Below are 228,931 nucleotides of genomic sequence, written 5' to 3'. Positions count from 1 at the left end.
TTGCCACCGTGCTGCCCTGTCTAGTTAATTTCCTTCTATTAAAGTTAATATCAGTGAAAACAGGTACATATGAAAACCAAATAATAATAATAATAATCTGTTTTAAGCAGCAAATAACAAGTTAATGTTTCAGCTCATTGCAGGGTGTCTTCCTCTCTTTTGTGCTCACTTTTATTAGAATTATTACCAACATAGGACAGCCTTGCAAGGCTGTGTCTGGTGGCGGATGTGTCTGGAGCAGATATGTAAAGTCCAAAGTGGCCCCAGGGTTAATAGTATTAATAGGAGCATTAAAGCATTATAAAACAACAATGGGTGCAATTTGAAAGCTTACGGTTATTTATAGATTTTTTCCTTCTCCTGTCGCTCTGAAACCGGTTCATTTCTCTTGTATTTAATTAATTGTAGTTTTTACACTGAAACAGTGGCTTTATTATTGGTTTAATGAAAAGCTGTACGGAACAGGATCCGGTGTTACTGTCACTGTCATCATTCACTGATCTGGAGTTCTGAAAGTGAAAGTCGGTTACTAATTTTATTTTTCTTGTTATTTACAGTTTAAAAAAAAATAAGAATTTAGCAAGGGATAGGGGGGCGTGCAGATGGGTGGCAAGGAAATTCCTGAAAGCAAATCGCATCATTACATTACCTCTTTCAATGATGAGGATGTACACATCCTGGACAGGGAGGATCGCTGGTTTGAGCGCGGAGTGAAAAGGGAAAGACCATCTCTGAATCGAGGAGGGGGCCTACGGGGACATCTTTCGCCATCTTACAGTGCTGTGATTGCAGCCATTCCCCAACTCTCTGTGAATAGTACTCATGCCCATTGATCAGTGGTTGTTGATCAATGGTCATGAGAATGTGCATAATCATGATGAAGGAACTGACCTCCCAGCCCATTGTTCATTCAGTGTTAGTTTCAGTCAATATGCAAATGTACTGTTTATAAGACTGGGGAAACCTGCAGTCAGCTGAGACTGAAGAAGTCACTTGGATGAGTGACGAAACTTTGCTCCCACTGAATACGTTATGTCCAGATGAACAGAATCAACCTTTGAAGAATGACATTACCTACGAAAAAAAAAGTCATAGAATATACTGTACATATAATTCTCTTGGAAATGGTACGATTCATTTTTAACAAGTTACAGTTACGCACATTTCATGTCATTAAATCATGTATTTTATTTCTGGGGGGACCGATAATAATCCAGACTTTTATCAATCCAGTCCATATTTTGCGTCATTCTCTCTCTGACGCGCCACGATCAGGGTTGCCAGTTTGGTAGAAACAGCAGGCCTGACTGAGCCGCTTGAATTTAGGGCCTAGAAAGGGAGGGCGCGGAGCCTAACAAGGCAACGAAGCGAACAAAAGGAAGTGGCTTTTACGAGCTAAATGTTTATGTTTCATATAACCTCTTCCATTGCCCGGTAAATACGCCGTTCTTATATTTGCTTTGCTCGAAGCAGGAGCTGAAGCCGTCGCGGCCAACATGGAGTGATCAAAGTAAGAGGTAAAGAGCGGAACACCATTTGCTTAGCTTTTAGCTCGCTATGATTATGCTAGCATGCTAGGTCATTACGCAGCTTTCAGTCGCGGGTGAATTTGCGAAGGTATTTGTGATAAATATTGAACCTATTATACTTAACCCACGTATTAAGTGGGACGTTCGGTTAGTTGCCACACGCGACTCAATATGTTGTTTATAATGGCAAAATAATATCTAGTACATGGTAGAAGCTAATGGGTGGTGCTTACAGAGTATAAACGTGTTAAGCGTCAGTCTGTACCAGGGCTGAACCTGTTTCGCTATTGCTCATTGTGCTGTTTTGTTAGTGATTTTATTGTTGCTTTCTGGGGGTTTTTAGGCTGTTGTTGTTCTTGTTGTTGTTTTTAATCAATAACTTATAAATAAGTTATATTTGGAGCTCAACCCGTTGTCAGTATGCATGAAAACTAGAAGTTGTGTAAGTGCAGACCCTTGAATGTGCTCGCTTCCACAGAGCTGACTGTAGTTCAATTATTCTGTTGTCTTTCTGATATGTCAACACTTAAAGGGTGTTAAAGGCTTTGTTTGGGGCTATTTTCCTACCACAAACTTTATGGTTTTATGATGTAAGAGTTTCAATATTAAAATTGATACAGATCTTTTCACACACACACAGTTTTTCCCCACATATATGTGCTTGGGCGTGTGTCTGTGTTTTCTATGTTTAACAGTATTTCTGTAAAATTAGCAGAACCACTTTATGATCAAGTCATTTTTTGGCAGACAAATGTGATAATATTCTTGGATTGTCTTACATAAAATACAAAAACAATTCTTCCCTTCTTCCCCAAGTTTGTCCTGAATCAGCACCAGTTGTTGAGGTCTTCCCGGGGCCCTTTGGGGCCCAGGAAGAGGATGCATCGTGGTGGAGATAAAGACTTCCAGACCTCAGCTCGAAAGATGGGCACATCCTTGTTGTTCCAGCTCTCAGCCCATGAAAGAGAGTTAGATTTAGTATTTCTGGACCACAGCTATGCCAAACCATGGAATGCCCACCCAGATGCCAGCAGTGCTCGACCCACGAGGACGCTGTTTGTTACCCCACGTCGCCAACCTGAACCCGTTTTGTGAGTTAAAAATGCTCCTATTAGGCTACTTCTCTTTAGCCGTGGTAAAATTAGTCATCTGATGAGCATTTTTAATCACTTGCAGTGATGTGGTATTTTTTTCTTTTTCTGCAGAGATTCAGATTCTGTAATAGATGTGGAAACTGTAACTCCAACACCCGTTCCTCTATATGATAACCACAAAGCCCTTAGTGTGATGAAGGAGTGCGAGCGGCATGTCCTGTTTGCTCGTACAGTTGCTGAGAGTCCCCCGCCCCCTGATGACTGGGAGGAACATGTAAACAAGTAAGCAAACGCCTCAATGCTCCACATGTGCATCATGCAAAGTGATTCACTTACAGTAAATCACTTTGAAATAATTCTGCTTCAGGACTGGATGGACAGTGGCCCAGAACAAATTGTTCAACAAGGTCATTAAAGCTCTGCAAGCGGAAAGACTAGCCCGTCTGGCCAATGAAAATGTAAGTTTTTGTTCCGTTGTTGTTGTTGTTGTTTGTTTTGGGGGGTTTTGTTGTTGTTTTTTAAATCAGATATTCTCAAAAGTGATTCACATCTTCTTTGTTTGACTGTGAGAAAAGATTTAACAGTTGAAATGATATATTATAAATAATATTGCCACTTTGTGACAATATGCTGTTGCCTAATATCTAAATATAGATATACTCAGCTGATGCAATAATAGAATATGTGCCTGCATCAGTAAATTAAGAACATTTTTAAATGCAGAATCTGTTCTGTTTGTGAAACCCATAAACAAACACACTTGTATATGAATGTCTGATTTAATTGTCTGTTCGGTTTTACATATGTGGCTGCAGCTAAGTTATGAGGATAAGTTACTGCTGTTTGAGATTTGCAAAAGATGCATTCAAGCCCAAGGGGAGTTGCATGTTTATCCATCTGCTGAGATCTGTAATGCATTGTAGTTCATCACAAAAAGTTAGTTTGTAGTGAAGCACCCCCTGTTTGACTTGCAGAACAGACTTGCTGCAGTTATTCTCCCCAAGATTAGTTAACACAATCCCCCCCTTTCATTCTTATTTTTGGGGTTCATTTTAGTTTTTCTTTGAGGGCTTCAAGTGTCTAAAAGTGTTGTGCAGCCTGGCTCTGGCCCTTGGGTCATGTTTTGCCTGTGTGTGATGCAGGTTTTGAGTCACTAGATCTGCCCAGAGAATTGCATACCCTGCTCCTTTGCATACCCTGCACTTTGGTTGATACATTTAATAAACAAAAATGAAGAAAGCTACTGGGTGATGTACCAGGGCTCTAGAGTGCGACCAATTTGGTCGCAAATGCGACCAAAAAATTTGGTCACACCGGTGCGACCAAATATTTTCGGGTAACAAAAAAAAAAAAATCTCTGCAACTCTCCGTGTGGTCAACAACAGACACACTTTATGCCCCTATCGTGGACTAAACCAATCAGAGATAGTCAGGGGCGGGACCTCTCTGATTGGCCGTGGTCCAGTTGAAAGTGCAGGTGGAAGAGAGAGGTGAGTAGCTTGAATAAAGCCATATCAATTCATTAACGGATTCCACACAAAGACGTAAACACAGAGCAGACCCGACGCATCAGAATCAGCTTTGTCTTTCTCGGCTTTCTCACCCCACGGCCCGAACACGGACACACTGTCGGAGCTTAGCGATTCTGATGCGTCGGATCCGCGCTGTGTTTCCGTCTTTTTTGCGCTGATTCTGAGCTGCAGGTTTTGTCTCTCCAACCAAAATTCGCCAAGCCAGCAGCAAAAGAAGCAGCAAACTACGCTTCACATTTGATCAATGTCGTCATGAATTCCCTCTGACTTTTGCTGTTTTGCTTCCACCACGATAAAGATCCCACTTCATGCACAGCTCCCTCTCTCTCTCTCTGTACTTCAACAACAGTTGCCGGCTCAAATCTCTGTTTTCTGCATTATTCATTCGCTTATTACCCACCAGTCTACCGTTGTTTACAGCGCTGTCGGCCGCTGTCTTTTTCTTTTCTTTTTCTTTTTTCACTTAAATGACCTCGGACAAGAAAGCCTAATTTCTGCTGTTCAATACTGAAGAAATTTAAACTTCTTAAAATTATGCAAAATTGCAGAATATTGCAGAATATTTTAAGGTTATCTGCTATAAAACGCCAGACCAGGAAAATCTCCTTCATGTTTTTCTGTGTTTTATTCTCAGTTACTTTGACACAAAGGCATCTGCTGTGATGTTCACAATTCTGATGAAGTCTCATGTGTATCAGTGCTGATAAATGATCAGAATTATAATATTTCTGACTGTCTGAGGCTAAATTGAATCGAATCAGGACTTTGAGAACCGGAATCGAATGGATTATAGAAATCAGTGATGATACCCAGCCCTAGTGAGCAGCCTAGGCCTGACAGAAGTGGATGTAGCTGTGGGTAATAAGAGGAGATGAAAAGAACTATTGATAACTTTTGTGTTAAGTTAAGGACTGCTCCGTCTGAAATTCATAGCCAGCTCTGACACGGTGCCATCAATCTTTGAATGCTGAAAAAACAGCAGTGTATCCAGAAAACACATTATATGCTGCAATAAATGCACTGCCCAAGTGTCCCCTCTCCCCACTGCCTTTCAGTAGCAGGCAGCAGCAAACAGGTCGTCAGAGGAGCCAAGATGATGATTAACTTTAACATTTTCTACAATATTGACAAAGCAATTTAAGCACAAGTTTGTTAGTTAATAATTTAGAAATGAATATTGTCTGTATGGACTCCCAAAAGAAAGTGCACATGTAAAACTGCGGTGTTAAGCGATGCGGTTGAAAAATTTGAGTGCGCCTAACTTTTGTGCCCGTACGCCTAAATTTTTAAAGTTAGGCGTACCGGTGCGCCCATGTCAAAAAGTTAGTCTAGAGCCCTGTGTACTGATGGATAATCTGTTCACACAGAAGCAATTGAAAGCATGAGAGGAGAAATTTACAAAAGTTTTTTACCAACTAACTAATTTTAGGGGTTACCATGCCAACTCGCCATCTGAGTGATTGTGGGGATTCCTGGTTCTGTTATATTTCAGACGTAAAAATGACTGAATTGTTCTGTGATCTTTTTTCTCATAGACTTCCAATGAGCCAATTTTGCGAAGGATAGCTGTGGACAAGTGTGCGAGGAAGGTGCGGCATGCGCTGGCCAGCGTGAACTGGGACACCAAACTGACACAGTGGTTACACACCACTCTAATTGAGTCTTTAAGCCTAGCCATGCTTGCCGCGTACCTGGATGTGCTGCAGACTCTCAAAAGCAAGGTACATAATTGAATAATGAGTATGAGCTGATGTACATTTTTCTGTCAGGTATGTGCCAGAGGGATAGGCTACCAACCCAGCCAGGCTTTCTTTGCCTTAGCTAGCTCGATGGGTATCAGCCAGGTTTCCTGCTTCAGGATCTGCACGTGCTCACATAAAAAGGGGTGTTTCACGCATCATGTTACTCTTCTTTCGCGCAAAATTTCTATGATTGCAGCCTGCTTCTGAGATGTTCTCAGGTGATAATGATGATAAAATGGTGATTTAAAAATCTATAGAGAACATTAAAAAGTTCAGTGCTACACTATTGCAAATAAGACAAAAGATTAATGCTGCAGAAAATTGTTAATTCGGTGATTTAGTGCTCAGAGCAGTAGAATAAACATTTTAATTCAAGGTAATTGTTTTATCTCTCAGTGCGCTCTCAGTGCTGCTGAGTGTTTTTTTTCGTTTTTCCCCTGCGGTGACGGCTGCACATTGGAGCACTGAAACTTTAAACTGGATCCATTTAAACATTAAGTGTTACCGTCCCACAGACTAATAAAGGAAGCTTGGAAATTGCTTTCGTTTTCAGCCAGATCGAAGTGAAATTAATTTTATTGAATGAAGAGCTATTGCTGGTGTTAATTCTTATACCTGTTCTTGGTTTTTGGTTTATTTATTTTCATTTTTTCAACCGAAACTTGGCGTATAACCTGCTCCATTTATGTGTTCAGCATAAGTTACTATGGTGATTTCGGTTAACAGAGAGCCACATTCATGACACAGAAAACTCTTAACTTTAAGCTCGACACAGGTCGCCATTAATTAATGAGACTGTTGATTCATCGTTACGTTCCTCTGTCTGCTTAGTTGCCCTCGCTGATCGACAGAATGTTGCTGTCATCGGCAAAGACCGGCGCTCCAAGCGCAGAGGCGCTGTCACTGCTACTGAAAAGGCCGTGGGACCCAGCTGTTGGAGTTCTGTCTCAAAACAAGCCGGTAAAATTAAATCAGTCGCTTTCAGGTTTCAACAGAAAACCTTTTCATTTAACTTTTTGCACATGTGACCCCTGAATCTTTTTTTTTTTTTTTTTTTTTCCCTCTCCTCCTTGCAGAGCAAGCTTCCAGGATCCCCACTCATCCTTATTGCACCATCAAGCCCAACCAATCCCGCCCTCTCCACTTCACGGCGAATGAGATTCTGGCAGTCACAGCTCTCCTTTTTTGGAAAGGTCAGATGTCCCATCAGATCAAATCTTTGTGTTTACAGAAATATTTTTCTTCCCTCTTTTGTCACAGAAAAGTGCCTAAAACAGCTGTTTTTGTGTTAGGTCATCCCAATACACACTCATGTGAACAGCGGGGCCAATATTGGCATCACCCAGTGCCTAGAGCACATGTTGGGTACTGTCAGGGCCAAGGTCATGGAGGTAGGATGTTGGTTTTTATTTGATGCATTAGTGACTATAGCTGCAATGTGATTGTGATCTTATTTTGTTAAATTCATTTAGGTGAATGTGGCAGATTTTTAAATATGCACATTGCTAATTGTATTTATTAGATAACTACTCGGATCACTGGCCAAACTAGAAGTGCTATATAATGGTTATTTATTTTTGTGTGTGTGTGTGTGTCTGTACCTGCACTGATTGCATGTTTTTATAAATGTAACCACCAGGTTCACAGTCACTTTCCTCACAAACCCATTATCCTGGTCGGCTGGAACGCTGGGGCTCTTATGGCTTGCCACGTAAGACTTTTTACCATCTATTTATCATAGTGATTTAATGTGATGAACTAATAAAAGTGCACTATTGTCAAAGGTGTGCAATAGAATACATTTTAATAATAAACTTTGACTTCAGGTGTCCCTGATGGAGTATTTGACGGCTGTGGTCTGTCTTGGCTTCCCCCTGCTAACAGTCAATGGGCCACGTGGGGTATGACCCAAAGCATTATCTAGCTTCAGCATTGGTTTTTATCTTTGATGTTTTACTGAACTGTTAGAAAAAAATACTTTTTTTTTTTTTTTTTTTTTTTTAATGTAACAGAAAAACAAAACTTTGCTTGTGCCAGTTTTTCACATATTGCTGGTTTACAGGATGTGGATGACCCGCTGCTGGACATGAAGACACCAGTGTTGTTTGTGGTCGGCCAGAACGCGCTCCAGTGTAGCACAGAAGGAATGGAGGAGTTCAGAGAGAAGCTCAGGGCAGACAACAGCATGGTGGTGGTTGGAGGCGCGGATGACAATCTGAGGTCAGTCACAGCCTTAAAGATCTGAAAAACATAATATTTTAGCAGGGTCCAGAGATGATGCTCAACGAGTGTCAAATACAAGTAGATTCCTCGTTATGTCAGTGAAGCTTGGAAGATATTGGCTTCACAGCAAGTAAATGCCTGTATCAAACTTATCGTGGGGACGAGATACGATGCAGTGCGTCTCCGCCATGTTTTCTGGTTGTTTACTGGGATGCTGCTTCTGCCTCTGCTGTCTGTGCTGGAGTTTATTGTACAAACATATATTACTATTTTGTGTAGTCCATACTATGCTAAGATTTAGCCAAAAGCTTAATGTACAGTTTTTTGAAAAAGTCCTTCTTTTCTATATATTTTGCTTTTAAAGAGAACGATTGCTCATGACCACCAGGCTTTCTGAAGGTCTCACATAGTTTTTTTGTTTGTTTTTTTTCAGAACAAATTGACCGAAATTTTCAGACGATGCTTGTACCTGACCACTTTCCAAAATATCTATGAATTGTTCAAAAATAAGAAGGCACTTAACTCAAGAGATGGCACATAAATAAGATTACAGTTTGCTGGGCAAAAATACTGTTTTTTGATGGCATTTCGTTGCTCAAGTGTAACTACTTTGTTTGCAGCGTATATGACAGTGAACTTCTTGATGAAATGTTCTGAGACCACGTGTATGTGATGAAAAAAGGCATTTTAATAGTTTGAACAATTGACTGGCTACATGGTCAAGTATGACACTTAATGTTTCCACTTCTGACTCTAAACCACTCCACAGAATCAATTCAGCAAAGATGAAATCAGAAGGACTGACGCAGACCATGGTGGACCGCTGCATTCAGGTGGGCCCTCATAGCTAGAAAGCATTTTTCATGTGCTGCAGAGTATATTTTGAATATTTTGTTCTTCTCTCACTGGTCTTTAGGATGAGATCGCTGACTTCCTGTCAGGTGTGCTTACACGGGCAGAGGGCCACGGTCATGGCTCAGGTGAGATGAGAGACATGGACACAGAAAAGAAGAAAAGGCCTCGACGGGAGCTTCCCTTTGACATGGAGAGAGGACGACCATCCTCCCCTGCACTCAGAGTTCCGATCTCGCCGTCAGGATCAGAGGTGAGAAGTCTTGTGTAATGTTATGAAATAAAAAAAAATGTTGTTTTATGAAATGATGGTAAATTATACAGTGGTGTGTATCATAACTGTTATCATTCAACAGTAGCTGTTGAGTTTTAATAATAAGACCTTGTATGGTGCAATTACAGTCATAGCATCGTGTCTTATGATTGTAAGAAGCTACACTGTCTGCATATGAGTCACCAGGTGCTCATGTTCGCTCGATCCTCAGGATCTGTCTAGTGTCTGCAGCAGTCCCACATCCAGTCCCAAACCCAAGACATCTGGTCTTTCTCCGGCACAGAAGTCCAGCCTTATCACTGCTACACAGTTGCTCAAGACACACATGCAGCGCTCCGGCACAGTGCTCAGTCACAAGCAGGCTCAAGGTCAGTGCACCAACTCACTCAACTCTGAATTCATTGAAAAGGGCTCTGTAAATACACTTGTGCACCGTGATCCTTGGTACCTGTGTGTACACAGTTGTCCCGTTCACCCCACTTGTTTATTTGAACTTGTTAAAACGAGCCATTGATCTTAACTCCAGTGGAATTTTTGCAAAGGCGTTACAAGGTAACCAGACAGGGTAGAATGCGAGATGTGAAAATGATTGTAGAAAACAAAAATTTTGAAGAGATTATCAAGTCACGACATCTGATGGGGGAAGATGGAACGTGACTGAAATACTTTCCTCTCATCCTCTTGTCTCTTCTCTTCCTCCAACTTTCCTTTCCGGCTCTTTTTTCCAATTCATTCCAGCTCAGTTTGCTGCTTTTATGAAACAAAACATGCTTGTGAGGAAAAATCTTCCTCCTGGCACTCCTCCTTGTATTTTTGGTAAGTGTCTATCCCTCTTCTTTCCTTTGTTCTTTCCTCTTTCCCTTTCACTCTTCCTCCTTTGTTTCCGCTGCTTTAATTTTAGACTAATGTGACTACTTTACTGCATTAAAACTTAATATTTGCTCTCAAAAGCTTTATAAACTTCAAAGCTTGGGGTTAGTTAAGGGTAAAATACCACAGTTCGTGTCACTTCAGTACTTCACTGAATGTTTGTGTGTTCGTCTGTGTGTTTGTCTATGCCGTGCAGTGCCGGTGACCTCTGATCAGATGGAGGGCCTGGACAGAGATGAACTGCGGTCCCATGGCAAGAGGAGGCAGACACCTAGTCCCACTCCAAGCAAAGCCTCCAAGAGAGCAAAGATCAAGGTTACTATTGTTTCCCAAAGCGATTCAGCAGGGGGCAGCCTCAGTCCTGCTGCACATGAAGGTACAAAACCTGGCATCCTTTAACAGTGGTTTCATTTAGGAGTATTGGTAACCAGAAATTTTGTAAGTTGGTGGTGATACTCATGAAATTCTGTTATTCTTGATATTAAAGATGATGATAAACTAAACTGATTCACACACAACAAGCTGACACTTGCTCAGCGTTATGTCTCGACAGACTAAACAACCACAAGGGTTGACTTCTGAACGTCACCCGTAGGGCAGCCCGTGCACTTCCCTGCTCTCCACACAACACTTTTAGCATATGCAGTCATGAAAGAACTCACTGTCAGGGGAAAAAAATCCACAGTCCAATAGACCAACTTTGGATAATTGCAGTTTAAACCGGATGAAACCAGCAAGTAGGAAGGCCTAAATGTAGCAACCAGACGAAGGACGACTCCACTGGCAGCATCTAAGTAAACAAACAGCTGGCAATAGCGTTCACTGTTAAATGACCACAACTGCATATAAAACCTCTGGTCTAGGTCAGGGAGGTCAAGTTCACTTTGTACCAAGTTGCTTTGATCTGAAGTGGGCTTGACCAGTAAAAAGTCTTACTGTCAGTTTAAAGAAGATTAGCTACATATTTAATTTCTGAGATGTCTTAATATAGGATAAAAGTATAGGTTCAACTGTGTATCTCAGTTTTTCTGTGCAATAACTGTGTAAAATTACAGAAAAGGTTCTGATAGTTTATAGCCCAGAGTAGTCTGTAGTTATAAAACATAGTTTTTGTTAATTTGTTAAAAAAAAATTTAAGTGAAATTTCAATTGATGGTAAAAAACAGTTATTTTCCCCTAAATTAATTATTTATCTGCTGCTTAAATCAGTGCAACATGGACATTTCCAAAATGGCCAAAAAACAATGCCAACTGCTTTGAATTGCACTAGATGGGTTAATTATTTACATAGTTGAGTTCTCAGTGAGGCAGACCACTTAGTTTGTGGAATAAAATTCCAATAAACAGCCTTTTTAAAAAAAAAACAAAAACAAAAAAAAAACACACACACAAAAAAAACATCCTGTGACTGATTCAGCCAATCAGCGATACATTCCTGCAGTCACCCACTAGAAGGTGTTGGGTAATTTGCCTCTCATGTCATACATAGCTTCATACAAACTTGACTCTTTAGACACAGAGAGAACTTGTCTGGACTTTTTTGTTTGTTTTGGTCAGAATAAACAGATACAGTTCATTCTTTCACGCATCGATTAAAATCACTTGTGGGCAGACGGATGCTTTGAGCAGGTTGAGTTCATTTGACTGTGCAGATGAAAAATGTGTTTTTTGTTGATTATGCAATATTAAAGTTAAACAAGGGCTTTGCTAAGCCTTTTATTTTGAAAAGACAAACATTCTGCCTGTCATTAATGACCAGGTAGTTGTTTTGAGATTCACCCTTTTTCTAGAAATGATCATAATTTATGTTGTTTTGTTTTTTTGTTTTTTTTTCTAACCAAAGCGATGTGTTAACTGACTGTCCCTCATATGTTCCTTTTTTTCCCCCTTTTCTGGCAGTGGGTGTCTCAGGAAAGCCCTTAACTGTGACAGTGGGACAGACTGTGGCTGGTGCCAAGGAGCTCTCTGGACTTCTTACAGGCCAACGGTAAGCAAGCCAGCACCGTAACACACACACACACTCTGACACATTGAGGTTGGAGCACATGAAACCCTAACCATCCCTACACCCACGTCCACTCCCACCCTGTTGGGGTGTCTGGTGCAGAGGGATTGATAAGTTGTGTACTTGGAGTTTGGGAGCTGAGTGATGGCCAAAGCAGCACTTGCTGGGGTAGCTCCTGAGTAGACTGGTGGTTATGTGTGTCACTGCAGGTCTGGTAGTCTCTCAGAGGTGTCTGGTGCCCTGTCCCCAGGCTCCAGCTCATTCAGCAGCGTGCAGCCTTGCATGGTGTCGGGGCCTTCCACACCAGCCCAGGCGCAAGCTCCAGCCACTGCCCAAGGTATCTTCGTCTTGTCCTGCCTTGCACGCTTGTTTGCACTCTTAATTGTGCAGCTGATCTCAGCATAGTGGGGTCGAAACACAAGTGCAGTTCTGCTTGGTTTTATTGTGTGGGATCCAGTTTGATCGCTGAGCTGAGAATTTGGACAACATGTTTTAGCAAACATCATCATTGATCACCTCTTGCGCCATTGCTGTCAGTTACTGACCCAAACCTTGCTCTGGCTATCATGCAGTGTGTGTGTGTGTGTGTGTGTGTGTGTGTTCTCTATTAGTTTAGGCCTTGGGATATTTTTTTTTCCTTTAATAATTTCTGTGTTGTTTTGTTGGGATTGATTTCACCCAATCAATGATTGATCTGTGTGTGTGCAGCACCTTCCGCCAGCAGTCTTCTACAAGGCCTAAGTTTCAGTCTTCAGGAGATCGTCACCAAAGCTCCTAACGTTCCCTCGACAGCAGCCAACACAGGCGGCACACAGGTAACACTTGGAGTGGTTATATTAGATTCCTGAACCAGGTTTTGAACCATCCATTTGCTATAAATTATGTAGATTATTTATAACACTCAAAGAGGGGTTTTTTTATTTTTATTTTTTTAACCTCCTAGGACCTGCCGTCCACATATGTAGACATCACATTTTTGGTTATTTTGACCAAAATACTCAATTTTGCTCTACATGGGCTTGATATCCACTTACAAGGACATTATACTGCTACTGTTCTATCAAAATTTTAAATGAATATCCTCATTTGTGGCTCTCATTTTTCTTAAAAACAAAAATAAGGTAAAAAAAAAAAAAATCTGGAAATTCTTTGTTTTTACATTCATTGGGCCCCAATATGCCCAAATATCAAAGAGAAATTAACAGGGTTCGTACGGGTGCTTGAAATCCTGGAAAGTGCTTGATGTGGTGCTTAAAAGTGCTTGAAAATGTAACTGTATTTCATTCACAATAAATAGCTATCTGATTGAATTGTTTTCTTATCAGATAGAGAAATAAAATGAGTTGCAAAAAGCAAAAGCAAAATTTCCCCGCCTGGGCTGCCTTGCGTCTGTTTCAATATGTGAGCCCGCCCCTCCCTCGGACAGTCGGGGATGAGTGAGCTAACATACCTGTAGGTTGCTGTTTTAATGCTTTTAATGTTTTTAATGATGGAAAACAACAATGGCGGAGTTTGCGCTCTCCGGTCGCATGATAGGTGAGTCCTAGTAAATAATTTTCCAGTACGCGCACGTTACACATGCTATTTTTAAAAAAAAAATTATGATTATTATTTTGCTAGCTATCAAACTCGCTGGAGAAATGAGTGAAATGCACTGAGTGTGATGCAGTATGGCAGCGCTATGACGGAATATGCTGTGAACTTAGCTAATATTACTTAGCAGTAATATGAGTTAATTTACTCAAGTGAAAGCTTTAAACATTAGCCCGATACATAACTAGCTGAATAAAACAGTGGCGTTTACTCCGGGAAGAAACGGTAAAAACTGCGTTTTTTATGGAGAGCGCTAGCAAACACGCTTTGCTTGTGAGTGAAAAAAGAAAAAAACACTCCTTGCCTATTGGTGGAAAAATGTACCATGTCGACCAATCAAAAAATGATACGGCAACATGTGGTATTTGGTTGTTTGGGAAGAGAGGGAAGAGAGAGCGATAAAGAGAGAGAGAGAGTTTTGATACGTGAGAGATTTGTGACGTTTATCGTGTCTGGAGTCTCAAGTTAGTGTGTTGTCTTGTGTAGTTAGTGTGTTGTCTTGTGTAGTTAGTGTGTAGTGTAGTCGTTTTGTTTTGTGTGTCAGTTCTACTAGTGAAAGTTACAGTTGCTGCAAAAAAGCCACCAAAGGCAGATTGCAGTGTAAACGCTGAGTGACACACCTGCTGTCAGACCTGCAGGTTTATCCCTGTGCTGTTCTCATGTGTTATAGTGGACACTAACTATTTTTTGGAGTTGCATAAATAATTTGTGTGCCTTCTTATTTGATGCAGCACAGCTGATTGTTCTGTAAATAGTTTTGAATGGTTATATAAAAAACGTCTGAGCCTTGGCTGCATTTTTAGGTAAATAGTACTATATAACTTTGTTTGCAAAACTTGTTCATATTTTTTAAAAATGTCAAATTTCTATTTGCATTTCAAGTTATGAAAATGATTCCTTAAACATGCTTGTGGTTTTTACAGTCAAAAATATCACTTTCTACTCGTATTTTAAATTTTGTCTGAATTTAGATAAATTGTGCTGACACATTATGTCAAAATGAGATAATAACAGATTGGCAAGATAAACAGTTTTTAATAGTGAAATATAGAGGCCAAATCAAAAGTAGTCAAAAACGGCCAATTATACCCTGGACCCCAGAGGGTTACCGGCTAAAAGCAAAGTTGTCACCAAGTACTGTTTATATTTGTTTGTATTGCTGCAGCTTTTTTGCATATTAATTTGGTGCCTTTGGGTGAAATGATGGTAATATCAGTGATCCATATGGTCACAAAGAATAGCCACTTGTTTCTGTGCTACCAAAGTTCCCCGGCTTTCATTCAAAATGTGTTTATTGCCACCTACACATTAAAATACTTAAACAGTCAGTGCTGTTCTCCATGCCTGTCTGACTTGATGTTATTAGCACAAACACTTTAAAGGTGATCATTTAGGACTTCAGGAATAATACAGACAGCAATGTAGTTAGCAATAAAACGGTTTTATTGGGAAATAACTTAAAAAAACAAACATCTGTCTCCTATTTTTTTGTCACACAGGAAAGAAGCATCAATATATCTAGACTTATTTCTTTATTTTTCGTTTTTCTTTTTTCAACAGGAGAAGAATATCTCTAACAAGTTGATTTGTTCACATTTGCACATCTTAATTTTTAAGTGAAATGTGCATTTTGAGTTTATACACTAAGTATATAAGGTGACTGTTCCTTTTGCAGTATTTTTGTGTTGTGCGTTTTTCTATGTCCTAACAAAGGGGGAGCTAAGGTGTCTTTTCACATGGTCTTACTGAGGTGATGCAAATTGAAACATGCATTCTCTTTTTTTTTTTTGGCGGGGCAGTGCGGCGGGGGGGTACTGGAAAAGCTTAAAAACGGATCTTGAAAGTGCTTAAAAAGTGCTTGAATTTGACCCTGAAAAAAGCGTACGAACCCTGAATTAAAAATGCATGTCGTGGAAGAGTTCGGGTCTTAGGAGGTTAAAGTGTGTAGTTATGTGTTAAAATATATTTTGAATATGCCACATTTGTAATTGGTTACCCAAATGATTAAAAAAACTGAAAACACAAAGATCTAGTGGAACTTCTGTGGTTTAGGTGCATAAAACAAAAACTGGAGCGTATCTTTTCTTGCCAAGGAAAAAACAGCAAGATTCATTTTTTTTCTCCCCATTTTTTGTTAATAGATGTCATCATCGTGTCTAATTGGCTTCAATATTACCAAACTGCTTTTTTTTTTTTTTTTTTTTTTTTTTTTTTTTAAGTGACCTAATGGAATAAAAGCTGAAGATGAGGGTGTCCACTCATCCACCCTCATGCTGTTTGTGCCATTCCACAGGGTCCGGTCCTGAGCTCCGCCGGTACCAGCAGCAGTGCTCTGCTCCGGGCAGTGCCTGTGGTCACCACAGGAGGAGTGGCTAAAACCACCGCCATCCATCAGCTGCTCACCAATGGTGGGCTGGCCAAACTTGCTAGCAGCTTGCCTGGCTTGGCGCACATCACCAACCAGACCACCGGTATGTCTCGAGCTGCCAAGACACGACGGCCACGTTGAATGCCCAGAGTTTGTTCATCCTTTGTTTTGGAAACAGTAGTGCAGGAGGTCTGTAGGCCGGACGTAGAGGAATGTAGAGGACATCTCTGATACTTGCAGAGATGGTTTGACTGGAATGAGCCTAACTGTTGTAAGGTTTGCAGAGGAATGTGCAGCTTATACGTACAGCAGCCAAGGGCAGATTAGTGGTGTACATGTTTTCATGTTCACGGAATGGAAAGTCACAATTTTGAGTTTCCATCTGATGTCGGACACACGAAGGCATGAAACAGTTTGATCCTGAATAATTGTAAATTAAGATCAATGTTAAGAGGGTTGACCAAATTTAATAAGACTCCTGTTTTTCGGTCAAAACTGCTTTCTGTGTCAGCTTTGTTTGTTCAAGCTATCATTTCATGTTTGTTTGTTTGCCTGTTTTGTAAACCCATTAAATCACCTGCTTTCAATTATTCATTTATATTAATGCTGACCTCCTGGAGAGTTGTGTTGAGAAGCAATAACGTTGGCACATGGCATTACCCAAGCTGTTCCTGTTGTAATAAAGACTGGAATCAAACTTGTTTTCATTGTCGTCTTGTTGTCATTTTATTTTGAGTGTAAATCAGTTGGCTTTCTCACCCCTTTCACTTACCTGAACCTCCAAATTTGCTTTTACCTTTCATGGTCATCTAATATCATACATGAACGTGCTTAAAACAAACAAAACAACAACTATTCTTTAGATGACTTGCATCACAGCATGTTTGCAGCAAATTATTATTAAGTCTAATTTAGTGTATTTGGAGGTAAATCATTTATAGCTTGTTATTTCTGTGTGTATGTTGGTGTTTGTTGTCAGGAGGGCAGAAAGCCCCCACTTCTATAACGGTGACCCTTCGAGGAGCACATCCGAGTAGAGTGGGATCTGTCAGCCAAGCTGGTGGTGAAGCTGTGACTTCAGCTCGTACCCATAACCCAAGGTGTGCCTCAGTTCAGCACCTAAACAGACACACGTAACTTGGAGTTTTTTTCCCCCTTATTCTTGGTTACATGTTTGCCTGATTAACACAAGGTTTGAAACATTTCTGTTATCACTGCAAATGTCCATGCTGCCCGTTAAAATTTTTCAGTTTGATAGCTTGTAATTGTTCTCACTGACATGGCACCCCAGCGCCTACTTTTAAAATGATTTTGTTGTTACTAGTCTGTAATTTGTTGTGGAGGTAGTGTAGAAAAAAGGGTAATTCAAAAAGAGTTATTAGCCAGAACCTATATATATAGATAGATATATAATCACTCATCATGATGTGCAGTCTATGAACGTCATGTCCTTTAGATATAGGAAAAAATCCAGCAAAGACCTGACACAGGATCTGACAGATACATCTGGCCCTTCAGCTGATCCATCTGCTGTTCACTTAAGTCTCATCAGAAATAGTCTCAGTGGCTGTCTGGTGGCTGGCTTCTTAAGGAAAGGAAAGTTTGAGGTATGGCAAAGTGCACAAGAACTGGTCTTATGGAGTGATGAACCTAAATGTTTGTTTTTTGGGGGGGGGGGGGGGTGTTCAGATTGTCATGTGAATTTTTCAGCATGACAATGATCTCATACACACTTCTAATAAAGTAAAAGAAAAACACAATAGATCACTTTTAATCATGGATTGGCTTCCCCAGAGCCCTGACTTAAACATTATTGAAGCAGTGTGGGATCATCTTGACAGAGACCAAAACAAAAGGCAGCCAACATCCAAAGAAGAGCTTTGAATGTGCTTCAACAAGGCTGGAGAGCTATTCCTGAACACTACTTAAAGAAATAAGAGGGAAGCTTACCTAAGGAAGTTTAGATTGTGCTCAGGAACAAAGGTGGCCACACCGAATATTGACTTTGAAGCTTGTTAGAACAGTTAGAATCTTCTTTCTTTTTTGCCTTATTTCCATATATGTTTCCATGTTTTAGTAAATCACTATACCCGTAAATCCCCATTTCCTAGCAAAACATAAAGAGCTAAGGGGTGGCTGGAGACTTTTGTGCAGCACTGTAGAAATAAACACAAAATCCTTCCATGCCTTGTCTTTCTCAGATAAGTATTAGACTGCAGATCAAAGTGTGCTCCACTTCTGAAACTGGATATAGCTGAAAATATCTCAATATTATATCTGAGGATTCGAGCAGACTTTAAAGTAAATGTCAAACATGTTATTTCCCTGAAGAATTTAATATAAACCGAGAATGGACTGAGAGTTAATTAATTGCACTGTGCCCTTTTACAGCACTGAAATCTCGGCTCACTGTGGGCAAATCCCTGATGCAAGATGGTGATGTGCAAAAGTACCTTTGGAGTCACAGCCTGACGATGAGACTGCTCCCTCCCCATAGTGACGAACGCACCGCCGCACAGTGTGCAGAAGACCATGCCTCACAGAGGGCTCCCCTGTGGAGATAATGGGAAAAGGCCAGGCAGTCGCTTTCAGTCGCGACCAAGTCCGAGTCTGTGCTGGATAGAACAGGCTCTGCTAACTTAGGGGATGACGTTGTGCTACAGCCTGCACTCCTTTATTACACCTTTGACTTTAAACTGACAGCATGATCACATGTTCTTGGGAGAAAATTATATGCTGAGGGTAAACTGTAAACTACCTGGAGTGTGGTGGTGCAGCCCAGGTAAAGCCTATAAAAGGACAGCTGTGCAACTGTTCATCCTGATCAAAAACCTGCTGTGCATCTCAGCAAACATAATGTTTGAAGTCCTTAGCCTACTCTCAGAATATATTGAGTTCTATCATTGCTATATCCGTATATGTCCATATAGATCCAATAACAGTAATCCATATAATAAGTGTCTGTCATAATTGTTTCTTTTTATGTAGCAATATAATTTGATGTAATGTGCTTCTGAAAGGGAGACGTGTATTGCGATGCTTAGTTTGAGGTATTTGCACTTGTAAAACTCCAAGCTTTTGTTGTACTCATTTCCACCTGAACCTGTTCTATAGCCTCAAACACTGGACCAGGGTACTACTTCCCATCTGCACCGTCTCATGACTTCACTGCACGCAGAGCTTTTGTTTGAAATAAACATATTTACCTGAATGCACTGCTTTTGCTTCACTTAGCTAATGTAAACATTTGGTCTTGTGTGCTAAACACTTGTAGCACTGAGCGAGCTGAGAAACTCCCCTGTTGTTCAAAATGTTATGGAGAAGCTCGCTCCGATGCGTGATAGTCGCACTGCTGTGTTTACAGCCACAGCATAAATACAGCCCACTTATTGCAGACGACATCCTGTCAGCAGTCAGATAAGATATAGATAGGAGTGTCTCTCTTCCTCCTTATGTAAACCTTTGTATACATTAGATAGCATGAAGGATCCCATTTAGACAACAGCAGCTGCTGGTATTTCCTCACATCATCGCCACCAGCCCCTCTTGAAGCAATCCATCTGAGATTTTGCCATCCAATCACATCTGCAGTCCAGCTTTACTGTCCTGCAGACATTGAAAGTGAAGTACAGTGAGAATAGAAGTGTTTTACTTACACTTTACACTTCATGTTAGTAAAGCGGGCAAAACAATGAACTATAAGCAGGATGTGTGTATATTCACAGGTACAAATATGAAACATTATTTTGTAGAAGGCCCGAACAGTGCAGGGGGAAATCAGCAGTATTGGAAAGATGGAATGTGACTTAAAAGCGCTAACAGAACGGGTTTAATGGTTAATATGTGTAAGCTGTAGGTCCCTCATGCTACAAGCATAGATAACATAAAAGAATGAACAAACTATTAATATCAAACACGAACTTAAGAAATGCTCCACAAAAACTGGATAGGTGGAAAAGTGGTTCATCTGAGGACTTCAGTTTGAATCTGTTTTTTTTTTTATCACTGCTTGAAGCACAAATGAGATATGAAGTCCCGAGGAAGAAACTGATAAAGTGGATCCAACTTGCACAGATAGAATAAAGCAAGCTGTGACACATGGCATCTTACCATCCACTGTCTCAGGGCTCCCTTTTTTCTAGGATTAAGAAAGCTAATACATTTTTCATTTTAGTAGCTTGTAATTAAATAATAATAATTATTACAACAAACTGCATGTGGAAGCTTCTTTCTGCTACTGAAATAAATAAATTACCATTTAAAATGTTGGGCTATTATTCTACAATAAACAACATTAATACAATAATACACATGTTTTGAAAAAAATTTTCTTTTTTTCTATGGCAAAAAACCCAAACGAGTTTCCATAAACCAAACCCTGAACAGGCATTAAGTCATGTGGAATAAACAGACTGATAGAGTGGATGAAATTTCCATTGGTAGAATAAAATAAATGGGCTGGTTCTTATATAGTGCTTTTCTACTCTACCTGAGCACTCAAAGCACTGCAGAAAACATGCCTTATCCACCCATTCATACAAACACTTCTGTCTATGCTTTCTGTCTGACATTCACACTCCAATGGATGCATCAATTTGAGCTTCAGTATCTTCCCCAGGGATGTTTAGCATGTAGACAGGAGCAGCCAGGGGCTCGTTAGTAGATCACCTGCTCTACATTTTGACCTACAGCCATCCTAGAGCACCTGCCAGGTACAGCCTACCCTTCAGGGTTCAGGGCCACATGTTTTACTAAGATTAACAAACCCTATGTGTGACCTTCTGCTGGAAATAATAATAATATAACTCCAAATTTCAAGTTATTTTCTCAGAAGTTTGATAACATCGAAATTTTGACTTATGATTGTCTTTTTTTCCCCCACTGGCGGAAACAAGCGTCCCTAAAACTCAGACTGTCCTCCGTGGTTATCTCTTCTTTGTTGTTGTTTTTTTATCTTTTATTTTAACTCTTTGTGAATCTGTCTAAAGGTGTTCCATAAATTACCGACAGGTGGCGCACTAACCGCTTCTGTTTCGCTCGTGACTACTTCAGAAGGGTCTGTTTGTTTGTTTGCGCGTGCATGTCATAATGCGAGTGGGCGGCCGTTCGGTAGTGTGCGCGTGTGAATAATTGCGCACGTTTCGGCGAGGCTGTCTCGCGCTCGTGGAAGTAAAGAGAGAGGGGAAACAACGTGGAGTGTAAAAACAAAGAAAAAATCACGAATTTACGCGCAGAGTGTGGCTGAACTTTTATAAATCGGGGGGATGTTTACAAAGCGGTGGTTCCGGGGAGATAATTCGGGTCTCTGACCGTGTGTACAACAGAGCAGAGGAGAAACTACCATCACTATAATAATTCTCCACAAAGAGACATTCCCAGTCGGCCAGTTTCTCGTCACTCACACGCTGTTCACGCGCAGACAAGGTAACAAAAATTCACACGTGCATCTGTGGTAATTGGGGATTTTCTCCGCCCCTGCTGGGCTGCCATATCATCAAAGTTTCTCGGGCAGTCCTCCGCACTAGCCCTAAGCTCCGGCTGGATGAGAGAAATCACTGCCCCCAGAGCCAAGAAAACACCGGAGAGAGGCTGGATTTAAAACCCGCCCTCCAGAGGGATCTCGTCCCCCCCGACCAAAAAAGAAAAAAAGAAAAAAGAAAAGAAAAGAGAAAAACCTCCCATTTTCTCTCACTCTATTTCTCTTTCCCACTTCTGTCTCTCTTTCCCTCTGTCCCTCTCTTCTCCTCTACCTTTATCCCTCGCCTTTCGCCGTTTCCCCTCCACAAACATGGATCTCTCGGCGAGGTGTTTGTTTCTTCTATCATGTCTTGGCGTGATATTGGCGATCGATTTGGACGCGATTGATCCAGGCTACTATGTGGAGCCCACTGCCACATCAGAGACGATCGACTACAAGGATCCCTGCAAAGCTGGTGAGATTTGATTTGTCCTCGTTTTTTTTTTTCTTTCTCTTGTACTGTGTATGATTTTCTTTTTTAAAAACCATATTTATGTGGAGGTAAAAAAAACCCAAAATGCCACGACTCAACGTGGAGCTCGCTCAGAGCGGCCAGAGCAACGCTTTTGGAGAGATGACAGTAGTGGATGTAGTTTTTAAAAGGCTTGAGGGTACATTGTGTGCAATTGTTTTGTACTAAGTGACATAGTTTCTGCAGTTTGAGCCATCCGAGGCGCACACAGCATAACCCAGCTCAGAGAGCGGCTCCACGGATCGTAGGGATGAAAACGCATCGATTGAAGGCTTTCTGGGTGCATTTCGCGACACATGAAAAGTTTTCTGGGGGGTTTAGTTTTCGGTTGAAAAAAAAGTTGGAGTCTGCTGTTTGCACTCATGCTTAAAAATGTGATCAAATCCCTCCTGCAGGCTGTCTCCTCTGTTATATACTTAAAAATAAAATAGAAAAAGTCTGCGCTGTTGGGGAAACAAAGGATTTCTACACTTTGATTTGCAGACTTCTTCTCCCTTTGCTGGCCGCTTTTGTCAGTGCACAGATCTCCTCTCGGGTTTTTTTTTCTTTCCCTACCGGTTGTTTGCACGGCCACTTAAAACAAAGTGGAGGAGGGGAGAAAGTAGAGTACAGTCGAGTTTAGATATTTATGCACATATTTTTCTGCTGGCGGTTGTCTTTATTTGTTGCAGTACAGGGAAGAAGTAAGCCTCCACTCCTCCACAGCAAGAGCTAAAAAAAAAACCCCAAATCATAATTTTACAGTACTGTACAGTAACTGCATTAAGTATGAGTATTTAAACTGTAAAGAAGACACAGGCCTCAAAGGGGAAGCTGAATAATTCAACAGACTATCTCAGATCTGTGAACACTGACACAAAAGTTTAAAAAGCTTTGGATTGCTGGAGCAAATTCAGCATGACTGTGATTTCAGGTTGGCCTTATTTACTTGCAAATATTTCATGAAATGACCTGAGTGGCATAACTTTCCACAGCAGCCATTTTGACATGTCCTTGCAGGGTTAACATAGGTGTAATTAATATAAGCCCATGTGGACCTGTTCCATTCAGATGGGGGCAAAACCCCCTGGCCTTGGCTCACACGGGCTCACTGGGATGGCTGTGACACACTAAAATTGAGCTTAATTATTGCTTACTTTTTCTTTTCTTTTTTTATCAATTAGACCTGTGTTTACTTCGGGTTACATGTCAAAATGGCTGCTGTGAAAAAGTGGCTGTTTTGGACCCATGTCCTCAGTGAATTTGAACAATGTGACTGTGAGACTTGGCACAGATGGAAAAGCCTACAGGAAGATCAGTTACCAAGTGAAACGCAGGCGCAGCAGAAATCAGGAGGTACTAGCCGTGGTGCCACTAATCAGAGCTGCAGTGGCTGTCCTCCTGAAATGACCCCACGGACACACACACATACGTAAACACACAGTGCTCTGCTTGCACAGTTTGGCTCTGAAAAAACAAAAGGACGGTGCTTCAGAGTTGACACGGAGATTATCGGTGGAAATCAGTTTGTGCCACAGCTCTCTAAGGGTATTCCACAATGTTAACTTCTAACTCTTAATTGCTCTCTGACAACAACAACGCAAAAAATCACAAGATTAAGCTTAGCTAAAGAAGATAAAGAGAAGCCTGATTAATGTTAGGACCCTATTCTTTGGTCAGACCAAGATCTGTTAGTCCAGCTCAGACTGGGTGCATCTAACACGGACTGCCGTACAGTGGGGAAGGTTGGCACTGCGATGACATTGCGCTGCTTTAGTGTTTCTGTTAAGGAGAAAACATTTACACTAAAATGCCAGCTCGAGAGGATGGCTCCCATTCTCCAGAAGCCTGGGAACGGACCAATATTCCAGTAAATGATGATCCAAAACCCTCTGCCAAAATGAAAGTCTCTAGAGAAGAAAAAGAAGAAAGGAAAAAAAAACAGTAAAAATGATGGCCTGTCCAAGTATGTCGCTTGACTTGAATCCAGTGCAGCACCTTTTCAGGGGAATTTTAAAGAGAAGCAACAAAAACACCTCAATCAAAGCGGAGCTGGAAATATATCTAAAGAAAGGCAGAATGAGGCCTGTTTTTAAAATAGTAAATCTAAGCGTTTATCTATTTCTTAATTTATCATAAAGCAAATACTTTACTGGTCATGTTCCACAGGGGTGTACATACTTCTGGTTCATACTGTATATATTTGCTGCTGCTGCCTGTGGTGAGACCTGCATATTTTCCCTCTTTATATTTTGCCAAAGATGATCCGAGTTGTCATTGTAGTCTTTTCTTTTCTTTTTTTCTTTCTTTCTTTGTACTGTGAGCTCACTGTCTTGCCAAATCCCTTTGGGGAAGTTTGAACAGATTGCCTTTTCCATCTGGTAAAAGTATTCAGGTTACAGATACAGAGAGTTGGCTTCAGTCACAATGACCTCTAAAGTCCTGGAAGTGCTTACTGATTTTTAGCATTTGACTGTCTCTGATGTGTCAGACAGTTATACAACAGAGTCCAGTCCTCCTACTTTTAGTTACCCAACTACCCAAAGAAGAGGAGTAGGGATAATCTAAAGACTGCGCTTTGAGAGTGTTGTTGTTGTACATAAACATGACAAAGACAGGCGAGAGAAGTCCAAATGATGAAAATGTTCCTCCCTGTTTTTGCTGTTCTCCTCATCTGAGTCATTCAAGTGCTCGTAACGGACCTCCAGTATGGATTAACTGGTAAATGATGATTCTTGGTGCTGAGCGGTTAACCGACGAAACAATGACAATGCCGCTTCTAGGAAGCCGTTTTTTTTAGTTAAATATTGATACAGAAAAGAAATGTCTCATTGCTTAATAATCCTCAGTCATGACTGATGTTTATCTGGGTCAGGATGTTATCATTATTTTTTCTGCGGTTTGTCCGAGGTGTCGCGAGCGCGGTTTTGTTTACGGTCCTCTCTGCAGACATGCGCTTGGGAGATGGTCACAAGCACGAACTCCCACTCTTTCGAACCCTCCCAGTCTCCAGCTCTTTCAACACCCACCTGCTTTTCTTCTTCCTACTAAGCAGCAAAATGTCCAAGATCTCCTCCTCACTCCTCCTCACTCAGTTTAATACATCAGAGACGGAGACTTTCATTCTAGCAAAAAAAACCAAACAAATAAAACCAGACTTGTGTCTTTAGGCACCAACGATGATTTTTTGGATTATTGATTTTTCTCTTATTTTTTCTGTGCCCATCACTATGAGTCAATCTGATCTCTTTCTGTGGCTAGAGGTCAGCATTTTTATGTTTTGCTGCTTCCACCCAGGAAAACGCTTACTGTGAGGAGTGTGTGTGCTCGTCCTCTGTAGGGCTGTCCTTGCTTCCACACAGTGAAAGGATTTTCACAAATTACTGCCGGATACATGAAATTGAATGACTCCCATTCAGATTTTTGTAAGCGGGGGTTGGAAATCACATCTCAATATGATGCCATCTCAGTTCTTTGACTCCTGATGATAGTGTCGCGCTACAGCTGCTCGATACGTTCTCCTACGATGGCTCACAACATCAAAGAAGAGGAAATGCGCTTAAAGGCCGAAGGCAGGGATTTACCTGCTCACTGCACTGTGCTGTCTGGGTGTTATCATTCAATTTTATAATTAGTCAATTCAATTATCTCTGCTTTCCCATGCTGCCTGCCATTTTTTTTCCCTCCTGGGAGTTTCTTCTTCACAGCAAGTTTTCTTCCTTTCACTTAGCCCCCGCTTTACACTCAAGTACCACCATGAGGAGTCATAAAGTAGTGACTGTGGTTAGCCTGGTCAAGTCTGGGAAATGAATTTAATGGGTTTTAATTAAAAAGTTATTTGGCACCAGTGTATCATTGCAGGAGGACTATCTAGCTGTTTTGCTCTGCTTATTTGCAGTGCTAGTTAGCTGAGTGACTATTTAACTATCTTCCCTGCATAAGTCAACTTTTTTTTTTTTTTTAAAGTTTACACTAACAAAGGTTTAAATGATTCATCTCTACACCACGCAAAAAAAAAAAGAAGTATACTGATTTAATCTAGCAGTGCAATAGAAATCATGCCTTCTATTTAGGAGTTAACCAGTGGAAAATTCCTTAGTTTGCAGAACTCCCAACTTGGCAGCGTCCCAGGAAAACATTTAAGACTCTAACAACCCACTGAGATTAGCTCCACTCGTTTTCAAAATGAAAAATGGATGAGAATCAGTCATGCTTTTGTTGTCTTCTCTGCTTAAATGATAATCGGAAAAGTAGTCACTGTCTGAATGCATGCATTCATTCATGAAGCAGACATCTTAATCTATTAAATACTCTGTGACAGCGTAGTCTGAGTGGGCTGACCGTCGTGCACATTAAAACTGCAGCAGGGAGAAATGTACAAATGCAATTTTGAAAACAGACAACAGTTCTCCTGCAGCTCTCCCCGCTACGCTCTGAGCGTTGGCACATGCTCACGCGTCATACGGCACGGGTCTAAAATGAAAGCCGCTTTCACACGTGCACTGCAGACATTTATTTTTTTTTAATGAGATTAGTTGGTTTGACTCGTTTGCATCGGACATTAATTGGACTTTAGGTGTTAAACGACCTGTGATTGGCAAAAGTCTGCTGTCCCAGCTGGGGGGTTTTTACAACTTGAAGGAAGTGCAGGAGTCATTTCTCTCAGACCACCAGTTATTATGGATAATATCCCCCAGAGATCTGAAAATAGGTTACCTCAGAAGGCTTCTTTGCCGCTGTGGCCTCATCTGCAGACAGGTCAACCTCTGCACCTCTTTCTTCTCATGCACTCACTTATGCAAGTAGTTTTCTTCCATTTCGCTCAGATTGGCCAAAACACTCCAGACAGACGGGGTCATTCACCATTTGCCAAGAGAAAGCACGGCAACAAGATTTAGGGCAGGCCGGTCTTACCGTGCCACACTATCCCAGGTGAGGTTAGTGCGACCCATTCATGAAGGGGCCTGGTACGTTCACCCCGGTCTGCTTTCTGCTCTTGAAGAATTTGTCGCTGTCAACAGAGAGTTGTGTCACCCCTCACCTTTTGGTATCCGACTGTGATTCATTCATTTTAAATGGCTTAAGCTGTATATTTGTGATGCTTTTGCATTTTCATAAAGATTAACAATCCTGTAGATGTGAAATCAGCTACATGCTGGCATCCCATGTGTAAGGACATTGTGTCTTTTAAGAAATCCAAGTGGCTGGAAAACAGCAGTTCAAAACAGATGCTGCTCATTATCCAGCTCTATCTCCGGCTCCTGCTTTGGGGTGATGGGGCTGCCTTGTTGAACTTCAAGACGAGGCCCTCAAGCAACACTTAAGCAGATGCTTTTCTTTTATCATGGAATGCAGGCCGTATAGCCGAGCCCACACTGAGTGTTTGTTTTTACATTAAAGAGCCCCTGCCACTTCTCTCTCCGCAGGGTTCAAGTGATTAGGGAGCCAATCTATAGGCGTGATCTCAGGGCTTTAGTTTGAACAATATGTTTGTCGTCAGAGCTAAGTAATAACTAATCTTGCATTACAGAAAAGCCAAGGGTGAGTGCAGAGCCTGAATGCTTTGCCAATGCTCACTCAAGTGGCTCAAATGATGCCTAATTGACCTGGAATGATGAGCAACCTAACAGCTTTTTCCTTCATTGTTCAGTTTTCCCGAAACAATTCATCCGTGCTGTGTTGAATTGTTTTTGTTTTCTCTCTTTCCCCCACCTGTAATGAATACTAAAGGTGTTTTCTTTAACTGCAGATGGTTATTATTTATTGGAAAGCTATGAGTTAAGGATTACTCCCAGATTAAGTTCACCCTCAAGCTCATTTAAACGTTTGTTTGCACATCTGTTCTGAGAAAAACTCACACGAAACGGTGTGTGTGTGTGCAAAGAGCGGTCTAAACTGAAATATTAAGCCTGGATGGTGGAAATACATTTTGTCAAAGGTGAGAATCCTTACAGTCTGGCACTGAATTATTCATCTGTGTAAGGAGCTCAAGTAGTGTGTAGTGCTGGCATGGGGGAAGACAAATGGTTGGAGAGCTGGTGAATCATTAGAGGTAGTTCGACTGGTAGTGGGGTATATCAGTAATCAGTGGCGAGGATGAGCTGGGAAATCCAATCTGCTAATGGGCTTGATGGAGTGTGAAATGTTAAAGGGGCGGCAGTCTCTCGCTGTGTGCCCTTTGCAACTGAAGCTCCTCTGTCAATACGATAGACGCTGCAGGGCGATGACAGCAGCTCGGGCTTGATCGCAGCTGTGGGCGACAAGACGTCAGGCTTTTATTGGAAAATAATTGCCTGAATCTCGAGCAGTAGTTTGTTACTTTTGTCAGAAGCTTTCTTCTAATTACACGTTTGTTACATTCTTTTGTTTTTTTTGTTTTAAGCGAGCGCAGTGCAGATATGCAGTTTCTTTCTTTCTCCTGCCCTGTGCTCAAATTGCAGTGTTAGAAAATGTCAAGGTAAGCATAAATAACAGCTGGTGTTTTCACAAAGGACAGCTAACTGGCTTCACACTCGTCATTCCTTAGTTTGTTTCAGTATTCTTGTTGCGCAGACTTTTTTACCTGACTATTTTTTTGTGTGTATTTCAGTTTCAAACAGCTGCTAAAGAAACAAAAGCTCCTCTTGAGAGGGTTGGGGGGGCTTCTACCTGGGGAAAACTTAGTGATACACTCTCGTCAGATGGTAATTGCCTTACCTCAATATACCACTGACCTCTATTGGAATTCAAATTGCAGCATTTGTCAGCAAACACAGTGGTGAAAGGCGGTGCCGGGGTATTGTGATGCATTCCGTGCTTGCATATTAGCCAAGTTTTTCCCATCCGTAATCACTGGGTCACGTACGGGGGGGATGCTGTAAACCGTGGTGTCCCGAGTGGAGCTGGCCTTCTAAATATAGGCTGATTTCAGTGTCTGTTTAGGCTTAGTATTGATGTTTGTGCAGGTTTCAGTGGCAGATGTCGTGGTCTGGTATTCACAGAAGGAGATTTATGGGAATAGTCCAGGAGTATTTGACACCATAGAGGTCGAGGCTAGGGCATTACACGAATCAATGGGATTAATTTGATTGAGGTCTCATGTGTAATCTGACTGGATATGATGATTGATGGGCAGTCCAAGATGAGAAGGATTAGGATGGTTTAGATTAAGAGAGAGAAAGCACACTGCCTTCACCCAGCTATTCTGCATGGATATTAATATTATTATTCTAGTTGCAGCTGTTGTCAATTAGGTAATGAAAAATGTTTGGAAAGAGATGCAGCGCTGTACTCCATGGTGATCACTTGCCATCTGCCGCACTCATTTGGCTGTAATCTGCCATCTCACTGTGTACTTTGCATCATGTCAGCGCTCTGTTTCCATGCAAGTTTATCACCTTTCTCCATAGCCTGTCCTCATTCCCAGCCCAGAGTTGTACACAAAAGAATCCTAAAACCGTGTGTCTGTGGATAATTAAAGCCAGGAGACAAGGGGATTAATTCACAATCCCTGAGAGTCTTTCCATAAACCTGCAACAGCGTCTCCAGGACGACTGCTGCGCCTGGGGGAAATGAGTTCATAATGCCACCGGGCTGTGCATTTGCTCACTTCATTCTCCACTGTTGTCTGAGAACAATGACACTGCGGATTAACCGGCCTGTCTCCAGAACAGTTGTGGATGATTGGGACTCGCAGAGCGCAGGGGGTGGGAGAAAGCCCGCACCTCTGATTTTTTATTTTTTATTTTTTTTTAAATCACTGCTTTTCACGTTACATGCAGAAACGTTGTGAAAGGACGTGTTGTCCAGTTTTTCTGCTTCAGTAGTGTTTTATACATTGTCTCTGTTGTCTTATATAACTTGGAATTTTGTTCTTCAAGTATTGTCTGTTCTTTTCGTCACTCAGTTAGTTCTGGGAATCGAATAATCCGAAGATAAAAGTGGGGGAAAAAAGTCCTTTTGTTGTCAGATCTGTTTGTCCTGCACTCCTCAACATCTGGTTGCTGTCCCTTAACAGTAGTGTTTTTGGCAGTGGCTGTCAGCATGAGTGCTGATTGTAAGAGGTCTGTTTTGTCTCAGATTTGGACAGTTTCTTTTTTTGTTGTTGTTCCCTTTTTGTTTTGTTTTTTTTTTTTTTTTTTGTTGGCCAGCGGAAATTAGTGGACCTCTGGAATCTTTTTTGCGTGCCCTGCCATGCCAGCTGTGACAAACACCTTTTCCTTTTGTGCCATTAGCCTCTAATTAAGTCATTCAGCTGTGCATCCTTGTAAGACCTTCAGGGTAAGAGAAAAAACAAAACAGCCTGCATCTACCAAAGCCAGCTCCAGATTGTTTCAATAATACTCCTTTGAATGCCAGAGCCAAGTGGGGGTTTTCTTTTGTCTCTCTATTGTGCTTTCCATCCCTTTCTCTCTTGTCTCAGACCTCAGTAAAACTTTCATACACATACTGGAAATAAGCTGTCATATCTGGCCAAATTTATGTGCTGTATTTAAAGAAACCAAAAATATTCTGAGCTCAAAATAAAACAAAATGAATTTCTTGTGTATTCTGCGGTAAGGACACCTTGCATTGGGGTGTCAGATTTAAGATCACAGACTAAAACTTCTGACAAACACACCCGCTGTAAATCACTCCCATTTACTCTGCATTTTAAAGGTCCTCTGGGCTTCTTCCCCTGAGGGGTTGGTCAGTACCTCCATCACACTAACCCACCAAACAAGCATGCAGAAGGCTGTCATTTTCTTTCTGCTCCACAGCTGCCTTCCCTGTTCATGTGCCTCCTTCCTCTCTTCCTTCTCAAGTTGTCATGTCCTGGTTAGGGATGGATTACAGTGCAGCCTCTTTGCCTTCTCTAGAAATGGCCCCACTCCACTCCCCATCCCCTCCCAAGTCCTGCATACAGGCCTGGCTATAAATTCTGGAAACGTGCTGGTGTTAAAAGCCCGTAAAACCAAGCACCCAGTTTCTGCAGAGTGGACTTCCAGCAACGGGAGATTTTTAGTTAAAAAGAAAAAAAAATCTAATAAAGGACATTCCTCATTAAGTGGGACTGTTTAGTTATATTTCTCTCTCCTTGGCCCCATTAAAGAGCTATTACTTGTTCAAGGTGCCCCATATTACTCGGTCAAGGCAGCGGCGGTGTCTCATTGTAGCACATTTGATAGCTTCCATTAACTATCCAAGTGTGCCACGGCACAGTACGTTATGTTACCTTCCGGACTCGATTCGTTTTCATAAATCATGTCAGTAGGTTAGCAAGTTCATGCTCTGTGCATTGCACAAGTCAGTGTGTTGTTTTAGTTTTCTGTCCTGTAACTGGGTTAATACAAGGCAGCCTTCCTGTTATCCAAACGGACACACTTCTGTTTCACAACTCTACTTGGGTCCCACAATAAAGAGAGTAAACGGAGCCAGAGTCCGGAAAGGAGTGAAATATGTGTGTGTTTCATCTTAAGAAACTTGCTCAAGAGTTTTGGCTGGACTTCCCAGTCTGAGCAGCAGGAAAAGCTTGAGGCTACAGGACAGTGCAAACGGATGCTTCATATTGTGGGATCGCCTCACACATATTCTGACATGTGCTGTCTCTGTGTGTCTCTTTCAGCTGCCTTTCTGGGAGACATTGCTCTGGATGAGGAAGACCTGCGATCCTTTAAAGTGGACAGAATAATAGATTTGGCAGCGAGAACCGTCCAGGTTGTTAATCGCACAAATACAGGTAACAACAACAGACAGAAAGACCTCTAAGGTTACAGTATGATGTAAAATGTAGTTATTGGAGCAGCAAGGCAAAGCGGTTTATATTGTCAGTCTAAATTTGCAACAAAAGAGCTGAAATGAACAAGGTTCCCACATTGTTGGTGTCTGGTTGGGCGATTATTGCAGACAAAGACGTTGTGCTCCCAACACCACAGCCGTAAAACTGCTCCAACCTCTCGAACTGAGAGTCGGCTCCAGCAGCACCTGCCGGAAGGCAGGTTTGTGTTTTTTAATGAGCCCTCTTCAAATGTTTATGCCTACAACTGTCATGATATCATTACGTTGCTACACCTGTAGCATCATGTTTAAGAATGATTGCTGGGCTTTGTCAGGTTTATGTTCTCAAGTGAAAAGTGCTATTTAATCAACCGCTGTGAGTCAGCCGGGACCAGTGGACTTCGCAATCCTGTAAATTCTGAGCGAACATGAACCAACAAGCATATCCACGTCGCTGTCTGTGCTTGAGCAGTGCTGTTTGTTCGAGTTAATAAGCGCGCCAAGAAAAGCAAACATTTTTTTTGCGGGGGGGAATTATGAATAAATTTCCAGCTGCTTAAAGTATTCACCGTGTTGGTTTGATTTTTAGTATAAATTTTGACCCAAGGTGGGGAATTAAGATGAGACTCATGAAACAAGCAGGTTGCGAGTACATTCTCACCTTTGAATAATCATCTGTGTGCTTGAGCAGTTTAGCCACAGCAAATTCGAGTGTTAAGTAGTGGAAAGGTATAGCTCAAAATAGGAAAACACAGCCAGTAGAGGCTCTTTTCCACCCTGATCAACATTCATTCACAGAAACGCTTGGCGCCTCAGGCTGCACGCATATAAATACCTGCTCACCCTGCACAGGTGTGGATCCTAATTGGCAGTGAAGATAACTTTGATATGTCATTTTTCTCAATTATCAGGTCACTTTAGAGGTCGCGTTAAAAGTCTTGCGTACTTCGTCTTCAGATTAAAGCCTTTGACCTACGAAAAAAAAAACCCCACCACCCAGAACATTCCTCGTCTAAATATGAACGAACATGGAAGATTTAATCGTTTTATTTTAATTAACACATCTCGCACAAGTTTTGCCTCCCCAGGACTTCTTATCAGTTAGCTGAGCAGATTTGGCTGTTATCAGCCTTTTCCACAACACATGCACAAGTGTACGTGCTAATTGATCTCGCCAGGCTGCTAAGATTTAGTCCTGCGGACTGAAATTCAACAGAACACATTGTTCCAGCAAATTTAAAAAGCGTGCTGCAATCTACGGCACGTGTGTTAATCAAGTATACTAAGAGAAGATGAGCCGAGCCGCAGCGTTTCAAGTATAGCTATGAAACAACAACCAGCGCTTGTTTTTTGCAGCTTCAGGCCGTCATCAGGGTCATCCAGGTGAGGTTTCCCAATAAAGTTTCTAATAATTGTACACCTTGGAAGAAGGTGATGTCTGTTTGTACCTCAACCACAAAGCACAACAGGTCAGTGTGTTAATAGGCGTTTTCTAATAAAAGTGTTACATCAAATTTTTTAATAAAGTTCAGACAAGCGCCCTTATATCAAATGGATTCTGCTGGTTTTTCTTAATAGAACTCAGTGATGACACATTTATTTTACACACCTTTGCTGCAAAATGAAAAACTAAGTGAAATCAGCTTTGGAGCCTTTATCTGGGAACTGTAGACGTTGTCCCAGCTCTCTGTAATACATTCAGTGATTTGGCCAAATAAAAGAATAATGTGAAAGTACAACAGTTCTTTGTTAAGCTTTACAAACATATGATTGTGTAAGAAAAGAAAATGACTTCATCCCAGCACACCCACTGAATTCACTTGGTGCATATGTTTAATGGGCTTTCTCAGAAATTTTTGGTCATCAGACTGCTGAAGTTTTCACTCCTACAGATTTCCTCATGTTTGGAGTCACTTCTCCTTTTTTTTTTTTTTTTTTTTTTAAAAGGGGGATTTTGTGTGAAGTTGCAACACACCACACCACAACTTCTTAGAATTATTATTAATAATTCTGGATAATGTTACAAATACAAGAAAAACCCCCTGATGGTGTTTGCCGCAGGAACTTAATTGTTTTTTTGCTCGATTACGTATAAATCATTGGCACCTTTTGTTTGTTGTTTTTACAAGTTAAATTGCTGTCCTAACGTAGGATGCAAGATCCCAATTAAAACCACAGCAGTAACTGCTTCAATGGATAAATCGCTTCCATCTGTTTTTCTGCAAATATGCATCATGTAATAGATCGACTGACTAAGCCTACATGTACTTGTGGCTTATTCATCACATGCACTTTGAGCTCATGCCTGTTCTGCAAGTTTATCAAAGTTGAGGTTTGCATAAGGATGTTTCTTTAATGATGATGATGATGATAATAATAATTATCAGGTTAGGTGGGGGCTCAGTCTGTATGGTGGCATTTATGTGAGGATGAGTGACATTAAAATTAATTTGAAAGAAGAAAAGACTCGGCTTTAATAAAAATCCATTCAGCACACAACGAGAAGTACGGTGTTATTTGAACAACTGTCTCTTTGAGGGAATTAATGTAATTACTTAAATTAGTTTTTTTAATAACCAGCCAACATTAATATAACCGGCTTCAAGCCTTGAAGAAAGCCCTTTGGTTTTTGCAAATAAAAAAATGGATTCTATTAAGTAGAAGCACAGCTTGTTATCTCTTTGTGCCGATGTTGGAGGAACGGCTGGTTTTTTTTCACCCAGGAATGCTCTGAATGATCTTTATTTTGTCTCGTGTTTGGTTAAAATTCTCAGGCTCAAACAGTCAAAACAGGCAAGGTGCAAGGCGCAGGAAAAGAGCTGCCACATCCAGACCGGAGCGCATTTGGCCCGACGGCGTCATTCCTTATGTCATCAGTGGAAACTTTAGTGGTAAGTAACATGTAATGTGCTCACGTGTGACCAGATGTGGTAAACATAATTAGCATCATTCATTCCCATTTAAAGTCACAAATCACGGTAAACTATAATCTGTAAAACAATACTGGATGTCTGTAAAGTAAAGTACGTGGTACCCTTCATAGTGTTTTGCTTCTAGAAATAACCATATTTACTTCTGAGAACTTGTGCGATCTTGTTACATCGCCTTAAAATTGATATGCTTGTAGTTGTGCAATTTATTAAAAAGCAAACCAAATATTGAATTCTTGACATGATAAATATAACATTTTGGGACTCTTTAAATTGGATGTGCGTGTGATGGTGGTTAACAAGGAGAAAAGCACATTTTGAACTTGGTATGACTTTACTTTTAAGCCTCGTCTGTTCACTGTGCTTCTATTCATCTCCATTCTTCCATGAAATGCTGTTGGAGTGTGTTTTCTCACCCTCTCCGACTTCCCTTTCAGGCAGCCAGCGGGCTATATTCCGCCAAGCCATGCGGCACTGGGAGAAGCACACCTGTGTGACCTTTATTGAGAAGACGACTGAGGAAAGCTATATTGTCTTCACCTACCGACCATGTGGGTGAGTCAGTGGGGTTTTAAGCTCCCACGTGTACAGTAGGAGCTGAACAATGGCCTGTTTCTGTTCAGTGTCTGCAGCTAATTATTTAGCGCCCTAATACGTTTCCTTGCTTCCTGCTCAGCAGAGTTTCTCCATTGTTCATCCTCTCCTTGCGGTCTCTCTGCAGTCAGTGGGAATTGTTTTGGGTTTGGGGTTTTTTTTCTGCCCCCCTGCCAGCCCTTAAAGCACAAACCATTCGGTGGGCAGGAATTTCCTGTGCCTGATCATCACACTGCATCAGTCACTGAGCGCTTAAATCATACCCGGTGTGCAGGACAGGACACGAGGGAGAGACTTCCTTTGCCTCTCTGTAACCCCGTTTGCTGCTGAAAGTCGGGCTCGGTGTCCACTCAGCATTTCTCTTTAAACAGATACGCAGGGGAAGTGCTGGTGGTGGCTCTCGTTGCTAAGCGACTATTGACAACCTGTTTGGATGTGCAGGGCTCTTTTTTTTTTTCTTTTTTTTTTTTTTCTTTGTAAGCCGTCGTGAAACAGTTTTTCATTAAAACATTTGGTGTTGAGGAATGCGAACCTATCCATTTAGGATTTGGAGAGAAGGAGCTCAGAGTTGTTAAAGAGGTTTCCAGGGGACATATCAACCTCTCAGATTTAGTCCACAAGCCGGATACCATTATGTCATTACTCAAATGTACCCCTCCTGCTGATTTATATCATTCAGTACCAACAGGAAAAAGGATGCAACTCATGAAACTTTTTCTAGCCAACTGTTAAAAGCCATTTTTAGCCCAGTAGCTGGCCTCTGGAGCAACAGCGATGACATTATCCGCACAGGCAGCAGCGGTTAGCAGTGGGAACGCTTGACTCTGCTGCATATTCAGCAGGCCCCCATCTGTCCTGTGCAAAGTTCAAGGCGTGTCTCAGGAGAGCCTGACTTGGCTCGCTGTAATTAGAGAGCGGCTGTCTGGCCCACAGGGCCATTATGTGTGTGCCCATCCTGCAGGCTCCCACACTCAACCTTTCATGTCACACTGAGATGGAGCGCTGCAGCCAGCTTCCTCAGTTACTCTCAGCGTTTCCACTAGCAGACAGATGAATGAATGTCACTCCTGTATGTGTCGACTATAAAACAGACCAGAGATACTGAGGTGATTTCTTTTATAGTTTTATTATATACATAAGCAGCATGTTGAGATAGATAGAGCCAGAGATGCATTCCTTTTTCTCTCCTTGCTAACCTCGTTTTTTCCACTCACTACTTTTTTTTTTTTTTTTTTTTTTTTTTTTTAAATGAAGTGAAGCATGAAGTCTAGTCTCTGTGTTTTGACTTACACACTGCCTGCCTGTGTTTCCATGTGTGTCTGCCTGCTGATTCATAGGTGTTGCTCCTATGTGGGTCGCCGCGGAGGGGGCCCCCAGGCCATATCCATAGGGAAAAACTGTGACAAGTTTGGCATTGTGGTGCACGAATTAGGTCATGTTATTGGGTTCTGGCACGAACACACACGACCCGACCGAGATGATCACGTCAGCATTATCAGGGACAACATTCAACCAGGTAAGACCTCAGGTTTCTCCGAGATCCCTCAGCAATAATGTGTGTAGGTGAAAGACGGAGAGAGAGAGTTAGATAAAATGTTAAGAGTCACACATTTATTCACACACTCTGAGCTAAGAATAAAACACCACAAACTTGCAGAAGTGTTTTCATGAAACTAATCCTGAGAGTCTATATTTACGCCTGACGTAAGGGTTCGGTCTGAATTTTTCTCTTTTACAGGACAGGAATATAACTTTTTGAAGATGGAGCCAGGAGAGGTGGACTCTTTGGGAGAAGTCTATGACTTTGACAGTATCATGCATTACGCCAGGAATACATTCTCCAGGTAGGAGCCAAACCCAAAGTTCAACTCCATAAGCCCCAGACATGAGAACTAGTCTAAGAGCGAGTCAGACTGAACAATTTCTGACTTTGGTCTCATCTCGTTTTCCATTTCCATGTTTCATGACTGCACTGATGTGCAATGCTCCAGGTTTGTGTCTGCGAGCAGCCACTGAGTAATGTGGCACAAATCCCAATTCTTGTAAGGAAGAAATAAATAAAAAACACTTATTTACTTCTTTACCAGCAAGTCCAGTAGAGATCAGTGCAGCTGTACAAGCTCATCATATTAAACTCTATATTAAACGTACACACCAGACCAGCACATGCAACCTGATCTACAGAGAGCTACAGCAGAGACAGCAGTGGCATATTTGTTCTTAACAATAAATTGCTAAAAAATGGCAAAGCCTGCTGCTGCTTTAGTGTCGTTCGTCACTACGTGCAAAAAGAAACCGATTTCTATCCGATATCTTTTGGCATGACATTTTAAAAGAAATAAATTAATAAATCCTCACATTGCATTGAGCCTAAAGTCAACTGGAGAAGTAGTACTATGATTTTTAAGTGATATTTGAACAAGGTTAGGTTACCTGCTGGTGTACTGGGAGTCGTATATCAGGTAAATGGAGGAAGCTGTAACAAGAAATTGGATGTCAGGTTCCATTTCAGACCGTGACTGGGTCTCTTTGGACTGGTCTGTGGTCTTTGTTTATAGGGTTTACCTGTAAATGGTATCATTTACACTTCTCGCTTTAATTTTGGCATTTGCCCGATTAGCAGTATGACAATAGACACATTGTAACTCTAAATAAGAAAAGTGAGATGTGAATTTTTGCAGGCGTAGTAGAAGTGTTTGTCTGGGATGTACTCGCTCTTTCACACTGCCTGTTTTAAATTAAGGCTCCTTTGTTTGGTTCCTGCTGTTTTTTTTCCTGCAGTAGCAGCCCCAATAAAGCAGCTAGCTCAGCAACAGTAGCCCTGCTTCATCACAACAGCATTTATGGACACCACCTTCAAGGTTGTGTGAAGCTTCTCGTAAAGGGTTTCATCCATAAACCACCTCATTATGGTCCTAAGAGTTCTTTGAAAAGATTTTCATGGTGGGACAAATGATGTCACCCAAGGTTACTGCAGAGACCTATATTCTGGAGTGGAACATTTTGGCATCTTCACAGCACTTTGGTGTTATGACTACCTCCAAACTGAATGTCTTTACACACCTAGCAGCATTTTTGTAATCCCTAAATAATCTACATAGGGTAAAAAAATACAAATGTTTTCCTTTTTAATGCTTTACAAACTAAATAGTCAGATGATTCGAAATTTGTGCGTCATAGACTTGGGACAGTACCGTCAGTACAAAGCACTGCAGAGGACCAGCTGAAATTTTGGCATTAAATCTGCCGGAAACTTGTTGCTTAGAAAAACATGTGCTTGTAAAAGAGGAACTGTTTGTATTCTTAGTGATACTTAAATTTGTCATCGGCTGACCTCATTCTTCACTCCCTGTTGTATTCTATGGGAAGGCCTGCCAGATGTTGTGCTGTTGCTTAGCACATCGCTGGGAAGCTACAGTGTTGGATGAAGGATCCATCTAAGGCGGGGGGGAAAAAAAAGGTACATGACTAACACGAGTCAGCCTGGTTTCTTGACCTAGTCATCAGGGGCTGTGGTTAATATCAAGTATTTTTTTTATACCATCTGGATGACTACAAAGCCAGAATAGAGGAACCAGGAGTATTTGACTCTGATTCAGCTGCTGATTCATTATTGTAATTACAAAAGCAGCACTACACTCATTGCAAGTGGCTTCATGACAACTTGGCCGTGTACGTTAAATTATTTTTGAAACCTGTGACAACCGAGGTTTGCAGGCGTGTGAATATCATGGCCATCTCCTGATGTCATGTGCGGGATATGATACTAGTTTAGTGTATAGAACGGTCCCTCCATCTACCAGACAACCTTCAGTCAGTCAGTGTGGGTGTAAATTGATCTCTGGGCACCTAAAGTTAAAGCAAAAAAACAAGTAAGCGCAGACTATAATCATTACTACCTCCGCCTGATATAAGAACCAGCTGTTAGCCCTTCCCTCAGCTTTGTACATGCGTATATTTTTATATTTCCCACCACTGGCTCTCCCATGCCCGAGGTTACAGTCTCATAGTAGTGGCCTCTTTCCAGATAGCTGCCATGCTCTCGCAACAAACAGACAGTGGGAAGTAGGGAGTGAATCTTTGTCTAAACAGAGGCTGAGGCTGGATGTAAGCCAGTGTGCAGAAATTCCTGTCTGGCCCCGTGCATCCAAACTGTAGGTCGTTAATGCACTTCACACCGAGTGGAGATGAATTACTGCTGCTTTTCCAGTGTTTGTTAGTGTACAGAAGAAGACTGCAGAACAGAGAGGGGAAGGGGAAGAGAGACATTTGTACTCCTTCTCCATGCAAACAACAAACTTTTGTCTCGGCTTAGCTTCCAGGTTTACAGGAAACAAAGCCCACTGCTTCCATGGAATTGAGGTTTTAAAGAGGGAATGGTTTTTATCTTGAATTGGATTTTAGTCAGGTCAGCACATGTCCATTTAGCTGTGGTCACTCCCAGGTCATCATTTGGACTTAGGCTCTTAATCTTATAAATTTGCAGTATGTCCTACAGCTGGCTGCACAATGGGGTATATTTATGTGAGGTAATCCACCCTGATCTGTTTTCAGTCCAGCTCTGACTCTGTTCCTATACAAACTCCTCTGATCCAAAAAGGCTGCTTAGAAATGAGGAGCGGTGGCTGTCACTGCCGGGGAATGTTTCACAGAGCTGTATTAGCAGACGAGGGGCTCCTGTTGGCTTTTCACAAGTCATTCCAAGCACTTTCTCTTCAGCGCAGATTGGCTGATTTACCTGTGCCAGTGTCATTCTTTGTCGGTCCATTGTTGGCCGGTGTGTTTGCGCTGTGTTTTACAGTAAATCACCGTGGGAAGCCAGGGCCTTTGCCGCGGGTGTTGTTCGGAAGATTTCATGGCCTGTCTTGATGTTTTGCCGTGTCTCCTGGGGACAAACAGGGCTGATCCCTTGCTTTTTGTCTCGGGTGTGTTACCCGACCCACGGCTCTGCCTTCCCCCTCCTTTTGCTCGAGAGATTTTTTTTTTTAGGGGGGGGGGTGCGTGGAGCAGTGCCAGCTGAAAAATAGAGATCTGCCAGTGTCCCCTTTTGTCTTTTCTGACACCGACTGGAGAGGCATTGTTTTGTTTTAATTTTTTTTTTTTTTTCGTCAGCAGCCAGCATACGGGCTCCTGGAAGCTCGCAGACAGGCAGAGCCTAAACTGTTAGCTCAGGCTGCTCTGTTTGCACATGCCTGGCGTTGATAGGCATGTCACCATGGGAACAGCCAGGGAGCCAGACCATTTCTTGCCAATACTTACAGAAAAATGAAGATGATAAACTAGCAAAGTGTCAAGTGAGGCAGCTTTGTAAAAAGGAGTCTTTCTGGACTAACTGTTCTGTCCTGTCTCATTTTTAACAATTGCAGATGTTTTATCTAATTTTATTTATTTTTATAGTTTTCATTTTGGATGTTTATCAAGAATGTGGCTGATGTTCATGTCCCTGCCTCCACAGCTTATGCAATTTATTTTGAACTCCCAGTAACTTTGGAGAAGGGCTTAAGATCTTAGTTTTGGGTCTATCGCTAGTGCAGGTATGTGTGTGTGTGTGTGTGTGCAAAGAATGATATCTGAGCATTAACCTCTGAAACGGACTGTGTGACCTCGACCTTAAAGAAAGACTGAAATTCAACAGCAGTCCCTTATCAAAGAGATGAGTAGATCTGAAAGAACTGCAGAGTAGCACCGGATACAGGGAGATTCAAAGCCCAGACGCACACATGTGGACACTGAACGTTCAGTATGCTGAGTAAAAGTGCAGGAAACATTTTCAGATGGTATCGTAATTTTAATAAACCTCATTAGAGAGTGAGCAAGGGTCAAACAGTAAAGTATGTCAAAGCATATACTGACTGGTTACGCTATCAAAAGTGGGGATATTCATAGATAAGAGGTTTGATGTTCATCTTAATTAGGTCGTTTCTTACAGTACAAGCAGCTGGGTCTTTATCTTAATGAAAGCCCTCTTGTGTCCACATGGGTGTGGGTGAGCAACAGCTAGTTGAAGAGAAAAAAAATTCCGATGGCATCTCGATACAAGCCTTTTACATTTTTCTGATATCCTGAATCTTGTTTTAAATGCTAATCCAGAAAGTAAACATGATAATGAGCACGCCATGCGTGTCTTGTCTGGTAGTTGGATTTGCTCATTTTTTTCTACAAAAGCAACCACATTTCTCTCTGACTTTCTGACTGTCAGCACTCCTTTTTAACTGGGTATGTAGAACTCTTAATTCTTTAGTTAATGTTGACAGTGATTGAACTGCACTGATTGATGGTAAGTTACCTAATCCTGTGAACAAACACGTTTTGTGGCATGTGTGCATGCTGGAGTAGACTGCAGGAGGGTGCACATGCAGTCAGGGTTTTATGCAACATTACCATCAGTCTCTCTCTCTCTCTCTCTCTCTCTCTCTCTCTCTCTCTCTCTCTCTCTCTCTCTCTCTCTCTCTGAATTACAGAGGCATCTTCCTGGACACCATCCTGCCACGCTACGACGTGAACGGCGTGCGACCACCCATCGGCCAAAGAACCAGACTTAGCAAAGGGGATATTGCACAGGCACGCAAACTCTACAAGTGCTCCAGTAAGGCCAAAATGACAGCTCTTGTCTGCTATGGGGTTTTTCTTGTCTATTTTTGAATGTATGCATAGCACAACCCTGAGAAAGAAGGAAAGAGAAGGAGAGGGAGAGGGAGGTCTGTAACTTCTCCTGGCCTCCGCAGATGCAGCTTACGCTGTGCACATCGGCGATTGATGTGGTGCGGTTCCTTAGCTATAGCGTACCAGACTCTCAAGCAGGGAGGAGTGTAAACACTACCCAGGGACAGGAAGTTAGTCGTTCTGTTTTCCCAGATAGATGCAAAAGAACAGCTGGTCTTGTAAAGACAATAACCAAAATGACTGTACAAGCTGTGATGCAGACACGCGCGTTTACTCCCAACAATGTAAACCACGCGGCTATACACTAAGGAGAGTTATGTAATCCTGGTACTTTCCTGAAGCTCTCTGTGTGTTTATGCTTCCAGAGGAGAGAGAATCTGATGCTGTTGAAGTAAACACAATTTATAGCATTAGCAGATGTACGTTGAAGAGCAGCCTTCTGCTGAATGCATTTGGTGTCAGACAGTTAATTGCAGGTCAAGCCGGGACAGCTGAGCAGTCAGTTTCAATGAGTAAACACAGCGCTTGGTCACCACAGTGGATCATCCAGTGTGGTTTCAGGGCAGAGGTGGAAGTTTTAAATGTATCGGCGTGCATCACTGCAAGTCCTCTGTCTCTTTCATCACGGCAATCGCTGTCTCCTGAGGACGACTGGATGATGTGGCACGCGCTGTGGGGGGATGAGGTAGTGAGTCTCTCCATGTGTTCTTGGAAAAAAACAAAAAATTCTTAAAGAGCCACGGATCTCCCATTCATGCAGCATTCCTAGGAGTGTTTGTCATCCCAAATGTGTGCCTGAGTGTTAGTTAATGGCTCAGGATTGGCAGAGCTCCGCACAAAGCGTTATTACACACAGCTTGACGCTCGGGGCTCGCCGCTTTCTTGCTTTGAACGCAAACAGGCAAGGAGAGTGTTTTCTTAACTCTTACTAAATGAAGCTCAAGGTAAAAAAACAAAAAAACACAAGGGTGATTGTAAATGCTTACACGCCGCTCGAGACGGACAGCTGAAGATGCCAATCTAGCCTTCTATTATTTCTTCGCTGCCTTAATCAAAGGCATCTTTCCCCCAGTTGGCTGGAGCCTCACGCACTCATTCTTCTAGGCTGCATATTGTTTTGGACTCAGTCGTCGCACACTTATTTTTGCCAGTCAGACTAAAGGTTGTTTCTGTTATGTTTTTTTGTTTTTTTCACTGGCAACACGTACATAATGCATCACATCCTCCAGAGGGCCGGGTTATTTATAGTGGGCCAGGTTTATTTTCAGAAGATGCTCAGAGAAAGTGTCTCACACTCTCTTGTTTCCTTTGTGTGATCATCATCTGGAGTAGGTGGGGGAGGGGATGGGTGAGATGAGGGGTTGTGGCTGAATATTATCAGCAGATGTGCCTTTGAACATGAAAGCGCTGCCCTTTACTTCACATTGAGTGTTATAATTCCAGCATCAAGCATCTGTCTCCGCAGCCGCAAGTTTCAGAGGATCTACTTCAGAGCTGTTGTGGGTTTTTTTAGTAGCTTAGGTGATTTCAGACAGAGACCGACTGGCAGAGCATCGGGCCTGATGTGCAGTTGTGCGTTTGTCTCTGTGCACAGGATGTGGAGACAGTCTGCAGGACAGCAGCGGGAATTTCTCCTCTCCTGGATTCCCAAATGGATACTCGGCCTACATGCACTGCATCTGGAGAATATCAGTCACACCGGGGGAAAAGGTACGAGCTTACGGAAAGTGTCAGATTTGATTTGAGCTGCCTTTAAGCAAAGATCACTCGCTCCTTCATGTTGATGCAGTTTATTGGTTTCATCATATTTATCTGAGATTTAGCAATGTGTGACCTTTGCCCCCTGCTGTCCCAGTAATGGGTTTTTATTTTTTTATTAAGATCATTTTGAACTTCACCTCCATGGATTTGTACAGGAGTCACTTGTGTTGGTATGACCATGTGGAGATCAGAGATGGATACTGGAGGAAGGCACCACTTAAAGGTCAGTTTTAACTGAATTCAGAGAGCAGCTAACGAACAACAAACCTCCAGATGTCTCCTGATCAACTTTTGTGTAAGGGGAAAAAAATTAAAAGACATTCAGTTTCAGAAAACCAATGACTGCTGCAAGTGAAAGCTGGGTGCAGTCTTTGGTGGATGCAGTGTGTGAAGTTCTTTAGAGCTCTGGAGACAGATTTCTGTCGGTACTGCAGGTGTTGTGAGGTTCAAATGTTTGATTTTATGTTCTCACCTGTGACCCAGGTCGTTTCTGTGGCGATAAGCTGCCCGAGCCGATCATCTCCACTGACAGCCGCCTGTGGATTGAGTTCCGCAGCAGCAGTAACTGGGTGGGAAAAGGTTTCTCTGCTGTTTATGAAGGTGAGCACTCATTTTCTTCCATGCATGCTGAACGCATGGTCGGATCACACATCCAACAATATGTGTAGAAGCTGTAGCAAAAAAAAAAAAAAACCCTTTTTGGCTCTCCTACTGCTGATGTGTCAGGCATTTTATGCTGCATTAATCAGATTTTGGCCAGGTTTCACATTCAGCTCTATTGTTTGCAGACCGTGCAAAGGGATGATGTATGTGTGTGAGTGTGAAGGCATTCAGTTAATCCCCAATGCATAAATCAGTGAATCAGCAGTGAGCACATTATTTTTCCAAAGGAAAATACTGATGATATAGCAATGAAATAGCTCAGTGTTGTTTTTACTGTCACATGCAGCCATCTGTGGCGGAGAGGTGAAGAAGGACAATGGCCAGATCCAGTCTCCCAACTACCCCGATGACTACAGGCCAAACAAAGTGTGCGTGTGGAAGATTTCTGTCGCTCAGGGCTTCCACGTAGGCCTTACCTTCCAGTCTTTTGAGGTAAGATAACGATGCATTTTTTATGTTTTTAACAGAATAGTGTTCATGCTTTCTTCTGGATTTCATGACTAATTTTTTCCCTTTTTGACACCAAATCTTCCGCTTTTCTTTAGATTGAGAGACACGACAGCTGTGCATATGACTATCTAGAAGTGCGTGATGGGATTTCTGAAAACAGCCCTCTGCTGGGCCGCTTCTGCGGCTATGACAAGCCAGACGACATAAAAACGAGCTCAAACCATCTGTGGATGAAATTTGTTTCAGATGGCTCTGTCAACAAGGCCGGCTTTGCTGCAAACTTCTTCAAAGGTGAACTTTTAAGTGCTGACAACTTCTAGGAGAGAATGTCAACATCTGAATTAAAGCATGTTCCAGCATTCGCTCTGTAGGTCATGACCTTTTTTAATTTTATTTCATATATCCTTGTTCTTCCTGCACCTTTGCGTTCTGTGCGACCCTCTTTGCCTGGCTCTGCTGTTGTTTTGGAGGGTTTTCTCTTGTAAGCCACTGAGCCAGGGGGGCCAGCTAAAAGGGCCATATCTTTGTGTGTTCAGAGATGGATGAGTGCTCCAAGCCGGACAACGGTCGCTGTGAGCAACGCTGTGTCAACACACTAGGCAGCTACAAGTGTGCCTGTGACCCAGGCTATGAGCTGGCTGCTGACAAGCGCAGCTGTGAGGGTAAGTACAGGGAGAAAAGTCACCAGCCCTGCTCACCATGTCATTTACATGCTAAAGCACTTTACACAGTTAGCCACCCAAATACAATAAGTACAGTCAGTCCTACTCCTAACAGCCAGCATTAATAGTGGTGCTGGCCAGGCACGGCCTTTTCTGATTTGTGTTACAACAATGAAAGCTTTATTTTACCTCAAATTATATGTTGTTGTTTAAGACCCAACTGCTAGCACACACAGCTGCACAACATTACCATTTAGTCCCTTTCTGCCTCCACAGGAAGTCAGCCAGCTACCCATCTCTTTGCTGTGTGTACAAATATTTCGCTGATGTTGAGTTAATAGGGCCTGAAATTAAAGACAGACACATTAAAATGAATTAAAAAATGCATATAACTGAATGTAGTTCTCTTATTAATGTGTTAATATTAAAATAATTCATATTAGTAAGGATATACATTCACGTGGTGTATGTGCAATATTTCCACATGAAGCTTGCAAAGAGGTTTTTGGGGTTTTTTTAACACTAACCCCCTGTTATGTTTTAGAAATATTGAAATATTCAATTTCTTGCTTCAGTAAACTTCAGGGTTCAGGCTTTACATGGTTAAGATCATTTTTATATTTTAAACCTGCATAAAAATTGAGTTAAAATGAACCCTGAAACCTGTGTTTTTATAGATATCTGTTAGATATTGGGCACTATTATTATTTCTGGATTTCAACACAGTCCATGTGTCAGCATAGCTTTTTGTTTTACTTGGTAATGACTGACTGAATTAACTAAGAATAGCCAAGTGATCTAATGTGTATCACCAGCTGCTGCTGTTGTGTTGTATACTGCGTTGCTACTACAAAGCTTTGGCAGAAAGGTCAGGCAGTAATCACATTTTTCCGAGGGTTGTTATGTTCAAAGGAAATTTCAGATGGCAGCGTAACATTTGGAACCAATCCTTGAGAAATATACAGTGATATCATGTATTTATTTATTTTTGTGTGCGGACACCTGCACGCGTATCAAGCTGCTTATTTTTCTGTCTTTTGCGTCCAGCTGCTTGTGGAGGTTTCATCACCAAGCTGAACGGTTCGATAACCAGTCCAGGCTGGCCCCGAGAGTACCCCCCAAACAAGAACTGCATCTGGCAGCTGGTTGCCCCCACGCAGTACCGTATCACTCTGCTCTTTGACGTCTTCGAGACTGAGGGCAATGATGTGAGATTTGGGGTTATGTTAAATGAACAATGGGTGGGTTTGTTCTATACTTTTGCTCCTTGTCACTGCGACGCATCTCTCCTTAATCATAGCAAATGAAGCATTTCTGTCCTCCTTGAGTTTCGAATAACAAATAACACGTCCTGTGCAGGTTTGTAAGTACGACTACGTGGAGGTACGCAGCGGGCTGTCGGCCGACTCGAAGCTACACGGGAAGTTCTGTGGGGCAGAGAAACCAGAAGCCATCACTTCGCAGTACAACAACATGCGCATCGAGTTCAAATCCGACAACACGGTGTCCAAAAAGGGATTTAAAGCGCAGTTCTTCTCAGGTTAGTCTTCTGGCAGGGTTCTGCACGGTCTCTGCTTTCACTCACTCAGATCTGCTACCCGTCAAGTCTTCAAATCGAGCAGTCGTCAGCGTTGTTGTGTCCTCTGTGGTCCTGCAGATAAGGACGAGTGCTCCAAGGAGAACGGTGGCTGTCAGCATGAGTGCGTCAACACCTTTGGGAGCTACAGCTGTCAGTGTAGGAGTGGTTTTGTGCTGCATGAGAACAGACACGACTGCAAAGAAGGTATTGCACATAACATTTTTTGTCTTTTGTCTTTTTGAATAGATCTATCTACTCGTCTTCTTCTTAGATTTTGGTGAGAGCAAAAACAGTCTGAGTGCAGTGCTTGAGCCTATTGTAGATTAGCCTGACGCAGAGCTGCGTGTTGACATTTTATCTCTTTCTTTCTTTCTTTTTTTTCCTTGCAGCTGGTTGTGATCACACTGTGAATAGTGTGAGCGGCATTATTACCAGCCCCAACTGGCCAGATAAATACCCCAGCAAAAAGGCATGCACCTGGGCGCTCACCACCACTCCAGGTCACCGCATCAAAATCGTACGTGCCACAACCTTCTGCTTGTCAGTCATTTATTCATTTGTTAGCAGCTTTATCTGCGTAATTGAATTGCTAAATCCGCTGAGGACATCTGTGTTTACTGTGCTCATGTCAGAAACTGTTATGGCCTTCCTAATGATGATGTGTGGCTCCCCCTTCTGTTATTATTTTTGCATTTTTGCCCACTGTGCCACAGATATAGAGTCGGTTATTTGCTGAAGCAATGTCGTGCGTTGATCTTCCGTGTGCCGAGTTAATTAAGTTCTTATCTTCTAGAAATATTACCTTTACTATCTCGCTAAAAGACAAAGGGCTTTAATGTCTAATCCTTATCATTCGAGTTGATCTTCGTCTTCATTTCTAACAGGCCTTCAATGAGATCGACATGGAGGCCCACCTGGAGTGTGCCTATGACCACATTGACATTTACGACGGGCGCGATGGAAAAGCGCAGAAACTGGGTCGTTTCTGTGGGACTAAGAAGCCTCCGCCCATCACATCCAGCGGCAACAAGTTGTTCATTCGCTTCTTCTCTGATAATTCTGTGCAGAAAAAAGGCTTTGAGGCTTCCCATACTGCGGGTGAGAGTTATATTACAGCGTTCAGGTTTTTTTCTGCTAAAAAAAACAGTGTACAGTTTCACATCGGTTTTTGTTATTTTTAACTCAATTAGTCATATCAAACCTCATGAAGGGCTCTAGATGTTCTTCCAGGATTTTTAGGTCACAGTTCACCACCCTGTCTCAAAATGTGATGATTCAGACCATGTTTGAGAATCCTTTTGTAACAGGATGACTGTAGACACAGAAGCACAGCTGGTCCTGATTCCCATCAGCCCACTTCTTTCTGTCTGCAAAAATGCTTAACTCAACTTTTCTGTTCAGAGTGTGGAGGTCAACTAAAGGCGGAAGTCAAAACCAAGGACCTGTTTTCCCATGCCCAGTTTGGAGACAATAACTACCCCGGAGCCTCTGACTGCGAGTGGGTGATTTCGGCGGAGAAAGGCTACGGCGTGGAGCTCATCTTCCAGACTTTTGAGATCGAAGAAGAGGCGGACTGTGGCTATGATTACATGGAGCTCTTCGATGGCCCTGACACAAAGTCTCCACGGCTGGGACGTTACTGTGGCTCAGGGGTAAGAACTTTATCCAATAATTCTCTGAGATTCTTTTCTTGGGTAACTCCTGCTGCAGAGAAGCACCGCGACTGGCCGGATGTAATTATCAGGGAGTTGTTGGAATTATTAATCCTGTCAAAACTGATCCCGTCGTCTGTAATGGGGTGACTTTTCTGACCCGGCCTGGGGATTTTGATTCTGGCTTTAAGCCGGCGGGCTCCTCCTGAGTTTGGGAGTGCTGCTGTGGAGGTGGCTGCAGGTCAACATAGCCGGTCACTCCCTGGGTGTCGCTGGACTCTCTGGCACTTAGTTCCAGCGGTGAAATAATCAGCCGATAGAGAGGCTGCAGCTGGTCTATGAAACAATGAGTCCTGTGGGGAATAGTAACTCGAGTTTCATCAGGTTAGAGAACAGCTTGATTTCATTTACAAGATTTTCTAATAAGCTTTGGCCTCTTATTCACGCCCATTCTTATGAGTCATTCGCTGTAGGGGACGTAACACCCCGAGTTCCTCGGGGAGCAGCTCCTCAATCAAGTTTCCTTTTATAAAACAGGTTGAAATAAACTGACACAGTTCAGTCCAAAGTAGAGTAAAAACTCATTACGGTGTGGGGGAGGTTTACTTTTAGCCCCGAGGCTTTTCTCAGTTAAACAGACTGTTTCTGGGTCTACAATAAAATAGAATGGGCCGCTTTCTTCTTGTTTTAAATCCCTTTCCCAATAAACCAAGACTTACAGGCCGTTGTATTGTGGCGCATTTTCACCGTTATGAATGGCGGCTTTAATCGGCAGTCCGGTGTGTTTACAGTTGGTTGGTCGGGCTTTGACTGCTCTGACGCTGCAGCGCTTGTCTTTGTGACAGCCACGGGGCAGCTGATTCGGCACCTTAACAAACTAATGATTGCTCAAATTGATTTTTTTTTAAATCAATATTCACATGATAATGGTATTCTGACAAACAGTTAGGTCAGATGTTTCATATTTTTGTGCTCACGTAATGCAATTACCTCCTCTTTTTGAAGCATGTGTGTAGCAACATATTATATGGCTCTATTCAGGGAAGAAATGAGCTTTCTGCAGCGGTGCACTTCAATATGAAGCTCAAGCAAAAAACAAATAAAAGAAAAAAAAAAAACAGGAGAAGGCTGCAGAAGGCTAGTCTTGGACCCAGACCCTCACACGGCCCCTGGCTTTTACAGCAGTAGCAGTCAAGAAGCTCTCTGTCAGAGTCACTGATTGGACTTCAGCATGTGTGAAGTCCTTTTAGTTTGAATTGAAGTTCAGGGAAGCAGAAAGCCACAAACGAATCTGTTGTTTTGTCCCTCCTGACAGCCTCCAGAGGAGATCTACTCGGCCGGTGACTCCATTGTGATCAAGTTCCACTCCGACGACACAATCAACAAAAAAGGATTTCACGTCCGCTACACCAGCACCAAGTTCCAGGACACACTGCACTCACGCAAGTGACCAGCGGAGGCCAGAAGGGGCCGTGCAGGGCAAAGGGGCAAACGGAGGGGCCCCCAAGGGAGGCGCCAGCCAGACGCTCGGATCCCTTCGGCCAACAAAATGAATCAGACACGACAGAACAGCCGCAAGACCACCAACCGCACCTCAGCTCCTAGGGGCTCTAGCTCCCCCCACAGACTGTGAGGAGTAAAAGCCATTCTGCAGTACACCTTTTTTTTACCTTTCTATGGTTAGGATTGGGGTGGGAGGGTGGATGTCTGCTTTAGGTGGACAGTAGGGGAAAATGTATTGACCCAATACCCCCAGATATGTTTTTTGTTTGTTTGTTTTTTTTTTAATTGTTTTTCTTCTTCTTTTAAAAAAAAAAAACATGCCGAGAAAGGCACAAAGGAAAACAGTGGATTCTCAGGACCTGTAGGAAGGCGGGCATCAGCTGGACAGATCCCTGCTTTTGTCAGGCCAGCCTGCCACATGCAAGGGGAGGAGAAGAAGAGGAGGAGGCATATGGGGAACATCTCCTGCACTCCTCAGTAAAGGCTCTCTTCTCCTCACTCTCCTCTCATCCCTTTGATTCAAGGATTCCTATCCATAAGAGGATTAAAAGGACTTGACTTGAGATATCGATACTGTATGTCAGTCAAGTGCATGTAATTCCAAGGCAAGGAGGAAAACGGTACCGTGACAACACCAGCATTTGTAATTGGCTTTGTCCTGACAACCAGCGGCAAGATTCTCGTTGTTACCATTAACAAGCAAATGTAGGAATCTGTTATCTTATCAAAGGACTAATAAATGAAATGTGGTCCATATCTTCTGGTTGGTAATTGCTTGCCTGATGATTGGCTATTACTGTACCTCCGTGTATAAAGTAATGTTTGATCTTTCAAAGGGAACGTGTGCTTTTCTCAGCTCGAACCAGTTAGCACTTTACAGTGAATTGTTCCAAAATCATGAGCTTATGGAATTTTGTGAAATGCAATGCCAGTTCACTTGTTTTTAAATGCATTTTATCTCTTATTCTGTTATTATATATATATATATATATATATATTTTTTTTTTTTTTTGTAATTGCTCCATTTAGTTCCTCAGGCATACTTGAACATTGTGTGTGCCCTGTAACATGGGGTAATAAAGATATGACTTATGTTTCAGTGTTGATTTACACGTCTGATGTAAAATAATTTCTCTCCAGAGAAAATGCCTTTTTCTTGGTACAATGAAGTATTTCTCAAGAACCAAATGAGCCTGGGTATTTATTGTCATAGTGATTACATATATAATGTAATGGGGGGAGGTATTTCTGAAGTTAGCCCAAAATTGCCTTCCAATGTATAGCCAATGGTCAGTGTTGAATATACTTTGTTGCTCACTCATTCCTTCTCTTTATTTATTATTCAGCACCATGTTGCATGAGCTTTCTGCGGTCTGACACACTTGTTTGATGACTGACCTTTTATTCATACTGCTAATTGAGCTCAGCTCTGTAAGCCTGTTTTTTTTTTTTTTTAGGCCACTGTAGTTAAATTGTGTTCTGGCAGAGATTACCCAGGACGTGCAAGGAGGAGTAACAGACCAGACGACTTGAATGGTCCCTGTTTGAAGTAAGTTTCTCGAAGAAGCTTTGCAAACACAGGAAAAGAACAAAGTCAAATATAAACAGGCTATCTCTTATTCATATTATCTGTTATTCAGTATTTATAGACGGGAGCTTTTTCATTGCAGACGACAGTAGGAAAGCATTTGCTTTTCCACTTTGCTAAATATTCATTCCTCTACATGTAACATCACTCTCCCTCTGATTATTCCATTACTCTCCTGTTGCTTTTTTTCTTTCCATGAAAATATGAGGAGCAGAGCGATGTTGCTGCACAAAAAAAAACCAACTGCTTGAGTGCCTGACAGTAGGGCCTTTACTTAACAAAAGTACTGCAAATGCATAAATGTGTAACAAGACTGCAGGCTTGGAGAGATCTTTTTACAAACTAAACAAAAAAGTACCATGTAAATTAATAGATATGTGTATTTCTACCCATCTATAGTTATAAGTAGAGATACATCTCAATATTTCTTATTATTTTATATCTCAAGAGCTATTGGAATAAGTAGAGAGAGATTGAGAATAGCATTAGATAGCTAGCTAGATGGGTACTGAGAGAGATATCGATACAGATGAGGTGGAGAGAGAGAGAGAGCTATCGATAAATGAAGGGGTAGAGAGAGAGATATCAATAGATGGTAGACAGAAATAGCTATTGTTGGACATATCAATAGATAGGTAGGTACAGAGAGGGATGTCCATATCAAGCTCGATACATCTACGCACTCTACAAGAAGCACTGCGGTAATAAAAAAAGAAGAAGGAAATGAATGTGAAAGGTACACAGACATTCAAACACTCCTCTCCATTCACAGTAGAAATTAAAGTCTCTCCAGAACAAAAGTCAACGGGTTTTTTTTCCTTCTAATTTTACTCCTATTTGTTCTCATCTTCTTACATCCATTTCCATCACGCTGAGTAGAAAATGCCTCTTTGTGTAGAACAGCGTCTCTTTATTTAATAACCAGCATGAAACATTAATGCAATTCATTGTTTCATCTGACCTCTTTCACATGAGTTATTAACAGCCGCCCAGAGATGCGAAGCAATCTACAGTAGCTCTCCCGGTAATTACGTGACTGTAAGCAAACAGCGACAGGCCGTCATCCCGCCGCTCCGTTACATAACGGTGCAGGAGGAAGAAAAACAAAAAGAAAAGACCCCGAGCTTTTCTGCACCTGTTTTATTTGACATCCACGAGTAACAACACGCACATAAACCAGAATTTACTGCTCCTGCTGCAGTCGGCCCCTCTCCCCCGACCGTTATTATGTTGTGCGGTTTGACAAATGGCCGTCACCTTCACTGCGGGGCAGAGCGGAGCCGCTATTGAGTGCTGCTCTGAATTGTGGGAGAACAGTGCAGGTTACAGTGAGAGGCTGTGAGTGTGGTGGAGGGTACACCTGAGGAGCTGATAAGAGGTCTCTTTTAACCCAATGACAAAAATAGACACCTTGAAGCATTTTGTAACATCTGAGATAAAACGAAGTCACAAGAGAGGAAGGTGACTTGTGCTAAATATTGGCTTTGACAGTTCTTCTAAACGTGTGTGTGTTGGCAGCATCCAAAGCTCAGTTCAGAATGAGTAAGAGCAGCATACGCAGACATTTACATCACCTTACATTACATTTAACATAAAAACAGAGTATAAATTTGGTTTATTGAACTTTTAATCCAGCCACAGTGGGACATCATAAGCTCTGATACAAATGTGGCTGAAAAAAATCACATTCAGTGCAAAATCGAGACAAAGAAAACAAAATAACGAACAAAAAAAAAAAAAACCCAAAGAAACATTCTGATGCTTCACAACATGGCCACGTATCAAAGTGAACCATTAACACTGGTCTTCACGGACATCGCAGCGCTGCACCGTGTCACTGTTCACAAAAGCAGGTCACAGAACAGTCAGCAACTCTTCACAACTCAATAAGTAACACAAATGAAAATTGTGACTCAGCCAGTGTTTCCCAACAATTACTCCATCATCTAGGGCTGAAGATGAAGGGGGGGAAACAAACCAAAAATACAGCTCGTGTGAATCATTGTGTCAGCAAAGAAAGATCAACCTACTATTATGAGTCACATATTCAGTTACACTAGATTTTAAAAAGAGACACCCAGAGTGAGGATTTTTCCCCTCTATACTTAACAATTGATCAATACAAGTGAAAACAAAGAAAAAAAACCTGATAACTCTGACATCTTTGTGCTGTAAAGTATGTGACCGTGTACTGAGCCGTTGTTCCACAAACATGGAAAAAAGAAAATAGTTCTCACAGGTTGCATACAGAGGAACGCCTCTGTGTGACATCAGTAGTGTTTATGTGGCGAGTGACTGCCAGGCCATGGCACCCAGCTGTCCCCCGACCCACCACAGAGCTGCTCCCAAAGAGGCGGCTGCCATCACAGCCAGGCTGGCCTTGAGTACAGCGCCTGGGTGTCTGCTGAAGCGGGCCGGGGCCACGCAGGCCAACGTGGCCACAGTCACGGTCAGGGTGAACAAAATGGAGACGGCCGTGTTAATGGCCACAATCTGGCCGAACTTGGCGAAAGGCACAATGACACAAAAGAAGAGAGGGACTGTGGAGATCGCTGTGGTGACAGCGCTGGACACTATGGCAACACCCACATGGTTCACTGCCTCCAGAGTCCGCCTCTGCCTCTCGGCCTGAGGCTCCTGCGAATAAAACAGAGATTTAAAAAGTGCAGACTCTGAAAAAAACACACTGTGGTCATTTTTAAATTAGAATAGTCACGTACCAAGTTATGAGAAGGCATAGAAGGTGTGGTCTCCCCAGCCAGAAGGTATCCCTCCACCAGGTGTAGACAGTAATCCACTGAGGATCCAACAAGTATTGACAGAGAAATTGCCTCCACTGCTCCCATCTCCCATCCCAGCCAATACATGAGCGCCACTACCAGACAGATCACCCCTGTTCAAGACCAAAAACATGAGGGAAATGCACTCTTGGTTATCTGAAAACATCACTTTCAAATGCAAATATGTTAGTGCGGCTCTTACCGAGAATGGTTACGAGCACGGGCAGCAGCAGCAGAGGATGTGCGGTAAACACAGACACAGCTGCCACGCAGATGGCCAGAGACAGCAGCAGACTCCAGAGGGCACTCTCCACACCTACAACAGGACCAGAGGGCAGCACTTTCAGCATTTTAATCTGTCTCCAGTTTTAGAAAAGGAAAAAACAAACACTGCATCTCTTTGACATCTGCTCCACCTCTCACTTGCCTATGATTTCCATGAAGATCTGCTTCCAGTGCTCACAAGTCTGAAAGCCTCTTTGCAGAGAAGAGGTCTGCGGGAGAGTTGCGAGCTGCTCCTGGATGAAGTTCTCCCACTGAAGGAAATCGGAATACGTCTGAAATGAGGATTTTCCCTTGTATGTGGTCTTACAAGGGAGGAGGAGGAAGAGAGAGAGAGAGAATTAAGGGGTTGCGGCAACTCTGAAACCGACGGCGGTTTGTCGCATAGAGATGAAGAGACTTACAGATTCGAAGGCCATGGACAGCCAGCGGACCTTCCCCCCATGCATTCCCACCGCTCCATGGGACAGCTGCCCTGGGAGCAGGTTGGGTTCAGGGAGAGAGTGGCACTCGGGATGAAGAAGAGGCAGAATGGAAGATAGCTTGTTGCCTGTGAGGAACAACAGACTTTTCAGGCTGCTTGCTGTCAAATCAAAAGGCCTAACCTTGCTGATTTGACTTTATATTACTTTTTTGTGCCACAAAAAACCCCACATTTGAAAAGTTACTTTCCCTTCCCATCAGATAAGCAAATGTTACCTGACGGCAAGCACTGTGCTCCTCCCGGCTTCACGAGCTGTGTGTTTGCACTAACAGCTTTGCAGATTTTGCACAGATGCCCCATCTCCTGGAAAATATCAAAGTCTGGATCCAGTATAATGCTGCCCTTTGGAGAGAATCAAAGAACAAATTTACACATGGTGAGAAAGTCATTTTAAAATCCTGTGCGGCATTCCTCCAGTTGACAGTTTAAAATGCATGTGGCGCAGGTGTGACCATCACCATATCTCCAATCACGTGGTTGTCCCTGCGTTCGGTTCGGTTCACTCCCAGGATCCCGAACACAAGGAAAACCATGGCTCCGGTGTCAACCAGAGGACGCACCGCCGGGTGGCCACACACACCGCCGCTGCAAGGATTGAAGCCAAACGTTTTGGATGGATTCGTTTTGGCAGCAGATGAGGGATCTTTGAAAATAGAAGCAGAGAAAACCCTTTCAACCACGTTTATTTATACAGGGCAAAAATATCTGCATAACTGGTGTACTGTGAAAAAACCCTCCAGAGGATTCACTTTAAGAAGAGAAGTCACATCAGTGCGTTTTCTCTGTATTTAAGACTCAGCTAAATGACAGGAAAAAGACATTTGTGCAGCGTGACTCATGCGGAGTGAGAACTGTTTTCCTGATGCTAACAAACAGTCTTTATGTTTATCACGAGGCGCTTGCTCGCTCACCGCTGGGAAAAGGCGTATAAAAGCTTCCCCGTGAAGGTCCATCAGGCCCAGAGCTGATGCCACAGCCTGGCGGGTTGACACACACACGGCTGGGATGAGGTCTCAGGCGGCACTGAGCAAAGTACAGCTTCCTAAAGGGAAAAAGCAGAGCTGAAAAATGACAGATTTCCCCACTAAAACAACCCGACAGCCTGTCTCAGTCTCTGTTTTACATTCTTCCTTTGTGCCTTCACCTGCTGTGCTGCTGGGGAGATGATGCTACATAAAAGGAAAAATCTGGCGTCCAGCCATGACGAGGATCACACGAGCCGGACGTGATCATCCAGCTGTCGTACGGGAGGTATACGTGGGAAACACACACTGTCATTCTGGCGGTGTAATTGCCATGGGGCTGATTAAAAGCCTATTCAAATAAAACAAGATTAGTTGTAAGCTGCTTTAGTGGGACTCGAATTATTACCAATATAATCAGGTTGACTTTTTTCCTGCTCTCACACCTGGAATGATGACACCTCCTCACGCTCTGTGCTGCACATCTTCCATGGGGACGGGATGCTGGTGTTAAGGGAGAAGCGGTAAATGGTCGTAGAGGCTCCGTGGTCTAACTTTGATACATACACTGTCACAAGAGGGCCTAGAAAACGGTACAAAGGTCAGGATTTTAAAGACAGGAAAAGGGGCTTAAATGAGTAGAGGAGTGGGGTTTTTTTATGTGCTGGATTTTTACCTGTTTGGTTAGCGAGTGAGTTCTGTTTCACTTCACTCGGAGCAGCAGCGGGAGTTGTCCTGCTCGGCCTCTGCTGATGTGTAGAATACAAAAATGCAGACGAGGGAGCGTGGGTGGGCAGTGGGTGGGGTTTTTCCATGAACACACCTGCAGGACACAACATGCATTTTTTTTTTCTTTTGATATTCGTTCCAGATGTAAGAGGTTAACCGAGTTGTGCTTCCACTCTTACCTGAGCACATGGGACAGGAGATGCCTTGGCCGCTGAGGTTGCTCCGCAGAGCCAGCAGACTCTGGAGGTTTGTATCTTGGCGGAAAAGAAGGGGAGCGTGAGTGGCCGGCCTCAGGAGACAACAGAAGGCAGCTGAGAAGACCAGAACCAAGAGAAAGACACCTGGGCCAGAAGGGAGATGATAACAAACAATGACAGAAAGGAGGGTTTGATAGAACGGTTGTGGGACAGATCAGCAATGAGGATCAATTACAGTCACTCCCAAAGAGTGTGGATGAATCCTTCATGAGAATGCTTTGCACTTACTCTGACAGGTAGAATCCCCTCAGGGCAAACAGAGATTACAGAATTTCTTCAATAGTTCTTACTTAAGCCTGAGGTGACTCTCACATCTAAACCAAACATTAAGAGCTCTGCACACAATATCTTAGAAGCCCCAACCGCTGAGTTTTGGGATATAAATTGATGTTGTCTTTGCGAGTTCTGAGTTAAGATTAAATCTCACCTAGAACAGTTTTCCGTCGCTCCACAACCGGCTCAGCCACTAAGTGCTTCAAGGCCCACTGGAGATTGGTGCTCACCACACCCACGTGCCGCTGCCCCGGAGGGGACAGAGGTGTCTCGACCGACAGGGACAGGATGGCCGCATCCCCGTCTGTGTCGCAGAAGCCTGGCAGAGACGAAGGAAAAGAGCCTCAGAGGTGCCCCGAGAGACACATTTTTACAACCAATCCTCCTGCCAGCCTCCATTCCGATGCTAGGCAGATAATAATCTCACCTGGCTCCATTTCCACTGACAGAAGAGCCACATCATCATCCTCATCTGACAAAGGGCTGTGGTTCGCCGACAGGCCCGAAAACAGCTTCCAGCTTCGCGGGGTGGAGAGTTTAGGGGGAGAGAGGGAGAGAGACAGCTGAGGGGGATTACATCTGGGTGGGTGTCACGCAGCACGCACAAGCTACATCTCGCACAAAAAGTAAGGAAGCAAAAGCTTACCAGCTCAACCAGGCATGTTCACGAGGCTCCACAAACTGTGTCCAGATACAAAGGGCGGCTGGCATCAGGACAGACACCCAAAGCCAGCAGCAGCTGACGATGAGAGCCATGAATAGGCCGAAGTCATGCACGGCTGGGATCTGAGTGTCAGGTGAACAAAGCGCAGTGTGAAGGACCTTGAAACATTCAATTTGTGCTTATCGTGGGAAAAATGGTTGTCTGCTGAGAGAGGCACTTCTATTCACCCACTGCAGGGGAGTCATTTATAGGCCCTGTACATGTCCTATTAGCTGCTGTTATTTTCTTTTCTTTCTCTATTCCATAATTACCTGAGAGAAGGTGTTAGCGGCATAAGCGGCCGCAGTCGTGAAGGAGGTCAGAAATGTCGCTCGGCCAGCTGTTTTAATCGTGTAGATCATTCGCTGCTGCGGCTGATGCAAATGAGAAGCCTGTCTGAAAGTGCTGATGAACACAAACACATCATCCACCCCTGAGAGATGAAGGGTAGACAAAAGGAGGACTTCTTAGCACAACTCATGACAAAGAGTTGTAGTTTTCCTCATTTCAAAGCAATGTCTCCGCGTAGTATTTACATACAGCTGAGAGTTAAAAAATAAAAAGGACACTAAGTTTGCATCTTGTGCGTGAAATCAGCTAAAGCCTGCAGCTTGTTAGTTTAGCGTGAAAAGCCTGGAAATGGGAGCTAGATGGGGACCTAGGAGAGGCAGAGAAATACAGTGAATTTTCACAGCGAAGTCAGTCATTAACACTTATACGTTGTATAATTACTCTGCACACAACACAGCTTTACTACAGCATGTCATATGGAGGGGATTATGGTTTTATGGGGGATTTTGCCATTTGCTTAACTGGTGACAAGACTCCATTGAGTCACTAGAAGTAGTAATTAAATCCCCTGTAAAAGTACAAGGTGGCACTTTTACATTTTAATGAGCTTTAGTGGTTCTGAGAGGCAGTTTTTTTAAAACTTTAGACCCAGCCAGCCAGTGAGTTTCAAAGTGTTATGGCTAGATGACTGGCCAGAGCATCTCCAAAACTGCAGCTCTCGTGGGGTGCTCCCGGTCTGCAGTGCTCAGTATCTATCAAAAATGGTCCAAGAAACAGTGGTGAACCAGCAACAGGGTCATGGACAGCCATGGTTCAATGATGAACATGAGGAGCGAACGCTGCCCCGTGTGGTTCGATCCAGCAGAGAAGCTACTGCAGCTCAAATTGCTCTAAAAGCTTAATGGTGGCTCTGATAGAAAGGTGTCAAAATACACAGTGCATTGCAGTTTGTTGCAAATGGGGCTGCATAGCCACAGACCAGTCAGGGTGCCCATGCTGACTCCTGCAGACCATGTACATCCTTTCATGGAAACGGCATTCCCTAATGGCTGTGGCCTCTTTCAGCAGGATAATGCATCATGCCACAAAGCAAAAGTGGATCAGGAATGGTTTGAGGAACAAAAACATGATTTTGAGGTGTTGACCTGGCTTCCAAAGCCCCCAGATTTCAATCCAATCAAGCATCTGTCCAATGTGCTGGTGAAACAAGTCCAATCCATGGAGGCTCCACAGCACAACTTACAGAGTTGCTGCTAACATCATGGTCTAGAGGAGTCCATGCCTCGCTGGGTCAGGGCTTTTTTGGCATCAAAAGGGGGACCAACACAATATTAGGCAGGTGGTCATAATGTTATGGCTGTTCAGTGTATTTTACAAACCCTAAAGTGGCATCAGTCTTCGTAAACACAAAGTGTTTTACAAAATGTCAAACTATTGCTTAAACGACTTACCGATACCGATAATAACAAACGCTGCAACTCCGTTGAGAATGCCCAGGTACCTCACGCCAAACACGACGTGGTATAAGAAAAGAGCCATCAGGCAGCTCAGTCCGATGCTAGCGAGTCCAAAGAAAGTCAAAAAGACTGTGCAGAGACAAAAGAAGCTTGTAAATATTTCTGCGCCTTCAAACAGAAACATGTACACACACCGATGTAAGTGAAATACGGGGATACTGTACCAGAAAAGGAGGTAAGGACGTAGACAAGCACAGTAATACAGGCTCCGCTGACCACAGCCAGCATCATGTCATTGTGGAAGGTGTGTCTCACCTCGTCATCAAACAGCTCTGTCCCCCCATATAGCACCTTTACCTGACTGGAACAGGTCACACAGACAAAACAACTTTGAGTGTTTGCAATAGCATTCAATACCTGTGAATACGAGAGTTTTTCCTGACCTGGTAGACTGCTTGGCCAGGATGTCTGCATATTGGACCACAAAGTTTTTGAAGCGTGTTCTCTGCTCATCTGCTCGGTCCTGCAGGGAGTAGTAGGATGGCAGAGGAGCTCCGAAGTGGATCTCACTGCGTAACAGGGATGAGGACAGATGCTCCGGGGACAGACTCTCATCCACGTACCAGTAAAACTGCGGGTGGGTAATGGCCAGGCTCAGAGAACCTGCACATGAGGAGAATCAGCAAAGTTAAGTTGGGATTCCTCAAGGAGTCATTTAAGCTTGAACTGGAATTTCAACCTGCCTTTAATATCAGCCAAGTCTGGGCCCATGCCATCATAGTAGATCTTGCCTCCTCTTTCACTGGGGTAGAGGTATGACAGGAGGGAGCTGGGTGGGGAGCAGTAGGACGGCCCCAGTGGCAGATCCCTCAGTAACTCCAGAGGCTTCCAGCAGAACTGATGAAACTGTGGGTGCTGCATGAGCAGCCGCTCAACTTGGTGTATCGTCTGCAGGCGCTCTGGAGTGAAGATGTTGCGCTCGCCTTTGCCTTGAGCCACAAACACCAGCTCAATCCTCCACAGAGCCTGGCTCTGTAAGTAATAATTGGGAACAAATCTGCGCTTCCTAATGAGGGAAAAAGTTGAATTTCCATGCCCTAATCTCGCCTCTTCCTCCTCTTTTCCTGGATTTATGCTTTCATGCGTCCCCGTTTCCCCCTGACCCAGATGAGGCGCTGTCCTTTCATCTCTGCTTGCTGCAGCTCCTCTCTTCTGATGATCGCTGGCTTGTAAAGGGTCCCTTTGAGGAGCGGAGGACCCCGTGTCCTCATTATCCATCTTATTGAACACTCCCTTCCTGCCAAGCTTTTCCAGCAGAAGCTCTCGCAGCGCCTCAGACTCCATGTTATCTATGTCTCGCCTGCGTCTGTCCCACGACCCCAGCTGAGTCTTTACGGCGATGGCGAGGGCGTCAAAACGTTCAGCTGAGAAGTGGCTGTGAACCTCAAAGGCACTGTAGGAGAGGTCTATGTCCAGAGGAGGGCAGTAGAGCAGCATGTAGGCAAAGAGGGCACATGGCAGCAGGACAGCTGCCCCTAAAACCGCCCCACTGGCCCAGGGTTGCGTGTAAACCCACCCCACTACCTTCCACAGTCCACAAACCCCAGCATCCCCTGAAGAACAGCTCTGCTCTGCGGCGTGTGCTGCTCCATCATCTTCCTCCAGCTCCTCCTCCTCTTCCTCTTCTCCACCACCCCAGCTGGTGTGAAACAGCAACGGCTCATCATCCACATCCATTGCGGCACCTGTCAGGGACACATAAGACCACTTGATCATCACTCATTTAACGTCATGGCTCTTCTCCACTTGGTCAAGTGAACATGAGCACAGCTGCGACAGAATGGGGGACAAGGCAACTTTGAAAGTTGCGCTCAGAAAGCAAGGACACGAGCGAATTAAGTCTATCCTGAAGCAGCTGGCGACAAAGGCCGTCCACTGGCAGCTCGCATGGAGAAAATTGAGCGAGGGGGACCTTTTTTCCCTTCTTGTTCTTCCCCTCAAGGGCTCGTAATAGAAAATGGCTGGCTGAGTCCTGCTTTAAGATGCTGATCACAAGGGCTTGGGGTGAGACAGGCTAAAAAGCTGTGATTTAACTCTTTTCTCTGCCCATGCAAGCCATTATCACCCGGAGAGCGTCTACTAGTGGGTTTCTACATATGACCAGTCGATGCAGTTGTTTCCACCCTGCACCAAATTAAATCATCTCACTTGTCTAATTAGTGACAAGAAGAGTGAGCGGGGTATAAAGAGTTTATCTCCAGCGATGGGCAGCCTTCGACTAATCGCGTCAATAGGTGTCACTTTTTGTCCCCCACCCCTACTCTTCTTTTCTCTCAGGCAAGACATTGCAGACAGTTTGCATTCAAGTGGCAGTGAGCCTGCTAACTGCAGCAATTTATCTATTCTCTTTAGAACGATGCTTTAAGGTCAGCCAGGTAAGACATTGAATCATGATTATGTGTAAAAGATAGCTGTAGTCAGCTTTCCAGCTAGAGTGAAAAATCCATCATAAAAAAAAGAGTAATTTACAAATGACACGGTTTAATCGATATTTGCAAAAAAGATTCCTCCCGTTGGAGAGCAGGGAAGAAAGACTGTTGAGAGGCAAACCCTTAAGGTGCAAAATGAACTGTAGGCGTGCTGATTTATGGGACAGTTTGTGCTCTTACATCTAAATGTAGTTGATTTCACGGTGGCATTAAAGGGAGTGCTCCACTCGGAACAGCCAGCCTCCTTGTGCGGCCACCGTGCAACAGTCAGACTCCGGCTCACAGACTGGGGGATGCATTTAACGGGCACATCATTAAAATCCTTTACCCTCCAGTTCCTCGCCCTTTGAGAGAAACACTTTTGATGTTCTCAAACATCCACCGTGGTTTTACGCTGGATTTTACATTCAATAGATCTTAAAACCTGCGAAGTTGAAAGCAAGAGCTCCGCCCTGCATTTCACGTTCTTAGAAAAAAGGCCAAATTTGGGACTTCTTTTAAAAATGGACAACGCTTTGTTTTATTAAGCACCATGTCATCCAAGTGCACGGACAAGGGCACCGCTGCCCCTTTTAATGGGAGTGCAGATGGGGCACGCGGTGTGAATGTGAACTTCCCGCACCTTTAGAGGATAAACGCATTAATGGTGTTTGTTTGGTAGCTTTTTTTAAAAGACAAAAGCTCAGGATGCATCATTAAACAAAAAGAAAACCATCTTATCATTCTTTTCAGTGGCTTTTTCTCTTAAACAACACAGACATATATTTTAAAAATAACAAGGAAAAAATAATTTGTTCCAAATTGCTGGTGTAATTTCAACTTATTATGACTCGTTATCTGCAGCCATCATGGGCTATTATTCCATAATGAGTCCTATTATGTTGTTTTCCTCTAATGCTGACTTTTCCTCGTCAAATGCGCTTTCGGTCCAAGCGTCACTATTTTGCATTGGAAAGCACGAAGAACTAAACTCGATATGATTCTGTACTTGGGGGGTAAATGAAATTGAATACAGCTACTAATTTTGGCAATTAGATTTTGGTAATCCTCTCTGCCCCCCCAGCCCTCCCCTCTCAAGCATGTTTTGGTCGTGATGCTCTCAGCAGCAGATGAGAGGAGGCACGCAGAGAAGTGCAGAAATATCATGCAAAGAGTGGGAAAGGGAGAGAAGAGAGGAGAGAAAAACGGGGAAGTGGTTGAAGAGACGGCGCAGCCATCAGACATCAAACAAACCGTGGGCTCCTTGGAAATCTGTCAAAAAGAAATTTCTGCTATTTAATAATTATTTCGGGGGGACAGCTGAAAAACAGGACTACAGGTGCATCTTAGGGCCCGCTTCGACATAAAAAAAAAGCCTCACAAGCCGAGCAGATTTCAAACTCTGAGGCTGTATGAATGAATTAGGAGAGTGAGGCAGGCTCAGTGCAAGCTCTGCCTGCTTTTTATGATCCCCTCTACTGTCTACATGTGCCTTGCAGCGGCGTGCAGGTACAGTGAGGGAGAGATAACTACCCACGGCCTGGGGGACGCATCCTTTCGTCTCTTCGTGATGAGTCTGGCACTCCTTCGCATCCAGGAACATTGCGCCTCGTGTACAATAATTATGAGTGGAGTACAGCTGCAAAGCACTGCGAGCGGTACGCAGCCTGGTATAACTAATGTGTTTACAAGCTGCCAGAACTGTTCAACGTCGCTATTTTTCTGAAAAAATTAGAAGAGAGCTGTCGATTTATACCACACCGGCGCAGGTGTGGATTAAAAAAAAAAAAAAAAAAAAAAAAAGAATAAGCTGGCATCGTGCTTTAAGTGTATGCTGGTATAAAAGCAGTCTGCCATATGGCTGAGTGTATATTAAAGCTGCGTCGCTCTTAAAGGAGAGGCGGTGGTTTTCTGTCTGTAATGCAGTTACATTCTGACAAATGAGACAGGTGAATGTACCAGGAGGCCTGGAGTGAAGTTGCACGTGCTGGGCTTTCAGGTGTAAAATTGTGTTAATTGTCTGAAAAATGAATTTTTGATGCCTTTGACATCCCGCTTGCGTTCAGGCTCACGTGGGAACTTTGTAGCGTTTACATTTTCTTTTCCCAACAAGTGATGTTTGTGCTGTACCTGCCAGCTCGTTGGAAGCACAGCAGGTGCAGGTGATGGACAGATCTGTCTCGTATGTCATGTTCAGCGAGTTGAGAGCATCCAGGATAATGAACTGGAAAAACCTCACTCGACCGCGTTCTAATGTACGCACGGCCTCTCCCGTAAAAACACAGATAAGCTCAGTGTCGGTGTTATTACCCTCCTTTACATCTCTGGGTGATGTGAAGCCGGCGAGGTGTGCGCTCCGAGCGATCCCCAGCTTGCTGTGAGCCTGAACCCTTCACATATCATCATTACTCTCAACATCTCTCTCAGCACTCTGTTTGCCCTCAATCTCTTGCCCTTTTCTTTCCATCAGTCTCGCTGCCTTTTTTTTTACCCCCACATCTTCTCTATCCTGTCCACAAAGGTGAGAGATTTGTAACCTTCATTACTGATAGCAGGTAAATCCCCCCCCCACACACACACACACCCCTCCACCTTCCTCAGTTTATCTCCTCTTCATCTCATCCAATATGGATATCGCATGCTGCCTGCTGACCCACACACATTGAGCTTGGTGTAGGCTCAGCCAGCATAGCACCTCATTTAAAGGGGCATTGATTTCACCACTATTGCTTTATGAATATATTCCTTATGCATGAGCATTCAGCAGTGTGTTTATGGCAGATGTGCCTTCAATTCTATACACGCTCTCAATCTGTGCTTCAAATCAAACTCTCAAGGTCCATCTGCACCCAGCAGAGATGTTCGTTTTCTTATTGTCTTTGAATTCCTGCTCAAACTGAAGGCAAAGCGCAAAGCTCTGTGCATACAGTGTGAGGCATCCAGGGGATCTAAAATTCAATTTCTCTCCCTCCCCTGAATGAAACTGAACACCAAAGCCTAATACTACAATGGAGGTAGGTTTTTTTTCTCTATCTTGGCAGCATAAAAAGACATAGTTAACAGTATGAAACCAATTTCATTCAACTTTCTAAAACAATTAGTACACTTTATCTTTTATTTTCTAGATGAACAGCTTAAATGGTCTGCCTTCAGCAATCAGCATCTCATATTCACATTTAATTTAAAGAAAAAAAAAGATCAGACAAAAACAAAAAGCGATCCCATCAAAGCGAAAGAAATCTGCAACACAGGGGAGAGACTTACCTGAGGCTGATGAAACAAAAATTACAGGTGGGGCGATCAGGCCTGTTTGGTCCACTTGTAATGTGCTGAACTTGTGCTCTGCAATTTCATCTGCTCCACGCACTCATGTGGGGGGGAGAGAAATGATCAGTTAGTGTTTTAATGTCATAGTTAATAACTCATCAAGAGGCACACTGAGGGAGCCCTCAGCAGAGAAACCCACACAAAAACAAATCCACTATCCTCCCCTCACTCTGCAAGAATCCTCTAACCCCGGCAGTTCATAATGTGTTGTTTTCCTCTCCTTTTATGCTCCCCAGTCCTTTCTCTCCCTCCCCTCCTTTCTTACCCGGTTGTCGAGGCGACAGAGTCAGTGAGAGACATTTCTTCCCAGAAGCTCCTCTCTCTCTCTCCCATGGCTTTGTTCAGCCTGCTCTGCTGACTGGCTCAAGAGTGTATGAGACACGAGGAGGGAAACGCAGCTCGAAAACCTCTGCGCACCTCCCGCGTCAGGCTGGTGAGCCTGCGGGGATTTTTATACCACTGCAAAAATGTCACCGGGAAAAAATTCAAGCATCAGTCAGCTTGTTACGGGTGACCCAAAGGATGCAGTTGTCACGGTACCGCAGCCAAGCCCCCTCCCATCACGTCAGAGTTGGTATGGTCTAGTCTAGTCTCAGTTGGTGGGGAGGTGGGGTGTGCTATAAGAGGGCAATAAGAATAACTGGTTACAGTGGGAGACAAAGTGCAGGCAATTTAAAATAATCACCTGAGAAAAAGAGTTTATTAGTTATTGCTTCATTTTCATTCTTCAGCGCCGACCGAGTGAGTGAAGCTGCTCAGCCTGCTGTCCTCTGTTGTAAATGGTTTGACTGCTGTGTTATACGGCATCTCTAATATTTGGTGGGGGCTGTAAATTCAGCACCGATCTCAACTGTCATGTTTGCCTTGCTGTGCCAGTATTGCACTCTCCCGGACTGTAGTGCCCTCGCTCGCTCTCATCCAACATTAATGACCAGCACTCTCCTCACACCGCTACGTTCAACTCATCCATCACCTCGCTCCTCAACCCCTGTTCGTGTTTAACTTGGATTGCCTTGACATCAAAAGGTGATAATCCATCATCTAAATGAGAGCAGATAACTGTAGTGAAATTTCACTCTTTCTGCGGCATCGTGGAGTCAAACAGAGAGAGAAGAGAGGTTTGAAAATGGGAAAGAGTGCGCGAGTGCTGAAATCCTGGAGGACACTTCATAGCTGCGCACTGTTTTCATCATGCTGGTGTAACTGTGACAGAGCCATCTGTAAGAAAGACTTTTTCAGTCGCACGAGATCAATAAAGTGAAGAAGAGGAGTGAGTCCAATCACATCTACTGCTAGAGCACTGTGGGGGACAAACAACCAAAAAAAACCCCAAACACATCTTACGAAAACTGCTGGAGCTGCATGTTGTCTATGACACCAGACACACACACACACTTCACTGCATGGGATCCTTTGATAGGGTTTAATGAGACCCTCCAAATGACATTTAGTCAACATTTATCACAAATATTGGCAGGCAAGAACTCATGAGGCAGTTGACACATGATCTTAATATACATTTAAATAATACAAAATATACATTCATTCATACCTTGACACATGCATACTGAACCATACATGCAACCGTATACAGGGCTTTCAGAAAAACACAGTGAAGACAGAATTACTATTTAATAGTACCCTTAAAGAGAAACTTCACACCCAAAGTGTACACATTTCCCTCTGGCCTCAAGTACAGTTTATCTGTTTGGATTATTTTGGAGTGAATTGCCCAGTTTTGGAGAAATTTGCTACCATCTCTTGAACAGAAGTGGGCTAGATGGCTCTCACTTTGCGGTGCTGAAGGTACCTAAAAATCAATCAAGTTCAACTTAGCCAGGCTTTCTTTGCATTAAATGGTTAAAAAGCAAACAAAAAACAAACCCTAAAAACAGCTGGTGATAACCAGTATCACAGCATCGGTTAGTGACTGCATCATTTGACTCTTTTTCCTTAAAATACATCAACTCAGCACCTCATATTTCAGACAGTGACATTATCGGACGTGGTGCTAGTATATATATATCCATCCATCCATCTTCTTCTACTTATCCAGTTCAGGTTTGCAGGGGCACTGGAGCCTATCCCAGCTGTGATATAATGAGAGGCAGAGTACACCCTAGACAGGGTGCCAGTCTGTCACAGACAGACAGATACAGCAGTAAAATATAATGGTAACGATGTTGCTGCAAATAAGACGAGAAAGTAATGACAATATATATATATATATATATATATATATATATATATATATATATATATATATATATATATATATATATATATATATATATATAAATCATATGAACTCATAATCATCAAAATCACACTGAGTGGTAAACACACTTGCCTTACATGCCTACAAATCCTCGGTTCAATTCTGGGAACCCAGCCTGTGAGGGTCACAAGCCTGGATAAAATGTGGGGGTCGTGTCAGGAAAGGCATCCGGTGCCAAATCAAACACAGTTTCATCCACTCTGATGACCTCTCGGGAAATAAGGGAGCAGCCTGAAGTACCTTCCAATATACTTATTTTATCGTTTGGTGGGTCTCGGTGCTGCTGTTTATTTCTAATGTGACAGCTGTACGTTAGAGCTCAGAAACTTTAAACCTGATATGTTTAAACATCACAGGCATGTACATAAAAGAGCTGCGGATATCACTTCACACCATCTCAAAGTGAAATTATTGATTATATAGTCTACAAATGTAACCAATTCATTTTCTAATTTGTACTCTATTAACTGTATTTCCAGCAGTGTAAAGAGACTTAGCAGCAGATTAGGACCACAGACGTTCTGCATCACCAACCGAATGTATGCAAATTCCTGTCACAATGCGACATACACTTTGTGCTGCTGCAGCTTTATAGCTGGGCTTCAGTGCGTTAGTAAAGTACGGCTTCAAAAAGTTGCAAATAAAAAACATATTCCTTCAGCAAGGATCAACATTTCACTGAGAGCAAACTGATAATAAAATAATTAGTGTAAACACTGTGCTTCCACCTGATCCTAAAAGGAAACTGAACAGAATATGCTCCTGACCGGGTCATGTGTTCAGCATCAGTTACCATGGCAATCTAGCCAGGTGAAAAAGAGAGCCACGTTTAGGGACCCTGAAAACTCTGACTCAAGTTACCTCACTAGCTCATTAATCCTGCTTTGCAGCACACCCCTTTGGTTGCCCTGTGTCATGTAGGAGCCGTCTTCTTTCATACCAAAACAATCCAGTAGATAAACAGCACTGCAGGCCGAGGAGGGGAACATGTATATTTGATCAGGGGCGAACTTTCTGTTTAAAGCAGGTCTTCCTGAAAAAGTCTAATTCTTAGGATAACATTAGTTTTGGCTATTATCTGAGCCTGAGAATGGGGGAGGAAAGCTGGGAAGACATGCATAATTTTACACATTAATGAATATTACATAATGAAACGGTGACTGGCACTGGGGCAAATGATTCAGGTTAAATTAAGACTGAGGTTTATGGTTGGGAATGTAACAAAAAAACAACTGCAGGCAGGATTCATCTACATTTCTAATTGTCTCTCTGTCCTGGAGGCAGTTTATCTGAGCGGCCGGAGAAGGTCGGTAATGCGAACAAGCTTATATCTCTGTAGCATTAACAGTGGAAACAAGTGGATAATTGGTTTTGTGGGGAAGGAAACAAAGCTACAGAAAATTTCAGTGCTATCATGTGGATCTGAAATATAACAAGCCTACTCTTTTAATGGTTAAAACAAAAAAACAACACTCCAAGTGTAAGAATTGACTAACACTATGGTGCATACACACTTTATACTAAAGCTGTCCAACTCAATGTGGCAGTCTTCTAAAAATCGTACACAAACAGAGGGAAGGATATGTTGGGCATGTTTGGTTTGCTCACCTCAAACTGGAATGTTTACAGCAGGCAGTAAAAATAGGCTCATATGCAAACGAGACTGGAAAATAAACCTGATATTGATTAGCATCGGAGCTGGAAAAACAATCCGCAGTCATCCTGTAATTTCTTTAAATGACTGCGGCCTGTCTTTAGTGTTGCATTGCAGTCTGCTTTGATTTGATTTTCACTTTATTTCTATCTCTGCAGAGCACTCCAACAAAGGAGATTAAAGTCAGGAAATCTAATCTAACATAGTTTTAGCACCTGCTAAAGTGGGCTCAGAGGAAGCCAGTGCCTGGAAAGCATGAAGCTGCGCAGTGTGAACACATTTCAAATTTATAAAAAAATAAACACAGACAAAATAAATACTCCATACACAACATACATTACAAAAAAATTTAAAAAACTTATGACCCATCAAAGGTTTTCACACAAAGTATTGCAGGAAATTTTGTTCACGGCTATGCTTGTCACATTCTACCTGTTAAATAACACTTTCAGCCTGAGTGTGATTGATCTCTCTCTCTCAGTGTTCACAGTGAAAAGCAACAGCTCCGGTATGCTGTTCAGTGCAACCGCCAGAGAGGAAAAAAAGTAGATCTGAATGTGCTATGGTCACTGGTCCGTGAGAAAACAGTGGTACTGCCACACATTAACACAGACTGCCGAAAACTCACATACACTTTCAAACTCTCAAAGCTCTCCTTTGACACAAGAGAAGTTGTTGCGTTCCTCTGGTTACCAAAAATGAGTCTCCCGGATCTCAGAGATGATGTTGTTGGCTTTTTTAAGCGCCTGAGAGAGAAAGAAAGAAAGAAAGAAAGAAAGAAAGAAAGAAAGAAAGAAAGAAAGAAAGAAAGAAAGAAAGAAAGAAAGAAAGAAAGAAAGAAAGAAAGAAAGAAAGAAAGAAAGAAAGAAAGAAAGAAAGAAAGAAAGAAAGAAAGGCTGGTTAAATTGCTGGCATTAAGACAGCAGATAAAAGAAAAAAAACAAAAACAAAAACAACTAGCTGTTCCACAATGTTCAGAACCCATTCAGAGAACAAATTGCATCATCCAATTTTACCTCAAGCATTTGAGCAACCTCAGTCCGCTGCTGTGCCGTGTCCTGTGACTCAATGAGCAGCTCCTGGAGCAGTGGCTGTTTGTAAAGCTGACCCACCAGCTCACTCTGCAGATGTTCTTTCACGTAGTTCACCAGGAAATGCATCACTGTCTTGGGCACACTGTAGACACACAGACCGAGGATATTTACACTAGAGCTACTATTCAGAATTTGCATGCTTCCACCAACCAAGAAAGCTGTAGTCTGACGAGAAACTAGGGCGAGGGACTCCAGAGTTAGAGTTGAGTCCCTGTTCAGATCATTACTGCTGATTTATTTTGTGCTTAATCTCATATTAAAAAAAATAAACAACTTCACTAAACTAATATTAAGAAACACTGATTTGTATGTATGTAGCAGCTGTATGAGAACAGACATCACTGCAGGAATCAACATCTGCACACTTATTCTCTAATAGAGCAACACAGTTAAGACAGACACAGGCAAAAAGAACAAAAAAACCCACCCAGAACAAAAACTCTTATTGCAAATGCTGATATATTTAATGCCCTTACAGGATTTGAAGTTAGAGTAAGGAAAACAGTGCATGAGATAATATCCACAGAGACTAAATCTAATGTCCTCACTAAATGTGTCACCCTCTAGTTTACATGTAAATAGAACCCCTTCATCTTTTTTAGAGGAAAAATAACAGCTCTCATTATATAAGAAGCCTTTGTTCATGTAGTTAGACTGCTCTTTCAACGCAGCTCTTTTATCTAAGTAACAACTGATAAGATAAAAGGTTAACAGCTGCTAACCCTGAGCCACACTGACAGCACCATCAGGCACATCTAATTGTGAAGTTAATACACGCACGCAGTGGCACGCTTGCTCTCGGTGCCCTGCGGCCGGGCAGAAAAGATGCAAATGAGGGAAAAATCTGATGGATTTCATTAAAAAAAACAAAAACATTTTCATCTGACCAAACCACACCAGCACTGATCTAACATTAAACGTGTTGGGAGAAGAAGAGCATCACGACACGTCTCACCTGAACAAATACAGCTACAAATGTTACACCTGAGCTGGCATTTAGACTTGTACGCCTGTAGTTCAGGAAGCCTTTAGTGTTTTCTGTGCTTTATTTACACTGGTTGGACAAAGCGAAAACACACTTTTCTGAACTTTTGACTGAGTGGCTAAGCTGCCTGTTGGAGCCAAGCCCACCCCTGTCCATAGCTAAAACCAGTCCATGCAGGCAAATGCAAGTAAATGGACTTAAACTGGATCATTACTTTAATATAACTGGAGCAGACAACATTTTATATACAAGCGAACACTTCACCCAGACTTTCAGTCAGGGAACATTTCCCCTAAGGAATAAATCAGAAACTGGCAAGACTCTCTGAACACAGATCGTACAAGCACTCGCATTAAGCATCATCAGGCAGAAATCCCTCAGCATGAGCTCCTTCTGCACCAGAATACAGCTCCGCGGGAACCATAGTGGTCACAGTTGTACTCTCATATCTTGAGGGAGGATTTAGCAATGTCATGTTTGATGGTATGAAATGGACAGTGACAGGGCTGCGTGTTAACTATTTAAAGTTCAGGCCCAGCGTTTTAATGTGTCAGAAAGATAGACAGCCTTCAGATTTTTGTGTTACTGATGTAAACGTCTCTAAAGATATTTGGTTAACCACTGATCAGTATCATCAATTCAGAAATGGCCAAGATATATGATCTACTCTTTTATCTAAGAGTTAAGGCCATCGCACACGAGCGCCTTCAGAAAAAAAATAAAGAAATACCAAAGTTTTTAGATCCAAACTTGTCATCTAACATATATACACACCGACTGCGTTGCTTTTTTGAGGAAAATTCGTCTGAGAAAAATGTACAGTGAAAAAAAACTGAAGTCGAGATCAAACAATGATGAGCTAGTCCTGATGTTCCTGAACAAGAAAAGTACGAAACTGAGATTCTGGGTTGATCCAATTCTCACAAGAAGGCAGCAGCAGGGAGAATTTCATGGTTTGATCCAGGAGCTGTGGCTGTATCACGGCTGCTTTCGTACATATTTCAGGATGTCAGTGGGGCAGTTTGAGCTCTTGTTGGCAGAGTTGGGACCACAGAGGAGGCAGAGAAAACATTTCATAGAGCTGATTGACCCGGAGCAGTGTCTCGCTGTGTGTCTGGGGTAAAATAGTATTATTTTACCATTTGTATATTCAGTGCCCATTTTGAGCTACAGCACACTTGTTGGCAAATGCAGTGGTCTGATTGGTCAGAAAAATTAGAAAAAAAAGAATAGAGCTTGATTTGAACAAACAAATTACGGAAAGTTATGCTGCCGGCCTGAAAAATATTTTTAACGCTCAAAACATTTGAATGGATTTTACACGTCCGGTGTGTAAAAGCCTTTAAGCTGCTGAATAATAACCAGAGAGGTGGTTTTACAGAATGCTGTTGCAGCAAAGCTGAACTTTGATCTCAATTAATCATTTTGTCCTATAAGAGACAACATAATTACCACATGAATTATTGTGAGTTCAGTAAGGTCATGTCACTTTTGACCACCTTTATTCTAACTGAATGTTTGTGCCAAATTTGAACTAATCAATAACAACAACTGAGCTTTGAACGTGATGTAAAGGGGAAGTCGGGTCCCCTGGGGTGCTCTGGATTTGTGCCAGTCAAACCTGTCTTGGATGCTCTTGCGAACAATGAGGAAGTAGCTCTTGATGAGACGCTGGATGACCTCACAGTCCCTCTGCTCCCTCGAGCTCAGCTTTCGGGAAACTGGCACAGCCTGACAGAGAGAAGGGGCAAGCAAAATATTAATACTGACCATCTGCAATGACTTCAGTGCTTTGTCATACTGCTAATCCTGCTACTCACTGTGTCAAGGAGGTTAATGGCCTGGCCTTTGCTGGGGCTCCCAAAGCCTGCAGCTGCAGCTTTTTCTTCCGTGACCTTCTCGTTCTTCCAGCGCTTCCCTCCGTCAAGCGCCTCTGCCTGAAAACAAGCAACTCAGACGGTAAAAGACATGTTTTTTTAGGCTGGGATTCCACTAAAAACTCTAAAAGTGGTTTTAATATTTAATTATGAATTACGCTTCAGCTTTTAAAGAGCACAGTGTCTGCTGTTTAGCCAAGCAGAAAAAAAGTCCCTGCAGTGAGAAACAAACTACTACCTGCTGACTGTTGACAGATGCGGAGACCTGCGCCGCGTCCGTGAAGTCTGGATGCTTTGTGTTGATGTAGGCAAGCTCAATTGCTACTAAATTATGGACCTGAAAGTTAGAAAAAAAAAAGCAAAAAGAAGCATCCAGTGGGATGACTAATATAATTAATATAAAAAGATGATCTTGCTTAAGCTGTGGATTACCATTTCATTAGTAATCGGCAAGCGTTTCCTCAATAATCCAGTCACTACTTCCACAATGGAATCGTGCAGCTTGGGAAATCGAAGAAGCTCCTTAAAAATGCAAAGAGATGCTGTTTTTTAACACGGTTCTGTAATAATTACTGCGGCACTATTTTCTTTACTCAACCATGTGTAAAGTGCAATATGATCTCTGGTCCCACCTGTGTACTGAAGGAGGAACAGTGCTGGATGATCCGCTGCAGCTCTTCATGAACCAGCTCCACGCAGCGCAGACTGGGCTCCTCTAGACGCTTAATTTGCCGCTTCACCAGCAGCTCAAAGGACACCTCGGGCACAAAAAGTGCTGGCCGTGGGCCCTGCAGGGCAAATATCATACACACAAACACAAATACACACCAGCTCCAGACTTCAGAATTAGGATTTAGTAGAGCTACACAAACAGAAGCGAGGAGAAGCTTACAGTAGCATTACGGATAGCAGTGAGGATATCGAGATCAGTCAGGCCCGCCAGGGGATCGATAGACTGCAAGGTCCGGCCAAAGGTCTCGTGGAATATATAACAGATCCGAGCACCTCCACAGCTGCAGAAAGAAGAGAAAGGTGAGAGCTGTGATATCAGTGCTGTGTCTCAGTCCTGTGTGTCAGCAATGCTAGCTGTGCCAAGATTAAATGCAGTCAACCAAAAAGGGTCAATATTTGCTCCCCATGTATTTTAATGAATTAATCATCAAGTGGTAAGAGCTGCAGAGCAGAATGTGCCAACAGAAGATGCTGATACCACTTTAGTTTACACCTACATTAGCACGAGGACATTACTCTCATGACGCTCATCAAATGTCTCGATGCAGTCTCAATCATCCAGGTTAGCAAATCCCAAAAAGTAGATTCTGTTCATCTGCAAAACAATGTAATCATTCTTCTGTCGACAAGAGTAGGTGCACGGTTTTACTTAACCAGAAGGACTGTCATGAAAAATTTTGTCACTGCTCACTGACAAAAATACTTATGAACCCCTAAAACAAGACCCAGGTAGTGGTTACAGGAAGAGGGTGATAGATTGTCTGAAGCAGTTAGAACAAGACAATGCTGCTGACCAGACCTCATACCACAGGCAAGTCTGTATGGTTTACTGAAGATACAAAAAAAGGGCGTACCTTTTAGACCAATTGTCTGCATGATCAACTCAGTCACATATAACATCTCAAAGTTTCTGGCTTCGATCCTCAACCCGTTGGTAGGCAGCTGTAAGCGCTACATCCAGAACACTTTGAATTTTGTTGAGAAGCTTAGAGATGTCATTATGGAGGCAGATGAAACAATGGTCTCATATGATGTTATGTTTCTCTTCACTTGTGTTCGAGTCCCTGAAGCAGTGGATGTAGTTTGTAAGAGATTACAGGATGACCCCAACCTCAGCAACAGGTCCACTCTCAGCACCGCCCAAGTGTGTTTGCTTTTGGAACTGTGTCTTCATTCCACCTATTTCACATACAAGGGTCAGGCAGAAACATGGGTGTGCCATAGGTTCCCCAGTTTCACCCATTGTGGCCAACTTGTACATGGAAGAAGTGGAAAACAGGGCTCTGTTATCCTACCCTGGAACACGCCCAAGTCGTTGGTACAGGTATGTGGATGACACCTGGTTGAAAATCAAATCTCAGGACGTACCACAATTCACTGATCACATTAACTTGGTGGAGAAACACGTCAAGTTCACCAGGGAGGATATGAAAAATGACAGCCTTCTTAGACTGTGAGATTTCCATCAGTAATGGGGGACATTTAAAAGTTGATGGGTAACGTAAAGTATTTAAGGTTTGACTCTCATCACCCACTGGAGCACAAACTGTGTGTCATCTGGACGCTACGACAAAGAGCGAACAGCATCCCCACAGATACAGCGGCCAGGGAAGCAGAAGAACATCATATCAAGAAGGCTGAGGAGAGGGCCTAATGCTAAAGCTTTCATCTTTCACCATCCTACAGTGCTGTGATTGAAGCCATTTCCCACCTCTCTGTGAATAGTACTCATCAGTGGTTGTTGATCAATGTTCATAACAATTTCATATTAATGATCAAGAAACTGACCTCATAGGCCATTGTTCGTTAGTGGGCTAGTTTCAGTCATTATGCAAATGCCCTGTTTAAAAGGTTGGGGAAACCTGCATTCAGCTTAGACTGAAGAAGTCACTTGAGTGAGCGACGAAACGTTTCTCCCACTGAAAACGCTACGTCCAGATGAACAGATTCAACCTTTTGGGACCCTCATCAAAGTAAATTAAATTGTAGATTTGTGCAACAACTGCTGTGTTAAAAAGAGGAGTTAAGGCATTTCACTAAATCAGAAAACAAAAGCTCCACTAGAGTGTGGTCAGACTCACAGCTCTGAGGTTTGTATGTGCCTGGCTGTTCCCTCTATCGTGTTGCAATAATCGCTGGCAAACTTGGTGACTATCTGTAGCAGGGTGGCACTGTGATCCTCTACGGGCTGTCCGTAGCTGTTGAGTCTTGCCTGGTACTGGGCACTCAGCACAGTCACTCGGGTTTTGAGGTCTGGCAAGCAGTCCCGGATGTGGTGCATGAGCAGCCTGCTGAGAGTTTTGGCCAGATAGCGAGAGCCAGCGCGAGACACTAGTGAGGGATAGTGGCGCTGCAAGAAAGCCTGCTCATCCTTCATTGAGTCCTCCAGGCTTTTCTGAGTATTTATGTCATGCTGGCTCCTACAACAAGAAGAAAACAGCGAGTTCAGTAAGATAATCAGAATATTAATACTTTTAATTATAGATCAACAAGCAAGTTTGTTTTTTCCAAACCTGTTAACCACCCCGATAATCCCAAGCCTGACTGGAATGACTCGACCCAGAAGGACCTCCAGCGCATCGGTTCCTGCATCCATCAGGTCCAGCTTACTGACCACCAGCAGTGTTCGACGGCCTGACAGACACCAACACAACATTCACAGATCATTCAGGGTGAATGCTTCCGCCATTTAATCATTCTCTTTATCACCACAGCCAAAGGGAGCACATGAACATTCATTTTCCTGTCAGCAAGGTTTTTAAACTGTAAAGACAGGCTATATCAGTAGCATGAAATTACTTCTTTCGACGCATTTGATAATTTAAAAATGAAAGCATGTTATGTAACAATTTAAAAATGAAGCACGTCATGCAGTAAGCACAGAGAGAGAGAGAGAATTAAGATAAATTCTGAGGGAAAAAAAAACCCCTGTATAAATAATGTCCTACCATCTGGATCAACCTCACGAGCCAATTTTAATGCATCAGATGTGGCCAAGTCAGAGTTGGCAGGGGACACTGCGAGGATAAGGCAGTTTGGATTGGAGATAAAGGACAAGATCATCTCTTGCACTTGAGCCTCGATGTCCTTTGGCTGGTCCCCAACAGGAACCTAAGACAACAACAGCAGTATGCGGCCAACATTACATTAACCACAGCACACATTCGATCATTATTAATGATTATCTAACATCACTGTGTTTGCATAAATCAAATCCACTCAGCATCCCTGTCAAGAGGCTGCATCTACCTTTGTAATTCCAGGTAAATCAACCAGAGTAAGATTAAGAACTTTTGGAGAGAAAATCTTCAGATATATGGGCTCAGGACTGATCCCCTGGATATGAAAAACAGAGAAGGAAAATAATGAATCCAGTTGAAACAGCTGAACCTGCAGCATTACTGAGCGCACATCAAAGTGTTCTTCTCACTTTATTGTCGCCTGAACCTCGTTCAGTCTCTGCTTCAATTTCCCGACGAATTTCCTGAAAATCTGTGAAGCTCTATTAAAAGAGTGAGAAAATTATACATCACATAATCCCAGCACACAATACAGAACCAAAGCAGTGTACATATTATTTGAATGCCTAAGATAAACACACCTGATTCTTGCAGTGCAGAAATGTACCCCATTCTTCAGCTTTGACACCTGAACAAATAAGAGTAAGTGTGAGTTTTAACACAGATAAAACTAAGAGTTTGAAGAGACATTATGCTAATTTGAATATAAGACAAAACCACTTGTATTCATACTAGACGCAGAAAGATCAGGCTGAACAAAATGTCAGAAAAGAAATGAAGAGGTTAAACAAAGACAAGTGCATGCAGACCAAGTATAGAGAGACCTGGGTAGCTGTTTTGGGCATTTTGCTTAATCCCATTTCCTGAAAAGGCAGTGAAGGAGAAGAGGAAGAAAGAGAGTGTTAGCAAAGCAAGACCATAAAAGGAATAGTAGTTAAAAACAGTGAGAAAAGGTGCACGTTAACTACTGCATGCACTTTAATAACAGCCTTCTGTTTCTCTATTCTCCTGCATACCCTAACTTCCTAGACTTGACTTTGTTTTTTTAAAGGAATAAAACAGTGACAGATTCGTCTTTGTTTACCGTTCTCGATCTTCAGCCTCTCCTGCAATGGGGGAACATTAACAAGCTGCAACACCAGGGGTCGTCTTGTGACTATTCCTGATCCTCGAGGCAAGAAATCCCGTCCAACCAGGCTCTCCAACACAGAGCTCTTTCCACTGCTCTGTTATGACACATGATAAGACCAGTTTAACCCTGATACAGTCATCTGCAAAGTTTTCATGCTGTGTAGATATGCCATTGTGAATATAATAAAAAAAAATAACATGGACACAGTTTACAGCTTCAGCTACAGCATGCATGACAGATGATGGGATGTTATAGATAACAATTTGATAAAACTGCATCACAATTGATCTTTTTACTTCAAGCTCTCTTGGGCAAACTTTTTTGTCATTTCTTTAAGTAGTCTTCAGAATTTGTTCTCCAGGCTTCTTGAAGGACATTCAAACCTCTTCTTTGGATGTTGTCTGCCTTTTGTTTTGTGAAGATGACAACACACTGCTTCAATAATGTTGAGGTTTGGCCTCTCCATACCTGATAGTGTTCCATTGTGTGTGTGTGTGTTATATATCCAGGTATGCTTTTACTGCATTGGCAGTGTATCTGGGATCATTATAATGCTGAAAAATGAAGCCACCGCAAATCAGACGTTTTTCAGATGGCACTACATAGAGGATCAAAATCTGACTGTACTTTTCTGTGTTCATAATTTAATCAATTTTGATAAGACCACTGGCTGAAAATGCAGTTCTAAACCATGACAGAACTTCCACAGTTTTACAGTAGACAATCACTGTTGTGCCTCCCTCCTGACATCTCTGTAGATGATTTGAACCAAACATTTCAAATATGGATTCATCACACGATAAAACCTACTGCCATTGATTTTCAGTTCAGTTTGTAATCTGGGATACCTCAGTGTTTTCTCCTTGTTTCCTTTCCTTAATAATGGTTACTTGACAGCCATTCTTCCACTGACAACCCTGATGAGACTTTAGTGAACAGTGGATGGATCAACTAAAGGACCAGATGCATCTCTCAGGTTTTGTGTCAGGTCTTTGATGGATTTTTTCCTATTTCTTAAGGACATGACTTTCAGATACTGTTCATCTGCTGTAGATAGTTTTTTTTTTTTTTTTTTATGTATGCAAAGTTTTCAGCTCTTTTGGGAACTTTCTGTCACACTGTTATCTTTGGCATTTTTCACAGATAAAAAAACGGGAATAAATTATTTTCACTAACAAGATGCCCTAAGATGCAACTTAAAACAGGTTCTGTAAGTTAGCTGTCTGCTATGTTTCTCAGGATTTGAGTTAGTGAATAAACAAATTAGCTTAATGAACAAAACATTTCTGTAAAAATGGTCAGGTACAAGGACTCGACTGAAAAGGAGTGAAAAAAGTAGCCAGTTTCCAAAGAAGAACTTTGATAGAGCTTCAGAAAACCTGGAGAACTATTGTTCAGGACTACTTTAAAAATTAGAAGAAAGCCTGGCTGCTTGGAAACAAAATATAACGAAGTCATGGGTAGCTCAGACTTTTGCACAGTACTTTAGATGTGTCCTAGCCCACCTGAGATCCAACCACGACTATCTGAGGTAACTGTATGATCTCCGCCCCCAGTGTTAGAAAGACCTCCTGCAACCGGTTGATGGTGGGAATGAGAGTTTCCATCCTTCCAACAGACCGGACACTGTTGCTACATTGGTTTAAAAATGAATAAATTAAACACACACACACACACACACACACACACACACACAAATAAGGAAGCAAAGATAAAAGTAATGCAGTCCACTTCAAAACAGTTAGCCTCCGAGAAAAAACGGAATAGCTTCGTCAGACGGAGAAGTGGTCCTGATGAGAGGGGTGTAACACCACGTTCAATCCTCCCAGGTTAAACACCAGTTTGAAGTGGCATTTTAAGATGAACACTGGTTACGAGTTGTCAACTACTGGGATGAAACCAGGTCTGACTAACAGTGCAACAAATGGTGACAGCACAAGCCGAGACACTCGATGTTATGTGCTAACCATAGCTTGCTAAATCTATTCGGTAAAGGGAGGAAGTGAAAGGGATAAGCTAGCTAACTGCTTACACTCGCTTAGCTGCTAAAGAAACGATACCCGATGCTGACCTCACCAACGTTCAAGATATATTCCTTCCTATCCAAGTTTCCTGTTCTTCATAGTTTGTATTAAAATAACGCATTAACCCTTCATTCCACCCGAAATGGCATCCAAAATTAGCAGTATAAAGATACAGACCGTCAGTTGATCACAAAGGCGGAACCGTATTACTCAGTCAATCCAATTGGTCAGAAATTTGAGTCACGAGGTTTCCTAACATCTGATTGGTTGATATGTAAAGTCCCGCCTTGTGAAACCTCAAATCAAACCACACCGCTTATACATTTGTATATTCTGACACTTAAAAAGCACACAACAAAAGCGGAAAGATAGTTTTTTTTTTTTCTACCTGTGTTTTAATATCTGTATATATAAACATGATATTTACAAATCATACAATGGTCATCAGTAAGTTACAGAATAAAACATGTATGAACTGCACAGATGGTTATAACAGGAAACACCCGGTCATCACGCAACCCAAATATTACTAATAAATACCCTCCATTAGAAGTTAGTGTCCCCTGGAAATGGTAGCAGCCAGAGATCATGTGAAGATAGCTTCATAAATGGACTCCTTTGTATTCAGACATTATGTGATCAGGTCGAGGTTACTGTGCCACCAATGACAAGGGCCAATTCCAAGATGCCAAGTTTTCTCATCCAAGATAAGAAAGCCCTATTGCTGAGACAAACAGTCAGTGTTATCCATGCTCACCCTGGGGCTCTCTGTAAGAAAAATGGCATTGTATTTTCCACAGCCTAACACTCTAAACACCGTATGCATCTCAAAGCACTGAGCGTCTCTCAAACAACAATCGGAAAAAATCAGCTTCAAGCTATGCATTCTTAGTCCATGTATGAGGTGTCCATGCCCTCGCCCTCCGGATGAAGCAACCTCCCCGCTAAGCGCTCAATGTCATCGAGGCTAAGCTGTCGAAGGGAACGTTCATAGTCCTTGAGAAAAGAAAGAAAGCAAAAAAAAAACATATTGAAAAACAGCAGGTTAAAAACATTTCAGTTCATTTATTTACAACACGTTCTGGCTGAGAAATAATGCATGGAGGACTGGAGGCATGACCTTCAGAAACATTTTTGTTGCTTTTAAAAGGAGTTTGTTAAGTCCAAAAAGTGTGGACGTAAGTGGAGGTAAGCTAATTTGCACTTTTGGCAGTTTGTTTTGTAATGCTGTTTGCACGCAAATAATTCAACAATTTCAGGATAACAACAGAATTTGGCAGCAAAAGGCCAAACCAGATTTTGCTTCATCCCCCCCCCACCCCTTCAAATACACACACACACACGTCTGGCTACTACTGGTCTGGGTTGTTCAATTAATTATTTAGCCCAGCATAATTAGTGGCTCCATAGTTTAGTGGTTTACATATTTGCCTAACAAGCGAAAGGAGGAGACATGAATCCCTTTGGGGTTGCGTTGGGAAGGCATGCAGAGCTACCTGCTGTGGCAACGCCTCGTGAATGAGGGAGCAGCTGAATGTAGCTTCTAATTAGTGAGCACAGTTGGATGGATAGGAGCTGAACTACTAACAAACTCAAGAGCTGTCAGTACACCCACTTTCTACAGTAAAAACAGTTCTCATTAAAAGATAAAAGCATTATACAAATATTGTAGTAATTATTAATAATAGATTTCCAGAAATTAAATCAGTATCTCACCATTAGCACTACATGTTCATAAATCATCAATAACTGGCCCTTTCAACTTTAATATTTTAGATTTATTAAATATCCGCACCTGTCAACTTGTCTGAAGAAAAAAAAAAAAAAAATGACGCTGCATTTAAATACCTTAATAAGCTGTTCATGAACTTTTGCTGCATCTGCCGGACTAAAGTGTCTAGCAAGTATAGTGGAGACGGTCTGCCACACTCCTCCATGTGTGCTGCTTCCGCTGCTGGTGCTGCTACAGCTACCACCACCGCCTGGTGCTGCTGTTCCTGAAGCTGCAGTCCTCTCTCCCATGGGACGGATTACCAGATTCAATTTAGCCTCAGGACCAATAGAGTAATCACTCAGTCTGTGTTCATCTGAGGGAGAGTGTTACAATGTGTTGCAATGTGTTGCATTAAAAATTTACATATGACGCATGCATAAAAGTATCAACAAATGCTGCCATCAAACATGTCGCTGTTGGCACATCTACCTGCGAGAGCTTTCCCTTTGTAGAGTAACCGTTGCTGGTTTGCTGGTATGTTGAGACGTTCAGACACAAGCTCCTTCACTGTGGAGACCTTTTCGTCTTCAGTCACCTGGAAGAAAAACAACCCAATCATGTAGTACATGTGTAATTTAAGAGCATGACACTGTTTTCTGTCTGTGCAGCTGAACAGTGTTTAAATTACACAGCACACAGTGCTGTAAAAGAGTAATTGCCCTATTCTTGATTTCTTGATTTTTGGCATATTTGGAACAAAACAACACACACACGCACACACACACACAAAGGCCTGTCTCACATTTGCCAAAAAGCATCTTGATGATCCCCAGAACCTTTTGGAAATATTTTTTAGACTGACAAGAAAAATCTGGACTTTTTGAAGAGTTTGAGTTCTGTGTTACATCTGGTGTAAAACTAACAGCATTTCATAAAAAGAACATCACACCAGCAGTCAAACACAGTGGAGGTAGTGTGATGGTGTAGGGCTGCTTTGCTGTTTCGGGACCTGGAAGACTTCCTGTAATTCATGGAACCATGAATTCTGCTCCATCCTTCAGGAGCCACTAGTTTGTCCTCTAACACTCAAATGCCCTTGGGTTATGCAACAGGATAGTGACCAAAAACACAGCAGCAATCTGCCCTTGAATGGCTCAATAACTAACATAAAAGTTTTAGAGTTCCCTTGTCAAAGTCCAGACTTAAATTCAATTAAAATATTTCGGGATGACTTTTAACAGTACACTGAAACTGGAAAACCCTGCAATGAGGCTGAGTTAGGACAATATTGTAAAGGACAGTGGACCAAGATTCCCTCCACAGCAACATGAAAGTCACATTGCCAGTTTGATTGCAGTTCTTGCTGCCAGGTGTGGCACAACCAATTATTCGGTTTAGGGGGCAATTCCTTTTTCACACTGGGTGAGCTTTGGAAAGTTTGTTCCTTGATAAATTAAGTTATCATTTAAAAATCTTTCTCAAATAACTCCTACCTTTACATTATCCAGATATTAATGTTAAATATATGTACAAGTGACATTCCCGGTTTGTACTGGCATTTGTAGAGCCCCATTTCTCAAAAAAAAAAAAAAAGTGTACTCTTGCTAACATTTTAAACGAAATGGCTGTAATCACTGTTATGGCACAGATGTTGTGCATGGAACCACTTCTCTGCTGAACACAGAATTTTTAAACGATTTTAGAAATACTTCCCCACTTGGGGAAATACTTCCCCACGTAATAAAATGCTTTTGACTGCCTGCATATTTCCTTAAAACCTGGTCATGTTAAAATAGTGGCTGCCACACGCTAATATTCTCTTTAATTCAGGGGCCTTTGCTTATGTCTCCAAGTAAAGGTCCAGTTTGTGCTTTATAATATTTAAAAAAAAAATTAGCTTTGTGAGAGACAGACTGTGGCTAAGGCTAACTGACAGCTATATTGGTCTTACTGCACCAAAAGCTGTTTCCCTCAGATAGGACTTCCCTTTTTTTTCTTTCCCCGAAACCACAAAGACCGACTTCAAATGCTACTAGTCAGCTGTTGTCAGGGAAGATTGTATGCAACATCTTATCCAGGATTTAGCTAGCACGCCAGCCAAATTAATGACTCTGCGGAGACATGCCCATACAACCGACTAGTTTAGGCTACAGTGTGTAGCACTGAATCCCAGTATTTTTGACAGGCTATTTTATTATTTTAAAAGAAACATATGTGTGGCCGTTTTTCTGAAGGTAGCTCGGCATGTGACATGCCAATGCTGGCCCGACTAAACTACTAGCTGCTATCGCAGTTAGCATGAGGCGGTGAGCTAGCGCAGCGGTACTTCACTCACCTGTACGCTGCACTCTTTTCCTTGAAGCGGTTTCACCGTGAGGATCATTTTTGAATATGCTTTAAAAAAACAAAAAAATTACACAACAATAAAGATGAAGTAACAAAACGTCTCGGAGTGTGCTGCTTCACAGTACAGCTACTTTATCAGCTCGCGATTCTTTGCTTGCCAACGGCCCATTTTCTTCTCCCGCATCCCACTACCGCCGCGCGCTGGCCGGAGTGTGGCATGGCAGCTACGCCAACCCTCAGAGGAAAGTGTCATAACAACAAAAACAAAGAATAATCCATTTATTTTCTCCTAATTATGCCGCAGTTGAATATTAAAAGGAAAAAAAAGGATGGGAAAACTCAAAAAAGGCTTACAGATTTGACTTATAACGCGGCTATTAGTAATATTATCAACAATGGTACACTAGGGCTAGTTTTTTTTCTTCATTTTTTCATTTTTGTGTGTGTTTAAATAACACGCACGGAAATTGTGTTTAAATAAAGTGGACTAACGCTGCATGGCTCTAGCGTGTTTTTACTAGTGTCGTGATGAACGCAGTAACTTATTACTGATTTTCCTATTAATGGCTAACATTATTGCAACATTATAGAGCTGTTACCATAACTTATCATCACATGTAGTTTGAAACTGTTGTTATCGGAAAACCACTTGCCGTCCAATTGCAGAGGAACATTTATTTTGTTACTTTACGCACCTACATCAAATACATATCAAGCCTTTTACTGAGAGAAAAAAAAACATGATATAAGGTAAAATTATATTTGGATGGCTGCACAGCTGCTATGGAGAGAAAACGAATAAATCTTTGATCGGTGCACACGGCCAGCCTTTAACCTGCTTCATGATCGGTTGGGCATACAATCATTAACATGCATTGCACAGTTTGCCGGATCCCCACCTACTCCCAAGGCTCCGGAACACCCTGAGGACCCCGTGACCCAGATGGGATCCGATCCACACGTTTCTCATCTCACCCTCCCCGCATGGTTTCCACCGTGTGGGTCATGTGATTGCCTGCTGTCTGTGCCCAGCCCCGGCCAGCCGCGAGCAAGAAAGAAGAGCATCCTTCAGCTGGGCACTTACAGACGGGATGTGCACCTGTCGAGTGAACAGTCTGCAGCCAAACCAGGCCAAAACACGCCGGTGAAATAGACCCCATAACGCCATACAGGCTGCGTGTGGTAAGTGATGTTTGTGTTCATTTGTTTGTTTGTTTGTTTATGGTGTGAAATATCGCACAGCATTAATACAGTTTGCGGATACAGCCTCATCTGTGCTAACAGACAGTCAATTAGAAACATGACAGCTAAAATCAGCAAAGATTAAAAAAACAGAAAAAATCATCGTGAAAGCATCAGCCACGCCTAACAGTCACATGGAAAATCCAATGTTATTTTCATGTTTTTATTCCTGTTAGGACTTTTGTGTGGGACTCAGTAGGAAGTTTGTACTAACATTTACTGTGTAAGCATTTCATTTCTACTTTCTTTCTATTTTCTCTTAATGTGGCTTGAATTATGTATAGAGATGCAGAACAACAGACTAGAGCTAATGCTTGCAATGTGGGGCTATACCTTACCTGTGACTCATTTGCAGTGAACATTAATGTGCTCGTAAACATATGAACACTCGTATAGGTGTGAAAATGTACAAGAAGCCCAAAACAGGTGGATCTATGCTCTTATCCAGGTAGAAGCCATTACACCTGGACAGATTAGCTAAATAATAAAGAGAGGTGTAGATCAAAATCATACAGAGGTCAAGTTTGTTGTAGATAGATCCACGCTGCATAGCAGCTGTAGGAATGTATATACTCTATGGATGGCTCTTTGTCAAAAGCATAGATGAAGTCTGCTAGTGTTTGCAGGTGATGGGTACACTTCGGGACCTCCAGTTTGCCTTGCAACTAAAGATTGAGGAGCTTCGCCAGAGGGACACGCTGATAGATGAGCTGGAGCTTGAGCTGGACACGAAGGATGAACTCATCCGGAGGCTGCAGGAAGAACTAGACCGCTACAGAACCACTGTCTCCCTCCCAGGAGCCTCTGCAGTCAGTGCATGTAGGCAGTTTTGTGCTGTTTTAATAATTGCAGAGCTTATTAGGACTGATATAGAGTTCTATTTGATTTCCTTGACTTTTTTATTCTTTATTTTTTTGCTTCTACCTCAGGTCAAACTGATGACAACAAGAGACCCAGAAGGCAGACGGTGATTTGTGAGCCCCTCACTCTGGACCCAGTGACTCTCGCCTTGGTTTCACAGAGAAGCTGTGACAAAAGCCACGAGTAAGAGCACACAGTGTTCCCTTCAGAGCTACACCTGCTCAGATTGAAAAATCACACTCATGCATGTTCAAGGCTCACTGACTGCTGACTGCATGACTCATGATGAACCAATGCTTTTTTTTTATTCATTGTCAGACGCTCAAGTATTTGACACTGTTTAATAACTCATCCTCACGTGCAAATTTCATATCGTTTCCTCATGTCCTCAGGTCCCAGAGGCTGATTCGGGCATCATTTCTGAGAAACGACTTGCTGAAGCACCTTGATGAAGGAGAAATCAGAGCCATCATCGCCTGCATGCATTCCACCACCATCAATCAAGGCTGCTATGTTATTCAGGAGGGGACCGCTGGGGCTCAGGCTTACGTTTTGGAAGGTAAATCCTTTTTTCCTCTTGCAATGGCCGCTATTAATCACACACGAGGATATTTATTAAGGCTTCCTTGAGATGTCAGATGCTTAAGGACAGACTGATTAAATGATGAGCTTGATCATATCTTTATATTAAAATTTTTGTACTGATAAATAGAAGCAAATAGAAGTGCAATAAAGTGACAGCATGTGGAGCAACACATTTCTAGTTTGGGTTGAAATGTCAGCTTGAGCCCGAGGAGACGGAGCGGCTGTTTATCTCCGGTCTCCTTGCCTTTCTGTTGTTTGTGCTGTACATCTCTCTCAGTCTGTACATTATCTGACATAAAACGCATTTCTCTGCGTCGTCCTTCACCCAGTGTTTGTTTATTCGCAGAAGGGAAGCTGGAAATGATGAAAGATGGACTGAAGCTGCTCACAGTTGAACCAGAAGACTTGTTTGGAGAGCTAGCGCTCCTTTACAACTGCACCCACACCTACTCTGTGTCAGGTAAATCAAAGCTTTGCATCGGCTTCCTTATTTTATAATTGCGCTCAGATGTCACAGGAGAGCTGTCAACCTGAAGAATTTCTCTGTGATTAACTTTGATTCGGCGAGGATATAAATAATTCTAGTTTAAGCGAATTTCGCAAGCGGTAAGATTTCTGGCTGTGGCCTCGGACAAAAGATGCCTGTTGAATTCAAAATCAAAAGACCCTCTGAGATCTTACAACAGCTTCGCATGGCTTTCTAACGGATGTGAGGAATTTAAAGCATCCTCGGCTTTTTCCGCTTAACACGGCTGCCTGAAGCGCCACATCTCCTCCCTACAATCCAGCATCTCAGCATCTTGCAAACATTTAAAAATAATCTTCTTGTAAACGATCTCGATTCAATGACCGCTGCGTTACAACCTCTCATCTGTGCTTTTCTGGTGTAAAAACATGATTTTTTTTCCCTCTTAAAAGCAGAAACTGTGCTATCATTTCCTTTGAGGATCCGATCACAGAGTCCTGTGGGAAAACCTTTTCAGTCGTGGCTGCGTGTGTCTGACCTGGTTTCACAAATAAATAGGCTGTGAAAATGGCCGGATCAGTTTAAATTGAAAAATCTGTCTGTTTTGTCTTGTTTGGTCCCAAAAGCATCCCATTCCTCCCCTTTTTTTAAAAACTCCTTTCGTTATCCTGTAACCAGGCAGCCTTTCCAATTCACTGTTCTACATTTGTCTGCTCTCTGGTAACAAAACTCGCTGCTCCCCCTTGTTCCATGTACCCTCTTTTTTTCAATCCATTTAAGGCCTGTTGCATTTATCTCCTTCCTGACCTGAAATTACTTTTCTTCCCATCATACCTGGCGTAGGAGATTGAATTAAGGACCAATGGCTGTACGCCGTGTGTCATACGATGGTAAAGCGACAAAGTTTGGTTTGTATCCAAAAACGGGGAACTGAGATAAGGACTGCACCGCAATAATCAGATGCTCGATCTTATTAGACTGTCTGGAGGGGACGTCGTCTTCCGTTTGCAGGAAGGTTCAGTGAATCAATCAATACTGGTCATTATTAATTAACGACACTCTCTTTCAAGCTCTATTACAAAGAAAGATGGTGATGATGGCTGAAGGAAATTAGATTTGATTGATATCTACTGACCTCTGTGAGGAAAACAAGTATTTTTAGTTTTTACGATACACGGTAAGCATTTCTAATGAAATCCTGGCCTACTTACTGGCTGCACGTCCACATCCATCACAGGCAGCGTGAGTCTCGATAGTGCTTTCACTCGTCTGTCACTGACACAGCGTCTTCCTCTGTCTCTGTCTTTTGATCTGCAGCACGAACGGACAGCAGGCTGTGGGTTGTGGATCGCAACAGCTACCAGACCATACTCATGCAGAGTGGTCTCAAGCACCTTTCCCATTCAGTGGAGCTTCTTAGCAGGTGAAAATCAGACTGATGCACATGAAGCAGCTCCAAAAAGCTGCTTTGATGGGCCATGTAGGCTTTTACCTCTGAGCACGGTATCTGCTCATTGTCCTCATGCACCTACATGAGCTATTGCGGATGATATCCAGTGCTTTTTGTTTGTATCTGTGTGCAGCATTCCCTTCCTCCAGTCGCTCCCAGCAGATGTCCTCATGAAAATGTCGGATCTCATGGAAGAGGTACACTTGAAGTTATTTAACTGTGAAGCACACTGGTGTATCCAGCTAATGGATGAGGTGAATGTTTACATGCAGTGCCTGTATAAGTGCAAGGAAAGCTCTCTGGATGAACCCTTCTTTGTTTTATTGATGTTTTTCCACTGGTCACACCGCTGTCGGTTTTCATTTGTCTTCCACAGACACATTACGCCGACGGCGACTACATCATTCGACAAGGGGCCACAGGAGACACTTTTTATATCATCAGCAAAGGCCAGGTAAAGTTTTCTGCTCTCATCCTGCTGCGCAGATCAAGGGGGGCTTTCTGAGGAAAAGATTTACAGCCTGGATGACAGAAATGTCAAAGCAGTGGCGGAAATGACTTTATGATGGTGATAATTTACTTTGGTGCGTTGCGCTCATCACCATTACCTCTTTTTTCATTACATTTGACAGGTGAAAGTGACTGAAAAGGGGCAAGAGCAGGAAGAACAGGTAGTTCTTTCTAAGCTCTCTGAGAGACAGTGGTTTGGAGAAAAGGCTCTGTGGGGGTAAGAAGGAAAAAAAGCTCCTTCAGATGATGCTGTAAAGAAATTTCTGCACATATAATGAAAAAGCACATTCATATATATATATATATATGTATATTGATAGTCTTATTGATAGTTTTATTTTGTAATACTTGCTTGTCTTCAGAGAGGACATTCGGACTGTGAGTGTGATAGCTGCTGGAGAAGTTACGTGCCTGGTAATAGACAGAGAGTAAGTGATTCAGCTGTCACACTGCTCTCTGATTTGAAAATGTGCTTAATCTAACCTGAATATTCGTAATTCTCTGTATTACAGCACCTTTAAGAGCATCATTGATGGGTTGGCACCTGATTGCAGTCAAGAGGAGCAACAAAACGATGAACCTGAAGTCGAGTGAGAAGCGTTAAAACACTGTTTCATTTCTATATACAGAAGACACAGAATAAAAGCTCACCCCTGTTTTCCTTGTAAGCAGCTCAGATGTGGATCCTGTCCTCCTGTCTACTTCCACCTTAAGTGATTTCCAGATTATCTGCTCTTTGGGGGTCGGGGAGTTTGGTCACGTAGACCTGGTGAGGGTCAATCTGCAAGCAGCTCGCCCTCGGCGATGTGTCTATAATGTAATGCATTTACTTCTGTTCTCTGTAAGGTGCAACTGAAGAGCAAGACAAAGTGTCCTTTTGCCATGAGGGTCCTCAAGAAGAAGCTGATTGTCAGCAGTGGCCAACAAGAGCACATCCGGAGAGAAAGCCACATCCTAATGGAGACCCACTGTTCGTTTATAGTCAGGTGTGTCCCATACTTAGATCTGTCTGGTAAAATATTGTTGATGCTGAGGAAAAAGATTTAAAGTAATTATTATTTTCATTGATCACAGGCTGCACAAAACCTTTAAAGATGCAGAGCATCTGTACGTTTTGACAGAAGCTTGTCTTGGTGGAGATTTATCTAATCTACTCAAAGACAAGTAAGTACTTAAGAATAAATTGAATATTTGAGGCATGTATTTGTAGTCCTGTACTGTTTCCTCACAGTAAAATATTAAATGACCTGCACCTGATGTCAGCCACTTCTCCAAACTGTTTCAGAGGATATTTGGATGAATGGAGCACCAGGTTCTACACAGCTTGTGTTGTAAAGGCCTTGTCCTTTCTGCACTGTCATGGTGTCATCTATAGGGACCTCAAGCCTGAACATGTTCTTCTGGATGAGCACGGTTATGCCAAGCTGGTACTACAGTCTTAACGTCACGTCTTGTTAAATGAAATGTAGCAGAGATGAGAACAAATCTACTCATATCTGTCTCTTGCAGGTTGGCTCCAGGTGTCTAAAGAAGGTTGAGGTGGGTAAGAAAACATGGACGTTTTGTGGTACGCTGGGCTACATGGCACCTGAAATCATCTCAAACAAAGGCCACAACATGTGTGCAGACTTGTGGTCGCTGGGTGTTTTTGTGTTTGAACTTCTGAGTGGTAGGTAAGCTTTTCAAATTTTTGGACAGCCCTCCTTTTTTTCAGCATATTTCTCCGGTTGCAGATTGAAGTTATCTTGACAGCCACCTGTTCTCCTCTCCAGGCTCCCATTCAGCCATTCTGACCCGCTGAAAATTCTCACTGCAACAATTCGTGGCATCGACCAGGTCGACTTCCCAAAAACCATCAGCAGAAGTGCCTCCAGTCTCATAAAGAAACTGTGCAGGTGTGAATACGAGCCACTAAGCACAATGTGAAAGCTTGGACAGATTTTTTTAAAATTATTGTTATTTAGTGCTTTTTCACACTTTTTCCACCCTCAACACACAAAAGCAGACAGAAACAGTGCAAGTGTGCTGTAATACCACCTCCTGAAGATAAGAAACTGATTATTAATTCATCTCATTTGCTGGTCTGTTCAAGGAGCAATCCCTCAGAGAGACTGGGCAGTCAGAGAAATGGGGCCAGGGACATTCAGAAACACAAGTAAGATGATGGATTTTTTTTTTTTTTTTGTACTCTGGGGAGAAACACTGAGGCTCTGCTTGGAAACATGTTGCTATGATGTTCTGTTTTTATTCAGATGGTTTGAAGGATTCAACTGGGACGGACTTTGTGAAAGGACATTAACAGCCCCGGTTATTCCCAAAGTAAGGCGAATCCAATACTGGCTGTTGGTCTTTACAGCTTTTCATGTTAGAGTCCGTTTTTTTTCCTGTCTTTTTCAGGTCAAGCATTCTTTGGGAAGCGGGTCGTTTGGTGTTTATGCCGAGGACTCGGTGGAGCCGTGCACAGACTGGGATGATTTCTGAGGGATTTCTATGAACCGGAAATAAAATCCTGTCAGACACTACTTCAGGTTTAGTCTCCATGAATAATTGACTACCCACAGACTTACTGCCATTAAGAATTTATTACAGTTTAAGACAAAAAATATTTTCCGCTGTAACACTTGATGCAGCTTTTGTTTGATAAGTGAATCATGCTGCCTGCTGTGCTAAGCCAAGACTGTTTTTTTCTGTGTATCTGCATAAAACCTTTACACATTTCCAAACATAGCCTATAACTGGAGTCACATCGAATCCGATAAACAATAAATAAACAGATCCAATAAACAAATGAGCTTCGCCTCTCTATTCTTTCCTTTTAAACTTAGATTCCCACCATGAGATTCACTTTGTCAATGGTAGGCTGGGGGGCTGGGGGGACTGCACAATCACTTTTGATCCCTCCCTCAAATGCATGAATGTAATTAAGAAGTTACGTCAGTGTGGGCCCAGTCTTGCAGAAAAACGTCAAGGCCCGGAAGAAAAGGCAAACACACAGGAAGTTGTATAACTTTAATACAACTTTAAATTCAGAATGGGCTTTATTGGCCAAATAAGTGATCGCACACAAGGAATCGGGCTCTATTAGTTTTTTTCGTTCTCAGTGGCAACATGACACAGGCAATAGCAACATATAGCATATGTATAAGTTTAATGGTGCAGCGTGCAAAGATGGTGAAATAACTATCTATATATATCCTGCTTTGGTTAAAAATAAAGTGAATCAACTAATTGATATATATATATATATATATATATATATATATATATATATATATATATATATATATATATAATGAAATAAGAATTATTTGTTATTTATTTATAAATATAATATGTTTTTCATATTATAACGTCTTTTTTCCCAGTGTTTCTTATCCTCGCTTAGAGTAGAATAGAATAGATCAATAGCCCATTATTATCATTGTACATGTACGACTGTTTTTCGTTAAACTCAGTGTGTTTGTATAAAGCGTTTGAGCGCAGTCCTTTATTTTGAAGATTTGGACCGGAAACACAGGTTAATTGCGTTTAGCTGGACTGGTGGGTAAATTTCTGTGGACCTGCGGCAGAATTAAGTGAGGCTCTCAGTCAACGACCGTTTGGAAACCTGCATTCACTCTGGTAAGTCTCTGTCAGAGTCTCTTTCTTCGGTAGTTTGTTTTCAGACGTCTCAGCTCGATAAAGAAGCGCAAAGCTAAACTGAGCAGGCTTAGACTGTGAAAAAAGCAAGAAACTAAAAGTTTGGCTGCAGCCCGCCGAGTTCCCATGCTGCCGAGCTGATAGTTGCAGATTTTGGAGGAATGTGAAGAGGAATCAACCTGTTAACCTGTGAAAAGTTTTACGTAAGCAAAGAAAGAGATTTCTTTGGAAAGCAGCAGGAAAAATGTGTATTTGGTAAAAACATTTTTCTTAAACTTTTGTGTACTTTGTTAAAAACAAACAAGCAAAAATGAAACGTGTATGTAAATCAAGTTGCACTTAAATACTGACGACCTGTGTTTTTTTGCATGGTTTAAATATTAATAACTGAATATAGCATATAAGCTGTGAGCTGATTGGGAGGTTGTTTGAATGTATTGTGGATGTGAGAACAGGATAATCTTCTCCCATAAAAATTACACCAGCAGTTTACTCTTATTGCATTCCCAGCATAGTTCAGATACACAGGTTATGTGAAATGAAATGGTGACAAACCAAAAAAACAATAATAATCGATTAGCATGGCCTTTTGTCATCTGAAAATGGAACCAGGGCTGTTCTGAGTGATTCCCTCCACCCAGTAATGAACTGCTTGTCCCGATCGGCGTGGTTTCTTTTTCATTCATAAGGGGGTCACTGAATGCTTTGAGTACGCATGTGATCACAGTCACATGCTCTGACCTTTGCAAATCACCAGATCGCAACTGAAGTCAACACCTATTGGACCCAGGTGTTTGTGTTCACCACCACCACCACCACTATTATCAGAACACCAGATGAAGGAAATCTGTCGGTGCTCTGTCCCTAAAGTACAGTCTCAAATACTTGGAGAATCAGTACTGAGGAGCATGGAGGTCCAACTCCTTAACAAGATGCTTTATGCTGTTTTTCTTCTTTAATTTTCATTTTATCACTTTACAGCTTACTTAAAGGGCCAAATATATTATTGATACTCACTTGACAGTTTTTTGGGGTTGGTGCAGTGGTTAGCACTGTTGCCTCACAGCAACAAGGTCTTGGTTTCAAATCTACCTGGCCTCTGTGTGGGCTCTCTCCGGGTACTCCGTCTTGCTCCAAACAGTCCAGACAGGGGTATGTCAGCGTACTTGGTTACTAAATCACCTGTGGGTGTGGATGGTTGTCTGTCTCTGAGTTAGCCTTGCAATAGATTGACAGTCTCTCCAGGCTGTGCCCTGCCCCCTGCCCTGTGACAGCCAGGATAGGCTCCAGTCCCATCCGCAGCCCAGAATTGGATAAGTGGAAGACGTTGGCATGTTATGTTTTGTGTTTACACAAATTAACATATTTCCAGCATGATGATAAAACACACAAATGTGTAAAGAGTTTAAAACAACTATGAAACTACATCAACACATCATTCAGTCATTAACATCAGATTTTAAAGTGGAACCCTTTCTCATTTATTGGGAAAAAAAAGAGTTCATATTATATGGCAAAACCACCCCAAAAAACATGGTACTGTTTATCTGTGTGTCTCAGTGGTGGTATAATGTTCTAAAGACATGCAGCATGTTCTTTTTTTCTGTACCATCATTTAATGATTCCAGATGTTTTCAACATTGTATTCCCCAAATCCATTCTTACTGCTGTAATTGTGATTTTTTTTTTTTTTTTTTTTTCTTCCCCACACTGAAACATGTGAAGCTCCTCTAAGGAATATAAAAATAGTTTTTATAATTTTTCATCAATGGAATGATCGGCACAACCCGAAAGCAACGTCCTGGCATATTAAGAGTGCTGCGATTTCCACAAAGCAAACTTTATATCACATTTTACATCTGTTTACCATCAGAAGCCTATCCCGGCAGCAGCACTGGGTGAGAGGCAGAGATGTTCTTACACTTTTCAGAAACCTCTCAAATGCAATCACATGACAAAAAAATGGCGCGCTTGCTAACTTTAGAGTCTAGATTGAAGTGGAACTCGCAGAAGGAAAAGTCAATAGTCGTTGAAGACACTGCTGTAATCAAGCACAGGTCACCTGTCAGAGATGAGGAAGCCTGAATGAGTCCGCAGGAAGTACCATATTCTTAAGAACAAGAGCACTCAATAAAGACGCTGCTTACATTTGCATAAATCAATTTAGTACAGACACTTTTATTTTTAAGAAGTTTCTTCGTCCTTGCATTCTGCATGCCACTGTACATGAACCTTTTTCTTTATTTTATCTACATGATCTGTATTAAAAGGCCAGTGTTGGGGATAATGTATAATGTAAATAGATATATTCAAAAAGGGTTTGTTTTGCTGCTAAACTTGCCCAAACTTTACAGGCTATATGTGGAAAATGTAAGGGAGGTACAGAGAAAAGGGGGCTGCTGTGAATTTTGTCTGTGGTCCAAGTTGAGGATAATTACAGTTGGAGAGAGTTTCAGCCCTAATTGTAGGTTTTCTGCCATTTTTGTTGTGTAAAATCACACCCGCTGTTCATTTCCACACGTTACATCTGCTTTTGTTTTAAATCATATTTCTAATACTTGCGTGTCGAGATATTTGGAGGCAACATGTTTGGAGTTGTCCACATGGCCTCCTGCCATCTGTTTTTCATCCCCTTGTGTGTATTTGACAGTTACAGCGTTGAATGTGTCACCTGACGTTTGTAGTCAACCATTAAGAATAAACAAATACACCGGCTCAGTCAGACGTGAGCTTTGACAGCATGTTGATGTTTGAACCTGGCGCTGCTTAGTTACCTGAAACCAGAAACTTCTGCAAAAGAACGCACAACTGTAGCTTTGTTTTCGAGAATCTCCGCTTGGCTTTAAGTGAATTCGAAACCCTGGGAGACTCCTGACCGTCTTGAGGAAAGTGGTGTTTTCTGCATCCCGGATGTGTGGTCTTTCTCGTTTCCTGCTACAAGAGAAACGTCATTGGGACCGAGCGTGCATGTGTCTGTGTTCTTCACGCTTTGTTTAGGAATCACAGCCAGAAAACACCCGTGCGTTTCATTCTTTCTTTTTCCTTTCCCCCCTGCTTGCCTGGCCAGCCTCACGTGTCCGTCTTGCAGTCCTCTCTCTTCGGGTCCCCTCCAACCAGAACTCTCTCCTCCCTGGGCACATGGAGCGTGTGCAGACTGCACCACTACTTCTGCTCCTGGTCTTCTGGTGCCGGCACAAAATGCTGTGGCCTGTCTCCCAGCTATAAAAACCTTCCCCCTTCTCCTTTGTGCAACCTCCTGTAGTTTTCTGGGTCAGGGGGGAGCATTCCCCAGCATTGCTCCCATCACCACAGAAAAGCTCTGCAAGCTACTGTACAGAGCTCTTTTTGCATTCTGTGTAGCGCACAGAGAACCAAATCATTATCCGATGTTTCGTTTGACAACACGAACGAGGAAAGGAAACTGCAGCTTAAGCATCTCGAGCATTTCTGCCTGCCTGTCTAATGCAGAGGAAACTCAGTGCATGTGTGTTAAATAAGTCTTTGGCTGCTCTATAAAATCATTTACAGCCACATCAACCGATCTCAACAGAGCAGCAAATTCAATTCCACTCCTTCAAGCTCTTTGTTTATACTTGCAAGCTTTACTTAACTGTGCCAGTATGTTGCCAAAATACATTCACGAATCCGACAGCTTACGGCTGCTTCCTACAACACTGAAAGCATATTAAAAGCTTATGATAAAGCCAGGTTTTGCAGTAATTCACCTGAACTCTAAAAACCACTCTTACATACACTTACTTTTCCGCCCTTTTACCAAGAGTAAGACTTTTACTGTTGTTAACAATTAAATTGTACACAAAAAAGTTTTGCTGGGATTTTGTGGGGATGGTGCAGTGGAGGGACGGCATGGCACAGCAAGAAGATCCTGGGTCTGAATTTAGCCTGTCACCTTTCTGTGCGGACTTTGTGTTCGTCCTGTGTCAGCTTTAATAATGGATGATTGCTTAGTTTCTTCCCACAGTCAAAAAACAATGGGGCATTAGGTTAACTGGTGATTCTAAACTGGCTGTAGGTGTGAATCTGAGTGTCAATGTTTCTGTGTGTTAGCTGTGTGATCAACCTGTCTAGGCTCCCCTGCGCAACACTGAATTGGATAAAATGAAGAGAATAGATGGATGTTTTTTGGTTTTCTTGGTAAAACACAGACTTTTAAAAACAAATTTTGAATAATAAAACTTGTGATCCTCTTTAAAACAGTGCTTATTTCATCCCAGGACCCACATGTAGTAACTGAAGTCAAAATTCATGCACAAATTTGACTTGCAAAGAAGGCGCACCAGGAAATGCATCTATATTTAAAAAAAAGCCCCTGGAGGAAAAACTACACAATTTTCTCCACAGAAGTTTAATTGATGCTCAGTTGTGTTTGAGAGCATCTTGCTGAAGTCAGTGGGAAGCTCTTCCAGTTTCACTGTGTTCAGGGAAAAGCTTTTGGTCTTACATCACGTTGCTTCAAGCCTGATCGCCTCTCTGCAAGTTGTTTCTTTGTTGCTGCTGATTTAGGGGCTCCAGTAGGGCGTCACCTGTAAACCTAATGTTACAGCTGCTCTGCAGCATAAAACACACTGCCCCGGAGGGTGCTGGTGCTCAGTGTAGACCTGCAGTCGTGGCTGCATAGTCCAGATGTTTGTCTGGCCCAGCTCTGCGGTCAGGTGCTGTAGGATGTTGGAGGGCTGAGCTAAATTTGGTGATAGCAGCAACAATGAAACGTTTTCAGACTGTGCAAGGTATGCTGCGCTGTCCCACGGCTCATGCAGACTCTGGTCCTATCTGGTTCAGCCTCTGAAAGTGTCACAAGTCAGTACAGGGTCTATTCTTCCATTCTTATCCTCAGATCTCAACAGTGACATGAATCTTTAGCAGTGTCTGCTGTGGCTCCTAGATCTTTCAAGCTTACAGTAATTCATAACCTCACCATCCCATTTAAATTGTACTTTTTTTTTCTTTTTTTGTACCTGCCTGGGATCATTTTTCCATGACACCCCATTAGTTTGACAGCAGTCGAAATGTCTGACGGTTATAAAGGAACATTGACGAGGTTGTAATTATTGGTTACTCAAAACCGGTTTTTGGTTGTTGTTTTTTTTTTTTTTATGTCTGTAATTTCAACATGCTGCGTTCCACTCATGTGTTTGTCATACTTCTGTTAGTGAATAACTCTCGGTTATGTCTCCACTTGTGAGTGAGAGTAAACACGCACAGACATGCCTGTCGTCCCCACGTGAACCTTTTTTTTTTGTGTTGCATTTTGGCATATACTCCACATACGGATGCCTTTACTTACACCAAATATAGTTTCAATCCGCTGTTACTGTTCAAACATCACAGCACTTACTGTGTGAACTGTGTGCACGTCTGTCACGAGTGCCCTGCTGCGATAGCAGCTCTCCGAATGACAATGTAGCCGAAAGCGCGGTCTCCCTGCAGGAACTGGCAGAGAATGAAGGTGCGTTAGTTTTCCTTCAGTATATTTTCACATGTGTTTGCCGTTCCTTTTGTCTCCTGTCTTCTTGGGAGTAAGAGCTGGACGCACAATAGTTCTTGTCTGGGCATTGACAATAGCCATAATGAATGGGAGTGAGAGAGAGAAGGGAGGGCCGGGGAGAGAGAGAAAGACAGAAAGGGGCCACAGGAAGCTCTCTTCACACCACACTGTCATTTTTTTTTTTTTTTTTTTGATGTCACGTTTCATAAAGCCCTTTGTTTTCAATTTATTTACCTAGTGAAAGGACTCGCGGGGCTCACCAGCTGCTCTGTGGCTTCAGCAGGTGTAAAGAGGGAAGTGAACAGCTTTAGTTCATATAAATTGATGCTTAAAGCAGATTATAAATCCTCCTGAGGACGAGTGTGGCATTGCTTTGCCCGTGCAGGCTAGGGAAGCGGCGCAGCATCAGCCCCGGTTAAACAGGAGGGAGGGGTAAGCTATCCTCTCCTATTGGGCACTGGGGGAGAAAGTGGGTGAGAGGTTGAGGAGCGTTCAGGGAGGGGGGAGCAAATGTGGGAAAGAGGTTTATTCAGAGAGGTGAATTCCTTGTGTGCTAGAAGATGAAGTGGTTTGCTTGAGGGGGTGAAATTAGCAGTTTCAGGGAGAAGTCTTGTCTTGCACTTTGTTGGGAGTGTTTTTTTTGTGTGTGTGTGGATCATTTTCCCCTCCCCGTGTCTCCCTGATTCATTCAGTTCTGATATGAACAATAAAGTCTCTGGCAAAGAACCATTAGGGGTGGACCCAGCCGGTCGTCCCTCCTCACCCCATCTCGCCACCAGCCCCCGTTGCTACTGTACACACCCTGAGTCTCTCTTTCTCTCTGGCGAATGAAAGGGTGGCAGAACATGACTGAGAGTAACCCCGGTGCCTGTTTCTGTTAAGCCAATCGTTATTACTTCCTGGTGTCTCTCCACCCCCCACCCCCACCACTCTCTCTCCTGTATAGACCCAGAGTCTTTTCTTCTCTTATTCTCTCTCTCTCAGCTGTGCCAAGCCTGTGGTCCGCTGTGGCTGGGCCTTTTAAACCGGGCTCTTCAGGCTGGATTATTGTGTTTCAGAAGTGGAATGATACATTTTTTTTTTTTTCTTTCGTATTTTCTTTTTTCTTTAGTATTTGGATGAACAGGGTGTAGGGGGACAGATGTGTAAACATCCACTAGAGTCAGGATATGAGGATACTAGACTTTGATACCCACACCCAGGAAAAAACTCCATTTATTCAATTAATTTTCCCCTAAATTAATATTCAGTATTAAGTATAAAGGTTAATTGTATAAATTTTATTCTTTATTTTTTCAATTATTTAGATCATTTCATTACAAATTGTAAAGTTTATCATATTTTCCACATTTGCTTGCAGCCTCTCTTATCCAGCGTTCCCACTGCATCCCTTTACCATGTCTTCTGTCTGATTCGGCTGCTCTGCTCTGGATTTCGCTCTGTTTGCTCGGATTAGTTCTCCACACTGGACTCTTTGGTTCAGCTACCCTTCCCCCACTGCTCTGCACAGCCAGAAACCCACCTGGTTGTCCATGTGTCATAATCCGCTCTGCTCAGTATTCAATCTGCAGTTCGTTCAGCCTGGAATAATGATTCATATTTATCTAACTGCAGACTGCTAGCTGCTACGTTAATGATAACAGGTGGCTAATGGTAATTTCTAGTCATTTCTGATAGCGAAACGGCTAATGTTAACATTGTTGAAACAGGAGCTTTACTGACCTCTGAAATTCCTCCTAAAATGTTGTTCAGTGTTGCGAACCTGAACTACTTCAGCGGTTAGTGAGAGGAGCTGTGTCTGTCTGTCTGATTGCACCGTTGCTGTTGTTTTAGCCACGGAGGGCAAAGTCGGCACTGTTTGCATTGGCACTGTTGCAAATGAGAACGATGCATCTGCAGTTGAAAAACTTGTAGGTAAATTAATGTACTCATTATTGCGTATTGCGTTCTTCCCATATAAAACATAGGGAAGCAGAGCTAGATCTGGCTTTTGTTTTTACTAGAAGTGGGACGATAAGATATTGTTGAAATTTTAAACATTTTGCTTTATGCATTGCAATAACATAAACCTAGTACAAAAATTAAGGAAATTTGTGTTTTCGTAATCTCTTTGTTGTAACCATGCTCCTTTACAATAAATCTTATACCCTTGGAAAGCCTGTTTATTTCCCTTAAATGGTGCCACGTTTGTAAGGAAAATGCATTTGGGGGTTGAGCAGCAGAGTTGAGTATGTGGGTTGTGCCCATGAAAAATTTGTCAAATTTTCTTTGCCATTGCCAAACGGCTTATTGTCCTATTGAGGGTTGTTTGATGCCTTTTTATTTGATTGGATGATGAAAGTCTGAAGAGCATGTAGAAGAATCATACACACCCAGAATAACCTGGCACCACCACTTCATGCTGGTCACCAGCTTGGTCACATACTCATGTGGAATAGCATCCCATTCTTAAACCAGCGTTTGTCACTAGTTAGCCAGTGTGATTGTGTTGGTCAGTCTGGCACGTACAGTGCACCCACACTGATCCCAAATGTGTTCAGTGGGTTTGAGATCAGGACTGCGGGCAGCCGGTCCTCTCCACTCCCACATTCTGGAGGTAGTCTCTGATAAACCATCTTAGAGGATGTCATTGTCTTCTTAGAGGATAGACGTTGGTCAAAGAGTGTGGAGACATGGGAATGCCACTAGTTGCAGAATCTCATTTTGATTTCTCTACATTGAGATTTCCTCCAATGATGTCAAGCCTTGTTTTTTTTTTGTTTTTTTTCCCCAGTGAGGCAGATACTGCCCCACACCATCACACTGCCTCCACCAAAAGCTGTTAGGCTATCGGTGCAGCAATCAGAATGATGTTCTCTGTGTCATATCCACACTTTGAACCTATGATCCGTATGACGTAGGCAAAATCTGGACTCATCACTGAACAGAACGTTCCTCCACATGTTGCCGTCACCAGCGCAAACTGGCCTGACAGTGAGGGGCCGTCATGGCAGGCCTTCTGGCAGCCCTGTGAGACCAGAGATTGTCTGTGTGCAGTTTGTTCCAGATTGTCTGGGTAGAGAGCCGCCGGCCATATTGTCCTGCAAACCTCGACTACAAATCTGTAGAAGACTGCCCTCAGTTCCTAGGTGCTGACAGGGTGAGGAAATGATCTTCTTGTCGTGTCATCTTCTCTTGGAACGCCCACTTCGTAGCCTGAATCTGACATCCCTTGTTATATGGAACTTGGCCTTCAATTTGGAGATGGTGCTAGGGCTCATGCCAAATAATGCGATTTAAGATATAAAAATGAACTGTGTTTAGAAAACATTGCAACTTTTGTAAATCACCCATAAAACTAACCACACCTATGAGCACTATTTAGGGATTACACTCATGCGCTGTTTTCCCCCGTTTAGTGAATCTGGCCCCAAAACTGATCATGAGCGTGCAACAACTTCAAGCTCTAGACAACTATTTAGCCACCACAAGTTGCAATCGATCACAAAATGTGATACATTTCAGTACAGTCACCAGGCGGCCACTGAGATTTTTGTAGACGTTGGAGGCTGCAGTCCTATTTTTTTCCTTGTCACTCAGCTATTAGCTTGCTCTGAATTATGAGAGAGTGTTCTCAAGCTAAGTGCATCCAGTGTGCATCAGATGGGCCCACTTGTTCGTAGTAGTCTGTGTATGTTAATGTCTTTTTTAAAATATTGATGCAATATCGCCTCGCAAAATATTGCAATACTATGCAATATTGATGGGGTATTTTCCTACCTGTAGTTTGAACAGATAAAAGTAGCTCTCAAATCCCCAGAAAATAAACTGACTGATCAAGTTCAAAGTCCAGGTCAGTACAGAAAAGTCCTGTTATTGCATCTACATTCGCATAAATTAGTCAGCTTACATAAAGTTGTGCCTACAGTTCTCCATCACACCAAGAGCTTCAGAAGCATGACTAGTCTCACATGCGACTGGCACGTCTTGTCAGTGCACCACCTGAAGATTTTTCCACTTTTGCTGGGCTGTAATTACACCACAAATGAGCTGTATGAAGTCAGAGTGCAGCAGGCTTTTAAAGAGGGCCATTTTGAATTCATCTGCACTGCTGCTGCACATCGCCATCATCACACTGATCATTCCTGATGATGTGACCCAAATCTCTTATTAAATCCAGCACGCCGTTTGCCAAATGGAGTGAAGGGAAAATGTTGCTTTGCCTCCTTCTTGGTTAAAGTGATTTTCAAGGCCCTGAGAAGTCTACGGGGACACGTGGAGTTTAAAAGCACAAAGTGCCACCCGACCATGAACTGAGCCTCCAACCAAGTTGGTTTTACAATCATACGAATTTATTTACAATTAAAGCATTAAAGTAAATAAAAGGGAATAATAAGAAAGGAAGCAAACTGACCTCAGGGTCTTCAAGGACAAAAAACAATAAAACAAACCCCCCCACTCTTGATTGAAAGCAAAAAACCCCCACTAAGCTCTAAGTTGGAACAAAGGTACAACACCTAAGCTCCCTGGCTGGCCACAAAACAGGAGAAAATGTGCATAAATTGCAGAAAGCTTCCACTAACATACAAATAAATACGACAGCGCAAAGACAACGAGGCCCCACGAGTTTGCCACTTTCACCTCCCGAGATCACTTTAGTGCTGTGTTGTTGTTTTTTGTGTGTGTTTTTTGTGCTTAATCCAGCAACCACACATCTCAGGGCTCAGCAACCAAACAGCATGGAGGTCTTGCTGCTGGAGCGATATGTGTAGTTTCACAAATGAGCAGAATAGAATAGAATAGCCTTTTACTGTCATTGTACATGTACAACGAAATCGTGGATGATCAGCGTGTTGTTCAGGTGTGGAAGACCTGGAGCAGAGAGTGAGGGAGAGAGCAGCTCTTGTTCAGGAAGAGGTCAAAAGGTCAGTGAACGTAGCGGCGATCATGACTATTATCTTTTTTCTTTTTCTTTTTTCAGAGGTGAGTTTAGTCTCATACCACACTGTTAAAAAGAGCACACTCTGAGCAGACGCTGGGAGCCAGATAATCTTTGGAGCCATAAATCAAACAAATTGAAAAAAATCTGGTCTGTGAGGAAGAAAATAAGGTGCTAACTTTGGCCTTGGGATTTTTAAATTCCTTTTTTTGTTTTAAATTGTTTTTGCAGCTTTATGTAAACAGATTAATCAGTAGTAAAAAATATGTTTGTCATTTCTTTTAGTGCTAAACTTCACCGCAACACAGATTAATGAATAAATAAATAAATAAAAGTCGTGCAAAGACAACAAAGCTCTGCATCAAATTTATCAGTTACACATCAAGTTTAAAAAAAGGAAAAAAAGAAGCAGAATCCACACAGAAAACAATAAAAAAAAGCTTCATTGTTAGTCTGCTACTCTATATGCTTGTTGTTTTAAAGTAGCAGCAGAGTTAACATTTGTCCCTATGCACCATGTAATTTTCTTCCTTTTCACTGCTTATTTTTCCTTCACTACATCCTGTCTCCTCAGCTATGCATTTCCAGGAGTGGTTGTGGTCGCTTCGCTCCAGCGCAGGACTTAAAGGTTCCGAATTGGAGGACTTGTGGAGTCTTCTGCCGTCTCTGCCTCTCTCCTCCTCCTTCTCCCTGTCGCCCTCCTCCGTGCTCGGTTTAGGAGCCTTGGCCTCCATCACAGCGTACTGGCTGGTGACCCGTCCTCGACCCATGCGCCCTCCCTGCGATCTTAAAGCCCAGTCTGTGGCCGTTAACGTGAGTGAGGCACGGCTGTTGCTGGCTTAGGCGTGTGTTAGCACGCTCTGCATTGCTGCGGGGCTGTCAGTGACAGGGTGGTGTTTATTGCAGGGAGATCCCAGCTGCAGGCGATCGGCGATCCTCAAAGATGACACTCTGCTGGAGTTTTACTATGACGACACCAGGACGGCCTACGACATGTTCCAGAGGGGCCTGATGATCTCAGGTGATGCGCACATTCACACACACTTCATTAAACACTCTCCTAGTGATGGAGAAATCGGTGTGAAACCGGGCAGAGTAGAGGGAAACTGGAAAGTGGATTGATGGCAGACTTTCTGAGCTGACAGAGCTTTGTTGTGTCCTTCAGGAAGTGGCCCGTGTCTTGGCTTCAGGAAGCCGGGTCAGCCCTACGAGTGGATCTCCTACACTGAGGTCTGGCATATCGTTAGTTCTGTGATTCCTCCCAGTTATCTCAGCACTTCCATGTAATGTATTTGATCTTCACTGTTTGTTCACTGAGAGCCTCTAATCCTTCAGGTGGCTGAGCAGGCGCAGGTGCTCGGCTCTGGCCTGTTGGCTAAAGGATGCCAGCCGAATCCGGAGCAGTTTGTTGGGATCTATGCACAAAACAGGCCAGAGGTATGGACCTCCCACTGCTCTGTGGTGTGACAGCTCATCCCACTCTAGTTTGGCTGCCTTTGATCTTAAAAATTTATTAAATAACTCACATCTCCACGGAGGTTTTGTGGATGATGATTCTACCCTCGGAGCTCAGCATTCCCTTTTAAACACATTTTGAAAATTGAATTTATGATTTCCTTTTCTTTTTTTTTTTTCAAATCCATCTATTGTGAAATTGTGTTTGCCTTTATTTATATTGCCAGCACGGTGCTAGTGGTGAATGTGGGTCTCCAGGGCAGCTAATATTGGAGAGTGTCTCATTTTATTTTAATACACTTGTCGGACTAGGCAATTATTGCCGTAGTAAAAGACAATTTTCTGCTCCATTAGAGCCCCTAACCCTCTCATTTGACCGATCTACACCTTGAGTGTTGTTTGTGTTGTATATGGGTTTATAAATATGAAACGCACGGTAAAGTGGATCATTCCCAGTCTCGAAGTCATTCCCAGGTAATGACTTGGGGACTGGGGAGGAGTGTAACTGCTGCTTTGTCTCCCTCTGCTGGTTAAAGTGGATCATCTCAGAGCTGGCCTGCTACACCTACTCCATGGCAGTGGTGCCTCTCTATGACACGCTGGGACTGGAGGCGATGGTGCATATCCTCAACCTTGGTGAGAAAACCTACACATAAAAATACCACAGAACACAGTCCAAAAGTGAAAACGTTTCACATATGGTGTCAAACGTGAAGCCTTCATCACATCAGACATACAAACTGAATATGGATACTTTGCCCTTTGAATAAAGAAAATATTGGAAAAGGAAGAAGATCATCATGTACAGAGTATGCTATAAATTTTAGAAGTACTACAGGCATAAAAATACCCTTTACTGGTAAAAGTCCTGCATTAATCATCGTCACCGTTACTGTTACTGAAAAACTGCATAATTCTACCTCTTATAGGCTTTTAAACTTCCCGAACATTTACAAAATGCTGACACAGTAGATCCTGTTGTTTTGTTTTTTTCCCTCCTATGTAAATAACTAATAACTAAACGAAGCATTTCTATCTAAATGCATAGAAAATATTTCTTCCAACAAAAGACTGGTAGACTGTGGTCACTACAATACTAAGTTAGGCTGTGGGTGGAGCTGTACGAGTCAGTTGGTACAAAAGGGGCTGAAAGTGCCACCACCGACACCCTGAACCGTTGATAAAAAGCAGGATTCATTTGTATTTTTATGTCGTTTAGGTCAAATTCTGACCCTACAACCTAAATGTAGCAGCAGAAACCGAGAGATTAGGCAACGTTTTTCTGATCTTATTTATCAAAGTTTGGTGAGCTTATACAAACTGCAGCCCCAGTTTTCCTGCTATTGGCTGACAGGAGTGAAACGCAGTGTGGCCTGTTTTAAGGTGTGCTGTGTGAACGAGCAGCACAGCATGTTCAGAGCATCTCTTCTACATACCTTGGTTGAAATAGGTGGTTATCGGAGTTGCTGCTGGTTTCCTGTCGGCTCAAAGCAGTCTTGCCTCTTGTCTGACCTCTCACATCAACATTTTCGCCCAGAGAACCACTGCTCGCTGGATATTTTCCACTTTTCCAGACCATTCTCTGTAAACCTTAGAGATGTTTGTGTGGGAAAACCCCAGCAGATCAACACTCAGACCAGCCCGTCTGGCACCAGCAACCATGCTGCATTCAAAGTCCTTAAATCATCTTTCTTCCCCGTTCTGATGCTCAGTCTGAACATCGGCACATCGTCTTGACACGGTCTACGTGGCTACAAACACTGAGCTGCTGCCATAGATGCTTGCGTAAATGAGCAGGTGTACCTAATAAAGTGGCTGAGTGTATATAAAGATTAAACAAAGCTACAGCTACACCTGATCACTTGAAATAAAGTAAAAGTAAACCCACCTGCTCAGTTTTAGCTGTTCTTGAGCAGCAGTATATGTGTGTGAGTTCAAAGAGGTTTGATTTGTTTTGACAGGAGAAATATTTGAATGTGAAAAATGCGATCATCCTGGCTTCATTAGTTCAAAGTGAGGCTGTGTTCGGTAGTCCTTTTGAGACGGGCAGAAGAGCCGAGTGGGAAAAAACCCACAGATTTCACACTTTGATGAGAACATTTCTTCACAAACTTTCTGTGTAAGTGTGTGCTCGGTGCTTTTTTAGCGGAGATCTCTGTGGTGATCTGTGACCGGGAGGAGAAGGCGGCATCTCTGCTAGAGAACAAGGAGAAGGGCACGACTCCGAAGCTGTCCTGCCTCGTTCTCTTTAACGACTTCAGCCAGGCCTTTGTGGAGAGGGCGAAGAGCTGTGAGGTGGAGGTTTTAAAGCTGGAGCAGCTCATGGTGAGTTGGGGTGGGGGGCACCAAATCCCCATAATGTGTAGCCATTTAAATGTGGCCCCTTTAATCGACTCATTTGTGCAAATTGATACGAGCAACTCCTCTCTGTCCACATCTTAGGACATCGGAAGGAGGAACCTCAAAGATCCTGTGGTGAGTTTGTCATCTCTCAGAGCTGCTCACGTAAAAGGCTGATCTCCCCCTTCCTAAACACTGGCGTGACAGCTCTGTCGTCGCTCCTGTCCAATAGGATATCATTAACACTCACTCATAAGCAGGGGCTTAAATTAAGAGCGGAGGAAGTCCGTTGTCATGTTCTCATATTTTATTGCTGCCCTCTGTAGCCGCCCCAGCCTCAGGATCTGGCCGTGGTTTGCTTCACCAGTGGAACCACAGGTACCGTCTGATCTCATAAGCCTCTCCGTAATTATCCTTCACTCACATCATTAGAGAAATGCCCTTCAGTGCCCACTAACAACCACTCTTTATGGCACCGCTGCAGTTTCCTTTGCTGCGCAGGGGCACTGCAATAATGTTTTGTTTATTTACCCAGGGAAGCCCAAGGGAGCCATGATCACCCACGGCAACATCGCCTCCAACACTTCCTCTGTCATTAAGATCCTGGAGGTCTGTCTACACTTCCACCTCGTTGTCTAATTGAGAACAGCCTCACAGCTACCGTCGCTTCCCATTTGCTTGTGTCTGCATGTCTCCAAACTGTCCCCCTCCCCGCTGTGTCTAATGGTATGATTAATTGGGTGTTTGATTGCTCCTGTCGCTGTGAGGTACTTTAACTAATTGCCCCTGCATAAAGATTCTGCCATACAAGATGTTTGATTGCCTGCGAGGCTTCGCCGTATGCCGCTGCCTCAACCTAATCTGTCCCCTGTGCTTTTTTTGCTCATTTCATTTCTCGTTTTTCTCTCAGGGCTCGTTTGAGATCCAGCAAGACGACGTGTCGATCTCTTACCTGCCGCTTGCCCACATGTTTGAGAGAATGATTCAGGTAGTTGATCCTCTTCTCACATGCTTTTCTGTCTTTCTTTCTTTCCTACTTTTTTGTGTATAAACCCTAAATTAAATCTGTTTCTATTGCAGGTCTCTATGTTCTGCTACGGGGCCCGAGTAGGATTTTACCAGGGGGACATTTCTCTTCTCATGGATGACATTAAAACTCTGAAGCCTACCTTCTTTCCCGTTGTGCCTCGTTTACTCAATCGCATCTATGACAAGGTCAGCAAACGCATTACCCGCTTTACAAGGTGCAAAGTGCAGCAGATCCACCCGTTAGTAAAAATCATGCACCAGTATAGCTCACTGGCGTCAGCAGGCAGCCCGTGTGCCGTAAGGCCATTGCATGGGCCTGGGTTTAATCCGTCATGAGGCTATTTTCTGCCTGCCTTCCCGCTGTCCTCTCTCCACTGTTGTATTGCAATAGAAAGCAAAAAAAACCCCATAAAATAGACTGATTTAAATCTAGATTGATCTTCCTTTTAAGGTAATGTTCTTGTGCGTGTCCTCCAGTGTGACTTGCTCTTTTTTTAGATCGCCCCTTGGTGTGGTTAGAAGTCCCGTTAAACCCACAACACTTGCGTGCTCAGTGATGTCAGCACATACCTCAAATTTGCGCAGAGAATTCACATCAGTTCTGTTTTATTTATATAGCGCAATAGGTGTCATGTCAAGGCCCCTTTTATTTTAAGGCAAAGGCCCTACGACAGAAATACTGAGATTGAGCATTTTGCATATGTAACAAGGGGGTTAGGGAACGCCCCGAACAGGACTTCTGCTGACTTATCTAAAAATAGCCAATCCAATATTTTTACCTAGTATTAAGAAGGCCGCCATAATCCTGGGTGTGTTTCTGTTTTTTGCACATTCTCGCCAATTTGTACACAGATCCTGGGTTCGGTGACCTCACCGTTTCGAAGAGCTCTGCTCAACTATGCTGTGAAAAGAAAGCAGGCGGAACTCAGCAGCGGGGTTGTACGTAACAACAGCCTGTGGGACAAACTGGTGTTCAACAAGATCCAGGTCAGTGGCTGACAGCTCCGCGTGGATCATATACTTTCTCAGCCTGTTACTGCTGTTTACATTCATATGTAGGTTATTCATCCATATGCTTGGCTCTGCAGTGGCCTCCTCTGAAATCAGCCCACAAAACATCTTTTCTTCTCTAAACTTCACTATTAAGTGCCATATTTTCTGAAAATCCCTGACTTTGCAGTTGTCCTCGTCTGTGTTTTGTAGCACTTAACACGGTGGTACATGTAGACAAGCAGCCCTGCAAATAATCAACAAATTTGAATCCAAACTTTACAAGAGAGGCACAACTATTCCAGCAATCGGTGCCAAAATCACCCGGAGCATATTGGCCCTGTGGGAGTGTATTGGAGAAGCACGCGTGCAGGCAAACAAGGACTGAAAGATTTTGGCTTGGTGTGATCAATACAGATGGGAAAATATGACCAAGGTTGAATATGATTTAAAATGGGAATGAGCTCGCATCCACAATATGATTGTGTTTGAACTGCTTTGCATAAATGCTTCACCGTAGGAACTCTTTTTTTCAGGAGAGTTTAGGGGGTAATCTGAGGTTTGCACTGACCGCTTCGGCACCGATCTCCCCCGCGGTGCTGTCCTTCCTCAGAGCCACTCTGGGCTGTCTGATATTTGAGGGTTACGGACAGACTGAGTGCACAGCGGGCTGCACGTTCTCTATGCCAGGGGACTGTAGCACAGGTAGGAAAGGCTATTTTACTGTCAAGTGTTCAGGATGGATGCTGTTATGGTTTCTCCTGTTAACAGCAGGCGTGTGTTTGTGTCAGGTCATGTTGGTGCTCCTTTGCCCTGCGCCATGGTGAAGGTGGTGGACATCCCAGAGATGAATTATTACGCCAAGAACGGAGAGGGAGAGGTCAGCCAGCGCTAAGATATGAACACATTTTTCGCTATCAGCGGATGTTGTGTGGTGACTTCTCACTGCTTTGTCCTGTTAAGATTTGTATTCGCGGCCCCAGCGTGTTCAGAGGCTACCTGAGGGATCCAGAGAAGACAGCTGAAGCCCTGGACAGCGACGGCTGGCTGCACAGCGGGGACGTGGGCCAGTGGCTTCAAGTAAGATTAGACACACTTAACTAGCCTGTATGAGTCAAGTGAGTTTATGTGTTAACACACTTGTTTTTGTCAGAATGGGACTCTGCGCATCATTGATAGGAAAAAGCACATCTTCAAGCTGGCACAAGGAGAATACATCGCTCCGGAGAAGATAGAAAACGTCTACATGCGTTGTGTCCCTGTACTCCAGGTGTTTGTGCATGGAGACAGTTTACAGGTACGACACATTTTAGATTTCTTATCCAAAGCGAAGTGTTGTCAGAGGCACGGTTTGATGTTTCATTTTGTCTTGCATTTCTTGTTATCAGTCTTATTTAATAGGGATAGTTGTCCCTGACCCAGAGGTGTTTGTTGACTGGGCCAAGGATCGGGGATTTGTGGGGTCCTATGAGGAGCTGTGCCAAAATCCTGTAGGTCTAATTCCTAATTCTGGAATATAACTTTCATATGATTAAAGTCCTCACAGCAGGATTAAATGGAAACTGGTTCTGTCTTCAACAGGATGTTAAGAAGGCAGTTTTAGAGGACATGAGCGCCGTGGGGAGGGAAGCACGGCTGAATTCATTTGAACAAGTGAGCAAACTCTCATCGAGGTTCAAACGCACAAGTTACAAAGTGGCTGAACTTAACTGATTTCGATGCTTCACCTTTCTGTCTCAGGTGAAGGACCTTTACCTGCATCCGGAGATGTTTAGTGTCGCCAACGGCCTTCTCACGCCCACCCTGAAAAGCAGGCGCGCCGACATCCGCAGACACTTTCAGGAACAGATTTCAAGCATGTACAGCAAGAAGGCAAACTAACTCGACTCAGTAACTCGCAGACGCGACACCCGTGGGTCAGGGGTGTCCAATAAAAGAACAAAAATGGGACCTGGGAGTGAATATCCTGCAGTGCCTCATCTCAAACCCTACAGTTCGTTATATCTGGAATATTATTTTGTTTTCCAGAAATTTGTCATCCACCTGTGACCACATCTCACTCTTAATTCCAAACAAGGAAATTAAATGAGTGGATCCATATTTCTCTTCCAGTCGTTGTCACTAATGAGATTTTACATGGACATTATCATTGTTTAGTTGCATAGAGAATCACAGACGGTATTAGGAAGAACTGATATTAACTTTGATCCTTTTATTTACACTGCACTGTTGCTTTTCCAAGCAAAGATTTTGAAAGGGACTCTTTATGTGCACTTACGGCATTGTTCCTCCTAGACGTTGCATTAACTGTAGGTTCGTATTTTATGGTTGTTGGGTCTTTGCATCACCGTCACATAAGCTTCTGATGAATATGTTTCATCTTAGTGACTACTTCAAACCACTGACTTCACCTCAAGTTAAACAATTAATATGAATGAGCGGTGAATGGGGGAAAAAAATGTAAATAATGCTTATTGTGATTTATAAACAGGATTTTACTAATGCCAGTAAATAAAGATTAGTAACTGACGTGTTTGCATCATTCAGTTCATAAAAACTCAGGCATGTGCAGAAACACACACAAATCAACTCATTAAGACGACAGCAAAACAGCCACTGGTTGCTTTTCTTGCATTTTGTTTATTGCATGATAATGAAGCAGAAAACATCTGACGTTATTTAAAAACTTACATAAAACCCAATCTGATCACAAAGTATTCATTTAGGTATATTAAAAAAGAAATCAACCATGACTATAACTTAAACTTAGAAAAGCACCTTCATTCATCCAGTTATTGGCGCGTAATCAGACAGAGTCTGCATTGCAGAACAAAACACAAAGACGAGCAACCGGCTAAGCATTTCCTTCAGTAATTACACAATAAAAAGCCACAAAAAAATAAATACTCAACATACTTGTAACTTCAAATTCACTAATGAGTAACATTCAGTGTGTGTTTACATTACTATGTAGTGTAGTTATCATGCCAAGGCTCTACCTGATGGAAAGTGGAAACAAAGGCATATGATGAGAACGTGATTTGGTCCAAAAATAAGAGACACTATAAAACATTTGTGTTCCAACCCTGATGTAGAGGATACAGAGAAAATACTTTAAGGCTGCCAACAATGTGTGAGATTCTTTGCTAACACACACTCTAACCAACAATAGAACAAAGGATGGATGGTGTGAACAAAAGGAAAATATGGGTCACTTTATTTCCACTAGAGGGCGCACCAGCCTTTGATTTTTTTTTTTCTTTCTTACTTGTGGGATTTAAAAAAACAAACCTGGATATATGTCTGAAGCCTGAATGGTCGACCTTTCAACACCGCTCCTTGGGCATGGTCTCACCTTACACCGTTTTTAATGTTATATCCAAAGTCAGACATGTTATCACAGGTGAGCTAATGTGTTCTGATGAACCCCAATAAAAAGCCCTCACACAGAACGGCACAGAGCTAAACTCACAGATTACCAGAAAAGACCAAAATTGAGAGGTTTTTTTTTTAAACCTACACTACATTACATAACACCTTCCAGTGTAATTTCAAAGTTGGATAATAAAACTATATTTCACACACTGCTGCCAACAAAGCAGATGTGACTAATAGAAACATTTCCTTGCTCACTTTACACATTAGAAACAAATGGTTATAGATACCTCTGAAACCATGAAGCATAACCTTGTTAATTAGTTCTGACGAGATCTGTCTGATTCCTTTACTAAAAAAAATAAAAATAAACGACAACATATTGGCTTATAATGTTGCACTTGGCTGATGGCTTAGTTAATGTGGCATTCAGCTGCTTTGAGTTGCTGAGATGATGAAAGATTAGGGTGTAGTGCAAGAGCAATTGGGGGCGGGGATGAGGCCGCAAGGAAACAAATGGATAATCAGGTTTAGGCCACTGCTGTCCGTTTGAACTCTGGAGGAGCTTGAAGAGAGTGCAATCCATTCAGAGAGGCATGAAAAGAGTCCGTTTTCGTATTTCCTCACTCAGTCGTCGGCGACAATGGACAGAGCACGCAAGTCGCTGAGCTTGGCCTCAGTCTCCCTCTCCCTCTGCTCGTCAGTCAACCCTGCCTGGTCGATCTGGTCTGTTAACTCGCTGAAAATCTTGTACATTTCGGTGAAATAGACCACCTGGTGGGTAGAGAAGGAAAAATAAAAACGTAAGTCTGTGATGGCAGGGGAAAAAAAAAATCTGTCCTCTGATGAAAATGGGAACGGGTCGATCCACAGACCTCTCAGGAAACACCAGAATCCAAACTCTGCACCCCAAACACAGTCTAATCGTGTTTTTACTTACAAGTCTGAAGCTGCTGTTCTCATACTACTTCAACCCTGCTAATGAGAAGTGATTTGAGAGGAGAATGGGGAGCCCACAGATATCAAACAACTCTGACAAAGCCCCAAAACCCAGCACTTCAGTGGGTAGTGACCCTGCTTTTCTCTCCCAATCTGAACAAGAGATAGAGAGTGTTCACTGAAAGCTTTCTTGACACTTCCCACCCCTGCTTCTTCCCCTTAGTTCATGAGTCAGGCTCCCTAGAGAGTTGCTTTGATGATTAATAGACTTTAATCACATTACAAGACTCCAGAAGAGTGGGCAGAGAATGAAAGTACTGGGAAATACAACCCCTTGAAACCCACACACACATCTCAATATTTATTCATGCAGCGATGCATACGATGCCATGCTCCTTAAGGAGGGGACGACACCGACTTCTCTAAAATTGCACGTGTGTTCTTCTGCAACAAGACCAACCGAGAGACCCGTGGGAAAAGTTTACTGTTTCACTAAAAGGGTCACAACAGAACGAGAATTTTGCCATAAGCAGACCAGACACTGCTTCTAAACCACCTTATACAAGCCTTTTTAAGTGCTCCGCCTGAAAGACCTTTGCATGTTTATACCAATATATGCCACCTAAACCACATGAGTGGGCTATAAGTATTGGGTTACTGCTGCTTGTGGGGGTAAAGCGGATATGTTTTTTTCCCAAAAGTGGCTTGTTGAAAGGGCCATCGGAAATGTCCATATGAACTGTGATGATAATGTACACCAGATCAGTGTCTAGGCGCCCTCTGTACCAAAGACTACCATTACAATTAGTCAAGTCACCACGAGGAGTAAACGCAGGCTCACACAGCTGACCACCTACCATAAAAAAAAAAAGGCTTGGGGTATAACAGAGCCATTTTAACATACCATACTCCCAGCTGCTTAATATTTATATGGAGAGGTCACACTTTAACCTTTGACAACAAAATGAATAATTTAAGTTAGATTTGATTCAGTAAACACAGTGTCCACTGTAAGAGAAGCAACTAAAAAAAAAGATGAATAAATGAAGACAATGCCTCACTTCATCAACATCTGTAGAAACTGACAGGTCAGGTGGTGTCTCCCTCTGACAGTTGCTGGACAGGACTTGTTATAGTGAAACTGAAGCCTCACAACAAAGACTCCCTTTATTCTTTTTCCTTCTGCTGCTGGACGCTGAGCAGCAACAAGCGGCTGGGAGAAAAGGGTGTGGAGGACCAAATCAAGCACATACAACAAGCACTGGGGACGAGGTCTGCTGACCACCCACACATGGCTGTGCAAATGTGAAAACGTTCATTCATGTGTGTGAATTATATGAATAAATATAAAGCTGCAAGAATGAAATGGCTAGCGTGCCTAACGGGACCTCTTGCACCAGACAAAAACAGGTAAGATTTATTTAATGCTTCAAGATAAAAGATGTGGGGAAATACTATATGTCTGCTAATTTGCTAAGTTCAAAGTGCATCACAGAACTCCATAATTGTCATTAGGTCTGGGATAATCTAGTTTACTTATTAGGATTGTGCCAGTGGCTGTCCCAAGGAGGAAATGACATGGCCAGGCAGGTCTGGGGTTAGTGAGGGGGACATAGTGGCGCTAACTTGAGACACCCAGCTGCTTTAAGAGAAGCTTCAGGTTAGAGCAAGGCTTGCAGGGCTGCAGTGGAGCCAGACAGATGAGGCCTTCCTCAGCTAAACACAGCAGTGTGGGCCGTCACTGAGGGTTAATCACATTAGAGCAACGTTGAGGGAGACAGACTGCCTAGGTTATACACACCCTTCATCAGATATTTTATGCACTGTTTAACCGACGCTCAGAGAGTGGAGCAGTGGGTGGGTGGGAGGGTGGTTGTCTGCAGCTGTGAGAGGTTCATTGGGTGTGCACTTGGTGATGGAGGTCACTAACCTGCGCCCGGATGAGAGCCTCGAAGCTGGGCTGGAAGTAGTCGATGCGGCTTTGGTAGAACTTGGGCATCTCGTCCAGGAGCTGCTTGTTCTTGGCCTCGAAGTCATCTTTGACTGGTCGGAGTTCCTCTTTTGCCTGTGATGTTGGAGAGAAAGACCAAAACAAAAGAACTGGTCACTGAGGGTTCAGTTCTGACTTTGAGTTACATTCTTTCATTTCACTGCGATGCAATACACACTACACATTAAGGATTCGTTCGCTAAAATATGCTTAAGGAGCTAAAGATTAATATCTACAAAGCGAAACAAGTTAGTCTGAAGTGAATTCACTTCTTGAGCCATCATTTGTCTTCTTCTCTTATTGTTCTGAAAGATATTTGCTTAATTCCCACGGAGAAGCAGTGCAAAAAAAAGGCTGTAATCACGACCAAAGTGAGGAGGAGTGGGTAATGTGGGCAGACTTGGCTGTGAGTGGACTCCAGCACCACTGATCTGTGTGTGAATGTATTAGTGGGTAGTCTACTGTAGGCATGGAGTTATGGAATGCACAATGAATAAGTGTGAGAGGGTGAGAATTTTTATTAAGGGGAAGGGGGAGTTGCTATATTCAAACTGAAACATATTGTCTTTCAGCTGCATTATGATATGCTCTCTTCACTTTAGTTTTATTTACACATGCCAGCTGTAACTGAAATGGCGTACAAGTGTTTTGTCAGGATCATTTCTTTAAGTGCACAGGGACTCAGAGGGCATGGATGTAGGGGCCTCTTCAAGGCTTTGTTCCCCTGACAGTGCTTTTCTCAATGTGTGTGGGTGGCTCACCATGTGAGGATGTGTTAGAAGCAATAGCATAGGCAACACTGCAGCACTATCTGTGAATGTGTGCTTCTGTAGTGGCCTCATGGTGTGTGTGTGTGTGTGTGTGTGTGTGTGTGTGTGTGTGTGTGTGTGTCTACAATTCTCAATTACGTGCCTGTAGATGTGCAGCAGTGCCTTTTTGAAAAGGCACTACTTGAGAGCCTGGTAGCTTGCGTGGGTGAAGGAGCGCACATGTACAGTATGCATGTGCTCAACTATTTTTGTTCATATCCAGTCAGCATTTGTGTCTTTTTCCACCTATTGTGCTCTATTCACAATACGGACAGCATGTAAGAGCAAGTGAACTCTGCTCCTGTGCAGTTGGAGGGAGAGCTCGAGTGGACCAACACGTGCACCGACGCGAGCTTTAAAACTGACGGTACCTGATGCAGTTTGACCATCACGGGCCCCGTTTTTTCTTTCTCTTCGTATTTCTCCACTTTGGCTTGCAACCGCTTGTAGTCCTGCAGCGTCTGTTCCCTACGTTTCACTGCCATGTTAAGGCTGGGGAAGACACTACTGTACCTGAAAAACACCAGCACACAGAAAACCAGGTTACTGAACGCAACATGCATGCACACCGTGTAAATGCAGGCAACGAAAGAAAAAAAGATCCCAGACATACGCATCAAACTTTCCTCTTTTTTTTTTTCCCTGAGAGAAAGTGAAGTTACTAAAAATACTGAAACAACTTTCCCGTCTCCATGTAATTTGTAGACATGCACTGTGCATTGCATCGTATCTTAATAAAAGTCATTATGATTTAATAAAATCCCGCTCCTCAACATCTTATTGTAGCGGTACTCTCAAACCCCAGAGGACAGCTCTGCATTAAGCTTCCTCTAATCTATTATCTAATTACTGTAGTTCAGAATGGCATGAAACAATTCATTTTGTGACAATTATCATATTCCAAATGAAAATATATTCTTGCAACAAGAATCCAAGTCTTCAGCACTAAAAATAGGAAAACATTCATCTGTAACTTAGCAACAGGAATCGGAGCTTCATCCTGGGACTTGTTGCACTGGTTTTGTGTCTGTTTTTAATAGGGAACGGGAAAACTGTATACAGAACATGTTTAACCTAATAATAAAAATAGAAATTTTGAAGTTAACATGTCTGAAAGTTAGACTGCAACATGAACATTATTTCTTTAAACTCAGGTTAGATCTGGCTAATGATTTATAACAAATGGTATAGCTTTAACCAAAATATTGAACGGCTGAATAAGAAATGGAACATTTTTCAACTTTCTAAAATGTAAACACAAAACATTGACTTTGTTTTTCAAACCAGGCCACAAGATTAGTCACGCAGGTGCATACCACATGTGAGTCAGCAATAAAAACAATCGTAATAAAGAATTAGATATAGCCTTTTCTGAATGACTCATTTAAAGCAATTTATCAAGTGTGTAGGCACACTACTACAATACTTTATTGTGTGCGCCTCGGCCCATAGTGTTATTAGCCACAAAATGTGTGGGCTTCATGATTTACGTTCCTCTCCATGCCAACCCTTGCCCTGTTCTGTGTGGCGGATGAGAGAACCCGAGAGTTTGTTATGAAATCCTGGATTACAACTGCGCTTGCCTGACGTGCACCTTACTACAGGCCAGAGGGGGGAGTGGCGCGAACTCCATGTCAGACAAGCAGAGATTGTTTCCGACAGGAAGTTAAGCAAGGAGTGGTCTTGTAGTGTTTCAGTGACATCAACGAGCTCAGCCCAGCCCAGCAGCCCACACTCCACCACTATTTATAAAATACCACTCTGGCCCAGTTTACGGCAGGGGTGGATGCCGATCCTCAAATCTACTATCTGCTCCAGTGTACACACATTTGAAGTGCCAAGGGATTATGCAACTGCCCTCCAGGCATGACTGCTTTCCAACGCAGTCCTACGGGCTGATGACAACACAGCAGCAAACCAGCTTTCAGACAACACAAAGGCTGGATTCTAGTTCACCTGACAGCATGGTGCAATTTCCTCATGACACACCACGGTGGCCTGCTGTTTGCGCGCTAAAAGGGGACAACGCTGTCTGCAACTACTATGTTTGAGCACAGGGAGACTTCAGGGCCAATGCTATCCTTGTGCTGGAGGAGGAGAAAAAGAGCTAGACACAAAGCCAACTACTTGTTAACCCATTAGTGTCACTTCCACACTGAACGCTGATGTTTCAGTGTTAAATTCGGTTACTGTGACTCAACGGTACACTACCCTCCCCCACATGAGAACCCGAATGTGCTTATGCATACACTGTAATAACAGTTTTTGTTTGTTTTTTTAAAGAAAAGAAATATCCAGGCCCTGGATGTTTCCCTCGATGTCCTGGCCTTGGCTGGATAACTACCGGTCAGCCTGCAAGGTCTGTACCTGCGGTGAGCCTAGTCTGGGTGATTTCTTAAGATGGTTGAGGGCTGCAAAGGGGCCAAGGATACACCACTGTCCACGTGACAGGTCAGGGTGTGGTTTAAAAAAAAAAAAAAAGGCTGGATGGAAATAGCATCTGGAGCAGAGAGTGTGTTTATGAGCTGAGGCCAATCCACATACAGGCCAGCCTGACCCAGCAGCCAAGCCCAAGTCTGGTCTAGACACCCTCAGTCTAGCAGGCTGGCTGTCACTTTTGACTATGACCATCACATAACTCACTACTGAAAAAAAGAAAAAAAAATCAGTTTAAAACACACCACTAAAAATATGGGAAAGGGAACTGTTTATATGTAAATTACCACCTTTGTTCGTCATGGTCTCAGAAGAAAAATTAGGGTCACATCACGTGGCACGTTCTTTTAAAATATGCTTGGTGTGAAAGTGAAATAACTACCACCTGTTGTATAAATGGTTTAAAAGCAGTAGACCATGGGAATGTCTGTGACGTAAATGCTAGCAACACCTCCTTAGTCTCCCAAAAAAAAAAGAAAAGAAAAAAAAGCGCGCAAAGAAAGAGTGTGATCTGCTGCGACTTGCCTAGTGCTTTAAAGCCCACATAACTCACGCAGCCTCAGTGCGTGATACACCAGATAAGATGGTAAAAAAAAAAAAACATCCTTTTTACAAAAAAACAATCCCCCCTCCCAAAAAAAAAAAAAAAAAAAAAAAAAAAAAAGAAAAGAAAAAGAAAAAGCCTGCATCAGCCCCAGAGCTAAGGTCAACAACTCCCATTGGCTCCAAACCCCACAACCTGCTGTGAGGGCAGAGTGTTCCTCTGATTGAGAGGGGTGAAGGTGGTTTGTCCAGTCCTGGCTCAACCCAGGGCAGAGGTCTCAAAACAGGCCTGACTTCTATTTCACCCAAAAGAGCAACGAAGCAAAAAGGGCTAGGTTACAAGGCCCAGATAACACACATGCCTCAATGCCCACGCACTCCCCTCCCCTCACATAAACATAGTGATGTCATTCAGTGACCCCGCAGAGTGGATGAAACGCACGTCTGGGCCTGAGAGAGAGAAGACACTGAACGCAGGATGGGGGCAGAGTAGAGGGGGGCTGCTTTTTCGTTTGTTTATTGTGTGTTTTACCACACTAAGCATTAAGGATGGATGCCAAAATTTGAAATAGCAATCACACATGGACACAATCATGTAGCCAACACACACACACACACACACACACACACACACACACACACACACACACACACACACACACACACACACACACACACAATCCATTGAAAGTCTTCCATTAACATAACGTTCTCCTTTTCAACTCTTCTCTAATTGTCTTTACAATGACACAAGTTCACCAGAAGAGTATTTTGAGACAAGAAAAACAATGACAAATATTCATTAGTGAGAGGACTAATGGAATCTTAATGGAAGCTTTAAAGTATAGCAGCTTGTGCGTCTTGGTTTTCTATAGACAACACTTTGATAAACTAATAAGTAATAGCGCTGCGTTTTTAAGGAGGAAAAAGTAAACAGAAAGGTCAGTTTAGTTTGGCATTAAAATTTGTTTATGAACTCACTTCCTCTGTTCTGTTTTAGACTCATGTAAATGCCTAACTTTATGATCTTAAATACCATCTTTGTGAGACAGCGCCCCCTCTAAAATCAGAGCTGGTGTTTGTGTACGTGTGTATGTTTGTGTGCGAGCGTGCACTGTCCTGAGACATTTCTCCTCCTGAACCAATCCGCAGCTCTGGGCCCAGGAAGCTGGGCCCTTTGCCATATTCTGAGCCTGCCCACACGTCCGCCTGCCGCCCACCAGGAAGAGGAAATTAGAACCATTCCATCCTGTCATTGCTCCGCCACCAGAGCGCACGAGGAAGACAGGGGTTGACACACACACACGCGCACACACACGCTGACCTGACCTATCCATGTTTTGATGGAGTATTCTCTTCACATTAGTAACTTTACAAAATGAGTGTCTCACGAGGGGACAAAGTTCAACACAAATTTATAGAAATCTATACAAGCAGTATGCACATGCTCTCTTTCAAAGTATTTAATCTCCTGGGAGGAGCCAGGAGGAGGAAGAAAACCTTAACAAGCGCTCCGGAAGACGGGTGGGATTGTCCAGCCACTCCCTTCAGTACCTCTGCTTTGCGCGTGTGTGCGTGTGTGTGCAAAGTGAGGCTTAAGGAATGGAATAGCATTCACTGCCTCCTCAAATGGGGGCGAGTATTAGGAACGAAGACCAAATAAACTTTCTTCCAGACACTACCAGCACAGCAGCCCCGTTAACTCCCAGTTCGTTTTTACAATGTGTATTACTACACTGGAGGCCTTCCTGAGGTCCTGCACTGCAGCTATTCTTTCCACTCAGTTAGTGAGATATGCAGAGCAAGGTTAAATAGTAAAAACGACACAGGGCACTGGGTTTTTATCGCTCCACAGTCACATATGGAATTTAAGACACAACTGAGCTAAATCACTTTTACCATACTTCACACGGAAAGTTCACAATCCGGCTCTCCTAAAAATGCTAATTTTGCAGACTACAACTATTTGACCGCGGCCTGTTGCAGATTCAAATTTAAAGCTGGACATTTAACACAGCAGCAACACAAGAAACCGACACTTACTTTTTCAGAGGGTCGACAACAGTCTTCTGGATCTGGTTGACCTGTAAAAGTAAATAAAATAAAAAGCTGTTAACATAAGCACTGCTTGCCTTTCTAACAAGTGAAGAGACATTACAATATTATTCACTGTCAAATTGAGTTACATCAGAAGTGAAGTCGGAACCAAATAGCTTCTACATCTCTTGCTCATTAGCTGCAATGTAATGTCACAGCACAAACACCAACAATTGTGTATATTTCAAACAGAGCACATAAGAAAAAAGGGGAAGGGGAAGGGGGGGCTTGCAAAGAAACTTTCATGACGTTGACTCTTTTATTGTACACAAGCCCCGAGGAGAAACCCCTGAATATTCATTGAGCTTGCGATACAAAAGGATGGAACTGTCAGGGGACGGACATGAAAGCAAAGCCCAAATGATTTCCTGTGGAGGGTGGGCTGCCATACAAGATGAAAGTTCTTTACAAACAAACATTTTAACAATAACAGTTTATATTTTCCTGCATTCTCCTTCTGTTTGGCAGACCCGACAGGGGAAGGAAGGAGGGGAAGGGGGGGGTGTTAAATGGAAGTAAACGAACATCTCATCTCGAGGCCTCCAGCCTCAGAACCAAGTCTCGTCGAGAGAAGTTGGAGCGAAATTAATAAAGTTTCTAGAGTCATTTACATTGCAGATTCAAAATGACTGCTGCTACTAGATCTGCAAGCGTAACACGGCTAAGTTAACCAGGCAATCGAGTCAAGTGGAGAGAAAACGCTTGGAACAGAGAAGGAGAATTTAAAGCAGGGAGATGTGAAGTGACAGCTGCATGAGAACAGTGAGCAGCTCCACTAATCATATGCTCACTTGCTATTGGAAGGACAGTCAATCACACAACAACAAGGAAGCAAGATCGCAGCTGTGCTTTGTAAAAATGCCCTGACCATCTATGAGAACATACAGCAACACTCGCTGCTTCACACAGGCAGATTTCCAAGTACAAAATGGTTGATTGTGGTTTGAGGGAAAACACAGAACCAATAACAAATAAGTACATGGGAATTCACATTGTCTTTGTTTTACATATTCACACCATCTCCCCCTCCCCAGCTCGAGCGGTGCCGCTGCTTCTAAGGTGAGAGCATGCAGCGAGGAGGGAGAAGAACAGCGGCAGATTTGCTTAAGCATGCTGGTGCCCTCTACCCTCTGCCCCTTCCCACAGAGAGGGGGGGCAGAGCTATTCCTTGGAGGCCCCGCAGAGCCTGAGGCCGGCGCTCTAGCAGCAGTCTCCATCAGTGAGTCACGGAGCAGAGGCCATCCCGGCACACAGGCCTCCCAAAAATACACACAGATCGCAGAGGAAATCAATATCCCTCCAAACGGAGCATCCTCTACTGTGCTGCCGCCATCTACACTGGGGCTCAGCTTCGGCAGCAGTGTGCCGGCGGGGCTGTGCGCCCTCCTCAGCCCCAGAAATAAACACACAGACCTGGGCCACTGCTGCCTTCATTATCGCTGCACGTTTTATCTGCTGGCTCTCTCACTTGTGGGCCCTGCGGCAGAACATCTCGTCTCAACACGGAGAAGAGCAAAGGGTGGATGCTTTTGTGTCTGTTTTGCTGGAGCAATAAGGTTTTGCTGCTGTTGCCGTCAGAATCAACAGCCAGCTTAAAGGAAGAAGTTAAGAGTGGTGTTCTAGTGCTGTGCTGGGTTTTTAAACACCTAGCAAAACCTAGAGGTGATACACACAACAGACTGACCAGAAAGTACTCACAATCGCTATTTTGCCTCTAGCTCACTTGTAGCCACTCTACAAAAGAAGCCACACAGCCCAGCCCAAAGCTGGAAGTGAACATTGTGTTAAGGCAAGGATTTTATTTAGTAAGACTGAGAGCAGTGGAGAAACTATCAGATGTGACCCAGCTGTCAAAAGCCACTCTGAATAAAAGTGTGTTTTAAAACAAACAAACAAACAAACACAACAAAGAAAACACATCTATCCAGTTGGTGACTGTTGTCCTTTACAAGCGAAAAAATGTCTGGATCTAAGTGAGTGGATCAATCTTTTTCAAACAAGTGACAGTCACAGAGACTAATAGGAAGGCTAAACAGACAGTGAACAATACTATACATTATAAAGACATAACTACAAGTGACTTCTTTAAAAAAAATTGTGATTAAAAGGAAGAATGGCTGTCTTTTATTCATTCACACTCAAGTGTGTGTGGTAGTCTTTTCCCCCCCTTTAGAATGAAAAAAAAAAACTGAGTGAAAATGGGGAGAAAAAAAATAAAATTTGATATTGAAAAAAAAAAATCTAAAGAATGCAAAAGTACTTCATCCTGACAACAGCCAAACTGGCAGGAGTGCTCTCCTGGGCACTCAACCAAGCCAAGTCCTGGAACATATGCACCCTGGGTCACAAACCCACACGCTCAGTCCAACCTACATTTTACTTTGTCTAGTCACTCAAAATGGCTCCTGTAAAATTTGATGAGCTGTAAGCAAAGCAAGTCTGAAAGACTTAAAAGCTGAAGAATCAAGGAAAGGAAAGGAAAATAAATGACAGCTGCAGAATATCTGCTTGGATGCTGTCTTATGCTTTTAGCATGTTTTATTCTCAAAACAATAATACTGAGTTTGCCCGAGTGGCACGAAGTATATCCTAACAAGTAAAACCAGGAGACATGACCAGTGATACTTGTAATCTCATATATAAACACTGAACATTAGGAGGACATTTATTTACCAGCTCAAGACAGTATGCTCATTTAAAGTGAGGACTTTTGTCAGTCGTCACTTTAATTTCTGGAACATGGACATTGCTTCACTTATATAGACTGGGGAACAGGTTACAGCTTGATTATCTATGGAAACCGAGTCCAGCTACTGAGGTTTCCCAGAAAATATAAAATCAACTCTTCATTGCTCAATATGTATATTTCCAGGTGACAGATGGTCTGTTATGCCTGAAATACTTATACTACAGGTTTACCATGGAATAACAACATTACCCACCGTTTGCAAAGGAATTCATTTTCTCCCCCTTGTTGGATCATTGTTGTGGGAAAGGTTATGAAATCATTTTGGTTCACAGCAAAATATGAAAAGAAAGGGGAATATTTTTAAGGCAACAAATGTGAAAAGCCTAGAACACCTACTAGCGGGGCAATGAGTCAAGAAAACACAGATGGAAAAAAGTCAATCGGTATATGCCTTAGTGTGATCTCCTATGTTCTCTTCTGTATTTTTTCCTCTTTTCAAACCCTCCACAGCGTAGTGCCTTGAGGATCCACACATGCGGTGCCACTATGATTCACATTATAACTACCTGTGGCGATGATTCTAATCAAAAAGTGAAGGGCGCCCAGCAAATAATATGAAGAGCCCTGACAGCCAGAGAGATCTTCACAGAGTACAGCTGTGGAAGAGCGAGCAAGAATACGCTGTACCGCTTACAGTTCTGGAAAGACAGACATGCCGGTCTGTCTGCTGCTGGCCCTTAGGACAAAACATACAAGAATAATAAGGAAAAAAGAAATGGTTTCCCAAATGCAAGCGCTGCAAATATCTAAGTAGAAAGAAAAATATGTAAAATATGATATGAAATGTCCATGAAGGACGGGACAAGTGTTGGGAGGATTTCAGGTTGGGTTTGCCAGAAGTACGGCTCTGTACAAGCTGATCATAGGTACTCTACCCTGAGGGAGGAATAAAGTTTCTGTAATCCATCAAGAACATATTGGGTGACCTACCAATGCAAAAAAAAAATGTTTTTACCTGAAGCCAAATGTATTAGGAAGTAATGTAAGAAATACAACAGACCTCAGCACATAAGCTGTGAGTTACTCTTGTGAATTTTGTGGCAAGGCATGTTTTCCTCTTCAGAGAAGGCCCATCCATTGTATGAGTTATTTTAGACACCAGTGAGTCACAAATGCATCAATTTTCACAGCTGATAACCAGTAGCTTGAGCTTATAGAGGATGATACCACAGATGCTTTTCAAAAACAGCAGAAGGAAAGACATACGGATAGTTTTTAGTCCACAGGCAGCACAATATTGACAAATATGAAAACATGCATTTTCAAAAAAAACAAAAAAACAAACCCTTGTCTAGTTTCCTACTTTGCTTGTTAAAAACATTTTTTTTTTCTCCAAACGATTTGAAGAAAAACACCGTGTCAAAAAGCCAAAACAGAAAAAGAGCAATATAATAAAGATGCCAAGTGTGGGAAAGAGTCTTACCTTTTCTTGGTTGAAGGCATCCATCCTTCTCATGGCTGTATCTAAAGCAGTCATAGACTCCAGGAAGGCCTGATCCTGCTCACACAGCGGGTTACTCAAGAGGTCTGCAGAAATCTTCACTGCTGCCTTAGACATGGCTGTCAGCCATGCAAATGCGCATGCAACACACAAAGCAGAAAATACTATTAAAACACAGTTAAATTTATGGAAACAGAAAGTCACGAAACACAGATTTTGTAAATGGTTACTGAAAATGTCTGCATCTACGCATTTTAATCTAATTCCACGTAAGACTCTTACATTGTTCTGAAATTGTGGATGCAATTTTTGTGGATTAAACCGAGGCTTTAAGCGTTTCATCACTTTATATGAAGTAGGGTATTCAACAGTGAGGCTGTCGGGAAGTGCACAACTCGAATGGCACAGTGCTGCCCCCATTGTAAAAATCTGAGGGGGTGGTGGGGCTGCCTGCCGCGTTGAATATTCACCAGTGCAACAAGAATTTTTTGCCATATTTCTACACTGACAGCATCAATTACCGTTAATCTGCACTCGTGCCACTTTGTTTAGACACAGAGCATGTATCAGATTATGGCTTCACTGTCAAAACAAATGAGCTGCACTGAGGAGACACAAGCTGACGACAGCAGCTGCATATTGGCTTTACAGAGATTTGGAACAGTCATTGGTCATTTCACACTCCCCTGGGACCAATTTTCAACCAATCAATTATCACGGTGTAGCGTTTCTGCATCTCTCTCAGTTTGCACAAGTAATACATTGCTTGATCTGACAAACATTTTAATTACAGGGTCGTGAAAATCAAAAGGTGACCTGAGGGCTCGCCATTAGCAGTGAGGGAAAAGGTGAAATTCATGTCCTTTACAATTTCCTGAGGCAAGACAAGTTAACATATTTTATTTGCCTTCTGCTATTTAGCCTAATTTGACGTGTGAACAGGAGCAACCCTTAAAAAGATATTACTGGCCCTCACCAGATGACTGTCAGCACGTTCGCTAGAGTGCTGCATATAAACACATTTGGCTTGATACAGAGAGAAGCGTATTAAATGCAGTGCTGACATGCAGAGTAGGTCCAGTTCTTTGTTTGGTAGCAGTTAGTGGAGATGGGACCTGTGCAACAGATGGAATCCATTAACGATAATGAGGCCCTGACAGCTATGACACTTTGATGATGCAGACATTCATATTGCAGAGCACAAAGGAGAGGAAATGAAGAAGTCGCTCACTGCTCCATCCGTCCCCGCTCTTCCACCCCCACAAGTGACTACTTACCACAGGCCATGTCTACTACCACTTCCCAAATACACAAACACAAAACCAGCAAATAGGCAAATAAATCTTAAGTAAACAAGAGTTTTGTGGCAAACAAATACATGGATAAATGATGGCAGAGATGGTAAACCAGGATCCCCAACTGAATATTGCTCACATAGTCAAAAAAACACCCAAAACACACCTGCTATGACAGCTACAAAAGCCTAAAAAAGGAAATGATTAAGGTAGAGACTCACATACAATTGTTTCATGTCATATCATTTGGAGATCGAACACACCACAGGAAAAAAAACAGAAAAACACAGGCACTCAAACATCTTTCTGGCCCTGAAAAACATGCCAAGTAACATCAAGTGTGTTGGTGAACAAGTGCTGATCAATGGCTCACCAGGTGGCAACACCAAGTAAGTGACAGAACATACCTAAATCAGCCTCTGTGCTTTTCTTCATGTCTTTGTGAAGCTTTTTTGTCTGATCCTCCAGCCTGTGGGACAAGCAGAAGACTGACTATCAGAGCGCTTCTTGTCTCGGAGTACAGTAAAGAATCAGTTATCCTAACTCATATTAATTAATAACCTATACTGCAGTCAAGATTTACTTTATTAGCTGTAGGCATGCATTGACACATCAGTCAAACGTTGTTATCTGCTAACGTGAGCCTGATTTTAATGATATCTTCAGGTTTATCAATTGATATATGCTGTTTAAATGCTAAAAAAAAAATGAAATCAAGGCCTGAACTGTTAAAAATTTTCCACTGTTACAAAAGTAGGAATGCATACTTTCAAATCGATTCATCCCTGAAACCCTCTGAACCCGTTCATTTGGACAAAAACATTGACAAGGATAAAGAAAACACAAACCTCGAAAAAAGACATAAAACAATATGGATTAAGAAGGAATTACACATTCGACTGATTCCACATAAAATCTGTTAGCTAATTAACAATAGTGTGAATCCTTCAGTCAACTACATTTCCGCTCAAAAGCATTAACGTCTTCAATCATTCCACTGCACATATTCCATTGATGTGTGTTAAAAATGGCAATTACCAGACTATGGAGGCTGAAAACACATGCCATTCATTATATCAATTAAGGCAAACAAGGGGTTTAGAATCTCCCCTGAGACTACCATCATAACACTACTCCTATTTGATGAAAAATGTGGTGCAGTCAGGTTTTGCTTCCACCCTTGTTTTTTAAGAACAATATTAAATAGGAAGTCAGTAACTGTAATCCCATTTTTGTGCGTGTCCAGAAAATATAAAGACACTGGCAAAACGAGTAGAGCTCTTTCAGAGCTGCAAACCAGAACTGGAAGTCAAGCGGCTCCAATTAAATGTTGTAGAATTTTTTTCGGTTTAGCAGCTGGGAAACAAAGAACGATTGGTTAATCGAGGATACTCACAGGTACACTAACCAAATCTAAACTGTTAAACTGAAGGGTTTGCTTAAAAAGCAGCATTTACAGCACCATAAAGAAAAGTTCAAGTCTCCCAAAAAGCAACATACAGAAGGATACGTGGCATAAGCCAATGCACGTGCCCTTTGACAACTTTGGTTTTAGATTTTCATCTGCAAATGCATTTTCTTTTATTCTTTTGTTTGTTTATCCAAGAAAGGACAAATAGTAAAATACTTTTTTATTTTTTTTTAAAACGGAACATGTTCTCTTTAAGCTTTTGTTTCTTTTGACGTTTAAGGATTTTATACTAAATCACCACAGACCAGATGGAGGTTGTTCCAAAAATGTCATTTGCAGTAAATGATGTAACTTCATCCCATACTGTTCACACCACGGGAAAGAAAAAAACACTCTGTCAGAACAATCTCCACAGTAACTTCTTGTGTCCCTCTCACCAATTAGATAGAACTAGGTCTCACAAGCTATATTAGGCTTTCTCTAAATTAATGAAAATACACGCTTATGTTTCAAATATCCAGAAACAGGCATTTCAAATTGTAGTAAATTTATCATCAATGCTTCAGGCAAGATTTGGAGAGTATCTAATAATCAAGAGAGATTCTTCCTGTTTTCCTCTCACTACATTAAGTCAATTTTTAGCACATATTTGGACGAGGAGAGTCAGTGTGACAAGTTCAGGTCATCACAGTTTTCCTCTGTTGTTTAGAACATTTTTGCAACAATTAAACTCTGACGTGACATAAAATCTTCATATGGTATCATTTTGTTGTTAGAGCTGCAACTTTATAACTGCTTCTGACACTGTCATAAACATTTTGAAATTGTAATATGTTGTCAATCTTAGCATTTCTGTCTGAGATTACATAAAGTAGAGATATCTGACAACTCCATCTAAATGTTTAGACTGTAATACTAGACTAAGTAATACTAAGCAAAAATATAATATCAGGAAAATTAAAAAAAAAAAAACATCATTACAGCACAATCCTGCCAGTCATGCATATTAGTTTGTAAGATAGTGGGTGAAAGTATCTTACTATGTAAACAAACCAGTGCGCTCTGAGCCCAGTACACTCAGAATATATTCTTGTGATGGTTATTTGTGCATGTGAAAGTCATGTTCCAGACACTACCACCTACTTAAAAATACTGCTGCATTTTCCCTTCTCTGTCAGCACTGATGGTGAGAGCGAGCCATCCTGGATGAGTGCCATGTAAGCGTGGAGTCTCTTCCCAAAAGGTGCTAATAGAGTAACCTACTGGAACAGCTGCTGCTCCTTGTACCTATGCCCCTAACCTTCTACCCATGCAGCCACAGCCATCATGCCACACAGGGTGGTGAAAACTAAAGGTATTCAAGACTTTTAAAGAAAGAATATATCACTTACACATTGCAACATGACTATTTACTCTGATTTGCTTTTCGGCTCATTGCTTTTCACACATGACTGAGGTTAGGAACTGCAATTCCATGTAAATCACTCTTAAACCAAGAATTGTACCAGACTAAATCAGCCGTTTATTAGGACATTTGGATTTCCAATCCTGCTATTACAAAATATTGATCTTAAAAAGTGATCAAATAACATCCACAAAGAAAAAGTAAAACACTGTGATCCAAATTGGTTAAGTTGTGGAATTTCACTTAGTGTTTCACAATAATGTTTAAATTTTGTCTGAACACACAAGTCAATACTTCCTTATACTTAACACATATGAAGTGCAAATATGCTTCATATGTAGCGGGAGGAATAAGATGATCTTGTGTTAAATGTTTTATCAGCTAGCACTTTAAAGCCACTTTTACACTACACGCAGATAACAAAGCAATGATATTTCAGGCTCAGAGGAAATTATCAGGTATGTTTCCAGCAGGATGTACACAGGATATGAGGGCAAGATATGACCATCATCAATTTGGAGGATGCGACAGGTTATAGAGGAAAAGTGTGCACATACAGAGAGACTATGTGCATCTGCATGTAACCTTTCAGATCTCATTTAGGGGAGTTTTGCCTGTTCTTCTCGTCAAGGCTAGTTCTATGAGATTCAAATCTGTTTTACACTGCTGGTACTACAGATAATAGAACATAGAGCTGTATTTTGTTGTAGATCATAGAGATTATTCAAACAGTAAAACTAAAATGATGTTGAAATTGGTCAATATGGTTCAATATGGGAGAGTGTTAAAGTACAGATTATTTTTGTACTAGAAGAATTTAAATGTCTTCAGTCAGATGGACGAACTGCAAACACAGGTATCAGTTACTACTAAGTGTACTGCAGTTAGACCACAGGAGCACCATGATGTGTTGATATGGATCTCTAGGGTGGAGAACCTAAATGTCTCTACATGCCTGCTGCTCTGACTCATCTATAAGGTCTATTGGCACCACACCTTCCTGATAAAGGGCCCTCCTACTCAACAAAACCTGAGAGGAAAATGATGCTCCCACTCATTTTGCTGGGCCCTCAGGGAGTTTTTGTAACCTCAGCCTCCCAGTAAGACTGGGCCTGATGTACTGAGCTTACAAGTTTTGCATTTTAAATGATGTGATCCCTACTTGCCTTTGTTTTACAGAGAAACTGAAATAAAGGTCATTAACAGAATTTCTACATCCATGATGACATTAAATTGTAAAAAGGTTGATATTTCAGCTGTGGCCAAGTCTGAAATTTCTTAATATTTCACATCAAGAAAAAACAGAGTCCAAAACTACCAAAAGCTGGAAAAGAAAAAAGAAAAACTTCTTGTGCAACAAGGAATACTTAAAATGTAAATATGCAGTCAAAATAACTGTTAGTTATTTCAGATTTCTTACTTACTTTATAATCCTGACTAGTAATTGTACATTAAGTAATTTCATGAGAATAAAATTAATAATAAAAAAACATTACAGATTTTTTTTGTTGGCAGGACTGTAATGACAGACATCAAGATATTTAATATATACAAAGCACCAAGCTAAAACAAACAAAACATGATCATGAAAACACTTGGTAACACATGCATATTTTTGTAAAATATAAAATGTTTATTTTAATACCGATGCAACTCTGAATAACACAGAGAAACTTTAGTCACTGTCTACCTCATTAGTCTTATAAAGCATAATGGAAACTTACTTTTGGAGTTTGTCATATTCTCGCTCAAAGTCTCTTTCAACCTAAAAAAAAGAATGCATTCCAAGCATATTAGCATTTTGACATAGTACAAATAATGACTCCAAAAATTAACGGACAATAAATATATGTGCAAAATATAATTATTTCCAGCAACAATGATTACTTGAGAAGGCTTTTGTTTTCCCACTTAGATATGTTCACTGTCTTTACCTGTAGGATTATGCAACAAGATTTACGGACAGTGCTTTGAGCAGCTGAAATGCAGGTAAAATGACTAGGTTATGTTTAAAAAATTATTTTACATTTAATTACACCTCTTGCGTGGACTCCTTCCTTCCTTGTCCAGGATCTTTAGACCTACTGGTAAGATTAAAGTTCGGGCCCTTGTTAATCAACTTAGCTTGCGGTTTGCTAAATGCTCATCTAAATTGAATTGCTTTGTGAGTACAGCCTAAAGTTGTTATGGTATTTTGAATTGTGACTAATATCTTAGGAAGTTCTACAGATCGTTAGTATTGTAGTTCTAAATAACAATAGTTTTGATTGGTTACATTAATTTAGAGTTTTTGCGGTTGGAAGAGAGCAGAACTAGTATTTTGCTTGGCTGTTAAGTCCATGAATTTCAGGTTTCAGATATCCTTTTTGGCGAATATAGCCACATGAGTCTCTCAGTTGAGTAGGTTTAAGTGGTTTATTTGTTGACTTAAACTTGAATAGTGTTGTAAAATATGTAACTTGGTAACATTTTGATGTGCTGCTGTGGTTGATGCTTATACTTTAATTACAGCTTTGGTTATTTCTTGCTAGAAGTTTTTCAGAGGAGTGTTATTTGGGAATGCTATTAATATAATTCCCAAACAATTTCCAGTGATAAAAAACAGTTTGGCCATGCATTACTGTATGTGCTAACTATGAACACTTATGTATCACCACTCCTTAATTTGTACCTGCCATAGGAAAAACTGGATCTAGTAAACTGATAGGTGTCTGCTTGTTTTGCGAGCCAGGTTGAGTGGTAGCCATTTTAATAATAAATAAGTAAGGAACCTCCCACACTCATGAAAGCCATGGCTGCTGTTGGTTGGTCGCCTGATACATGTTATCTGTGTATTGCAGAATATAAAAGCTGGCCCCGATGACCTGCATAGTCTCTCTCTTCCACTTCACATGACATTAACTTATTGGTGATCTTTGTGTCTTGGTTAGGTTATGTTTAAAAAATAATTTTATATTTAAGTAAACTTATTGTGTGGACTCCTTCCTTGTCACCTACTTTGAGCCAGTTTGTGACAAATGGGGGATCGTCCAGGATCTGTAGACCCATTGGTGAGATTAAAGTTTGAGTCGGTGTTAATCACCAAATTAGCTTGTGGTCTTGCTAAATGATTATCATACTTTAATTACAGCTTTCGTTGTTTGTTGCTAGACGTTTTCAGAGGAATGCTGTTTGGGAGTGTTCAATTATATTAATAGCAATTTCCGGTGATAAAAACCAGTTTTTCCAAGCATTACTATAGGTGCTAACCAAGAACACTTATGTGTCACCACTTCTTAATTTGTACCTGGCGTAAAATATTTAACTTGTTAGTTTTGTCTGGCAGCTTCGACTCCATTAACTATTTTGAATTGCTGTGAGCTTTGCAGTAGCTTGGTTATCTCTTTGTTGGCATCTTGCATCTTGGACATTTTGGTTAGTGTGGACATTTCTGTTTGGAGTAACATTTTGGTGTGCTACTGTGGTTGATGCTCATACTTTAATTCCAGCTTTGGTTGTTTGTTGCTGGAATTTTTCAGAGCACTGTTGTGTGGGGGTGTGCATGTGTAACTGCAGGCTATGTGATGTTGGGCACTTGTGATGAGATCTGGTGTTCATTTAATTTTTTTACTCGTTCTTCTGAGATTAACTGATTTTCCCGTTGAATTGATCTACAAGAGTAGATTTGCAGATACTAATTGCACTCTTCTGTATACCAGTTATATTACTAGCAATTTCTGGTGATAAAAACCAGTTTGGCCATGCATTACTGTACGTGCTAACCATGCACTCGTACTTGCCACCACTCCTTAATTTGTTCCTTGGGTAGGAAAACTGGATCTGATAAAGTGATGGGTGTCAGCTTGTTCTGGTTGTGTGGTAGCCATTGTAATAAATAAGTTGGGACCCTTCCACACTCACTTCAGGGTAACATAAACTATAGAAAAATCCTAATAATCCATAAAACAGTAACACAACTTGTATTGAATGTATACAATGTTTTTCACTTTTTAAGGTCTTTTCTTAACATAGATATTGCGGTGTACTATAGCACATCATGTACTGCAGAATTATATCATGATACAATTGCTTTTGTAGGTATTGTGATAAAACTGAACTGTTTGTTAATCTGTGACTCCCACAGAAAAACTTTGCTTAAACTGAGAGTTAATCTGAGTTTGGACCTACTCATAAGACAGCTGTCACCATCTCTCCCACGCCATGGTTTTTGCCTAGGATGGCACAGGAAGCTGGAATCCCTGTCTCACAGTTTAAATGCCAGGCCACAAACCTATTATGGTGGAAGTGGTTTTCTCCAGCAAGAAGAACACCCTCTCACTGTCACTTCAAGGTAACCACCTCAGCCCCCTTGAAAGACTTAGACAAATTGACATCTAATAAATCTTTGAGGACGACAGTATTTAGACTACTATTCGTGTGGTCTGTGCCATTCGTGAAGCTCAACAACTACAGCTTTTAAACTGCTGTTTTACCTGAATGTCTGGAAAGAGTAAAAGTTTGTTCTTGTGACTTACAGTTTTAGAGACAATCTGTTTTTTTGGTTGTCCAATCTTGAACGGGATCCTGAAATGAACACGAAAAAACAAGCAATGAGTGATGACAGATACAAGCAACAGGAAATGATTACCAAAAAGGTGAGATTAATGAATGCTTAAATTGTCAACAGTTGCATGATGTCCAACTAAAAGACAGCTCAGGTCTATGGGTGAATTAGTGCCTCTTTTAGATCACTGGCACAGACAATCTGAAGCTGTCAATCCCTGTTCCTCTCAAACATGCTGCCAGTGACATGTACATTAACTTTGTGTCATCACTGATCACATCTGGCTGCCACTGCAAGCAGATATCACTTAACAGAAGTGGTTGTCCCCTCATCTGTGTGATTTTACATGACCCCAACTGGCAATCAAATGCAGATGTTATAACATCAGAAAAATAGCAACCCTTTTCCCCCCCAGACACCTTCATATACCAGGACTCAAAAAGACAGAGCCATGACAACAATCAACACCAAAACATGTCATGAGGCTCACTGTGTCTGCAATAGTTTCACACAATTTTCAGGATGAAGTACAACTTTTCTTCACTCGGGAAGGAAAAGACACAGAGATTCCTACTCTACTTTCAGTAAAAAGAAAAAGAAACTTGTTTCGTCTTAGTTAAAACACAATCTTTTATCCCCATTTCAAAACCCTTGCCTATGCCTTAATAAGTTGCTGCAGCGCATCAGAGTGCCTTGGATATCCATGAGACAGAAAACACTGCCTTATCATTGTGATTTGCTCTATGTTGTACGTTGTCATTGATGTTGCACTAATGGTCTGAAATCTAAGCTATATGATGGACAGTTGCTACTGACAGGCAGGGTGAGGCAGCAGCTGTGTCAAAAGAAAGGTGTGTAGACTAATGAGATGGAAAAGTGAGGGTGTGATGTAGGACCTTATTGTGCAACCAGGGAAAGCTACAGATGTGTCGGGAAGATCCTTTTGACTACAGCTAAATCACAAAACTCAACATCGTCAAAAAAAAAACTGTATGATTAAGCCTGGGGAAAAAAATACATTAAAAAAAACAAGTTTCACTGGTGGCTTAGGAATTACATTGATTTTGACTTTCTGGTACTTGATATTATAACAAGGACTTTGACCTGGTGACAACCTTTTTTTTTTTTGTAAAAAAAACGAATAAAACCCAGTTACAAATCCCTGAAAACATTTTGCTGCTTTCGCTCAGGGGATTAGTTTCACCCACTATGTCACTACTTGGTTGAGCCAACATGGAAAAAAACCCTCAGAAATTACTCAGCTTCATCTTATGTGACTCACCTTTCTCCGATGAGGTGAGAGGTACACTGTAATGTCAAACTACGTGCATTACATACCCACGTACCTGTCTTTGAAACTGTTTGGGATTGTATACCCAAAGCACAACAGCTGGAGATTTAAACACGGAGAGTTTTAGATCGGTGTTCTCCCAAAGTTAAAACAAGAAGAAACAGCCTCCACACTGCCAAACTACCTCTTGTAAGATCAGTTAAGATGTAAGACAAAACAAGCATAAAAGAAGCAGCTCAGCCCAGTCAGACTGTATAAGAAGAAATCAGCAGAAAGTTTATGACTTAAACCACACATTAACTAGTTTTTAGCACATACTACATATCCCATCTATTAATATAGTTGAACATACATTTTGTGATGATGGTTCTATTTGTTAATGCAATCTTTTGTTCTGCACATGCATTTACAACCAGTGATCTGCAACACTTTTACTTTGAAGTCTATGTGTAGAATTAAGCTACAGTTTAGGCAGAACTCAAAACTTAAAAAAAGTAAGTCCCTACAGAAATGAAAGATACTAATCAGTTTTAATCAGTAATAGAAATAATAAGAAATTAATTAATCAGAGAGATTTTAGTTTTTCTTTGTTGCCATTTTTAAATATGTTTATACATTTTTTAGGGTGCATGAAATGACTGACTGATCTTACGAGCTGCATGCCTTTAATGTAGTTAGTCCTTAAACCAAAAGTTTAGGGAACTGATTGGAAACTTTTCTGCCAACATTGCCCAACATTCGGAAGCAGGTTTTGAGTTTGTTCTTATTTAATGGGTGTGTCAAGATATAAATCATGACATCCACAGCAAAAAGACAACAGAAGGGTATTATGCAAGAGTGCTGTACAAAGGAGAAGAGGTACGTATATTTAAATGTTTGCTCTAAATGCCCTTGGGGTTTTTTCAGTTTCTCTGCAGCTTGGATCCAAATGTGCTTATATCAAGCGGATCTGTTAAATTGTCACTATATTAGTGTGAATTTTCCCTTTAATGTATCAAATGACACACTTGCTTTGGGGGGAAAAAACTGAAGGAAGCTTGTAACATTATAGATTCAGAATATGTGCACTTCACCAAACAGCCAAAAAAAGTGGTCACTCTCTTCAGCTGCTCATGAGAACTGGCAAACACACCGGGTGAAGTGTGCTTTGGGGAGGGCATTTGCAAGCAGAGGGAGAATGAGAAAGAGGGAGGATGGTAGTCACTGTGAGAATCATTTCTACTGTTTCTTCACACAGCAATATTTCTGTAGGGGCTGTCACATTTAGAAACATTGGTAAGCCCAGTCCTGTGAACTCAGAACTAGCATCTGACATGGCAGAGGACTGGCCAGACGACTGCTAAAAACAAAGAAAAAATGTGCATTACACAAACTCAAATCCACAATTTTCTGAAACCAAATTTAAGCCCAGTGATGACAGGCATGAGTAGAGATATAAATAAGGATTTTTCAAACAACTATCAAAACACTGATCAAATACTGGTTGTTAGTATAGCACATATAGCAGCAGTATTAAAAACATGCAAATTAGCCAGTTATATGGGACAGTCTCGTGATTGAGCTACTGTCGCTGTCTTTCCTATTCAATCCAAGTTTTTAATCGACCTAAGTGACAATAGACCTAAGTGTAGATTATCACTGAAAGACTATGTGTGACTGGCTTTTCAGAAGCCAACCTGTTGGCTAGGTTGAATCCCTACAATAACTCTCTCACTTAGCCAGAGACCCAGGGAAATGGACACCAAAAATTACTTCTATTGATACAATATTTGGTGAGAAAAAGACAGCGTAGCAAGAAATCATTCTTAAAGAAGTACCAAAGCAATAATAAATACAAAATCCCACTTCTGGTAAGAGCGTAAAATTAGGCAGGATGCAGAAATTTGTCAGCTCGGTCTTTAGCCTCAATCTAAAGTGACAGGTTTTATAACTATGCAAAACATATACACATATAACTATGTAATAACATGGATTTAACCAAATAACTGAGGAGAACTGCAGTGGATCATGATTCTGCCCATTCCTTGACCAAGACGCATTTAAACTGGCTCTTTTACACATGCAGCCATTATCAAAAAGTTGGTCATCTCACATTTAATGAGCTATCTAATCTTTGCTGTAATAGAATACACGTCACCGCCATCAACAAAGCACGTAGGCAAGAACAAAGACATAACAGTCTTCTTGATTCTAGACACATAATGCACCAACTGGAGTAACCATTGGCTTTTCAATAAAACTGCAAATGTGTACATCATTAGAAAGATAGTGCATCATTTGACCTCAGATATTCCATGGAGCACAGAGAGCCAGTTGAAGATGCTGGGAAGTGGGATTGTTCTGATGATGACCCTGAAGTCAAACCTCTCACGTCATAGAACCAAGTGTGCAGGCCCTGCTGGAATGCATCAGTCAGCACAGCCCATGAAGGACTCTTTTCACTGGGTGAGCACCCCACTCTTGACCTTGCGGTTGGCGGTGCGTACTGGTAGATGTGTCGTTTGCCAGCTATTGACCAAATGACTGAACTGAATGACGCTATCATGGTTACTACTTACAGTCTTGCCTGAATGACACTAAGAACCTGAAATGTATCACAAGTGAGTTAATATACATACGCGTCATAAGTGCACCGAAAAAAAAGTTATCTTCTTTGCATTTTCTTTAGAATTACAGTCATGAATTGTGAGAGACAAAACATGAATTATGCAAATTTCCTTTTATATGTGTAAAATGCCGCATACAATAAGGGGCTGCTATGACCAACTCCTGTTATTTGTTAAAAAAACAAAAAACAAAACTGTATAGTCACAAATTAGTCATAAGTTCAACTAAATGGAAAATATGCTAAACAAGAGAGAATGCAACAGTTGTGAACATAAATATGTTGCAAATGTGACAATCAAAAAACCAATCAGAAATTCAGAGTGTTTTAGTGGAGTGCTGGTAAATGTATGACATTTAGACAAGGATATCGCAGTAAATGTTAAAACTATGGTGAAGGTAATAAAAAAAATTGTAGGGGCCACAGTTTTGACATAAGTCCTGCCCTTTCTTTATGTCACATCTGGTGTCAGTGTTTATCACTCTGGTTAGAGGATGAAGGGAAACTATCCTTCTAGCCACAAAGTATTGCTCACAATATTTCAAAGACTGGATTATCAAGCCTTTATATTAACGTTCTTAATTACTAATGTCTGTTTGGATTATAATGTATCTTATAAAAATGACAGTCTCTGGAATGACTTTGACACAAAGAACTCGGGGCAAATACTGTACAAAAATTCAGTGTATGGGATGTTTATGTTTGCTCGTGAGTGCCTTGCTTCAGTAGTAATCTTCCACTTCCAGTGTCAAAAGAGAGCAACACTAGCTAAGCATACTGGCTAGCTACTAGCTACAGCTTGGACAATAGCTGGTGAGTGTTTACAGACAAGCAGGTGTCATCAATGCAAACTACAATGCTACACTGACCACCCACTTTTGGCCAAAGCAATTGCAAGGAGGTTCAGTTTGCAATCGATTTCCCCTGCCAGCAACTATTCACCAACCAACTGGGAAAAACACATTTGTCCCTAGCAACTCGTGGTTGGCAGGGCATCACTGACCAGCCTCTAGGCCTGCTGATTTTACAGTGACTCCCAGCAACTTCCAAACCAATCATCGACTGGCTGGGGAATACGCATTTTTCTCGTGTGACCAGTGGTTTCCGACTAGTGTCTAGCCTTGTGTAGCTAGGGCCTTGGCACTTTCTAAGTGGATGGAGAAATGGTTTTAAAAGGAAGCACCGGAGTGTTAAGTGTGACTGTGTGGTAGCGTCAAAAAAGGTTTATATGCTTCGCAGATTAGAATTTTGCAAATCAAGCTCAAATGTCTCAGTCCAAACTCCAGTTTTAACCATCTATAAGTGCTGTCATCTTTCTTTAAAAAAATCATGTAAAGATAATGGTTGAGTGTGAGGGGAAAACCCACAACATTAAAATAATGCAAAATTTCTCTCTTTTTTTCTTGCCTACAAACTGTTTACTGTTTTGCCTTCACAATGATCAACTGCTTGCATCTGAGGCTTTAAGGGAGTTTAATTTAGCCACTCCACCCAATACAAGTAAATACTCAACCTGTGGAAAATAAAACAGTTTCTGACTATGTGTGTCTACAGTTCCTGGTAAAACCCTTAATCAACAAAATAGTTTACGTAAGCAGAATGCTAGTGTTTTATTTCCATCCCTGTAAGAAAATAACTAAAAGATACGAGTATTTCTGGAATATACATAATCGACACTACATTCGCAACAAGTAAAATAAACTTTGGTGGGGGGTTTTCTGTAAACGAATTCAAACAATGGTTTTAGCCAATTAACTACACTCACTGTTTAGGAGCACCCACTTGGTAGACAGCCAACAATAAGTGAACGGGCTCTCCATAGATGGGCTCTGATTACAGTCATTGTACAGGGTACTGCAACAGCCTTTCAACTGTTCTTCTCAAAATTCATCCAGTCGACTTTCACACACCGCATGCTGATGGAGACCCAAGAAAGTAGAGTAACTGGAGTCTTGAGATCACTCCAAAGGAGAATCACTTTGGAGCTCTTTTCATGTGAGATTTCATGATGATATAATCAGTAGGGATATTATCAAAACCAGTACTCTTGGTACCATTCAATATCAAAACGTTTTTTGTTTTCCTTTGGTAGCATATGTATCACATTAGTAATTCTTTCTGAAGTAAAGGGGGAGCATGCAGTTCCAACTGTTCTAGTCTGTCTTTATATGCTGAAGAAGAAGGAAGAAGCCCTAAAGTACAGGAAAAACTACAAATGGGGTGGGGATTGTGGTGGGGCCGGGGTGATAATCGATTTGGAAACCACAATATAAAAAAAGCACTAATAGGCGGCAATGCTAACCCCTTAGTCTCCTACTGGATGTACGTGTGGCATGATTATGAAAATCCTAGGTGATTTCAGAAAAGTTGACCTCTGACCTTGACCTAACACTGGGATTCAAACTTCTCTGAGATTTTTAGAGATGCACCAATGGTATGAATTTGAAAATCCCATGTCACCTTGACCTTGTAATCATGTTCACAAGATTTTGAGAAAACTTGACCTCTGACCTTGAGGTCAAGGTCACTGAGATTTGAATTCATCCAAGATTTATAGGAGTTGAACCTATGCTATTAATTTCAAAATCCTACATCAACCTGTTCTCAAGGTATTGCTTTCACATAATTTTTAGAAAACCTGACCTCTGACCTTGAAGTTGAGGTCGCTGAGATTCAAACTCATTCGATTTTTAGTTACTGCACCTGCAGGGTGACGCCAATACCCCATTAGCCTTTTAGAGCTGAAGGATAAAGGTGTATGGTGTAATAGATATCCCCATGTTGGTGCTTGTTCCTGCATCACCAAACTGATGCCTGTCCATGATCAACAAAACAACTGACTAATCGCACTGTTGTAATGTCACAGCTTTCCAATGTGGGGGAAAAGAAAAACATGCTTTTGTTTATATAAAAACTCTCTTCTGGAGCAAATGTTAGCATTGTAAGTGTTCTCTTTATTACTTTATACAAGATAATAAACATATTATTAAGTAAGGTTACTCATATTAATTTACTGATGATTGCAGCATTAGCTTACTTCTTGGCTAATGTTAATTGAATGCTAAAAGGTCTAAAATCACCTAAAAGGTCCGGCATCCACATCTGCTTAAAGAATTCAAACTAAGTCACTTTAAATTCACAGTAACAACACCCAAAGTATTATCCATCTTACATTATCCTGCAGTGCACATTGTCTTTTTGTTTGAGACAGACGGCACTGCTGTTATGAAATCAACTATGTTACACAGGCTAAAATATTTCCAGTGGCTAACTTGATCATTTTGTTTTGGAATTTCGGCTACCTTGGGGCACTCAGAATCACAAACTTGTGTTTTTCTGTGAATAAAGCATCTGGGTGTCAAAGATGCCTCAAAACATTTGATGATTTCCACAACTTGTTAGTATTAATATATTAGGGATGTCTGCACACTCGCTCATACAGTGGCAAAACGTGATTGTCTGCCAAAAAGTGACTTCCGGTGTTCACTCAAAAAAAATCCTGCCAGTATTTGAACTGTTGTAAGTGAATTGTTGGCCAAAAATCCCTCAAACAGTATCCCTCATGAATGATATTAAGTCATTTTTTCCATATTCTTTATTTATCCATGTTGTAAGTCTCATTGACATTAAAAATGTCTTTTTCAAGAGAGAGCTGGCCTGGAGGCCAAAAGAAATGGGAACAAATATAACATAACACGTCTATGAAGATGTTTTAAATGGCCAAAAAAGAACTGGATTGTTGTACTGGATGTAGTAACTAAGTAGGTACAATAATGCAGTCATAAAGACAGATTTTAAAAAACAGATTATTTCTTTATTTTATGTACAACTCCCTTTTAAATCATCTTGACTGCAGTCTATTTACCATTATAAGCACAGGCATTACCCATAAAACAAAACAAAACACGGAAACATTGGAAATCACTTTTTGGCGATACTTCTGCGAGACACACAAATGAAGACGACACGCATCTATCATTACTTAGAAAATCAAAGTTCACAAAGATCCCAAAAATATGTGTCAACATACCAGCTAGTCACAGCTGATTACTGTCGACCGACGTTTAAATCCCTTTAAATTGCTTCGTCCGACCTGACAACTGACGACACGAAGTTTCCACGGTTAGCAAAAGCCACAACCTAGATTTTATTCAACAGTAGAAACAAGAAGCCTAAACTTAAAAGAGCAGTTAGGTCATTTTTACTCCCTAATTTTAGAGCAACCAGGCGAACTAACTGCTAGCTAACAGATACTGTACAAGTAGCTCGTAAACGACTTTGTCGATCCTTTTTCCTCGAAGTTAACTTTCAACTGTCTGTAACAAATACAGCTTTACGACCACATGTTTTACAGAAAGCGATTTGGGGCAAAGTAGTCTTACGGAAAGGTTACTAGAAGATGTTTTTATTCGTGAAACACTTGGTTTGACACGCTAAAGCTAACTCCAGTTACACTATAGGTGTCTGTGAGCGCTTCCAGATTATAGCCCGAGCCCAGTCGACAAGTCAGTCCTATATTATCGTGAATTGATCGTTTACAGTTATATTTTATTCATAATAATGTAGTCAGGGTACATACCAGCTCATTTTGAGTGAACTTTTACTCCGGTTTCATTGGGTAGTTTTACTATCTTCCGAGTATCACTCCTTTCTACCAGTCAGCAGTCGAGCTCAAAACAGGAAGTCCGGAGCTTAGCCGCGTCTGCTTCCTCTAAGGAAGTTTTGTGGGACACGAACACAGCAGCGACAGAAAAAAAAGCCACTAGGAAGCACATGTAATATAATATCAGACTGAAACGTCGCCTTTTTGTTCTTTTGAGACCAGAGTAAACTGAAGGCAAGTTATATTTTTCTTTATTCAAGTACTTATACATAGAAATAACAAAACAATTGCATTACAACAAACTGAAGTGCCAGGTAAACAGGGGAGCACACCTCCCCATCACAAGGATATAGTAAAATTCATTTCAATATTCAGCTCATCATAAAAGGACCTTATTATAAGGTAATAAAAACATAAAATAGGCTAAAGACATCCACAACATTTTAAACAAGACCCCTTGTTTTTCTTGAACAAAAAAAAAAGCCAACAGAACAGTTATCCCAGTGTGTGTTTCCAATTGTCTGTCTTGCATTGTTGTAAGGTTTATCCCATTTCACCCAATGAGACTTTTTATTTTCATGCATAATAAAGAAATGAGCGCCACCCACTACAGCGTCTGAGGGTAGCACTTTGGAACATTTCCGTGCACATGCAAACATGAGGATACTTGTAATGAAAGGAAACACAACACAACAGAAAACAGTGAGTATTGACTCCATCTGAACACCAGTGTCACTGCCGAAGACCACAAAATCCCTGAAGCCACCCTGTAGTCCATAAGATGACGTGAGTTACCTATAATATCTACACATTATTGAGATCTCTTCAAACATCTTTTTTGTTTTTTTTGTTTTTTCTTTTCTTTAAAAAACAATCCTACAGTTATTAAATGTCATGAATGAGCTCAAACCTAGGACTTTGCCCTAGGCCAGCTTTACGGAGACCAAATCAAACAGTTGCACACAAACATTAGCACAAGGCTGCCTTCAGTTGCAAGCAGAGGGAGGTCACATTTATGATTTGTTGCTCCTGCGGAGTTCTCATCATGTATTGTTTTTGATCAGCCAACCCTGCAACCCAGTTTGGCACAAAGATGGCCGCTGATATTGGCTCAAGTCCAACATGGAGCAGGGGATGAGGCAAATTCCAATTTCAGAGCTTTCAGCTGCCCACTATTGGACAATAGACCATAAAATAAAGAAAGAAAGAAAGAAAGAAAGAAAGAAAGAATTCTTGGAAAAGCATTATTAAAGGTGGTGGGTTTGTTTCTGAGTTTAACAGTCCATTGATGTATGTCTGTACCGTTCACACCTTACTCAGATGGTTGTTCAGAAGAACATGGAGCAGGCTCTATTGTTTAGCCGCTATATTACATTAAGGGAGTGGGATGATAGTGGTGGTGGGGGGTTACTCATTTTTTAGCCACAAAACAATAAATGACAGAAACAGTGAGACTGATAAATATTACGTTTGTAGCTGTAATTAAATGGCTTCATGGAGACACCTTACTCTACATCAATCTTTAACAGAAAGTAACATAAACACAGTTTGTCTCTTGGAGGAGAGCATAACTTTGGGTCAAATCAATTCAAAATAATCCACAGTCTAACGTCAAATTAATCTAGATGAGCATCAGTGATAAAACATTTTGGTTCATGTGCCGTATATATATTCTTATGTGCTGACTCCATGAGGATGTATGTGACAGGACAACGCCGTCGCTCAAACTCCAATGCAATGTGTGAAAATGAGTCGTTGTTACAAAGCCAATAATGTGGCAATACAGATAAGGAGGGGGTTACATAATGTGTCAATCTGCAAAAGTAAAATGTATTCAGGGGTTTGTTTGTTTGTGACATTATATTAGATCACAAAAGAAATCTTTAGATGATGTCCATGCATGTGATAGAATCATTTATCTCAAAACCATTGAATTGCAGTTAGATGGCACAGGGCTGTGTTAACTTTTAGACTATCTCAAAAAGTGCAAGGAGGTCTGTTCATGTAACCACGTAGATGAGTTGAGAAAAGGCTCTCTGAGGCCAAATTAATTGGAAAATAAGTGGACACTTGCCAGGAAGCTCTGCAGTGAAAACTGTAACAGGAAAGGGAAAGTATGGACTTTGGAAGCTCATTTCTGTGTGCACTGTGCTCTCTGTGGCATTGCTTTTCTGAACCTTACTGTTGGCCTTTACATTTGTCTGTTCATATTCTCTTTCAGCCTGATCGCTGTCTTTGCTGACCATTTCAATATTTATTTATTTTTTTTCCCAGCTGCTAACGTTGTTCATGTAAATTCTCCGCCTCACATAAAGCATACTCATTATCAGCCAGAGTGCACAGCTAATAATTTGAAATGTTGTCAAGGTAAATAGCAGGAAGCATGTTTCTTTTTAAAAGAGGACCGGTGTTTGAGAAACGATATAAAATCTGAATTATGCTATCACATGGACAAGGTTATTACTGCACAAATATTTCTTTAACTCCTGTTTTGTTTGCTGAATCCATTACTGATATGTTTGATATCTGGTCTTTTTTACTTGCCTCAACAATAATTTATTTATTCCTTAGTCTTATTTTTCTTTTTAACATGTTTCATTGGCTTTGCCCCAAAGTATAATACATTTATTGTACTGGATAAAATCTTGATATTGGTATGTCAGTTAGGATGTTTTGCATTTGCACCACATAACCATAACACAGCCTTGGAGGGGGGAAAAAACCCCTTTTTGCTTTCCATGAGTAAAGCAAAGCACTATTATCAAACGTGGTTATTGTTATGATATCAATCAATATCACTATAACACAGAAAATATTACAAAATATTTCCTTAAACCATAAAAGGTGTTTCCTTCTGTAAGCACAAATCTAAGTAATTTAACTAAAGAGTCATTTGTGAAAATGATCAGCATTGCACTGTAATATACTTCAAAAAAAAAGATCCAATCATTCGGGCGAACATCTATCTGAGAGCAACCAGTGCCTTTTTTTATTTTAAATACAGTGGGGAAGATGTGCTAATTAAAATAACCGATATTGCTATAATGGAGATACACAATATGTAAAAAAAAAAAAAAAAAATCTTGTCATTTATTCAGAGAACACATTAGTGCTTCCTTAAACCAGTTTCCACTTTAAAGCATACACATGGTGCAGATGCTATTCTTCTTTTTTCTTTTTTTTAATGGGAGATAGCACACCATATTTGGCACTACTGTAGTGCTCCAAAAAAAGTTGTTGTTTTTTTTTTTTTTTGCAATCACCTATGACAACAAAATATTCTGTATTATAACTACATTACTAAAAGCTTTAAGACACATTCTGCACAAGCATTCAGTCAACTGAAAATTCTTGTTTATGCAGACATTTGTATTTACATAGTGTGCATGAAGGCATGCACATAAATTTTATGCACGATTTAATACTGAATTATGGTGCATTTGACATTTGAGTACAAAAAGTGAAACTTCTACTGTAGCTACCTGCATACATATTTGTATTCTGTACAACAACAAAAAAAAACACAACAAAAAAAAAATCCAACATGTTAGTTTACAGCTCAGTTTCTCTGTATTAAAAAAAGATGTAAACATGGATTTGGATGTTTCTCTTTTCCTCTTATGGGATACTGCTCATCATTCGATGACTTACAACCAAGCAGTTTAGTCCTTTTACTCCAAGAATCACAGAGGAGTGGCCCCTGTCATTTTTTACCCTTATTTAGCTTTGCTTTCATATACTGCTGGTTTGCAACCCAGTGCTTATTTAAATAGTTCAATTCGTCTAACTGTGCTCTTAGTTAATTTGATTTATGGGTCGGTGGCATTTGTCATGATTATATTGCATATAATTGCAGAACTCAAGAAAACTGATAAATGAACAGTATTGGTGAGCTTTTTCTAAAAAAGAAAGGAAAAAGAAAGCAACAGAAATTATATCTGGTAACGCCACATGAAGCCACCATATAAAAAGGCAACCCAAAAAAAAAACAGTGTATCACAGTGACTACAAATAAATAAGTATTGGCAAAGGCATCGATTGCTGCAGGCGTGTGTGTACATGTAACAGGACAAGACATCGGTTTTGCGTTGTGTGACCCAGTCAAGTCGTTCTCTAGATCCGACTCAATTGTGCAGGTAAATCTAAATCTGGTGTGTGGTTAATGAATCTGAGCGTTCCTTTAACTCAACGTTTGTGCTAAGCTGATACCACTGCTATGTTTTGGCAAATGTCAGGCACAGTAAAAAGAACAAGGTTGGCTGCATCACCACAATACATTTGGCACATTCCTTTGAGAAAACAACATTCAAAAAGAGGTGGAAAAAAAAAACCCAGAACACAACAAAAAGACAGTCAAGTGCCACTAATAAGGTTTCCATGACGGTACACAAATGTAACCAATTGCACTTTTAAACAGCCTAATAAAATTAATGCATACATCCCCAGACGACTCGCTCCTCATTTCCCTCATAATTCTGTGTGTTTCGACCCTTATCCTGGATTCTGGCTTCCTTCCAATTTAGAAAATTTCATTCAAATTTACAAAAGTGTATCCACTCCAAAACCTATAGATACACACGGTGCCCTTTCTTTGTGTTGGCACTGTGTTACAGTAGCTGAGGCTCTGAGTTGCTTGAAAGAGAAGGGCGTAGCAGCCTTTCCCCTCTTACTTAAACTAAAGGCATCCATCTCAAAAATAGAAGGAACTGAAAAGAGCAGGGGTGTAAAAGAGAGGAAAAGAGTCACCTATTTATCTCATAGCAGACGTGATCCCTTCTTCCTACGTCTCTTTATTGTGTGTGGTGAGGGTCCAGTCCAAGTGCACGTAGTGATGGTCATGACGTTCCCACAGTTGGCCCCCCGCAGGAGCTGGGCGGCGAGCTGTGGCTCCCAGCTGCCCCACTGCTCTTGTCAGCTGGCTTCTTGTCCTTCTGTTTCAGGTGCACCTTTGCGTGTCTCTTTCGCTCGTCGCTTCTGGCAAACTTGCGTCCACAGAACTCACAGGAGAAGGGTTTCTCACCCGTGTGCGTGCGAATGTGTGTGGTCAGATGGTCGCTCCTGCTGAAGGAGCGCATGCATATTCGGCACTGGAAGGGTTTGTGACCCGTGTGGATGCGGAGGTGACGCGTGAGCTCGTCTGAGCGCGAGAAGCGTCTGTCACAGTTCTCTGCCGGACAGGCGTGCGGCCGCTCGTGGACTGGGGTTTTGCTGGGACGGTTGGGGTACTTCCGTGGTCGGATGGGTTTGAGGGTGAGTGTCTGTGGTGGGGGGTGGTGCTGAGGTGGGTGCTGCTGCCCGCCGATGAAACCTGGGTGAATTTGCTGCTTGTCTTTGAATGCTCTGATGGTCTCCAGGGGCGTGATGGGTGGAGGGTTGACTCGGATGGGGTCCATGGTCTGAAAGGGCTTGTGCTCCATCACGCCGACCTCCCCTTGATGGTGGAAAAGGTTGTAGTCTGGGATCATGGAGAAAAGACTGCCATCCATGGAGGCTTTTGATGTGGAGTGATAGTCATTGCCAGGGTAGGCTAGAGGCGTGCTGGTGGCAGGGCTGTGGTGAAAGGAGACCTGATCCTGGTACAGGTCACCACAGGTGGAATAGGCAGGCAGTGGTGGACCATATACCTGCTCCATGTCTGACGTCTGTCCGCCCATGCTTGCTGCGGAGGATGATGTCTGTGTCGTTACTGTGCCGGGTGATGGAGAAACACCGAGGATCCCCGCGCTCACAAGACTGATGATATTGTTATCAGAGCACCAGCCAGAGCCACCAATGCCACCTGAAGGAGGAGTGTCAAAGGCAAACTTCCCCAAGTAGGTGACAGTCTGGCCGCTGCGGTTGGACTGGAAGCTGGATCCATACTGAATCTCCGAGGTTCCTTTCTCGCTTCCCATGCCCAGATCCATGATATTATCTAGATGAAAGCAAATAAAAAACACACATGAATAAATCATCCACGTGACGGCTCATATGTGAATTTGAAACGTAATCATTTGATAAGAAAAGCCTAAGAAAGTAATAACATGGCGCACTCTCTGGAGAAAAAAAAAACAAAACTTGGCTACATGAACTTTAAGCGGCAGTCCTCAAGGTTTGTCCGGAATTCAGATGTTATGCATACCTGTGCAACAGACAACAAACGATGAAAAATGAAAGAAGTCCCATAGAGTTCATAAAGAAATGTGAACGCTGTCAGACCTGTAAGTTAAGTGACTGACTCCTGCATCTGAGAGAAGGGTGTCTCTCTCTCGCTCCTCTCTCTCTCAGATCCCACAAGCTCTCATAAATCAAGACCTAAACACCCCCTTTGATCCAGTCATTGTGTCCCTCAGGAGGACAGCCAAACTGAATGGCAAGATTTGATTTCTTTACAGCAGGGAGGATTATAAAGGCAGACGCCACATCCATCACGCTCAAGGATTCAAAACACATACGCAACAAAGAACATCTGGGAGGAAATTTACGTGTTTCCTATCCCATTTCACAAAATTTCCTTGATATTTTCTATCGCTCACACTTCAACCCAGAACGAACAGTCTCTCATGCACATTTGACTTTGTCAGAAGACGCCTTTAAACCCACCAAATACAGATGTACTTAATGGGATACATATACACGTGCTGGTTATATACTCTGAAAATTAAATGTGAGACTTTATTTTTTTTGTAAATTGAAATTCTCTCTTTGCCAGCAGTTAAAAAAGACGTCTCTTTTCATTTATATTTTCCCTCCCAGTAATTACAGCCTGCTGGAATTTGGCTGAAAAGAAAAAATTCTGTGCATTGTGCACCATACCATTTAACACATGGAGACTTGGAGCAAGCTATATTTTTCTATGACATTTAGAAAACAAGTCTCAGTTTATGTTAATTATTATTATTATTATTATTATTATTTTTTAACTCTAAATCTTTTCAAGGTATTTTGTGTTTAAATAGAATGAGTGGCATTAATTAAAATCACCACTCTTTTCTTATAGGTCAGATTTGAAGAGCATAGCACACACCTGCTCCACCTGTAAAATCACAGCATAATACGTTCAAAATGTACTTTTTAAAAAATTTGTATTTTACCCCAAATAATAAAAACAGGAGGACAAAAACAGACGGACCTATTGTAAATATATGGCTTACAGTTTACTGGGAGAATTTCAGCAAGAGGAGAGGTTTAAAGTAGCAACACACACTCCTGTAATCCGCAAGATCTTTTTTTTCCTTATTAAGTTTCATTCATTTTTTTAAACGTCCCAACCAAGGTCTCAAAATATATTCTACTGCCGTGTTAAAACAAAATAATAATAATAATAATATGACACACGTATGTCATAAACTTGTATTTATTCCATTTTTTTTTTTTTTTTAATGTCAAGTGTAACACCTGGCGCTTGGATAATTCAAAGGCACACCTTTGAGATAATTGAGGGGGAAATATTTCAGTTTAAAATGAAACTAAAGATCTGATTTAATCTGTGAACAAAACACCTGGAGAGGAAATAAAAAGAAAAGAGAGTCGTGGATGAAGTTGTGCACGGCGCAGGTAAATCAAGGTCACGAAATTAAAGGTGGAAACGTGAAGTTAAATATTTGATATTTTTGGTGGATCGCTAATCCATCATCTCAGAGGGTTAAAGCTGTACAGCGAGGGATTGATTTAATGCCAATCCACGACACTGAGCCGAACAACAAGTCGACTTTAGGTAGGCGTCTGAATTAAATATAAATATGTTATCCCGATTTAGACTACGCGATAAATCAGTTAATATATCCGGCCTTGCCATTCACTGAATATAAGCAGGTTCACGGGCCTGACGTCTAAACGTGTTTCATATAGGGGGGGAAAGCGGCCACACACGCCTACTGAAATCTGACATGTTAATAGAGTTGTGAATGAGAGTCATTGTCTAAAGTAGTTGACCCATCTTTGCGGGATATTAGATGAACAAATCGGTGACAGTGGAGTTTGACCACATAGGCCTAATTAAACACATTTTCCCTCAGCGTAAAGATCTCAGATTCAGTCACGGAGCCGTGCGCGGTTTTTTAATGGACTTTGCGCAAATTAGCCGTTTTCCACTCACACAACCTTTCACATCCAGACATTTCCTCAAACACGCCTCAGCTTTGTTGAATTAAAGCCACTTTAAGCTACGCATCGCTACTTAAATGAAACACATGAGCCGATGTTTTAAAAGTTTTTTTCTACGCGTGAGTAGGCAGCAGTTGGCTTTTTCGGGCTGAAATCCTGGCATCTCGGCTGTACGGACAATGGAATTATGATAACGACAACATTAAAAACACACACGATCAACTGAGTGGCATTTTTTGCGTAGTCTGTCTAATGTAAAGAGGGCGATGTTCACCTGAACCCTCGCAAAAAACAGAAAAAAGTCCAGGTTAGGATTGTGCCTTTGTGCGCAACAGCCTAAGCACAAACAGGTGCTCCAAAGCCCCGAGACAACTGTTGCCGTCCGCGCGCATCGCAGTTTGAACCACTTTTCTTAAAACACACACACACTCTCTCTCAAAAGTAGATCAAGGTCTTACCTGTGTTCATCTGTGAATAGTGATTAATGGATTCCGTACTGGTGAAAATATTCATAGACGTCGGGATGTCCTCTTCTGGGTAGAGACTGTCAGGGATCGTGTTTATTAAACTGCTCATGGTAAGAGGGATCTTGTCCGCTAGTTTCCCTGTCATAGCAGTTATATTCAGTCCGACATTTATAAAGGGCAACGCGCAGGTATCCCAGACAGTTACAGAAAAAGAAAAAAACACCGGGTGTTCTCAAAGTGGAAAACACAGGTGTGGATCTGGCGTGAAAAAAAAGGAGAGAGGAGCAGGAATGAATCCTGTTGCTGTAGCTATCCAAGTATCCCGCGGAGGATGAGCAGCGCCGGTTATCTCCCCCTGTGTGATCACAGGCTATTGTTGTTATTAATCTGATCACTGTGGAAGCTGATGGGCTGCTTGTGGGGGAATTTGAAGTCTGTGAATCAATGGAGGAGGTGGTGGTGTTGGTTGCACAAGAGCAGCTCTACTTGCTCTATTGGAGCTGGATAGGGGACTCCAGTCTGCCCGTATTAAATAGGGGGATGGAACATTTGTGTGACGTAGATGACCATATATGGACATGGGCGCCTAGCGCTAGGCTCTCCGCTCGTCAGTCGGTGGAAACTACAGTGGAGGCAAAAAGGCTCCGACAGACAGATAGCTGCAAAGTTTACAAAATCCACATGTCACATCCAGCTGCGTCCTTCTTCAGGAAGACCCGCGGCTCTCATGTGTTCCCGTCCTTGTGGAAACATTGCAATGATTCAGCAGTACTTATCTTTATTGTCAGTCCTCATGTGCATTTATCAGGCACACAGCCGGCTAGTTATGCATGTGTGTGTGTGTGAGAGAGTAACAGAGTGTGTTGTGGCTTTGGGGATTGTTGCTGAGACAGTACACTGCTTACTATCACAAGTTGTTTCTTAACATTGTGCCCAAACTAACCAAATAGTGAAAAAAAAGTATTTTTGTTGACCTTACTCCCAGGCCTGTTTTTTTTTTTTCTTTCAAAGCTAAAGGCACAAACTTGAATATTGAAAGTGTAGGTGCTCTGCATTGTCTCGTGGTGATCATGCACACACACACACACACACACACACACACACACTTTGTACTTTCCTACATGCTCGTTGCAGAACACTGACTCCTTTTCATGCAGCATCATTGTCGCAGAAATGCAGTAATTGGCGAAGTTAATCGTTTGTAAATATTGCAAGGGCTTTGCAAATCCACAGGCTTGCTTCGACTTGGAGCCCCAGTGACCGCTTAAGTGGAAACTCCAAATAAGGCAGTGTCCGGCCCCGCCCCTAAATGTCTGTATTTGGACATGTGAGTTCCGGGTGGTAGTAGTGGAAAAGTGATCGGAAGCCACAGACGTTTAAAGAGATGACAGTGGACAAAGCGTCATGGCTCGCTTTTCACCAACTTGCCAACTTGTGAAAAAAATAGAAAAAAAAAACCCCAACTTCTTTTTTTTCTTTCTTTCTTTTTTTTAAATACACCCATGTAATTTGGTTTATTACACTAAAAGTTACAAAAAAAGAGAGAAAAGAGAATAAAAAATAAAAAGCTTTGGAGTCACCATCCACTAACAATCTTTGAATGGTTTCACTCCTAATTAATGATTTTAAGAAAGGTTTCTTTAAATATATTTTCCATTGCTGCTGCTGTGTCAGTGTAAGCCACACAGGCCTGTGCAACATTCTCAGAAAATACTGAATGAAATGTCAGAGCTTGAATATTTCAGACCTGAGAAATTAATAGTACCTCAATGAACCAGAAGTGTAAACAGTGTGGGAGAATTAGTCTGAATCATGCTCAGTGTTTAGGGGGCTTATACAAACAGATCAGCCAGTGATCTCGTATGTCTCATTACCAAGTCCTCCATGTGCTCGCGTCTGCGTTTTATGAGTGTCAGTCATACCAGTGGGCTGTCCCCCTCAGGGTGTCTTCACTCCGCTCTTGTAGGATACCTTAAATCGGTTAAGCAGACAGCAGTGATCCCGGTAAACTTGATTCGAATTGCAACATTCTTATAACAGGCTGAATATAGATTTTCTGTTTTGGCTTCATCACGTCATACTGACTCATCCCCTCGGCTTGCTCACTGTATCAACTTTTTGTATACTGGCCCAGGTCAAAGGGCATCGCGAGTTAAATTTGTCTTGATTCTGTTTGCCAGGGGTGAAGGTAAAAGTTGCAGAACATCAATTTGCCTTTTAAACATTATCAGAAGGTTTTCTATTAAGTTTTGTATTCTAGTAGCAGGAAAACCTGATAGGATGAGATTATTCATAATAATGTTTATAAAATCACTATTTACCATATTATATTACTATGTCATCTTGCAAAAATGCATGAGTTCATCAACCCAGTGATCCATGGAAAAAGGCTTCCTCAACTGTTGTGTCCATAGATGCAAATCAATCAGAATCCCATCGAGCATGACTGAGGACCTTCTGTACAGCAGTGTATCTCGCCAAGGGGAAGTGCCGGGTGGTGGCTCTGTGGTTGGAAAGTTGAACAGTCGAGCTGGAACACCTACCGTACCTGTTGCTGGTTTATTTCCTCGACTGTGAGCCGGGTCACATGAGGCAGGCCTGCGTTGTTTGTCCATGACCCTGCGGCGTTAGATCTCTTTGACTGCAGTGTCCGGGCTCTTTTGCATACAGGGATTCCATGGAAGCACAGGCTTACTTTAAAGCGGGAAACTTCCCAGTCAGCGTGGATGTGCAGGCAAATAAGTTTAGCTATCCCCATGAAGCTTGGAAAAACTAAAGTGGTTTTTCCTTACTATTAAAGGAGCTGGAAAGTTACACGCCTGTACATTTACATTCTTTATTATTTCCTGCGCTGTTCTTGTGTAACCTGTGGTACCATCAACAAAATATGAGAACACAACTGCAAGTATCGATGAGGGGGCGCAATCATCATGGTGGTGTGAGTTGGGGCACGTTCAAACCTGAGAACAGCGTGCAGAATTTTACTTTGGGTTTCCGGCAGAGTGACATTTTTCTGTGATGATTTGTAATACTGAGAAACACTGCTAACAGGTCCGTTTTAACTCCACAATGTAATTAACAGAACAATAGTGTCGACCTATAATTAACCACTTATGAAAGAATCCTGTCGGTTGAAACTAATTAACAGACCAGATTATTCAGTCCTTCATTTTTAAAGCTTTTGGCAACCAGCTAAAAACAATCACGATCATGCTGATGCAAAGAAATAAAAAGAGCATTCCATGTTTCGTGCATGAAACAACTGGTAAGATAGGATCTCACTTCCTGTTTCTAAGTTTCAGTGCCAATTCTGACTAGTTATTGACTACTTTAAAGTTAACTTCATCCACCAATTAAAGGTTTCTTAACTTTTTAAAATTGGGCATATGGTTTATTAATTTACATCATAGTCACACTAGTACATCATCCAATTGAGAAGAATTTGTAACAAACAACCCAGAGACCTGACAGAAACTAAGGGACATGTAGCTAACATGGTAGGCCTAAAACCTCTCCTCTTTTCAAATTGAATGGTGAACATCAAGTACAAAATAAAGATGGTGTTATATTCAATAATATGTTGAACTAGTGCTTGAGTCCATAAACTCATCAGGCCATGTTTTACTGAGATCACAATCAAGGTATAAGGATTATTTTTACCCGAGACATCTATGCAGCTGGGCTCCTTTTAGCTGCCAGCTTGAGTTTAAGCCACTTCTGAAGTGGTTTTGCTTTTTTGAAATGTATCTGTATCTGAATATCCTTCAGATACAGTCTGTAGTATAAAGGTACCTCCAACTTCAAACTATTAGAGATAACAGAGTATACCAAGTTTCAGACATTTAACTTGGTAAAAAGGATCAAGGTATTACGCCCTATCTGTGTAAAATTTTAAATTTGGCACAAAGGACAGTGGAAGAAGTGTAATCAAGTTGGAGAGAAATATTCTTCCTATGCAGATTTAAGATTTTAATTTGTCTCCTTAGTGTATCTTATTATTGTTTACCAGGCAGCAGATGAGGATAACTCTACCTTCACCCTGATACTACCATTGGCCAATTACTACCTGATATTCTGAAGGGTCCTTTTAAAACAATCCTTTTATTGATGCTCACTTTATCCTGCACACATGCCTGTAAAATTAAAGTACATTAAGGAATCACCTGCTTTTAACCTCATAACTTCTCTTGTAGTGCAGATCCAGTAGTAGAGAAGATTTTCCAGTAATTAGAGAGTGGCTCCACAAGCCAAGCTACTTGAATTGAACCCAAGGCTATTTCGTATGGCATGCCAGTAACTCGGAACTTGTGTGTGAATGAGAAACACATCGTAAATGGCTTTGTAAAACCACTAAGGTTAATGGTCTAATGGTTACACACTGTACAGTTTGAGGGGAGAATGTAAAATATAATACATAAGCTTTTAGCTTTATTTTTAAGGCATGCATCCATACAGGTATTTAAATTATCTTCCTATTGAGTCTGCCATGTGTAGTAGAGCTTTACTAATACGGATACCAATGTGCATTTAGAAAGCAGGGTGAGCACAGATACCTCAGCAAAAAATCTTTAGAGGTCAAGAGGTGTATTTTAAAATTCTGGATTACTTGTTGAATGTAAACAAGTGTTCAATAGTGCCTAAAAACCTGGATAATCATGTGAAATTTGTTTTTAGAATCGGGACTCAAGTTTCCAGGTGGGCTAAAGCACACACTGAGATTCATATAAAGACAATGCCAGTCTGTCGAGGTTAAATGCACAGAAATACGTGTGCAAAATGGTCAGCGGATCATGCCGTCTCATGGACTGAACAGATGTCACCGTCGAGTTCACTTTGCCACTGCTCACAGTAAGTGATGAAGTTCAGTGAAATAAATCTACTTCTGCAGCGAAGAGAAAAGAAGAATGGAGACTCCAAGTAAACATGCATATTAGATCACTCAGTGGTGGTTAGGCAATTGAATTGATTATACAAATTCCTTTTAATTAATCTAAGTTTGAATAAATTAAAAAAATATTAAATGCCTTTCCCATATCATCAGGGGATGTGAGCTATTTTTTTCAGAGAAGTGCAATATACTGTGCAGCGATGAACTACAGCTGTCAGTTTTTCTTAATCATAATATTTCAACTCTCCTGACATTCGGAGTAAAAATAAACACATTCAAGGAAGCTGAGTGGCAAAACCCAGCTGTTTTGGCAGGATATCTCCAAGATATAAAGGATTGAAAAAAATGCACAGTGTATTTGGAAGTACAAATCTTGGCATTTCAGTGGTGTACTGATGGATTCAAGTAGGTGGTTTTTTGGAAGAATGCTCTCCCACTTGGCATGCTTCACAATGAGTGTGGAATTATACTCTACTTGCCAATTGTTAAAAATGTGATTTCATAAGTCAAATAAGATGGGTAAATCAAGGTCAAGAGTAATTTTCAAACCGACAGATACTTAACATTTATTCAAAAGCAATGGATTCACTGACAAACTGTGTGCTTATGCGTGCCGTTTTGGTTGTTGTTGTTTGTTGACTTGGCTGCTTTGACTGCTAAGTCGGGGAGGCAAACAAAGCAAACGCAGGACAAGTTGATCAATGATCTCCCAGAGTTCACGGAGGGGCCGCGTAAGGGTTTTACCAAGGCTGGCTTAACCACCAAAGGAACTAAAACCTCCATTACCTACTCCCGCCTAGCCCACCGATGAGACACCAAATTAAGGTCAATGAAACCACCAACTAGAGATTGATCATCAGGACATCAAAGTCACTGATGTAAATCCAGCCTTTTTCAGACATCTGGGGTATTGATACAAGCCTCTCCCAGAGGAGAGTTGCTGGTTAGAAACCGATATTCCTCATGGCGTGGGGGGTGGGGGTCCTCTGACCCACCTTCTACAAAGACCTGCGAGTTCTGAAAAGTATCTCATCGCGAAAGGGTTGAAAAGTTTATCCGCATCATCCTCTACAGACTGGCCAGGTGAGGCTCTTACGCAACTGTGCAAAGTTCAAACTGGGTTTGCTGTCCCAAAGTTACACTCAAGGACACGTTTAGATCACAGCAGCCTTTACTTCAGACAAATCAATCAAGGGCATGAAAGCAGCTCATTGTTTCCAGTGGTCAATGGAAATATGATAAACAATTACACAAACAGTAAGTTCCTTTCACTTGGAGCATGACAGGCCCTGTGGCCCCTCCCCTGCCCTGTCACTAGAGTATTTTGGTTCAAGTTCCACTGTGGCATCCGGCTGTGTTGCGGTCTCGGTTTCACCTCCCACTTCCTTTTTTTGGCCCTGACGTGTTTCCGCCCCTGAATTAGAATCGACTCTTTCCACACAGAGTTGTGATATCAGGCCGTCTTCCTTCTCTTGTCGACAGTGTTCGGAAACTAATAAGAAACCCCCTGGTAAAGCTAAATTCTACCTCCCAAATCCTTTGCTCCGTACCACGTGACAAGAGATACGGGCCGAGATCAAAACCTAAGCAGCTGGTGTAACACAAAGAGGAAATCTCGCTCTCTAACGTAATGATAAGATAAAGGCAAAGAGGGCTCGCTTGTGCAAGCTTGAAGAATGTATGCTGTTTAGTAATTGCTGATAGAGTAAAAGTGAGGAGAAATCTTTCATATTTGTCTACTGACAGATTCTTCTTCTTCCATTTCAGGCATCTGAGCATCCTCTAGTCTTTGTAGTTCTGGGTGAGAAACTGAAGAGTAGCCACGGGCTCTCCCAGATCAAAACTTGTGATGAAGGCTTGAAAATCCCATTTACCTGTGGGAGCGGGGAGACAAACACAAAGATATTTATAAGTATTTACAGACACTTGGAGGGGAAATGTACTCATTTTTCCACTCTGATCTGAAACCGTTTTCAGATCGATTTCAAAAAATTATTATTATCCGTTAGATTATTCATAATAAGCAATATTGTATATAAATACAGTACATTCTAGGCAGAGTCTCCGGTGGATTACAAGAGCATTTCTTATGACCACTTGGTCTGTGTTTAGGGCATCTGAGGCCTAACTGAGCAGCACATGGCTCTGGGATGTGAGTCACTGAGAACAGCACTGCTGAAAATAAAACATGTTGCTGTAATGATGGAGGTGGGAACGCAAGGACGTATTGGCAAGAAGATATGATTCAATCGCCTGGACTGTTTTTTTTCTTCCCTCCCCTTTTAAACAAACACCAGACGGCCATCCGGCTGGTATGACAATATCACTTCTTAGATTTTGACAACCGCTGATTCCCTGCAGCTTCCTCTCCCTTAACACACAAAAAAACGAAGAAAAAAAAATCACAATTATCATTCCAGGGAAAGAAAACCCTGCATGCTTTCAACTTGCAAACTTCAACAGCAGAACGAGTGTCTGTCTGTCTGCGTCTTCATATGTTTGGATGCGCGTAAGACAATGCTTTGCTGCTTTGCTCTGTAATCCAGGGAATCACTGACATCCTGGTATTTCCGTATGCGGAGTAATTACATTAACAGCTGCTCAAGAATAGCATCGGAAAGTCATCTTTTGAATAGAAAGCCAACTATTGAAATAGTCCAAATCTGTAGAGAGAGTGGCCTCACAGTTTGGGGTCAAATCTGACTATGCCTGGATAGAAAAAAAAATATAAAAATTACTGCTTTTGACCTCTCGCTGCAGCTGCTTTACAGGCCCTCACTGTAGCTGTTTTCACCATCAGAGAGCCACAGTTTGTATCCTCCGGCATTTTTGAATGAGATATGGGAGGAGAAATGCGCTTTGCCAGTGCCACAGACATCAAGTGCACTCACCCACCCCCCACCCCATCAATGCAGAAACAAATCAGAAGGGTTCATTTACATGTAGCACAAAATGTCTTGTACAAGGTTATAATTTCCACGCTTTTTCCAGCAGACATTACTGCACCTACCTCCTATCAAATCTTAAAGTCGAGTATGTATATTTGAACCAGATTCAGATTGAATGTTTTAATAATTACACAACCGTTTTCCCCGATTCTCACCAATTTGATTTAGCTTTTAAGGCTGACACCTCAGAGTGTTCGCAACTTCAGGTCAAGTTCTGAGCTCAGCTGGGGCGGGTGGGGGGAAAATGATGAATAATAACTGGGAGATGAGCAGATGAGTACCCGAATCTTGCCAGGTGCTCTCTGTGAATGAGAGCTGCCTGGAGAAAGGTCTCTGATAATCAAGTGAGGGCAATGGAGTCAAGTGACCTATCTGTATGATAGGGCATGCTTCCAGTGCCCCTTCTGGCCTGTGCTTCAGTCACAGATAATGCACCGCCTCTGCAGATCCCCTGCATGTCCACAACAAGGTCCCTCACACCCTTAGAGGAACCACTTTTTTTTAAAAAAGGGGTGAGGGGACAGATGGCAGCTATATCCCTATTTTGCCTCAATATAGGGATATAGTTGATGAGTCATGTGGCAGAGTTGAATCTCATGACAGTCATGCTTTAATATTCAAACTTTCAGTTACCCTTATTCATAGGGAAAAACCTGCCATACAGTCATACAAGGAAACATTTCCTCTAATAGAGCATGTCACACTGGCAATTGTTTTATTGTAGCATGATGATCAAACAGAAAGTAGAAACCAGGCGCTGCTTGTAAGGCTTTACCCACATAATCCCATCTAAAGCTGTGCAATCATTGGGCAAAATCCAAAATGAGGCAAATTCAGAATATCTAGTGCTATCACACTGGCTGGTACCCCGCAAACGCCTAGACTCGCAAGTGACCTTAAAATAGGCTGGTGCCTGTTTGTAGTGCCGAGACGCGTTTCCGCCTCTCCCATCTGCGTGTTCATGGAAAGGACAGATAGTGTGGGACCTGAGGGCGATCTTAAAGTCTTCCTGCCTCTCCTTTTGTTTCCACCTTGCTTCCACGTCTGGGCATGGCAGAAAGATCAGGACTGCTGTGAGGTGACACAGAACTGCTACATTTAGTGGTGTGGGCGGTGTCCCTGTTAAACCTCTTACAGTGTCTCAGAACTACTAAAAAAACCAAGCGATGCTGCTTTGTGGTAGTGTCGGAGGAATCATATCAGGCTAAGAGCTCTTCACGTAGGATTCATAGTTATAATTAAAGCAAAATGCAACCTTAATTTCTTTGTATCTGTCAGAGGTCAGGGGTCGGAAACAGAACAGTTCTTCGGGGATGCTTAAACAGGGTCAGTGTGAGAGTGTCGGAGCTTACCGTAAACACAGCAGCAGCAAAAGCGCTTCAATATTAAGGGGAATTGTTGAATTATAGTTGGCCACTCTGTTTCTCTCTATGCTGGAAATACTGAGTTTCAAATTATATAAAACAGAGAAGAGAGAGCTCATCACATTGGAGAGGCAGGACCGGATAATGACTAGCATTTGCTCGAGAAATGACTCAAAGAATTATTTTTCATAACAGTTTATCGGAATAATCAACTATTCTCGTGAATATATCATCTCTGGAACACCTTCAGGGTGCTTCTTCAAATTTGGCACAAATGTTGACTCATAATTACAATTTGGTCTTTTTGACCTGGCAAAAAAAAAACATGTTTTACCCACAACTGAAGAATTCATAGGATCATTTTGAAAAACTCCCATACAAATGTCTAAAGATAAAACCACGAAGTGAGAGATCAACTTCGCTGACACATCATATTGATCTGCAACATTTTCCTGGCTGTTCATCAACACCGTAACTAATGAAGAGAAGCAGGGATTCTCACCATATCTCACATTTGGTCAGATGCAGAACTGGTGACAGTAATCTTTGCTGCCCACCTTTAAACTGTGCTGCCCATGCTTTAAAAATCTGCTGCTTCTTTGAGGTAACGTCCACATATGAAACACTCTCAACATAAATTTATTGTTAAATTGTATTTTATTGTTACATTTTATTATTGGATTTTATTAAATTACTCCAAAATCCTCATTACTTTTTTTAAAGTGTGCAACTCTCATTTTCATTATCAATTGCTGTGTGATTGTTTTCTTCCCTCATCCCAAAGGAAATTATGAGAAGCTGGAAGCAGCAGATATCTTTCTGATTTTTATGATTTTCTTAATTATCAACTAAGTGACTCATTAACAAATTACTTCACTTATACTTATATTGTGTCAGCTGGATGTAACCCATTTTACAAATACTATAAAGATATTTGTGGATAAGGGAAGTTGAGGAAAAGTCAAGACACTTTAACTTTTACTCTGAGCCTGTCAAGACTCTGTAAAAAAAGAAAAGAAAAAAAAGACACACATACAAAAAACACAACCATCCAAAATTCAACACGTTAAAGTGTTCCTTTAAGGCAGCCGACTCCTGGCTGAAACTCAGGCCTGCTGTAGCAACCAAATCCTGGCTCTCTTGACTCCACGCAGCTCTGATTAATGGTAGAGGCTGTGGGTGGGTGGTAGACATGGATCTGCCCATTACCACACTGCAACATTGCAAATGGCTTCAATTACTGTGGAGTGTGCTGAGCTGGCAGTAGGGGCTCTAGGAGGCAAGATAGGCAATGTGTACGATCCAGCAGCTAACGCCACTGTGAGCCATTCATTCGCATGACGTGACTGTCGCCTTCCCAACAATTTATCAGGGACAAAAAAAAAAAAAAATACAGAAAACATGGCCAATTTTTTTTTTAAATTCTTATCTTCTCTGTTTTGCTCATCGTAGTTTTTGCTTCTGATCAGTCGATACCAGCTGCTGAGCTTCAAGTCAGGATGTGGAGTGCTCGATGTGTGAACAGCGTATGTGCAAACTAATGTGTAGGCTGAAACATCACCCCAAGCCTTCTCTCAAGGCCTTGGGTTTCCCTCCCGGCATTGTAACACTGTTTCCCTTGACAAACTGACTCGTCGGCACCAAACAGTAGCAGGACATATTAAGGGCTTGCCAAGTGGCTGACAAGTATCACAAGGGTCTGAGTGCCCACGGCTGCCCCCCTCCCCAACCCTGGCACGGGGGCAGCCTCCAGTCAGGGACAGCCAGAGCAATGGGGATTCCCTACGATGACGCCCCTGTGCCCCGTGCCAAGAGCGCAGCCCCCCTGTAGTTCCTTGTGTAACAAACCAGCTGTCCCCATCAGTTCAATGACCCACATTCATAACCTTAACGCAGGAGGCACTGCCGACTCCCACGGCTCCTCGCAACAGCCCTGCTCCACCTCTAATTGTTCACCCCCTTTATTAGTAAAGTGATGGCCAGAGATGAAAAGAAAACAGAGAAAAAATCTGAGATGAAATTGAGTCAATGACTGCACTACTGGAAGTGGAAAACGATCATTAGGAGTCTTCCACCCACGGCTAAATGCTCTCCCTTCGCAAATCACATCAATTAATGTCATGGGCTATGAAAAATTCTCTCTGTGTCATACCACATGGAGGGAGGACAGACGCTAATAAGTGAACATACTTAACGGAGGAGGTGGGGAGGCATGGGATTCCCTCCGTTCCTCTTCTCTGTGCGGGATTAACGAGCTCCGGGACAATTGGGCAAAAATATGGAAGCAGGTAAACCAGAGAATACGGCCTGAAATATCCCACATGTATCGCCAAGTCGTTTTTTTTTCTGCTCATACACCACAACTAGGCTTTCATTCTTAATGTGTAAAACACTATTGTCAATTAGCTATTCTCTTGACATATAATTGTGTCCAGAACTGACCCATCAAATGAAGCGCGTGATTATCCGGGAGAATTTTTTAATTTCATTTCCCTTGTATCAACAGAGCTGCTAGCAGGAGAGAGGAAGTCTTACAGCGGGAGTTACGCTCATCCACTCGATTAAGGATGGGTGGATCCACTCAGTTCAAATGCTTCATAACGTGGGGGCAACTTCTGTGTCAGAGCAGTTTATTTTGCACAAGAATACATTAAAAATATTCTAAATAGTAAACTATTATTCATGCTATTATTACTTCAGCTTAACCAGCTGTGACATCGCGAATGCCCCAACGATGCGGCAAGAGTTCATCGCAACCTCCCCAAAGTGAGCCGAATAAGTAACATACTACAAACTACATCTCTTTTGACACTTCTTTTTCCAAAGGTTTCAACATCAAACAGACCTCAGCCTAATGTGCCCGGATTGTTTGCTGACAAAGCTGTCAAAACTTCAAACAGCCGAGACTGGCAGCTCCACTTATTCACGGCCGCAGCGCTTGAAGTCTCAAACCGCCCTGATCTCCCCTCAAATCACCGGCTGTGACCTGACTCAAATAGACAGATAGACACGCCTCCTGTGAGGTGCTGTACTGTGCATCCAAGTGCTACAGCCCACCTTCCCACACAGACTTCAGGGGGATGGAAAAAAAATCCAAAAGCGTAAACAAAACAATACCTCTGCAAGACAAACAAGGTTGAATCAAAGGATGTATGGATATAATATCATCAAACTAAAATGGCCTTTCACGTGGAAGCATGTGACGTAGTTGATGGGGCTTTTAGGTTTGGCGGAGGTTAACAAGACGTGGTCAGGCAGACTCGTGCAGGTGTGCGTGGGAGCCAATAATACTTGTCTTGACCCCGCAGGCATTAACGCTGCAGCAGACTTACTCACTAACCTCATTAACATTTCCCTTGTTAAGTTCAAGCACTTGGAGAAAATTATCTTCCTAAAGCAACTCCGAATGCTTTGATTAAAGCATCTTAATTGTGAATTATGCAGAATGACATGAAACAAAGGCAGCACAGTGAATCGCAACACTAACAAAGATCGAGTTTATAGTAAAAAGTACTCAATCAACACAGATATTTCAGGAGTTGCAGAGCCTAATGTGGAAATATTACACCCTAAATTAAGGAGTACTCCCTCTAAAGGAAATGAATATTGTAAAATGACGTGGCTTCTTATTGTCTGTTCCAAAAATACATTCCTAAAAACCACAAAAACCTATAATGTGAGAGGAACTGTTAGGTTTCAATTCCTTGCTGTAAACTTTCATTGCTGATTCAACAGATAGATGCTGGCAACCGGCCACTGTTGGTATATGATAGATGATACTGCAGTGGGAAAACAATGTAGCAGACTGAAGAAGCTGGTGAGTGGAGTTATTACCCCGGGATGCCTCCTCCTGCTCCGTGAGTGACACAGACGCGTCTGGAGGCTGCTCGAACAACATGAACTGGTAGCGGTGAAAACCAGAGTTCGATGGCGGGGTTGGCGGCTTATAATCTGTACGAAAAACCAAAGAATAAGAATCAGGAGAGCTGAGAGTGGGGACTGGCGTTTTTTACTGTAGCAATTTACTGTAAGTGTGTGCTAAATCTTTGACATCCCAATTCTTTTCGTTGTGCAGCAAAATCCACCTGGATTATTTAAACCAAAGGGAGCTGTACGGCCATAAAAATCGTTAACTCTGAATTCTGAGAATTCTTTAGTCAGTCTGGGTTGTGGGTAACAAACTGGCTACAGATTTTCTTTGGATAAATCCTCTTTAATCATCACCAACACTGCAAGACAGTAAACATAACCAGCTCCATGGGGGAGGATGATGGCGGCGTGTGCATCTCTGTGTGTGTATGCGAGTATTGGTGCACTTTTTAAGCCCTTTAAACTCACAATAGTGGGCAGGAATTAAATTTACTCTGAGGAGAGGGGTCACGAAAGAGCGACTTAAAGGTTATACAGGAAAAATGTTAAATTCCTCCAAGTGATACTAAAATACTGAAATACTTTAAAATAAATTATAGTAAGACTTAAATCTACAAGTCCAAACAATAATATGGAATTATTCCAACTAATTATATATAATATATACCAGAGCAAATTGCACAGCCTACACACAATCAATGAGTCAGATCAACATTTTGGAATTAAATTAAACCTGGGAGTAATGGCACGAGGAAGCCAAGGTTACACAACAAATAGTCAATACAAGATCTTACTTACCAGTGAGGGTTGTTCCTTCTATTTGTCCTTCCTTGAGTGCACTGCCCTGGAATTTAAAACACAAAAGTTAGCTGGGCAAATTATGAAGCACAGCCTGTTTGTTTTGTGACAAACCCAGTGATAGCAAAGACTTGATAAGAAAAACAAAACAGACAGCAAGCACGGGCTGCTCTTCTTTCAGATTTATGTTCCCACAGGAAAGGGTCTACATTCAATTAGTCCAGTCTTTATAACCACAAAGGTTGCCCATTTAATTTATTTCAAGCCAATGCCATTTGACTATATCCTGCTGAAGTAACAGCAAGCTTGAAATCCAATAAACAGTGAAATAATTGGTGATTATTGGGGAAAAAGGACAAAACAAAAGAAAACCTTACTGGAAGCTCCACTACAGGCTTGCATCCACACTGCAGGTTAAAGTATGTTAAAATTAAATATATAAAAGACCAGGTATATTAATATCAGAATACAAGAGACAATTTTCAGACAAAAGACAGTTCCCAAGCAAATTAAACTACTGAGAAGATTTCCAATTTCCCATATTATTAATTGTATATTAACTTCTTGTTGCCTAGAAACAGATATCATGTAACCCAATGTGAAGTGCAGATATTTTCATAAGCATTTTCTGCCGTATATTTGTCAGGTTAAACTCCCTCAGCCCCAGGAAGCACACAGTCAGGCACTTCACACTGCAAATTGCACACAGGCATGTTTGTTTAATATACTTGGCTATTTACTGCAAGACGGCTGCATCCTTGAGTGGGTGGAAAAGGACTAAATATGCTGTCTGTGAAATGGCCCAAAACCCACTTGAGGTAAGCGTGGAAGTCCCCATCATCACAGACATGGAGTATGTGGTCTCAGCACCTATTTCTGTCCTCTTTTTGCCACACACAGGCTCCCCCTACAGGCTGACGGGGGTACAAGCAGCACCAAGGACAAAAGACAGGCAGGACCAAGCTGCTTTTTTCTAATCTCAGCTTTGAAATTCAAGTTCCAGTTTAATAATAACACATATCCACAGAGAATAAAAACCGTAGTAGGACAGCAGCTCAGAGCACAAGAAGATAAAGCAGAAGGATAAAAACAGAAATAATGTTTAATTTTCATCTTGGGAATGGTACACCCAGATTATGATTATGATATATGTTTTGAAGGGAATAAATGCATCATACTGTTGGAAAGACATATTTTCGAGGACACTAATTAACACTTTCAACACCTATCCAGGTTTCTTGACAAGTAAATGAAAAGTTTTATTTTGTTCTTTACTCATACGTGGGACAGGGGACTATTTAAAGCGGACCAACCATAGTTTGACTTCTCTCTTTGCTTCTTGAAGACAGCAGCTGTCACCTGGCAGCAGATGAAATGTACTTTGAGGATGATAACGGTTCATAATGCCAATTAAAATGCTAAAACTACAGTTATAAGCACACAGAGTGTGCAGGTCTATGTCAGAATGACTGAGATGCAAAAATGACCTTAGCATATTACTATCAGTTTCAAACGGTAATTCACTCTTTCAGCAGTATTAAAGCGTGCATCCTGTGTCGTGCATATGCTCTTATCTATAATCCTGTAACCTCTCTTTAGGAATAACAGCAAGCATAGGAGGAGTGTTTACACAGACTGATCAAATTCAGAAGATTAGTTTCAAATGTGAGTATCTTCATCCACCGATCGGTGAGAAAAAAAAAAGCTTTATTTAGAAATAGCAAGTGTCCTGCAGCCTGCAGGATCCAAACCCATTGCCATAGCAACAGGTAGTCAACATTTGAACGTGCAACATTTTCCCACATCTTAATGCTCAGTTCTCGCTCATCCTCCCAGGCACCCTGTGCCCTTTTAATTTCATTATAATACATAGAGTATAAACAACAGCAAATGAATAAAATATTGAAATTTAGCCAAATAATAAAAGATAAGTCAATAATATGCGGAGTCAATAATATGACGATCTAACACACAATCACATATATTATTATTCACAAGAAATAAAAAAAAAAAAAATCACAAAAGTAGTTTAGGGGTTGGAGTGATTAATCTGTACGGAGCAGAGCTGCTATCACAGTCGCTGTGACCGAACAGGGCCGTGCTGGGGTCGCTGATCCTAATGTTCGCTGGGGAGTGACGCACTTACTCACTGTAACCTACAGGCCATTCTCACATGGTGGGCGGCCTCCCTCAGGGACTTGGTTGTGGGGTGTGACGCCAAACATGACAAGTTGGCATTGCTGAATGACAGCCACGATCTGTGTTAATAACGTTTATGAAGAAACGCCCATTTTAAGGTATGGGGTCTAGTATGTGTAGCATATAATCCTTGCAGTATTTATGATAATAATAATAATAAAACATTTGGATCTTTTGGAGTTGTGGAAAAAATACTGAAAATTCAAAAGATACTCATCAGGCTGGACCGTGAAACAGTTTAACCAGATTAAAAACTTTCAGCATAAAATGATTTTCTTATTAACCCCACCCATGAAAAATCTGTGAGTGATTCATCTGATTGTTGATGAAGAAAGAATCCAAGACTGAGATTCACTAGTATGCCAAGAGAATTTGAATGCTGCTAATAAATCTGTAACATTTATAGAAAAAAAAAAAAAACTTCTGTAGTGCAAATAAGCATAATATTACTTTACTAACCGAGATACCCTAAGACATCAAGATACTCTGAGGCACGACATCCGAGACTTTATACACTGAAGCTGTTTTCACACCCGAACTCTGAAATAAGTCAGAGGAGTCAGCTCGGGACATCGTTTGAAGTTGCCCTTTCTAACAGTAGCACGCAGCAGGAGATAGTCTGCCTCAGCTGCAGTCTCACAACTTGAAATGCTCCGGTTCGTTTAGAAGAGGGAGCTGTCTGCATTTAACTGCAAGGACACATGATCCCCAGGCTGTTATCTGCACTATTAACACATGGGCTTCACACTGATTTTGCACTACGGGGATCTAGTGGTTAAATATGTCAGGTAATTTCTAGAAAAGTAAATGGAGTAAATGACTCTAGATGACTGGATTTACAACACAGATCTATAAGTAAAACATAGATATTAGAAGAAATGGTTTAATGACTGTGTAATAAAGGGCTTGATGCTATATTTTCCACTCTAACATATACACATAAATTGTGTATTAACACTATAAACTTCTTCCTTTCTCTTAAAAAATACAGTTTCCTCAAAAACATGCCCAGGGAATAAACAGTTTGCTGTACAAAATCTATGTTCACCAGCAGTTGTATTTTTGGATTGGTTTTTTTGACCTCAAGCTGAAGATAAAAGACACATTGCATAATGCAGATGTCAGAGAAAACAGTTGTTTTCTGCTATTTCCTATATGCTCGACCATAAAGCGAATGTGAAAAACGCAGCTTATTCATTGAAAACATTCATACATAGATCTTCTATCATTAGCTGTTTATGTAAGAAATGAGCTCAGATTGAAGCGCTGTGTAGAAAACCAGCAGAACATTAAAATCAGGATCTTTACAAAAAAAAGAAAAAGAAAAAAAAGCCTAATGGAGTACTCACGGCTAATATGTCAGTGTTTTAACTGTTGTGCTATTTCAGCAGCTGAAAGTTGAAAGACACTAGAAACAGCTTCATTCTCTATGCAAGACAAACATTACCACTGTTTCCCTGTAAGTATTTTCTCATTTACATTTTAAATGTCTGTGTTCGTGAGATTCTTCTATGCTCATTCACTGCACTTAAAACACAGATACCACCCAGCTTTCTGTTCATAATGCAGTAATGCACTGCTCACCATACATAAAAAACATGGTGACGAGTATTAAAGTTTCATACCAACACATATATTCATAGTACTGTATGCTCACCGCAGTAAATATCTAATCAGCCAATCAAGTCAGGAAATAGATGACCTGTTGAAGTTCAAACTGAGTATCAGAAAGGAGACGAAAGGTGATTTAAGTGACTTTAAATGTGTCACAGTTGTCGGTGCCAGACCGGATGGTTTGAGTATTTCAGAAACTGCTGATATACTGGGATTTTCCCACACAGACATCTCTAGGGTTTACAGAGAATATCTGCCGGCAGTTGTCTGAGTGAAAATGCGCTGTTCATACAGGAGGTCAGAGGAGAATGGCCAGACTGCTTTGAGCTGATTGGAAGGCAACAGTAAGTCAAATACCCACTGGTTACAACCAAAGTATGCAGAAGAGCATCTCTGAATACATAACACGTCAAACCTTGAAGTAGATGGGCTACAGTGGCAGATGACCACCATGAATGCATCTCCTTCCAGTTAAGAACAGGAAACTGCAGTTACGGTACTGCCTAAATCTTCTGTTTTCAAAATTGTCCACTGTCTGGTCTAAGATTCGATTCTGCTGCGACATACTGAGTAAGGTCTGACTTTGGCATAAACATGAAAGCATGGATCCATCCTGCATGTATCAATGGTTTGGGCTGGTTGAGTTATTTAGAAGACATATTATACAAACAAAGCAGACTGGGTTAACCCACCAGTAATTCGAAGACTCGAGTTATTTAGGACATATTATAAGCAATGCTTATGTCTCGTATCCTCATATGAGGGGAATACCCATTTAAGCTGTGATAGTGAATCACACACTGAGCAATGTGGGAACACCAGTTACTGACAGAGATAAAAACTGAAAGCGTCAATATGATTTATGCCGATGCACGAGGGTGTTTAACTCTATCGAGGGGAGACTAACTAAATTACTCCTGGTATGCACTAAAAACAGTGAACAAGGAGCAGCAGTGAGATTGGAGATATGACACCTAAATGAGGCAGATTTAGACTTTGTGTTGTTCAAGGTGGATCTCTTTTGTTCCACTCTTATCATAATCCAAACAACATAATATTGTGCTGGTGGCACGTGCAATGGTGACAAAGAAATTTACCACTTGTCTTAATTGAAGCGAAATATTTTTGTTTCTTGATATGTTTGTGAGAGCGAGGCCACGCAGTGAACAAGGGGAACCCCCTTCGAAATGGAAAGCCTGAGTTCAAGACACTAGAGCAGGAAACGCACGCCCTTGGAGGTTGCCCTTGAAAAGACAGAGTCCCTGCAAGCTGTTGTAAAGCTGACCCCGACCTCTGAGCCGCCCGCGAAGGCCAATCACAGCCAATCATACAAATATGAACATCTATATTCATTATACAGTTTAAACAAATATGAAATATCATTAAGTTATAATCCAGAGTAAGTTTCCAGATCTTAAAGAAACAGCATTCACTAAATATTTGTTTTGTCACTTGTCTCGGCTCGTTAAATGTAGGAGCCAGTCACGTCTTAAGACACCACGTCTAACTTATGTGCGCCCAGCTGTGGTGTTACATTCATCGTGGCGTTGCTTGCCTTCATGTTTTACTGACTATTTCACACTCTGACTCAAACAAAGGCAGAAAGGATCCCGAACAACCTACACATTATGAGCAATGAATAATTTCTGATAATCTAGAAAAAGCCATGCAGCAGAGCTTTTTCTGTGGGTCACGTAATAGCCTGACACGCTAACCACCAACCAGCAAATTTATCCCAATCCATAAAATGAATCAGAATTAGTTCAGACTTGATAGCGGTATTATTACCATCATAAAATTCTTAAAAAAGACAGTAGATGAGACCCCAGGCGCATCTCCACTTTGTCTGAAAATGGTGAAACAAGGTGAAATGTGTCACTTTATGAAAGTGAGCTTAATGCTATACATGAATTTCTAACTTCTCTTGATCTTAGGGCAGTAGATGAGCAGTGTGTTTGTATAATGTGTCTACATAACTTCCACCAGGAATCCTCCGACACGAGCCGGTAGGTAGGAGTCCACAAAGAGGCGGTGGGTGGGTGCAGGGGTGCGGTTTCAGCAGGAATACCCACTTGCCCAACAACCCTTCTCCTTCTCTATGTGGGTGAGTGCTTCCCTTTGTCAGCAAGAGTTACTCATGCACCTCCTTGTATATCCACCACTTCCCCCTCCCTTGCACACCCTGTAAACCCACACCTACGACAATCAGCACCCACGTCCTTCTAATGCAGTTCTGAGAGCATCATTCTCCCTTTTACTTGCAGTCAGGCTAACAGACGGGGAGAGAGAGCATGACAGATGGTGTTCACAGCTCTATTTCTGAGGCTGGACTTGTACTGCCACCGCCACCCCTCCCCTCCACCCCCCTTGCCGATTCCACTCAAGCCAAGTGCTTATGACTACCTCCTCATCTTCGCCTCAGTAATCAGCCCATTCATTTGCAGGGTTATTGTGAATTAAAAGTCCTTGCCTCACAAGGAACCTCACGGTTTACAGGTTAAACACAGAAAAATCGCATCATTGCTCAACTACAGAACGTGTTATCCAGATATAAATGGAGAAAGCACCAAATTTATATTCAAAATTATTATGAGTTTAGGCAAAGTATGCAACATTTTGCTTTCAAAACAGTAAAAAATTATGTAGTAAATTAGAATATTTTGTGAGTCCGGATTCAGCCCCCCCCCCCTTTTCTTTTATGTCCCAAAATGCACAGGAACAATAGGAGCAGTGACCCAGTCAAAGGCGGGCTCTCCTATGCACGCTGTTGTCTTTATCAGCATGGCAGACATTCCCATCAGTTGTGCAAGTAAAAACTTGTGGCGTGTGCCACTTGTTTTACACCACAGGGGTTACTCCGGTATCTCTGGTATCTTTATTCATGCTGAAAAGGTTTCCTCGAAATCCCCGTTTTAGTTTTTGCCCTGAGCAGCGATACTGGATGATTACGACACATAAACAGCTGCATGCATGACACCTTTTGATGACCTGATCCTCAGATAGGATGTGGAAACAATCTTTCAGCCGCCAGCTTTGGCCACCAACTGTGACGCCATGTTTGTGGCCATGTAAGTGTCATTCTCCTGCATAAAAGCTCAGATATGATCAATACTGGGCACCAAAAGCTTAGCAAAAACTGCCAGCCAGCCAACAGTTTGTCAGCACTGTGGAAAAAGTTGCCAGTTTTCTAAAGGTTGCTACTTCATCTCAGATGGGTTACTTCATCCTTGCCAAACCTGTCCAGGCCCCATGCCAAACTTTAAACTAGAAGAAGGAACACTTGCGGTACACTATTGCTTTGCCTCATCTTTACTTCAGTTTTAGGACGATGGCACCAACCAAATATTCTACAGCCACACATTTGGGATTATGGTTGATCAGGCTTCATTAACTTTGGCTAACAATGGAGAAAACTAAAAGCCACTATGTGTTACAGTCTGGGGTACCACTCAGGATTTAATCGGCCTGACGTGTAACCGGTTTGTCATCTCACCCATGTGTTGTGCCTGTGCCAATCCTCCTAATCAGCACAACAGTGACTGCTGAGCCTCCGAAGGAGTCGGAGGCTAATATAATTGAGCAATTTCACATATTGCTGTAAATCTGGTTGCCTAAAAGGCGACAGGTATTGGCCAGAGAAATTTACAGATTCAACTGTGAACTCCTGCTACTATTTAGACCACCTGAGACACAGATCACTAAGCTGTTATCACATAAGCAAAGCATGCCTAAAATTTTCCTGGACTTAATGGACAGTCTAGTGCATTCCCCACTAGTGAGTGGGCTTCATGTTTTCCGTTGCCTGCACCCTCTGTATACACAGAGTATTTCCAGTAGAGTGGCTGCAACTTAAGATAACAGCTTAAGATTTCATTACTGCTCTTTAAGGATCCCTCAACACGACTGCACATTAAAGATTATTCAGGGTTAGGAGGAAAGCCTCCTAACATCTGATTTAGACTCCTGTGGTGAATCATTGTAGAGCCTACAATGTGAACTACATGAGTGACCAATGCTGTTTTCAGCATTTGCGCTTGTGTGTGTGGTGCATTATTTGTTAATTACCATGTGGTAGTGTCCCGGTGTTTTATATGCAGTTCCCCCCGCGGCCACCTTTCTACCAACCAATACAACCTACCCATTTTTAGCTGCACTGAATGTATGTGTTATGTTACTAATAATGCACAGTGAACTTTTCCTAGTTTTGCACATTGAAGGTTTTCCACTGGCAAACCAACAGGGTACTATTATTTTAATAAGCCCTAGTGAGTGCACAGTGTTTGTCACATGGATAGCGGCGCTTCACTAGCAGCTCAGGTAAAGAACTTTAGCTTGCTGGTGGAAAGTGGGAAAACACTTTAAAAAAAATGGTTACTATATTCTCTGGTGTGGCTTGTGTCTTTGTGGAGCTAGCTGCAAGACAGCAGGTATATAGTTTCTTTTTGCGTCATGATTTCTATTATAACAAAATTAACTAATGCTGAAGACTAGCTTCACAGCTAACAGCACACTACAAACCAAGTGTACATCACTATTAACTAGGACTGGATACTTTGATATTGCTGATGGCTCACTAACAGGCCTTGACAAAGCACAGTACTGCATGACCTGGGAGTTGCCAATATGTTCAGCCAATAAGCACAGCTTTTGTTTATTGGCTGAGCTGGTACTGAAAAGCTGACACTTTTAACATACGGGTTACGCTCATTTTTGTACAGTTAGTGAGGCAGCTGTACACCTTCAAAATGCAGGAAAATCCACAAGTGGTAAACGTCATCTTATAAATTCAAATATACTACAGTAATGGAATTATCAAGAGTTATCCAAGTAGTCACGCACAGCTACAATGTCTTTAAATGTACTGAGTCACAGCATTTTTAGTGATATTTGTGGCTGTGTCTTTTGAACTGAATGGGATGGAATCTGGGGTGGATGGTTAGTAGAAAAATATAATCGTGGTTAGCTGGGCAGGGTGGATTGGCCTTTGGAGGAGAGGGTAAAAGGAACTGGGGGCGTCACCCTTGATCTGCTTCAGTGCATGAACAAATTAAGCCACTTAACAATAGCCTGCTGGACTAATAGCTTCAGTAAAGAAACTCATTGGGCTTTGGTAATGAACCTGAGATGGAAACATAAACAGTCCAGTTATTAAGTGAACTCCAGCCACCGCTGACATCACCTGACACACTGTGACATGTTAAACCTACACTCCTTTGGTAATGCTCATTAGCAGGGTGGGATGCTATTACTCAAATCACTGACTTAAGAAACTAGCCACCCAAACTCATTATCGCACTCATCTATTCAGTCTAATTTGCATACATTACAAAGTGGCTGTGCTGGGCTGGTCATCTCAAACTCAGGGAGCAGATTGGGCCTAACAGGACAGAGTACAAGCCAAAGAGAGCTTTAATAAGCTAATTTTATCCAACCTGGGTGCTGCTTCCCTTACACCTACTGCGTGTGTGTGTTAGCAAGTATGGGTGCTGATGAGTCTGTACTTTAGTACTGTTGAGGGAAGCCCAAGCTTGAGTTCCCAAGGTAACAGTCGGTTTGAGTGGGGGCTGGCTGACTCATTTGAAGGGAATCCTGGAACCAGAACAAGGCTGCCCACTCGCCCCACCCCCAGCTTCATCAGCACAACAAGCAAACAAGGCGCTGACATGTCCCCATGTAGGGCTTCCCACTGACGGGGGTGGCACTGGAAAATCCCAGCCTGAGCTTGCCTACAAGTAGCATCAGAGGACATGCACGCACAAGCACGAGGCCTCTGCGCTTCATGGCTTTGCTGGTTTCTGCCGGCAAGACTGGAAATCCATGGAGATTGTAGATGGAGAAATCACAATAGAGCGGTATGCCTACAAATACGTCGAGACACGTGCTGGATTTGATTAGTACATAAAAGCACGGGGGAGATGTAAGGGGGGCAGAGGAGGAGGAGGAGGTTGGAGCTTACTGAGGAGTCCGTGGCATTGAATTAAATCTTTTTTTTTTGAGGTGTGAACAGTGACACAAAATAAATGAGAATCAGAAACCTTGTGGGCTGGCACATGAAGTAGGAGGAAGGGAGTCAGAGGGAGAGGAGGATGAAGGAGGAGTAGGTGGACAAGAGAACTAACTCTTTTTCCCACACAGTTAATGCAATTATTAAGAAATTAAAAGAGATCAACAGGCGTGTAATTGACCACTTAATTAGTTCAAGGTCAGGTTGTTCTTTTGACTTTGGAGGGGCGGTGGGCCGAGGTCTAGATTCGTAGGAAAACTTTGGGCAAGCAGCTTACAATTTACAACAATTAAATCGCCACGTATCATTTCCGCACAGTGGTAACACAGTCTTTTGATTAAATTAAGCCAAATTTACGTTATTCACAAAAAGCCAAAGTCATAAAGTCGACATGCTATTAGAAAAAACAATAAATTTTTGGGAAAAAGTAAATTCTGGCCACAAAACAGAAACTGTACATGTATATTCAGTAATCTCGCTGTTCAGAGTAGCCATTTGATTTGCTTCTGTCCACAGTTACATCTGTTGATAACTCCACAGTTCATTCAGTGTCTTTAGTCATTAACAACTGAGAGCTGGTACAAAGGGATTTAAGAGGCAGCATTACTGTTTTGAATCGCTGGATGTTTAATTCTTCTATTATAATTGAGGCAGGAGCGAGACAGAGGTTATGGTAACTGCTGGAAACCTGTCCCACTTCACAGAAAGGTTAATGAACCTTACAAGTCCTATGGGAGATGGAGTATGCTGTTAATTTGACAAACGTGGGAAATAAATGCTTTTATGCTTTTATTGACGGTGACCAATAGCGGCCTTTGCTGGAATGAAAGGTTTTAGTCTTTTAGGCGCTTTGCTATGAGGCAAAACAATAATGTGGAATGCATTTGTTGGAAGAAACTAAGTACATAATTGTTTGAATAGCAATTTCAGGCCAAAAAGCATCTTCATTATTAATTCCTACTTTTGGGGAAAATATACTGCGCAAAATGTACAGTAACCTAATTCATGTTATGAAACAGCTGCCTTTATTCTGAATACATTTGCGGGAATGAGGGATTTTTAAAAAGCTGTACTTTAAAATCTACATATTTCCACATTCCATTTTATGCACCATTGGTCTGGGTTTCATTTTAACAGGGCACCAAGGGTGTAATATGCTGACAGTTGGAGAGGATCATGTGAAACAGAGTTGGTGTTCACCTGAAATAGTCTGTGGGCTAGATGGAAACATCGCAAACGGTGGCTGTGATCTGATTGGGATGGGGTTTTAGGCACAGGACCAGCTATGTATACAGTGCGCACGATTAAGAGATTAAATGGATAATCTCCTTCCCATTCAAAGACATTGATGGAGGCAGAGAGCTGGTTTCACAGACTTTCATTCTGGTTTTTAAATCTAACCCAAGAGATTCAAAATCCATGTTCATCAGCTGCTCACCTCTATGATCTCCCATAAAACAAACCTATAGAAAAGGGGTGAGCTTAAATCAATAGAAAAAAAGGACAGAAAGCCTTCTGGAACAATTTAATTCGAAGAAGATACAACTCATTTTTTCCCCCCAGCAGGTGACACTGATACCATGAAATCCTCAAAACAAAATGTGTCAATAAATGTTCTCTGATCTTCTACCCCTTCGGTTAAAGACGTCAAGAAATCAAGTACTGTAGATCAAGTGCAATCCAGCGATCTACATTAGAGTTTTTCTTATGTGAACATAGTAATCAAAATATGGCAACATATCTCTTTCCTTTCCTGGATTTTCCAAATTGTACTGAATTTATTTCAGTTTAAATGCACAACTAACACTGTGGTATTGCTACTTTTACTCAAGTAAAATGTTTGAGTACTTTCTGTGCCACTGATTAAAAAGCCCCCTATCATTTTCATTCAGGTGGAGAGGAAGAGTGTTTTTAAGGTTAAAAGAAATCTACGTTGACTGTTTGTAGGAGGACATTAAGAGCAGACAAATTCAAGCATTTTCGAACACTTCCTTTTTGTTCTTCGTATAAGAAGATTACACAAACATGGGTCCTTTTAAGCGGATTGAACAAACATCTAGGGCTGTCAGTTTTTTGGAGAGGACAGTGCCCATTCTCAGCAGGTGCAATTGCTATGATCAGCACAGCTCCTTTTTAAGCTCTCTCTTTTTAACATCAGGTTTTATTTTCGCGCAGATGCCTAACTGGCGTCAGAGCAGCTTAAAAGACTGCAAACTATCACCGTCCTAACCTCATAGACCTGCCTCACATGTCTTCATGCAGCCAGCCCTGGTCTCGTTCTTCTTGATACCCCCTTCTCTACTGAGCCAGCTCACCCTCTCGGTCTCTCACTCTCACTTTCTCCCAGCTACACTATGGGCACTGATTCATGTGCCTGTGCGTGCACAATGTTTGCCAGAGGAACGCACAAGAATCCGAGCTCCACAATCCCTCTTAACCTCTGACCTTGGCTTATTGTTACCTGTGAGCAGCACTGTGGCAAACATGTTGTACAAGTACTGTACAGCCCTGCAAGCTGTTTGTGTTCTGCAAGTATGGAGGGCAGGGGAGGAGGGAAGGAAGAGAGGGAGCTATTTAATCCCCCCCAAAGGAACTCCCCTCTCAACCCGTATCGTGAACTCGCAGGCAAATCGCGTTGCTGGAAGGCACACCACACACACACTGCTGTCTTTTTAATTTCATCAGCTGAAAGAAATCTATACAGTGCTTTGGAATCCGACTGAGCTGCAGAGAGAAGTGAACTATACAGCACCCTGGAATGTAAACAGGTTTCTCACCAAGTGTAGCATAAAAATACCACATTGCAACAAACCTCTTGGCTATGATAATGGTCAATGGTACAGATCAGAGGTCTTAGTAGATTTTATGTTTGTTAGTCCTACAGCATATCAATAAGAACAACTTGAACAAATCCAGAGAGCAACTCAGAAGAAATGCAGCATTCATACTGAAATTATTCAAGTGTAACAAGCATAAAATACTGGATTCTAGTGAATGCTTTCTATTGACGGCCGATTTTCGGTTGCCATTACAAAAAGCATTATCTCCTGAGAATATTAGGAGCACTGTCATTAAAATCCCTTGCAGTCAGCTGCTTGGTTGAGACCAGATATGGGCTGTAATCTGCAGAGAAAGGGCTCCTTTATTATACAATGTTAGTAATTGTCAAGCATTGTTACATTCACAGAAACAGGCACAATATTTATTTAATATCAGTAAAACCGAGCCAGACTCGGTTCTATTTTTCTAACCGTCTCTACAGATAACTGTCAAAACTCCACCACCAAGCGTCGGTAACTCTGACATCCCATGCACACTGCTTTCGGGGCACGGGTGCTGCGCTTTCTTACCAGTTGTAATTATTTATCCATTACACAGTACACTGTAGATCTTTGCACTGCGCTCCACTTTCCGACTTTTACAGTTAGGATAACTTTTGGAATCCAAACAATCAGTACGTACAGTTAGACAGGGCCCTATAATATCTGCCAACTTTGCATTCATAGCTGTCACGCTTAATTATCATGCCAAAATACAAGAAAATACATTGGCTGCAGGAGGTCCTTTGTGAAGTCTTTGTTTTTGTGTACAATTAACTGGCAAGCATGCTATATACTTAAGTAAGGGCTATTTTAGGTGAGCATAATTGTTAGTGAGTTGTTTTTATCAGCATGCCTCACTCCCCTTCTCCAGGAGACACCCCTAAGAGGAAGCATTTTCCACGGCTGCGGCCCGAGCAACCCCCCGCTAACCCTGACATTTGTTCATTTGCCCGCCCCTCTCTTTGTGGTTTCCGTGCCCGCTTTTTCCTCCCCTCTCCACATCTGTCAAAAATTGACCACTTTACAGGGGGAACAGGTAGGCAGACTCCGTCAATCCCCGTCCCACCCCCCTTTCCCCCTCTTCCCCCCCACCTGTACCCTGAACGCACAAATTCGCACGCGGGGCCGACTGCCAAAGATCCTGCTTTACTGACTGAAGTGGAGGGTGGGGGGTGTGTGGAGGGTGGGGGGGGATGACAAAGACGACAGCTTGTGTGGGGGAACATTGTCTGCGGCTGCGACGAGAAATCTTTTCAGGAAAAACAGGATTTTATACACAATGGTCGTGGGTGTGAAGAAAGGGGGCACATATTAAAAGAAGTGCCTTAATGTGTGCAGAGCTACTGGTTTCTTAAACTGCATTCTCATGGATAAGGTCCAATCTGCTCTTTTTTTTCCCCCTACAAGGCTCTAGTGTGACAGACTGGATCAAAGAGGGCTTTCCAGGTTGTCCTTGTTTTCTTGGAGAGCATTCGTGATATATCCAGGACAGGGCTCAGGCTGGAAATTAATCCAGCACACTGACACAGTAGACCTATCTGCTTAAATAAAAATAAATGTGCAAGAGATGCGATTTTGGATGCTTCAACTCCCCCCCCCCCACCCCCCGAGAAAGAAATTTAATTCACATGACAATACAAGCAGGAATTTGGGTTGTTATTAGGCCACGCGTAAATGCTGATTATTCCCTCGGCGCTCAAACAACCTTTCCAATTGCTCACAGGAAACCATCGCAGCTCACGTTCTTCATGCAGTGAAACCTCCTCAATCATCTCACCACAGCAACCGTGGCGGGGAGGTCAGTTGTTATAGAGATGGCAAGAGGCTTGGTCCGTTATCAGCTACAGTATTGTGTGTGCGTATAAGCGTGCGTGCACTTGAGTGTGTGTTTGCTGTATGTGGACGGGGGATGGAGCTGACAACTGAGCGGAGGATTCTTATGTAATTCTCCCTTTAGGTGGCGGAGAACAGTGAGAGCAGCAGCCCACACTGAAGAAGAACCTGTTTGTTAATAAACTGCAAGTAAGATAACATTGATGTATTATTACATGGTGTTTGTACTTAAGACAAGGGCTGTCGAAATGCAAAAAAGCGCCAGGCAAGTTGGCATGTCGCTTCACAAAGCATTGATTTTTGTCCTGCTAGCACTCCTCCAACTTCTTTCAAACATACACACACGTCCCTGGATGCAGACATCAGAGACATACATGACGGCTGCGCGAAACAAAAAAGTAATGCAAGAAAAATAAAGCAAGAACTAACAAAGACTAGCGTCCTAAAACGGCAGAGACGGAGAGGAGAGGCTGCTGGGGTTGATATTTTTTTGCGGGGAGGGAGTCCAAAAGATGAACTCCATGTAATACCACCTCTGACATTCAGCCTGGCTGTAGTTGACAGGATGAGCACATGCTCTAAACGTTTAAGCACCTCCAGCTGTGCTTCACTGTTAAGGACTATTGTTGACTTGTACCAAGGGAGGCTTTTGGATTGTTATGGAAAAAAAATGGGGGATGAATGACCTGCGTGCAAAACTTCATCAGGGTTAAACTAATTCGAGCTAAAATACAAAATACGATATCTAATACACAATTTTATGTCGATATCTTGAAACTTTTGAAAATATTCTTTAAATTCTGGCACAACTCTCGTCATCAATCACTTAAACAGGTGCTCTGCTTTACTTCACATATTTATGTTACTGACAACAATCTGTTCGTATTCTTTAAGACACTTACCACAAAGAACATGTGTTTATCCTGTCAGTTTAAGTTTAAACAAAGGATGACAACAGGTGCACCGAGTGGAGTTTAGACTGGATAAAGTTGCTTCACAGGACTTGGAGCCAGTAGGCACTTCTGCGTAAAAGTTTGCGAAACCACAAACAAGCAAACTGTTAACCTGGGTTATGAGCATGTTTAGCAACTTTGGAGGGAGAAAAAAAAAATCACATTAAAAAGGAAAATTGTTCACTTCCTTTGCGCCCACCCCCTTGTCATAAGATATGGATGTCCCGTAAGGTTATTTGTGTTTGCTGGGAAATGAAGTGCTCAACTGGATTAAAAACATACTGCATATGTTTGGAAATCTGTTTCCCTGGGCGTATGAGTGGAGTGAGCGAGCGTGAAGCAGCAGCTTGCGTCTCCTCCAAGAGAGAGGGCAGACACTCTCATCATTAGCTGGGCTACAATGTGCTCCTCTACCTGCTCCAATCTGCACAGCCAGGCTCCGCTCTGACGCCAGACAGATGTTCCCAGCACGAGGTGCAAAGTATCGAGAGGGGAAATGAGAGTGAGCAGGAGAGAGGCAGAAGAATGGAAATATTCAGCAGAGTACACAATAAGAGTTTAATTATGAATAATACCAATGGTTCTTTGTTCTCACAATGAAGCTAGCTATGGTTCGCCTGGCCTTTGGGAAACTGTTTTTGGCTTCCATATGGGGGCAGCTGTCTGTCAAAAATAAACGCTTAAATCATAACATGCCACAGTAGGGATAATTACGGGATAAAGAACAATGCAATTATGTATGTTTATTTGCAATATTGGACAGGTATTTTGCTAAAACAAACTCTGAGGCTATTGCAGAGGTTAAAATTGCAACGCTATTGTTGAGTGCTTCTTAGAGAGTAATGATCTGCAAAACTGACAGTTTTTGCAAAACTTCACATCAACTATAAACTTTGGATAAAGACTCATCACTGAGTGCACAGGCAGAAATGTTTCAGTGCATGTACAACACACAATATCTCCTGAAAAGACACACACTAAACATATTCACAATAATGGTAAATATGTACAACGAAAATCTGTTGTTGTTGTTTCAAAACAGTCTGTGCCAACATGCAGCTCTTGTCCTCTTTTCTGTGTTTTTGTGGTCCTTTAAGATGAGGTGTTTAGAATTAAAAAAAAGAAAGAAAGAAAATGCTAAAATTTTAATCCTTTCAAGAGCTAAATGGTGAATGAAATGCTGCGAGGCATTACACGTCTAATAGTTTGCAGATAAAGGACATCTTGAGGTGTGGAGCAGATGATCTCTGCAGGCCTCAGAACTCACAAACACAAAGCCAGCTGGTCTGACACAGTCACAATACTTCACTGTTTGTATTTGCCTGAGCAGCAGCAGAACGCAGGCAGTGTCCTGCTTTGGGAGCCGCTACAACAGAGATGGATGTTAAAGCATGCAAGTCCCTCTTGCACCATAATCGCGAATGCACGAGGGATGTGCATGCAACTGGCCTTCGATTACTCACGAAGAGGAAGCTGATATGTGATGGCTTCCAACCCTCAAAACAGGACAGAGTGATCGGAGTCCAAACAGGCTGCGAGGGGTCGTAAATCTCATGTCTTGTTTAAGGAAATGTATCTGAGCCTTAGTGTTTCTGCTTCTGGTGGGTATAAACAGACTGTAGAATAACTGCAGAAAAAAAGTTGGAGCTCTGAAAAATCCAATAATCATCTCTGTATTGCTTTTGCATGCTAAAAATACTGCAAAGTCACTGACACTGACTTAATATACTGAGTGTATCCCAGCTCACAGGGCAAGGGGCAGGGGACATCCTGGACATTAGTCTACATGTATGGAGCATTGTAAACAAAGTTGCAGGCATTCTGCTACACAATGAACTAGATGAGAACATTTTAAATCATCTTTCCTGCACCGTGTTTTATAAGAATATTTTTTTTAAATATCATTCCACATCGGAGAATCTGCTGCCTGAATATCAGCTGATGATATTGGTCTGACTGTAATTATCTATAAAAACCTAAGGTTTTTTATCTCTTTATAAACAGTGAGTGCAAAAGTGCATTAACTGTAGCACTGTTTTGCACCTTCATATTGCATCATGTTGACTCAACATGCACCAAAACTATAATGAGAGTAATAGCAAGTAAAAGTAACACCCAGTGCAGTATTTATATAAGCTAACTCTATTCAGGTGCTAATGATTTGCTTGTTATAGTAATTATTGCTGCGAGTCCGTACCCGAACATCTGTATTGATTTAGTCTCTGGGAGAGCAAAGAGAGGGAGGGAGAGGCTCACAATCTGGAATTCGACTTCGAGAGCGAGACAACAATCTGTTGATGGTTATTTTGGTAATTGTCCACAATTGATGAAAAAAACAAAAAACAAAAAACAAAAAAAACGGCGTGCGCTGCAGAAGATTCTAAATGATTGTTACTGTTGCTCAGGGGGTCAGGGAAAATGGGCAGTCGCAATGAAAAATGCATATAGAGCATCTAATAATGCGAGCTCTCACAGAAAAGTGGACAGCTGGTGAGAGAAGACAAGACACCCAGCCACACAGTTTACACTTAATTGCTGGAGTGAATTGTTCTTGGCAGCCAAAAGTAAAGATGTGATATGTGATACACAGTTAAATAAAAGATTTAACACCTGACAAACATTAAAATATGATTGTCTTCAAATTGTATTTGTACAGTTGTTCGGCATGTTTATAAATGTTTGCTGATGTTGTTGGATATAGTTACATTTATTTTTGGGGTTTTTTCCTACTGTGTCAGGCACAAATAACAACTCGACCCAGTTGGGTTTATTTTGAAAAATGACAAAGGAGCTAAAACGGAGGGACTACTTAACGCGTAGTTAAAACCAGAATCTGACTTAATGCTGTTTGTTTAACACAGACTTTAAAGCACCGCTACAATCCAAGCCAAATAGTTGAAGCAAGTTGTTTCCTAAATCTCAGTTTAGCTAAACCCACACTTTAGTAATTTGGTTTATTATCCCACACTTGGTTCTTTGATAGCAGGCAGACTCATAATTATACGGATGTGTTCCCTCATTTATCAACGTATCAAAACTGCTGTCAGGATTTTTTCCCCACATTTAACTTAACTAGCTTGGCCCACAGTTGTTATTAATCTCTGGCTCTCTTCCACAGTGTGTCTTTTGTCCCTCCCCCTCACCCCCAACTGGCCACAGCAGATAGCTGCCCCTCCCTGAGTCTGGTCCGCTGGAGGTTTCTTCCTGTTAAAAGGGAGTTTTTCCTTCCCACGGTCTCCAAGTGCTTGCTCGCAGGAAGTTGTCTGATTGTTGAAGCAACTGATGTTGTGAGTTGGTGCTATATAAATAAATTTGAATTGAACTGAGCTTTAGCAACATCAGGACTAAGCTGTATTTTCTGGTTTGAGTAAACCACACTCCTAGCTTCTGCTTCATTTCTAATAAATCGCAGATGAAAATCTAAAAACAAACCCCCCCCCCCAAACAAACCTGGAATCAAATATTATTTCTTGCGACACAATTTTTAATTGTCAGCCATGGTTTTAAGATTTGTAATGTTCATTTCCCCAGGGGGTCGCCACAGTGGATGGACCCACATTTTGGATGTGGCACAGATTTTACAGCAGGGCTTTGGACCGGCTTGTGACCCCTGAAGCTGGTTTTGTGTCTGAAACCAGAGACCTTTTATGTGCAAGACAAATATGTTAATCGCAACAACACAGTGTCACTATCTTAAGATTTCTATTGATAATCATTCCAAAAGAAAGACATCTGCTACTTGGTTGGTCCAGTCGGCCTGATAATGTTCAGACTCTGATTCACAAGTATCCTTCTCAAGTGCGTTTTACACAGCAGTCACGTAATTAAAAAACAACCCCTCAGCACATGTTTTGATAGGTGAAGAGCTGAACATGCAGAGCAAGGTAAGGTGAGGAACCTATCTAAACACAGGGTACTCCAGCAGGTCTTTGCTGTGCTATCATTGATTCACTAATGAGACTTTGGTGGAGATATCGGTGTAAATCTGCAGCGCCTTGCTGCTCAGTCCAGCCTGAGCTCCCTTCATTCTCAGTTAAATTAAAGAAATGTTTTTCCTCATAACTCAGGATATGGATAAAAAACAAAACAAAAAAACCACACTAATTATGGAAACATCCTCATCTAGGGCAAGATTGCATGACCTTGTGCTAATGAATATATATGAAAAGACTATGGCTGCTGCAGCTCACACCATCTGATGAGTGAGGATCAAAACACTGATCCCTTTGACATTTGAAAGCATGACCCTTGACTTCAGCTAAAGAAACTTTCCTTTCAGAGTAATCTACCATCAAACACATTGTTACAAATAACTAGCGGATGTCAAATATTAGCACACAGAACTTTTTATTTTAAATTCACATGAAACAATAATGCAGAGAATAAATAAAAAAATCCTCAATCATATTTACACACTAGTTTAGCCTTTTCTTTTTGAATTACATATACTTATGCATTCATTCAAAAATCGACCGACATTGCTGTCAAAACCGCTGAACCAAATCAAAATCCAATACATTCACATTGGCACTTCAAACAAAACTGAGATTTTATGATGTCACCTAGGCACCCTGGTCAATTAAACACCTCCCACTACAGTTGGCATCACTCAAAAGGCTCATTAACCCTTCTGACCAACCACCAGTCACAATCAGAAAAACATCCCGTCACATTGGCCAATCCCTACATGGGCAACGCAGGTCAACACCCACACAAGTGACAGGAAATTGAATTGCTAGAGAAAATGTGCTCTGTCTGAGCACTTGAAAGACATTTGTTTATTCACAGCTGGTTGCGCAGCCAGGCAGACTTTATTGGCTTAAAAATAAGAAGCAAAGGTGATGCCTAATACAATTTTACAAAGTGCAAATCACTCCCTTTTTTTATATCATTGATGTATGTGAGAAATGAGAGGTAAATATTCATAGATTCCTTACAGTAAGCCAAAGTGTGGTTAAATAAACCGACTCTCACCAATGAGTTCAGTCACAGAACGCACAGTGTACGTCTACTGCAGGTTTTCCAGAATATACATCCCAAATACATCACATTTGGATCTTTAAATCAATGTGCCGTGTATGACCACGCCTTACAAAACGAAATGGGAGCAGTGATACATCGCTGAAGCGTCTTTGTGTGCTTGTTTCTTAGACCACTAGTCTTAATCTACCGAGTTGATCTCCCGGTTCCCGGGGGATTATAAAATGTCGGCAAACCTCTAAATATTTGAGGCAATCAACAACTCAACATGCATTTGGCGTTAGAATGCAAGAATGTGAAAACACACAAACGAACGGATAAAAAGGAGTGAAATATGAAGAGAAATAAGGGGATCGGAGCTGTGCCCATTTCGGGGGTGTAAAATATGGAGAAGTGTGGATCATTGGGGGAGCTGCTCTGCCTGGGGGAACAGATGAAGGGAGGACATTCTGCCAAGATCTCTCCACTGAAGGGGGAGCTGAGGGACTGGAGCTCTATGGGAGAAAAGAGTGTGCGCCTCGCATGCTGCTCTCCTCAATCTCGGTCTCACACGCCTGCATTGACACATCCCAGGCTCTCTGCAGCAGAGGGAAATTGCTGCTGACAGGGCCTTGCAAACTTTCACAGCCATTTAGAAAGACTTACTCCCACACTTTTGTCACAGGCATTTATTGCACAAGATACATGATATGAAAAATTAACATTTTTCAAACTTGGCATCCTTTTTTTGAACCAAGTTAGGCTTAAAAACCATTCATAATTTTTCAGCCTTACGATCGGCCCCAGTGCAGATGTAAACACTACACATGCCAAGTGAGACCCTGAGATTATGAAAATGCACAATTTTCAAGAAAAAAAAAAATTTAAACAGCCACGCGCTACATCATAAATTTGTACCCCATGAGTTTCTAATCCAATAACAAACACGGCCTGTGTCACCATCACCAAAACACAAGTCTTGTTTTTCCTTAAAGCGGCACAGTTTTTCAAAGTCTTAGCGTACCTGTATGTCCACGACCAACCAGTGCCTCCAGTAAGCAGATGTTGGCTCGCTGCGGTTTGGAGCATCAGGATCAACCATCACCAGGACGTACGACTTTTTCTGCAAACAGAAGGAGATTCATATATTATTGATTTATTTAACACAGACAAAGTGTTTACCGCAGAGCCACGCACACTGTGATTGGCCCAGAGGCGCTTTGAGCAACAGCAGTACCTGATCCCTTCTGCTTTCTAAACAGCCATGTGCCGTTTGCACATTACGTCGCCCAAGGCTTAACAACTAGAGTTGGTTTAGATACTCAAAAACACACACTTTACTTTCTAAGCTTTACGTTACCCTATTTAATGCTGTGTGAATTCCTATTCTATTCATAAAATGTATGCAGACAGCAAACAAAGCCAGAAGGGTGGGTTTTCTTCTGTGTTAACAGTCTTAATTCAGCTGCCAAGGTTAAAGTGCTCAAAGTATGAAGAAAGCTGTCCTAAAAACGCAATGATACACATTGGAATACAGTAGCTGTGCTAATCACAAACTTATTCTTCCAACAAGTGAGCTCTGTTCCTTCACAGTTATTCTTAAAACTTCATATCATTACTGTGACATCAACAAAATGACAACGTTTTGGATCCGATACCAAATCCTCTCGTTAACATATTCACAGTAACTTTCTGCCACTTACCAAGTATCTTTATACCCCTCAATCTGTCAATGGATAAAGTGAGAGAAAAAGCATCTTAACTAACACTTGATCACAGTTATTGGACGTTGACTTGGCGGCTTAATTGCCGGAAAATCTTCATTCTGTCTGTCCCTAAAAGTTAGAGAATTATGAGAGCAGATTGAATTATTGCGAGAGCACATTTGTCATCCCTGGTCCAGTGCCCAAAATCTGCCAGACCATATGATGGGCTTTTTTTATTTTGTTCACTTCCTCTACAAACAGAGACATTAATCAAGGCTGTTTCAATCCTCGCTGTCCCCCTTACTGTATATCGTGCTTCCTACAGAGGCAATACCATAATGCTATCGGCTTTAATACACAGAGAACAGATGCATCGTTTCTTACATTCTCACGTCGGCTGCCAAATAACACTGTTGGGAAAGTCGGTGCAGGAAAACATTTTCCATGTAAACATAAATCTTACATTTCTGTTTGTTGTGTCCTATCAATACATTCGTGCAGGCCTGTGAAAATTATCCTAAGCCGATGTACTTGAATGAGATAAAGAAGTAGTCATGTATTTTTTCTGCAGATGCTCATTTTCAGAAGGATTCTCTGCCTACCTGACAAGCAGTAATAAGCGTAAACAACTAAGCCTAATAATAGGATAATACTGTAGTCTCAGTGATAGTGCCTGCAGGTAACATCCAGACACACCAGCAACAATAGAGCCTCCTCCACAGCCTGTCAAAAGTGACTCTATATCAGTGACCCCCCCGGGCAGCTTACCAACCATGACCTGTTGCCTTCTCAAGAGTTGTAATCCTCATTTGTACATATTTGCTACCAGGCAAAGAAACTGTGATAATGTAGTTACACTAATATTTAAGTCAGACCCTGATGCATTCAGAAATAACATGGTTTCTAACAACAGATGCACACACCACACACACGCGCGCACGCAGACACACACGCGTGCACACAATGACTAAAAGGGGGGAATTTTAAGCATTTAAATTAAAAATGACCTCCAGTCACAATTACCATTGAAAGAAATTGCACTTCATTGGATATTTCACGAAGGTTACCATGGATGGAAAGACACCGAACGGGACAGGTTTAGTCTTCTGAATGCCAAATTTAGAACAACACTGAGAACATTTCACATTAATTTCCAACCGTAACAACAAAAACACCGCCTATTTATGGTGGGCACTGAATTTCAATGATTCCTGCATATATTTCTTGCTCGAATTTCTACCTGTAAGAATCTGTCGGGTCCAGCTGGCATGGGCAGCAAATAATACAAGAAGCTCCCTCCATGCTTGCACTTCACACATTGTGGCATGTACCCTTCTCTATTACGAGGACATTTTTTTTTCTCCATCTGTCAAAATCCACATTAATTACACGCAGATATGTGCGAAAGACTCCGGGGAAAAACAGATGCATATTCTGCCATCTGAAATTATTTAGCGGTGCTCGAACAAACTAAACGTATATCAAAACATGTTTTAACGGGGGGCTAATTGTCATAGCTGTACACTGGAAGGCACACATTTTTAAAAACATGCTAGAGTTTCTTATTAGTATTAATTATTAGTAATATCTGAACCATGCTGATAATTTAAAATTCACTTCTGCTGCTTATGAAATCTACGACTGGTGACGGTTCATTTTCTATATTTTGGACAACACAAAAATTTACATAGTGTTTAAGTAGTCAGTTTCTTCCATATACTTAATTTAGACTTTGCACAAAGGTGAGAGGTCAGCAACCCACTCGGTTATTCTTTGTAATGGGTACAGGCCTTGAAAAATGTCACAATATTCTCAGAGCTAAAGAAAGCAGAAGTGAAATCTGAGGAGGTGTTGGCCACAGACCACAGAGCTCCATCAGGCCATTATACAAGTGGAGATGTGAGGGCCCCGGGTGCAAGCTGGAGGCGGGAAAAGATTGATCTTGCATTCTCTTGGGATTAACCTCCCACTGCCTGCTGTGATCGCAGCAAAACGGCCCATTGAGACCACACCTTGGATGCCAGGGGGGTGCAACGGACCCTGAAGTCAACTGGGCACCTCTTTAATGGCTACTGGTCAGTTGCAGAAAAGAAAGGGGGGTGCTCAATAATATACAAATTCTATACCTCTTTGTGATTATATGTAATAGGATTGTACAGGTGATATTTGTTAAATTACATGTATGCCAATAGCATCGAATGGATATAGTACTTGCAAAACAGGAGATGTCAAAGAACAAAGGCAGAGGAAATCTGGTGTCTCTCTGGATGCAAACTACTGTATTACCTTTGAGTGAACTCTGCTGGGGATGAGAATCAGAAAGGATGGGTAATCGCTGCTCTTGTAGAGCCTGCCTGGGCTATCGAGCCCAGTTCTGCTAACTGATGACACCACGGAGGGCGAGAGTAAGTTAGCGAGAGGGAGGGAGGAAGGCGAGGCCCCTCTGTGAGTTTACAAGTTCATGCTTTATCCCTGACCCAACCCCAAACTGTGTCGTCCGTGCAGCTGCCTATTAATACATCCTTCGCTTTATCCTCCCAGCTCTTCATTTCCTTCAGCCTCTGCGCACAGAACCTGCAACGTTTCATTAAACGGTCAGCGGTGCTCACTGCTCGACCCCGAGCAAAGCAATGCATCGATCCCAAATCCTTGTTTAAGCAGCAAAAACACTTGAACTCATTTGGTAATTAACAGGTATCTGTGTTGTGATTAAGAGACGGCGATGGCTTAACAACCATCGACTGCAGCTTATAACGAGGTTCAAAGATCATTCTGTAAATACAGAAAAACAGGAACTGTAGAACACGACTGTAGAAGTAAATTTATCAGAGGGCAGAGAAAATGAGTCTCCACCTAATCAGCTGTTCTGCTCTATGTACAACCAAACAACATTAATGGCATTTTACTTACTAACAATATGTATAAAACCACATCAAGTGAAGTCACAGAGAAAAGTTGAGTGGACTTTTACATTAGGGACACTGAGATAAGGTCTCCTTATAGAATCGTGATAGCAGGGAGAGGGGCAGACGGGTGAATGACGGGGAAGGTTAACAGTGGTAAGACTGTTGGGGTCAGAAGATGAGGTTCATACTGGTGACGAAGAGGTCAGAGGTCAGCCAGGCAGAAGTAATTGGATCCTTACCAGAAATATGTGGGACATACAGCCAAAGATTAGATGGAAAAGGAGCGCTGTAGCATTCACCTAGAGGTCACTGACCTTACAGGTAAGGAGGCCCCTCATCGTCATTAATAGCAGCCCATCCCCCAATGCTCATCGGCAGAAGCTTGGGAACCTCATTTTCCTCACTGCTAGCAGCGTTTTAAACCCCTCTTCATAGTCAGCCATAGAGAGCACGCTGGTAATCTGCACCACAGGAATTGGGTGAGAGACAAAGAACATCAAACGATATCTTTTTTTGCAGCGATTAAACGGTCTTGTCATGTCTACAGAGACTCTAGGACCACTTTTACAGTTCACTTAAGGGAATGAGGTTGTTGAGCTGAATTATGGGTAATGTAGTATCCAGTGGGGGTTTTTTTGTTTGTTTTTTTAAATACAGACAATAATTTTCTTTATGTGGCCTAAAATATCTGTCTGCCAGCTCTGGGATAAACATGGTTCTCCAATGGCAGCTCCGTACCAGACCATAGGGAGCTATGGACTGCCAGTCTACCTGCAAAGAGTACCTGTTGCCAGGCAGTGTCCAAAGTGTGTGATATGTGGTTTGGTACTTCAGCCAGACACGGAGAGGAGCGAAGTTATACAAATGAAAAGTGTCCACTGCAGCAACTGTTTGTAGCTGTCTGAGTCTTTAAAAGATTCTTCATTTATCCATCCAATTAAATCCAAATCACAACATTCCCCTTAAGGTACTTTATATTGTAAAGAACCCCAACAATCAGATGACCCCCTATGAGCAAGCACTTGGCGACAGTGGGAAAGAAAAACTCCCTTTTACCAGGAAGAAAACTTCACCAGAAATAGGATCAAGGAGGGGAAGCCATCTGCCCAGACTGACGGTGGCCGAGGGAGGAAGACAGGACAAAAGACACACTTTAGAAGAGAGCCAGAGATTAATAAGAACTATTGATTAAATACAAAGTGTTGTGTAAACACACAGTGAGTGAAGGAGAAATACTCAGTGCACCATGGGAAGCCCTATTGCAAGTCTGCAGCATAACTAAGGGAAGGTTTAGGGTCACCTGATCCAGCTCTATCTATAATGAGCATGTCAAATCAACTCTTCACCTCTTTTTCTGGTTTATTAAAGCAGAGAAAACGTTGTGAAATGCCACTTTCAGAATCATAACAGGGTCTGGTTTTAAGGTGGCCAATGTCAGACGTGTTGATATTATAACACAAACAGTGTTGTTCAAAACCCCCCAAAACAAAACAGAACTATAACACAAACAAAGTTCATCACTTAGCTTTTTGCATGTGCTTTGAATGTTCTCCTTAAACTATTACAAACAGTTATAAATAGTATAAATTATCTGACTCACACTTGAAACTGACCTTTAAAGTCAGAGTTTCTATTTAAAAACCATTTGGTCATTCTGCTCTAATAACCTTTAGTACATATTTACTATATGGAAACATGACCTGCACGCGCTAAAACATTATTAGCAGTTTGTAAAGTTGGCCTGCAGAATTTCCTGTGAGCCAATACATTCATATTTAGTCATTCTTACCAAGCCCAACTATAGTTTTTATTTCTATTTTTTATAAAACATTTGCACTATAAGATAGTATTTACACTTTAAGATATTCAAAAAATTCCAATTTATGCTCCATTTACATCCTCGGCTCCTCCACTAGTGTCTCGATCGTAGAATCCAGAGCATGATGCGAGACTAAGACAGAAAACCACTTCCTAATTTACAGCTTTATATCACTACATGAGGTCATAAAACCCACAAGGTTCTTTTTAGATTACATCTAAACATAACCTGAAAAAAACAAGACCTTTGCGTGTTTAGACACAGAAAGTTCTTGGTTTAAGGTTAGGCAGATTTTAAGGTTGTGGCTAAATACCTTACAGGGGTATGAACAGAACTAAAATATTGTCTCAGCATGCTGCACTTTAATTTAGTTTCTTTTTGGTCTCACTGTAAATGCTCACATTATGAACCCACACATGAACGTGGGGTTTTAAATAAGTCTTAAGTTAGTAACTTTAACTACCAAATATCTTACGTAGACAAAGTCAGCAACACATAAAGTCACTGCTTTGCCATTTCAATGTAACCTGAGTCCTGACACTATTATAAACTCTGATACTGGTAATAGTTTACCACTCACATGGTTTATTGGCACAAATAAAGAATGCAAAGAGAACACCAATAGTTCTCTGTGTGTTCTTAAACGCCTCACACAGTGCGGGCTGCTCACTACCTCCAAACCTTCCTATTTTTAACTCAGCCTCCTCCCACACAGGAATGGAGTGTGAAGTGGCTTATAAATCCACACTTCGAGGAGCCACATGGTCAAAGCAAAGTCACATGTGGCTACAAACGCAAATTCTAGGCCTAAAGACAACATAGCTACTAGATCCCCACTAAGTAGCTAAACAGATGAGTGAGCGAGCTATGAGGAGGTTGCAGTTCAAGGGGACTCTGAGCGGAATATGAAACACAAGTTTACATAATTGCATAATCACGTTTTCTGTTTGAACATACAAATATGCTAATATAGTATATTTGAATCTAATTAACACACGGCACAAGGCAATACGAGACAATGCAATTACATTCATAGCCTATAGTCCACCTAATAAATGTTACTACAGTGTGTGTTGTTCACTTGAAAAGTCCTGAACAACGCGCATTATTTCAGCCTCCAAAACCACAAATGAGCAGCTCTTGGATAAACTCTGGAAATGTTTAAATTCAGCCTAGCCTGAACTTTGTTTATAAAGCCTTGCACTTCTGGTGTGAACTTTGTAACTACTATGAAGCCATAGCTAACAGTAAGATGGTTCACAGTCTGATTGAAGCTTGAGGGGGTGAAGGAATTAGTAGCAGCCTAGGGAACCATTTCTGCATTTCTCTCAACACTGAAGACTTCTTTCACCGCACCATGCTTGCGAACACAGCCGTGCTCATGTTAAGCTTATTAGTCACCCTGGATGCGATCTTGCTAGCTGAGGCTTTCAACACTTTCTACTGGTGGTTTTACACACATACACCTACTCACTGTCATGAAAGCATTTCTGCAAATGCACATGCTCAGACGCAGCGACAACCACTAACAGGTATTCTGAAGAAACATGGGGCCAGGTGCCTGGATGCGAGCATGAGATCCAACTAGTGCTAAATGAGGCAAGAGGGAAATATTTCTGTCATGCAGTTTGGCTGCCAAGAACACAGCGCAGTCAAACGGGGCAAATTACCTCACTGGACTCATATCCATAATTAATCTGTCAAGCATGTCGCACGCTGAGAGTCAGATCTATTTTACCAGCAAGTGCTGCCTGAGAAAGTTAAAGGTGAGCACACTGTAATTATTTCTCCTGGATTTGGAAATCTAAATCAAGCACTTTAAGGTAATTGGTGGATGAAAAGTAAAACAATGCAGATCTATTTTGGATTTGCTAATAGTGTAAATGCAACCCAAAAACAGCAGGTTTACACACATGATGTGAGATTTCAATTCTATAAACAATTAAAGCTCATATTTAATCTTCATTTTAACAATCAAGTTCATCCTGGTAAGCACATTTTATTCATTTTATCGTTTGGGAGGAGAAGAGGGAAAAAAATCATTAACATTACTGTTTTTGTTTTAACAGAACGATTGTTTTGGTCTCCCGTCATCTAACGCCACATGTTCAAGTTCTCAAGACAGGCTATTAATTGCGCATCGTGGTGGTAAAATAAATTGTAAGGGTTGCAACGGTTACACTTCATGATCAACCATCATGCAGCAGACAAGAGTCTGAAGATGTTGGGAAACATGCTGCCATGAAGGGAGACTAGTTGTAAGCACTCTGACACCCCATTCCTATTTGGCCATCGGAGCTGTTAAAGGTGTCAGGGCTGTTCACAGGCACTGCATGTTTCACCAGCCAAGATGGCTTCCACATTTTTTCTATCATGATTAATTATGGTTTCTGATGGTAGTACAGTGAGAAAGTGTAAATTATTCCCACATTTTCTTGTGCCCTCCGTTCAGTCACTGTTGTGTAGGAAGATGCTATTGACGCCATTCATGGATGGCGACCAAAAGGCATCTACATGGGGTGGCAAACTCTTGTGCCTATTAAGGGGTGGAAGTGGTGGTGGGGGGGTGCTTGGCGTGTGGGCTGAACCTAGTCCAGACTGCCAGTTGACAGGGCCGGATTTTCCAGTATGGAAGAGTCTTGTTTCAGTGGGCGAAGCTGGGTGTTGGGAGACTGGGAGAGAGGACTGCCCAGGGCTTGGAAGCTTGAAACTGAATATTTCAAACAGACAAGCACCGTCTGTGTTCCAGTGTCACCAGCCCACCCGTCTGACAATCAGGTCCATGTCATCATGGGCTCTGAGTAATTCAGGGAGCACTCATATCACCTTAGAAGATATGGAGATTTCAGACGTCAGAGCAGTCAGCGGCAGAAATAGCACCGAATGATATTCAGCATGAAGTATGGAAGACAGTAAAGTACAGTAAAAATGTTCACCTACAGGCAAAAGCGTTAAAACCACAGAACAGCAAAAGCTTGGTGAAATGCAACCACAATGCTGTGCTTTGCTTTGAATCCTTAAGAAAATGCACAATGTAGTCTTCAAAAACACACATACACACACACACACACACACACACACACACACACACACACACACACACACACACACACACACACACACACACACACACACACACACATCCTGCGTACCCAGCACAGAAAATCCTTAGTTTTGGAGAACTGGTTGAAATAAAATAATTCGTCTGACAGATCATTTTGTGCGTGCTGATATATTTAGTGCTGTCAGAGAGGACATCACAGAGAATGGCACTTACATCACAATGCAAAAACTGTTATCAGAGGAGGTACAGGTTTATGGTTCAAGGGCTCGTCCATTCATAGAGAACAAGCTCAGCCTCTCTGCCTGACACACTGATAAAGACAGCACAAATAAAACAGCTCCACAGCTCCATCTTTGCCTCTCCCCAAGGGAATAATATATCACCCATCTGAATGTGGCACATATTGAATCATTTCCAGCGTTGATGATTCATTTGAATAAATCAGCCTTTTTTATTTTGCCAACTTGAACTGATAGTGAAATAAGGAAAACTGAAGTAACATTGTTAGATGTGAGGAAGGACAGGTGTTAGAGTGTTCTATAGGACTGGTAATCCTAATCCCCTTTCAAGCAACAATTAATGACTACAGCAATAATCTTCGCATATATGTTCCTGCAATTCCTTTTTAACTGTCAACCATAACCTGCCTAGCTCACATAGATGAAATCCAGGGGGATATGTCGCTGCAGGCAGATAGGATCTTATCCTGGATTTGCATAGATAAATGCACAGCAATAACTCGTGCGGGGACAGATACGGTTTTGACCTGCGATGTGTCATCCATCTGACCGTGCACTATTGACCGAACCTGCTCTCGGGAGTTTCAAAAGAAACCACTGGGCCAGAAAAAGAGGTCCGCACGTTATCTGCATTAATTCTTAACAAATATCAAATATTTAAAGTGGAAAGAAAAATTAAATATGGAAGCTTCCCAAACAAAAACTTTCAATGTCTTCCACAAAAAAAGCTACGGATACACAGGATCAGCCTATCGGCAAATATGAAAAATCAGCAGCTTGTGCAATGAAAGGGTTATATCCGTATTCAAGCTAAGAGACATACTCTAACATACACAGACACAAATCCTGTTGAGCTGAGCTGAGCAGAGATACCCTACCAGCCCTCCAAGGCACAATTAGGATTTCACGGGGGGAAGAAATCTACATTCCTGCACACATGAAAAAAGTCCTTTCTCCCTCCTCACAACAATATCAACTTTTTACTCAAGGAAAAACCTGAAGCACCACTCGATAGGATTTGGACAAAGAAATATAAAAAAAAACAAAGCCAAGAAAAAAAATATCTAAATTTAAGCTGCAGTTGTTAAAAAAAAAAATATTATGGTTGAGGAAAATCCAGTCCTAAGCCTCCCAGTTCCAATCAATTTCTTCTATTCTGCGTGCTATGAAAAGAAGCTACCACTCATAGTTAGTTTGAAGTGGAGCTTTGCTACGTTTGACAACATTTGTGTGGACACCCTCAGCGCATGATTTTAACACCTGTCAGACATTTAGTCCAAGTACAAGAGGTCAAGTAGCTGCCAGTTTGAATATGAAAAGAGATAAACCAAAACAATACATTCCATTCCACGAGCCACAATCCTAATAAGTGCACACATTCACGGGAACACAGCGCAGTGAAGTCATTAGGACAGGAACATACAGCATGTTCTCTGTGAGAGTCTCAATGATCACTGTCTGCTGTGTCTTTCCTGGCCAGTAATATCTGTCAGGAACCTACATAAAAATTATATTGTTTCATAAGCAGCAAATGCATTTCCTGAAATCTGTATCTGCATGTTAAATGTAACAACACAGTTCAGAGTTCTTCTTCTTTTGGGAAAAGAAAACATTTATAATGAGTCATCAGTGTTTTATTATAATCTAGATCATTGGTTTCATTGTAAACGATCCATTATTCATCGACATAACAACACTATTACACTCTTTTCATGCGCGTGTTGTATATGATCTGGAATTGCGCTCTGCAATCAAATCTCTACATAAATGCAGACATTTTAAGAGATTAGAGTTATAACAGTTATTATACTCATAACTGATGTGTCATTATCACAAATAAGTCGGCAACTAGTCTCATAAATAAGTTCTTTAAGTCATTTTTCAAGCTAATCTACCCAAACTAGTCAAGATTCCGTTTCTCAGGAGAGAGTATTTGCCGCATCGATTTATGTGATGTCCAAATAACCCAAATAACACAGTTTGTCTGTCTGTTAGCAGTCTAGCAGTCCAGTTTTCAAGATGCCATGTTTAAATTTTGTGCAATGGTAGACACCAATAACAGCTTGAGCTCAGGTCATGGTTAAGGTCACGTCCTGTGGAGGGAGTTGTGCTCTCTGAGTGCTCTTGTTACAAAATATTTCGTGCCATGTATGTGTGACAAACAACACCTTTTTTATGTGTCATCACTCTAAAACGACACACGCAAAAGGTGAAACCACATAGGCCATGAGTGACCTGTTTTTACCCTGTATGCGGCTAAGTGGTATCAGGTCAGCTACACTGCACCATAAAGGTGAACTTTAATATTCCCTCAACAGTAACACTTAAAGGTTTTGATGTCAAAGCTTAGCATTTATTCGTTCATTTTTTCCTTTCCCCTCACCCTCAACCAGTTGCGGCAGAGGGCTCTCCCTCTGCTGGAGGTTTCTTCCTGTTAAAAGGGAGTTTTTCCTTCCCGCTGTCACCAAGTGCTTGCTCATAAGGGCTCATCTTATTATTGGGGTTTTCTTTCTGTATTATTGTAGGGTTTTTACCTTACAATATAAAGCACCTTGAGGTGACTGTTGTTGTGATTTGGTGCTATATAAATAAAATAGAACTAAATTGCATTCCTAACGCCTCACTTCAAAAATAGCACAAGTACCGTGAGAAAGTATAAGCCCCTTCCTGATTTCTTGTTTTTTTTGCATATTAGTCATACTTAATGTTTCAGATCATCAAACAAATTTTAATACTGGCCAAAGATAACCCATGTGAATACAAAATGCCATTTTTAAACGATGATTTCATTCATTAAAGGAAAAAACCTATTCAAACCCATCCGGTCCTGTCTGAATTTAACCCATCTTTAAAAAAAATGTTGACCACAATGTCACATTTAACTTTGACAAACATTAAGCTAAATATCACGATGACAATGGATGGTCAAAGACTTCAGCTACAATGAATATCTCCAAGTGTAAACTCTTAGCTCTCCTGATGAGATCTGGCAACACTAATGCCCTCAGGCACATCCATAGAGCATTATGCCAAGTAAGGACATTAGCGATACTCGAGTTTGACCAGGACCTTTAAGTTGGCCGGCTTGTTAAGTGGTGTTTTAAGGAAAAAACACATTTTAACTGTCACAACTGATTCTCAGATTTGTGTCGCGTCTGAAGAAAAGGTTAAGCACATCATCTATCTGAAAATGCCCAAATCTGCAGTCAGGCATAAACTTGGCACCCAGATATATCATGCCATCACTACGCTTCAGTTTTCTCATTATCCATACCTCTTATGACATTCACAGAAAGAAACAAAGCATCCTGCCAACACCTACTCTGTGAGAGAGCTCTTTCAGTTCAGCTCAAAAGCTGAGAGCTCCAAACCTCCACACCACAGTGTGGGCAGTGCTGGCAGAGCCATGTGCCTAAGAACACTGACTGAGTGCAACAGTTGGACTAATAACAGAACAAAAAAATAAAAGTAAAATGGACGCACAGCGGGGACAGCCACAGCTCCACAGATGAGAAGCAGGTCGACTTCTGCCCACCTCCCTCTTTATGAGGAGCGGAAGGTGTCCACAATGCTTCTGAGGTCTTAGTGCCATGAGGGGCGGTGAGCTTGCAGCTTCAGCCACTTCAGGGTAAAGCAAATCACTTTAATATGTTAAGAAGATTAAGCTGGATAAATGTCTAGATACATTTTTTGAAAAGCCACGTAAATCTCTAGTGTTTTTATTTGGGGAGGGGCGGCATGTGAGTCAGTTGAGACGATCAACACAAACCCACCAAAACGCAACGCCATTGGGTGGAAAAAATTGGGCTTATTTGAGATTTTGCATTTTAAGCTTCTTGAATCTAAGACCATCCCACCTCTTTCTTATTATTTTTAACACCAACCTTTGGGACAACAAAACTAGGAAAGGGGGGGGGAGAGAAAAAAAAAAAACACTGGTCACAGTTTCATGTGCTCTCTCGGCTTAGGCTCAGCCGTCTTATCTTGCTCATGCTGATTTCCTAGCTTTAATTGCGCAGGTCAATGTTTTCCTTAAAACTGTTAATCTGCTGATAGCATGTAGAAAAAGAAAAACACAACAAAACCAAAAAAACAAAGGTTAAAGTTCAAGTTCTTTAAAATGTAGGCAGCTGAGGGCCTTTTCAGGATGGGTTTTCAGGTAAATCATTAAAGTCACATTAATTAATTGAAGCGAGTGCATACTAAATGTGGGACGGATGACTGACTTTCTTTGCTATCTTAAGAATTAGCAGTCTGAGGGTGTCCGCCTGTCAGCTCGCTGTGTTAGAAATATCGAGTGTGAAAATGAAAGGGAGAAATGGAACAAATAATGTAAAGGGATTAACAAATCATTTGCATAACATTTTCTCTGCTTCCAAACTACAGGGTAAGGAAATTGACATGGAAGGCAGTTTTATCATTCCCTCAGATCAATCGACGCGACAATGGACCCGACTGCAACGACAACGAGCAGCCTTCTAATGTCAAACGCAAAGTCTAATCTAACTTGCCTCAAAAAGCAGTGGAAAAAAAGTAAAGTGTAACTAAACAAGTTGGGAGAAACGACAAACACATTCTCCAAAAAACTTAAATAGAGTCTGTCTTTGAAAAGATACTTTGCCTGAGCCAAACATGTATTAACCTGTTTTTTTTTTTCTTACACTCTTTCTCCCCATCTCGAGTTTAAGACAATAAGACCACTGGGGAGATGAAGGGGATGGCATTATGGAGAGTTAAGCATTATGAGCAGCCCTGAAGCTGTTCTTAAAGAAGGTGAATCAGAGGATTGGGACACAACTGTAACTAAACCCCTGTGCCGGACCACAAATGAGAGGCACAAAACATTTTGGGCAAAATGCCACTAAGCCAAGCTTCTGGGCCTTAAGTAAACTTCACTTGATCACTTATAACTTTGCGATTACTTAGTTGTAAAACAAAAGAGGCTGTCAAAGAAAAAGGGGGAAAAAAGTCAATTACCTCAGTTTCACACATAGGCACCTCAGTAAATCTGTCTGCAAAGTTTCTAGTCTCTAGTCGCCCTTTTCATATTTAAGACGCAATATTCTACAACTAAGTATCCAAAGGAAAGTTTCTAGTTTATTCTACCTCTGCTTTTTTTTTTTTCTTTTCCCCCAGCTGGACAGAACACATTAAGGAAAATGTGCAAGTTTCTCACTGTGTCAAAGCACGACCGAGTCGTCTGCAGATCTTACAGTGATTCTCTGGCAAATGTTAGGTTTCTGTGGCTCATATAAATAGAAATTTAATCTTGTATGTTTGTCTAAGTATCCACAGCAGACGCACTTCCCATGCAGATTATGAATCTCTGAACAGATCTCGCAGTCAATGTATATGAACCAACGAGGGAGAGAGAGAGAGAGTTTCTGTGTGAATATTGAATAATAATGAGGCAGCACAGGTTCAGGTGGTATTTTTATTAAAGACCTGCTGCTTCGCTAAGTCGTCGCTATTACCTTTGCGCTGAAGCAAGTTTGAATCTAATTAACAAATTTCACAACCGTCGCCCATTGTCTTCAGTTGTTACGTTTTTTAAAATGAACGGCAGCATTTATTTTTTCTGCTACGAAAAAAGTTGACCTTTAAAAACAAACAAATAAAAAAAGTCCAATCAATATAAAAGAAAAGTAAATGGATGTTGGTAGGTTGAGCTGGCTTTAGATTTTAGGGCTTTGGTCAAACCGTGAATCATTTTCTCAAATTCAGCTTGCCTGCTTAGAAGCCTGACCATTGTCAGTGGTAAGAGCATACCAGAGCTTCTTTAATCTGTTCTTATCCTCCCATTGATAACACAATACATTTTCATGGTAATTGAAATCATATTTTACTCACAGCCACTATATACAAGTACTGCTGCCTACGCTCTTAGAGCAAACGTAAGGTGAAGGAATGCCACGCTACTGCAACAACAGGGTACAAAGAGTAGTTAAAAAAAAGAAAAAAGAATATACTATCATTACAGTGGATGAAAAACAAACAGGAAAAGGTGGTAGAAATGAAAAATAAAAAGAAGTAAAAATGAGATATACAGGTTTCAGGTACAGTCTACATATAATTACAAATAAACTGTTCTCTGTTCTTCAGACTTGCCAAATGAGGGCAAACCTTAAACCTTCCTGTATAACTACCTCTGTTTTCACCTGCAGCGGTCCACATGCCACACACATGCTCCGTCAGGTGCAAATTATTTTTCTTCTGTGCGAGAAGGTGGTGGTTTATTGCCTCGCTTCATCGCAATAAATATGCATCATCAATCCAGCACTCCTAGTAGCACAAGGTTGGAATTCTTCCCCTCTTTAGAAGCTTGTGTGAATCATACATGTTGTGTAGTAATGGGCTGTGTCTGAATGGAGCGGGATACGGGTCAGCTTAACGGGGTGTTATGATGACAAAGGGGAACATTAGTTAAGGAAATAAACTCCCTGAATCCCAGCCAAACAGGCTGATTTTAATCCAGCAGAGCCAAAAACACCCACCCGATGACAATGAATATGCAATTAGATGGTACATGTTTCACTAACTGACCCTCAACTTCATATAAAAAGTGCAGGAAGTGCCATGTTGGTTCATCTAGATGTGCATCTTCTAGATTCTCTGCTGAATCAAGGCCATCACCTACGGAAAATAAAAACCCTTATCTCGCCGCTATCACATCCCCAACATGAAGACCTATCAGGAATCCTGCATGGGTGGACATGTAGGCTTTCCTAGGAATGACAGGGTCTGTTAGAGAGGAACCCCACCCTCGCTTTCTCCAGCATGCCAACACAGAGGAGAGTGGGCAGCGCTGAGACGGCAGCCTGCCGTGGGCACTGCCAGGCTTAAAGCTGCCCTGTCGTCATCAGAGGCTTGCAGAAAAGAACACTGAGATTCACCAAAAAAAGAGGAGGGGGATCGTTGCATTTAAATCCTCTCTCAACGCCCCCACATGTTTTAGCAAAGCATAAAAATCATTCACGGAAAGAGAGAAAGCGAAAAAGAAAAAAGATAGAGGGAAATAGAGAGGAAACAGCTATTAGCAGCAGTAAGCAAGCTCAAGAGATCATAGTGAGGCAGCTCTAATCGCAGTAATGGTTTAAACCCTCATTCCATCCACCAGATGCAAGAAATGTCTACCCAAAAACAAGGCTTTGAAATCCCCCATGTCTAAGAATGTGCCCTGTGGCCATGGTCCTTACTAAAAAAAAAAAAAGAAAAGAAAAACAACTCCAAAACTGTCTCCAATTTTGGAGTAACTATGTGGTAAAGATAGCAGTCCTGTGGCCTGTGTTGTTTACACAAACTACATCAATGAAAGATGACCATCGAAATAAAGAGTAAAAAAAAAAAACGTTTAAATAAAACGTACCACACATTAGCGTCAGTAATAACAAGCATGACAAGGCTTACGGATGCACAAAAGAACATCTAAAATAAATAATTGAATTAATTGGTTCATTAAAAAATACAAACCACAAGACAAACATGTCCTTCAGGTTAAAACAAAATATTCAAACTGTGTAACCTTAGTGCGAGCAGGCTTTGTATGTCACTTATTCCTTAGTGCCTTTAGATCCTACATTAGTTAGTTGAATTAATAGCAGCCAGATTAAAGTATGACAGTGATATAGGTGTAGACATGTGCACGTATAAAGCTATGGTACTTGTATGTGTGGAGGATGCATTTACCACTGGAAGTAAAAACAGAAGACCAGAAGTTTATCCGAGGGCTGAATTAAGACCCATGGGAAAGGCTTCTTACCTGCTTTTTTAATACATGTGTATGGACGTGTATAAACGAAAAAACATTGTTTTAAACAGTCTTTCCATAATTAAAAACAAAACGACTACAATAAATCCAATCTGGCTTGTTACAAATGGTCAATAAAGCCTGAAATAAACCCAAACTTTACAACGGTTTAAGAGGACAAAATTCACTTAAAGGCTCTCTTGTTGTGCCAAAATGCACGCCTGGGTGACCTGCAACAGAGCAAAATATGCACAGTTTTAAATCCTTTTCATATAATAAGTGCTTTCATTTTCACTCTTGCTTTACTCTTTCCTGTAAGCACAGCTCTGTTTCAAAGGTTTTCTGTCCTCAGGCAAGTTTGCTGGTTCTCCAAAGAGCATTTATCTACATGATGAACTCACTATTGCTTTCTGCGAATCAAAACTTCCTAAAAGCATTTTGGCATTTGCAGCAGATATTAATATTGACTGAAACAACAACAGTTTAGATTTGAAATAGGACGACTTGAATTTTCTTTTTCTGAAATTTGGTTAGGAAACTTTTTAAAGCATAAACTTGAATTCTTCATAATGACCACCTGGTAAAGTGCGTATACATTGATATTTAGCAACGGTAGCACAATGTTACTTTAAAACGTGTTATACAGTGCATACAGTGAGCTGACTCACAGACCTCTGATGCATGACCCACAGTACATAAATGTAATTGACTGATTCCAACTCATCACGTTTATCTTGATACTAAAAGTAACGGGTTCCAATTATTTCTTCAAATGCACTTTATACAGGCAGCTTTCAAGGGTGGAAACAGCTTTCCTAATATCTCTCAGAGATAATAAAGATATCAATATAATCACGCATATGGAATACGTGCTAAATTTAAAGAATGAATTAGGTTATAAGTGTAAAGTAATGACCTTATTTCCTAATTAATCCCAATCATAAGGTTATGTGTATAACCTTATGATTGGTCATAACCTTGTGCTTATGACACAGACATAAGCACTGTGTATTTTGTATATTATAACTGCAATACAGTCAAGAAAAGCCAAACTATAATGACCAATTGCTTATTAGTACTCATTGTAGCAATAAGCAATCTAAATAGTGTTCCAAAGAATTTACAGTCACAGAGGAGTGTTTTAGACCACCAACAGGTTCAGAGGTTAAAATATTTATGAAACTACGTTCATGTCAAACATGGGGCCTTCAGCAATCTGTACTCCGAGCTCTTGAAAGATTTCTAAAATGTCTCCATTTGTCCTACACTGATTAGCATTTTATCTTTACTCAAGAGACTGTGCGTAATCCAGCCGTGTTTTCAGTTCAGTCGCATGAACCAATGCGTATCCCACTCACTTCACACGGTAGATGCTTCTGAAGATGCAGAGTGTAAGCAGGATTTCTAAAAACACTCCATTAGCACACACGCCAGGTTTTCATAACACATAAGTTCAAAGTGGCGAACAGTAGCGCTGAAGTTTGGACACAGAAATCCGCAGTTTTTGTGATCCTTTGCTTTTGTTTTTGGTCATGAGCACATATTTAGATTGAGGTTTATGGGACTACTGCCCATTGTGTTCTATTACAATTACTCAGCAGGCATGCATCCCGTCCCAGTAATGAAGTGGGTGTTACAGTGGGTGGATTTCAGCGGCCACTATTCTGTATTCTTGCTACTGGGTACAAGGGCTGTGTGGCAGAGAATAGCAGCAGCGCTGGCAGCATGGCACGGTGACAGAAAGCGTGGTGGACCAGCAGACCAACCGCAGAACCACGGGCGACAATCTCAGCCTTCAATAGCGTGTGTTTACATAAGTGTCAGGAGAAATGGAGAATTGAGAATTTCAAAGCCGAGCAAATAAAGTTTGTATTGATTTAATCTAACATGTAATCTGTTTTGCTGTCTGACACTGATTCTAGCAATAAAAGAGAATCATGTAAGACAGCATTACAGATAATACGACCATAGATCAAATGGAGTTTGGGCAAGAGAAGGGCAATAGATCATGTTCAAGCTAGACTGCTTAGCTCTGGAATTCATAAACTAGCTCCTAAATCGAGGTGGCTTTCAATTTAAGTTTTCAATTTACAGATGTAGGATTTTTCAGCGCTCTTTCTGTGGAATGGGTCGCATGTCTCTTTCAATCTGCTGCTCACAACTACACAGAGAATGATCCACTGATAAGTAATCGCATAAAGAATTTCACTACACAGATCATCTGAATGTAAGGATTTGGAGAGAACAATACAGCATCCTCAGCTAGGTGCACTGTCACCTCATTTTCCATTCTTGATTCATTCTATTATATATAAATTGTATTTATGGGCATGGATTGTTAATGTCATTTACTTCTTACAAGCAGTAAACATCATCTGCTTCATCTTCAAATGAAACTTATCCAAAATATTAAGGCTAACATTTGTGATTTAGGCTGGATCCTTCTCAGCTGTACTGATAAAAATCACAATTCACGATCCATCTTTCTCATCTTGTGATTAGTTTGTTTTAAACTTGAGTTAAAACTGTTTTCATCTTAAACTTTATTAACTTGTGAAGGATATCATGTCAGAGATTCATTACTGAGAAGCATTCACATCTTTGTTTGCTGTCTGTTGCAGCTCATTTTAATAACTGCCACTAACACCTAACTGAGGGTGGTGATTTATTGTGTGTTGCTTATGAGTTATGTATTTTTTCTTTCTTTTTTACATTTAGTCATTCAAAGACCAGAAATGAGGACACCAAGCAATATTACCAACTTTACAATTTGATAGTACAAACTATAAGTGCAGGTACAACATAACCTTTGTTTGAGACAATTGTTCCTTGAGAGACTTACAAGTGTGGGGTAATTGCACCCCCCTCTGGTGACAGAGGTTACTGCAATGAAACAATGACGAGTGCAGCCGTGGCAGATAACAGAAGAGGACAGAGATACTCAAAAGTTAAAGTGTTCTGACATACATATAAAAAATACTTTTTTAACTTATGATTTAGAAAGCTGTTATTTACATTATGCCTCTTATAAATGTAAAGCTAGAGCTGTCCCACTTAGGTACACATGAAACCTTTTTTTATTCATTCCTGCCCCCTAGTGTTGGAAAAAAGCATGTGCATATTTCCCAGTTAACGCTGTCTTTACAGAGACAAAATATGCTTAACTTTGCCCCCAAACTATAACTACTAGAATAATTCTGACCATTTTCTCTGCAGAACAATGCAGACAAATACAGGATTAGAAGGGGGTATTTCATTGCTCTGACATTCCATAAATGAGGTCTTACCTTCTGTGCAGTAGAGAAGTAAACCTGTGGGGCTTTCCAAACTTGGCTGACTTTCTCTCTGAGGTTCTTTGGGATTATGAGGCATTGATAAATGTCCAGCTCTGGGTAGATCACCTCTAGTCCACCACTTTATTGAAGAGAGATCTTAAAAATTAAACTGATTCTATACAGTTTTGTATTATGTTGTATTAAGGATGAAGTGAACAGATGCACATTGTGAGATAAACACAGGTAGTTTAACAAAGTGTTTATAGCCTGCATACAGCTGTGGTGACATGTTTACCTCCACTCATTGTGGGCATGGATGTCGTGGCAATTTGGGGGGTTTAATGATTTTTTTCAACTGTTCTTTTTCCAGGGTAGAATGATTGCACAGCTTACATCTTTAATGACTTTAAAAAACAAGAATTGGTGCCCAAGTTTGAATTTATTTTGGATTTTCTCAAATCCACAAAGGGTCAAAAGTATACATAACGGCTCAAATATATGCATGCACCCCCACTAATATTCGTTTCAATGTCACTTTGCAAGTTGCACCTGTAGCAGACACTTTGGAATAACTCTGCCTGGATATTTCAACACTTTTCTTAGCAGAATTGGTAGAATTCATTTAAACTGACTGGTGTTCGGGCATAGGCTGGGCTTTTAAGCATAGTTAACAAATTTTCAATCAGGTTGAGGTGATGTCTTTGGGTTAAGATTAGCCTGCTTTAGCCACTCCAAATTCAGTTTGATGTATATTTGGGATGATTGTCCTATTCAAAAACCCAATTGTGTCCAGATTTCAACCGTCTCGCTGTTGGAAGATTTTAGAGGTAATCCACCTTCTTCTTCATTCCATCTACTTTGTGCAATGTACCACTGGTAGCCAAACAGCCCCAGTCCCATCTTGCGAATCAGCTCAATCTTTGTCTTGTTTGACCATAAACCTTTTCTCTAGCAGTCATTTGGCTTGTTTATGTGACTTTGAAGAAGGGGCATTTTACTTGTTTGGTGCCCTCTTGGACCACGGTGATGTAAAACTTGCTTCAATCAGTTTCCAGTTAATGGCAGGCTTGAGCCTTGGTGGTTCCAGGGTTGTTCAATTTCTTCTCATGTGAGAGTGACAATTTGGGTCTTCCTGCAGTTAAAATTCAATTCAAAGTTCAATTTTATTTATATGGCGCCATATCACAACAATAGTCGCCTCAAGGTGCCTGTTTCAGACCGTGGCAAAGTTGTAACACATCTGAATAACTTGTACTTAAGTACAGTTCTTTGAATTTGGAATATGCAGTTGTTTAGAAACTGCTCTAAATTAGCCCTTCCCAGCTTGTGCAAATCTACAATTCTCCTTCTCAGAGCTCTGAGTATTGGTCAATCCAATACAGTGACAGACAAACTACCACCTGTAGTCAATCATGATCACTACCAAGAACTTAATAGGCCTTGGACTTGTCAAGTTAAAAGACACTGCAGCACCATTTATGAAAAGACTGTGCATGCATACTTTTGACTCTGTGTGAACTGGAGAAAATCCAAAATAAACTCACACTTGTGCACCTAATTGTTATCATATTATAGATCTAAGCTGCACAACCGTTCCACCCTGGAAAAACAATTCAAAGAAATTTGAAACATATGAACACAACTGTATCATTGCAAACACACTGCAAACACAGTATGATCACAGCTCTCATCGGTGACTTACTGACAGAAAGAAGCATCCTGAGAGCTGAGGGTGTGGTGTTTTGCTTCCGTGTGAAACAGCCCCAAAAGGATGAGCCGGAAAATAGGAGCAAGTATGGCCTGCAGAACAACAGCGATTAGCCAGGCATCTATCATCTAGGAAATATTCTGAGGCGAACAGTATTATTCTGCAGCAACAGGCTCTCAGAAACATTGAATTACAAAGTGGCACTCCAGGTCCAGGTCAAAAAACGCTTGTGCATCTTGTGCATACCGGCAGATGTAGAAGAGTCTCTATTTGCTCTGCTTTTCATCAATGCAGTGTGGCTCCACAAAAGCAAAAGAAAATCAATGATGAGCGTCATGTTTGCCAGACATTGATGGAGGTAAATGTCTTTGGAGAGCCACAGCTGTAAGTGATTTTGTAGTTTTTAATGTTCTGTAGACACATATTGATACATTGATGCTTAAGTGTGAACAGAAACTCCAATCAAAAAGAAGTTGTAGCTTCATAAAAGCGCAAATCATTCACCTGCAGTTAGCCTGGCAGTTTAACTTTTTTCCCCTTCGCTTACTTAAGAGTCAACTGATTAGCAAAGCTAGTATGCCTCCGCCCTCCTCTGGTCCTTTTTGCTTGATCAGGTTTGGTTACATTTAGGTCACCTGCTGCCCACACTCAGCCAATCAGAGCTTAATCTAAACTCACCTACACCTGTTCGACTAGATGACACATCAGCAGCATATCACTACGCAAGTTTGCACACCAAGAGAAAAATAACGTAGTTCGCATAAAAAGCACAGGCGGAATTGGGTGCTCACGGCTCTAGGCAACGTCATTGTCCAATCACAAATTTTTTATTTATGTCACGTGTGTCCTTAAACAGAGCCGGTCGCGCGCTACACCACAAAAATTGCTAATGCGTTAGATGCTATATTTAACTTTTAATGGCTCCCATCTCCGTTTCACGTCATTGCTTTCCGTTATATTTTGTTTTCTACTGTTAAACTCAAGGCTGTACTAAAAGCGAGTCCCAATGCCTTTTAATGTGTTACTAACACTAGCAAGTTTAGCCTTTACTTATTTTAGCTTGTTTATATTTATGCAGTGTATTACTGAGCGTCGGAGTGTCGACAAGTCGACAGCTAACCTGAAATAAAACTACACACAGGCAGCAGGCATCTAAACTAGCATTAAGAATAGCAGCATACATGTGTCATAAACATTACCATGTCTCAAAAGTTGTCGGCTGGTGCTTGTTTGACTGCAGGTTCCTCCTTCTGCTTCAGCTGCTGCCGCCTCTGCGCAGAGCTCGGTCCTCCTGACGTGTGATGAGGCTGCACAAGTTTCATGTAACACGACCAAATAAACAGACTCCACCATACCGGACTCCACGTGTTGCTCTTTGTTTATTTAGTAAATATTATTTACACGTTTTCAAGAACACATGCTACAGAATTTCATATTTATAGCTCCCAAACAATAAAAACAGCTCTTGAGAACGAAGACAAAGAAAATAAAAACCTGGTGACTAAACAAAGTGTCATCCAGGTTTTGAACACTGAGAAAACATTCAAGTTTTTTTTCTTTTCTGTTATTGTTTTGTTTTTTTAATTTTATTTAATTTTCAACAATTTCTGATCAAGGCCTCTTAAACTATGCAGTAGTGATTGTGCAGCATATAATATATATTCCTGGTGCTGCTAAAGCTCCCTTTGGTTTGTGCTTCTCTGCAGCTGTGATATTAGCACCCAAACAAATGGAAGAGGGCCCCCAGTAGTAACTAATTTAAAATTCATGATCTTATTTTTCTTCTTTTTTTAACCTGATGTTGTCTACTTCTTCATCTAATGATGTTGCAGTACCCTTTAATGCAATTTGAAGAGAACCCGGTGCTACAAAGCAGTGCAAGTTTATACTTTCAAAGTCAGACATTTCAGTATGCATAGTACAAAACAGTATGTATGTTAACCTATGCAATAGCTTGTATCGATTGCTATGTCGAGTTCGACTTGCAGAAGTCAAATATATATATTTACATTTTGAGTTAGCATCTAGCTTCCAGTGTCCACACTATCTTAGCATTTTGCTACTATGCAGTCTCAGAAATTGGAGCTCAGTGGAGTACATAAAGAAACTTTAAAATAATGAAACGAAATTTTGAAATCCCTGCATTAATTTCATGGTTAATGTCACAAATTCGATGGTTTGTCATTAGTCTAGTGTGGCCTTAATAGCCAGAGTCTTTAATCTTGTCTTTCAGCTTTAAAAAAACCAAAATCATAAACCTTTAGCAGTGTTCAAATTGACACACACTCACTGGACTCCTTGAATCACACACTGACTGATTGCTTTATATCCAAATTATGGATTATGTACATTTATAGATACACACACAGCCTAGAGAGCACCATAGTAGCTTACGATATAGCAAACAAACTAGTGACCACAGTAACACTACTTTACATTCAATAGCACACACTACAGTACACTGTACATTAAGGCATGAGGTGTTCTTGATGCAAAACAGTAGAAGATTCGCTGAGAAATGCGATGCACTGAGGAATGGAAACCATGTCTATGAACTTCATCAGTCCTACCATCAAGGCGAGCTATAGCAATATAGACCCTCCTGCTGCTAAAGTACACTAAACTGTATTTTGAGTTAACTAAACACTATCTATTACTCAAATAATTGAGCACTTAAAAACATTCAGAATTAGAATAAAATCGGAGGGTCATCAGCCTTCTGGTGTTTGCTGTCATTTATGCTGCTGATTAAAATACCTAAAAATGAAAGTTCTCAATTTTTTCTTTGCTTAACAACAGATGTTTTAACATAAAAGAGAGCAATTTAAAGATACCGCTTCGAACATCAGAACCACCACTCTGATATGCCTTACATTTTTAAACGACTGCAAATTAATGTCATCTATTTTGGCGGGGCTCTGTTCATGCAGTGTAGTTATTACTCAAGGAATTAATACAAGCAATACATTTAGCCTTACCACTTAATTATTTTAAACTCTTTTCTTGGCTCTAATTATGTGTACTTAAAAATGCTGTTGAAAAGAATGATCATAATGGATTAAAGCAAGCCTGAAAAGCAAATGCTGGAACTGATTCTTTTACATAGCATTAGCATGTTTTATGAATGTAGATCTTTATAATGCAATGTGTCTACTTTACTATCCTATTTTGCTAGTAGTCAACTGTATATTTGAACCGCCTGTAAATTCTATGTATAGTAAGATATATAATGGAGGTAAGCACAATGAGTATTAAACAACAGTTTGTAGCTGCACAGTAACTAAATGCAAGTCAGATAAGTCAAGTCTGTATTCAGTGTGTGTATTACTCAGTAATACTGTATAATTCTGCTCACTGCCTGCAGTGCACATTTTTAGGTAACAGCACATTAGAGTGATGCAAGTTACTTGCAGTTGATATTTTTTTTACAATTTACAGTACTACCCATCTTCGCTGAGCGCCGTGACTGCTGATCGAAATGCTGCAGCCCTTCTGACAGTCAAGTACAACAGTAGATGACAGCTCTGAACGTATACTGTGAGGCGTGCGAAACAAATCAAGAAAAATGATTTGATTGAAACCTCTTCACAACTGTTTTGGAAACATTTTGAACATCTTAGCAATGCAGCCAGTTCCCAGTTCCTTTAAAAGAAATAATGAAGATCTGCTTGAGTGTGTCATGATGCCATACTGTCCTTAACGCTGTTCAAAAGGATGCCAATACTGGAGGTTCTTGTGTGTGTGTTTGTCTCTGCAGAGAAGAGTCCAGAAAGTGCTGGGTGTGTAGAAGATGTACTGATGACTTCACATGAAGGGCCGTGAGGAGGCCTCATGCATGCGCGAGTCTTACATATCCCACTGCAACCTCTAATCAACTAAGATCAATCTCTAAAGGCTAAATCACCACCAGAGAGAGAGAGAGATACACATCGCTGTCACAGAGTCCACGTGGTCTCTTCGGCTCCAGAAATGCTGCTTTGTAGGAAACTGACGGAATCCTTCAGTGAAGAACTGATAAAAATCCTCAGCGAACGACACGTAGTAAATATTATTGATCTGGTTTGTTTTTGCTGGCATTTTACGGAAAAGACTGATTCTTTCTCTGATTTGGATCTCTTGTGTCTCCGGACACTGAATCAATTCATGTAAACGACAGCCCTTTTGTGACAAGAGGACACAAATCACAAGTTGATTGTGTCCGGGCTTGCATCGCCTTCAGCTATGCAAGCTGTACACAAACATTCAAAAATAGAACGACTGTACAAAAATATACATGAGTAGAAGTTGCCAGTATTTTATCACTTATGCATCCACGATAATAACAGGCATGATTGGAGTAACTGTTTCCAGGTAGGCCATGCTATTGTTACATCCTGTTGATGAGCTCATACTGTACACATAGTTTGGTAGATTGTAAAAACACTTAAGGGCAAAGTGTTATATCTCTGAGACTTAAATTCTGTGTTGAATTGCTGGTTGTTGCAGCTGATAAGCAGCACTTGGTTATCAGTTCAAGGTAACTGATGACAACTGTGACCACAGGTGAAAGGTTCTGTGCCAGCAGAGTCCTGTTTTTAAAACTTAAAACTCGGGCGGCAGAACGCACAACAATCCACGTGAGCTGATATTTGCGCCAGATATACTGTACCGTTTGTCAGTAAGGTTCATGTCACTGAGATTTGAGTCTCGCGTATAACAAGCTAAAAATCTAAGAAACAAAACTCATTACTTTGACCGCTAGACTGAGCTGAGCTTGGAAACCTGGGGTGCTGTTTGACTGCAGAGGTAAGCAAACAGTAAATGTAACTGTGTGCCTGAATAATTGGGGCGTATCTAGCCAGCAGCGCTTATGTTTGACTGGAGCTTTTACAGCTTGCATCCACACTGACGCGCTGCAGAGTGGGCCTGTCTTTACCACTCCGTCAGATGACTGCAGATGAGCCAGAAGATGGAGAGTTCGAGTTAGGGGAAGAAGGAAGGTTCCAGAAGAGCCACTTGCGTTTACACTGCCTCCTCTGGTACAGGTAGTCCTCCTTGTCGCGCTCTTTGCGTGCCCTTTGGTAGTGGTCGTCTTCTTTCAGGTACCACACCGGCGGCCAGCGATGTTTCTCAAAGTATTCTTGGTTCTCTGAATCAGAATAAATATTTTCAAGACAATCTTTTCTTTAGCTCCTCTCTGTCTCACACTGGCGTTCGCTACTAATGACAGGAGAGCATTAAAGGTTGATCAGATGTTTGTTACCTGCAGACTTGGCCTTCATATCTCTGGGAAATTTGCGGCAGATGCTGTTGTAGTTGGTACAGATGTGGTGAAGACACCAGCCAGTGAGCTGCTGGGCACCGTGGAACTGTCAGCACACAAAGTCATATATCATCACTCTGTGTGTTTTGTTTTGTAGATAAAAAGCAGTGCTGGGGTTTGCTGACGTGAAAAGCAATGATCGGTAATGCACATATTTAAAAAAACAATCTATATTTGGAGTGCAGAGGCCATTTGAGTTGACCTTACATTTAGACTGTCTTGTTTACACTTCTTTGTCAGAGCCATTAAGTAAATTTGTACTGCACTTAGAAGCTTAGTCATGGTAGCATTACTATGCTAATTTTAGCATGCTGCAGTTAGTATGGCAACTAACAAAGTACAGCAGAAAGTGACAAATTCTAAGGATTCTAATATATATCAACAGTCTTTCTCCAATATATTTTCCCACAAATCTATCCTTTTCTTTTCACAACACAAACACACAAAAAACAAACCAAAAAAATCTAACAGTCATTAGCCAGTTCGATTTGTTTGGTATATTCTGGTCTGGTAAAGCAGGCAGCAGTATAGTAATAAAAAACAGCATGCAATTTCATTTTAATGTTTGTGTTTCAGTGGTGAATTGTACCAAATAAATGTAAAACTATTCAGGTTGTTGTAAAATGAGCATGCCGGGTAAATGGAAAATATACCCATTTGAAACTTAATGAGAGGACGATGTACAGTGCTGAGCATGATTCCTGTCTCCCAGTTGCTCACTGCACCAAAAATCCTTCAGCTAGGTAAGGGCAGTTTAATTTAATGTGTCTTTTGCCCCACCTACTGCCTGTGCCCGTGCAAACTATTTTAGCCTCAAGTGAAGTCCCCTCTGAGAAATGCCCTCATTAATAATAAAAATAAAATCTATTTTGTCACAGTGTTATATAAGTGCGTTAAGAACAATCCCTGCTCGAAATGATTGGCAGGTCACACTACCTGGGCCATATCCAAGTACACCAGCACATCTCCATCGATGTCAGCCCCCATCATCGCCGCCTCCGTCAGCACTGTTACTGTGTAGAGTTCTGAAAGAAACATAAAAGCTGCTCTCTGTAGGCAACGGCTTGGAAGGGCACACTGCGGCTGCATGTCATACAATCCTGTACTTTACAGGAAAATGATACCAAATGTAATACCTGTAAGTGCAACCAGGTGGGGGAGGCAAAGTCGATTGGCAAGAACAATGAGCTCCATTGCATCCAGATCTGAGCGAGAACAAAAGCGGCCCGTGTACAGATATTCTAGCACAGCCCTCATACAGCTGCGAGTTGTGTTGGGGAACAGCACCTTAGGAGCAGAAAACATACATGATTCAGGTCCTGAAGGATTCAGCAGGTGTGCACAGAGAGAGGAAGAGCGAGAAGGAATCTCCTGTTCAACATTTTACACGATCAGACTAAAATAAATATTTACTTTTTGTGCAGCAAGGGAGAGACACATTGTGAGTTTCATAGGTGATCAATCTAAATATAGCTTTGCAGAGCTATCTGATACAGTATGGATCATTTGAAAAGACACCATCTCAATTCCAAACGATCTAAAAAGTTTTTCTTCTATCAGGTGTTTTATGAATTTGTAGTACTTTTACATTCATAGTAGAATCAGGCACAATTAGCAGGCCTCAGAGAACTGCAGTACGCTTGGATCACAAAGCCAATGTAATTGTATTACAGCATATTTGCAGTCCTCTAATTATACTTTTTACACACTTCACGTAGTCCATCGGTGTGCTACACGAGCCACTTTGTGTATTTGAGATGTGCTACACAAGTGTGCTTTCTTTAATTATAAACTAATTAAATTTGCGAATGATTTGACTGGTAATAAGTATATAACTATAAATGCTGAACTATGTAGAATACGTGTTTCATACAGGGCTGATTTTAGCCTGTCCTCGACTCACCTCTTTGGTGCAGCTCTCAACAAAAGGCCCGCCAAACATAGCGGCCATCCAGTCACAACTAGAGATGAGTAAAGGCTTGTGGGCCATGATCGTCCCATCATCTAGCTTGAAAACTACATCTGCAACGCAGAAGTGAGAGCTAGTAAAACCTCACTTACACCGGCATCCACTCTACTTCAAGCTGGGCAGGCAAACAAACACATGTAATGATTTGCTCTCACCAGAAAAAGTGCCTTTGGCCAAGCACTCTTTGACTCTGTTTGTCCGCCGCACATGGAAGGCTTTGGTGATTTCTTGGTTCATGAAGGCTTCATTGTTGAGTATGTTTGCCACCATCATCCGCAGGTCAAAGACCTCCAGCAGCTCAGCGATGTGAGCAATGTGCATTAGCTCTTTTTCATTCTCGTCTAGCTGGCCAGTGTACAAGTAGCGAAGTACTGCTCGAAAAGGACCGAGCTGCATGGACTGGTCCATGTGGACTACAGTCATAGGCCTGGGGCTGTACGTTATGGGGTCATCCACAAGCTCTTCCTGAATGCTGACAAAGGCTCGGCTCCACGAGGAGAGCAGTCTGCCCCGCCGGGCGACCTCGGAGTCTTTCAAGGTCCCGTCACTAGTGCAGGCCCTCAGGTTGGCCCTGTCGCCATCATCGCTGCTCTCACAAACATCAAAGCTTGCGGCACGCATCAGCAGCTCTCGCCCAGAGATCGGACCCCGAGGGGGCTTTTCGATCTCCTCATTTTGCATGTCCATAATAAAGAGGTCGTAGAACTTTGAAGAGGATGTCGCCAGGTATATCTTGTGTGCGAAAATCTTTTGTCGCTCCTGCAGGACCAGGATGACATCAGCACAGTGTGGGTCCTCGAGAAGACCGGCTGGATGCTCCTCTGTGGTGGTAGGGGGAGGTGGCACAGTGATTATAGGTGGGGGAGGTTTTGGTGGCAAGAAGGGTGCCTGAAGGAGAGGTCGCTGGACATTTCTGAGGTGAGATTTCCAAAACTGCAGGTGGCGGCGTGAAATGAGCGCAGCTCGGATGGCGTTATCAAAGACGTCCTTGACTCCAAACTGAGCAACAACACTGGTTTCATAATATGGTACTCCCAGCTCTTTGGCCACCTCCCGGCCTCTTTCTGGAGGAAGAATCTCACTGGATTTTATTGGTCTGAAAAATTAGGAAACATATCAGAAGTTAATCGGAAGTAAATCAACCTTTCGGGCATGAAACTTGAAGGTTCTTGCATACAGAGAGATAAATGCAAAACTGAGTACCTAGCTAAAGGCCTCCGTGCCCTGTTCACTGCCTCCAGGTCAGCATAGCGCAGGTCCAGCTGACAGCCTACCAAGATGACAGGAGCACGGGGACAGAAGTGTTTGATCTCAGGGTACCACATAGTCTTCACATGGTACAGAGAGTTGGGATTGGCGATTGAGAAGCACAAGACCACAACATCAGACCTGAAGGGAAGCCAGAGGGCAAACTTGCTTATTTCTGGTAAGATGAAAGCAACTGATGGTAAAAAGACCACTGAATTTCCCATTTTCCCACCTGCCATATGCAAAACGCCGGTCCTTATGATGGTCTCCAAAAGTATCCCAAAGCCGGAGTGACACGCTGACATCATCCACAACATCTCTTGAGCGCTCTAAAACCTGATAGGTGCCAAAAAAATATTTGTATACGCACAACCACCAGCCTCTCTATATCGAGGGAAAAAAAAACAACTATTTGAGCTTTCTTACTCACCTCCTGGCATACTCTGTATTGGTCAATTGCCCAGACCGTGGGTACATGTGTGGCGAGTAACTGGTACTGAGTCAGGGTGGCATTGCAAGCCCGGGCGCAGATGAGGCGGGTCTTCCCAACTGCATTGTCTCCTACCACCACACACTTGATAGTTTCAACGTTTGGTCTCTCATAGTCCATATCAGAATCCGTCAGCTGGGGCCTGTCAGAATATAAAGGTGTGCAGAAAGTCGTGTATTAGCACTTTCAGTCCTATACTACCCCGCTATGAACGCTGCAGGGACAGACACTGACAAGGCTTCATCTGCACTGCTAATTCTGCCTGCAGAGCTATCAGGGGATGGCCTCGTGACTTCCTTGTGTCTATTCACAAGTTCCCTTTTATTGTTCCTGATGTAGAAAAGAATGAAAGCACTGAGCAAACAACAACAAAAAAGAGCTTCAAAATAATAGGCTGGTTTTATTCAACCTTAATTAAAAGGTAGAGACTCTTAGTTTGAAATGAGTTAAATAAGTTTAAATGCTACTGCTCCCCTGTTAATAAAGGCTGCTGCAATGCTACATGTATGACACATCCCTGCAATTCCTCCAGCCATGAGCAAACCTAAAATTCCCTTTCTTTTTTCCCTATGTCATTACATCTCAAGCATAGCACCCCAACCTTATACCTCAGCTTATAACTTAAGTCATCAAAGCCTTCATGCATGCGGCATGCACGCATGCGCCTTAAATGAAACAGTAGGAATAGGTAAACAGACTATTGCTGTGTCTTGAAAATGGTTGCTGACGATTTAGGTCACTGTTCCGGTTTCCAAGGGAACTGTGGTTGGTGTCAGTGTGTTACACCCTATATCAGACAAGCCTCTGTGATTTATGCTATTTTTTTGATTTGGCGTATAGAGACAACACCACTGTGTAGTTTCGTAACCTGATTTTAAACCATCTGAAACCCAAGTCACACCATGTTTAATTTACACATCCAGAGCTTACACGATTAAACAACAAACCTCCATCTGAGCCCACCCCCCCCTCTTGAAAGTGTAAGCAGACTGGGAATATAGCCTCCATTCATATTTATATTCTCAGATAGTGCTGCCTTCTTATGAATGAAGCCAGCTACCCCTACCTGGAAGTCAAGTGCCCACTATCAAGAAAAAATAAAAAAGCAGCTCCCTTTCTAAAGCATAACTTCGATAGCTCTTACACTAAAAGGACTTTCTATCAAAGACGCTTTTGCAGCATCATTTGCTTACTTTGGTTCACACAGTGCTCAAAATATTACTATCATGGGTTACTAGGATTTCTTTGCCTCATGGTCACTCTGTAGCCATTCATAAAAAATCCAGCTCTTCATTCACTGCATAATCCGCATCACTATAGGCTTCTCTCACCTTTCAAAACAACTCGCAGTCTGACCTTAGGCTGGGCCTGTCTGATACTATAGAGATACCCCGCCCCTACAATTGCTCATTCAAATGCCCTTTCCTGTTACAGACTACAATGCGCAATTCACGAATTAATTAATGATATTTTAAATGTGGTCAGATATACTATATAACACACAGTGCCTTGAGTCGATCATCTTAAAAACACATTTTTTAAGGAGCCTCGGTTATCTGCCATAACAAGGATGATAAAAACGTGCATACCCTACCAGAAGGACCGAACAGTGCCTCCCTCCACCACCGAGACACTAGTCATGAGGCTCTGCTGCATTACACGTTATGTAACGCCCCGTCACTGACTCTTGAGCCTGTTTATCCGGCTCCGAGTTCATCGCAAAAACCAGCCTCCCCCCCACACCAAATAAACGAATTAAAGCCACTCTGATGCTGTGGTCGTAAAGGTTGCCAACCATCCTTACCGCAACATAAGGAAGTGCTGCATCGGGTTGGTCGATGAACGAGATAAAAAGCAGGGCTCCATCGGATGCGTCTTGCTCCTGACGGCAGCTCGTATTTAACTTCATCTTCAAGGCGAGGTGAACGAGGCTTGGAAATAGCCGATGTTACAGCAAAGTTGCGACGAGTGCGACGAGCCCGATGGCACTGGCAGAAACGCGGACGCTGAGGTGAAGTCTAACGGTGCGATGCAGAGTTGCAGCCCTGACCGTCATAGAGCCACCTCCACTTACTGGATGGCCTCCGTAGCTAATAATAGGCAGGCGCACAGACGGAAAAAAAAAAGAAAAAAACCAACAGAACCTATTTATTACAAAACACTGATCCGCTCATACTTTACACTTTATTTAGCCCAGATTATGATTGAACTCATCATGCATCCTCTGACACATTAAGTGTGCAGCAGACTTCAGCATGAATGATCAGCTCACTTCTAATCATAGTGGTGTAAGAAGGGGTGTGTCCACTTTCAGTCGGGTCAGGTGGACTCGCACACAGCGGAGAAAGACCAGGGATTAACTTTTGCATGTATGTATACACTAAAACACACGCGCGCGCACACACACACGCGAGCGCGCGCAGTGTTTGCAAGCATGTCGGATAGACGAGAAAAACTGAATACATTTCTGTTTGTTTAAGACACAAGATACTTCTCTGTAATTCTGGCACTACCACACCATCACAACGAAATTAGATTAAATAAATAAATAAATAAATAAATACATAATTCATTTAAAAAACACAACAATAAGCAAATAAATAATAATAATTGAAATAAAAAACTCTTAAACACTAATATAAAATAAAGAAATAATACAAATATATTAAAGGAAATACACAGACCTTAGCAGACTAATCTGTCTCTTTTAGACAGGTTGTTATGAGGTGCACATTTTATCTTTTGATATGACTCACATTATCGCTTCAAATACGTTAACTGTTAACATCTTCGTCATCATTACAGTGTCACAAGCACATACTTTGACTTTTAAATTCCCAAATTTGAATGATTTTTCTTTCATATTACCAAAATGATGCTGTTTGGAGTTTCTTACTTAGCAATAAAGCCCCAACAGACCTAAGAGACTCGTAGGTCTGTAAGTCACCGCCGTTCATCAGTTTTGTGTTAAAGCATTTAATTTCTGCATTAAAACAACTGTGTTCAGTGAATCAGAGTCACCTCATCGAATCTCCTGGATTTACTTGACATTTATCATGATCACCATACATCATCCTTCAGTGTCAGCAGCTAGCTAATGTCGGCTATTTAACTGGAAAAAACATATCAATGGATCTAATTGGCAGCAAGTTTAGCTATTGTTTAACAGTTCAGGGAAGTGTTCAGTGATTTAACACACACGCACAAAAGAAAAAAAGCAACTCACTCATGGGTACTGACAGCCATGGTTTCCAAAGTTAAGGCCTACTAAAAGAGAGTTTGCACTGTCAGTGAAGTAGCACTTCCTTAAAGTCCAGCTCCCTGGCAGACCGCTGTGTCCTCAGCCTCAGATCAGGAACTCTTTACAGCCACACAGTGTTCCAGTTATGTTGTCGTCTGTGTTAGAGAGCACAACAATGCAGTCTGGTATTTGTTAACTATGTTTCAGAAGCAAGAGGATCAAATTACAGCTGACCTTTACACCGACTTGCAAATGTTACAATACCGAAGCTTACGTGGAGTTGCTCAAAAAGAAATCAGGCCGCTGAGCTGATTTTAACAAAGAAACTTCTCCAACAGATTCATGTCCTAGTGCGGGTTCATTTCATTCAGTATTTCCAAAACACGTGACAAATCGCAAAGTGAAATGCCGGTTTGTTGGCGCTCTGGGACACTGAGTATTACTGGCCTGATTCATTTACTTCATTTACTGTTTGGTTTAAGGAAACTGCAGTGTTCAGTCTCCTCCAGCAGGTGAGGCTGACAGTCTAAATTTGACTTAATCCTCTTTTATATAGAGGGTAGAAAAAGGAGAAAGTCCCTTCAAAATAAAACACGTGAAAGATTTGCATATTTGAATGCACAAATTAAATTAAAAGCCACACGGCATAAAATGTTATATAGCACTTTTTTTTTAAGTAGTAGTCTTTTATAGCTGTCAGTCAAAACATAAAGAACGTGTTATCTTCAGGATATGAATACAAATTGAAAAAGACGCGTATGCACGTTATTAACTTATTATTAGCGTATTTATTTATTGTTTCAGATGAATCTGCTGTCAAAGAGTTCCTAAACAAAAGGCTGATAAACACAAATGATTCTGCTTTTGTAAAAGCAACATATGTGTTCCTTATTTGTTATCAGTTCCTGATAACCTGTAGTTAATGTGGGAAAACAACAAGGCGTTTTTTTTTTTAACAACATGCAAAGCATCCCACCTGGCTTTAGTTTCTTCTTTGCATAACTTTAACAGTTTGGACGGTTATAGATCAACCAAGCGTGACACCGATTATTTGTTTCATACTAAATGATTCACAAAGTGAAGTATTGATTTTCTACAGTTGGAATTGTGCAACAGCAGAAGTCAGGTATAAAGATTGTGTAAGCAATACCTTTGTGCTCGAGTCCAGCCAGACTGAGGTCTCCGGGATCATTCAGCTAGTCAGAGGATCATTGCAGTTTTTGGTGCTTGCCTTGTTTTCTCTATGGCTTCTGCTAAAACAGACCAGACCGAAGCCCTCTTCTCTCTGGAGTCCTACCATGTCTCAGAGGAACTCGGCTTCATCCTTCCAGATCCTTTGGTACGTTGAAAAGCTCTTCTGAAGTCCCGTGTGTGTTATTTTAGCTTTGCTTGTTTCAAGTTTGTGATGTAACATTATTACATTTTATTCACATTGTATTACTTAAAAAAATAAACCTTTAATGAGAATTTGCCAATTACATTAATTCTTATAGGGCCAAAAAAAAAAAAAGCTGTTATAAAAATGTTAACTTTAGTATTGATTGAGACCAACAAAGAGGAAGGAAGTGAGCGTTATTCCTGGAAGACGTTTACAAAATCACATTTTTTGCATATAGAAGAGAGCAAAAATGGAGAGAACAATAATGTTCATAATTTCCGTATCCAGAAATAAAACATGAACACAGTGATGGATGGGAGAATTGGTTCCTAAAAAAGAAGCTTAATAAGTTAAGGTCCTGCTTGGACACAAGGACACAACACACATGATGGTCACAAGTTGTGACCATTTCATTTTGAGCCCCTTGAGCCATTTGGATTTTAGTGAGTTTGTTGCTTTGCCATTTAAGGACAACATGAACTTGGATTTGTTTGCATTTTACACCAGCTACAGTTGTGTTAAATGGCACTGAGCAACATTAACATTTTCTCATGATGTGCATTTAAAGCAAGAGCTTCCACCTTACTACCAGCAATGGATGGATATCGCCCTGAAAATCCCGGAGCTAGCGCAGTCCCACGAGTTGCGCTCCCGTATTAACAAGGTATTTATAATGAAAAGCACCATTCACGATGATTGTGAAGCAGTTGCTCAGTACAGTTATCTCTGACCAGATGCCACTGCTGAGCAGCAAGTTTCTGCAGAAACACAAAGAGTTACGACTGGCCCACCTGGCCCTCACCATGATGACCATGGGCTACGTCTGGGAGGAGGGAGAGAAAGATACAGTTGAGGTAACTAACTGTCTGTTAGTTTTTCTTTTTCTTTTGCCTCCTGTTTTCTGACTGCTACATGTTACCTTAAGTGATTCAGTTAGTATGACTGATTTCTCTTTGATATTCTTTTAAGATACTGCCACGCAGTCTGGCTGTTCCATACTGGGAGGTGTCACAACGCTTAGGGCTTCCCCCAATTATCACACATGCAGATGCAGTATTGGCTAACTGGAAGAGGAAGGATCCTGACGGGTAAGGTCGCTAATCTCCTGCCAGCAGTTTGAGTAAACCCAGCAAATGTGTATAAATATGTCCTGTTTTTCATGTCCATCTGTATATCTGCTGTGCCAGGCCTTTCAACATGGAGTGAGTAAAATTCTGTTTCTGCACACAGTATAATACAGTATGTACTATCATACTATAATGTGCTCAAAGTTTACTGGCTTACATTTGTCAAACAGGAACCTGGAGTTGTTGGTCAGCCTCCCGGGTGGAGAAAGTGCCCGAGGTTTCTTCTTGGTCACTCTGCTGGTGGAGCTGGCTGGAGTTCCTGCGGTGAAGGTGAAGATGCATTAAAAATAGGAAACATCCTAAAATGTGCACTTGATAATTGTTGTTAACTGACAAATATAAGGGCACCTTTAAAGCGAGGACATTTCTAACAGAGCCACTGCTTTGCAGAATATTCCCACGGTGATCAATGGTGTGAGGTGTGGTGACACCGAGGCTGTGGCCAGAGGCTTGGAGATCATCAGCCGGTCTATTGAGGACATGACTGACGCACTCAAACTGATGCAAGGTACTTATACAGATGTAAAACCTAAATGTGTTACAGCCTTGTTTGTACGTTATGTTATGTGAAGGCTGATGTGCAGGCAGGAGTGGTAGTAAGGAGGATCCAATGTGCAGACACTTCGAGGCAAACGTTAACTCAAAAACTCAGCTTTATTGCTGGATGGTAAAAAACAGAAACCTAACTAAACTAAGAACATAAACTAAGCAACAAACCAGTTGACAGGCAAAACACACAGCATGGTAGACAGTAGATCACAACACAGACAGAGGAAAACACAGGGCTTAAATACACAGAGGGAGCAATCAGTGAATGAGAGACAGGAGAGAAACACTGCTGGGACAAATCAGGGCTAACGAGACAAGGGAAGCAAAACCAGATACATTAACATGAGACACGGGCTTTCAAAGTAAAACAGGAAACATAACACAGAGACGCGGACTTGACAAGTGGATACGGCTGACAGGGGAGACAGAGCAACTATAGAACACAGAGACATAAACCATAAGATAGAGAACTCTAACAAAGAAATCAAAAGACTAGAAACGATAAATAATGGCAAAATCAATTCAATTCAATTCAATTTTATTTTTATAGCACCAAATCACAACAAAAGTCGCCTCAAGGCGCTTTATATTGTACAGTAGATCGAACAATAATAAATACAGAGAAAAACCCAACAATCATGTGACCCCCTATGAGCAAGCACTTTGGCGACAGTGGGAAGGAAAAACTCCCTTTTAACAGGAAGAAACCTCCAGCAGAACCAGGCTCAGGGAGGGGCGGCCATCTGCTGCGACCGATTGGGGTGAGAGAAGGAAAACAGGATAAAGACATGCTGTGGAAGAGAGACAGAGATTAATAGCAGGTACGATTCAATGCAGAGAGGTCTATTAACACATAGTGAGTGAGAAAGGTGACTGGAAAGGAAAAACTCAGTGCATCATGGGAATCCCCGGCAGCCTACGTCTATTGCAGCATAACTAAGGGAGGATTCAGGGTCACCTGGTCCAGCCCTAACTATATGCTTTAGCAAAAAGGAAAGTTTTAAGCCTAATCTTGAAAGTAGAGATAGTGTCTGTCTCCCAAATCCAAACTGGAAGCTGGTTCCACAGAAGAGGGGCCTGAAAACTGAAGGCTCTCCCTCCCATTCTACTTTTAAATACTCTAGGGACAGCAAGTAGGCCTGCAGAGCGAGAGCGAAGTGCTCTAATAGGGTGTTATGGTACTACAAGGTCATTAAGATAAGATGGGGCCTGATTATTTAAGACCTTGTATGTGAGGAGCAGGATTTTGAATTCAATTCTGGATTTAACAGGAAGCCAATGAAGGAAGCCAAAACAGGAGAAATATGCTCTCTCTTTCTAGTCCCTGTCAGGACTCTTGCTGCAGCATTTTGGATCAGCTGAAGACTTTTCAGTGAGTTTTTAGGACATCCTGATAATAAAGAATTACAGTAGTCCAGCCTGGAAGTAATAAATGCATGAACTAGTTTTCAGCATCACTCTGAGACAGGATATTTCTAATTTTAGAGATGTTGCGCAAATGGAAGAAAGCAGTCTTACATATTTGTTTAATATGTGCGTTGAAGGACATGTCCTGGTCAAAAATGACTCCAAGGTTCCTCACAGCGTTACTGGAGGCCAAGGTAATGCCATCCAGAGTAAGAATCTGGTTAGATACCATATTTCTAAGATTTTCAGGGCCGAGTACAATAACCTCAGTTTTATCTGAATTAAGAAGCAGAAAGTTAGCGGCCATCCAGGTCTTTATGTCTTTAAGACATTCCTGCAGTTTAACTAATTGGTGTGCGTTACCTGGCTTCATGGATAGATAGAGCTGCGTGTCATCTGCATAGCAGTGAAAATTTATGCTATGTCTTCTAATGATGCTGCCTAAGGGAAGCATGTATAATGTAAACAGAATTGGTCCTAACACTGAACCCTGTGGAACACCATGATTGACCTTAGTGTGTGAAGAGGACTCTCCATTTACATGTACAAATTGGAGTCTATTAGATAGATATGATACAAACCACTGCAGTGCAGTACCTGTAATACCTACAGCATGTTCTAATCGCGCTAATAGGATATTATGATCAACAGTATCGAACGCTGCACTGAGGTCTAGCAGGACAAGCACAGAGATGAGTCCACTGTCAGAGGCCATAAGAAGATCATTTGTAACCTTCACTAAAGCTGTTTCTGTGCTGTGATGAGCTCTGAAACCTGACTGAAACGCTTCAAATAAGCCATTCCTCTGCAGATGATCTGTTAGCTGTTTGACAACTACTCTTTCAAGGATTTTTGATATGAAAGGAAGGTTGGAGATTGGCCTATAATTAGCTAAGACAGCTGGGTCTAGAGATGGCTTTTTAAGTAAAGGTTTAACTACAGCCAGCTTGAAGGCCTGTGGTACATAGCCGATTATTAGAGATAGGTTGATCATATTTAAGATTGAAGAATTAATTAATGGCAGGAAATCAAAGTTCAATAATAATGAAAACTCAGAACTCTGGGTCAACGACCCAGAGTTTCCTAACAGGTTATGCTGTAGACAGGGTTAGAGTTAGTTGAGGACATGGACTTGTTTAACTTTGGTCTTGCTTTTCTAATATGTATGGAATATGATGCGGCATGATTGCTGAAATGATGTTCTCATGTTCTCTGTCTTGTTTAAATAGTATGTATGTTTTTTTTGGTTGAGTTGTTAACTGTGTTTCAAAAAGTGTTTTTACCCCTATGCAGTTAAATAATTTAGCATAGTTTGCAATGCAGCGGCAGCCGAGGGTCCAAAGATCACAGTTGTTTGTTGTTTACTTTCAGCATACAGAGATTTCTCAGAACTTTGAATGCTGTTTAACACAGGTAGAAAACTCATTTCCCCGAATCTTTGTAAGTTTAAATTGAGAGAGTTATTCATAAATGACTGAAACGTTTACCTGTTAACGTTTTACCCAAAGCCAGCTGGGATAGGTTCATTGATAAAGAAAGAAAAAAGTTTTTTAATGATTGCAATTGATTAAATTCTTGCCTTTTTTCTTTTTTTTCATCATTATTGTAAAATGAATCCCATTAACAACTGTTTTCTTTTCTTCCCTAAGTGCATGTGGACCCTTCAGTCTTCTATGGCATTATGAGGATCTACCTGTCTGGGTATAGAAATCTATTGCTGTTTTCACTCAATTCACATAGTTGCAAAGTGAAACATGTTTTTGAGACCTATGTGCGTGCCCGTGTCACATAATCATACTTAGATGGAAAGACAACCCGTGTATGCCAAATGGGCTGGTTTATGAAGGGGTCCAGGCAGCGCCGATGAGGTATTCAGGAGGGAGTGCTGCACAAAGCAGTCTGCTGCACTGTTTTGACGAGCTTCTGGGAGTCAAACATGATCCAAAAAGTGGTAAAAAGGCTGACGAATTGTCAATAACATGATCCCAACTGTGCCACAGATGAATGTAAAGAATTCACTGCTTTTGTTTTTCCCCAGCTTCCTTTCTAATCTACATGAGGGACTACATGCCACCTCTTCACAAGAAAATGATCAACGACATCTCTTTGCAGCCGTCCCTGAGGAGTTTTGTCCAGCAGCAGGATTGCAAGGACCTCAACAATGTCTTCGATCTCTGTGTTAAAAAGCTGCTGGCTTTGCGCAGCTACCACATCAATGTCGTCAGCCGTTTCATCACAGTACCTGCTGCCCGTGCTCGACAACTGCGTGACCAAAACCACAACTCAGATGGCGAGATGATCAGCAGAGCACCCACAGCTCTTGAGGAGAGGGGCACCGGTGGCTCAAGTATAATGTCTTTCCTAAAAACTGTGAGGGATCAAACAAAAGATACATTGCTGTCCGAGGCAAGCAAAGAAATAAAACATCACAGCTGAACTGTCATCACAGAGGAACCGCAAGTCATGCAAATCAAATAAAACCACCAGAAAAATCAACTCTGATGACTTTCCGCACTATTTCACTTATCTTTAAAAGAATAGCTTTTGGCAGAATGAAAACGAGGGGCCTCTTTTGATTGTCTTCCATGTAGCTTTGGCGGGTCTGTAAACAAACCTCAGCCTAATAGACACGAGTGATACCCGTCAATCGATCCAAACCATGATTTAAACCACTACTGTTGCTTTCCATTACACACAACCACTAATTGCTTCTTTCATCTGAACTGGAATGTAAAAAAAAGAGCATCAGTTCCAGATCCAAATATTCTGATGACATTTAGACATTAAACAGTTGAAATCAGTACCAACTCTCCTGTAATTTTGGTAAATGAGACTGAGAAACCAAGATCAAGTGTATTTTTCAAATGACATAGATTTCTTGGTTTCTGCAGCCTGAAGATTATCTTAAATCATCCACCGCTGGTATGGAAGTAAAAACAACTGACTTTCTACTTTTAAGTAAAATAATCAGGGAAAATAAAGTACTGCAGTACCGTGTGAAACCATGGTAGGGCACTAAAGGGCAGCATTACGATGAGCTGCCAGACTGGGCAGCATATGAGAGAAGCAAGCCTGATTTGGCCTTGACAAGCAAAACTGACCCCATAGTGATAATGTGTTATTCATTAATTGCAGCCTTGTGATGATGTATTGACATTCACATCCACTCATTAAAGTACCAAAAGGATGGAACCTGACTCTTCCATCTCAGAAAATAATCGTCCTTTGTTGTGTCTTAACTTCGTGGCGCTGATTCACAACAGGGTTGTCATGTCAGAACACAAAGCAGTGCAGAGACACATGGACTTATCAGAGTGGTTACCTCAGCTCTCCTGCCTTCTTCCTCCAGCCCACATCCAGCCCTCACATGCCCCACCATACTTCCTGAACCCACTGTGTGGAAAACCCAGGGCAATGAAGGGATGGATTGTGCCATGAATGGCTCATGCTGTGTAATCTTCTCCTTTCCTGGCTCATCTCCACTGGTATTTCATTACAATAACAACCTCGCCAGATCAGATAAGAGAGATGATGTGGCAATTAGACATGACAGTTTCCCCCAACCTGAGTGACCTACTTTATCTTGAACTCTTTTCACATGCTGGTGAGCGGGAATGACAATAGAAGAGGCAAATGGAGAGAACACAATTACACACGCGGCCTGTGAAAGGTTTTAGCATGAGAGATACGTGTCTGTGCATATGGAGACAGATATTTTAATTTCAGTTT

General features: G+C 41.7%; 12 protein-coding genes across 30 annotated transcripts; 5 read left to right on the top strand and 7 right to left on the bottom strand.

Annotated features, from left to right (window-relative positions):
* Nucleotides 1–1,272: 1,272 nt before the first annotated feature.
* Nucleotides 1,273–16,786, top strand: kansl3 (KAT8 regulatory NSL complex subunit 3). Of its 5 annotated transcripts, none has more exons than XM_031727008.2 (20): nucleotides 1,273–1,510; nucleotides 2,346–2,620; nucleotides 2,735–2,905; nucleotides 2,991–3,081; nucleotides 5,691–5,876; nucleotides 6,729–6,857; nucleotides 6,974–7,090; nucleotides 7,190–7,288; nucleotides 7,537–7,608; nucleotides 7,724–7,798; nucleotides 7,960–8,117; nucleotides 8,890–8,953; nucleotides 9,037–9,225; nucleotides 9,458–9,614; nucleotides 9,985–10,062; nucleotides 10,313–10,492; nucleotides 12,016–12,103; nucleotides 12,331–12,458; nucleotides 12,830–12,936; nucleotides 16,008–16,786. In XM_031727008.2, the coding sequence occupies exons 2-20, from the start codon at nucleotides 2,409–2,411 to the stop codon at nucleotides 16,221–16,223; spliced, it is 2,517 nt and encodes an 838-aa protein (XP_031582868.1). In that variant the 5' UTR covers nucleotides 1,273–1,510; nucleotides 2,346–2,408; the 3' UTR covers nucleotides 16,224–16,786. The 5 variants fall into 5 exon arrangements, with proteins under 5 accessions (XP_031582868.1, XP_031582874.2, XP_031582872.1 ...); XM_031727014.2 differs by having other exon boundaries at nucleotides 1,273–1,517; XM_031727012.2 differs by having other exon boundaries at nucleotides 1,273–1,517; nucleotides 12,372–12,458; nucleotides 16,008–16,141.
* Nucleotides 16,787–21,202: 4,416 nt separating this feature from the next.
* bmp1a (bone morphogenetic protein 1a) lies at nucleotides 21,203–51,431 on the top strand. 2 transcript variants are annotated; one of them, XM_031726956.2, is made up of 20 exons: nucleotides 21,203–22,015; nucleotides 31,635–31,748; nucleotides 34,561–34,677; nucleotides 35,154–35,271; nucleotides 36,648–36,826; nucleotides 37,049–37,154; nucleotides 41,772–41,896; nucleotides 43,568–43,683; nucleotides 43,855–43,957; nucleotides 44,218–44,334; nucleotides 44,684–44,829; nucleotides 44,943–45,138; nucleotides 45,384–45,509; nucleotides 46,557–46,750; nucleotides 46,869–47,049; nucleotides 47,167–47,292; nucleotides 47,478–47,605; nucleotides 47,973–48,186; nucleotides 48,490–48,740; nucleotides 50,056–51,431. In XM_031726956.2, the coding sequence occupies exons 1-20, from the start codon at nucleotides 21,871–21,873 to the stop codon at nucleotides 50,188–50,190; spliced, it is 2,937 nt and encodes a 978-aa protein (XP_031582816.1). In that variant the 5' UTR covers nucleotides 21,203–21,870; the 3' UTR covers nucleotides 50,191–51,431. The 2 variants fall into 2 exon arrangements, with proteins under 2 accessions (XP_031582816.1, XP_031582817.1); XM_031726957.2 differs by having other exon boundaries at nucleotides 21,208–22,015; nucleotides 46,557–46,717.
* On the bottom strand, nucleotides 51,221–66,622 carry disp3 (dispatched RND transporter family member 3). Of its 2 annotated transcripts, XM_031727006.2 has the most exons (21): nucleotides 65,782–66,622; nucleotides 60,793–61,794; nucleotides 60,493–60,712; nucleotides 60,274–60,410; nucleotides 60,044–60,178; nucleotides 58,574–58,734; nucleotides 58,245–58,384; nucleotides 58,026–58,117; nucleotides 57,753–57,917; nucleotides 57,248–57,409; nucleotides 57,016–57,162; nucleotides 56,786–56,922; nucleotides 56,522–56,691; nucleotides 56,289–56,419; nucleotides 55,836–56,020; nucleotides 55,593–55,719; nucleotides 55,298–55,443; nucleotides 55,039–55,198; nucleotides 54,814–54,927; nucleotides 54,552–54,724; nucleotides 51,221–54,468 (listed from the first exon to the last, which is right to left on the bottom strand). In XM_031727006.2, exons 2-21 carry the CDS (start codon nucleotides 61,784–61,786, stop codon nucleotides 54,112–54,114), a joined length of 4,053 nt encoding a protein of 1,350 aa, XP_031582866.1. In that variant the 5' UTR covers nucleotides 61,787–61,794; nucleotides 65,782–66,622; the 3' UTR covers nucleotides 51,221–54,111. The 2 variants fall into 2 exon arrangements, with proteins under 2 accessions (XP_031582866.1, XP_039476549.1); XM_039620615.1 differs by lacking the exon at nucleotides 65,782–66,622 and having other exon boundaries at nucleotides 60,793–62,169.
* Nucleotides 66,623–67,253: 631 nt separating this feature from the next.
* si:dkey-32e23.4 (dynamin-1-like protein) lies at nucleotides 67,254–80,864 on the bottom strand. Of its 4 annotated transcripts, none has more exons than XM_039620996.1 (18): nucleotides 80,818–80,864; nucleotides 80,122–80,248; nucleotides 78,569–78,710; nucleotides 78,309–78,347; nucleotides 78,066–78,112; nucleotides 77,895–77,966; nucleotides 77,714–77,800; nucleotides 77,413–77,575; nucleotides 76,978–77,098; nucleotides 76,546–76,884; nucleotides 74,625–74,745; nucleotides 74,365–74,520; nucleotides 74,165–74,254; nucleotides 73,971–74,069; nucleotides 73,676–73,792; nucleotides 73,477–73,586; nucleotides 70,793–70,952; nucleotides 67,254–70,522 (listed from the first exon to the last, which is right to left on the bottom strand). In XM_039620996.1, the coding sequence occupies exons 2-18, from the start codon at nucleotides 80,221–80,223 to the stop codon at nucleotides 70,466–70,468; spliced, it is 2,022 nt and encodes a 673-aa protein (XP_039476930.1). In that variant the 5' UTR covers nucleotides 80,224–80,248; nucleotides 80,818–80,864; the 3' UTR covers nucleotides 67,254–70,465. The 4 variants fall into 4 exon arrangements, with proteins under 4 accessions (XP_039476930.1, XP_039476929.1, XP_039476931.1 ...); XM_039620995.1 differs by lacking the exon at nucleotides 80,818–80,864 and adding an exon at nucleotides 80,688–80,815; XM_039620997.1 differs by lacking the exon at nucleotides 80,818–80,864 and adding an exon at nucleotides 80,693–80,794.
* Nucleotides 80,865–81,007: 143 nt separating this feature from the next.
* Nucleotides 81,008–84,896, bottom strand: ubl4a (ubiquitin like 4A). Its single transcript, XM_031726980.2, has 4 exons — nucleotides 84,690–84,896; nucleotides 82,844–82,949; nucleotides 82,489–82,727; nucleotides 81,008–81,636 (listed from the first exon to the last, which is right to left on the bottom strand). Exons 1-4 carry the CDS (start codon nucleotides 84,735–84,737, stop codon nucleotides 81,529–81,531), a joined length of 501 nt encoding a protein of 166 aa, XP_031582840.1. The 5' UTR covers nucleotides 84,738–84,896; the 3' UTR covers nucleotides 81,008–81,528.
* Nucleotides 84,897–85,650: 754 nt separating this feature from the next.
* prkg1l (protein kinase cGMP-dependent 1, like) lies at nucleotides 85,651–92,580 on the top strand. 5 transcript variants are annotated; one of them, XM_031726962.2, is made up of 20 exons: nucleotides 85,651–85,882; nucleotides 86,569–86,761; nucleotides 86,872–86,986; nucleotides 87,196–87,362; nucleotides 87,735–87,848; nucleotides 89,172–89,277; nucleotides 89,438–89,501; nucleotides 89,681–89,758; nucleotides 89,937–90,031; nucleotides 90,177–90,242; nucleotides 90,327–90,404; nucleotides 90,487–90,583; nucleotides 90,661–90,800; nucleotides 90,889–90,978; nucleotides 91,100–91,241; nucleotides 91,324–91,487; nucleotides 91,587–91,709; nucleotides 91,907–91,969; nucleotides 92,067–92,133; nucleotides 92,212–92,580. In XM_031726962.2, the coding sequence occupies exons 2-20, from the start codon at nucleotides 86,572–86,574 to the stop codon at nucleotides 92,293–92,295; spliced, it is 2,043 nt and encodes a 680-aa protein (XP_031582822.1). In that variant the 5' UTR covers nucleotides 85,651–85,882; nucleotides 86,569–86,571; the 3' UTR covers nucleotides 92,296–92,580. The 5 variants fall into 5 exon arrangements, 4 of the variants coding, with proteins under 4 accessions (XP_031582822.1, XP_039477057.1, XP_031582821.1 ...); XM_039621123.1 differs by having other exon boundaries at nucleotides 90,484–90,583; XM_031726961.2 differs by having other exon boundaries at nucleotides 89,438–89,558.
* Nucleotides 92,581–93,329: 749 nt separating this feature from the next.
* acsl2 (acyl-CoA synthetase long chain family member 2) lies at nucleotides 93,330–112,220 on the top strand. 2 transcript variants are annotated; one of them, XM_031726959.2, is made up of 20 exons: nucleotides 93,330–93,435; nucleotides 104,452–104,690; nucleotides 104,784–104,898; nucleotides 105,043–105,107; nucleotides 105,213–105,314; nucleotides 105,869–105,968; nucleotides 107,479–107,657; nucleotides 107,775–107,807; nucleotides 107,999–108,050; nucleotides 108,208–108,281; nucleotides 108,583–108,660; nucleotides 108,753–108,887; nucleotides 109,554–109,688; nucleotides 110,228–110,396; nucleotides 110,483–110,571; nucleotides 110,655–110,771; nucleotides 110,845–110,988; nucleotides 111,080–111,181; nucleotides 111,273–111,344; nucleotides 111,432–112,220. In XM_031726959.2, exons 2-20 carry the CDS (start codon nucleotides 104,454–104,456, stop codon nucleotides 111,570–111,572), a joined length of 2,139 nt encoding a protein of 712 aa, XP_031582819.1. In that variant the 5' UTR covers nucleotides 93,330–93,435; nucleotides 104,452–104,453; the 3' UTR covers nucleotides 111,573–112,220. The 2 variants fall into 2 exon arrangements, with proteins under 2 accessions (XP_031582819.1, XP_031582820.1); XM_031726960.2 differs by lacking the exon at nucleotides 93,330–93,435 and adding an exon at nucleotides 103,842–103,863.
* Nucleotides 112,221–112,311: 91 nt separating this feature from the next.
* Nucleotides 112,312–143,337, bottom strand: bin3 (bridging integrator 3). Its single transcript, XM_031726981.2, has 9 exons — nucleotides 143,200–143,337; nucleotides 134,696–134,744; nucleotides 131,906–131,946; nucleotides 127,773–127,834; nucleotides 126,053–126,189; nucleotides 121,827–121,867; nucleotides 117,176–117,317; nucleotides 115,936–116,070; nucleotides 112,312–113,840 (listed from the first exon to the last, which is right to left on the bottom strand). The coding sequence occupies exons 1-9, from the start codon at nucleotides 143,205–143,207 to the stop codon at nucleotides 113,694–113,696; spliced, it is 762 nt and encodes a 253-aa protein (XP_031582841.2). The 5' UTR covers nucleotides 143,208–143,337; the 3' UTR covers nucleotides 112,312–113,693.
* A 727-nt stretch (nucleotides 143,338–144,064) lies between these two features.
* egr3 (early growth response 3) lies at nucleotides 144,065–152,260 on the bottom strand. Its single transcript, XM_031727018.2, has 2 exons — nucleotides 151,767–152,260; nucleotides 144,065–149,137 (listed from the first exon to the last, which is right to left on the bottom strand). The coding sequence occupies exons 1-2, from the start codon at nucleotides 151,918–151,920 to the stop codon at nucleotides 148,059–148,061; spliced, it is 1,233 nt and encodes a 410-aa protein (XP_031582878.1). The 5' UTR covers nucleotides 151,921–152,260; the 3' UTR covers nucleotides 144,065–148,058.
* Nucleotides 152,261–157,816: 5,556 nt separating this feature from the next.
* On the bottom strand, nucleotides 157,817–209,847 carry LOC116310220 (phosphatidylethanolamine-binding protein 4). Its single transcript, XM_031726949.2, has 7 exons — nucleotides 209,691–209,847; nucleotides 208,486–208,583; nucleotides 206,796–206,922; nucleotides 187,052–187,150; nucleotides 165,644–165,689; nucleotides 164,810–164,926; nucleotides 157,817–158,537 (listed from the first exon to the last, which is right to left on the bottom strand). The coding sequence occupies exons 1-7, from the start codon at nucleotides 209,691–209,693 to the stop codon at nucleotides 158,446–158,448; spliced, it is 582 nt and encodes a 193-aa protein (XP_031582809.1). The 5' UTR covers nucleotides 209,694–209,847; the 3' UTR covers nucleotides 157,817–158,445.
* A 4-nt stretch (nucleotides 209,848–209,851) lies between these two features.
* Nucleotides 209,852–222,028, bottom strand: LOC116310244 (rho-related BTB domain-containing protein 2). Of its 5 annotated transcripts, none has more exons than XM_031726994.2 (11): nucleotides 221,892–222,028; nucleotides 220,727–220,896; nucleotides 217,441–217,642; nucleotides 217,243–217,346; nucleotides 216,966–217,151; nucleotides 215,918–216,858; nucleotides 215,697–215,815; nucleotides 214,930–215,080; nucleotides 214,730–214,818; nucleotides 213,734–213,839; nucleotides 209,852–213,619 (listed from the first exon to the last, which is right to left on the bottom strand). In XM_031726994.2, exons 2-11 carry the CDS (start codon nucleotides 220,744–220,746, stop codon nucleotides 213,414–213,416), a joined length of 2,124 nt encoding a protein of 707 aa, XP_031582854.1. In that variant the 5' UTR covers nucleotides 220,747–220,896; nucleotides 221,892–222,028; the 3' UTR covers nucleotides 209,852–213,413. The 5 variants fall into 5 exon arrangements, with proteins under 5 accessions (XP_031582854.1, XP_039476581.1, XP_039476582.1 ...); XM_039620647.1 differs by lacking the exon at nucleotides 221,892–222,028 and adding an exon at nucleotides 221,006–221,594; XM_039620648.1 differs by lacking the exon at nucleotides 221,892–222,028 and adding an exon at nucleotides 221,016–221,594.
* ido1 (indoleamine 2,3-dioxygenase 1) lies at nucleotides 221,770–228,422 on the top strand. The gene is made up of 10 exons (XM_031726996.2): nucleotides 221,770–222,080; nucleotides 222,688–222,783; nucleotides 222,854–222,973; nucleotides 223,089–223,207; nucleotides 223,307–223,321; nucleotides 223,417–223,516; nucleotides 223,637–223,754; nucleotides 226,852–226,903; nucleotides 227,005–227,153; nucleotides 227,241–228,422. The coding sequence occupies exons 1-10, from the start codon at nucleotides 221,985–221,987 to the stop codon at nucleotides 227,636–227,638; spliced, it is 1,263 nt and encodes a 420-aa protein (XP_031582856.1). The 5' UTR covers nucleotides 221,770–221,984; the 3' UTR covers nucleotides 227,639–228,422.
* The last annotated feature ends 509 nt before the right edge of the window (nucleotides 228,423–228,931 follow it).

This window comes from Oreochromis aureus, linkage group 12, assembly GCF_013358895.1.
Source record: "Oreochromis aureus strain Israel breed Guangdong linkage group 12, ZZ_aureus, whole genome shotgun sequence".
Lineage (NCBI taxonomy): Eukaryota > Metazoa > Chordata > Actinopteri > Cichliformes > Cichlidae > Oreochromis > Oreochromis aureus.
The sequence above is the reverse complement of the archived record's forward strand: the minus strand, read 5'-3'. Positions and strand labels throughout refer to the sequence as shown.

What these genes read in the sequence shown, in the direction of transcription:
- kansl3 (XM_031727008.2), top strand. Translation starts at nt 2,409, where the DNA reads ATGCATCGTGGTGGAGATAAAGACTTCCAGACCTCAGCTCGAAAGATG. An exon ending in CAGTCCTGCTGCACATGAAG is followed by an intron (nt 10,493 to 12,015) that starts GTACAAAACCTG and finishes CTTTTCTGGCAG; the next exon opens with TGGGTGTCTCAGGAAAGCCC. An exon ending in CCAACACAGGCGGCACACAG is followed by an intron (nt 12,937 to 16,007) that starts GTAACACTTGGA and finishes GCCATTCCACAG; the next exon opens with GGTCCGGTCCTGAGCTCCGC.
- bmp1a (XM_031726956.2), top strand. Translation starts at nt 21,871, where the DNA reads ATGGATCTCTCGGCGAGGTGTTTGTTTCTTCTATCATGTCTTGGCGTG. An exon ending in CATCAGTGGAAACTTTAGTG is followed by an intron (nt 34,678 to 35,153) that starts GTAAGTAACATG and finishes CTTCCCTTTCAG; the next exon opens with GCAGCCAGCGGGCTATATTC. An exon ending in CAGGGACAACATTCAACCAG is followed by an intron (nt 36,827 to 37,048) that starts GTAAGACCTCAG and finishes TCTCTTTTACAG; the next exon opens with GACAGGAATATAACTTTTTG.
- disp3 (XM_039620615.1), bottom strand. Translation starts at nt 61,825, where the DNA reads ATGATCAAGTGGTCTTATGTGTCCCTGACAGGTGCCGCAATGGATGTG. An exon ending in TTATACGCCTTTTCCCAGCG is followed by an intron (nt 56,021 to 56,288) that starts GTGAGCGAGCAA and finishes CTATTTTCAAAG; the next exon opens with ATCCCTCATCTGCTGCCAAA. An exon ending in AGCACAGTGCTTGCCGTCAG is followed by an intron (nt 55,444 to 55,592) that starts GTAACATTTGCT and finishes TGTTCCTCACAG; the next exon opens with GCAACAAGCTATCTTCCATT.
- si:dkey-32e23.4 (XM_039620996.1), bottom strand. Translation starts at nt 80,223, where the DNA reads ATGGAAACTCTCATTCCCACCATCAACCGGTTGCAGGAGGTCTTTCTA. An exon ending in CTGCTATCCGTAATGCTACT is followed by an intron (nt 74,521 to 74,624) that starts GTAAGCTTCTCC and finishes TTTGCCCTGCAG; the next exon opens with GGCCCACGGCCAGCACTTTT. An exon ending in CGCAAGAGCATCCAAGACAG is followed by an intron (nt 70,953 to 73,476) that starts GTTTGACTGGCA and finishes GTGTGTCTACAG; the next exon opens with TGTGCCCAAGACAGTGATGC.
- ubl4a (XM_031726980.2), bottom strand. Translation starts at nt 84,737, where the DNA reads ATGATCCTCACGGTGAAACCGCTTCAAGGAAAAGAGTGCAGCGTACAG. An exon ending in GAAAAGAGTGCAGCGTACAG is followed by an intron (nt 82,950 to 84,689) that starts GTGAGTGAAGTA and finishes TTTTTCTTCCAG; the next exon opens with GTGACTGAAGACGAAAAGGT. An exon ending in CAAAGGGAAAGCTCTCGCAG is followed by an intron (nt 82,728 to 82,843) that starts GTAGATGTGCCA and finishes ACTCTCCCTCAG; the next exon opens with ATGAACACAGACTGAGTGAT.
- prkg1l (XM_039621121.1), top strand. Translation starts at nt 86,572, where the DNA reads ATGGGTACACTTCGGGACCTCCAGTTTGCCTTGCAACTAAAGATTGAG. An exon ending in GGAGAAAAGGCTCTGTGGGG is followed by an intron (nt 90,032 to 90,176) that starts GTAAGAAGGAAA and finishes GCTTGTCTTCAG; the next exon opens with AGAGGACATTCGGACTGTGA. An exon ending in TGCCTGGTAATAGACAGAGA is followed by an intron (nt 90,243 to 90,326) that starts GTAAGTGATTCA and finishes TCTGTATTACAG; the next exon opens with CACCTTTAAGAGCATCATTG.
- acsl2 (XM_031726959.2), top strand. Translation starts at nt 104,454, where the DNA reads ATGCATTTCCAGGAGTGGTTGTGGTCGCTTCGCTCCAGCGCAGGACTT. An exon ending in CCAAGAACGGAGAGGGAGAG is followed by an intron (nt 110,572 to 110,654) that starts GTCAGCCAGCGC and finishes TGTCCTGTTAAG; the next exon opens with ATTTGTATTCGCGGCCCCAG. An exon ending in AGGAGCTGTGCCAAAATCCT is followed by an intron (nt 111,182 to 111,272) that starts GTAGGTCTAATT and finishes TGTCTTCAACAG; the next exon opens with GATGTTAAGAAGGCAGTTTT.
- bin3 (XM_031726981.2), bottom strand. An exon ending in GAATATGACAAACTCCAAAA is followed by an intron (nt 127,835 to 131,905) that starts GTAAGTTTCCAT and finishes CTTGTCCCACAG; the next exon opens with GCTGGAGGATCAGACAAAAA. An exon ending in AAGCACAGAGGCTGATTTAG is followed by an intron (nt 126,190 to 127,772) that starts GTATGTTCTGTC and finishes CATGGCTGACAG; the next exon opens with CCATGTCTAAGGCAGCAGTG.
- egr3 (XM_031727018.2), bottom strand. Translation starts at nt 151,920, where the DNA reads ATGACAGGGAAACTAGCGGACAAGATCCCTCTTACCATGAGCAGTTTA. An exon ending in CTATTCACAGATGAACACAG is followed by an intron (nt 149,138 to 151,766) that starts GTAAGACCTTGA and finishes GCTTTCATCTAG; the next exon opens with ATAATATCATGGATCTGGGC.
- LOC116310220 (XM_031726949.2), bottom strand. An exon ending in CAGGATGCTTCTTTCTGTCA is followed by an intron (nt 206,923 to 208,485) that starts GTAAGTCACCGA and finishes TCTTCAATAAAG; the next exon opens with TGGTGGACTAGAGGTGATCT. An exon ending in ACTTCTCTACTGCACAGAAG is followed by an intron (nt 187,151 to 206,795) that starts GTAAGACCTCAT and finishes TTCTGTTTGCAG; the next exon opens with AAAAAGTCGTACGTCCTGGT.
- LOC116310244 (XM_039620646.1), bottom strand. Translation starts at nt 219,366, where the DNA reads ATGGAGCCCTGCTTTTTATCTCGTTCATCGACCAACCCGATGCAGCAC. An exon ending in AATACAGAGTATGCCAGGAG is followed by an intron (nt 217,347 to 217,440) that starts GTGAGTAAGAAA and finishes GGCACCTATCAG; the next exon opens with GTTTTAGAGCGCTCAAGAGA. An exon ending in TATGAAGGCCAAGTCTGCAG is followed by an intron (nt 213,620 to 213,733) that starts GTAACAAACATC and finishes ATTCTGATTCAG; the next exon opens with AGAACCAAGAATACTTTGAG.
- ido1 (XM_031726996.2), top strand. Translation starts at nt 221,985, where the DNA reads ATGGCTTCTGCTAAAACAGACCAGACCGAAGCCCTCTTCTCTCTGGAG. An exon ending in CTGGAGTTCCTGCGGTGAAG is followed by an intron (nt 223,517 to 223,636) that starts GTGAAGATGCAT and finishes ACTGCTTTGCAG; the next exon opens with AATATTCCCACGGTGATCAA. An exon ending in ATGAGGATCTACCTGTCTGG is followed by an intron (nt 226,904 to 227,004) that starts GTATAGAAATCT and finishes AATCATACTTAG; the next exon opens with ATGGAAAGACAACCCGTGTA.